The sequence below is a fragment of the Corvus hawaiiensis genome, chromosome Z (assembly GCF_020740725.1).
Source record: "Corvus hawaiiensis isolate bCorHaw1 chromosome Z, bCorHaw1.pri.cur, whole genome shotgun sequence".
Taxonomy (NCBI): Eukaryota; Metazoa; Chordata; class Aves; order Passeriformes; family Corvidae; genus Corvus; species Corvus hawaiiensis.
In genome coordinates this window covers 65,950,525-66,173,297 of record NC_063255.1, presented here as the reverse complement: position 1 = coordinate 66,173,297, position 222,773 = coordinate 65,950,525, and the positions used below count along the sequence as shown (strand labels likewise).

At 38.9% G+C, this 222,773-nt stretch overlaps 1 protein-coding gene across 4 annotated transcripts; it reads right to left on the bottom strand.

Annotated features, from left to right (window-relative positions):
* Positions 1 to 60,802: 60,802 nt before the first annotated feature.
* Positions 60,803 to 222,357, bottom strand: GLIS3 (GLIS family zinc finger 3). 4 transcript variants are annotated; one of them, XM_048292592.1, is made up of 10 exons: positions 222,280 to 222,357; positions 187,008 to 187,215; positions 181,546 to 182,662; positions 108,321 to 108,482; positions 106,821 to 106,931; positions 89,580 to 89,721; positions 80,370 to 80,517; positions 71,799 to 71,980; positions 66,263 to 66,445; positions 60,803 to 65,054 (listed from the first exon to the last, which is right to left on the bottom strand). In XM_048292592.1, the coding sequence occupies exons 1-10, from the start codon at positions 222,341 to 222,343 to the stop codon at positions 64,918 to 64,920; spliced, it is 2,454 nt and encodes an 817-aa protein (XP_048148549.1). In that variant the 5' UTR covers positions 222,344 to 222,357; the 3' UTR covers positions 60,803 to 64,917. The 4 variants fall into 4 exon arrangements, with proteins under 4 accessions (XP_048148549.1, XP_048148550.1, XP_048148552.1 ...); XM_048292593.1 differs by having other exon boundaries at positions 80,370 to 80,514; XM_048292595.1 differs by lacking the exon at positions 222,280 to 222,357 and adding an exon at positions 221,944 to 222,159.
* Positions 222,358 to 222,773: the final 416 nt, after the last annotated feature.

The window sequence follows — 222,773 nt, the reverse complement described above, 5'->3', positions numbered from 1 at the left end:
GTTCTACCAACACATGGTTTACCAGTCACATCTTTCTCCTACCTCCTGCTAAAAGCACCTGACATTTGTGTGGAATGCCCTACAATCAACTCCAGTCCACCAGTCCCTACAGAAACAAATTGAAATTGCTCTTACTTTCGTAGATTTACTCTCATTTTAGGGCTCTGTGTAATCATCATAAGCTGTAACAACTATTTACTAAAAAATACTGGGAAATAAGGTTAAGTACATACAAACAAGATCTTGACTGACAGAGATTTAAAGTCTATAACAGAAAAATTTTGAATTAATAAAACTAATTAAAGCACGCCTATAGCTGAGGCTATGTCTTGCTACTTCTGCTGTGGAACCTAATTTTCATGAGATGCTAAACTAGTAACTTCAGCTGAGATCTTCAATCTCATAGGATGTCTGGGTGTTTTAAGAGCTCACACTTACTTGCATGACTAGCCTTTTTAAAAACATGAAAATGAGACACAACTGTAAGCAATCTAATGTAATAAAAATATATAGCAATGCATTCAATTAATTAAAGGTGAAGTGTATTTTGATAAGCATCTTTCATTCTGTCTATTTAGCAAATACAGGTAGTTTAATTTAGCTGGTACATGGGAAGGTTTTAGGATTTGGGTTTCATGCAATTTAAAATTTTGTATGAACAGGGTGAAAACCAAATAGAGGTGTCAGATACTGAGTAGTTTTACCAGAAAATTGTTACCAGAGTGATGTGACCTAATTCCATGGTAAAGCTTTAGCAACATTGATGTCATCTATGTTGCTAAAGGAAGTGTTGACCTTAAGTATTTTAACTGTGGATAACTGTGGATATTGTCTTTTCTGTTGTGTCAATTGTCACTTGTTACGTGCTTGGCAACCTTAGTAGGGTGAGCTGTGGTAAATGCAGTAAAGCTGGAGGATAAAAGCACTGGTCTGTTGTTTTTCTTCCTGAAATCACAGAACTTTATGTATCTATCTGTGTGGAAAGAAAAAATCAAGGCCTTGGCAAAAATTTAAAATATACGTATAAATATCCCTATATATTTTCCTTGAGCCAGTATATTTGCAAATATTTTAATGTATAGCAGCATTTCAGTCTATAAGAACATGATAAATTTCTGTCTCAAAGAGAAATAGCTACTTTTGTTACAGGAAAATTATTTAATCATTTCAATATTTTCATGCTTCTATCTATAAAGTTAATTTGTACCTACTTGGATCAGTCAGGACCTAATGGAATCTGTTTCAAATAATTTCAAATAAATTTCTGGAAATCTTTATCTCGACAGTTTATCGATTAGATCTTTATCAAAGAATGCATGTCTCATCTTAATTTTTGATGAAGTCCTTTTTTTTAACTTATTCAACAGTTAGTCACTTCAATAGTCACCATTAATAGAATTTTTGTAACTAATGACAGTATTAAACAACCTGCCAAATTTAAATATGAAAGCAGTGTTGATTAAAAGTGGCTGTGTTGCTAAAAGGCTAAAGGCCTCTTGTTTTGTATTTAGATGCAGAATATGCTGCATATCTCAAAGTAATTTTATACCTTACTATGTGGATAAGGAATAATCAGAATATAATCAAAGTTTTTCACCAGTGAACTAAAAGGTGGTTGGACAGAAGTTGCTCATGTACCTTGAAAATTACCACTTTTTGTTGCCAGATTCAAAATTTAAACACTTCTGAAAAAAGAACTGGTGTCATATGCAGGAATTTCTACTGTAATTTTTTATGTTGAGAATGGTAATGGAAGAAAGACTATTCCAATGAATTACTTTTTTTTTTTTAATACTAGATTTATAATGCTTTAAGTTTTTTATTTTCAACAGAGCTACATTGCCATCCCTCAGAACTTTTCCAAAATACGGAATCTTATGGTTTGAATATTTCTTATAAAGTCCTAATTAGCCTGTCTAGTAATTTCATACATTGCCCATTTTTTCTTTAAGTCCATTTCAGAAGTTGTTTGCATTTCCAAATGGTTTTCAGATACATTCTGCCATTTGTAGCATATCTGAAACGTACCATAAGGCATTCCTGTCAGCCATGTTGTGCAGAACACAATAGCTATGGATCTTATGAAACAGTACGAAGACAATCCAAAATACTAAATAACACGTGTGAGAGTAATCAAACTGATTCAGACTGTGGGTACCTCTAATCCAGTATACTTATTGGTCCAGACAGTATAAGTTAATGCCTAGACAAGTGCAATAAGAAGCATAAATGCATTCTACTTGTTTAACTTTGCCACCTTTTGGCCATTTTCAGCTGAGTGATTTTCTGAATCCTACATGATTAATTTTTTTTATATACATCAGAGGATCTTTTCCAAGAACTTCTGTAGTCACCCCTTAAACTCATGTATAAGCTTTGCATTTGCAAAATCTTTTGTCAAGAAATTCCAACTGTGTGGCAGCTGTTATATGATGAAACAAGCCCTTTTGCTTTCTCAGAAGTCTAGTCCCATTGATTTCTATGGTTTTAATTGTCAAGAATGCTCATGATGTGGGGGAAAAAGGTGAAGGAGGTATGTATAGATGCTGATGTTAAAGGATAGGCAATTTAAGCGGATCTAGAGACTGCAGTGTCCAATTGCTTGCCAGGCATGGTTCTTTTGGATACTGTAGTAAATATACAGAAGACTAAACAATTCTACTTAACTAAGTTAGTTAGTTATTACTTACCTTTTGGGTAAATAGTAGGACATATAACAATGTTACTCTTCCGTTATCTTATAGCCATAACAAGTCATTCACTTGTCTCTTGAGTATTTCTACTTAGCTCCCTTATGAAGTGAATGTCTCCTCTTACTTGGTGATCTGCATACCTGTACTCCAGCTATATGTGGTACATGTTCTCCAAAGGCCTACTAGTATTCTGGGGTTTGTATAGGGTTAGGTGAAGTTGTCTTGGTCCATAGATTCAGTCCCTTGGAGTTTGCATGAACAGTATATGGGGTTTTTTATGTTGATTTCTCTTCTTCAATTAGCATCCTGGAACGTCATAGAATCACAGTCCTAAAATAGTTTGGGTTGGAAGGGACCTTTAAAGGTCATCCAGTGCAACCCCCCTGCAATGAGCAGGGACATCTCCAATTATATCGGGTTGCTCAGATCCCTGTCCAATCTGACCTTGAATGGTTCCAGGGGCATCCACCACCTCTCTGGGAAACCTGTCAGTGTTTTAACACCCTCATTGTAAAATACTTCTTCCAAATACCTAGTCTGTATCTACCCTTTTTAAGCTTAAAACCATTACCCCATCCTATTGCTACAGGCCCTACTAAAAGGTCTGTGTTAATCTTTCTTTTAAGTCCCCTTTATAAGTACTGGAAGCGCACAGTAAGATTTCCTGAGAGCCTTTTCTTCTCCAGTATGTTCAACCCCAAATCTCTCAGCCTCTCCTTATGGCAGAGGTGCTCCAGCCCTAAGCCTTGTGGCTCTCCTGTGGACCTCCTCCAACAGGTCCATGTCTTTCCTGTACCAAGGGTTTCAGAGCTGGATGCAGTACTTCACATGGAGTGTCACTAGAGCAGAGTAAAGGGGACAGCTACCTCCCTTGTTATTCATTCAGGTACATCAGCATTTGTCTATCAATCTGTAGCAGAGAGTTGAGGAACTGAGACTCCTTTTCCTCTGCCGACTCAACTACCTGTGCAGTCTGTGTGTTTGACCTTGGGGATCGGAACAGATGGCCTCACTGCTTTGCTGGGCAGGAGGCTCAGGTGTACGCACACTCCAGGGTTGCCTAGGCCCTCTGTTATACTGCTATGCTGCTCTGCAAGTCCTGGGTTCTGATGAGGATAAGTTGGTATCTTTTCCACATAGAGAATACTTAATTTTCTTAAATTATATTTTATCCTCGCTGCTGGTCCTCTCATCAGTGGCTGATGAGACATCACTGTTAGACCAGCAATTTGGTGTCTTCCTTGCAGTATGAGCTCCCTGTCCACTTTTACAAGAAGTTCACTTTCCTGGATTCCCTGTAGGTTCCCATGTGGTACCCTGTTGATAATTCCGAGACGCAAGTCATGGGTGTCGCTGTTGTCCCCAGGGATGGAGAGAATCACCACACAGAATTCAAGTCCAGGATAGAATGGAATTATTTAATTAATTACCACCTCGTTTATGTAACTTCATTCACAATAGAGAAATGACATTATTGGCTGCCTGACCATACACCTCCCAGAGTGATTGGCTGAATGCTATGATGCCTATTTCAAAATATTTTCTTCAGTGAACCAAAACAAGACCATGCAGGTGCAAGATAGAGAGTTAGTTTACCAAACCGTCTTTCACTGTTTCTCAGCTAAAGCATGAGAAAGGAAAACTTCACAAAATGCTTCAGCAGCTGGAAAATTCCTCTGCTCCCGCTTTTTAGCATCCACACATGGGCAGTACTATCATTTGCAGGAATGAAGAAGGGGCAAGATTGCAAGAACTGATCATAAAGGCTGATCATAAAGAGCATATGTAAAACTGATGACACCTGGCCTTTTATGTGCGTGAAAAGCACTGCAGGGTGTGCTGTACGTACTGAGCTTTCTCCTCCTACCTCTGTGCTTGCCATACACTGGTGGACTTAAGTGGGTGCAGCCTGATCACTGAGTTGACGCTCTTGCGTCTGCATTAGCAAATGAAACATGTTATGTGCACTCATGGAATGCACCTTCCATTGGTTACATTGGAAAGTGTTTTGAAAAGCTGTATGTAGTTTGTATGTACCAAGATGGCATCACGAAGGGAATCAAAGCACAGTGACTGAGAACAATGGTTTTGCCTTGACAGTGTATGAGCTTTGGTATGAACTGAAGCACTGTAGTAGCACGTCCATGGATAATTCAGAAGCTTGACATGTTAATCAGTATTTTCAGTATAATTAGGAATTATAAAAAGGGAGGGTGTATGACCTTTTTATGAAGAAGGAGTAGGTAAGTACAAGAGTACAAGAATGTGATTAGCACAAGTAGAGAGAAAATTAGAAAGGCAAAAGCTCATCTAGAACTCAATCTGGCCACTGCTGTGAAGGATAAAAAACTTTGTAAATACATCAACAAATAGAAGACCAAGGAAAATCTCCATCCTTTATTGGGCATGGAGCAGAACATTGTCACCAAGGATGAAGAAAAGGCTGAGATCCTAATGTCTTCTTTGCCTCAGTCTTTAACAGTAAGACTGTTATCTTCAGGGCAACCAGCCCCCTGAGCTGGGGCACAGGGAGCAGAATAGATCTCCTGCAATACACAGTGAAGTACTAAGCCATTGAGACACTCAGAAGTCTATGAGATTGGATGGGATTCATTCAAGGGTACTGAGGGAGCTGTTGGAAGAATTCACCAAGAAAAGCTCCACCAGTCCTGGCTAACCGGGAGGGTTCCAGACCTGGAGGCTGGCCAATTGATGCTCATCCATAAAAAGGGTCGGAAGGAGGATCTGGGGAACTACAGGCTGGTCAGTCTGACCTCAGTGCTGGGGAGGGTCATGGAACAGATTATATTGATTGTGATCACTCAGCATGTACAGGACAACCAGGGGATCAGGCCCAGTCAGCAGGGATTTAGGAAAGGTGGGTCCTACTTGGTCAACTCAATCTCCTTTTATGACCAGGTGACTTGCCTAATGGATGAGGGAAGAGCTGTGGATATTGTCTACCTGAACTTCAGCAAAGCCTTTGATATTGTCTCCCATGGCATTTTTCTGGAAAAGCCGGCAGCCCTTGTCTTGGACTGGTACACTGTTCACTGGGTTAAGATCTGTCTGTATGGCCAGGCCTAGAGAGTGGTGGTGGATGGAGTTACGTCCAGCTGGTGGCTGGTCACCAGCAGTGTTCCCCAGGGCTCAGTACTGGGGCCAGTTCTGTTTAGTATCTTCATCAGTGACCTGTACGAGGGTGTCAAGTGTATCCTTGCTAAGTTTTTGAACAACACAAAGTTGGGTGGGACTGTTGATCTGCTGGAGAGTAGGAAGGTTTTTCAGAGGGATCTGGACAGGCTGGATCAATGGGCCAAGGTTTCCAGGTCCTGCCCTGAGGTCACAACAACCCCAGGCAGTGCCACAGGCTGGGGTAGAGTGGCTGCAAAGCTGCCCACAGGAAAAGGACCTGGGGGTGCTGGTGCCAGCAGCTGAACATGAGCCAGGGTGTGCCCAGGTGGCCAAGAAGGCCAATGGCATCCTGGCGTGTACCAGCAACAGCGTGGCCAGCAGGACCAGGGCAGGGATTGTCCCCCTGCACTCAGCCAGTTCTGGGCCCATCGCTGCAAGAAGGACATGGAGGTGCTGGAGGGTGTCCAGAGAAGGGCAGTGGAGCTGATGAAGGGTCTGGAACACCAGTCCTATGAGGAGCAGCTGATGGAGTTGAGGTTGTTTAAGCTGGAGAAAAGGAGACTCAGGGGAACCTTATCACTCTCTACAGCTGCCTGAAAGGAAGGTGTAGCCAGGTGGGGGTTGGCCTCTTCTCCCAGGCAACGAGTGACAGGACAAGAAGAAATGGCCTCATGTTGTGCCAGGGGAGGTTCAGGTTGGACATCAGGAGGTCTTTCTTCTCTGAAGGGGTTGTTAAGCACTGGAAACGGGCTGTCCAGGGAGGTGGTAGAATTACCATTCCTTCAGGGTTTCAAGAAATTACTGGATGTGGCACTAAGTGCTATGGTTGAGTTGACAGGTAGTGATAGGTCAAAGGTTGGACCTTATGATCCTAGAAATCTTTTCTAACCTAATGGTTCTGTGCTCATTTGATTTAAAGTTGCCTAGAGTTTGGCTACACTGTGTTTTTAATAAACAAGAATCATACACAGAAGTGTAATTATTTTTAAAATTATATTGAGATATGTTCCTAGAGCACCTTTACCTGTATAATGAGTAAAAATAAGACATTTATTGTTCTTCAGTATCTGATACTACAAGTAAAAGACATTTACTAGGCATATATTATGCCACATTGTATCTGAAATAGAGAAATACAGATTTGTTTGGTTGCCAAGCAAAATCTGAGATTATAGAAGCCACTGAGAATCCGTATTTCTTTTCAGAAAATTACAAAAATTTTTAGCCCTAATCCTGAAAGAAATTCTTTTGATTATAGAATTCAGGGGTTTTAGTTCTTTAACCAGAGTTGGGATAGTCTGCGGTGATGCGATACCTTTATAGTACTTTTATATAAGTTTTCTGTACCCCAATGGTTCAACCCTACCTTCCCCACTCCTATTCCCAGTTGGCTTCCCCCAGACCCAAGCCTCTCCCCCGGTGCTCCCTACATGGTTGTTCTCCTCCCCTTGTTCTAACTCTTTCCCTATCAATCACCCAAACCCCTCCTGTTGTTCCCGAAGGTCCAGTGTCCATCATCTGAAACCTCCCAATTTACCCTTATGTGGTCCCCATCAATCCCCCGAGACCCTACCCCTCTAGATACCTCCCCTTTGGAAATCCCCTAAACCTCGATGCCCCATTGGGGCATGTGATCCCTTTCCCTCCTCCGCTTGGGGCTATTGGCCCAAGGAAATGTCTATCCTCGTCCATATCCCTCCCCTAGAGATTTCTATTGGTCCCCGGTTAAGCCATCCCCATTGTACCACCTCCCTTTATAAGAGGTTCCCTGGAGTTGCTCCAGGCTTGTCTCCTGGGGGTTGTCTCCACAGATTTGGGTTTTCCCGTGTGGCAAGCCTCCTTGGTACTTTTTATCCTCTCCCTTGTCGGGACTGCTGACAGCCACTGTGCCTGGAGGGAGCTTCAGCTGCCGTGGGCAGAGCTGAACTCCTGAGGAGCAGCTTTAAAGCCGAGAGCCTCCAGCTGCTCCCCACTCCTGCCGCACACGGCAGGGGCTAGCCTGCGCAGTGGTCAGTGGCGGTCATTGCGACAATAGTCATTTAAACAATTGCTACGGAAGTAATTTTGCTCCAGCTTTTTAATGTCAGGGACTGGTGCCAAATCGATGACTTTTGTAGGCATGGCAGTATCAGACATTTCTGAGTCTAAGCAGTTTTTACAGGCAACAGAGAAGTGAAGTGTTCAGCTGTCTGGCTGGCCACAGATGAGGCTTCAAAATTTCTTCTATATACTCAAAGACAATGGCAGAAAAGTCTTTGGATGGATGGATGGATGGATAGATCCTCAAGATCCTCTTGATCTGTTCTGATTAAATCAATCCACTTCAGACAGTGACAAAGGATAAAGTAATTAATTGTCACTTTCCGTACTCTGGTATCTGGCAGAGTTAGTACAAGTCCTTGCCTTCATCCCGTAACTGCTGTAAAGATCAAGTGAGCATTGTCCTTTCCAGAAAAACAACTTTCAGATACCTGAAGTAGTAAATGAATGCAACACACAGTACTGCTTGTGGGAACTCTACTGCCTATTCCATGAGTAGGTGATATTGCAGATGAAATTTAAGAATTTAGTAGAGACTTTCTCTAATACAAATACCCACCTGCAAGAACATATGCCTAGTAGATCTTAATTTAAATTCAGCATCCAATTATAAACCAAATCATCCACTTATTTACATAGATTTGGCTTCTTTGCTGAAGTCAAACTGGGATACTTCATCACTGGCTGGGCTAGAGTAGACCAATCTAGGGTCTTGTAGTAGGCTTGGCATTTGTAAGCAACAGCCTTTGTTTGTGATATAAGGCTTTGTATGTTGAGTCAGTGAGCCAAACACATACAATGTTATGAAAAACAAATTAGCAGTGGGGGTTGTGGAATACAGTCAAGGGCACTGTAGCCTTACAGTTCTGCACTACACTTTTTTACCCATTGCAGTGAGCCTAGGGAAAACATTTATTCAAGCCTCTTACGTACATTTTCATTTCTTTCCTAATTTGTACAATCAAATCTGTCAGATTCAAAACCTGTTACATACTAAAGCTTAAAATCTGTTGCTATTTTGGGATTTACTTTTTTTCTTTTTGGTAGCATCTAAAATTAAAATCATGTAAAAAGACTCAAAATGTGTACATCCCATTCCACATAGGCAAGAGTCCCATTTACTTGACTGTGGCTCTGTGAGGTTCTCCAGCTCATTTTCACAGTCTGTGATACCTCTCCTGGAGGCTGATCCTATAATGAAACTGCTGTCTGTGTGCATGGGTGGTGGCTGCAGGGCTGTGAAATGGAGGCAGACATGTCTGTCCCAGCAATAGTGGTCAAGCAAGTGCCCAAAAGGCCTGCCCCAGGAGGCTGATGGGGGGACCTGGGCTGCGCAACAAGCCTCCTGCTTGTTTAAAGCAGCAGGAGGCATGAAGAGCAGAGGTACTATTTGCAAGAGCTTCATAATCAGGGCAGGTGCAACTGCTGCCAGCAAGCCTGCTTCGTAACCTTGGTGCATCACTCAAGGGGTGAAAGAAGCTCCAGTTCTTTGAAAACCATGGGTGTGAAATCCTTCCTTGCTAAGAGCATCACATGAGCTTCCTCAGCAAGCTACATCGGGCTGCGCAGGACCATCTTATGGGTAACTGTGAGCCAGGGTAAACAGGGGCATCCTGTGAGTGCAGAGCTTCCTCACCAGGCTGCTGGTCACAGGATTGCCCTGCAGGAGCATGGCATGGCAGCACAACAGGTAAGTCAACACAGGATACCATGTCCCCTGCAACAGCAACTAGGAAAGGCAAAGGCCAAGACTCAAGGCAAAACGTGAATGGTCAAAAACAGTGGCACAGGCTGCCATTAAAAGATAGGGGCAGAAACAAATTTTGGTTTTCATCCCTGTTCAGGCTAAACACTCTTTTTTTTTCTTCAGGTGCTGTCGAGTTTTCTTAAGGCATGTGATATACAGAATGAAAGACTACAGATCTACTCCACATGCCCTTGTACTTTTTAAATACAGATTCAGATCCTGTTCTTTCTTGTTGAGAGAATATTGACAGTAGCACAGTGTGTCCAGTCTTTATTCCTGTGACTGTACTATGCTACCACTGGGTCTAACTGTGGTTCTAGCTCCAGAATTGTAGAAGCATCAAAGCTAGTTGGCACCTCTGGAGCACACACAGTCCCACTGATGCCCAGTACAGGTCAGCCACAGCAGGTTGCTTAGGGCCATGTGTTCGATTAAGTTCAAGTATTTCTAGGGATGGAGACTTCACAGCTTCTCTGAGCAGCCTGTTCACAACCACCCTCATTCAGCCTTCAATCAGTCACTCTCACGGTAAAAAACTTTCTTCTTATTTTTAAATGGAGTTTCGCATATTTTGATTTTTGCTGTTTCTTCTGTCACTGAGAGAAGCCTGGCTCTGTCTTTACTCTGCTCACTGGATATTTATATACAGTAATAAGATCTCCCTGAGATTTCTCCAGACTAAAGGTGCACACAGCTCTCTCAGCCTTTCCTTCAGTGAGAGATGCTTCAAACTCTTTATCATTGTGACCCCTTGCTGGACTCACTCCAGTATGTTCATGTCTCACTTGTGCTGGAGAACTCAGGACTGCGCACAGCACTCCAGATGTCTCTCATCAGGGCTGAGCAGAGAGTGAGGATGAAATCTCCCTGGCTGCTGGCAACACTCTTCCTAATGCAGACAAGGAGGCTGTTGACCTCTGCTGTAAATGCATGTTGCTGGCTCATGGTCTACTTGCCCTCCAGGACCTCCAGATGTTTTTTGGTCAAAGCTGCTTTCCAGCTGGTCAGTCCTCAGCCTGTGGTGGTGTGGAGAGTTATTTCCCTCCAAGTAGAGGACTTGGCATTTTCCCCTGATGTTTCTGTTCACCGATTTCTCCAGCCTGTTCAGATCTATCTGAATAGCAACACTCATCTCAGTTTTGTATCATATGCAAATTTTATAAGGTTGCACTCTTGTCCCACCACTCCTAGGCCCTTAATAAAATTGTTAAACAATAGTTGGCTCAGTCTCAATCCCTGTAGCATACCAGTAGTGACCATCCCACACCAGCTGGTGTTTGTGCAAGTCACTATAGCCCTTTGAGTCTGGGATTGAGGTGAGGATGGTAAGTCTGTAGGTTTCTGAATCCTCCTTTGTGCCCTTCTTGAAGATGGGGATGGCATTTGCTTTTTTCCAGTCTTCGGGAATGTCATCCATTTGTAGTGACCTTTTGTACTAGCTTGAAAACAAACCAGTGGGAGGCACCAAGTCAGAATAACAATTTAATGGGGAAATTAAAGAAAAGGAAAAAAAATAAAACACTGGTTCAAACTGACAGAGTCAGGATACAACCTGACTCCCTGTTAGTCAGGGTGGTGGTAACAGTCCGATAAGATGGTGGCTGCAGTCCTCCTGAAGTGGTGGATGTGGTTCTGTTGAAGCGGTGATCCTGTAGAAAGGGTCTGCTCTTCCTCAGAAGGTCCAGTGGTGGCTATGTAGCTCTTGTCCTCTGGGAATCCAGTGGAAAGGGTGTCTGTGGTGTTCAGAATCTCAGATTATATCCAGGATGGAATGCTTGGTTCCTCTTTCTGGGTGGAGCATCTCACAATGGGATGATGAGTCATGAGGCCATGTGTTGCTGGGCCCATTAAGCAGAAAATAGTCCGGAGGGAGTTATCCCCTAGTCATGTGGTGGGGCATTGATGGGCCATTAACAGAAGATAGTCTGGAGGGAGGAGGCAAGGAAACACTGCCCCACTTGGTTTCAACAGCTCATGAGGATGGTAATAGAATACACTGCAACCCAGGACACCTTCCAAAGATGCTTGAAAGTGGCCTCACAATGACAAGGGCCAGTTCTCTCAGCACTCATGTGTGCAAACTGTCAGGTCCTGTGGATGCATGAATATCCAGTCTATTTAAATGTTCTCTAACCTGCTCTTCCTCCACCAAGGATAAGTATTCCTTGCCCTGGCCTTGCTCCCTGGTCTTAGTGAACTGGGACTGTTTTATCTCTAAAGACTGAGGTGACAAAGGTATTGACTACTTCGGCCTTTCCCATGTCCCTTACTTCTAGATCCCTGACCATTCAGCAGTGAGCCCACATTTTCCCTTGTCTTCCTTTCCCCAACAGTATACCTGTAGAAAGCTTTCTTTTTCTCCCCCCATCCCTCATCAGAGTCAACTTTCCTAACCCTTCATAAACCTCTCCCAACATTAGGATTTGCTTAGTAATCCTTAGCCATCACGACCCAGCCATCTCATCACCCCTCCCAAGGCAGAGAACCGTCCCAAGGCAGAGACCCATGCATCCCGACTGCTCGCTCACATAAAAGATGATGTCCCCTCCTCACCTTCCCAGCCTGTTCTTCCTGCAGACCCTGCATCTGCCCATTGCAGTTCTCCAGTTCTGTGACCTGTCCCAACATTCTCTCTGATCACCAAATTTTGTTTCAGGCCTTATAGTTATTGCATATTTGTGCTTTTAAGCACCAAGTAACTGTCGCTCTCATGATGACTAATGTATTTTCATAATCTTCGTGAATCACAGAAATCCTATTGCACTTGAGTATTTGGACCATATTTCACAAGAATCTAAATACAATATATGTGATAAAAGTGCACTCTTACTTTACATCACTCTTAAGAAAAGTCAAGAGTATATTTTCTGAATTTAGACATCCCTGATACAGAATTTCATGTAAGGTTTTAGATGAAATGCGTTTTAAAATGACCGTGATTAAGTGGATGTATCACAAATTAGAAGTTATTTCAAGTAACTGTAGCATGTTTTATCTTTTATTTTTGGCAAGGTGTAGGGGGAACAGTAAGATCTAGATTGTGCAAGTTGCTTACTGCCAAATTCAGTATCTATTCAAATACAATGTTATCATCCAAAGGAGTACAAAGACAGTTTTTGAAGACAGGAGAACAGAAACATGAAGAAGTGTGAAGATTTTTCCATGATCACACACTGAAGCAACAGAAAATCAAAAAATTTGGATCCTCATATTCTGCATCTTGGTAAGAATATTTTACTTCACCGGTACCTATACAATTATTACACAAGTTCATAAGGCACGACTTAAACCCAGGAATTTCATGACACTGTTATTATCTCTATGTCCATTCAGAGAGTACAATCTGTAAGTTGTGTTTGTTGGCTGCAGAGACACAAGAAACAATTTTAGCATGCAGTCCAAATAGTATGCATTCATAGTCTAGCTATGGACAGAGTGGAAGGAATTCGGCTAAAATGAGTGCTGGTCTTTGTCCAGGCAGTGGAAAGGGAGCTGTGGTGGAAGGGTAGGTATTTTTCAGTTCAATACCCACAAACATATTTGTTGCAAAAGTGAGTTTACAGTATCTACCAAAAGCAGAAGCTAGGGTCCTGGCTGCCCATGAAGCTCACAGGAAGATTTACTTGCCGTAGGAGTGGTTCACTGTCTCTTATGAAGGCCAAAACCATCTAGCTTTCAGACTACCCACTGCTGACAGTGTTGTGATCCTAAGCCTTTCATTCTGGTAGAGCAACAAGATAGAAACAACACAGAATCACAGAATCATCTAGTTTGGACAAGACTTCTAAGAGCATAAAGTCCAACCATTAAACTCCACTGTAAAGTTCACCATTAAACTTGTCCCTAAGTGCCACATCTATGCACCTTCTAAATCCCTCCAAAGCTGGTAAATCTACTATTCCCCTGGGCAACATGTTCCAATGCTTGGCCACTCTTTCTGTGAAGAAATTTTTCCTAATATCCAACCAAAACCTCCATTAGCACCCTTGAAGCCATTTCCTTTTGTCCTGTCACTTGTTACCTGGGAGAGGAGGGCCAACTCCCACCTTGCCACAAACTCCTTTCAGGCAGTTGTAAAGCGTGATAACATTTCCTCTGAGCCTCCTTTTCTCCAGGCTAAACAATCCCAGCTCCCTCAGCTGCTCCTCACAGGACTTGTGCTCCAGACCCTTCCCCAGATCCATTGTCCTTCCCTGGACATGCTCCAGCACCTTCGTGTCCTTCTTGCAGTGAGGGGCCCAGAACTGGACTTGAGGTGCAGGCTCACCAGCACCAAGTACAGGGGGACAATCCCTGTCATGGTCCTGCTGGCCATCCTGTGGGCAGCTTTGTGGCCACTCTGCCCCAGCCTGTGGCACTGCCTGGGGTTGTTGTGACCCAAGGGCAGGACCTGGCACTGGGCCTTGTTGAACCTCACACCACTGGCCCTGGCCCATCGATCCAGCCTGTCCAGATCCCTCTGCAAAGCCTTCCTACTCTCCAGCAGATGAACACTCCCACCCAGTTTGGTGTCATTCATACAGTGCCAGAGAGTGCACTCGATTCCCCATCCAGATCATTAATAACAATATTAAGCAGAACTGGCCCCAGTACTGAGCCCTGGGGAACACCACTGGTCACTGGCCACCAGCTGGATGTAACTCCATCCACCACCACTCTCTGGGCCCAGCCATACAGCCAGTTTGCTTTCACAGTGTACAGTCTACCAATTCAAGCCAATTTCTCCAAGAGAATGCTGTTGGAAATGGTGGCAAAAGGTTTACTAAGTCCAGTTAGGTAGCACCCATATCCTTTCTCTCATCCAGCAAGCATGTCACTCCGCCATATAAGGAGATTGGGTTGGCGTCATGATCCGCTAATGCAAGCGGGGGTCGTGATGGGTCGTTTATCGATCTCAGAGTGCAAAAGGACACAAGAGATTTCAGTTTTAATCAAAACAGTGCACCTTTATTAAGTGTCCACAACACAGTAATGCAATAGAGGAGAGAAAGAGAGAGAGAAAGAAAAACAAAGTAGAGAGGAAGAAAAAGAGGGGGGCAATAGCTACCAACGGATGAGACGAAGTCCTCGTGGTCTTCCGCCAATAGATTCGTCTTCTTTCCATGGGGAGATCTTGGGCTCAGTTATTTCAGAAAGTCCCTTTATAGTCCTTTTCAGAAGCGAGGGGCAACTGGCCAAGAGGTGGGGAAATCTACAGCCATTGTTATGGGGTCTGTTGCTTTGGGAAACAGGTACAGGACAGACGTACAGGACAGGCGTACAGGACAGGCGTACAGGACAGGCATACAGGACAGATGTACAGGACAGGTCATTCCTTTCTGCTTCAGCGCAGTCCTTCCCGCCTGGGCAGCAAGAACAGCACAGTCCATTGCGACCTGCACTAATTTTCCTCAGGAATGCATACCAGTTCCCAGTGGGCACACCCGTAGGCAACACTTGGCAGACATCCCACCTCAGCCAGGCCAGGACTCCTGTGTTTAGCCTCTGTCCTCGGTGATGATCGTGAGGCAGATGAGGGATCTTCAGACCATCTCTTACAGTTGGTTAAGCAGCACCTGACTTTCACAAACTCCTACTTACTGGCTCTGATCCCCCTGGTTGCTCTGCAGCTGCCACATGATGAGACTCGGGATGATCTATTCCACAACCTTCCATGGCACCAAGGTCAGGGTGACAGGCCTGTAGTTCCCTAGGTCTTCTTTCCAGCACTTCTTATATATAGAAGTCACATTTGTCAAATTCCAGTCAGCTAGGACCTTCCTGGGTAGCCAGTACTGCCAATAAGTCACGGAAAACGGCTCAGCAAGCACTTCCACCAGCTCCCTTAGTACATCTGGTTGCATCCCATCTGGCCTCATAGACCTGTGTGTCTAAGTGGTGTAGCAAATCAGTGACTGTTTCCCCTCGGATTGTGTGAGCTTCATTCTGCTCCCCATCCCTGTCTTCCAGCTCAGGGGGCTGGGTACCCTCTGAACAACTTGTTCTGCCATTAAAGACTGAGGCAAAGGTGCCACCAAGTACCTCTGCCTTTTTCTCATCCTTTGTCACTATGTTTCCCGTGGCATCCAATAAGGGATGGAGATTGTCCTAGCTTGCCTTTGTTGGGAATATATTTAGAGAAAATTTTTCCTTTGTCTTTTATGACAGTAGTCAGATCAAGTTCTAGTTGGGCTTTGGCCCTTCTAATTTTCTCCCTGTATAATTTCACGACATATTTGTAGTCCTCCTGAGTTGCACACCCCTTCTTTCAAAAGGCTTAAACTCCTCTTTTTTTCTTGAGTTCCAGCTAAAGCTCCTTGTTCAGCCAGGCTGGTCTTCTTTCCTGGGACCTTGTCTTTTGGCACATGGGGACAGCCTGCTCCTGTGCCTTTAAGATTTCCTTCTTGAAGAATGTCCAGCCTTCCTGGATATCTTTGCCTTTCAGGACTGCCTCCCAAGGGTTTCTGTCAAGCACTGTCCTAAACAGGCTGAAGTCTGCCCTCTGGAATTCCAAGGTAGTTTCACTGACCCCCCTTCTTTTCTCTCTGAGAACTGAAAACTGTCACTTTGTGATTGATGTGCTCAAGACAGCGAACCACCACATCACTCACCAGTCCTTCTCTGTTTACAAAAAACAGTTCCAGCAAATTCCTTCCCCAGATGGCTCACTCACCAGCTGTGTCAGGGTATTATTTGCCACATGTCCTGGGCTGTTGTATTTCCAGCAGACATTTGGTAAGTTGAAGTCCCTCACAAGAACAAGATCTAATGGTTGTGAGACTTTTCCCAGCTGCTTATAGAATATTTCATCAGGCTCTTCATCTTGGTTGTGTGGTCGGTAACAGAATCCCACCAGGATATCTGCTCTGTTGGCCTTTCCCCTGATTCTTACCCCAAACCTTCAACCCTATCATCATGATTATTAAGCTCTAGATAATCAAAACACTCCCTAGCACACAGGGTTACCTCACCTCCACCCTTGCTTATCCCTTCTGAAGAGTTCATAGCCTTCCATTGCAGCATTCCAGTCGCAGGAATCATCCCACCATGATTCTGTGATGTTGACTATGTCACAGTATTCCTGCTGCACAGTGTCTTCCAGCTCCTCTCGTTTCTTGTCCATGCTGTGTGCATTGGTGTAGAAGCAGTTAATTTGGGATATTGATCCTGCCACCTTTTCAGGAGGAGAAGCTCTAATGCTTATGTCACCATTCTCAGGCACATCTGTGGTTTCTAACACATCAACAGCCCTCACATCTTTGCTGTTCCATGGTCTTCATCTGCTACCTCTACTGAGGTGGCTGCGCAAGTGACCTCACTAGCACACCACCCCTCAGTGTCATGCTGCTCCCAGGCTTATCTCTAGCAGGCCCTTTCCTCTAGACTTTATCAATGAGTCCTGTTGGCTCCTGTGCAAGTTCCTTTTCCTCCTTTGAGACAGGTGTACCCCATCTGTTGCCAACAGGCCTGGTCTCATGTAAACCAACCCATGATCAAAGAACCTACAATTTTGCCAGTGACACCAAACTCAGAGCCAGATATTGGTCTGTGATCTTCCTGTTTCTTCTCTTATCCTTCCCTGCAAGTGGCAGGAGAGAGGACGACAAACACTACCTGTGCTCCCTGCAAGTGGCAGGAGAGAGGACGACAAACACTACCTGTGCTCCTGATCCCTTAACCAGTCATCCCAAGGCCCTAAAATCTCTCGTTTGCCCATGAACAGAGACCAGCAGAGCCATGAGGCTCCGATTCCCCCTACTCACCGTTACACATTGTGTATTTGTGAGCAAAATCCTGGGAAGGGGAGAAAAAGCAACATGAAGGTACTTCTGCAAATCAGAATGAAGAGGCCTGTAGGAGGAGGGAGAGAATATGTCCTCAAACAACGCCAAAAAGCAGACAGGGAGAAGTAGTATTAGCAGCAGGTGAAGATTTTGACAGTAGGTGTTAAGTTCAAGAATAGTAAAAGAAGAAAATAAAATACCAAAATTTGTTATGTTCCAGGTTTTTTTGCCTACTGCAGATTGTTATCCTTCACCTCTTTTGATACATGGTGTCATTTTGCTGTGTTACCCCTAGTTGTAGGATACAGGCATTGCATGTTCCTTTTGATGCAGACAGGAAAGATGCTATGGTGATTGTAAATGATGGGGTGTTGGGTGTCCCTTTTGTATGTAAAGATTATAGCATAATAGGTGAACTGCTGAGGCAGCTCCAATTTTAAAATTAAAGTTTGATTCTGGCATTTCTTGAATTCCGGGCATAACTTCACACATTTAATATTCTTTCAACCTGTTTTTTCTGTAGGGAATGTTAAAAGAATCAGCAGTAGAGACAATTCTGTCATGTATATGCACAGACAATTAGACTAAGTTTTAGAATACTCACAAGTGATTCTATGTAATTCTCTGTCTGCAAACTCAAAGAGCCAAGAGGATGCCTTCAGAAAAAGGTTTACTTGTTTATGCACTTTCAATAGTTGAAGGAATGGGATTCTATAACAAAAGTATTGTAAAATTATATATTAATTTTAAGATGTACTTTCTTATAAATATAAGGTATTATGTTTTTAATACTAAAATGTTTTCTTGTTACAAGTTCTCACACAATAATGTTTCCTTTATAATTACTTTGGGTTTTTTATTTTGTTTTGGGGTTGGGGGCTTTTTGTTGTTGTTGTTTTTATTTTTATTTCAGGGGTTTTTTTGTGGGTTTGTTTTGGTTTTTTTAGTGGTTTCTGGTTTTTTTGTTGGGTTGGTTTTTTTTTTGGTGAATTCCTTGGAGATCTCAGGATTATTGCAGTTCTATTTTTATTGCATATTTTTTATTTTTTTAATATAATATATGATGCAAAATCAATGGTATTCTATTGCATTCTTCCCTCAGTATATATTGCACTTTTCTTGTCTGGGTTCAAATAGACTTAATCAAAACATGAAAAGCAATTTCTCTGGTGCTGGCCCTTTTGATAAAGTCTCTAGGCTCCATGCTTATGAAATATATATAGTTATTAGTTTACTTAGCATGCTAGTTAATTTCAAAGTGTGATCTTTTCACTTTTTACCCCCAAAAAATCTTGTTTATGCTAATAATTAAAGTACAACCCTATCTGAAAAGTGACTACATAATATGGCACCTTTTTTATTAGACAAGGACTCTGTATATACAGTCAAGACAGATGAGATGTGAACCCTGGAGATCTCATAAGCAGTGTGAGAGACAGGAGAAGAACTAAACAAGAGAGGAGGAAAAACTAACTTCACAGGTGCATGTTAGCACTGTAGGACTTCCTGTCCTTCTACTGAGAGAAGAGCCCAGTTGGCCCAAAAGAAAAAAGGATTAAAGGAAGAGCCTGGGGTTTTGCAGTGTTTGCTTGTTTTTATGGTTCAATAGGAAACAAATAGCTTGGGAGCCAGCTTTGGATGCATTTAACCACTGCGGAAGATAGCCTGCCAGGCATTGACTTAATCCACTACTTTTTGACTTTCTGTTTGTATACGGGAATGTGTTTATGCCTTACCAGGAGACATTTTGACAATAGTAACCCAAATATAAAGTACTGCAGTGATAGGAAGGGAGAGGCTGAGTGGCATTCAAGAGCTAATTAGAAATAATTAAAAGCAGAAGAGGAAACTATCTGTGTGATACTGGGGGGCTAACAAGATGCACCGTGGATGGTAGCTTGCTGCTACCATTCTGGCTGCTAGTTTAGGGAAAGTGTTATTTTATTACTCCCCCCCTCCTTCATTGCCCCAGTAAGTCTGCCTGGCAGTGCCTGAAAGTTAAAAAGTTGCACTGAAATTTTGAATGCATAATGCAGCAAGTAGTGCCAATATTCTTTCTTTTCTATAAAATGGGTTTTTCTGAGCATACACATCCTTTTCTAATAAGTCATTGTTGGAAGGAAGCTAGCTCAGCACTTTTAGGAAGCCTCCCCAGGAGACTCTCTCTAAAGTCATTCTGAAATCTGAGAGTAGATTTTCAAATATAAGAAAATTTGAGTTCTTAGAGCAGTCCAAAGCAACCTAAGCATAAAACTGTCAAGCTTTCTGCACCAAGCTTCCATTGCATATGAAAATTTAAGAAAGGAAAACTGCCCTTCAGGACACAGGTGGTTTCTGTCAGTCCTGCCTCTGCTGTTTCTAAAACATTGAAAAGCTCACCCCTCCCCGCCCCAACTCAGATTGTAACTTCTCTGTGCACGTTAGGAAGGAAATACTGAATCTCGTTTTCTGGTTTTTTTAAATATTTGTATGGCTATAACCAGCACATATCAGTACTACAAAAACACCAAGGAAGTGGTAAAGCTGAACACCAGTTAAAGCCATTCAAGCATTTTGAGCTATCATAGTTTAATTTTGCCAAGACGTCAGTTTCCCAAAAGAGCTGGACAAAGGAATACTGCCACAGTATCTGGGACCAGCACCATCAAAAAAGAGAGTAGGGAACAAATCAAAACAAGTAGGTTGCTAATGGCTCTTTCAGCCTCCAAAAATGGCTGTATAGATTCTACTGTGTCCCCTGCTGAGAGAAATTATAGGAAACTCCATCCTGACCTTTCCCATTTGTCAGGGCCAGAAGCTATGACACACTCACTGCCTGGTAGGTCAGTGTTTATACAGACCATCAGCCCACTCTTTGTCCCTATAGCCACATTTATAGGACCTAGATTCAAAAAATTATATGTCAGTCTTATGAGGTAAAAATAAGTGGCAGAATACTAAAAGACTTCCTAGCAAAACTATGTAGGAAGTACATAAACTTAAGTAGTCCTTATGCTGCTAGAACAATTTTATCTGGTTTTACCTTTGGAAAGCTAATGTAGGAACCAGTTAGAAGATTTCTACTACAGAAGAACATTAATATAGTAGTAGTATTTCCACTTTCACAGGAGAAACAGCATGTCTCAAACAGCAGAGGAAAAAATGAAAGAAACAAATGGTAAGGGATTGTTATTTCAGCCTTATCCCTATAGTGGCATTCATGGGTATTGGTTTAAAAAACTAATACTGCCAAACTAACCAACTGAAAATAACTAGTCACTACTTCCAGAGGAGACTGGGTTTGAAATTTTTAAGATTTTTAAAGAGACTATACTGGCTCAGCCTCTATTTACCTTGGCAAGTATTCTTCTTGAGTCACATGTTCCCCAAAATGAAGTCGTGTTTAAAAGTCAAAATACAGCCTTAAATTCATGTGAGATATTTCCTATAGCTGCTGAAGGACAACTCCTTTAATCCCCAGCCATTACAAGACAAAGAACCTGCCTTTTCATCCTTCTAAACATGATTAGTCTCTTGCAACATTTTACACAGTCTTGCCTCTAATTACTTTGTAGTTTATTCTTTGTACTCCTGCATCTCATTTACTTACCTTCTCTTTACACTTTAGGGTTCCAGTGTACATTTTCCAACATCTCTTTTGCTTCTCATACTTTCTAAGCAGCATTTCACAGTGCCCTGTTCAAATCAACTATCCTCCCCATACACAGAATGAGAGCAAGTAGTCCTGGTAACCCTGGTCTTCATTAAAAAAAAAAAAAAAAAAGCCATACAGAAAGCATTTTAGCATCAACTTAACTCCTAAGAATGCCTGTTTACTGAAAATTCAACTCTACACTAATCTAGCACACCTAAGTGTGTGCTAAAATTCTCTGACTTGGGGCAAGCAATGCTTTGCTTTTAAGCTAGCAGAGCAATATCAGGGTATCAAAGCTCAAAGGCTGCTGCTGTAATGTATCAACTAAACTTGGAATAGTTTTTGTTAATTAATATATGTAACCTGCATGCAGTTTTTTTGCAGCCTGAATTTTCCATAACTGTACTAGCTTACATGACTTAATCAGAAAACAAACACTAATTTTAAAGAAAAAGTATTTATCCTGTTGACTTCAGCCCCGCTGAAAGTAATGGAAATGCATGGACTTTTGGGTGGGAAAAGTGGACTGCTGAGTATTACCACTTACATGCCAAAATATACAAGGTTTGGCATGACTGCTAACATAAATAAATTAACAAATGGAGATAATGTAGACATTTCCTACAATGCGCTGGAAAAAGTTGGAACCTGTCCTGGTGAAAGCCATGTGCATTACAACAATAAAGATAAAGATATAGTTAATAATGATGATGATGATGATCATCATCATCATAGTAGCAATAATAATAGAATTTTAAGTTCAAGTCAAGATGGAACTAAGAAGCATTTAACCATTTCTCTTCAAAAACGATTACGTAAACTGCAGGATGACATAAATTATAGCATTTATATAGGCCAAAGGACAGCACTAAAACAGTTAAAATAGTTCAGAACAGAAAAGATTTACAAAATGCTTTCTACATACTAAAAGACTGTATAAATTTACATTGGCAGAAGCCCTGCTAGGGGTCACTAAAGTTTAAATGGTTACCTTAGCACTTGATCTGTGTAATCCATAACCAGCTGTTATGTGTAAAGGGAATGGCTCCCTCAGCTGAGCCTGACTTGGGGACCAACAGGCTGCTTTGGAGCCTGTTGTTCACTCACAGCTAGTTTAAATGCCATTAGCTTCCAAAAAATGAATTTTTGGAGTCACTGGAACAAAACTCTCTACTACAATTTGTACAGTTACTGCATTAATACTCAACTACAGTCCTTTCATAGCAGTCAAAAGAGTCCCTTTGACACAAAGACCTAAAAAAAGCCAAATCATGAGCAAGAGATGAGAGGTAGACAAAGCAAAATCAGCTGAAAGTGGGAACACTCTGATTTCAATACTCTACCAATACACAAATTTAATTAGATTTTTTTCCTTTCAATTTTAAATTATGGATGTTTACTCTTCTGTTCCTGTGGCAATAGAGGAGATTATATTAAATGACTGAAGGGTAAAGATGGGTAGAGACAGGTAGGAGAGATTTTAATACAACCAACAAAGCTTAGCACATCAGAGTTAAGCTTTCAATGAGGTTTCTCTCAGGTATTTCCATTTTTCTATAGTAGGGGCTTTGGTGCAGGCCTGAGAGAACAGTGATGAGAGGGATCAGATGAAGCTATAATTTACAGCCTTCATAATCTGTCTGCATTGGCCTCAAATGCACAGAAGGAGCTGAGAAACTTCCACTAGGCAGGCAAAACTCCTCCTTCAAGCAACTCCTACTGTTTCCCACTGGTGCTTGGAAACAGGAGGCCTTGAGCCCTGGTGCTCTTTGCCAGTCTCTGCAGCCTGTGTCTGATCTTTTCCAATTATTTCTGTGTTACAGTTAGTATTGAGTTTGTTGTGCTAGGAAACTGTTTGGCCACAGATGTGAAATCAGTAATGAAATAATTAGGAGAGACGTTATTTCATTTCCTTCAAAGTATTAAAATGAATTAGTTTAGTATTTGAGAGGAAAGGCCATGATTTGATATTAAAATGGAAAGTGGCAAATTAAGCTCTAGTTGTTACCAGCTAGCACTAGCTGACCTGTGCAGTCTTAGGTAGAGACCTGTGAGCTAGCTGGCATTTCATCCAGTGAGCTCACATTGCAGAACAGCTTCATGACAATACCGTCATTAATCCTGCAAGAATTCAGGCATGCGTATTGTAAAGAACGAGAATGGTCCCAAAACCCCAACTGTCTCAGCATTTCTTCATAGGGGATTTGCTCCAGCCCTCTGGTCACTTTTGTGGCCCTCTGGACTTATTCCAGTAGAAGTCCTATAGCTGGATGCAGCACTGCAGGTGGGGTCTCATGAGATCAGAGCAGAGGGGCAGAATCCCCTCCCTTGCCCTGCTGGGCATGCTGCTTTGGATGCAGCCTAGCACGTGGTTGACTCCCCGGGATGCAAGTGCACATTGCTCACTCATGCTGACCTTCTCATATACCAACACGCTCAAGTCCATCTCTGCAGGGCTGCTCTCAGTCCATTATCATCCAGATTGTACCCATGTTTGGGATTGACCCAATGTAGGTGCAGGATTTTGCACTTGGCCTTACTGAGCTTCATACAACTCACACTGGCCCATTTCTTAAGCTTTTAAAAGTCCCTCTGGATGGCATTCCTTCTTTCTGGAGTATCAACTGCACCTAGAGTATCAACTAAGCTTGGCGTTGTCTGCAAACTTGCAAAGGGTGCACTCAATCCCACATGCCAACAAAGATGTTAAATAATACTCAGTACGGATCGCTGAGGGACCTAAATGTAAAATGAGAGTTTCTTGTGCATTTAATATATTAAGACAGGTATCGTTTCTAAAAAATACTCTATAGAATAAGGAATAGGTAAATCTGGCTCTACTGTTGAAATCTGTTTGTTTAGCTGAAATCTGCTGTCATACCTGTTTATCATGGTTTTTTTCTCACTTCTTCAAAAATCAGTGATCAAGATATTGAAATTTATTTTACACTTTTCTAATGGTTAAATCACCAAAGATACTGTGCAGTATATATAGAAGAAGTGATCTCAGAAAGAAGTGATCTTAGAACATACTTCTAGGTAATAGGATTTTAAAGAATTTCTGTGGCATTTTGGAGGATGTATATAAACAGAAGTACGATCTAAAACTGTTTTGAGAAGTTAACTAGTAGTTTTTTCATTAGTGTTAATTATTCCTAACTACATAAAAGGACTAGATGAAATCTGCTTAGGTGTTCATTAAACACATACCAACTGAAATGACCGAAACCTTTCAAAGATCATGCTCACAGTAAGTGAAGAAAACGCACATTATTATCTATCTTCTGCATAGGACATGAAGACTTAGAAAATCAAGGTAAAATACATTAGGAAAAACTTAATTCCTGACAAAAGTTAATAAATTAATTGCAGGTAAGGGGGAGAAGTTTGGCTAAGGTTGGAATACACTATGCTTTTTAGCGTGTGTAACTTCAAGCTAAAGAATGTTTCATTAAGAGTAAACGTTTTTTTTCCTCTCTGCCAAATATCTTTCTCTTTTTTTTTCAGTTTATGTCATGATCTCCACTCATGGTGATGCTGAAGAAAAGGTAAGAAGCCCCAGTGGATAGGAGATTCCATCTCTTTACCTTAAGTGACAGTATAGTAGTAAAATGTTTACTATAAAGTGGGATATAAGCAGATAAATATAGGGTAAGAAATTAGGCTTTTATATTAATGCATTAAAGCTAGACAATTAAAATGGAAATCTCATGGGACTGTTCCTTCTGCCCATCCTTGCTGCTACCACGTGAGATTAGAATAAAATTTATCTGAAGTTTTTCAGCATGATGGTCTTGATCCCACATTACAGCATGATTTTGATATTACAATCCTACCATATTGAAAACTCTCACAGAAGGAAGGCAAATAAATCTGGTATTAAGGAGTATCACTCTTGTTTAACATATTTCTTGTTATAAAACTGAAACATTTCATTTACACATTTAAAATTGACTTTTGGCAAGGCAGCAGTTCTATAGAGGAGTCTTGGCTATTGAACAATAGTGAATAAAGGGCTCCACACTTTTCCCCATCTGCTTTTCCAAGTGTTAAAATAAAAATAACGACTCTGAATGGGAATGAAGTATTATTTTATACAACATTGCCTTGCAAAAACATTTTTGGTGTTGTTAATTTAAAATTTCTTGATCTGAAATCTCCTCAGTACTGATTACATCCTGCAAATTTTATTCTCTTGACATCAGTCTTTAGTAATAGAGATGTTAACTGACAGAAGCTTAAACACGTCCTGTGCCTTTGTATTATCACAGTGTAACAGAGGTGATTGGGCCATGTGCTCAAAAGATCTTGTTATCAACTGATGAGCAATGGTGCCAGGTCCAACCTCTTCCTGGCAGAAGAAACAGAGATACAGAAAAACACCCACCGTGTTCTTCTTCTAAATTGCTGCCAGTGTTTAGATTAGTAGTTGCAAGGCCATTACTTCAGGACTCTCCATTCACAGGGATACACACTTAACCAACAGACAAGCAATAAATTAAAATAAGTGTTACTTACAGATTATCCATATAAATTTAAGACTCAAAACTTGTTCCTGGTCAAGACAACACTTCGAGGCACTGACTTACCACCTTCAGTTTATTTAGTTGGTACTTTTCTGGTAACTAGCAGAGGGACCAAGATTAAATGAGGAAAATAAGTTACTTCTCAAAATTGTGCAACTCTTGGTGCATGTATGGAAACAAAAGCTTTTATCTCATGGGCTGGAAGGATTCATCAGCCATGTAACTACTGATCTTGATATTCAATTAAATCAGTGATGGCTAGAGACTCTTCACTGAAAGAGGCAAGGGCCCTGGCTCTGAGGCATTCATAAGAGAAGCTAAAACATAATATGATTAAAAAGACCTGTTAAGATTAGGACAATATAAAAACAATGCTCAGTAGTTGTGACAATGTACATGGAACTGTAGCTCAGGAGCATTTTTTTCTTTTCACTGAGGCAAGCTATAGGAAAAATTAAACAAAGCTATACAGTTTTCATTGTTGTTCCCACCTTCTGATCTTAACAAGGCCAGACAGAAATTTGGGATGGGGCATGTATTACTTCAAGATCTAACAGTCAGATGAATGGTTAAATGTCACTCTGAAGATAAATATATTAACCATGTACCTCTGCTGTCTATTGAATACTGAAGTGCCTTACTGTTCAGAGCTGCTTCCAAGCACCTCCTATTGTCACCTGGATGTGTATGTTAGGCCCTCATTAGAAGTGTCTTTCTTGGTTATTTTAGAAGTTATAAAATTAGAAAGGTATCAAGAGACTTGAGCCCAAAGGTACTGCACCTGTTACCAGTACAGGGAAATCAAATACCATTCTGTGCATATTTTGCTCACCATAACCACAAAATAAACATCTCCTTGCATTTTGCCCTTTCCAAAAAACAAGAAAAAATCTTCAAGGATTTTGACAGACTATCTTTGTGCAGCATATCACCTGGATATATATGTGCTATCAGCCTCCCTGAGTTTATTCAGGCATATTGGAAAAAAGATTGGAAATTAGGATTGCTGAAAAAGGCCATATGGAGATGCATAAAATCAGAAGATGACGTACGTTCTGTGTGCTTCGTAAATATCCAGAGGAGCTGATTTTACTGTGATATCTATGACTATCAGGGCAGCATGAACTCTTCATTCACAGCCAAAATTACTCATTTCAATATTAATGTTTTGGTTTGTGGCCTGCCATGTGAAAAAAAATGAACCATAGTTACTCAGCAAAGTCAAATTTGAAGATGGTGGTCAGAGAACGTTCCTTGCCATACTTACTCAAGGCCTCAGAAATAAAGCAGACATTAAATTCTTCATATGAAATAAGCCAATGTTCATACATGTATCATAAATTCATATCCTGGTTATTCTTCACCTTATATAAGTGATTATCAGAATTTTTTATACTACATTCATTCTTTCAGTTAATCAGACTCATGAATCTCCCTTTTAAAATAAAGACAACGGATTGATCACAGCCCTCATATACACTGTACAACTTCAAGTTGAGAAATGAAGTAGAAATACTCTTTAGTAATAAATAGATGATCTGCATATTTATTTCACTGGAACAATAATGGAAGAAAAAACTGTCAGCCTGATTATCATCTGCAAGACTTACTTCATGTACCTCAGTGCTGAAGATGATGAAAATAGACATATTTACATTAGCATTACCATCAGCCAAAGTACGAATTGTAGGGTGTTTTACTGGAGTGAACAAGATGCTCTGGAGCAAAAGCATATCACTTTAAAATAATACCATTCATCATGACTGGGGAAGGTAAAAAAAAAAAAATGAAGAAGAAATAAACAGCTTGTGCTGACAAACATTGTCAGTTCTGTGTTCTGTCTTCTACCGACTTGTGCACTTTGGTAACATGATGTAAAAGCTGCATTCTTGCATGTTCATGTTTTGTTCAAGTACCATCTGCCAGGGACTGGGAAAAGCTAACTGGGTGCCTGCAAATGCAATTTCTGCAGAGAAACTTCACTGTTGACTGCAGGAAAGGCAGCTCCACCTACTGACATTTCTGTCTGTCTGCTTTTTAAAGGGTGGAGGGATTACTTAGAAGTGGCCTCTACTGTCATTTCCCAGAGGAAATGCAGCTCCGAAAACACTGGGAACTAAGTTCTAACCTCTAAAGATAGAAGTCAACATTAGGGTCTATTTTCTCTCTTAGGATATCTCAATCATTCTGTAGATGCCGTTAGTTAAAACATGACTTTCTGAGAGCATGACATCTTACAAGGGCAGTACCTTAGCACATTTAAAATGAGATACCAATTTGACTTTACCCGTGATATGTCCTGAAATAGCTTAAGTCTATCTCTTCACTTTTGATCTCCTCATATTTTTATGTATTCCAGGTGCTCAAATATTTTTCTTTATAACCTGGAATATATTAGTTCTCAAAGGTCTTTCAAAGGATTTTTCAAGAAACTTGAAACTTTTGTCAGGTTTGTTTCTGATACAACATTGGTACATACTTGGTACATACCTACTTGGTACATCACGGGGTTTTTTTGAGAAAATACCAAATGCATGCTCAATGCCACTGAGGCAAATAACACTTGACTTGGATGGTATCAGGATTTGGAAGTGGATGACTCGCAAAACTTGCTCCATGACCTCACAAAGACTGCTTCTGACTGCTTTAGTACAAGTCAGAGAAACTGAAAGCACACCTTTCAAGTGGCCAGATGTGAAAAAGATGAAAATATCTGTTGTGCCCTGAACAGCCTAGACTGACTGCTGTAATGAGATGTTTGGGTGGAAATGTGAGTGAAGTGAGCTTGATCTGAATGCTAATGTAACCGTAAGTAGAGCTGACCTGATTTCTACTGACTGAGTGGATGGGAAATGAACTTACACAACCTTTATTCTGCTTTTTCTGGGGAGGGCAGATGTCAAATACACATGCATCCCAGATTCTTACAAAAATAAATTATTTTTAAAAATTCTAAATGGTACAATTTTGCCCCCAGATTTCGCAGAATTTTGAATAGTTTGACTTAATTCACTCACTTAGAAAAAGTAAACTTCTAAGTCAAAACAAGCTTGCCTTGCTGACTTTGTTGCCTGTGTACTCCCTTTCACTAATCCAGACTTTTTTTCCCAGTTTGATTCACATTTATGAAAGTGAAAATTAGGTAATCATAAACACTGGGCAGTCCCCTAACATATCCAGTAGATGGCTACTCACCTAAAAGCAACTTTTAGTGGTATATTGATCACAACTTGCAAGAGAACCTTGCTTGCTACAGTGAAGACATGCAAAGGCAGAAACAACAGAGTACCTTAGTGGCAGATATGGTGGTGTAAGTATTAGCAGGAAAAAAAGTAGTGCCCAACTGTAAAAACTAATATGAGGTGTTTATCACTAGACTAGTGCCCAATTCCATGCAGAAAAACACTGGTTTTCAGATTGAATCTATATTTAAATATCAAAATTGCAAACTGCTCTATAGCTTGAGGACAGGTGCCTGAGAGCTTCACTAGCAGCAGAAGATATTACTGAGTGATCAACTTCAGCCAATACCTGAGAAATGATGGCGTTATGACACAGAAACTGACATTTCTCAGCTATGACAAAAAGCTACTTTGCCTGCATTTAGTGTTTCACTGGCAGTTAAGGAGCGCTAATTTTAACAGTGAAGAGGTAAATGTGCCAGCACTTCTACCAGAGAGGTAATCACAACCATTGTCAGGTTAGCATGCAAATGGTTCACCTAGGCTGCTGTTGAAAACAGAGTTTTGAAGAGAACTGTTTCTGAGCCTCAGAGACGTAAGTTGTTGCCTCTCCAGAGGCACACAGCTCAAGCTGAAATAAACCAATTCTGCCTCAAAACCTAGAGTCCTAACTATTCTTTAACACAGGACTCCCATTTATCATGTCTGATATTTCTTGGCTGAGTAACTTTATGTGCATTATTTCATTATTATGCTGGAATACAACTTACTAAGTGCTCAGCAGAAGAGGAAATCATTATGGCCCAAGGTCAGAAGTATTTCAACAATATAAAATTAACCCTTAAAATTTCTTTGTTACCACTGCAGATGTGGTTCCATCTCTTTTCAAAGACACACATGTTGTAAATGTAAAGCTTAGGGAGCTATATATGACAGCTCTCAGAGGCAAAACAATTTGTTCCATTGTTTGTCAGGTGATTAAACACAAGCATGTTGAAACTCCTCTGTAATGAAGTTGTGCCACTTTGCAATAAATACATTCAATTAACTGAGTTAAGGTCTTCATTTTCAGAGGAGTAAGACAGCATTGGCTTTTTTCAACTTTTTAAAGCAGTTTCACAGATGCAAAGCTGATATTCAGAATAATTTCAGAAAGGATCCAAGTCAAGAAACAAGGGAATAAATGAGGGTGCTAGAAAGGAAGACTGATGACAGATAGGCAGATTACCAAAATGATGTAAAAACCACAGAGCTAGACATAAAATAAAAAAATTTTACTCCTTCTCAGAGAAGTTGTCTATGTAGAGTCTGCTAACACTACTGCTCAACAATATAGGGGTTTTGTATGTTTTATTAATATTTTTCACCAAGGCTTACCAAATTGTGTCACTAGTTTTTGATCAACATAGAAAAGCCTTCTGCAGATCTCTAAAAATCCCCTTCTATGTGAATAAAGGATATGGATATTAGCACATTTTCCAAGACACACTAATTTGTGAAAAATGAATACCCTCGTGTTTCTTTCTCATTTGGTTTCTGCCTCATATCTCTTCCAGTTCTTTATCCCTATCCTCTCTTGTGCAATCCTACTGTTCTATTTCCTCTTCTGTTTTGAGAACTTGAATTTTGCTGTTGGCTTATGTTCTGTTATTATGAAGTCACAGTATGAGATAAGTTACTGTAGGTCCACTGAGCTCCAGAAGATTCTGCTCCAGTAGAAAATGCAGACCCCTTGCTAGGGACTGTAATGAAAATGAGGACAGTAGTCTATTGTCCACAGCAGTTTGATTTAACAACTTCAAAAAGGCTCAGGGTAGTACCTCATCACATCATTGACTGCTGAGAAATTCCTGAAACTGGTGGAAATTTAGGACGGGGAAAGAATGGAGACTACAAGACTCTTAGGTTTACCTTCTGTGAGCTATTTTATGGCATGTCAAGAAAGTGAGAGTATAAAAATTATTTCTGCATAGTTTTATAAAAATCCATTTTCTTCTGTTTTCTCCTCCCCTCTCCCCCCCCATAAAAGATGTAAGATTTTATGGTTTTATTGTTTATATCTACTTTTCCAGGCCTCAGTTTCTTGAGGATCTTTACCAACAGCATGAAAATAATTTGTTCAATCTGAAATAATATTTGAAATACATTATAAAAAATCACACTCTAAAGTGTGTAACTTATCCTTGCTTAAATTCTTAATTGATTTTCTGTTTTGTTTCCCTGTTTTATTTTCCCATTTTGGCATGTAAGATTGTTGGTTGTTGCCATGGTAATTCTAATTTTTTTTTACTGTTATTGAAGCTTTTCAGAAGAGAAGCCCTTCTTTATGCACATTTTATTTCCTGTAGAACAAATGATCACACTGACTGCTATTCAAGTGTATAACGCAGCATCATCTTCAGCAGAATGTTAGGCCTAGATGCCCAAATTCTTACCATAACGATCTCTTGTATACACTTCCTGAATGAAATCTGAGGTATGGCCTTTCTAATCTATCCACACAAATAAGAAATGTCTTTCAGGTCTCAGCTGCCATCCTAATTTTCAAATGTAATTATGTCAACTCTCTTTTATCTCTGAGCAAAGCAAAATGTTTTCACTTGCAGCTCTTTAGCATGCTGTCGCGGGTTCGGTTTGTAACCGGGCAGAAACACCAATTTAGTGTGGTGGTTTGGTCCAAAATACTCATTACTGTTTATCTGCTGTGAGATAAGAATTAGGAGAAATGCAAAACAGGCACCAAACTTGAAAGAATATAAAGAAGTTTATTAACAGACCTAAAAGAGGGAAAAAAAATTATACCACCTTCAGAACTCTCCTCCTCCCCCCACCCTCCTCCTTTCTCCCACTGACAATGTAAAAAGACAACCCTTAAGATGTTCAGTCTGTTTACCACTTCCATAATAACCTTGTTCAGTCCATTTAGAAAGAGAAGTCTCTTCTTGCTCATGCTATGAAAACATTATCACAACGAGACAGCTGCCCACTTCCAAATATTGTTCAGTCCATTTAGGAAGAGGAGTCTCTCTGCCTGCGTGTGAGTCCTTTCCCCCGACTTGCAGCTTTTCCCGCAACTGCTTTCGAGGGTCCACTCTTGAAGTTTTTTGGGGTACAATTTTAAGGTTGAGCCGTTCAGAAACAAAAACAGAGGCCCTTCTCCTTCCCTGGGAGCAAAGGGTCTTCATCATCTTCATCGTTAGGACTATCTCTGGGAGCATCTCTAGGGACTGAGGTTTTCTCCTTTCCCGTTTGGAGCAAAAGTCCTCATCTGGTTCATCTCTACGGACTGAGGTTTTCTCCTTTCCCGTTTGGAGCAAAAGTCCTCATCTGGTTCATCTCTCCCTGTCCAAACTTCTCATGAAATTACAGCTGTGTCAGCATCTGCCTATCTCAACGCAGGTGCTTTTGCTTATGAGTTGAACACTCCACCCCCCATGAAATTACAACAGGATACTCTGATATATCATAGCTTCACAACAGAATTTCAGCTTTAAGCATCTCCTCTCTCTCTTCCCTCAGGTTTTCAGCTCTTCACAGCAATAAAAAGGGTTAATCTCACCTCGGCCTTGCAGCTTTGCAGCTGGAATGTTGAATTTTTCTTATCGCAGTGGAGAGGGGGGAGAGCCGAGCCGCTCCGGCTGCCCACGGCAAGGCAGTGGGGGTGGTTCCACGGCTGGAACAGGTCCATCGGCTCCAGGATGGCCGTGGCCCAGCCCAGCCTGGCCCAAGCAGGGCCTGGCCGGGCCCACTGGGCCCCACACGGGGCCCGCAGCCACCTGTGCCAGCGCCGGAAACGAGAGAGAGCTTGGAGGGGGAGTTTGTCTATTCTTAAATGTGGATCACAGAGGTGGTCACAACTTTAAGTGGCTTAGAGAATTGTCCATATTCAAACTGGCCAGCTGATAGGTTCTATCAGTTCCCAGAGGAAGCTGTAAGCACCCCTTAGCAAGGACGTCCCTTCCGGGACTATGCTTGCTAACCTATGACACATGCTAATACAAACATATTTCCACTAAACTGTGATTTTCATTACCTACCTGGGCCCTGCCACACTCTGGAAATTTCTCTCTCTTTCACCAACCATAAAATATTGATTTTCATTTTTATGTCTCCTTTTAGTCTTACCTCCCATGTTTTACTTCCTCATCCTCACGAATCCATCTCCTTCCTCTAATCTGTCCAGAGTATTAGTAGTCTTTGTTGCCTGTTATTTATACACACAAATAAACATTTTCACATACTTCCTCATGATCAGAAATAACTTTCACTATCTAAGGCTAAATAATCTCTATTGCAAGTGTAATGATAAAGCCAAGAACATCTTCAAAAACCTCTGTAGAATTGTTCTTTGTCAATCATAGTTTTAAAAATGCAATTAAATGTGTTTATTTATATTTTGGTGTCATTTCAGGCATCTAGTAACAGAAGGGAAACAGAACATCTAATGTGTTGTGATGGTGTCGACATTTTGCAATCTATAGTGCTTAGTCAAGCACAAGTATTATAGTTTTGAGTAATAAACATACACATATATGTAATTATATCTACAAATAACTGTATATATGGGTATGTATCTAAAATATATGTACCTCTCCACATATTTTTTTTAAAGCTATAATTTAAGTATAAATTTAATTTTTTTTAACCTGAGGAGATGAAAAATATGGGAGGAAAGTGATCACTTTCTTAAACTTTTCTGTAGAAATACAGAGAACAGAGCAGGATTCCTAAACAGAAGAGTCTAGAAATTTCTTGAAAGGATGTGATAATTGCAGAAGTGTAATAGCACCAGAAGGCATGCAGATGGCTTTGACAATACGCAACATTTTTTCCTTTATTCATTGTCTCAGAAAGGTGGAACAAAACCAGGGGAGTCTCAAGACAGCTCCACAGGCTCAAGACCAAAACAATACAGAAACCAGTTCTCTGTTTCTCTGCAAAGCTACACATTTGCTTGCCTGCAAACCTATGAGCACAGATTTATGTTTGCTCTTCTTCTTATCCCTATCAGACTAGTGCAGCTCCATTTCAGGGAACTGTCTACTTGGCTTTCACAGCCTCAGCTCTCACCCTGAATTAGCATTACCTCTGTGGTGCCACAGAAGCAAAATGGTGCTTGAGATCAGCCTGTGAGGGGAAGTGTGCTCAACTTCCCAGTGCGTGGTAGCTCAGCAAGAAAATTCAGGACTCGTCACTTCCCACTCTGAGAGCACAGAGCACAACAAATCTCTTTTTGTGGCATATTGAGGTTTTGCTGCACTATGACTCCTCTGATCTTGTTATCTTCTATTTGCGCTGTGGAAACACTCCATGGCCAGTTACTATATGGGCTGCTTTGGAATAGGAAATGATGAAGCTTTAACACCATTAGTCCCATTATTGTTCAACATGTTAGGATAATTCTTTTTAGATTCACAAAAGTTAACAAAGGGCTTTTCTAAATAGAGCTTGAATGTCTTAAAAATAAATTTGAGTCTTTAATGCTCTGTAATTATCTTGTCTATTATCTCATCTGCCACTTAATCTTTCATGCTTTCTCCTGATCCTTTAACTACATGGAGGGGTTGCCATTTAAAAAAAAAACAACATATCTCTTCAAACAAATTCTGGGCATTTTTGATTTTTTTTTCTCTTCCGAAGCTTCATAAAATTCACTTGAAGGAAATTAGTTTTGGGTCCTCATACAGAGATCACTGGCTTTTTAAACTTAAAAATAGTATCTAATTATGTGATTGCATAAGAGTTGCTGAATTTAAAGCAAAAATATTTTTTTACTTGCCTAAAGCACAAAATGGTAATTCTATTTCTTTCCTGTGTTAAGTTGTATACAAAGTTTTTCTGCCCAGACATAGTAGCATTAAGGTGACTTTGGAAGGTAGATCTGTGGGGGCCAATTTCTAGATTTTTCTGTGAAGTAAAGAACTTGTGCTGAGTCCCACACAGGATTAGATACATAGGCTCAACAACATTGACTTAGAGCCAACACACCATCCAAGAAATGTAACTTGGCTTCATGCTATGTTTTAATGCATTTTTCATCCATACTTTATAGAAGGTAATCTGTAATCAGTGATAACTTCATCACAGCTGTTGTTAGGAGTGTAAGAGACCCAGTAATTGGTTCCTGCCTTATTTTGACAGGTTAATTTTGCAGAACAGAGTACCTAGGGAGGTGGTAGAGGGAAGAAGATTACCTTCTCGTTCCAGGGTACTGATGGCCAGAGATAGTGATTAAATGTATAGACAACTTATTCAACAATATCACAGTCTATGACCAGCACCACAGTAAAAAGTTTCATCTCTTGTTTGCCTGGAATTTATGCATTTCTTCAGGCAGAGGAGAGGGCGGGATCTCTCCCTGTCCCGCTGGCAGCACACCCAGTGCCCCCCAGGAGGCTCTTGGCCTTTTGGCCGCAGGACACACCACCAGTGCCATTCGCAGGTTGATGTCCCCAGGCCCTTCCCTGCCAAGCTGAGATGGCTCCCACAGGAATGCAGCTCCGGGGCCTCACTGGCTGTGGGGACTCTCTGCCAGCAGGGCTGGGGACCCATGTGGGATGTGGGACAAGAGTCTGTGGGGCTGCCCCAACACTGCAAGAGGGGACTGTTGCAGAGCTTGTGGAAATGTTCAAGCCTGGTGCTGGTGTATCTGGGGAAAGGATTCAAAGTGGGGGACTGGGATGGGCCCAGTAAGACTGGGAGGTGGAGAGGGGTGAGAAGCCCATGTTTTGGCCCACGGCAGAGATATGCTTGGCTTGCATGGCAGTTTGCTTCCTGGGTGGCTCCCGAAGCCCCGGGATGCTTGGAGTTTAGAGCTTTGCTCTCCAAAAAACGCCAAGCTGAGGTGTGCAGGTCAGCAGATGGTCCCCAGCAGTATCTTTTGTGAAGCCTGAATCCAGCCCTCTCCTGCCTTCCAGCCATGGCCGTGGGGTTTGGGGCTGGAGGAGTTGGGCTGCTGCTGTACAGACGTGTCAGAGGAAGGCTCAGAGGGCTCTGACAGGGGGATGACCGAATTCATTTGGGTGTGGAGGCACCAGGAGGGAGAGGGTTGTCAGCATGGCCTGTATCTGTGGACTTGGCTTTGCTTCAGGTCAGGCATCCTGGCTGATGGCCACAGGGCTTGGACAGCCATGCTCTGGTGCTTGGAGAGGGAAGGCTTGGGGAGTAAGAGTGAAAGGGGCTCTGTCGCAGCATTTATATAAAGTTCACAGCACATTCCAGACATTCTGCCCTTTTGTTTTCCTACATTGATGAGACACTGCTGGAAAGCATTGCCTGCAGTGGCTTTCTTTGATTTTGAGATAATCATGCTCTGAAAAGCTTCTGGATCTTTGTTCAGTGTCCACAAAGCCAATGATTTTCCAGCACCAGCACAACGAAGTGGAGAACCCCAGCCAGCAACTAAGTTCCGTGCAGCCACTTGCCGCCCCCTGTAGCATCAAAATTTTGTAGCATCAAAATTGGAAAGACAAGATTAAACCTTGGGTTTAAGAACACTTTAATAATTTAAAAAATAACAATACTATTATGACTAATAATAATAGTATTGAAAAAGAGAGGCAGAGATAAAGTAACACCTCCCCCTAATTAGTGTGTTCACATGCAATATACCAAGTGGTTTTGAGAGACGCGCACTCTGGAAAGCTGTTGGATATTCATTCCAAGTGCGTGAAGGCCGCAGGCCGCGCTCCCAGAGGATGGCAGGTCCCCCGGCAGGGTCGGTCGAGCGCAGCCTATCAGGCAGAGGTGTCAGAGGTCCTCGGATCTCTCCCTCGGCCCTCCGCCGGCGGCCCCCTTCTCCCGGCAGCGGGATCGCTGCGGGGCCGGGGGCGCAGCTGGTAGCGCCAGTGCGGGGATGTGCCGCGCACCCTGGGCGCGGCCGCGGCGCTCTGCCGGCAGCCGGCCGGGCCGAGCACGTACTCCTGGTAGTCGTCGTCCGCCCGGACCGCGTGCAGGATGCGGCCGAAGCGCTGGCGGCAGAGCGGGCAGGCGGCGCGCACGGCAGCCCACTGCCGGATGCAGCCGAAGCAGAAGGTGTGCAGGCAGGTGTCCACGTGGGCCGCGTCGTCCACGTCGTCCAGGCAGATGGGGCACAGGCCGGCCGCCGTGGCGGAGCCGCTGTCCTGCAGAGCCTCCTCGGCACCGGGCGCCATGTGCTGCCGAGAGACGGGCGGAGTGCCGGAGCTTCTCTGGCGCCAGGAACCGGGCAGCAGAGGGGGCCCCAGGGCACGGAGGGGAGACAGGGGCCTCCCGAAGGGTCTCAATGCGGGGCACAGAGGGGAGAGGAGACAGGGGCCTCCCGAAGGGTCTCCTTGTGGGGCAGGGAGGGGAGACAGGGGCCTCCCGAAGGTCTCCTTGTGGGGCACGGAGGGGAGACAGGGGCCTCCCGAAGGGTCTCAATGCAGGGCACAGAGGGGAGAGGAGACAGGGGCCTCCCGAAGGTCTCCTTGTGGGGCAGGGAGGGGAGACAGGGGCCTCCCGAAGGGTCTCCTTGTGGGGCAGGGAAGGGAGACAGAGGCCTCCCGAAGGTCTCCTTGTGGGGCACGGAGGGGAGACAGGGGCCTCCCGAAGGGTCTCCTTGTGGGGCAGGGAGGGGAGACAGGGGCCTCCCGAAGGTCTCCTTGTGGGGCAGGGAGGGGAGACAGGGGCCTCCCGAAGGGTCTCCTTGTGGGGCAGGGAGGGGAGACAGGGGCCTCCCGAAGGGTCTCAATGCAGGGCACAGAGGGGAGAGGAGACAGGGGCCTCCCGAAGGTCTCCCTGTGGGGCACGGAGGGGAGACAGGGGCCTCCCGAAGGTCTCCTTGTGGGGCAGGGAGGGGAGACAGGGGCCTCCCGAAGGTCTCCCTGTGGGGCAGGGAGGGGAGACAGGGGCCTCCCGAAGGGTCTCAATGCAGGGCACAGAGGGGAGAGGAGACAGGGGCCTCCCGAAGGTCTCTCTGTGGGGCAGGGAGGGGAGACAGGGGCCTCCCGAAGGTCTCCCTGTGGGGCAGGGAGGGGAGACAGGGGCCTCCCGAAGGTCTCCCTGTGGGGCAGGGAGGGGAGACAGGGGCCTCCCGAAGGTCTCCGTGCAGGTGACTGGAAAGTGGCCGACCGGCCCCTCAGCTGCCTCCAACAGGTGCCTCCCCCCCTCCGCTCCCCGCCGGCACGCTGCCCCCCATTGCAGGAGAAACCCCCCTTCCACGCTGCTCCCGCCCGGGCAGTGGGACTCAGCTGGCACAGGGTACCTGCAGGAGGCGGTCGGGGAAGGAGGAAGTGGCTGGGAGCCCTCAGTGGTGCCGTGGGGCACTGCCGGTGCAGGGCCAGGGTCCTGCTGAAGCCCTCACACTGGGCCAAGTGTGCAGGTTCAGGAGCCTGTGGCACCCGGCCTGGTGAGCGCGACAAACATCCCAGAGGGGGAAAGCGCCCGCTCCACAGCTGTCAGACGTCTTTTGGTGGCCTTAAACCCCCCAGTTTGTCCTGTGGTGTGTCTGGTGCTGCTGTGCCTTCTCCAGGGAGAACTGTCCGAGCTCTCTCAGCTTTCCCTCATAGGACAGACACTCCAGTTCCTTCACCGTGTTTGTGGCCCTTCCCTGGGCTCTCGCCAGTAGCTCCTCATGTCTCCTGGGCTGGAGAGCCCAGAGCTGGGCACAGCACTCCAGGTGTGGCCTCACCAGGCAGGGGAGAGGACGGGATCCCTCCCTGTCCGCCTGGCAGCGCTCCCAGTGACCCTGGCGGGGCACTGGGGCAGTCACTGCTGGCCCGTGTTCTTCCTGGGCCTTTCTGGCCAAGCCACTGTTGGTTCATGGGGTTATTCCTCCCCAGGTGCAGTGTTTGGAGTCTCCTTTGTTACTGCATGAGGTTCCTGTTGGCCCCTTTCTCCAGCCATTTAAATAAAATCGTTAAAAGAAAATTAGTTTTGAAAATTGAGTTTTGAAAAACACAAGTGATAAGGCAATAGTAAGAATGTCTAGGTTAAAAGGTACAATCTCTTCCTACAGGGAGACCAGAGGAAAGAGGAACAAGAATGAAGAATTAAATTTTCACTCTTCTCGAAGAAAAAATAGTGAAGGGGTTTGGGATCCAGTTGTATTCTCTGCAAGGTGAAATGAAGCAATTGTACTAGTATGTCATTGCTCCTGACTCTGAGAGGCTTTCTCCACCTCACCTTTGGCCTTCAGAAGACACAGATATCTCTAAATTTGTTGTCTTGGTTTGCTCTGCTTTTTTTCCTAAAATCTAGGACATTACTTTTTCATTGATAAAAATTTTTAAAGTGAGGTTCAAACAAGAGATTGAGCCCCACCCATGAGATGTACCTTCAGTCTTCATATCCTCTTTTATCCTTTTGCAGGTCCAATTTATACAAATTAGTACTGATAAATGCAATGTACATCAGTGATGCTATAGCATCTGAGTCTTCTGTAGTCTATAGCCTGTAGTGAATTCTCAAGCTAGTCTTACAGTCTCCCATATGTTTGTAGGTTTAAACTTCATGAAAACAAACCTGAATGATAGCAACTGACATTTAAAAGCATTGCTATATGTACTGAATGATTTATGCAGGCCTAAAGTTGAATCCAGATCTTTTTCTAAATCACAGAATCATAGAATCATAGAATGTTAAGGGTTGGAAGGGACCTTAAAGACCCTCTGGTCCCAACATCACTGCCATGGGCAGGGGCTCCTTCTGTTAGACCAGGTTGCTCAAGGCTTTATCCAACCTAAAAAATAAACATCTACCTGGAATATTGCTCTGCATCTCTGGAATAGTCTTTCTTCAGAAAAAAGTACCAAATTTCAAAGTTGATTTCTGAAAAGCGTTTAGATAATGTATAGAAGTCACTGACTTAAAATTTGGCATGCATCACATGAAAACACATGCTCGATGATCTCTCACTGGTGGCTATAATAATGATGTCCTAGAGAGCTACAAGACCATTTATTACCTGTATTCCAAGAATGTTGCATGTGGGTATTAAGGTGCCTTCTGCATGAGCAGTAAGCTCATCATAGGAAACTGTATCACTTGGCATATGCAAATTTACTGTATCTTTTTGGAATGACTTGCAACTGACTTTTGATTTTGTCCTGGAGCTGCAAGTAGAATGTTACAGCTGACAATAAGGAAAAAAAAAATCATCATCATCTTATCATGGTATCTCAAAATTCATTTATTTGCATTGCTTGTCTGTCTTGTCATTACCTTGCTGTCATTTAGGTAGTATGTAAAAAAATTCCAGATACTTTAAGAAAGATATGAGAGGGAGCAAGCTTTAAAAAGAAGAAGAGGGGAAAACTCATGAAGTAATTTTGGGTACTAAAAGCAGCTACTGAAGCAAACCGCTAATTATTTTTTCAATAACATTTTCTTATCCTTTTTAAGTACTCTGTACAAGTTTTATACAGTCAATAGGGGAAACTGATATCAATAATAAGGGGCATTAGGGTAATAAATTACGATGAAATATATCACAATAGTGAAAAGGAATCTTTCTTTGTTAGTTTAAAGGATAATCAATTACACTTGTAGCAAAAGTGGGGATTAATTATAAGTTGTATTTAATGTTTTAAAATGTTTGTAAACATTTTTTACAGTAGAGTGCATTGAAAGTAAGCATATTCCTGCAGGGGATTTCAACTCAATGCCGCAATATCGTATTACAACATGAGACAGCATGTTAAAATGAATGCACTCAAAAAATGAGTCTGCATGGTCTGCTTTTATTGTTCTAATTGAAAAAAAAATAAAAAGAGCCATAAAAATGGTTCCAATAAAAGGGATTTTTTTTCATGGAAGTTTTTTACAAAAGATTTTTTAAAAGACAGGTTTTAGTCTGACAGTGTCCCTTTCAGTTTGTGAGATCAGGCAAAAAAACTTCTTACACCTACTCATCCTTCACACTGCCCTGAAGGCTGGCAATTGGTAAGATAAGTAGATCTCCATTTGCAAAAATAATGTTTTTCCCACTTTTGATTCTCCAGAAGTTTCAGAGAAAGCAATCATCTGTATGATTGAAATACTACATTCTACTTTTCTTCAAGAAGAGCACACTATAAAAGAAATTCAGAGAATGCTATTATTCTTTTCACAGTAGGCTACAAAGAAAAAAACTAAAACTGATCTACACAAGTCATATGAAGTAATACAAATAGCTTGTATCTTAGACACATTTAATTCAATTAACCTACTGTCAAGTTACAATAAAAAACCTCTTTCTAGCTGTAAGAGAGGCCTAGCATCTATTCAGGGTAATGGCTGCCTTAGCAAGCAAAATGATTATATTAAATCCTCTTGCTAGAAGCATCAAGTAGTTTCTCAGAGAAACTCAACATAGCTTTTGGTTTGTGTAACAAACAGTCTGTATAAAAGTCAGATCACAGTGTACTTGGTGCATGAAGAAAAGTTTTATGTGTGGACATAATACAGATACAAATCTAAACATATGTGTTTATTGTCAAGGATTACCCAGTCTTTAAGGTCTTCTTTCATGGCATTGGGCTGCAATGCTTATCTAATGTAAATGTGGTGAAATATTTTGATGAGGACAGGAATGAGAACTGGTTGGATCCCTCTGTTTTTTCCTATGTCTGTATCTGGAAGCATGTTACATTTTTCCTACTGGTAGAGAAAAACTGCAAAGATCTGTATTTTCACGGATTTCATGAGATTCCTCAGGTGACCCAATACCTAACAATGTAAATTAATTATGCAGATTGCATATTCTCTGTGGTGTATCTGTATCCTAAACCACTGACCAGATAATAACACAGTTTTGTGTTTTGACTGAAATGTTACTTTCCTGAGGTCCTTATTTTCCCCTTTCATTATGTTAGTACCACAGCTAGCTATTAGGTCAGTGCTTTCAGTTACATAATGTACTGATTCAGGTTGAAAAAATGTGACAAGAGGTTTCTTCATCACCCGTATTTTGTTATTGATTTGTTCATCAGAATAGTGGCAGGGTTTTCTTGTAACACTTTGACACATAGTGTTGGATCACGTACTATACTCTAAAATGTCAAGTGACAGCCCAAGATATAAATATAGTATGACAGGCTGTCTTCGAATAGTCCCTCACAGCTGAAGGACACATGATGGTTAATCAAAGGTGGCAGATTAGCCTGTTAGAGAAACGTTTCTTTTATATTTGTCGCTGGATTCAGTGTTAATTTTTGATGCCATGGTTTTCTGAATCTGAAAATATTTTTGTCTAGAATAGAGACCAAAATGCTGTATTTTAATAAGTTTTGAAGAAATGCAAGATTTTTGTGTTCTCTAGAGCTTCCCTCCTTTAATTGGTGAACACCTAGAAGAAGGGTGCAAGGCAAGTCTAACTTTCTAAAAAAGGTGGGAAACTCATTGTCCTGACACTCCTTTCTGTGGTTCAGCAGAGTTAGAAGAGAATATGCTTTTGTCCTGCCATTTCGGGGATGGTCACTTTCCCAGCTCTGCCTGCATTCCTTCTCCTGAAAAGAGCTGCTGGGTAAGAGAAAACAGCATCTTCCAGGCTCTTTGCAGCATCTCTTAGAGCTGCAAGTGACCCTTCAACTTACCCAGATCCTGCTTTTCTAAACAAATTGATTAATCCCATGATTTCCCAAGAAATACTTTGTTTTCTGTAACATTTCTGAAATTCCTGGTGAGAAATAAATTTGTCTGGCTTTGTTAGACTGAAGTCTAAGATGATGGAGAAGAGCGAGATGGGGAATTTAAACCGTGTGTGAAACTCAGAATTGCCTGCAAAAATGTTACACCACACTAAGAAATTCTTCAGTCCATTTCATAGTTTGAATGTTATTGATAAATTTTATAATTGGTAAATAGAAGTGTTATATCTAAACTCAGTGATTTAGTGCTTCCCCTTTCATTGGGTTGTAAAAATGTCCTTCCCTTCAGCTCTAAGTTTGCAGTTACCTTGTGTCTCCCACACATGTACTAGATTTCACTGCCAAAAGACCAGGAATGGTGGAGAAATGTCTACAGCTGGTCTGTATTGTACATATGTTGCTTACCTGTAATAAATTATTTATCTTAGCTATAAAACAGACATAACTTTTATGGATACATCTAGGTTAGACACTTTCTACTTTATATGCATTTCCATGATGAAATAACAGTTGTATGCAATTAATTAACAAATTTCAGCTTCTTTCTTTAAAACAATATTAAAAAATTAATTTAATGTTTCAGACATAGTGTAAAAAATTCCAAATGTTTTCTATGGCTGTTGTGAGGCAATGGCCTACATCACTCTGTCCTTTTAAAGAGGAGTTTATATTGTATGTTATCTTAGTCATTGTAGGAATCAGTGTATTTAAAGAAAAAGAGATACAGTTCTATAACTCTACATCTCCCTTAACTATTCTCCAGAGGAATGTAGAGTCACTGAGTTTGTTTGATGAAGGACTTCCCATCATTAATACATGACTCCAAAAAGAAGAACTTAACACAGGCTTAGCACAGAGTGTTTGCAGAAAGAGCTGTTGTGGAAAGGAATGGTAGGAACCTTCTCAGTGCCCTAAGCAATGTGAGACACTGCAGAAGGTGTCTGGATTCTCCTTGTGATTGCTGTACCATTTAAAGATTCCTCTTCTCTAGGTCATAAAAGAAATACAGCATTTGTACAGTAAAATAATTTTCATCTGGTAGTTTGACCCTTTTGTATTTTTGTTTTTTTTTTTTTAAACGGATGCAGGAATACAATTCATTAGATTAAACCTGTTTAAGGTATTACACTGTCTTGTACATCTTTCAGGTCTGCTGCTAGCCCGGCTGCAGAAGAGCTATTTTCTTAGGCATGTCATAAAAGAATGTCCTTTTCATATCGCTTTTCTTTGTTTTTTTGATGACAGTGAGCACTGAACTATTCTTCCAAGTACATCTTGACTTATAATTTAAATGCAGTGCTTAGTTTATTCACCAGGGGTCATCAAAGGTCTGGATTTTCTTTGTCTACTGAGGTGAACTGATGACATTTCACAGCTTTCTTCAGGATTTTGCATTTGGAAATGTTCATGTACCCTCTTACAGCTCTATTGCTCAGTCTGTTGTAACTATAGAATGCATTCTGAAGACTTATTTCAAGTATCTAAGACCACAGTGTTTGCTTTGGCATACAGTTTAGTTCAAGAGTCTTTTTTATGCAGCATTATTTTAGAAAATGCATAATATAACATAACATAACATAACATAACATAACATAACATAACAGTTCTTGTCCCTTGCAAATATTTGCAAAAGCAAATACGGGATAAAGTGGCAAAACTTGCATTAGGTACAAATTTGGTCTTGCTCTGAATTCTGGACTGTTTTGACAGCAGACAAATCACTTTTCAGGTCTGACAGCATTATAATGTCTCACAAAAGCAGCAACAAGGAAGAAAGCAGATACACATTTGTCTAACGAAACACTTCTAGTAACTACTTTTCCAGCACTGGGTGAAACGTGTACTGCTGGAGATAAACAATGCAATGTAACGTCAGTATGACTCGTTATCTGTAGGCTTTTGTCACTAAAACACTACAGAAGAAGTACTTATTGTCCTGAATCAAACTTGTTGATGCTGAATTATCAGATCAAGTATGTTCTCCATCAGCTTCAGTGACTTTTGGACGTAAACTGGAAACAGTTTAACTCACTTTACCCGGCACTTTAGGATCTACTTCCTAATCCAAGCCTGACAACAGAATCAGTGAGAGCTAAGTTGTGGGTGGCAACAGCAAAACCAGCAGCTTCAGGTGCTCAGACTGAGTCTGAGGTGCTCTTCTTACTGTTTCTGCTAGTGAATAACGGCAGTTCCCTAACCCAAGATTTTGTTGCACAGAAAATTATTTCTAAGAGGCTGAGATAGTCAGGTAGTGTAATTAAAGCATGTGTATTAGAATGTTGCGTAGATAAACAATTCCGACAGACCAGCATTCAGACAGTAATAAATGTCCTGGCATTACTCTGTCATGCCTCAAAGTTCATTGTAACCTACTGTCTTCTCTAAACTTCATTATTGTTTGCTGTGGTAGGTGTATTTAGTGATCACCTCACTTCCATTAGACTAAATACCAGACCTGTGACACATGGATTTGTCTCTTTTCAGAGAACCTCTAAGTTTTCTGTAAAGTGTACCTTCCACCCAAGACATTAGCCACACTTCTAAAACATCCAGCTCTATGAGCAGTAAATCACTATTTCCTCTGGTTTCTGTTTCGTGTTTGCATTATTCTGTATCTTGGAATAGATGCACTCATATTAAAATTTGTCCTATAATGAGAAATTTTCTCTGTATGTTTTCAGTTTCTAAAGGCCAACTGCATTCACCCTGCATCCTGTCAGTGAGTCACTGGAGCACTGATTAATTTTCTCTTCTTTGCTCTATTTTGTGTGCATCTGCAAGAGCTGTTATCATTGATACCTGTGTCATATTTGTCTAAAACTGACCAAAGGCATTCAAAAATGCTTAGGGGAGACTTGACTGACAAAAACATTTAGAGATAGCTAAGTTATAAAACATACTGTTGCCTTTACTCCCAGAAAAATACCCTAGGAAAGAGACATCTAACAGCCACACCATTGCCTTGAGAGAGATTTTTTTGTTCATCTTTTTTGCACTTCTGTGCTGTCATTTGTAACACTTTCATGACAATTACTATATAAATGTTTTCCACTTCAGGTTTTTTATGTCCTTATCTGGGTCTTTATATATACTTTTGTCTACATATATGGCTAAAATCTTCACACGCTTTTATGATAAGAAGCTTGATAGGCAAAAAGAAATTATTGAAACAGTAAGAGAGTCATGTCTAAGGGAATACTTAAAATATGGAAAAAAAACAACAAAAATATTCTTTCTTAGCACACTTTCCATATATTCTGTATGTTCTGTAAGTTGCTTTATGACCTTTTTTGAAATCTCAAAAAGATTACATACTCTGACATACTCTGTTTTACCAGGAATACATATCTGATTTACCATCATGATGGTCATAATGGGCTGAAGGTAACCAGACAGAAAATGTACATATTTTGTCTGAGATTAATGCAGCAGTATTGATTTAGACCAGCTAATTAACCATTCTTAACTCAATAAGGGATTTGTAGGTCTGTACAATTAATATTAACTGGTTTTTTTCTGAAAAGCATCTATTTAATAGTCTAGGCCAGGAATAAGGAAGCTGAAGGAGAAAACAGCAGTGAGTGAATTGCCAACACTGATATACTTCTTTTTTGAGATGAATTTCAATGAAATTTTCCAACATATAATCCCTTTGTTGGAAGGACAATGAAAGATAATTTAAATTAAAAATTACAGATTGCCTGATTATAATTTAATCTGTTTTAGTACAAAATGTGTGTCATCAGAGGTATAAGCAAGAAAGTGTTCAGCAAATAGAGTCTTGGTGACTGAGTAGCATGTAATGAAATACATTCAGTGTGTGTAAGGGCACCCTAAGAATTTCCAGTTTTCCCTGTCTGCTCTGACCTTTACCCGCGCTGAATTTCCCTCTTAGGCTTTATATATACCTACACATATATGCATATCTGCATATGCAACGGCAACTATATATATGGTAGTAATACAGTCTTTTGCTCCCAAACAGGAAAGCACTAATTAATGTACATTTAATGCCTTTAATTGTCTAGAGTTTGTGGTCACCTTCTTTGATGCTGTTGACAGACAATTGCATCTTTATAAGTTTAAGTGTTTTCAACAGTAACACTGAGAGAAGACTAGTGAACTCTGCCAAAACCACACCCAGGAAAAAATGTTTTGCCAGCATTCTTTTACCTGGTTTTATCTCACAGATCTCAGGATTGTTAACTGGTAACATTGAGAAAAATGCTCAAGTGGTGTCAATACTCCTTATACACTTGTCAAGCAATTCTTCCTCTTGAGGGAAAAGGATAGCAAATAGATATCTGAAGCCTCTGATAGTTAACTTTTTGTAAGCAGGCCTTGCTCAGCTCACCTAGAAAAAGTAATCGGTTTACTTTTTTTGCAACTTTCACTTGTGGCAGTTGGGATAGGCAGAAGGCCATGAGCTCTTGGTGCATCTGCACTCCTCTCAGATCTTTGCCTGTCTCATTTTATACTCTAAGAACTTCTACAGATAAGGAGCAGATACGCACACATGCCAGGCTGCAGCATTAGACTCACCAAATTTACCATAGTGTCAGTCTTGAGCGAAACCAAAGCTGTATTTCATTGTTTAACATATATGTCTGTCCAACTTGGGCTGTGCTGACTCCTCTTGAACCTAAGAAAGCTTAAACTAACTTCTTTCACATACAGGCTGTGGAAAAACATTCTCAGAATCAGAAATATAATGGATGATACTCTTTCTCTGAGCCTAGTTGCACAATTTTCTTGACAGTCATTTTCAATTAACTATTCCCTTCTCACCTGTTTTTATGTTCAATTTAGTGAAGAATGGCAACTACTAGAAATAAATTTCTTTTAGCAAAGACATAACATCATATTACTCTTTGGAACCATCTTTGAGATAAATAACTTGGAAAAACAAATTCGATTTCTGTCTGCGCCTCGTAATTGTCTTAAACACTGTTAAGATCACCAAAGGGTTTTGCCCACTGTGGCAAAGTGTATAAAAGCTGTGACCACTGAAGCCCAAATATATATTCACAGGGAATATGCTTGAGTGTTCCCACATATACCTGAACATGTATGAACCCATTGAACTCTATGTTTTGTGGGACAACCCCACTACTAAGAAGACAAGAAGAAGAGGACCAACAGGACACCACTAGATCCACAGGGGTGGTGATTATCTTTCTGCTTAATCATAACACTGTCCAAGGAGGGAGGCAACAAGTCGAGGCAACACATCATTAACATAAGTATAGACATTGACAAAACGTTCCTAATTTACAAACACACAGGTAATCTGGGTTTTAGCTGTGGAGGTAGGAGTGTGTGCTTGCTTTTTTTGTTGCTGTGGGGTGTTTTGTTTCCTCACAGACAGCAGTTTATCTTTACTTGTCTTTCATTTATGAAACTGTAAAAGAGTCAAAAGTAGCGCATGGTTTGCTATCAGTGTTACCTATGAAATTGCAGCAATGGGATATGTTGCAGACTCCGTTAAATATAGAGTGCAATAATGCTGAAGTTGACAATTTGAAGTATGAGAATGCACTTTACCATCCTTTGCCATCTTTGGAATAGATGTAATTGATTCAGTATTCACTTCTTTCTTCAATCTATTTGGAAGACTTCTTACAAGTTGAGTAACATTTATGTCCTCTCATAAATGTGTGTACTAGTATGTAATTCCCTGTGCACTCCCCAGAGTAAAAAATGTTTCTGTGCTGGAGACAGGAAGAAAAGTGAAAAGAAAAGTGTGATAGTAACAGTCAATAATACTTGCTATGATTCTATGACTCCTCCTGATTAAACAACTGTTACACCATACCTTCCCATGCCTTGCAGAAGCACAATACAACAACTGACACTGCTCTGCAGAAAGCATAATGCTATTGTTTATATGCTTTTGCTTATTTTTTCTGTTTCATAAAGTTGTTATAACTTTCTTAGTTGAAGCTCCATTTAGACAGCAAATTTTATATTGATTTTAAGACTGTTATTGTCCTTGACTACCATTAAAAATGGCTTTAAATTATTCAGCTTTACTTTTCATAGAAGTGTGTTTTTCTGGTTTTTTGTTATTGTTGTTGTTTTGATTGGGGGGGGGGGCTGTTTTGGATGGTTTTGTTTTGTTTTTAACCTGGGGGAAACAACATAAGTGTAAGGACACAGCATAAAAACAGTCTCTAAATTAATTGCTGGAATTCTATGCAAATGTGTAGAAAAAATATGTGAGGGGGTTTCTTTGGACAAGTGTGGCAACCAGGTTAAGCAAAAGAGTAAGTTTACTTTTTAAAAGTAATTAACTTTATAGACTATTATCCCTGTAAATGGATGGATTATATGAGGAAAAGTTAAATTTGAAATTTATAGGAGGACAAACCAGATAAAATTAATTATCAGATGCAAGCAATAGCACTAGGAAGTGTGATAGCACAAAACAGTGAATAGTCGTTGTACTAATTCCCATTCACAATTTTTGCTGACTCTTACAAGAAAATCATCTTGGTTTTGTTTCGTTTTGGCTTTGTTTCCTCCTGTGTTATTTGTAGAAAAAATTGTAACATCCTCTGAAATACTTGTGAAATCTGTTCATTTTCACCATTAAAAATCTATAACTTTGGCTTGAAAATTTCTTCTTAGGTTTTAAAGAAAGAGGAAGGCTGAGAAGATTTTTAGTGCTCCAACTTTGAATTTTGCTTTTGCTATCTATTTTCTGCGTGACCTTTACTTGAAGTGCCATATAGTTGCCATCATTAAATGCTATACACTACTGAAATTCTATCAGCTGACACTAATAACCTGGCAAACATGCAGCAGCACATTTTCACATGAATTATATATCCTTACCATCTTTTCCAGATTACTTTTAAAATAAGGTGTTGAACTCTGACAAATCAAAAGGTTTCAAAATATGTTTAGAAGCAATTTTCTGAGGTATTTTCTATCAAAAGCATTTAGACATCTATCTGTTTCTTGAGTTAGCTTCTAGGCAGTAATGCACTTAGAATTGAAGATCAGTAGCTTATTCATAGTTGTAATTTAAGGTAATCATTGCAGTTGGTACATTTCCAACTTGTGCTGGTTTTTCCTCCCAAACGACTTCTTTGACTGATAGTTTACTGTTAAGGTATGGTAATTATGTTTCTTTGCTTTTAAGTAGCACTTCAATTAGAATCTCCTAGAGTTTCCACTGGATTTGCTTTTTTTTTAATAAAACATTATTTGTTCTGCTGTTTGCAGAACTTCAGAGTGCTTTGTTACTTGTTCAATACCTATTGGAGTTTGCATTTTAAAACTCTATTAATCAGGGAACTCAAAATGTCTTTCCTAATTTGTTGCTTGTTACTACACCAAACTCTGTCTCAGCAAATTTTTCATTACAAATCAAATGTAAAAACTGAGAAGTGAGAGACTGGAATTTTTGTACCAAATGCTGCATTGAAGCTGATTGTGTTTCCTTTAAAAGTCCTTGCTATACCTGTATGTAAAGCCTTGACATTTTTAATTGGTTTTGACAGTATGTAGTAATATTCCAAGTTGTTCCAGGGATATGAAAAAATTCAGAAGTTTGATAAAGGCTCTCAAATGCTTTCTTCAAACCCAAGTATCTATGGTGAGAGACTTTTGCTGTTGAATGCTGTTATTGCTGAGTTGAAGGTGTTCTAGGTCAAAAGTCTAGCCTGCACTTCACCACAGCCACTTCCATTACTTAGCCTTAAAAAGTTTTCGTGGCACTACACTTATTAGAATTGAGTGATTTTCCTGTTCTTCTTCTTGTCAAAAGCTTTCACTTCCCTAATCTTGATCTTGAGCTTCCCCTTCAGCTTCCCCAGATCTTAACTTTCTAATTTTTCTTCCTTGTGACTGGAAATACTGCACTGGTTTGCTCTGCATATTTAAATTCTTTTACAAAAGGATCACAGGGTGCTTTGGGTTTTGTGGTTTTGGTTTGTTGTTGTTGGGGTTTTTGGTTTTGTGATTTGGGTTTTTTTTTTGGTTGGGTTGGGTTGGTTTGGTTTGGTTGGTTGGGGTTTTTTTACATTGAGCATTTACTATTACTTGAAAAATCTGTTTGTTGCTTTTTTGCAGGTCTTTCCACACTTCCCTGTTGCGGTGAATAGCACAAGCTTGTCCATTAAAAACTTGCTAAGCAAGATTTTACAACTTCACAGCCAAAACTTTCTGTAATGTCTCCAACACTAGGAATACGATTCACTGGTCTCCAATACACAAATATGCCTCCTGGAAACGTTTTATTCAGCAAACAAAGAGAAGACAAAAGAAAAGTTAGGAAAAAATTAAAAGTTATACAGTTGAAACAATGGAAAAAAAATATGGTGAACTTCTGGACAATGAGATTAAAGATGAACACTTTCTATCTGGATTACTCACAACCAGGAGTCAAGCTTAAAGTTGTTCAGTGGGAGGATGCTGCTTCTTTGTCTGAAAACTGTCACCCAGTTTTATTTCATGGAAGGGGAAGGAGCATCATACCATCCAGAGCTATAATTCACATAACCTGCCCCCCCCTCCAAGTCTTGGCATTTTTATCAGAGTGTGCTAGTGACATTGTTTGCATCTCCATGCAGAAGTTTGTACCTGTGTTTTCTGCCACCACTGCTTGCTTTTAGCTTACCCAACTAGAAAAGTCCCCACTTGGACATCCATTTCAGATTGCACTGGATCTATCCTGCCTTCTTTTGTACCATATGAGCCGATGGTTTGTTTTATTTTTTAAAGGAAAAAACTAGACGTTTTCCACTTACACCAAAAGGTAGAAGCACCTTCAGCCTCCACAGTTTTCAGGCAATTTGTATTCTGTCTGAAGTGCTTCACACATTAAATTGTGACATGCACTGCTATATTTTGGCATCCTCACTGTAGATCAAACCACAGGGTGTGCAAGACATAAAATCATACCAGGAAAACCCTTTGAAAAAACTATCAATAAATACATCTTACATAAAAGTTGAAATTTTATTTCTTTCTTGTGTTTTTCTTCATATAAAGTCAACCACCACCAGAAAACGGCAGTATGTGGATCAGTAAAGGTCCTCTTGATTAATCATTGATGTACTATAACCTTCTGGCATCAGGTAAAAGATTCTGCATATCAAAGACGGGAGAAAATTTTATTTCATAGTTAGATGTATTCCAGTACTAAGTTATTTAGGAATTTTAAATCTTAGCATTAATCATACCTCTTTTTATTTTTCATTTGTGACGTTTCCTCAAAAATGGGGAAGTTTGTTGCTTTTAAAATCTCTTTCTCTTCTTTCCCAAATAAAAATATTGTCCTCTTCCCACAAGGAAATTGAGTAGTCTGGTATAATAACAAATTGCAAAGAGCAGGTATTAAAAGGTTTGAGAGAAGAGTGAAAGAGCAAAATATAAAGGTTTAATTTGAACATCCATTATTACACAAATTGTCTGTGATTTCAACAGTCTTGTTCTTTTGTTGGAAATTTTAAGTATGGGAAGGAGTTAAGATTTGGCTTTTGCACCAAAACAAAATCAGGAAGAATCACTTGTGGAAAATAGAGAACTGATACAATTACACTCAAGTGCTTTAAATTACTACACATTAAAGCATTGTAGATAGTATAGGAAATGAGTAGACAGAAACTAGCATTAGTGAAAAGCAATTGCAGTTAAACTAGACTGAGTTTAGGGCAGGATGTTGTCTTGGGGCTTCATCAGCTTAAGTTATGTTTATAGACAAATGGTAGTAAAGTACCTCAGAAGTTTCTGTGAGGATTTTGCCAGTGAAAAATTAATTTTTTCTCATTACAATTTTAATGATATCCTTCATGGATGAGAAAAATATATGAAATATTCTTGGTCAACATTTGCAAAAATGTGCTCATAAATAGTTATAACTGTTCAAAAGCTACTACAGGGAAGAAAAATAATAGGCATTATTGTTTTGAGAGAATAGGATAAAATAAAAATCCGTAATTTCTTAGAAGTTTTTGAGTGGAGTCAGAATGCATAATGAGAAGCTGAAATCTGGAGCCAGATTTAGTACAGTTGATTCTGACTCAAAACAGACATAAATTTCAAGATAAAAAATATAATTTACTCATCAATTGTCATATTGGAGATTTCTATCTTTGCATTCTCTTCCGATTGCAGCCATCCTACAAACACATACAGCCAGTTTGCATTACTTTACAGTACAAACTGTACAAGAATACGGAACTAAATCTAAACGGCTCTTAGAAAAATCAGTAAATACTGCTTCAAGATGCATGACTCAAATATTCATCAGCATCTATGGCTCTTTTTAAATCACTCTTACAGAGATTTTGGCACAATCAGAACTCATCAGATTTGACTTTTGCATTTTGAAATACTTTAGTTGACAGTTTACAGTTAATGGATGGTAGACAAAGATGAAAGGTATGCAGTGCAAATAGTTTCTCTCAGCACTACCAAGAGAATTACTTAGACATGGCATTGTTATCATACACTGATCACAAACATGAGATTAATGGTTAACCATGGAGTGTATGAGTCAGGAAGCTTTCTTCTGGTGCTTACTTCAGAAGGTATTTTCCATTGTGTACCATGTGAGAAGAAATATAAGGTAAGGGATTTCTAGCTAAGGATCTAATTTAAAAAACCAACAAACCAAACACAAAAAAGGACCGTCAAGGAATGTCTTTGCTTATGAGAATAAATTGTCTCAGCTGAATTTAAGAAGACATAATCACATCAGTCCAGACTTCACTGTAGTTTGACTGTGGAAATGAGACCATTTTATCCACACTCCAGCTCACTTTTAAAGACTGCTAAGCAATAAATTTCTCACTTCATTCACTTTTAGGTCACCTTATGCTGCCACATCTGTGGCAGATTTGCTTTGGAAAAGTAAAGAATGTGACATTGATGACAAATTTCTATGCATCTGCTTGCAAATAGTTTGTAGTTTCTTTATAGCCTGTCTTGCCACCCAGAACATCATAGAGAAGATCCTCAGAGCAAAATGTAACTGCTACCAGCTGTCTTAAAAACCAAAATTCATCTAAATATTTTTACAGTAGAGTGTTCTTTTGAGTTCCTTACAGTCAGGGCTCCAAGGGAATGGATCTGTACACACTTCCCAGCACAGTCACTTTCTAAGGCTGAATGCCTGATTTTGACTCTGCCAGTGCTGATTTATGTCAAGCTAGTTCCAGGAACTTCAGAGAAACTGCTGCGGAATTATAAGTGCCATCATTACACAAGTACATATCTGATCAGTAACAGCTTCCTACATAAAGGAAAAAAATCCTGTGAGCTCATTTTAAAAAATCTCCTGAAGTTTGACTGTACTTTCCCTTGTACAGAAAACTGCTCTTTCAGTCTATCAGTACAAATAGGCACCATATTAATTTGCCAAATATTTTTATCAGTGCAACCTTTCAAATACGTGTAAAGCACACAGCACATTTCTGCTAAACATAAGCATTCTGTGTCTTCCCAATGTAAGCATAAAATTAATTCCATGGAAACAGAGTGATACTGCTTCAAAATCAGAGTAGCTTAGCTCAAAACCAGAACTATCAAACATAAAGAAAGGAAGCAAACAAAATTAGCATTGTCAAGCAGTAGGACTGATGACTGAGACAATCAACAAATTTAGAAATATCACATACCAACTGAATGAGGTACATCAACAGTTGCAGGAGTGAGGGCACAGTTTCTTAGAATTCTATGACTCAGCAAGGTTATTTGAGTTGGCATTAAGATTGGATTTTTAAAACAATTTGTTTATTTTCACTTGTCTTGTGCAACTGCCACATGTGTTACCAGGGCTGTTGCTTTGAAACAGAAACCTTATCCTCTGTTTCGTTGATTTTCTTTTGTGCACATAATTTTTCTTGGTTTTATGTAAATTTAAAAATCCCCTGAATAGTAGAAGAAACACATGCTTGCAGTTGATCTGCTGCGTGAAACATGAGTCTTGCTAATTTCACGTTTTCCTTTTTGGTATTGAAATAACTCAGTGGCCAGTACCAGCTTTTGTTCTTTGTTGTGCATGCTTCTAAGTTGTTTTACACAACAAAGAATCCCTTGAGCTCAAAAAGGCATTTTCCCTGACATTCTCAAGAATATTCTAGATACCCGTGATCCCAAGGGAACAGGCAGGTGTGGGGCCTAGATCTCTCAGCAAATGCAGAGCCTGGGCAGAACCTGCTGTTATTTTTATCAGCACTTTCCTCTTGCTGCAGACAGAGGGAGAGAAAAGGGATAAAGCCTCAAGGTTGTTTCACTCAACTCCTGCATTTTAGATAGCAGGTCTTATTGTCTCAACATGTTATTCCATAACAGAACTTACCTTTGCTGAAAAGAAGTTATGCTCACCCACATCCCTGAGTTTTCCTCAGCTGCTAACCTTGTAGTACCATGACCAGCACTGAAAATGGCTTTGTTACTTTCAGATATGCTTGATGGTGATGACCTTGTAGAAAGACAGCAAGTCCAGGAGATAATCTGGGCAATGCATCTTTCCAATATATCCTCACTTAGAAAATGCACACTCGGAAAGGAGAGGCTGGGGGGCAGGGGTGGTGGGGTGTTATCTTTGCTGAATTTGGTCTGGGGCATAGCTTGATTCTGCTTTTCAATTTTTTTTCAGGATATGCCGTGCATATATTTTAGGGGCCTATCACAATTATGTTATTCAAATAATTCATTAAGAATGTGACCCCTTGGAGAAGTGTGGTCAGGCAGCTTTTTTCACCATGTTGTTTCTGGAGTGCCCTTGCACCCCATTAGATTTTGTTATGTGCAAAGACGCATGTTTGAAATTTCCATGTATATTTTCCAGGATTAATTAACTGGAGGCTGTAAGGAGACTCAGAGAAGCAAAGAACCTCTCAATTCTTGCCTGTATGTTCTTGCAGCAACAAGCCTTTACACACTTACGCAGATTAAATGATGCACAAACAGGTGACACACTTGTTAGCTGCCATTTTTCATCAAGTGCTCCATCTCCTTTGCTGAGAAGAGTGGGCCTATTTCTGGAGTGCATGAAATGTTGTTGTACTGAAAGCATATGCTATCCTAGACATCTCAGTAAATTATTAACATGCCATCATGTCAGGTGCTCTTTGTCCCCTTTTTCTCTCACTCAGTTCTGATAATTATTTGAAACTCAGTATTTAAGAATACTGTCTTTGTTAAATGCCTGTGGGATGAGGTAAGGCCATGAGATTAATTCCAACATTTTGCAGACCCACACATAGTTTAGCAAGTAGCAGCTTTGAGAGGGAAAAGAAGTAGATTACTCACTTTTTCTCTCCTCTTCACCAAACCCCAAGTGTATGAAATTTAGATGAGCTTTTAGTGTGGCACTCACTAGGCTTGATTTGGTATTCATGTTCATTACAGGCTTTCACACTACAGACTGTAGGAGAATCACTCCTTGTTCACTACAGTTCAAATGGGGCCTGAATTAAAGTTAACATTTCTGTGTCACTCTTTTATAGACTTTTCTATTATCTCCCACTTCAACAAAAAACTGGATGAGAAGATCACAGAGGTTCTTCCTGACTTTGGGGTGAGATTTTCTGTACTTCCCATGTAGGCACACTCGTCTTACAAATGAGTCTCAGGGTATTCAGTAAGTGCAACAGAAATACCAAGGAAGACTGCATATCTGGTATCAGTTCTCTCTCAAAAAATGCAAGACAAAAAACAGAGGAATGAAAGAACAGGAACCAGTGAATGCAAAATTCTCCTCTGTGGTATAGTTTAGGCAGTTGGTTATGTCAGGGAAGACTGGATGTACAACTCTGCCATGCCAAAATGATAGTACTTGTGAACATGGCAAGTTGCTGCTAATAGGTACATATAGCAAAGTGCCATTGAGAATCTGCTCAAGGGTTTACATGGAATTGGAATAAGACTCTCAAGTGCAGTGCACATAAAATCAAGGTAAGACAAAATTGGAAGGCAAAACCCCATGATTGTGAGGTTTTCCAGGTTATAAGCTACCTATGTCTTCCAGTAACTACTGATTTCTGTTTCTGATGATGCTCGCAATGGCTTTACCTAGACTGAAAATATGTAATTGATAGTCTTATAAATGCTACTGGCAACTACAACCCCAAATTTAGGTTAATGATGCATTCTCCTCCTGTTTTAGGAAACAACCTTGAGACCTTTGAGAAGAAAAAGCTTTTGTCAGCTCCTGTATGTCCTTTCTCTGTCTCTGTACATATATAGAGGTATATTGTACTATGCTGTACTGTTTTTATTTTTTCCTTCACATATCACATTTCCTTCAGTAATGTGTTTCCTGAACTTATCTCTGACTTATTTTTGCTTTTGAATCCAAACTTCAGTTCAAATTTAGACTTCTGTATGATTCTCAAGCAAGACATACAACATCAGTTTTCCTACTTACCTTCTTCTGCAAAGAGAAAGGGGTAAATTTACCCTCATTCACATCTGTGAAGCCCCAAAATGACTTAAATGTTTTGTGTGATTTGTCAGGAAGACTTTCAACAAAAAAACAACAACAAAAGAGAAAAGATATCATAGAAAAGAGAACAACACATGGGAAAACATACTTTTTCCCTCTCCCTTCTTAGTACTGATTTTAGCATAAAAATATGCTAAAGCCACTAAACAGAAAGACGCAGCAGTAATGACAGGAAATACTAGACTGTATTAATTTGATGCAATATGTTGCATTAATTGGGAACCCTGCAATACTAGGTTTCTGCTCCAGTTTTTCTCTAGTACAGGCAGCCAGAACTACATCCAGTGCCTTTCGTGTTGTTCAATAACCATGCTCATCCCAAGTCCAGTGTAAAATGCAGCTGGCCAGCTTTCTGAGGATCCTTCCCATGGTGGGATTCTCAGGCAGCAGAGAGTCACCAAAACTACTGACCTTTGCAGAAAGCATATTTGGAATAGGTGCAGGCTGCGGTCAGATGTGGGCCACACTGGTCTCCAGTTGCTTCAGTGAACCTTTTGCCATCAGAGTGCTCCAGTTTGCATTACCAGGCTCAGCAGTGGTGATCCCTTTGTCTAAAGCAGCATGAAGATGTCTTTAAGCTGTCACGTCCCCTAACGTCCTTGTTTATCTGCTAACAGCCTTCATTGTGTGTGATGACTTGTGAAAGGCCGTAATTCATACAGTGAAAGTAACAACTTCATCCATAAGGCATGAAAAACTGATCAGACAAGCATTCTGGCTCCTGCTTGTTCCTGTAAGGTAAATGTCCTATTAGAAGTCACATAGTGATGTGAAAGTAAAATGAAGGACAATGGGATTGGCATGATCAATTCTTTTTGTCCTTTGAGCCATTAAGCATAGCCTCATTTGACTGTCGTGTTAGGGTTAAGGATCAAAGAAGAAAGTTTAAAGTAAATGCAATGAAGCTACTATAAGTCCCTTTCAGCTAAATACAAACTTGCCCTGCCTTTACTCGAAGTAGGTTTGCTCAGCAGTGGTATAGCATGCAGTTTCTATGAAAAAGGCCCACCAAGATAAAAAGCCCAACTGCCCGCACAAACTCTGTACTTAACAGTGAAATAGGCTCCTGAGTACCTGAAACACACAGCTGCAAGTAGGGAAAAAATGTAGCAACAAGAGTACCACAGTGGATATGAGTGCCATTCTTTCCAGTTCAACCTTTAAGCAGCATTTCCGTTAGTTGGGTGAAGTCACCTTTTTGTAAATGTTAGTTCAGCTTTGGTTTGAGTACTTCTGATTGAGTAAATCTCCACAGTTCTGCTTTGTGCAGGTTCTATTTTAGCAGGTTTCCTAAAATTAGTTTAATAATTTTAATACAGTTTCCCTTCTGTACATATCTAGATGACAAAGCTGCTACTGTATTCAATGCTTTTTTAGACTGTCTTAACAAAGCCACAAAAGAGAAAATTGACACTGGAACTAGAAAATTTTACCAAGTATTTTTTGGCTTTTACAGAAGGGCTGAAAAAAAAAAAAAAAAAGTATGATAGGAATGCAGCCTTCACTGATTTTAAACTTCCAGGGTAAAAACTTCCAATTTCTTTTAAGAACTGTTTTAACTCCTCATTGCATAAAAGTCAAATTGATCATGAATAAAAGTTTAGTGCAATAATGGTGCCGTGTAACACTACTCCTCCTTCTCCAATGGATAAGCCGGCCCAGTATTACTGCTTTATTTTTTTCTCTAGGAACTTCCCTCATATACTACTAATTTAACTTCCATTAAAATAAAGTATCCTTCCTCTTCCTCCAGTCAAAGATAACTACAGCTTAATTACAACTGTGTGCTATGCAAAGTGGTGGGTGAAATCACAGTGCTGCCAGTCTAGTTATTAGGATTGTAAATATGGCAGCCACAGTTGCAGAGCCACTTTGGTTTTTATTTTTCCAACAGATTTTAGCCAGAATTTTCAGGGAATAAGGCCAGCTCACCCTTTCATGAGCTTAATCAACCTCACTCTGTCCATTCCTGGACTAGCTGAAGCTAGATGATTTACATGCAGCCAAGCTTGGAGTTTGCCCACTGACACATTTTTGATCAAAAGGGAAAAAAGTATAATATTGAGGAAATTGTTATATTTTCTTCTATCTGCCTAGATATATTTGTAATGTTTTATCCTGTGTACCTAGCTGCAACCATGCATAACGTTTGCATTTTTTAGTTATAACAAAGGCATGTTGGAACGTTTAACTAGACACATAGAAAGGTGCTCTTTGTTACAGTTCACTGAACTAACCCATCTCATTTGTGAATCATTAATGATACTGACTGCTGGGTAAATTTACTTTGGTTGTAAATCTATAAATGGCATGGGAAGATGTGGTAGAATGATTTTCATACTTAACTTTTAAATGAGAACATTATAGTTTCAAGGAAGGTAAAGGAGAATATAAATTAACATATTGGAAGGAGACATAGCAACCCTAAAAGAGCTAACATTTTTCATTCTGTAAGATTAATTTTACCATTATGTTTCTTGTAGTTTATTACAGTAAGTGAGTATACACAGTCATGCACAAGTTGTCCACTTTAAGACTGTCCATTATGGGACAAAATTATTAAAACTGCTTCTCAAGGAGTAACAGTGGGTAACAGAAAGAGTCTGAAAATCAGGGAATTCAAAACACATGTGATGTTACTTGGAGTTATAAAGTGATCCGAGGTAGGAAACAGCAAGTTTGAATGTGAAGCATTTTCTTGAGGATCATGGCAAGAATTTTACTGAGGATCATGGTCTAGGAAAATGGTCAGTTTTGTTTTCATATATATGTTTTCACTCTTATCTTCAAATATAAGGTATTGTGTAATTAGATGTAGTAAATACAAGTAGATACATATTCAGAGTGGAAGAATTATGTTTCTTTTTTCCCCTCTTATTGAAGGAGATTGGTGCACATAAAGCTTTATTGAAGTGTTTTCCATTAGGGCAGAGCTGGTATAAATTCACAAATACAGTGGGCTTTGGCACAGCTGCATGGGAGAATTCATAGCTATAAGTACATACAAGCAATGAATTAACACTATCTCTCCCACTCCCTAAATTTTCATCTTGGGAGAATTTCTGATGTTTCAAAATGGGATTTTGTTCTGAAAACCCTGAACACCAACACTTTATCAAATAAAAAGTTTAGACAACTTTCATTCAGAAATTATGTTCTTTGGAGGAATATATTTGTCACATAATTTCTTTACTATTTCTTTACACTTGACTATTTTGCTGTAGGATAGTTTGCAGGACATCATGTAACACTGGTCCAGCTCAAGCACACAGGAAAAGGCACATGGCTTTGAGGTATTTTGAGCCATGTTACTCTCCACTGCATATGGAACTTGAATACTTCTTTCATACTTCTCATTTTAAAAGCTCTTTGTTAAAAAAGAAAATTGAATTTTGAAACACTTGAATTCAGCAACTCTCAGTTCTTCATGGAAGCTTATAGAATTCACTAACAATATTTCTTAAACCATGGAGCCAGTTTCCTACATTAAATTAAAATGCAGTGTAAATAAGATTGCACCAGGCAAAGTTTATTTTTAGCAAAACTCTACAAGATCATATATGTAAGTGTCAGTGACTGTAGGCTTAGTAGTTTTTTTCTGCTCATGGTTGACACAGAGCCAACCATGTTAATAATTTCATAGTAAGATCAGCTAGGACCATTATTTCCAAAGGTCTCTTTGCAACCCTGCAGCAGGATTTTTCTGCACTTAATTATTTTATTAGATTGTATCGTGTCCTTTGATTTCTAGTCCAATATGTGGGTGTGGTATCTCCTGTTGGATTCTTAGGATGTGTTTTGGATGTGAGCATGCATCAACTTCTGCCTCTATCTTTTGTTTTCATTTTGACTAATGCAGAGTTTAAAAAAATGCTCTCTTCCTTACATTAAGTGCTCTGAAATAGCTTAATTGCTTGAGTATGTTAGAAACAATAACCAGACAAAAAAGCAAAATGCCTTGATATGTTGTACTGTCAAATCACATGACCAAAGAAACCCATAAAAATTAAAAATTATCACAGCACAAAAATGTAATTAAATAATCTTCTTTTATTTATGTCTCCACCCAGGGTGTAAACACACACCGCAGCATTCATTTATCTCTACAAATCTCTAGCTTCACCATAATAATAATAATTAAATCCAGACTTAAAACTCTGAGCCAAGTGGGTTTGAGAAATCTCTGAGGGGTTTTTTTCCTAGTTCTGTTTCTAATTATACGAATCCATAAAAATACAAGTAGTTTTATGGTGAAGGACAAGAGCTGGAGCAGTTTAACGGCATCTGACAATAATATGTTCTACAGGTAACGTAATGGAGTTATAATTTTCCAGTTTTATTTTGTACCATGCAAATACACCTTTCATTTTTGCCTTTTACATAAAATAGAATGTTATGAAACAGGACAAAAATAACTTATGATTGTATGAAAAACAACTGTAACAAATCACAAAATTACACATACTAGTAGAGCAAAAGATGTAACTAATTCTTTTTAATTTTTTTTCGTGACATGCAACAGACATTTCTTTAGAGCAAGATATATCAGCCAGATATACAGTATGGCAAATTAAGATCATATGTATATATGTAAGCATGTATAAATATGTAGATTAATCCGTAAGTTTTAGGAAAAACATAATCCCACTTTCTCTCCTCACCAAAGTGCTTTGTGTAAAAAATATTACACAAGATGCTGCTTTCTGTACAGAACAAAAGGATTTCTTTTTCTTAAATAAAAACTCACTCAGCTAATTTTAAATTGTGGTCTTTTGCTTTACCTGCTTCAAGGAGATATATATATATATATATATATATATATAAAGCCCCAAACCAAGAACAAGATTTCATACAAACAATAAAAAAGTGCTGTTTTAAAAAATCTGCTATAAAATTACACAGGGAAAACAGGGAATAAACAGTTAAAATGTAATCTTCATACTCATTCACACCTTTTCAAGAAAAGCTGAAAACAAAATACAGTGTGACAGATGGCCTCAGCACTGCAACGCTTCAGCATCTGGTAGTAGTAAGCCACAATGCCTATATGGTTTTGTGTACACATATGTAGAAAGGGAGATCCAGATACACACGTGCACCCTCATACACTTCCACTTGTACACATGCACTTTGAAACTGTATTTTAAACTCCAGTGTAGAACCATTTCTAATGCAGATATAAATAGACAACTGAGTTGGGAAACAGATGAATTGTATAAAAGAATCATTGTAAATAATTTCTTTTGAATATTGTTTAATGTCCACAGTCTAAAATAACTTAATCTCTTATATATGAATCCCTTTAGAAAGTTAAAAATACAGCAAGTAGAATAACAACACAAAAATCACTGAGGCACAAGTATTTGCAAATAACTTGGTTACACAGATAACCCACAAAACTGTATTTTCTCAAGCACCATTTTTCATTGTGACAAGCAGAATTCCCTATTTAAATATCCAATACATATGAGATACAATGGGGCTTTTTATGCAATTGCCCTCAGTGATTAAATTTATGCCCCGAAGTCAGTCCAACTCCAAAGAGAATAATGAAATAATAGTGAAGAATCCTTTTTGTCTCTGAATGAGAAGTAAACAAAGGCATGCCTTTTTACAGACTGGTAGCCTACATGCATATGCTTGATTTGACTGTACTCTAGGTCCTTCTTTTTAGGATTAAGGCTCATGGAAAGCTGTAAATATATATATATATTATATTTATGTGAAAGAATTAATTAATGACTTGCAAAACTTTCCTTTTTAAATGTAACTGATGAACCCCCAAATTAAAAATGCCCTTTTTGAATTCAGTACTCCCATTTTCCCTTTGGTCAGCATGTTTCAGAATGTATAATCCCCCAACTCTATGGAATAACTTTCAGATACTACAAAAAAATATTTCAAAAGTTTTAAAAGTCAAGGTGGTACAAATCTGAAGACAGCAACCATATTTCAATTTTGTAAACAGCAGTGGACAAATTCTGGACAATCATCTGGTTAAAAGAATTTTGAAGGATTTCTATATAAAAAAGTGTATAGGTGCATGCGTATGTACATGCATATGTCCACACATAGTCTGATCCTGGCCTTGCTGACTTTGGTGGAACAAAACACAATTCCACACATTTGAAACTGAAGTGTTCAGTGTGACTAATTATTCCTACTGAACCAAGTTACGCTTGTGCAGTGACCACAGAATGGGCTTTAAGATAGCACAAAATAAAACTTTATTAAAAGGTAAAACTTGCAGTCAATGCACATTAATGCAAAAGGACTGTCTTTCTGATTGCACATGTGAGGGATGCCTGGTGTCATTTAACCCAATGCAAATCACATACCGTAACATCTAGACCTCTCAGTGCAAGCTGGAGCAGAGGGACACATGCACTTGTGATGTGAGAAGCAGAATAAAAGGGGGAAGAACTTAGCACAGAATTAGATGTATTTTAGTCACATTATTTGTCATTGTACTTCATTTATGTGCATGGTTTATCCATATATTCTATGTATCGGATGAAAATGTCTCCATTAAATATTTAAGCACGTGACTGCATGTGAGAATATACCTCATGAATACAAACCTTGAAAGATTGCCAGTGTTCGCAAACATCTGGACATAAATTCATCTATTCCACATAAGGGCAGATTAAATTATGAATTTGAGCCAAATTGGACTGAACAACTCTCAAAAGTTTGCCAGGGGAAAAAAAAAAGCTTGTATAAACATTTTTTTTAAAGTTTATCTTTTTAGAAGAGTGATTTCAGAAGCATAGTTATAGTCCAGCCTGCAAGAATGAACTTCAAATTTCTGTCCTTACTCTGTCAGGTCATGAGAATATTAAGATGTACACTACACAGTAAGAAGTCCACAAAATCGATGAACAGGAATTAAAACCTAAAAGCTGAGTCTTACTAATGTAAGAGTTGTTCTCAAGGTATACAGGATCACGTGATGACATCTCCACTGCAGAATACTGGTTTTAACTCATAACCTTGTATGTTTCATGAAGGACAACCTCATTTGCTTGCATCCTGGACTAAATTTGAGGACCTTGAGCCTGACATTTAGCAGAAAAATCAAAACCACCAAACCAGTCCAGTTTTACCTCTCTAAGTAACCAGAGGAAACATAGTACCCTTAAGAGTAGTTCTTCTTTCTGAAAATGTGTTATGGAAAAAGGTTAGGACAACCAAAATTTATTGTATCAGTACAGATAGCTTTTAAAAAAAAGTGTGGAATTTAAGGAAGAATCTTTCCTACAAAATATTTTAAACCTTCCTGCAGAATCCTATAGCACATACAGCAACAATGCTCTACAGTCTAATTAAAAAGCAACTGAAAGTTAAAATGCATTTATTCTTATCTGGCAGGTGTGTTAAATAGAGACAAAATCTACATAACTTTTTGTGTATTTAACCTTTCTTATTCATGCTTATAGCATTGGGTCAGATGAATATTGGCAAAATAGTAATAGCCATACTGAATGGGTTAAAATGCAGAGGAAAGGAAAGGACACCTAACCTGAGGCCTGTAAAAAATCTGGTACCAACGACCTTTGATCCAAAAAGAAGCCACACCAATGCCTCCAACAGGTAGTGCCAACATGTGTGTCTAATTTCTCTCCCTTTTGGATACTGCTGTGTGGTTAACTTTGGAACTGTCACATGCAAACAGATTGTACAAAAGCTGTATGCCTTTGAAATGTTTGTAGTATACTCTGGTTTTACTTATTTTTCTTTTTTGAAAAAGGAACTTTCTAAAGCTGTTCTTCTGTAAGTACACCCATTCAGCTTGAAAGGATTGCAGCCAACAACCAGTTTTCTTATTTGGCCTCTGAATTCCCTTTGAGAAATTAGAAAGAAGAAATAATAAAAAAGTATAGTTGCTGTACCACAGATGAGAAGAAAAGAAAGAATTGCTAAGGTTTTGGCAAAGCTTGCTTTCTCCAAACAGTCTCTTTTCTCAGTTGTCTGCTTGATTAAATGAAGAATGCTTGGTAATTGCTATTTTCCTCTCCATTACGTATGTATATCTAGTCATATCCCCATACATACATGGCAGTTCCATGGAGAGAAAAAAATTTGTAGGGAAATACCAGAAGGGCAAGATGAAACAGAATCAAGTTCTTGTAACTAGATACATTACTTTAGCCTTCAGTGTATACAGAAGAAAGCTGGCTGGAACAACGATCCACTGCATTTACTTGTAGGAAACTGCTGTCCTCTGGCATGCTGCAAGCTGAATCACCAAAGATACCTACAGACCCTGCTGGAAAGTCATACACTAGGAAAAAAAACAAAATAAAACAAAACAAAAAAAACCCAGTTAACAAGTAGGATAACTATATAATGAAGTATGTCCTAATACTTCTGCATAGAACTGGAAATGGTTTTAAATGAAATACACAAATAAAATAAATAAGCCAACATATGTATGAAATTAATTACATAAGTTACTGCTTACCAAGGGAGGAATTTTCAGTTCTGTCAGAATCAAGTCTGAAGCAGAGCAGATTTCATTGCAACTAACACCTCCCCATTTAATGGGTGTTAAAATCGTGATAATTTTAAAAACAAACCTCACGATTCTTTAACAAATTTCATCATATTGAACACAGGATGGAAGACAACAAAATATTGTAGAATGTATTTGTTGTAAAATAGACCCTGGCACAGAAATTACTACCTTTTAGAAGTGGCAGTAGTAAGCTCAAAGAGTAACTGTTTTCAGACACACTCCCATCTTTTGGATAACACGTTTACATACTGTGAGATGCCTCTTTGAAATAACAGGTGCACTGGCTTTGCAATACACTACTGAAGGAGCAAGACATAAAAGGGACTTCAAAGCACAATAAGTGGATTCATCCTGTGTGGAAGGACAGTAAAAGACCTGCACATTACTTGTGCCCTAAGATTAGGCTCACTGTCTTGTGCTGATCCTTTGCACAGAGATAACTTTCACCCTTCCAGATCAGCATGCAAGCCCCTTCAGTACTGTTCATCTAGGCACAGACTAAGTTAAGTGCACACAGATGAGTTTGCAGTTTTTGTCATGGAAACGTGAAAAAATGAAATTCAAGACTGATAGAAACCAAACATGCACAAAGCAAAACCAGTGGTTTGAATCATCTCAGGTCCCTGCCACAATATGTGCAGTGGAGTGGAGTGGCTGCACAAACATCACAGAGGGCTCAATGGACTGTATTTCAAAGCAAATACATGAGCCAGAGATTGTCTGAGCCCCACAGGCTAGAACCTTAAGAAGCCTTCACCAGTGTGAAGACTGCACACAGGCCAGTTGTTACTGTCACCTGTGGTGACTGCCTGCCTCCCAACACCAACCTCTCCACGAAGGTCTGAAAGCTATCTCCTCTTTGTGAAGAGTCAAATCTGTCATGACATGTCCCACCCAAATACACAGCTCAAGAACATCTGCCAAAGTTCACAAACTGTACACAGTTATCCACGGAATCACCAGCTGTTATTTACCTTTGATACCAGAATGACCTGAAAAACTTCGACGGAAAATGCCAAGCCCTGCCTGGCCCACTGATGTGGGAGCTAAGCAGTCTTCAACAGGAGGAACCATACTGCAAGAAACACTGTCTTGTATGTTCTTCTGAGTGTCAGCATAATGTGGAGGGCAGAAAGTCTGAAGCTGCCCATAAAAACCTAGAATGAGAAGAAGGCCGTAAGTAAGAGCTGGACAGAGATACAAAGGATAGTATGTACAACCATGGCCATGAGAATGATAAAAACTTCAACTGCCCTACCACCAGGTCTTCAATAATTTTAAGCAAATAAAGCAGTATTGATATGATACTCCGTAAAACTTCCTCATGTTGCTACTAATTTCAAACACAATCTGCTACATGGACGTCCTGATTCCACCATGACCTGTGAGAGGCCCTGACTGGCTAGAACCTGAAAGTTTTCAGGAAATTCCTCCCTCTACTGTGTAATCCTTTGTTTGAACTGGTACTCTTCAGAGTCACACTGTGCATCTGCCTGAAAAATCTAAGAAAATGCTAAGTTCAAAATAAAATAAGATTACCCAAATAAAGTCTGAATAAAATCCACAGGTCTATCACTGGTGCCAAGACAGCTGGCTGATAGCATGGTCATGCAGAGAGATGCTGAGCAAAAATTTTTTATGATGGAAAAAGAGCACAGAAAAGTAATGTAACTTTCCTTGATACAAGTCCTTTGCACAATTCAGTGTAAGTTACCCATCTTTTAAAATAGAGAGCTGTAACAAGAAATAAGCATATGTAGTTCTCTTCCCCTCAGTTATTTAGCACTATTCTAAATGTCTTGTGTGTATCTGCAGTGTGTCAAGCCAAGGTGTAGAGGTCTTAGAACTGGAGCTCAACATCACACAGCAAAATCTCCTAACTTGGTGTCTTTGTTCACACGTGCCATGGCCAAGATAATCTGCAATAGAGCTGAATGTAGGATAACAAGAAACCATATCCAATACAGGCAGTAGATCCTGACCATACTTGAGGTATCTGTTAGGGAACTAACTGTAGCATCAGTTTTCTGTGTTTTCACGCAGCTAATAAAGTTCCAGCAACTGAATGTTTCAGCTGCAACTCTGATTAAACTGTTTAAAACACACACACGCACAAGACTACATCAGTTGTGTTTCTTTGAATCAGTACACTACAGCCAAGATTCATGACGTCAAGGCAAAGAACAAACAGCTACTTTGATGACATGACAGCATTACTTCCTTAGGAAAGTGAAATATTTTTGAATATGATAAAACAGCTGTAAGCTGTAAAAATTGCTTCTAAAAGCAAAAAGTTCTTGTTTTTAATCACATAAGGAGCCTTGTCCTGAGAGATGCTGAGCATCTAAAAAAGCCATGGCAGTTGTGGTCCAGGTACATTTGTAATAGCCTCCTTATCCTACTGAACTGTTGTGGACAAAGATTTCATTACAGATATGTAATGAATGACTACCACAATTATAATTTCCATAGGGTGGGAAGTTTCTGACGGATATCTATTTCCTACTCAGTCATCTCTCTGCCTGTCACAAGAAATAGAGAGTATTTTCTCAAGAAAATCATTATAATTGCCATTCAGAAATATATGCCATGCGTGAGTAGCCTTTGCTGCTATGGCATGGAAAAATTCCAGCTGACTTCAGTCTGAAATCCTTCAAGATAGTGTTTCTTTGTGGTATATTTCTGCTTGTCCATTAGGCAAATTACACAAACACCAAGTAATCATGTGGTGCCATCTGACTGTGAAGAACAAAAGGAAAAGAAAAAGTAAGAGAGAGATCTAAGTCCCATACTATACTAAGAGACTGATTTGCAAATGTGAAAAGAATATAAGTGTTTCTGTTTATTAAAATCTTATTATTCATAATTTAAAGATAGCTGTTACTAGTAGAGCTGTCTGTATAGCGGCATAATATAACTAATTCATATCAGCTAACAATTTTTTTAAAGAAATGACAATTTTTCTTTTTTTTAAATGAATACTTTGGATGATTTTTTACATTTCTTTCATTACTCAGACAACTCTAGTCATCAGCTAACTCACAAACACATGTGACCAGAGCTACAGAGCTACAGACACAATTTTAAAGGACAACCAGATTGTTAGTGCAAAAATGTTCACAGTATCAGACACATACAAAAGCAAGTCAGCTATGCCCATGCCCAAAAAAGTTTTGCTTTATACTACAAGCACAATAAATTTTCTCACTGTGAAGAGGGAACTTCTGTTGCTGTTCTTTTCTTTCATACCTTGCACATCTTTTCTGGCTTGTCTCAGAGCAAGCAGTACCTTATTCTTGCAGCTGCCTGTGTACTGTAGATGCCTGTCTCTTCAGACACCTCTCCTGAGAGTAGTTTTTCATGCTTGAAAAGAATCACCAGTACAATGCAGGTGCTGGGCCAATTTTTGCAGACCGCCAGCACCTGTACTTGTCTTCTGTCTACAAACACGTGTTGATATACAACAGCATCTAGCGGGGAAGTTGTCATTCCAGTCTCCAGGTCAGGGTAGTTTCAGATTTGCTGAATGATAATCCAATAAAAGATACTACAATCTAATAAAAGGAAAAGATGAACTTCACTTCTACAGCTCAGTGAGGTGTCTAACATCATCACTGCCAAACATTCCATGCAGCAAAGGATGTGGTGAATTTCACAAGAGCAAGAAAAGGGAATATTTAGTCGATTATGTAATATTAACTGAGGCAATAGAAAGCTCTCTCTGACATTACTGTGTAGTTGAAAATCACTCAGAACAAATAATAAAACTTGAACTGTAGACAATGTTGTTCCAAGAAAAAGACGTTTCACAGTAAAAGTAATTATGAGATACAAGAAGGCTGTCAGTCTTGGATCTCATACATCATTTCTCTCTAAAGGATAGTACTCCAAGATCACTATGATCTTTTAGGATGCTCAGGCTTTCAGAAACTGAGTCTGTTTAGAACTTGTTTTCTTCAAAAAGCTTTTGGGCAATGAAACTCTTTCTTCCTTGATAGAGCCAATTTAAATGGAACTGACAAGTTTAAGACGACATACACAGGTAAATTGTCACCACTGTCTGGTAGCAGAATGAGCTGGGGTGGTTATAGTTACAGCACTTTAAACCTTGAAAAGGCAGGTTATGAACTGCAGGAGATAGAAATTAACAGAACCTCCCGCAGCCCTTTCTTTTATACAAAGTAGTATAGTCTGGAGATAACTCCATGGTGTTTTTCTGCATTGTGATGGTGCGACAAAGGAAGACGGCAATCTTTGTATTGCTACTGGGAAAACATGAACTCTTGAAACATCTGCTGTTGAGAGAGAAAGTTTAGGTAAGCCTTTAAGGCACACAGGACAACACTTCCAGTGTAGCATACAGGATGAGACAGCTGTGCTTAAGGTGGAGGGAGTACATTCCGACAAAATACCTTGTACAGTGACAATAGGTTACATGACCTTTGAAAAAACATTTAATGCCCACATTGTGGGTATTGAATTGCACTGTATTATATCTTTCAATACTAAAAAAATAAATAAATAATTAAAGTTCAGTCTACATTGTCTTCATAAGGGTTTTAAGTGCCAAGATCTTTAGAATTTGAACTTTGAGTTATCTATGTGCATGTAATTCCTGTCAGCAGTGTCTATTTCAACACAGGCTTTCCTACGAGAGTGAGGCAGACACAGTAATGCTAACGTGGGACTAAGTATGGTACGGGTTTAAGGTCCAAGCTCTTGAAGTCAGCCATTTTTTGATCTCAGAAGATAGTATTAAACTGCATCTTAAATTTGGATGTGTAGTAGGGCTTCAATTCGAATACGGCGTTCACTCAAATGACAGTCTCTACTGGGTCTTCTTCTTATAAAGAATGATGACCCACATCTTCTGTCCTTTTAAATCCTCTGTGGACCGTAGGAGAAGGAGATGGGAATGTAGTGGCATTGTTGTGGCCTGCCCTAAACAGAGGATGCCCAAGGAGACATGAAAGTTGCTGCACAGCCCGGTGCAAGTCCTGCGTGGAGGACAGTTAATCCAGGGTGATTTGTGAGCCCCTGGGAGGCAGGATTCTTTAGAAAGTGTTCTACTTTGAAGCAAGTGGTTGTGATCCCAGCTTCTAAGATTCCTAAAACTCTTACCACCATGAGAAGAAGAAGGTGTTAAAGCCATTTGTATAACTGAAAGACAATTTTTGTTCCAGGAAGGAAGGCAGACCTTAATGTCTCAATGCCTTTCCATCCAGAAGATGAGTTCTTGCCTTTCCAGAAGATGAGTTCTTTCCAAATGTTCAGCAAAATATGGAACAGGGTAAAATGTTTTGTACTGTGGAAACAGAAGGGCTAACCTGATCCCTTCATGCCCTGCACTAGGAATTTACTGGACCTGTTCTGCCATCTTTTCGACTATGTCATATGACAGTGAACTGTATATTAATAAATTTCACCTTGTACTCCATTGGCCATACATTATTAGTGAAACTTCTATCAGAGAATATAGAAAACCAATAAAAACTGCTTACATCCACTGGTAAATTTCATGTTCTTCTAGTACTGATCAGTGCTGTAAGGAATTACTACTTTCTGGAAGAAAACCGTCAGTCTCAGATCCTGCTCCTGTGTGGTCTAGCATGATATGAAGAATGTAACAGGATTGGCACTTTCCTTGCTCTCCTTCACATTTATGAACTCAGGGAGATGCCCGTTTCCTCTCTTTGCCTAGAGAGACTGCTTTCATCAGTGGAAGAAAAGAAAAGAAGCCTTGCTTTTCCCAAGGTGTTTCCTATGATATCTAAAATGATAATTCTCAGGAAGCCTGATCAATAAGCAGAATCCTAAGACCTTTAAAAAGAAGTCCAGTCTGCTATGTACCTTGTGTCTATAAATACGGCAAACCATATATTTAAACAGTTGAGAGGAAACAGCAATACTGCTGTCAACACACTCCTGAAATGTTAAGGTAATTAGCATTCAGTCTCCATACCAGCTAGGAAAAACAAACAAACAGAACAACCCACAAGCTGTTAATTTTCTTCTTGGCTACAGAAGAAATATACTGGATTGAAGAGAGAGGTCTTGTAGAAGCTGATTACACTGTACAAATGGGAACACAGCTGCAAGAGTCTTCCATGCTTACAGAAGAGTTCTCCATCTCCCCACGAGCACAAGGGAGAAAAATACCCTACCTCTTGAAAACCTGGTTAACACTTACGTGCTACATCAGAAGGGATTAGGAGTGTAACATTAGAAAATTAAAAGCCATCATAAAATTTTTTGCCATTCTGTTTCAAGAACAGCACTGAAAATCAGTCTGAAGAGAAACCTTCAACTCCATACCGGGATGAATAACAACTAGCTAAGGTAAAGAATTTTAAGGAAGTCTGAAGGCAGAGTTCTGGAGGCTACTTCCCAGGGTCTTTCAAATGGAAAAGTGCCTTAAAAATATCAGTGCCAGTCCCTGAAGCACTTAGTTTGAAGACAAGCAGTAGCAACAAACAACTAACACCAGTGATGAAGATTCTTCCTTCTTACCCTGGATGTGAAGGGCATTTGGCTGAAAAGAAGGGCTTTCTGCAGGCTGGTATGTCTTCAGAGGCATTCCTGCAGGCTGTGGAAGCTGAGGAGGTTGTGGAGTCTGTCTCTGCATCACGGGGTGTTGAATGGACATCCTCTGGGGGCTAATGTGATGAGGAGAAGGAGCTGGAGCAACAAACCTAAAAGTTCAAAGCCACAAAACAGAAAAATCTCTAAGAAATAGGAGCTAAAGATTGTTTTTACTTTATTTAGATCACGTTAGTTATTTGCATAGATACAGACTTCCAAAACAGCAGTTTGCAGCCCAAACAGAGATAACACTTTTTTAAATGGTGACTATCATTAGGTTTGACAACTGGGAAATTAGCAGGCTGATTTGCCCCTTATCATGGAAAACTACTTTTAACCCATTCCTTCTGTGGGTGTGTCTAAGTCTTAATTGGAGGAGATACCTGATTTTGGAGGCACTGCCAGCTGTTCATTGTAAGGCTTTGTATCGGCTTTATCTATCAATAAATAGCTGTTCATCACTGACAGTAAGGGGTCAGTTCAGGTCATTGGTCACTGAGGGGTTAGATATTAGGTTCAGGTCCAGGTTTCAGGCTTTATAAATCTTTGCATGTTACACAGAGCTATTTGAAAATAAACAATCTGATGTCAATATAATGCAGGTAAGGGCAAGTGTTAAATTGCTTCCAGAATCTGACCACATCAAAATGTTAATCTGGACTCAAAGTATAAACTTACAAGCCTGGCAGAGGAGAGAATGCTTGAGAACAAGCCTGGTGGTGCAGCTGCCACAGAGGTTCATCACGTCAGTGGTATGTTTTGCACAGCTCTGTCACTACTGGCACTACAAGGATACACACTACTTTTGAAGATTTTACTTGTAGTTTTATGGGATTTTTTACTTTTTTTTTCTGTATTTCCTTAAAACTGCATACCTCAAAGTACATTACAGATAGGTCATGTGGTGTTTTTTGTGGACAGACAGCTAAGGTTGTAAGAGCTCCTGTTTGTGCCCCAAACTGCCCACTAGACTGATGGGATCTGGTTAATTACTGAAAGCTCAGGAATGGCTCTCGGCCACTTTTTCATCAATGAGAGGAGAGCTGGAACCATTCTCAAACACCAAAAAAGAACATGATATTTTTGCAAGAGGAGGAGCAGAAAGTGATGTGGTATTCCTGTTGCAGATCAGCCTATGTCTCCACCACTAAAAATAAGCTGCAAGTCTGCTGAGAAGGAATACCCTTCTCTGTGTGCCCAGTGGCTGCTGCTAGGAGGGGTCAGTGCCTGCTGTTAACACAGTCTACCGGTGTTCTAAAGTGTGGATCTGGTCCCTGTTGTCTTGAGACTGGACCTCAATATACTAGATGACTTTTTTCTAACGTAATAAAGAGCATGTTTTTCCTGAAGAAGTGTAATGAAGTTTTTATCACACCCTGAATACAACAGAAGGTGCAACTGCAGTAGCAGCTCTATGGAACACCTCTGGGCAGGGTCATCATGCAGGTTATAACTGTATTTAAATCCAAGTCATTTGAGATCTTTTATGCTGCAGCTAAAAATCTGTACGTGCCACACGTTACCTATGTGGTTTTGACTTAATTTGAAAAGTATTTACTACATTGCTGGTGACCATAATACACATTTGGAGTGCAACAAGTGTCAAGATGAACTCTGGATGATGTACTGCCTATTCAGTTTTCTGTGAGAAGCACATTTTTAAGCATATTAGGTAGGGTTTGGATTGGTCCTGGTGCTGATGTGATATTAAATTCATAAACATATATTACTTCAGAAATGCTATATGGATGGAGGAAATAAAGATGTCACTACTGAGCCATTGAGTCTTTAATGTGTCAAATATTTCATTTTTCCAGATTACTGATGCAGAGTAGACTGAAAGACATACCAGGGTGGAAGAGAAGAAAGCATTCATGTATTTCACAATAACACTAGAGAACAAATTTTTTTAGAAAGAGAAATCAGTAGTTATATTGTGATAAAAATATCAGAGATTTTTAAAAAGTGCTATAACTACCTGGTTAATATGTCTCCTGAGCAATAACTGGAGTTAGTTTTTTGTACAGAAATCACATAGACTGTTATCTTGTGCCAGAGATTGAGAGCCATGCACAGACAGCCTTTAAATACTGTCATTATTTTAAAAATCATGAGATATCATCCTTTGTGTTTTCAAGATTAATTTGTGAAAATTAATTGCTGAAAAATTATCTTAACCAGTAGCTACTAAAAGGGAAAAAATCCTTTTCAAAACTCGAGTTGGAAAACAGAGTTGTACAGACTTTACATTTGATTTACCATCTAAACAACTTCCCCCGAGTAACAATGCACTATATTGTGCAGCCAAACAGGACTCCTTTATAGTAGACATAAGTGGTCTTTATGATGATTTATAAATCAGTTTATGAAACCCTGGCTCACCCATATCCATGACTGTAGTTATCTACTTTTTCTTTCCTTCTGCTCAACGAAAGAGAAACTTGTGCTTGCCCCAGCCTAGATTTGTCTCTGAACAAATCTCATTATGTTCCTGGGAGAACAGCTAATATAATCTTATTCTTGGAACACTTGGGACCAGCTTGTGACCACTTGGAAACTGCAATCAAGAGCTGTGGTCAAGTCCAGGTGTCAATTCAATCAGGAACTAGCCAGATTTGCAGAAAGTTGCCCTTTTCTATGCCTGATGGGTGTAAAATCTGAGCAGGAATGTTTCTGGAGCCATTAAGAAACTACTTTCTCTTCCAACAGTAGCTGTGAAAAAATGTCCTGCTGGGAAATGATTAGATTTGGTAGTAAGCAAGATAGATGACGAAGTTACCAAAGCTTACCTGTTTTGATGAGATTAGTTAAAACGCCACATACAACGTGGGTTTGTTAATAACCAGGACTGGTCATGACTACATGGAAAAAGAGATTTTACTCTAGCATTTCTTTACTGGAGCTGGCCCAGTCAACATTCACTACAACTACATGCACAACCTAAGCAATATGTGGAAAAGGAAGGGAAGAGGAAATCTAAGAGTAATAATATGCAGTATAAATAGTGCATTTATATAGTACTAATAGCCATTAATTTAGTTTATTTTATCATGGTTGGCCACCTGCAAATAAGTTCTGGGTGCAGTGGGGAAACAAACTCTTATGTCTCTGTAGCAAGGACATACATAAGATGTTTCTTCACCAAGTGCTTTGCAACTCCTCAATTCATTTCACTGCAACCAAGTATGTTTTAAAAATATATTGAAAGAAAGGGAACTGTACCTGCATATAAAAGACATAATTTACCTACCATTAATCCATGCAACACTATGGCACTAAATGCTACTAAAATTAAATATTTGAGACAGGAACTATGTAACTATGTTGCATGTAGTTCCATCTTCATTCTTACTCTTTTTTCTCAACTTTGCACTGTAAATTAAAGCCTATGTCACCATTTAAACAAAATGAATCCTTATGGTTGCTATAGATACATTTCTGAAGTGGAAATTGAACATTAAAGCTGAGAACTTCGGTATTTTTTTTTCTTCTGAGGCCACAGTTTTCTTTGAACAACTTGTAAACACAATTTATTGGGTTGTTGCTCTCTGAGTCCTTTTTACTGGGCTGCAATAGTTTGGGAACATAGACAGATGTTATGCAGTTCACACGGCAAGGTGATCAGGCTTTCAGCTTGCTGAGCTGAAGGTTTGGCTGGACAAAGGACTGAACTACAAGCTCCCTGTAACAGGTTGCTGTCTCCAACAGTGTCCTGTACAGTGCTGCACTTTCTGACAATGATAAATGAGGAACAATCTACGATCATTCCTTCTTGAATGCCTTTCTATTTCTAGGCAAATCCACAACATCTGGGATGATGTCTCCATTCTCTGTTGTGTCATTTTTCTGTGAACTCACATTTTGGGTAGCTCCACACTTTATGCTGTGCGTCAGTGACTTTACAGATCCTCAATCCCCTGTCAGTGAGGGAAACGTTCTGTTGTAACACAGCATTCTGAAGCCCAGCATATTGCACTGTAAGTTAGTCTGGCTAGCTATCAGTGACAATCAAATAATCACGCTTTAAAAACACATTTAAGGAAAGCACATCTTTTGCCGAGAACAAGTTTCAAACAATCCTCTGTTTTCCCCAAAGTTACAAATATATGCATTTGACCAAAATAACGAAAGACTAATTTTTTACCTCTCCAATGATTTCTCTGCTGCAAGTTTTGTTTTGTTTTGTTTTAAGGGAATGCAATCTTCTTGCAATAACAGAAATATTTTGGGCAACAAAACCAAAATCTAGCCAAAAGAAGGGATGAAGGAAGAAAGAATGGGCCCTCTGACCAGCACCTCATCTTCTCTTTGATGAGAAGATGAAAGGAAAATTTGAAGTGGAATTTAAAGTGGAATTTAAGGAAGAAACCTGTGAGTAGGCACCTCAATATACAGACTCCCTGGAAGCAGACTATGTAACTTTTTATAAAATCTCTCAGCATTTTCTGTGCCTATATTGTATTAGAGAATTAAGTTTCTTGCAAATGTGTAGAAGAGGAAAAAAATGCCTTTGGAAAAAAAAAGAAGTGTGAGAAAAATTCCAAACTTTGCTAGGTTTGCTCTGAAAGGAGGTTGTAGCCAGGAGGGATTCAGTCTCTACTCCCAAGTAACAAGCAATAGGACATCCTCAAGGTGTGCCAGAAAAGGGTTAAATTGAATAATAGGAAAAATTTCTTCACAGAAGGGGTGGGCAGGCATTGGACCAGACTACCCAGGGAAGTGGTGGAGTCACCATCCCTGAAGGTATTTAAAAGACGTGTAGATGAGGTGCTTGGGTACATGGCTTAGTGGTGGCCTGGGCACTATTAGATTAACAGTTGGACTTGATGATCTTAAGGGTCTTTTCCAGCCTAAACTGTTCTGTCGTTCTGCAACTCTGTAGCTCAGGTTCAGGGTTAGCATGACTGACACCTCCAACTCAAGCATTTGTCATTTATATGTGTTGTTTGCTCACTAAAAAGACCACATGATTAGCAGTCAATCCTCTGAAGTGTCCCATGCCTGGATAGAAGTTAATGTACCTATTTCAAAACCACACTGTAAACTAAAGACCTTCTTTGAGGCAGCCCTTTGTATGCTACATACAAGGGGCTTTATAACTTGTGAGGGTTGGGTGTCTCGGCTTCTTGGTTACAACTACTCAGAGGCTTTTGCTTCTCGAAGTCTGGCTTGAAGCTACTCATTATTTTACAGTGAAATCATAAAGGGAATATAACCACACACTCAAGCAAAAAAAAGCACTGTTGCAGAACTTATTATAGCATAATGATGCTGCTAAACTGAACAGTTTGGCTCTAAGTTCTTCTTGTCAGCCATACACAGTCTCTAGAAATTCCTGTGAAGCAGGGATGCATCATGCTTCAGGGACATACTGCTAGCTCTGGTTCACAGGAGAGTAAAAAAACCCCCTGGAACACCAAGTCCATGAAAAATTTTGCTCTGGTCTCACATTAACAAGCTAGTTCTCGCTCAAAAGCAAGATGTATATTTGGATAATTCATTAAATAAAGAATTTAAAAATATTAATTTCAAGAATTTAGCACCATCAATTTTGGGCCACTGAGCTGCATATGTTAACTATGCCATATAAACCCATAATTTTTGATCTGAGTTTTAATTAGATTGTTCTTTCAGCTTATCTGTATGCTCATGCCTTCTTGTATTACAGAAGTGCGTGAAAAGGAAGTGAAGTACGTATTCCCTTTTATAGATATGCTTTCAGGTACACATTTGGTACCTTCATTGAATAGCTGCAGTATTTCATATTAGTGGAGCACTCAAAGTTAGTATCAAAGAGCTGGCACAAACAAAATGTAGATCTGCACTTTTATTATTTATGTTCTCTCCTTTGATAAATGAAGTTGTTTCTTAGATCCAAATTCTCTAACTGATTTGCACTATGTGTTCACAGAGTTTTGTACACATAATGAATGCAGTGTAAGATGTATTCTGTGTTTGGCTCAGTTTCTCACATTAGTAAGGCTTAATCAAGTCCACACTTTCCCTCACACGACCTAAAGGAGAAAGACACAGAAGAAATCCTCCCATTATTTCTCTATCCCATGGTATCTGGAGGTGTAGAGAAAGTGCTTATTTCCTTCTGCTTCTGTCTCTCATAAACCTGAGTCTGCTGTCCAAAAAGTGGCACAGGTTTGGCCCCCAGGGTCATCAAAGCAGCCAGGCCAGTTTGGATCAGCTTTGGTCCAACAAACACAGACATCTGCTGGAGCAAGTGGTGGTCAGCCGGTCCTAGCTCTGAAATGACCCCAGGCATGCACAGTGTGTCAGGAACCACACAGCACAGAACCACAGAACCACAGAACCATAGAATAGTTTTGGTTGGAAGGGACCTTCAAAAGTCATCTAGTCCAACCCTTACTAGCATGGGGGGGGGGGCGGGGCGGGGAGGGGAACGAATCCTCTACTTGCACCCTTAAATCCTGCAGTCCTCTCAACAATGACGCTGGAATAAACAGGATGACTCACATCTTTCAAAGACACTATCTCTGCCACTTTCTCTACTGAAGGTTTGTTCAGTTCACATTTTCACAGCTATCATCACACCCATGAAGTGACATGGACAGCCTACTCACAGGGCCCCATGGCGAGTGTACTGTATTAGATTCTGCCTTAGTTCTTCTTCTAAAAATTTCCCTTAATTTTTACCCTATGTGTAGTAGTGAAACCAACACTGCTTTTCCTTTTCTGAATTTAAATTGCCATTTGTCACACTACCTAAATGAAGACACTGAAACTTTTTTTTTAATCCAAAGCAGCTCCATGTATGTGAATTAGCACTTAAAGCCTTTTTAGAGAGAGTGTATACACTTAACACATGAGAAAGGAGTATACCATGTTAGCTTTTTACTATTCTGTAGAGTACTCTATTATCTGGACATCTGAAATGCCTTCCATGAATTGAATTAAGTCTCACTCTAAGCACATCTGCTATGGTTCTACAGCAGTAGAACCTCAGAAATGGGCTAATAAGAAGATCATTGTCTTTTATAATGACATTTATACCTGCAACAACTATTAATGTATCCCTGCCTGTCACTTCATGCTCTGGCAATTGCTGGCTATGGATGTTAGATAGAACATTGCACGAAGAGAAAGCTGTACAGGGACAGAAAAGCCTCTGTGTCAGGCAAGAGAGCATGGACAGTCCCAGAGGGAGTGCACAGAGGGCCAGAGCCAGCACAAGGGAAAAGACCAGGATCGTGGGGGCAGGAGTGGGGAGGAAGGACTGAACAAGTAAGTGAGCTCCAGTGATCATGAGGCAGTCAGCTCCATCTCAGACTGATGTACAAAAAGCTCAGCAACTTCCAGTGGCTCCAGAACTGGCTGAATTCACACGTGAAGTCTGAAATAAAATTGTACTTTCACCTGTTGTTAATTTCCTGAGACATCATGTTCTTCTATCTTCCTGATACAAGGCAGAGTGAATATTGCTTTCATCCAAAGAAATTATGCTCATTTAACAGTAATTGAAATCTAGTGAATGTTGTTTTCATGTTTATAATTGGAGATTTTGTACTCTTCAAATTACTGCCATATCTGTCACTCAAGGAAATGAAATACTTTGAAACACATTAGTGAAACACAGCAATTTATCATTTAGAGAGCACTGAAAAAGAATTTTACAAGATCATGTGTAAGTATCCATGAGCATATAGTAAGAGTTTAGTATTTTGTGTAATGACTTCTTGACTTTTCCACTAGAAACCTATTTACTTAGGCCTCTTCAGACTTGTGATTTGGTAGACAGGGGGTTCAATGAGCTATAGATTTGCACATCTGTAGTACCATACACTACCTAAGTCATTGGAAAGATTGCTGAAAATAATTTAGGGAATGTCTAAAGATGAAAATCAAGACATGTCTAAGCAATCGGTTTTTATGTCACTGAAATATCTAAAATCATAGAATTTACAATACTTAACCAGCATATAATAAAATATACATAACTGTCATAAAATAAATCCTGACTAGAAATCAAACTAAAACTAGTGAAATGAAAATTTGCTTAATATCTATTGGTCTTAATAAAATAGCAATTAAAAAAAAAAAAAAAAAAAAAAAAGGCATGTTCCTGCAGAAATATTTGGTATTGAGAGAATACTGACAGAGTATGACTCTTCTCTCACAAGTAAACAAAAACATGAATCTCAGGGCCCCCATTCTGTAAGGGATGGCTGTGGTCATCTGAAGTTGAGTGTGCCGGCTAGTACCACTTTCCTCACTTGGGCCATTTGTGGGGATCAAGAAGGGACTGGAGGAAGTCTCTGAAATGGAGATGGATGGAAAGTCTCCCTCCCAGGCTGCAATAACGTTGTCCCTTTTACCTCTCCTTCCCCTGATAAACCCCTACCCAGAGCAGTTGCTTGGCCAGTGCTGCCACCAGTGCCTTTCTGAACACCAACAATTGTATTTCCCCCATCCTGGCAGCTCTGAAGGCAGTCCTGCCTCATGCTCAAGCTGGGAAACACAGGGTCTTACCTCTCTGAGTCCGCAGCTGCGAGAAGAGGTATCTGGGGACGATGCAGAGGACTACCCTGTATGTTATGTCCTGGGGAGGAGTGGCTGCCAGGGTGGGACAAGGACACTGTTCCACTTCGATTTATCTGTGTGCTGGGGATCACAGCTGCTGAAAGTAAAAGAGAGAAGTAATGCTCATCAGGCAGGAAACAACACTGATAACTGACCAAACAACAACAATATTGGTAACTGACCAAACACTACCATGCACCTGTCAAGCTGTACTGCCAACTCTTAGCAACTAAGAAAATGAAGGGGTTTCTGAAGTGTTGTTTTCCATACAAAGGGAAAAAGAAAACCCACATGAAAATAAGTAAGTATTCTTTGCTGCTTCCAAATGACACTTCTGTAAAACCAGGCACAAATGATCACAGCCATACTCCTTGTCTTGGAATTTTTTGCCTGAATAAGGCTGAAAATCTTCCATACATTTCTATTGTAGAAGAGGTGTCAAATACTTCCTAAGATATGTATTTTTAGAACTAGTGAACAGAAAGAATGCTTTCTACATTTTTGCCTCAGCTGTAAAAATCACAAATTTCTTGAAGAACATTGCTATCATTGGCCCAGATTCTTCAGTAATACATACAAAAATTTCAAACCATCTTTAACAGCTTAATAATTTTCTCAGAGTTTTCTCATGTATTCTTTCCAATAAGGAAAGGTTCCAGATGACTAAACAAAAAGCAATACAGGACTTTGTCCAAATGTCCTATTTAGCTGATTCCAAATCCTGTAACCTTGTTTTCTTGTAACCCTTTTTTTAAAAAAAAAAAGTTTAATCAGACAAATTAAAATGTTTGTATCTCTGAAAATCCAGTTTCCCACCTATTTCTACTGACATCTGTGTCAAGTAGCTTATGTTGATGTTGATTGGCAGACAAATACATGCTCTTTAATATGTTATGAACCCAGAGAATTAGATGAGTTAGATAGGCTCTCTAAAAGATAAAAATGATGCCTCCTGTTTGTCTGGCATATCTTCCAGTCTCTTTTAAAAAAAGTATTGTTCAGGCCTAGTTTACAGAATAGAATTCTACCTATAAAAATTACATTATGCTAGTGAATATGTTGGAGCTAATGACTTGAGTTTCTTGATAAAATCCTAGAATTTAAACCAGTTCCCCAGGGGGCACTGTCACCAGTAAAACATCTCTCTAGGCTAAAACATGTGCATGGATGCAGCAATCCTAGCAGAAGAAAGACTGCATTAGAGGTAGCCTCACCACAGATCAGTCTTCAAGAAAATGATTTCACAGGTCATCATTTTCTCATTCACAGGTGTGACTGTTGCTACAGAAGATCAAAAAGGTGAAAACTCATCTCATCTCCCAACTCCTCATCTTATTTCTGGAAAGACTCTATTAATCCTTACAAGTCCACCTTTGTGACACACTGGATATTCACTAAGGTAAAGCAGATTGAAGAAAAGGCTCAGGAGTCTAATTATGCTGTAGCCTCATTAATGAGCAGTCCTGGACATGTTTCAGCTGGTGGAAATGATAGTGCAAGATGACAGACAGGAAACCACTTTGTGAGTAAAAACATCCAATATAGATGCTGTAGAGGTAATGTCAAAGTTTAGGGGAAGTTGACACTGGTGGTCAAAGCTGGAGGAGTGGAGGCTGAACTTGGTTCCAGGCTCTGCTGTTTGCTACTTTGTGTATGGACAAGAGCCTCCTAATCATAACCCAAGTGACGACAGGCATCTGACAGTAGAAGACATCCCAGACCTTAAAGAGGAACAGAGGAGGCAGATCCCACAGAAAGATGAGGTATCACTTAAGGTAGCAGAGTAACTCACAAAGAAAGGGCTGAGGGCATTTCCCTACTAAGACAAGGGAATCGGTTTTTTCCACTCTGCTTATGCACTTCAAAAGTTATTTTTTCCACATCTGTCTCTCAGGGTAGCATCAAGACAAGTGCAGAAGGAAAAACCAAAGGAATGAACTTTTGAAATTCTTATTTTATCTTACATGCAGCACAGAACAAAATACTGGAAAAAAATCAACTACACATTCTGACAGAAAAAGCAGAGAGACTATTTAATAAATCACTGCAAAGGAAAACCCCGATTGTCTAAATAAAAAGAGACTATTTAAATTATTCCTTGGCAAAATAGGGTAACTTGCATTTTACCATGACAAAAACTAATAAAACTATGTAAAAACATACAGTGGCTTAGTTTACCAGTACTGTGATCTTTGCATTTAAAATTAACCTCTTCAGGATCAGGAGTAAAAAGGCTGGATTATGATGGGTCTTCAGCACAAGGTAGCACGAGTTATTCTTCCTGACATAGCTGTTGTCTGCCACAACCATGATTAGTATTCCAGGCAAGTATTTTCTAAATCATGCTTGCACATTTTCTAGCTGGTTCAGGCTGTGGTAGCACAGGTTCCCACAGCACTGGCTAAGACCTGGGGATTCTGTCTCTGGGAAAAGGTTATCTGTAGCCAAGCACAGGCAGCCACTGACAACATTCTGGCTAGGTTTCCCAACAGTACTTTATTTTTCTGTTTCTGATGAAGAGACCATACACAGTGTAAAGTAAGAGCTAACTATGACAGGGACTAGAGGACCAGCTAGGACATTTAAGGATAAAAGCGCATATGTATTAGCTGCAAAAATGTATTCCTTTACTCAGGGTGTGTTAAATGCTCACAGCATGCCAGAAGAGTGCATGTGGGCTCCCGTTATGCTTTGTAATGAAGTCTCCAAATGCAGCACTACAAATGACAATGTGGGAGACCAGGGAACATCTACTGGCAGTGCAACACAACTTTTGTCAGTGAAGCTTCTTTCAAGGCACTGTGTTAATAAAGGCACCTCCATGGGCACCCAGTGACATGAAATCACAATACTAGCAGCTTCTGCCTGGCAAAAATGCAACTACTAAAACTTTCCAGCGTAGACACAGCACTGGTCCAACCTACTACCTGAATGTTGTAAATAACACCTGAAGGGCAACATTGTCAGGCATTAGCAGTGTACAGATGTATGGCAGTCAAAAAATATTGTCAGTGACAGGTTACTTCACTGGCAAAGACTAATAGAAAACTTTGGACACTATTTTAGAAACTGCTAGAAAACTTGACCACTTATTCTTGGGAGCTCTGTGTTTGGCAAGTTTTCCTAGTGGGTTGGCTGTTACGTGTGATTTACTTGATCAAAGTGTTGGTGGTAAATATCTTCACAAGGTAATGTCTTTTCAGTCCTGATCCCCTTAAATACCTGATTCAAGGGGCATGAAACTGAACAAATGTTCATGACAACCAGCATGCAATATAGCACTCCATGTATGTCCACACACAAAGATGTAGAATTAAGCATTAGTTTTAAGTGGGTTTTAAAGAAAAAAAAAAAAGAGGTTTAGATTAGATGTTAGGAAGAAATTCTTTACTGTGAGGGTGGTGAGGCACTGGAACAGGTTGCCCAGAGAAGTTGTGGATGCCCCATCCCTGGAAGTGTTCAAGGCTAGTCTGGGTGGGGCCCTTAGCAACCTGGTCCAGTGGAAGGTGTCCCTGCTCATGGCAGGGGAGTTGGAACCAGATGATCCTTAAGAATTCTTCCAATACAAACCATTCTATGATTCTATCATTCTATGATTACTTAACAAAAAGGTTTCTACAAAGAAGGTTTTTCTCTCTATCAATACAAAATAAACTAACACCTTTAAAGAAGTTTTAAACAGATTCAGATATTCTGAAAAAAAAACAAAAAACCAAAAAAACTTCAATCTAATAAAAACCAAGGAATTGTGAATGGTGTTCCTCTGCATCCCTTAAAAAGTACAAGCTATGACGTTATTTACAAGATGGATACAGCTAAATAGTCCTGACTGCGAACCTCAGATTGGGGGACAGGCACAAAATTTCAGCCAAAGAGGAGAAGGAGTCATGTTTTCTTTTCTGGAGTTTCATCTTATATCCATTTATCAGCACGTAAGAATTTTCCATGAGAATATTTCTGAAAACAATTCTCTATGAGAAGTTAAATTCACATGTATCCTCACAATGCATAGGAATAAATTAGGTGGTTGCAAGAGAAGAAGATGATTCTGAATAAGGTTTCTTTAAAAAAAAAAAAAAAAAGCCAAAAAGTAGCATTTAAAATGTTACAGAATCTAAGGCCTAAAAAAAGTTATTTTTCAAACAAGTCAGAAACCTGTAATTTCATGGAACCTATTTAAACGCATAAGAATAACACCCTCTCCTTTGCAAATTACCAACAATGCTCTAATTGGAGAGCAACTTGGACTTATTGCCATCAAATCAGCCCTCTTAAAAACAATTTCTGCCACCAAAATACTTGTCTGATTATTGACAGTATGAGTTTAGAGTAGGGCTGAGAGTTCTTACCATGTGGAGTAAGAGAGTGAAGGTTTAATTTTGTAGGTCAGTTAGTTACAACATACATACAGTTGCAAGGTTGTGGTTTTTTAGTTATTAAATATAGCCTTCTATTTCTGCAAGGAATATTTATGAGGTGCTTGACAACAACTGATATACTATTGCACAGAAGGAAAATAATGAAATGCTTTTTGCAGTTGGGAGCATCACTTGTATATTTTCTCCTCTCCTCTCACTTCCCCTAGGAAGCTCACACTTCCCTACAGGATTTTGTAGCCAGGTATATGTGGATATATGGTGTGCTGAGTTGTACGTGGTAAGCCCAGCAAGTGAAAACCCTATTGTGTGTTTTACCTTTATCCTCAGCTCATCTGTAAATCTGAAGTCTCCAGAGTGCATGAAACTCAAGAAGCCATCATGCATTAAGAAGTACAGTAGAAGGCAAAATTGCATTTTAAAGAAAACAAATCTGTCTCCAAAGCTGTCTGTCACATGGACCATCTGCGCTGACGGCCTCTCTATCCCTTTTCAGGTATTTTGCAAGCAGATCAGAGATACTGGAAAACATTAAAGTACTGAAGCAATAAAGCAGTGTCTAGACTAGTATTTTAAGCCATTCCTGAAATGGCATCTTTAGATCACATCCCTGCCTTCCACTTTCTTCTCTTTTAGTGGATTGCAGTTTCTGAAGTTCAGTCTCATCACGATGAATGGAACTATAAATGGTGCAAGTGGCCGTATTGCCTACAATGTTGTAGCAATCCATAGGTAAATGTTCCTAAAAGAGTGAACCCAAAAATTACATCAATTTTTGGAAAACCATTAAGTTGTCTCAAAATAGAAATTATAAACTCGTAAAATTGGTAAATAAAAGGGCAAGTCTGAGGGGAAGTAAACTATCCTCCTTAAACTAAGATAGTGTTATTAACACATTTTGCCCCCTGTAATGCATGTATGGTCCTACCCGGGACTACAGCACATTTAGCAGGAGTTCTAGATATGTATGCAATACTTAAATTCAGCCTGAAAGGTGACAACAGACATCCTCTTTGCTATTGGTAGTCCTACATTACTGCTCCTTTTGCATCCATTCCCTATGCAGCAAATACAATTCTGTTTTTCACAGCAAGGGCCATTCATGTGTCAGTTTTTCCTTCTTATTCTTCTATTTTTCTTACAGGAATGAGCTGTAACTGTTTTCCAAGGCTGTCACCCTTAACAAACTACTTTTTAAAAAAAAAAAAACAACAGACCACTTTTTTTGAAAAATACAGACTGCTTTTTTCTCAGACATCTCTTAGGGAGTTTTACTCACTAGGACAATTGCTTTAATAAAATTCTTTCATTATTCCTGAATGTGTCCTTATCCTCTACCTGCCTGTTGTACCTACCTACTTTCTTAACATTACCTTAGATACAAACTCCTGGGGGATTGGATTTTTTTCTTATTGTGTGCACAGAGCACCCAGCTTGGTACTATTTCAGTGGGGAAAAAAAACCAAAGAAAGGTGTTACTTAAGCAAAGCACAGCCAGTCATACACATAGAAGTAGTTAGATTGAAGTTTCACAATACAGCATAAGACATTATTTTAAAAATACTTAGAATTCAAAGAAGTTCTGTAACTTTCCTGATACAATTTTAAAATTTCAACTTACAAAGAAAATCATGCAGTTGACAAGCTTTAGAAAGATCTTCTTGCTCTGGAGCAGAGCTGAGTGTGATATTCAGTAACTGCTTATAAATGAATTACACATTCTGGCTTATGGTTAAATATGAAATGGTCAAGTTTTATCCAATCAGCACAGTAAAAAGATGGGGTTTTTTCCTGCTGCATTATTTATGATTCTTCCAGTTTTAGTGACTCTAGATTGCTCTGTACAAAGTAAGTTCATACTATTTCACAGTAGAAAAAACATAATCCCCATGTTCTTATTATGAATGCATCACTCACATCTTCATTGTGTGAACTGAATAAACCCAAAAGCTTAGGTATTGTTCAAAATTAAAACCTAGATGCTATCACAATGCTTAGCCCTTAGTCTGTCCGCTTGCTTTAGACCCGTAAGTGTAATTTTGTGTCATTTTTAAGCAAACGATCTCTCATGCTTCTTCACTGTATTAGTAAGATTATACTCAGTTGGGATTTCTTCTATGAAGTCATAAAGACTACAAGATAAGAAAAAACATTTTTGGAGACTTAACTTCAAGTAATAGATAAATAATAAAAAAGATTGTTGTATTTCGTTTAAATGTGTCTGTGTTTATAGATTCTGTATTTTAACAGTACTGAGAAACTGTACAGTGGTCACTACAGGTGTTCCACTATGTAAGTGAAAATGGAATTTTACATCTAAACATATACTTTTGACATTTCTTACTTATTTCTAATACTTTGCTTTTAAATATTTATTCTGTAGATTTCTTCTACAGGAAATAAAACCTATCTTTGCTTGAAATGTGCATCAACATAAGCCAAGTCACTTTCAAGTAGGAAAAGTTTGATTTGACATCACTGGAAGAATGAAGATCTACTCTGCCTTCTACTTTAAAAGTAGCACAGAGACATTTCAGCTAATATGCTGTCTCAAACAGTACCCAGTAAAAATAATTTATTTAATTTTTCAGAAGTCTCCAAGCTGTTAATTATATTTACAAAAAAAAAAAAAATTGTTTCCAGAGAATTTTGTAGGGCAGCTTCTCTGAGGCAGGACACTTATGCTTTTGTGTATTTTACTTTTCTGTCTGTGGGACATGAATAATTTTCATGTTGCCCTTTCAGTAAAATAATTCCCTGCCTGTTGGAGGGAATGTATTCACATAGTATATTATTCTGTAGCAGCCCTGTGAGTAGTTAATGAAACAATTAATTTCAGATGGGTTTGGTGGTTGTCAAAATGGAGTGACACGGATTGATTTATACCTGACATAGTACCCTCAGTTAACTGGTATGAAACAACACAAGTGAATAAAACTACAAGAAATTTGCCAAGTTATAGACAGCTGGGAACACATGTAAGAGAAAACAGATTATTCCTTACACAGAAATTAGTGCTGATAAGAGTACGTTGATTAATTACCATAAAAATCAATTTACCATAAAAAAATGTCATACAACAGGAAGCAATGCCAGGAAAGAAACTACCAAAATAAATTATTATACCAAAGAATGTACATAGTTAGCAGTGCTGCAAACATCAGGTACTGAAAGACAAGGCATGAATGAGACTACAGAAAGTAATGTCTCAGTCTCAGAAGCTGTCTGTGAGACATCATGACTGCAGACAATTGCCAGCTAAGGGCTGGCTGGAAGCAACAGCTTTACCCAGCTTGTCCTGGGCAGCAGGTTGTTCAAGCCACTGTCAGCCTGTGTTTGACTGACCCAGCAGACAGACCTGGACACTTAATCACAGCCTGGAAGCTAGAGAGGAGTGCTTAAAAAATTGCTGTGGAAATCTCCTGTGAGAATATCCTCAGTTTCTGAAAATCTGGTCACAGCTCATCTGGCACACTATCCCATCCCAGCTTCCATTCCGTCTAGGAACTTGAAAAAAAGTGAAAAGCTGAGTCTTTATTATCTCTCAGTTTTGCATGTTACACTTGGTAAAACCATTAAATAATTCTTTTAAAATCCCAACATTCCTCCCTATCCAACTCCCTCTCAATGAACAACGTAAAATAAGCAACTATAACCAGCGACATGTTCCTAGAGGTTCTCTGGCCAAAATCATATCTCTAAGATATGAAATTTCCCTTTTCTTTCACATAGCAAATGTCACACTCACTCTGTACTCAGACTAAGGCATTTAAAAGTTAACAGCATACAAGTAATAGCAACTACTTAATAAACTAGAATACAATCAGTCACAGCTTTAAATGTCCTTATTTTTGTCATATAAACCTACATCATCACCAACTATTGTACAACTCAGCCTTGACAAACATATGAAATAGAATTGATAGCTCTACAAGCCTCTCAGTAAAATAAAACCACTTATTGAAGTGGCTACTTCATATAATGTAATTTTCATTACTGCAGATAACATCAATGAAGCCAATTCATTCACTTCCTACATCTGGTTCTCACTTAAAAGTTGAAGTGATAAAAGATGTAATGCGTTCTGCCTGAAAGTTAAAAACAGATGTCCTCACAACTATTAAAATACTGCATTAAAAATGTTAACATCCTGCCCATTGTGAATATCCTACCCATCTCCCTCTTGAGCTTTGAGATTTATTATCATTCATAACTTACCAATTGTTTCAAATTTATTTGAAATGTGAACAACAATTGTACAATTGTAGGCAGGTATGACAAAGGTATTTTAGTAGGAAAATCTCAGATATTTAACTGAAACAATACAATAGGATTATTACATTTATAGTATAAATGTGTTTATTGTATATTTATAGTCAAAATATGTGAGCTCATAATGAAGCATTTCAGTTCCTTAATGTAGATCAATTGAAAACCTGATACGTGATCCACAAATAAGGCAGAGGAAAAACAGTGTGATTTTAAATGAAGCTTAATGTGTTCAAGATGTCTACAAGGAATGGTAGAAGTGAATTGGTAGCAGAATCAAATGCCTATAGAGCAAAACCATCCCTCTATGTTGCATTAGGTCTTTTCATGGATATGTATGATTTGTCCAAAAAACTTATAAAAACATGTTTAAAATCTTTTTTTATATTACTTTTCATATTCTAGCCTTCTTATGAGATAGATACGGATTTAAGAGTACATTCTACTCTGCAAAATTATTCCTAATATTAAGCAAGCAATAATACAGCAGTTTTTTATCTGTCTTATTCTATACCTGGGTAAATATCACAAGCAGGCCCTGGGGAATGTCCCATGGTATTATCTACAGCATCATGTGGTGACAGGGCTGGCTGGAGGGGCTGGATTGCAAGGCAGTCATTCAGGATGTCCTGGCCAAGCTCCGAGCTTGATCGCAACTGAAAAACAAGAGAGAAAAAAAGGGAAATTATAACAAAAGATGGACATAGACAAAAGAAAGGGAAAGTAATGGAAAATCCTTAAGACAGTGAAAAATTATAATGAAGAAACGTTGAGGTTAGAGAAAAAATGGAGCACAATCAGAAATCTTCTCTTTTAAATCCTGATTAATACCATCCTTTCATTCCAGCAGGCATTTTTTGAATCAGGGGAATAAAACACTTCCAGATGCTTAACAAGACTGTACTGAGGAAAAGGACTACTTGTACAGGTAGGATCCTGGACAGACGGACTTCAGTTTGCTCTCTTGTCACACACTGCAAAAGAGAAGAGTGTCCTGGTTAATGGGCTTGGAGATTTATCAGATGTCTGACATTGCTTATGTCAGAAGAGGGGTACTATAATGGTATTTTCATGCTGGTTTAGTGTCCTGAGCTGCCCCACTGCAGGACCAGAAGAGCAAAGGTGCCCGTAACACTGAAAAGGAGGGACTGGGAACAAGCAGCCAGGAGTGGTAATATACAGGCAAGTCACAACAGAAATGGGACCACTTCCTACGGACCAAAGTTGTCTTGAGACCCCATTCTTAAACAGACTAGGACTACATCTGCTTCACATTACAGCAGAACTGTGAGTGCTCTGTAACTGCCAGTAATCCTAGCTGCATGCATGGCCACCTGCCTGGTACCTGATCCATCAACAGCAAGTCTGTTAATCTGGCTCATCACCAGAAAATTCTCTCTACAAACAATTACTAAACAAATTCATAACAAGAGTTTTCCTTTGGATGAAACTGGATGGAGGGTCTCAATGTGAGGCTGCAATAAAATACAGTAAAAAAATACAATTAAAAAAAAATCCCAACACCAAAATAAGGAAAAGGGATAAAGTCTGCTGCAGTACCCTAACAAGGATGACATAGTTGTAATGCCAAACTGCATCCTGAGGTTTAGGACAGGTTATGGATGCTGCTGCAGGCTGCTGGGACTGATGCTTATCCTGATTTGCTGCCTGATGTTAATGTTATATATAACAAAAATTTGCCTGTTCCTTAAAGCCATTTTGGTGTATTCATTTAAAAGCCTGAAAAAGGAAGGTCTGTGTTTACAAGCACATGGGCCACCGCAGTGGCTGAGATGCCCATAAATACCCTGTCCTATCATCCAGGTTCATGCAGCATGATGGAAAGAACCCTGACCTAGTGCACTTGGGTGTGCTGCACTTTCCCAAGAAGCAAATCTCACAGAGGCAGCTGAGCCTTCTCCTCTCTTGTTTGGTGCCATGGGGGGTGAGCAGGTAACAGTTAACTAGAACATAACCTCTAAAAAACTCTTAAGGGGAGGAAGAGGAACAACAAAACTAATTTCTGCACATCCTATACTCAGAAATGAGTCACAGAATGGTTTGAATTTGAAGGAACCAAGTTCCAACACCCCTGCCACAGGCAGAGACACCTTCTACTAGATCAGGCTGCTCAGAGCCCCATCCACCCTGGCTTAGAACTCCCCAGGGATGAGACAAATGAAGAAAGAAGAGTAAGAGGAAATTATTTGAGATGCAACCATAAAAAGACCCTTAGCCACAAGATGATCCTTGTGCCAGAAAATGCTGATAAACATTCAAATTACTTTTGATAATATGCACTGGTGTAAAACCATGGCAACTGAGTGGAGAGTTGGTCTTACACATCATAAGCACCTGACCCTGTAGCTGGAGATACTACATAGCTTGTGACACCTATGCACACACTGTGCATGCTGCAGGTGATTCCTTCTCTTAAAAACTTGGACAGTCATTACTAAGCCCCAAGGTACACGACTTCTCCGGGGTATGTTTGTTATTCTAGAATTGTAGGGAGAGATAGAATGGATAGGGAAAAGGGAGAAGGGGAGAAATACCCTGACAGATGGTTTTGTTATCCATATTTACAATCTGTTGTAAGTACAAATGTTTCTTCCAGTTTGGCACACGTCATTGTCTGCTATTACCCAGTAATTGTGCTAGGTTTGCTGCTATCACTAGTAACACGGCTTTTTCATGAAACTAAGTGCTTGTGAAATTAAATGTCAAATATATCCTCATTCAAATTCTTACAGTTACATTATTATTAAGCATTATGTGAATTTAAATTTCTATGGAATCTAAAATGAATATAATATGAAAAATCTGACTTCTATAGAAGAATCAGGATTCTATCACACAGAATACACAATCACAGAAGTTGCCTGTGTAAAGTTGACTGCGTGGTTTTTTTTAAGAAATGGACCAATTTTCTGTATCAGACGGCATTCATGGATAAAATGGTGAGAAAAACAAGAAAAGGAGAGCTAAGTATTTATGCATTAGTTACAAGAATTAAATAAATCTTGTAAAATAAAATAGGCAACCATCTATTTTACAGATTTTTCTATTTTGCACTGTTCAGGAATCTTGCATTCATAAATCCTTTGCTATTTAGAACAAACCTATCCTGACAATCTGTGCTGGCATAAATTTTCTGGCTTTTCAATGCTTATAAAAATGAAGAAAACCTAGGATCATCAACAAAAAACCAAAAACAGAGCAAGAAACACTGTGAGACAGCTGTGATGTGATTTCTGAGGGTAGTTCTTATTTCATGCATTGGCTGTTGTCGATTAGGATTTACAACCACAAGGGCTAGAAACAGATATGTTGTAAACTTACATATGCATACATACATGCGAATGTATGTATTACAATATGCATTATTATATGTATATAATGTGTAATTTTAGAATGACAAGATATGTATTTAATGTACATATAATGAAATATCCTGAGCAAGAGGTGGGTATTCCACTGACTTGTGCAACAGCAGATGCACCCTGCTAATTCAAATTGCCACTGAAAATACTAGCACAGGCCTTCCATATTAACTCTCCCCAGATAACAGATGCTGGGAAAAATTTTATCATTCCCTGCTGCAGGGTATGCATGTGATTTGCTCTTTTAAGAGTAATTACTGTGGTACCACTGGCAAGAGGAGAGCAAGGGCTAGAGGAGCCTTCCCTACCCTACTCCTTGAACAGCAGGACCAGAAATGGGTAAATTTCCTGTAGCAGAGAGCCAGCCATTAAATGACAGCTGCTTCCCAAACTACACACTACTGGAAAACTCCATTTCCAACCATTACTGTTTTCTCTTGACAGAGGCAGTAGCAACGATTTCTTTGGTTATTGGTCCTCCTTCCTCTGCCATTTAAAGCTCATCTTCCCTCCAGTGTTTTCCCAGATCTTTTCTCCATAAGGAGGCACAAACTGTGGCATTTTTGGAACAAAATAGAGGGCAAAACACAGATTCTGGTTCAAATACTGTTGATCAAGGCATTTCTTTTTCCTGTAAAGGCATTGAGAGTAAAACCCCACTCTATCTCAGTCAAGTATTTTTACATATTTCACAAAAACTTGTAATTAAAAGTTTTCACTGAAACCAACTTGCATTTTGACAAATGCAGGGAAATCAGAGCTATGACTTTTCTTTAGTATGTCAGGAAACACAGAACAGACAATGAAAAGACAGTTGATCTTAAAACCAAGCAAAAACCATGAACCGTTCTCTGCAACCCTAGGATTTTATCTTCAGTTAAAAAAGCCATAAAAGAGAAATAATAATTGACCAGATATAACTGCTGCTCTCTATTTCTTGCTCCGTTCTAACAATACCACTTTTCTTTTCCAGCCTGGACTGTAGCCTTATCATTCAACTGCAAAAGAAAGTTGACGCTCTTTGACATCTACATGAATCCTATCCCAGCACAGATCTCCCAGCACTGTGACTGAAATGTGTCACTTCCCCATGATCATCTTGCTTCTCTCATGATCACTCAGCTAAGCACCAGTACAATCATGCTGGGACTGAAAACTTGGCAATCTGTTTTTAAGAAATGTATGGTTATGAAGTTACCTCACTGAATGGTGAAATGAATAACTGACAATTCTACCATGCTGAGCACAGCCATTTTCTGTGTGCTGTAATATAAACTAAATTTATGGCTGACCAAAGTTCAAATTAACAATCAATTGCTCTGCTCACTTAAAACTTTTCTGTATTTGATATTTGTTCCAAATAATAGTTTTTGAATTTATTAACTCAATTTTATGGTAATACTTGTGAAGTTTGGTATTTGGAAAAACAGAACCATTTCCACTGGTGGAATGTGGCAGTTTTTTCTAATATACAAAACAATCTGTCAGTCATGATTTACAACTGTTTTACTTCTGTGACAATCAGCTAATGTTTATCGCCTTTCAGAACAATGGATGGAAATTCTACTCCTGTACATTTTGCATATGAATAAATAATTACCCAAGATTAAATGAAACAAGCAGAAGTAATTAGAAGGGAGTAAGATTCTTATTCCTCAGTTTTCAATTTCATTATACTTGAGTTCAAAAGCAGAGGCATGCTGTTGATTTGATGAGTGACATAATTCCGGAGAAAATGTCTCCTTACAAGAAAAGATCCTTTTTTTCATGTTTCTCTCACCCGTGTGTGTTTTATCTGAGATCTGCATGTTTTTGTACCACCTGGCTAGTTTCTTCAGCATTGCTGCTGTATAACAGAAGTCAGACACCATCAAGGAAAACTTACAATAGTTGTGTTTATGAATACACTTCATAAGAAAAGAAGCAGTATAGTTTGAGAAATCCTAAGCCACACAAAATAGTTCAGTAACTTCAAAACCTGCCTATACGTATTCAGATTAACTTGATTAATTCTTCACCAAAGTCCAGAACTCCTTCAGTCATTCAAACATGCCAGTTATCTCATCAAATCATAGTATTTTAAATCTTGCTTACATAAACATGTGCTTAATGGATTATATATGCATGCTGTGCACCTAGTAGAGTATTTACATATGTGAGACATTAGTGATAGTCTATTTATTTTATGCAAGTTAGATATGTGTCTGCCATGTCTAAAACCAGCAAAAAACCCCTAAATACTGCTATGTTTCATTGACAGGAATTGTTTTACACTAACTGTGATAGCTCTATAGATGTGGTTTTGTTTTGCATATAAAGACAAGGAGGAATTTCTGCTATTCACATGGTCTTTGAATTAAGCTTACTAAGAAATACTTGTCAAATACAAAGTCGGTAGTTTTTACTCATTTTTATTGTCTGTAATTTAAGCTGGCATTGAGAGAGTGAAGCACACCCTGTCTACACAGAGCCACATATTGTACTAGCTTTTCTGAAGGAGTAGCCAGAATTTAATATTTACTCGTACAGTTAGAGTAAAATTATGTCCTGTGAGTATCATGACATTGAGAGTACATAGATGTCCCCACTAGAAAATTACAAGTTCACTGTGAAGTGATGCTGTAAGACAGTATTTACTCATATTACAGTTTTGCTTGCTAGATACAGTTCACCCTTTAACTCACAAAGATCAGCTTCAAGGTCCAGTGCTTTCTTGCACAGTACGAAACCTTTCTCTCAACAGAAAATGACACAGAATCAATAAAAATTGTCCTAATTCTTGCTTCCGGAGGCTTCAGACTTCTTGGGGCAAAGAAGCAATGCAGACAGAAGGGATCCCTCTACCTTTTGTTTTCAGTGAGTCATCTGTGCAGGACTTCTAGAAAGAAATGTTCTGCTAATTGTCTACCACAGCTTTCACATATGTGTGCGTGCATGTGTGTGTGTGAGTGTGCTACTTTTCCCTGCTTTTACATTCTATTTCAATTAAACCCTTGGCCAGAAAAACAATAAAAATCAAGTTAAACTAGCCTATCTGCACAGTAGTAATGTTAGGTTTTATGCAGGAAATAGTTACTTTTGTTACTCTCAAAGTTTTGCTATATTGAACATTTAAGTTCAATACAAAAATGGTTTCCATCTTAATGTTCTAGCATAAATCAGGAAAACATACTAAAAAGCATCTTGCATTAAAAATCAAAAGGACTTAGAACCTACATGATTAGATAACTTTGGCAAATTTCAAGTTGAGAAGAAATTCTGATTTTAAAGCAATACTACAAGAGGAAAACATGGTTGAATTAAGACTGACAACACTAAAATTAATTCTACTCTTATTATATATAGAAAAGAGAGTTTTCTTTTGATTGGTATTATTCTAATTTGAGGAATATTTTGGATTATATCATCACTAAAATGATACAGACCACCAAGAACACCACTTTAAGGGGAAAAATTGCAGCTGGGCCAGATCTGAAAGGAAACTTTGAATACCAAAATCCAACTGAGAATCTTAGTTTAAAGAAGGGAAGTACAGTTTGAGAGAGTGCAGTGGCCTTTTTCTAAAATAAACAAAAAAGCCACAGTTCTGCTGAAAATTGATTATTATTTTGCTTCACACAACTAAAAAGCACCCATACAGATGTTTGCACACACACACACATATTACTTCTCTGACAGGTCCCATATCAGATTGTATCAAATCTGAAATGTTATATAAATTATACCTATGACCCTTTCTATTTCATCCTCTTTTTCAGGCAGTTCCAAGAGGCTTGTAGCTGATTGTTGTGTGAACATCAGTCTAATAGCTGACCTGTTCATATTCAAAAAGCAGGAAAAAACCTACTGTTTCATGCCAGAGGGATTTGGGGATATAGCTATTATATGATACTGCTAAGCATCAGTTTTTCCAAGTAAGTGCAGAATTATTTGCTTTCCCTTTCCAAAAATACATCTGTTTGGCAAATTTTCACTTCATGAGAGGAAAATTGTGTAAAATAAATATATACTTATCCACCAGGTGCTTCATTTAACACAAACATATTTTTCTCCCCATCACAAATCACCAAAAATTGCCATGAAGTCTGTAGATAATGTCAGCAATTGTTAGTATACAGAAAGAAAGGTTCTCATATGTTTTTTTCTTTTTTTTTTAAACTGCAGCATCCTCTATATAACATTGGCCTGCACTTTAAATATTTGATTTTGTATTTATCTCCACCAGAACCTAAGTGCATGCATGTACCAGGTCATACATGGAAATACTCTGTTCAAAATAATATCTTGATTAGAGCCTAGGACTAGAACTGAAAAAACTCTACCATTCAACTATCATGAGATCAAAAGGATTAGCCTTCATGCATATGATTTTTACTTTTGTAAAGATTCCTCTGGAAATCCCTGTACATTTTCATTCACTGTCTGTGAGTTGTCCGTTTAGTGTGCTACATGGCATGATACTGACATCAGCCAGATAGGAACTTTCTAACACAGTTTTGAGTATTAGAGAGCAGGCATTCTTTAGTGCAGCGTGCTGGTCACTCAGGGGATCCTTCCTCCAATTGCGTGTCCTGAGCATTGGGTGAACAGTGTTTATCATACACACTGATCACAGATTCATTAGCTATCCCCCCTTACTAGCTGTTTATATATTAATTTAGTTGACATAGCTGCACCCTGATTAGAACTCCTTATAGGTTCTTTGGTGGTTTTCAATGTCCCATGTCCTTTTTATGTGGCTTGATCCCTGCTTTTGAGTAAGTGCAATATTGTTGTTTTGCATAACTTCTGCTTTGTCAGCCTTGCAGAGCTGAGCTGGCATCCTGCTTGTGTTTTGCATGGCTTCTGTTTGCCTAAGTTACATCCTTTATCTATTTCTCCAAGGCTGTGCTGTTCTGTTCTACTCTCCTTATCAGAGTAAAATGCTGTTCTGCTCTACTGTCCTTATCAGGTGAGATGATAATGTGAAGTGCTGGCTAGGTTGGCACTGCTGACTTTCCAAGTTTCTACTGCCTCTGATTTACTGTTGAGCATTACTGTGTCAGGTTGGGGTTTCTGTTGTTCTTAAAGCCATAATTCAGCTTACAGAGCAGTCTCATAAGCAGCTGTGCCAGAGAAAGGGCAGAGTTCTGCATCACAGGGAGGAAAGAAATGGGCAGATGAAGGTCCTCCTCAAATGGGCACTGCCAGTGAGGCCAGTATATCACTGCTTCAGGAGCACTACTGAGGACTCCAAAATCAGTACTTGCCAATGCAGCTGCCCACACCCATATCCAACAATGTGAAATTGCAGAGGACGTCTCAGTCTGGAACAGGAACATTCATTGAGGACAGCACTAAAGACTCGAAGGGTATTTGTGCTGGTGTCAGGGTGCTGAATTGCAGCCTCTTTGGCATCCTGTGCACAGTTTATAACTTGCTTGCTCAGACCCTGGTGATGCTTAAGGGGCATAATGAACTGGACAGTGCATTTAAAGCCCAGGCTGAAGAGTGACAGGCTAATGAGAATCACAGAATTATAAAAACATAGAATAATTTAGGTTGAAAAACACCAGTATGGTCACCAAGTCCAAGTATACACCTACCACTGCCAAGTCCACCCACAGATTCTCTCAACCAGGCCATCAAAAGAAAGACTCCTTCTCTATCAAGACCATGTTCATGCATATGCTGTGGCACAGAAGTGAAGACAAAGAAATAGAGAAAGGGTATTGTTTGATATCAAAACTGGACCCAAAACACATGATATGCTATGAGCATGCACTGACAGCTGTTTACAGAATTTTGAGACAATCTGGACTTATTTTTTTGCCATGGGTGTAAATATAACGAGGGTGACAGCACTTGTTCTTTCTTTCTTGCACATTTTTCAGCACATCACACTGCCAGAGTACAAGCTCAGGACAGAAACCAAGTGCAGGAAGGAATCATCATATGGAATAACAATGTTAACGAGTAAGTAAAATGAATCAACAATCTTCTGGTTATAAAAACTGCCACAGCAGTCAGAATACTATGAAAATCACTGGGGTATTTCAACTTTTCCTTCTCCCTGATGAGCAAAGTACTAAATGTAGTGCTGGCAAAGCATAACCCCCACAATGGAGCTTCCATGAGAGGCATGTGCATCCCACCACAGCACACATCACTGCTGCTGCAACAGCTGGCGCAGGGACAGGGCAGTCAGCCACACCAAAGCTACACTGCTTTCAGAGTCTGCTTTCCTGTTTCTCACTGGCAACACTCAAAAGAACTCATCATTCCTAGTCTCAAAAGTTTTCCAACAAATTGTATGATTAAATTCCTTAAACACTGCTGCCCATTCCTAATCCGTTTTTGCAAACTTCCCTTTCACGAAAAATTGCTGAACACCATGGTGTCTGATTTATATTTCATTCTGAAGACAGGAAGTACAGGGATTAAAGTTGAGGATTAAAACACTTACTCTTTACTGCATTTTCTTCTGCAGAATAGTTTCTTAGTTGCCATGGGCACTGCTCACTGACCTCTCGCCCCTGAATGCACTTCTTTTTGCATCGGTGACATTTTTAAAGTGGATTCCATAGAGAACAAATGAGGGAAAATATCCTTATTTTCAACTACTCTCAAAGCAAGAAAATAGATTGGCTTCTCTTTCAACCCATTCTCTCCCTTTTGCAATTTAAACAGTGAAATCTGAACCAAGAGTCTGGATAAGGTCAAGCAAAAACTGAAAGATGCAGAAGCAGCTTATCTCATATGGTAGTATGTTCGCTCCCCATGTGGAAGGTATTCTCAAACAGAGCAGTTCCTCCAGATTAATATAGTCACATAATGGAGACTGTCACTGGTAATTAGCTTAGTGCCTGAATGACCTTCTGAAACACCAATGGTGTAATGCTCTAACCCTCCTTGGCTGCCTCCTTTCTCATCAGTTGAACCTTCTGAGCAGGAAAAAAAAATTAATTTCTTTCATGTAAGAAACACAACAAGCACTGTGTTTCTTGAGTTGCAAAGAAAGCTTAGTTCAAATACTGAAAAAGAAAGGAAATGAAAGAAAAAACTGGAAACCCATCATGACATTAACACATAAAAGATACCAGCTAAAAAAATCCCCAGACACTATTTTCTTCTCATGTTATTCACAAAATCTAAAGGCAGGTATAAATCTTTGGTTTTTCTAGAATCTTTAAACAAACTGGTAGCTTCATCAGTTGTGTGATAAAATCAATATGTAGTCACAATAAAAAGCCTGTTTCTACTGTACTGTAAAGCAATTAAAAAATGAACGATCAAGAAGTGTAAAGCTGTGTAAGAGGCAAGAGGTCTGTATTATTTTGCTGAGGGAATAATGTATTTGCTGACATAACCCACAAAATAGCCATCCAGACAATCTCTCAAAACTTTATAGAAATTTCCATGTTCACCTTTTGAAAACACCTGTATGCCTTAGTTCCAGAGAAATTTTTTTCAATAGGTGAATATTATGACTTTAAGCAATAGGGTTTTTTCGTATTTCTTGTTTTCATTGTAAGATGGAAAGGTTTATATATCATAACTTCAGGTTGGGCTGAGAAGTGTTTGAAATCATCCCTGTGGGTGCGATGATTGACAAAAAACTCCACATGAGCTGGTAATGTGCACTCACAGCCCAGAAAGCCAAACGTGTCCTGGGCTGCATCCAAAGCAGCGTGGGCAGCAGGGCCAGGGAGGGGATTCCAGCCCTCTGCTCTGCTCTGCTGAGACCCCACCTGCAGTGCTGCATCCAGCTCTGGGGTCCCAGCACAGGAAGGATGTGTATTGGATTGAGTCCAGAGGAGGCCACAAAGTTCATCAGAGGACTGGAGCACCTCCCCTACAAGAACAGACTGAGGAAGCTGGGACTGTTCAGCCTGCAGAAGAGAAGGTTGCATGGAGACCTCACAGCAACCTTCCAGTATCTGAAGGAGGCCTGCAGGGAAGCTGGAGAGGGACCCTTTTTCAGGAACTGTATTGACAGGACAAGGGTGACTGGCTTAAAACTGAAAGAGAGTAGGTTTAAATTAAATGTCAGGAAGAAATTCTTTACTGTGAGGGTGGTGAAACACTAGAACAAGCTGCCCAGAGAAGTTGTGGATGCCCCATCCCTGGAAGTGTTCAAGGCTGGATGGGGCTTTGAGCAACCTGGTCTAGAGGGAGGGGTCCCTACCCCTGGCACGGGCATTGAAATTAGGTCTTCTTTAAGGCTCCCTCCAAGCCAAATCATTATATATTCTATATACCTTATAGATTACAGGGCTCTAAGAGAGAAAAGGTGAACTGTTAGAAAATGAATTTAAAAACACTAGGCTTCAGAAGAATTCAGTTATTAAGATCTGCCTCTAAAGGTGAGGATTTTGTATCTCCTTTTTGCTAAAATGGGGGTTGCACAGTGGGAGAAGAGGAATACCTGCAGGACCTTTATAAGCAAGGTTGCTTCTGTAAAGCCCCCTCAGTTCAGACGGGAATCCTCATCAAGTTCAGCAGAGGCCACTCTGCAAGGCAATGCCAGTAATTGCTTTGGCCAGACAATTTATAGCCTTATCCCATCGTTTTCAATGTGCTCCACACCTAGTGTGGACTGTCTGCTCTACTACTAGCCTCTACTACAGTCTGAAGAGTGGATATGGCTGAGGTGTCATACTGCTTGCTTCATCTCAGCAGTGCAGTCTATCACCATTTTTCTCATCATGATCAGGAAAAGCATTATGAAAACCTACCATTGTTAGCTGATCAGTTTTGGAAGAGCAATTAATGCAATGGGGAAGGGATCATGCATTAATAGGAGCAAGATCAGAGAAATTCTGATTGCCTTCTGTCCTTTATTCCTGCACAGCAAAATAAAAGCTGAAAAAACCTCCTTCCAGTCAGATATCACAGGAAGAAATGATAGAAGCATCCATTGTCATTGGGATAACATTTTGCTAACTTCCCAAAAGTGACTGTTCAGCCATCATTTTACAGCTGACCAATCTGTGTGAAAAAGGAAGATTACTGGACAGAAATAAATCAATCTAGAAGCCATGCACATACCCCTTATCTCTTTTGGTCTCATCACTCCATCTATTCCTTAGTGATTTGGTACATGCACCATATAAACTACAATTTAAAAAAATCTCCATAATGTCTAGATAATTTTTAGAAATATCCTTTGGGCTGCCTTTTCTAAAGCTATGCCTCTGTGATATTTGATTTCTGGCAGAGACAGTACAAAAACTTTTGTCTCAGAAAAAAACCAGAAGAACAAACATAATTCCTGTGTTAAGCTAAGACTAAATAGTAACCTAGGAGTGGCACTGATGCATCTGCTGAGGTGTTAACCTATCTGATCAGCTGAATCCTTGTATGGGTTCCTCAAGACCCATTTGAATGGTCTAAGACGGTGCAGGTTTACAGAACAGACAGCTTTTAGAGGCAATTGTCAGGAAAGCATTCAATATCTCAAAGCTTGTCTAAATAATATATCTGACGTATAAATAATTTAAATGAAAAGAACAAAGATGTGATCTGGTCACTGTTAGAACTGCCAAGGAATCAAAGGCTGGTGAGATGAAAGAGGAAATTATTTGGTATAAATCATCCTCCAATTCAAAGTCCAGACTTGGACTTTTGCATTCCCTTTAGCTGATCTTGTTTATGTCAACTGTTCAAATTTTCTCTTCCTTTTTTTCACAAAGATGGAGCTATCTTCATCTATTTCACTTTCTTTTAATTAACTAGAAACAATCTTTCAAATCTTTGTGGGGTTTGGGTTTTTTTGGCAGGACACATTGGCTTAAAGAACTATTATATATGACAACAGCTATTCACTGGTATGGATAAAATTAAAACTATCTAAAAGCATAGCCACTGCATTGTTCCAATGATAAGGTCAATGTTACTGAACTGATCTTGTCTTTGCCAAACAGCTGCACAAAATTAGAGCAATCTTTTGTCCTTTTTAAATTGTCTCTCATCTATTTGAAAATGCACTTTTTTAAAAGAGAAAACCTTTAAGAAAGGCAATGCACATTGCAGATATTCATGACAACATCTACACAAAGCCAGTGGAGAGTCCATTCCATTCCGTTCACAGTGGGAACTGCACTGCAGTATTTGAAAGTGAATTAAATATTTTCTTTAGATTCACAAATACAGATTTCTTCAGCATGACTGCTACAGAAATAGCAAATTACTTTTCATGGTATACTTACATGGAAAAGACAATGATCTCATACTTGTACAAGGCTGAGTGCTAGGTTACACAACAAATGGATCTTCATGAAGAGCATAATGGTGGAATTGACCTTCTATACAAGTTTCAAACTGGGTCTCTCTTACGAAGAATGCTGAGAGTTAGGCCTGTTCGCCTTGAGAAGAGATGACACAGGGGACCCCATCAATACCTGTAAGTGTCTGAAGGGAGGGTGTCAGAGAATGGACCAGGCTCTACTCAGTGGTGCCAGGCAACAGGACAAGAGGCAATGGGCAGAAACTGACACACAGGAAATTCCACATGAATATGAGCAAGAACTTCTTTACTGTGTGGGTGACCAGGCACTGGAACAGATTGACCAGAGAGGCTGTGGAGTCTCCCTCACTGGGGATGTTCAAGAACTGTCTGACACAGTCCTGTGCCGTGTGCCCTGGGATGACCCAGAACAGGGAGGCTGAACCAGATGACCCACTGTGATCCCTTCCAACCTGACCCATTCCTGTGGTTATGTGTTCTAATAGCACAGGATCTGGATTGTGTTAATGATATGATATGGACATGATAATGAGTAGAATGATACGAATGGAACAGAACAACATTTCACTCTTATCAAGGACAGTAGAACGGAACAGCACAGCCTTGGAGAAATAGATAAAGGATGTAACTTAGGCAAACAGAAGCCATGCAAAACACAAGCAGGATGCCAGCTCAGCTCTGCAAGGCTGACAAAGCAGAAGTTATGCAAAACAACAATATTGCACTTACTCAAAAGTGGGGGTCAAGGAACAGCCACCTAAAAATGACAAAGGACATTGAAGACAAACCCCAAGGGACCTATAAGGATATCTGATAAGGGATGAGACCATGTAAAAGAAAGTAAAACATATACACCAAGTAAGGGTCAATAGCTAATGAACATGTGATTATTTTTGTATGATAAAGACTCTGTTTACCTGATGCTTGGATTCGATTGGAGACAGGATCCTCTGAGTGACCAGCACGCTGCAGTAAGGAATCCCTGCTCTCTAATACCCAAAACTATGTTAGAATGTTTCTATCTGGCTGATATGTTCCACAATTGCATTTTCATTTTCAACTTCAATAAAAAGAATTATGAACTAAAAGAGCTATGGATTCTTGATTTTGAATACAGTACCATCAGTTCACAGATGAAAGACATTTGTGCTTTACTGAAATCAAAAAAGTGTAGCCAACTGAAAATAAGCTTACTTGTCTAGCCAACTTACAGAAAAAATCTTTTCAGTTTTCCTGTCAAAGCTGAAATGAGAACAAGATTAAAAAGAGAATACATTTCAAAAGTAATTGTAGTTGAGGGGCATGTTGTACATTAACATTCCTCTCAGCATCACTATAATCTCTCATTTTGGGTACTGTCTAGTTCTCTTTCACTGACTTCCTGGCTTAGAAGAAACTCCATCTATCTTCCCAATGGGAAGATGAAATCCTGGCAGAGTCAGCAATTTTTCTTTTTTAAAATAAGATAATAAACACTGCTTTTTATTCCACCAAAATAATTTAAGATTACAGACTTGTACCTAAAATATTTTACTAAAGATTTTCAGCATCTGTTCACAGATATTTACATGGTCTTTGTGTACTTGTTTGCCCTCATTTTTATCAAGAATTTTTCAAATTACACAAAGATGATGAAAGCAGGCATGACTATCTTTACTCTCTCATGGCTCTGCTTTCCTTCGAAGAGTAAATGAAATTTTATTGTACTATCCATTAAATTGCTTTCATTAAATGCATTTGTGCTGGAATCTTCTTGGTATACAGGATTTCATCTCATTACCTGGAGAGATTCCCAGTTAAACGTATTTAGTGAATAACTACGGAAGGGGAACAGTGACTGCATTATGGATTTGCAGGAAAAGCATTTTTGCCTTATATGGTAAGTCATAGACCTATATCAACAGAAGTTGCTTAAAATAATTGAGAGATGGAAATTTACCTATATCCCATTGCATAATCTGGCCCTATCTTAGAGATCCAAGGAAAGAGTCAAATACTTTGAAGAAACATCTACAGAATCCGGGGTGAAGACTCAATGTAAACATCAGCACAGCAAGTAGCTGATTCTACTCTTATGAATACACTTCATCCTGCTATTTAAGTCTGTGCAACATCAAAGACACATTTGCAGGTACAGTCTTGGAGAGCCAGCAACCTAAGACGCCACAACAATGTCACTTGGTATGCAGGGGGAGGTGAAAAGGAGGATTAAAACCAGTCAGGCACGATATATTAAAGGAATCCATGACTAACGGGGTGTGACAGCAAAGGGTTTCATTCTCTGTAACAGAATAGATCCCTACGGCTGGAAGTTATTAGTCCACTGTGTCTTTATCACCTTGGAATTTTTATGGTTATTTTTGATGAATTCACATTTTCGTAATTACCTTTTTGACATTAAGCCAATTTTCACTTTTAATTAAATCCATAAATAACCTTAATTCTTCAATAAAAGGGTTTTTGTTCTTATTTTTTGTTATTATTACTGTCAGAAAATATTTCAAATACCAAAGCATAATATTAGTTAGTAATTATAACTTCTCAAAGGTCCAGCAACAAACTATGTTGTACCTTGTAAACATTATGCAAACTTTATCTGTGTTTTAAGTATCTGGCTTGATAGAAGCCACAATTTTTCTTTTGTTTTTGTAGAAGTTTGGCATATTTCTCCTTATATATATTAATATATCCCAAGTGACCAGTGAGCATAAATAAATCCTTATCAAAGAGGGATGAAAAAAATGGATAATTTTAAGTCTAGAGTGTGCTCAGAGAGAGTGAAGTGAGGAGTAAAAAGGGCCAAGTTTAAACTGTTTGGCACAAAGAGGAAATTAAAAATGAGCAAAATCAAAGAGTGATTGAAATGCAAGAAGGAAAATCTGACATAGTAGTGCAACATGAGAAAACAACAGAAGCAGTAACGTTATTTCACCTTCAATGACAGTAACTCTACAGCAGAACTTTAATTACTATATTAAGGTCCATTATGCCAATTTTAATTGAGACATCACACAACTTCTCAGAACGCAATGTGCTGACCATGCTTGTAGGAGATGGTGTCTGGATGGCCAAGTTGCACTTCTGGGACAGGCAGGACAAGGCTCACAGACCTCATTTGGCAGTCCTGCCTCTGGGCAGCATTCATAGGAACAAGGGAGCCAAAGAACTACTTACTAAGGTGAAAATGAATGCTCATTTACTTAATCTCTGATACAGGAGTGGACACACATAAGTTTAATGGAAATCCCTCATGAACACTGTAGGTCAGTTCCTACTGCCATGTCCTGCTTCAACAAACCACTGAATAAAAACTTACTCTTCCAGTTTTTATACTGCAGCTTTAAATACTGCCACTCAATGCTTCCAGTGCTGCACAAGTGATTTTCTTGCTATTTTCTGTGAATGGCTGTGCATTTAATTTTAAAACTTCTAAACTATAACTTGTTCAACATGGGGTTGACATCTCAAAGGTTTATCTGTCCCTCCCTTCATGCATGTTTCCATTTTATCAGAACCAGTTTCCTTTAAAATGAAAGCTTAGACTTTCAAACTCAATAATCTAAATAATCTAATGAAATAGTGCCAGTGATTAATATGAGCTATGATGAAAAACGCTCCCCCCCCAAAAAAATCATTCCTTTAGGTCACAGCTCAGCTCTTTAGAGATGCACTTATAAACAGTTGATGACTCATGGACTTGATATCCACAGGGAATCAGCATTGTGAAATATCTTGGTGTTGGAAGTATCTGGAATGTGGAAATATAATTCAGAGCTTAATCTCACATACTGCCCTCATCCTTCCATCTGAGACTGGCCAGTATTTTGTAATATTGTGTATTTACCAAGTGGCAGAATTTGAAACCAAGCACTTCTGTTGGCAAAAATTATTTTTATTTGCCTTGTTATGTACACTTAGTGATTAACAATCACATCAAAAAACATAAATCTTTAAATCAGGTAGCCTCATTAAGTCAAAGTTGAAATTATCTATATATGAACCACATCTAAATATAATTTGCTGGTTTTTCTAATTCACAGTCTGAAATCAACCCAAGTACTTGAAGATGCACTGAAACATCTAATACTATAACACTGATTTCTTCTCATAAGCTTTACACCAGTCAAGACAGTAGAAAAATTACCTTTTTCCTGACTTGTTGATCTTTGGGAGAATGGGCTTTCACATGCTTTCTTAGGGAACTTGGATCTGTGTACCGCTTAGTACATCCTGGAATCTGACATGCATAAGGTTTCTAAATCAAAAAGAAAAAGGATAAAGATGCTGTTTTATCACAAATTATTTTAACTCAGGAGAATCCTTTTTGAGCCTTGGGATGCTGCAAACCACACTAGTACAGAACAAAAATGTACATTATTACAAGCAGAGTGCTGGCAATTTGTTAGAGGGGGAAAGGATGAAGTAAAGCTCTTAAGGAAGACAAACAAAAGGAAAGCTTTCATTACAGCACCTTTCATTGTTACCTTTTTTTTCTAATCAGTACAATGAATATTGCTGGATATACTTACAATTCTTCCACCCTCAGAGCAATCTTTGACTTAATCAGAAATTACAGTCTTTAGTGAATCAGGTAAAGAAACTGCAGTAAAGGCCCAGAAAGACTGTTTAGGATTATAGAAGGATCTGCTTCAGAAAAAGAGAACAAGAATAAGTGTTAGTTTACTATATTACAAAGAAGGCAAGCAAAAACCAAACCAAGTATTGAATATTGAAGTTTCAAAAGTATAACATACAAAAAAAAAAAAAAAAAAGGCATTTTAATGTGAAGTACCAACCAACTGCTTCAGCTCATATTTTCTAATAATACTTCATTTTAGAAAAATACCAGTCTTGTCATATCTTTATAGTTTTCTTAAAGGAAAGCCCAATAAATCTAACTCATATAAATACCTCATCCTGAGTGTTCTAATCTGTCTGTCTTCCCTGAAGATTTGTAGGTTCACAATACAAAGTATTAAATGAACATTAGGTCAAACTGTTTCCTGAAATTAGCTATTTTGCAATTTATCCACTTATGTTTCACAAAGCATTTCTGAAAACACCTTGTACAAATAATTAACTTGCCAGCTGTAGTATCAGCTATTCAAAATCGATAATTTATTTTTTAAACATCCATTTAACTCAAATGGCATTGTTTTAATTGTATTTCTGAACTCCTGCCCTTTGGAAACCGTCTCTGTGAAAACATGATCTTTTGTTCTGAAACAGTTTTTCAAACAAATCTCAGCTGTGACTCAAATTTAAAGCAACAATCTGTTAGCATGAAAATTTTTAGATTAACAAAATTATTCTACCTCTCTTGACTTTCTGGTACATGTCCTAGCCTTAAGTTTTTGTCAAAGAAAAGGACTTATTATCGCAGATGGCTTCAGTTTCCCTAAATATCAACTAAGTGGAAGAAAGCTACTGCCTCTACCTGCAGCAAAGACCATGGAACTGTGGTCTTCTCATCAACTAGTTTGGTCCATCTTCTTGCATGCTTAGATTACTGGGTCACTTTTGAAGCAGCTTCAACAGCCTCATCAGACCTATCTCTTATGGGCTACCTGCTGTCACCAAGCTGGAGGAAAGGATCAGATGGTCTATTGTACAGGGGACTGCAATGGGACTTCTGTGTCCTTACAGTGTCCAGGTGTGTCCTCTGGTGCTTGGCGCGGTCACTGGAGTTGCTGAAAGCTTTCTGGCAGCCAGGGTGCTGGCAAAGGTACGGCTTTTCACCCGTATGGCTCCTTAAGTGAATCTTGAGATTTTCTAGTCTGGAAAAGGCTTTCTTGCAACCCTCAAACTAGAAAAGAGAAAGAAATTATTTGAAAGGAAAGCACACACAGTAAACTGCAACAGCAAACACCGAACAGGAGAGTAAAAGGGCATGCAGAGACCTCCAGCCTGCTATGGCTGGGTAGCTCTGCAGGGCCTGGCTTGGGTGTTGCTGCAGGGTTCAAACTATTTAGAGTGTAAAAACGTACCTATCCTCCCTGCACATGGCTGAATTAGGAGAGCATGTCCTAGATTTTGCAGATGGCACACTGAGACCCAAAGGGACCAACCAGGTGAGAATGCAGCACCTGTCTGGTTAACACAGCACCAGCTGATTCTCCTCCCTGTAGCATGCCAAGAGCAAAACACTCACTGTGAGGTTCCCAAGACCTCTGCTAACCATCCCTGTATCAGCTCCAGGCTTCTTTGGATAATGGCAACTGACCCTAACTGAGGCATCTCTTAGTACCAGCCCAACCTACAGAGCAATAGCAAAGGCATGCGGGGAAGTATCAGTCTGCTCTGCCTGGCTAATGGTGATGCAAAAAGTAAAATGACTTCTGAAATATATTTTTACCTTTCTACCATGAGTAAATGTATGAAGCACTAAAAATACTGTAAGCCTGTCAAAATAGGATGTAATTCCTATGGGAAACCAATAACCATGTGGCACAGTACTTCTATACTTAATCAAGTACTGCATCTGTGGAGAAATCTATGTTTATAGGAACAGAAAACAAGATTTTCATCATCGTGTTCTCATAGCATACTGTAACCTAAGGGAAAGTAAAAGGTCCATTCTATTTGACACCAGCATTTTTATATGCACTTGATTTCAATTAGACTTAAATATTTATGACTATCAGAAGGGCAGGCTTTTTAAAATTCTATCAGTCAGGATCAATTAATCTCATTAGTTTCAGCTGCTGCATATCCCACTATGCAAAGCCACTATCTAAAGCTTCTGATGCATAACACGCTAGTTTGCAGTTCTTGCATACTTGCAAAAGTAATTATTCTGTACCGGAGATATCAAACATTTCTAAAGCTAACACAAAAATTTCCATCATTTTGCTACCTATTAATTACCTGTTAATTTTATTCACTTGAGAAGAAACAGGCCATTTTTCACCAGTGTCAGAATAACACAACTAAATTTTATTATATATTATGCAGCAATATGTTTACAAAAGCACAGATAGGAAAAACTGACATAATTCTGATCATAATTGGCATGCCTTTCTTATAAATCAGTAACTTCCTCCAAAAAAGAGAAAAAATATACAAAATTTGTATCACTTAATTTTAAGACCATCTGTCTTTTGGATTACTGCAAAAAAGAATTACAAGTTCAAAGAATAAAGTATAAATCACATTACCTATAAACCATCAATATTAAAATTAAGATTAAGAAACTAAAGTTTGATAAAGAGGATGAACCACCCCGCTATACCATAACTGTGATTTATCTTTCCCACATATTCATTTCAGAAAATGTCTCCATCCAGGAAACTTTTTATTTCTATTCCATCCCTTTATACAAAGTGAACTAATGCTTTTCAGATGATCCCCTTTGATTTCAGATTATCCAGATTGACCACTGAACATTAATTTATGCTTGTATAAATAGTGTTGCCTTTATGTTTACAGACCTTTAGCATGCATACAAAACATTGTTGCAAGTGTAAAAATATTTATACTCTTAAGGATATATTTTTAGAAAATATTACAGAAAAAAAAAAAAAATACACCAATACACCTTACAAGTGTCTTGATAAAAATATCACATTTCTCTAGGAAAAAGTAAAGAGTGGAGAAAGCATAAAAACATGGAAGCTAAAAACTGATACAAGAAATTAATCACAAAAATGATAGAATTATAGAATGGTTTGGGTTGGAAGGGATCTTAAAGATCATTTTGTTCCAATCCCCCTGCTATGGTAGGGACAACCGCTAGAACAAGTTGCTCAGTGCTCCATCCAGCCTTGGCTCGAACACTTCCAGGGATGAGGGATCTACAACTTCTCTGGCCAACCTGTTCCTGTGCCTCACCACCCTCACAATAATGAATTTCTTCCTAACATCTAATATAAATGTACTCTTTCAGTTTTAAGCTTTCAAAAAAATGACCTTCAAAAAGCAAAATAATTCAAGAGCACCTATGTTAAAATTAGAAAGAAGTCTACTGATTAGCCCATCTTATACAAACAAGTTATTCTTTTGTAACAACTTCATAAAAGAAAAACCATTTATTCTAATGACTATGACTATGCTGTACATAAGTATAATTGTAGTACCTCAAGAAGCCATTGATTTTATAGGGTAAAACTCAGATCAATGAACAAGCTGTAGAAGCATGGCTCTGTTTTGTTTATTTTGCAGGTTATTAAACTTTGAATCTTCAAGCATGCAAATGAACTTAAACATGTAAATGATTTTTTTTATGGTTGTAAAATTACTATTAATTTTAAATGGGCAAAAATGCTTAAGTAAGCAGAACTGGGGAGTGTAAACATAAAAATTTAAGAATTGTTATTTCTGAAGACTTCTGCATTGCTGAGTATAAATTGGAAGAAAAGATAGTTCTCTCTTCCCTCCACAGCCTTAAATTACTGTCTGGTATATTCACAAGGCAATATATAGTTGTGTATTGCTGAAAAGGTCATTCTAGCAAAACAGAGTCTACAAGCCTGTATTATTAAAAAGACCACCTTTACTCAACAGTTAATGAACGTTTCCTCTATAAATCAAATTTCTTGAAGCCTTGGAAATCTCTGATTCTTAAGATAAAAGGAATGAAAAGATACTCTTTTCAACAACACAGCATACATTCTATCCTCATAAACAGATTTCAGTGGAAGTATCGCAGACAAGACAGGATTACCTCTGGGGGGGAAAAGTCAGGGAGTTGATAGCTGCATTTTGAAATGGAACTCAAGTTTTCTAAGATATTAACTGTTGTAGTCACTTTAAGTATATGGCATACATTTAGCATTCTGAATCTGTTTAACAGCCCTAAACATATGCCTGATTAAACAGGGTTTTTTGCAAGTATTATGTGGAATTAATTGTGCAATGTTTTCCTAAACTGCAATACAGAAATCACATTACTGAGCTTTTATTTTTACTACTGCATGCAAATTGAAACCATTAAGTAGCTCATACAGAAAATTTCCCCTCTGTACTTCCTAAAGTTATTTTTAAAACACATTCATGTTTACTTTCTCCTTTTATAAGGCCAGTTATGAAAAGCAAGAAACAATATATTTACAGGGAAAGGTAAAGCACGTCAACAGAAAGAAAAAGCAGTGTTTTGACTTTAAAATATTAATGTTCTCATGAATGCACTGTTCATCCTTACTTATGCAGCAATGATGTTCAGTATACCAGCAACCCTCCTGTAAAATGACAATATAATCTCATAGGTTATATAAAATAATCTGTTCAACATCCAAAGCCCTGCTGGATGCACCATGCATGTCTGAGCCTTGACTGGAATTCAACGGCCACCTTCACTATAAAATACATTTAGACTCTTAAACAATAGAACAGCACGGTAATATCAGTGTGAATACTTCAGTATCAGTAGCAGATAATCAGTGGCCAAGTGACTAAGAAATTAGTCAGTTTTCTCTGCAAAAGTAACTGTTCTGATTATCTCAGTTGATCATCAGTATAGCAAGGACTGAAGAACTTGTTCTGGCAGACATCTGTCTGAGCTCTGCCCATTCATTGAAAAGTATGTAGTCTTCATTTTAAAAGTCAGTCAGCCCAACTTCTTCTTTATCCCCTATCTAATATAATCTGGTATTAAATATATTCACATTTTCCTGTCTGAATTTGTTTTGCTTTTGCACCCAGTGTCATTTTTTTCTTTTGTCATTTTTCTGCTGTATTAACATTATAAGCAATGTAAAAGGTAACTTTTGATTCTAGGTATTTTCTGTTATCAAGTCATTTAACCTTCTCCCAAATTATTTATACATATCAAAATTATTTGCTTTTTCACTATATACAATGCTTTCTCAGACTTACTTTGACATTGATTCCAAATCCCCCCAAAATGAAACTAAATACTTTTAGAAATACTGACACCTGAACAGTATTTGATTTTACAGAAATGTTCAATTGAGTATACAACACACTGTTACTATCTTCAAGTTTGGGCTTTTAGTATCTTTTTTCATCTGAACCAATTATACAGTGATCCACAAATATTTTTAAGCATCACTGTATGTGGCAAAGGATCATCTTTAATTTTTTGAAGTGTGAAGGATAAGCATTTCCCTTCTCCATTGTCATGTGTGAGGAAATATTCATGTGATATTATAACAAATACGTTTCATTACATGTTCCTCATCTGGCCTATCTCTAAGTTTACTGGGAGAGGTGTGGTTTTCCTTTTTAAATTTGACTTTGCTAAACATTAGCCTGCCTATAACCATTAAATTGAAGCATCTGACTTTCTGTGTACAAGAGCTAGCTACTGTCCACACAAAATCTCCATAACAAACCTAGATATTTTACTGACAGAATACATTCATTCTTCAATAAAACTGAATACATGTCTCAGGCAAGAAACAGACTGAGAGCCCCTCAAAAGGCTCTGATATAGGGAGACACATGAGCTGCATCCAAATGACCTCAGAAAGTTAGATATGGCATGTGCTTGATGGAAAGGTGAAGAACTCTTCAAATCTCTGCCAATCTGACTTGGGGGAAATCAACCCAACCCTAAGCACACACAGAGGACATATTAACCAGGTGGTTCAAATGCATACCCAGAGTTTCAAAATACCAGCTTGTTTGGCTTAGTAACCTATTCACTCATGGGGAACCTCTGATGATGCAAAATGAGAAGAAAAATGTGCACCCAGAAGCTAAGATACGTATCAGAGGGGAGAAATTCCTCACTGATTTTAAAAGGTCAACAAGATAAGAAACTTTACCCTAGCAAAAATACTTTCCATGAAAAACAATAAGAAAATAACCAACATCTCTACCTTCCATGCCTTCTCTTCATTAAGCACAGTGGATGCCAGAGTGGTCCAAGGATACATGGCATCATGACTGTGGGACTGGGCTTTCCCCACTGCATCCACACAGGTAAGACAACCAGCGGTTTCACAGATATACAGTTCAAATCAGACCTGGCTCTTTTTTTTGCCAGCCAATGCATGGCAAACCCACATTAATCTATGACTGATTGCACATGACCACATAGACACATGTACTAAAAACTCCTCACACAATGTAATTTGGTCCCCTTCTGACTACTTCTGTATTCACCTGGCATACAAAATACATGATCAGTATTTCAGTGGTAGTCTTATCAATGTTAGGTATTCAGGTAATATGAATCAAACTCCCTTTTTCACTTATTTCAGGATCATCTTAGCCTTCTTTAAGTCATAGCATTTTACTGAGGGTTTTGATTACAGTTGGTACTACTAAATTCCCACTCAGACTTTTTTCTAGGCATAATTTCTCATATTGTAATCATAAGCTATATGTCTTCCTTCCTGCTTACATTTCTTTGCATTTGGCTGATTTACTATGTACCTTTTCATAATTCAATAATCCAGCAAAACTAATGAGATCATCTCTGTCAGTGGGATACTCTCGGTATTTGTAGCTCTTCTAGTCCCTGTTAAATGTACGAAGTTTAACTACTTAGGACCACTATTCTGGGAACAAGTGAAGCACTCTTCATCTACTATGTACTCTTCAAATGGAATTTAATACAAAAAACTTAAAATCATTTTAGGTTGGAAAAGACTCTTCAGATCACTGACTCCAACCATTACCCCAGCACTGCCAAGTCCACCACTAAACCATGTCACCAAGCACCACATCTACAGGTCTTTTTAATGCCTCCAGGGATGGTGATTCTGCCACTTACGTGAGCAGCTTCTCCCAGTGCTTGACAACTCTTTCAGTGAAGAATTTTTTGCTAATATCCAAACCAATCCTTCCCTGGCACAACTTGGAAGTTATTTCCTTCCATCCTAACGCCTGTTACTTGGAAGAAGAGAAGAATACCCGCCCCCCCAGAGCACTGTACCAACTCATGTAATGTATTGTTCCACACCCATTTACAACAGCGAATTACTGTTGGAGATTGGCATGACAAGCTGCTTGACTTGCCTACTTTCATAATATTCATAAACTGACCATAAGTATGACAAGTAAAAGTTTTAAATCTTTAACTTTGAAGGAATATATCTGAATAAAAACATAAACCATTCCTAGACCTTAGAAAATGCTGTAATTCATTAATATGTATGTGCAAATGGAAGAAACGGTATCCCTAAGAATAGGAAAAAATAAATCTGGAGTAACATAAGGTCCCAAATCAAATCTTTGAATTATTCAATAGCCATGCAGCATTTTCTAAGATTTATTAGCAGATAAAAGGAACATTAATTATTTAACACTGTCCATCTGTCAATTAATTTTGAATGCTTTGAGATGCTGACCAGGTAGGTTCTTCTGTGTCAGCACCTAGGCAGGTGGTATGACAAGGACAAGGTATCTCTCCACAGCTTTGTATTTACCACACAAACAGAAGTAAAAGCTGCTTCTTTTATGGCTTTCAAACAAGAACAATGCATTTCAAGCATTAATTAATAGTCTTTTAACCATTTTCCTTCCTCAACAGTATTACCAGGGTGCTTCTCTGCAAAAGAAGCAAGTGTTTTCAAAAAATTGAGAGTAAGACCTCATATGAAAACCTTTTAAATCAGCTTTTTATACCCCCAGACTCTCCAGCCTGGCAATCTTGTGAATGACACATAATTAGTGTCAGACATCATTCAAACTGCTGACATCAGGTGCTCACTGACAAGGAGGCTGCAGTCACAGCTGAGATTTAAAGGCCCAGGTTCATCTAGTGCAAAGTAAGTGCTGTGCTTTTAACCCTTGAAGTGTTTAAATGGGGGAAAATGTAGCATTCAGAGCAGCACTTTACTTTAGTGCCTATCTGAACAGAACACATTTTCTAATGTAGTGGCTGAATGCTTTGGTGAATGCACTGAGCTTATATAAGGCCGTATATTTTCCTCAAAACTGTGCAATGGCTGGCATTTATTTTTGCTTTTATAGTTAGGCTTATGAAATTATACAATGTCTGGGAATTTATTTTTCCAGTAAATAATGACAGATTATATGTGTTACATTGATTATAGCAGATACTTGTTTGCCCAGTTTTTCAATGACAAACTGGCCCAGAGGTAATTAGCCTCTTTTGCTTTCCTCTTAAAAAAAAGAAGGTTCCCTTCACTGCAATATCCTCACTTTGTGTTTTTCTGGTAGATTCCTTAAAATTTTATGATCCAGCATGCATAAATGTAAATGCAAACAAAAGATAATTACAGACCGTGGCAAAATCTAAAGTAAATTATTATTTAGCCTCTTTGTACTTCCTAGTTTATGTTAAAAGGCTTATTATACTCAATAGATAGAGAGTAAAGTTCATATTATTAGTCAGATGTAAGACTTAATAGGACTAGTCAGTGCTTATAGCTATAAGGTTCACATTTTAAGAGCTTTTGATTAAGCAGCACATAATGCTTTTTTTGTTTGCGTGTAGGGATTGAACAAGATTAATAGACTATATCCTAACCTGATTTCAGTTTTCCGATACATCCATCTCTTTGGGTATTTTTAAGTAAGAAGAGATACATGCTGCTATACAGGCAATGAAATCAATGGAAAAGAGGGTATATTAATACAGACCAAAAATCTACACATTGGTTCACATGGGAAACTGAATCAGGCTACTTTTTCAGACAGATGCACATGAGAGGCTAGTTTCTTGCATTCTCTTTGAATAATTGTCACTTTTTTGGTCACACTGTACACACTTGACCGTTCCTGTATATAGACAGACTACTTGAGTGTCTCAGTAAGATTTATTTTTAATCTCCTTTCCAGGGAGGTCAGTATTCTGATGTCAGTTCTGATAAGACAGTGGACTAAGGATGGCATGTAATCGCAGTAAAAGTAGGAGACTTAAGTAACTGTCCCCACCTACCACAGTATTTCATTGTGAAAACTCTCTTTACAGATGGCTTTTATTCCTGTGTTTTTGATAAATGTAGCATGCTCTTTTTTTCCTTTTCATATCAGATCTCCAGAATTATTCATACTTTTCATGTTCTAGAGATCTGCAGCACAATGTAACCTTATTTTCTAGGTAGCACCATGCCTAAGGACACAAATATCTCAGTTGAAACTAAGCACAGTGCAATGAATGTTACTTGTCCCTGAAATAATGGTGTCAAGAGATTCATTCACCATGGAAATGTCTCTTGTTTTCATCAGTCTTAGTAAGCATGGCCATTTCAGCCTCACAAGCTATTTCTGTTGCTGTAGAGAAGGTAAATATTATGACAACTCCCTTCAAAAGGAGCTATTACCGAATACATCAGCTGCTACTGATTCAAAAACCATATGGTATGGAAACTATTAGGGGGAAAATGAACATTTTGGGAATTCTTTCTTTGCTTCCTTTTGGAAGATGGTGCTTGCAAATTCTTTTTTTCTTCTGATTTTACTCCTTTCTTTCTCTTCCTCTTTGGCTTTTCTGAAAGGTTGTCTTTGATCCTCATGTAACTGAGGCCATAATCTGTAATCATGCAGCTTTTTTCTCCTAGAAATTGTTCACTGTTAAGGCAGCTACTATTATTGTAAGCCCCAGAGAAGTCCTATGCATTTGAATACGTTTTCCTTCTTGTAGACATGCAAGAACTAAACAACCTTTTGTCAAGTAAAAAACCAGTTGTTTCCTTGCAGGTATTTAAAAAAATACATGCAGGAATACCATCTTCAAAAAAATGAAAACATGTAACTACATCTCACTTATGTAGTTCTGTTTTCTACAGGATTTCGTGCCAGACATGCACTATAAATTGAGGTAATAGGCTTTCAAATATGGAAATGATATAGTGTAAATCACATTCTCACTGGGAAGATTCTGTTGTTTTAGATTTTGCTCTTTCTGAATTTCACAAAGGTCTAAAATCTGATCTCTATTACACTAGGTAAAAACGGAATAAATAACCAGGAAAGCTCTGAACCCATAGCTGAGCTGCAAAAGAAACTTCCTCACCATACTCCATGTCAACATTATCATTCATGATTCATTGTATTTTCTATAAATAGTAACTTTGTACAAATATCTATTTCTATCATAGAAATAAGAGTACTCCATTCCATCCTGTCCTATCCTATTTATAAACATGGAAATTGGGACTGAAAAAGTGGAAGAAACATGCATGCTGCTCTACAAACACTAACAAAGTATTTATTCTTACAGTTATTTGAAAATATTAACACCTGATTGCCATTTTTCACAGATACAAGGATATTACAGACAGGAAAGCACTAAGACAGTTCTCAGTAAACTCTTACTTATGGTGCATAGCTCACAGTTGATACTGTAAAACTTTCAGCATGGTGTTTTACAAATCTGGATATGAGGTTCTTTTTATTCCCAGCAAATGTACACAAGGCCAGCTGCTATCTGGCACAGGACCTCTTGGTAAACCCCATTTCTTATTTAAAAAGTCAAACCTCAATTTTCTTAGAGTTTTTTTGTTGGTTTTTTTTTTGTTTATTTTGGGTTTTTTTAATTAAAAAAGCTGTTAGATAACTGTCAAGAGCAAAATGGGCAGTAAGAGATCCATTTGATAGTTCCCGAGTGCAGCATTTGGACTCAAATGCAAACATGCCAAGATACAGTACATTTCTACAAATACTAACTTTGTGTCCAAAGAAATGATGTACTTATGTTATCCTGGAAAAAAAAAAGTTTGACTGGCTCCGAATTTGACAGACTGACACTGATGTTACTTAAAGGGCCCGGTTAAAGTAGTTTTATTAAAGCAAAAGTGTAAGGCATAATTTAATGGGTTACTTGTTTACATTAGGCAGTGTTCAGCTTGAAGTGCCTGAGACAAAAAGCACAATGCATACCGAAAGAGGCATCATTAGTGGACAGTATTATGCTTGGTCAAACCTGGACTTGAATTTAGAAGTTTAAGTTGCACTTGGAAAATGCAAGAACAATATACTGAAAAGGCAATTCTCTTAATTTTAATACAATATTTACATACCTGTTGCACTATTTTCTTCTGCCAAATTGGCTCAATCATATGTAACCTCTAACATAAACACAATTTTTACACATATAAGTAGCATACCTTGAAAATAGCAAGATTAAACTGTGCCAGTATGTAATGGTTTGAGAAGTACCTTTTTCAAAGTATGCTCTTTCATAGGGATACACAGAAACATACTGTTTGATTTCAAGGACCAAAAAGTCTGATATTCTCCATTATGCAACAACAACCTCATTCTCCATTATGGAACAACAACCTCATCAGGGGACAGAATTTTTTGCAAATTTCATATGACAGAATTGATTTGACTCTTTTCCCTCAGAGAGGTAATGTTTCTAGAATGTTTCTTATGGAATTAATAAGTTCAGGCTATTCAATCCATCGGGTGTATTCATGGTCCACTCAGTTCATAATGGAGAAAAGACTGTTTCTATTACACTCTGGCAGAATCTCTGCCAGTAATAATGATTTATAACAAATGTGGAGTGGTGACCAAAACTTTATAGGTATTATTTCAAAAAAATTTTTGCACTGCTTTTTAGTAGCTTTTTTCTTAAAATACAACACGTGCATCTCTATAGTTATGGCAGCCTAGTATACTTCTATACATAGCTATAAAAATTACTTGGCTATTCTCTAACTATATTACTAACTTCAGATTTCCATCTTTTTGGAAAATAGATATGATGCATACTGATTTTTTCCTACCTCTGTTTCATAATACTTACTCTCTACCATGATAATGCCATCTCACTGATATTCATGAGAAATTTAATCCTGATAATTGTATGTAAGAAGCAAACAAGAGTATACTACCTTGCGATACTTTTAACTATGTGGATGCAAGTAAAGCATACAGAAGTTACATTCAAGGCTATATACAGCAGTAAATATTCAACATTTTCTAATACTTGAAGTGGCTAATTTGGGGTTACAATTGTAACACACTCACTTGAACAGTCTGAAGCATATTTAATCAAAATATGCTCTGTAATACCTAAAAGCCACCCCACAGACCCCAAAGCTAAGTAACTAGAAATTAAAGAAAATTAATATCTTAATGTTTATTTTCTGAATTCCAGAACTTCTTAAAACAACTCAATTACTTTTAAATCATTGGTGCTTTATTGAAAAGTATTCAGATTAGTATCTATGGCTACTGAAAAAATCTGGACCAGAAAATTCCCCAAAATCTACTATTCAGCAAAAACTTAAGCAAATTAAAATGGGGCAAAGGTGAATTCTTAAACAACCTTAGCATGGCTGCATTACTGCCAGTCCATACTATAACCGTTCTGTCATAATAACCAGGTCCCAATTCTGCATTACTTCAATATGCCCCACTTTCATTTGAGAATTTGGAATATGTTAGAAATGTAGAATTACAAGTAGTTTCCTAATCCTTAGGTCATAAGCCAAGATAATTACAATGCCTCAACTCATAATGTTGCTGGCTGAACTGCAGCTCTGCAGCACATTTTAGGGCATGAAGAGCAGGATTCTGCTGAATTAGTCTAAAAATCATACCAGGAACTTGCTTCTGCACTCTGATTTGTAATAGGTAATTTAAAATAAGCAACCAAAAGATTAGAGTGAAATGTATTTGAGCTGTTTAGCAATGTAGCCTTACTTCTTATTCTCTTTTTGTCCCATTAAAGGGAAATCAATAATATAATTCAGCATTTAAAATCCCCACTTTCTCCTGTTCTGAGCCGAGCTACTTACACAGCTGTCTTTTCATGGCAAAACACAGAACACTCACTTCACAATCTGATAGAGACAGATTGCAAAAAAGAACAGTTGCGGAAAACAAGGCAAAAGCGCTTGCATTTTAATCAGTGGGTGTCCATCACAATAGCAAACAGCCAAGGAGGTTTATTTCTTACCCCACAAGTAAACCACAGAAAAATTTCCAGCAACATTCAAAATGCACTTCCCAGCCCAGTAACTGTTTTCTATTCTTGACTGCTTAACACTCTCAGCCTTTTTTTCAATTAGAGCCTGTTTGTTTAATTAGTTAAAAATAAAACCCAAAAATCAAAAAAACCAGGCAAGAAAGAAAGAAAGAAAGAAAAAAAGCTTTAAGAAAAGGATTAAGCCCTGTATTTTATGGAGAAAGAACATAAATTAGAAATTCTTTTCGAATCTGGGGTATGCATTATTTAATCTTCTGCCCTGCTGGGAAGTGTAATAAGAATAAAGGCAGAAAGAAGCTTTCTTGCTTCATTGAATTTGTTCAGTGGAAGATATGCTTTTAACTATCTGCAACTAAATCTCAAAATTCATGACGACTAAGACAATACTCCCACATGTTATAAGCCTGTGGATTAAAAAGAGAGCAAGGAGATCTTACAGAAACCCACCTGGTGAGCAAGCTCTCCAGATTTAATAGGGCAAGACAGAAGGTCATGTGAAGCAAACAAGCCATCACTGTGAGAAGATGGTGACAAGACTTCATGTACTGGAAATGCAGTTCTTCAGTGTCATGTGGCTTCTTAAGCAAAATAATTTTCAAAATAATCTACAGATCTGACTAATGGGTGTGAGTTGGAGATAAGAAAACCAATGGAAGCGGCTAAAGATTGGAAAGGTAGAAGTGTTGGTTACTGTTTCTTTGCAGTAGCATTTACTAAAATCTAAATATTATGCTTTGAATTTAAAATTAAAACAAAGATAATTTGACGAAAAAGATAGAAGTCAAAAGGAATGCTAAAAGCAGATATAGACACCATCTTCCTTTCAGGATAGCAAATCCTCTTGCCTGTACGTGCCTTGTCAAATTGAGAAAGATTTTTGCTGAGATCCCATGACAGTAAAAACAGCCCAAAAAAGAAAAGAGAAACCCTTAGAAGTTATTTCCCTCCTTTTGGTGCAGTGTATCCAAGTGCAAAGAATCAGTATGTACATCCAACAGGAAAGCAAACAAAGCTGCTGTTCCTCCTCTCCCTCCTCCCTCTCAACACCAGAAAAAAACATAGTAAGGAAGCAGCATGAACTCCAGGTAATGGCTAGGATTTAGCCTTCTGACACCCCATTTAATGCCAGCTAAGGTCATCCCTTGGTTCCAACAACTTGAGTACACACTGCATCACCTGCAATTCAATTTACATGCACCAGAACATCTTGCCTCTTGCAGACATGCCTCACACCAGATAGAAGAACACATATGGTGCCAGCAGAAATCACAGTATGAAGGCAGTCGGGGATGTATTGCAGGCAAGGCCTGGCTGGAGTAGGACCATGAGCCTTGGCTGGGCCACGGCTGCAGTCAGGACAAATGGCAGTCACTTCACTCAGACTGCCCCCAGTGAGTTAAGGCTGATGCCTGAGATAACAATGTGATGTGCAATCTGGGAGCACAAATATTTGGGTTAGACCTTGGTTTGGAAGGAGGCAGGGCCTTATCTAAATTGACAGATGTGTCTGGTTACCAGAGACGGGACTCAGGGTTCAAAGCAAGGCTGAGCACACAGAACACAATCAGAAGGACCAGGCAAGGCTTGGAGTTGGACTGTGCCCTGTAGAGCTGCTGGCACACACTTGCTGCTTGTAAAACTGTGGTTAGGGCACAATATGTTTTTTTCTAAAGAGCTCAGCAGCCAAGAGCTCCTGGCTCAGGAAAATGCCAATGCCAGTATTTTCTGACTCACTACAGGGTCGTTATTTCTTCTGCCACACAGATGATACAAAAAGGTTCAAGTTTCAAAAAACAGAAGATAAGGTAGTGCAAAACCTATGTGGATCCCTGCACTCGTTTAAGTCACACACGTAACAGAGGATTTTGTCCCGTCTACTGAGATGCTGCCTTATGCAAACAAAAACCTTATAACAAAAGGCCTGCAGTGAAGGGACTGTGAGGGATAAATGCAAAACAGTTCCCTCGGGTGAGCTTCTCAACAATGAAAAATTTAATACAGGAAAAGTTGAGGAATAAGCTAATAAAGACACTGTGGTGTTGAATATTTTTTTATTTTCCATTTTTGAATAAAGTTAAATCATTCATACAATATTACATCAAACAACCAACCTTTAAAACACTGAAGACCTCCTAACTAGTAATGCAAGCATGTTGGTATTTCATATCACGCATATCTTAAATCTCTGTTGAACCTTTTAACCTCTTTCTTTCCCTGGGGCTCCTGAGAAAAGTAGCATGGCAGTGACTCACAAAAAGAATTCCTGTCTAATTTAGGATTAAATCAGGTTCTCTGCTATGCTCATCATCCAATGTATCTAGGAATGCATTTCTTCCCCTCACTTATAAGTAGATGAGCCTCTTATACACCTTACACAGAAGTGGTTCTCACCATGCAACTGAGGTTTCAGTTACGATAAAGCTTAGGTGATCATTAGAGAACAAGGGCAAGAAAGAGTAAATACAGGCATCAGTAATAAATGTAGGGTGTCAGCAGAATAACAACAAGCCTTGATAAATGTAATGATTTTGTTCCTCTCCTGTAATGATTTTGTTCCTATCATTAAATAGATCATTTTCTAGGGAAGCCTTGACGGGTTTACAGACTCTACAGAAGCAAAACACTTTGGGAATAAATCCAAAGCTAGGATGAGAGAAGCTAGTCTAAAACACACAGGGCCAGGCAGAAAAATGAGATGCACAAAATAGGGACAGGCAGAAAAATAAGATCAGTACCCATGGCATATTACTAAGATAAATACATACATCCTTTCTCAAGTGATGTGTTCAGTGACTGAGTTACCAGGCTTAATTTATTTAAGTGGTATATCTGGCACCACAACTGGTTATGGAATACCTAGAGGACATATTAGATAATAGCAAGTTAGTGACTGCGCCTAATTTTTATTGCTTGTCAGTACAGCCAAAGAGAACAAAAAACCCAAATACCTGCAGATTCAGAGGCACAGGGCATGAGCTGTGCAATTTTCTGAGAGCAAGGATAAAAAAGCTTTGAATTTCATCAAAGGAAAATAAAAGGATGACTCAGTAAATAACTATGCTTGTGAAGTTAAGGATTTTTTTTTTCTCCTCTCTTTGGTGGACATTGCATTCTTCTTAGTATATATTTCCCCAGGGCAACTTAACATTTACCTCATTCTCTGTGAACCATTACAGCATTCAGTAGTCTTTGAAATTAATCTTTTCCCACTGTGAAAGCCTGTCTTAGAGAAGCTACAACAGATATCTGAGCTATTTTTGCTCTGTTGGACAAAGTCATTGTTCTTGGTTTTTCTTAATTGACAATACAAACTTTATTTTCTATTTTAATTGTTTGTACTGTTAACACAAAGCCAGATGATAAAAATACAGATAAAAGCACAACACAAGCACTAATTGAGAATGAATAGCATCAGAAGTTTACATGGAAAGAGAAGACTAACTCTGAGCCCAGATTATGCTCATTTCCTAATCAAGTGCAATGCTAAAAGTGCATGTTGATGTATGCCACAAAATCAGTTGAAAACACGGCAGAAGTGCTTTATTGCACTTCACCTATTTGGAGTTTCTGTTTCAAAATAACTTTATGTTTATACTGCTGTGGAAAAGGTTACCATCTGCTAGACAGATGTCCAAAGGCAGGGTAAAAAAATCTGGTATCTATATTACAAAAATATTAAGTGGATTAATGAATCTGATAGGCATTTGTAATTAATACCTTCATTAATAGAGAGGCTAGACTATTTTCAGGTAACAACCACCCAAGTAGAGTGTGTGGGAAGGAGGGAATGATGAGTGAGGGGAAAACTACCATGGTTTTAGAGTTCTGGAAGAGTCAAGAAACTGAAGTGAATGGGCAGGCTCAGGACGGATCATGCTGGACTAAGCGCTTACTGACTCCAGTCACACCAGCAGTACTGTGAAAAACATCTCTGATGTCTCTATTCTGTTCTTCCCTTTCTATCTTATATACTAATAAAGCATTAAAACCAGAATGGTTTATCTTTGAAGATCAATTGAGTTTCAGACCTTGGAAGTAACTCAAAGAGGGTATACTGCACTGGCAACTTGTATGGCCCCTAGAAAATTGACCATTTGCAGAAAAAGTGAGGGTTTAATTAATTTACTTTCAACATTGTTACTCACGGGGAGAACTAGAGCCCAGCAATGAAGAAGAGGGTTGGTGATGATGATATTGCTGGCAAGAAGATGGCAATATGGATTTTTTTTTTTTTTCCTGAATTAGTGTTTACTTATAAGAAGGCTGCAGATCTGATCTGCTAGCAGTGACATTTTGATGCTTATTAACAGCATGCACTGTAATTACAAAAACAACACACACTATGAGATGCTGATGTTGAGGCTACATCCCTGTAATGGTTGTACTCTCTTTAGAAAAAGATATGTATAGATCAAACACTTCACACTTTCCATTAACTGCATGCCAGCTGTTACTTTGTTACTTACACTACTTTATTACTTCACTTCGGTTGCTTTGTCCTACAGTCTGAAGACCCAGGGAAAGTCTGAATAAGTCTTTTGCATTTAGCTACATCAACATACATATACACATACTTACCTGAAACATTGCAAGACACTATTGTCCATAAAAGTCTAAAGGCTCTTATGAAGATTTCTCTTTGATTTCTACAATGCATAGCATGAAAACTGTTTGAAAGGCTGTTGTTTCCTTCAGTTTCCTGATATCCCACCAAAGCAAACTGAATTGATTGAAACACAGCCCACTGATGCTTTTGTATCACATTAGAAGCTAATGGCAACCTTCCACCTCTTTTGTTGAATGGTGTAATTGGCCCCAGAGAGGATCTGGGATTTGAACATGTTTCTTGTTTGGCTGAGCTAACCAATTATTCTGCAGTTGCTATCAAGGCTGCAGACTTTTCTTCATTGGGGTCATTAAGCTTGTCAAAACTAATTTGTCACCACAACTGCTGACCCTCATTGCCTCTGACAGCAGCACAAGTGTCAAACTAAAGAGGCCTTTGCATTACAAGAAAGCAAATGACTGATCAGAGCCCACCAAGCATCCTGACCATATGCCACAGCATGCCCTTCTGACACCAGGAGAGGTGGAAACAGTACCAACTAAATTACATGAGGTCACAAACAACATCACTAATCATTCTGTACAATAAGTAAACAAAGCCTCAAACAGCTAAAGGGAAAGAACACTTGAAGGCAGTGTATGACCTACATGGATGATAGTGAATCATTGGGTTGCTTTCTTTCTAGTTAAGAAGATGATGCAAGTCACTTAGTCTGAAACAAAACTCTGTGAATGAAGTTACCAGCTGACTCAGGCCATATTTTTGGAAAGTTGATAAGAAACAGCAGCTGGCAGTAGCGCACTTTGAGCTGAATCCAGCAGATCATTACTGGATAATCCTCTCTATATCCTTGGCCACCCAAGTGACATCTGAATCAGGCCAGTGGCAGATTCCTTATCTGATGTAATACTAGCCACTAAGTGCTTAATATCACACCACATTTACTACAGTGGGGTAAAATTTGTCATAAAACCATCTGCATATACCTAGAATTTGCTTCACTGAAAGTACAAGATGTAAGAGCCTTATAATGGAGTTAATCCCTTCTAATTATCCATATCGCTTTATTTTGGTGGCAAATAATTCATAACCCTCTCCTTCACTCTTGTGATTATATTGAGTTTAACAAGGTAACTTGGAATTAGCACCATGCCCTCAGTTGCTTTAGGGCATTTGACAGGAGAAGAGAAATAAATGAGAAGTTTCAGAGGAACATTTTCTCTCAGCACATTCCTAAATATTCAAGGCATCAGTTCACGAAGGGCCTTCATCCCCAATACCATAAGAGCTCCTTCTTGGTTCAGCTGAGATGACTTGTACTGCTACAAGCTCATCCCATAAATAAATCTTTGCAGTGTCAGGACCTTCACCTGTATGCTGCCCTATAGTACAAGAAAAGTTCTGTAAATACAGTAACAGCAAGATGTGTTCAGTTTTCCCCCTAGAAGCCTTCAAATTCTGTCACCTTTTCTCCATACTTTTTGTAAAGCAGTTATTTTTCTAAGTCTTTGGGAAGATATCTTTTTAATGAAAGTAGGCATATGCAATGATGCTCAGCAAACAGGATCCAGTCTTAAGAGACAATGACTGTTGTTGGATGTCTATGTGAAATACACTTATTTAAACAAGGCTCAGTGACTTAATGGTTCATCAGCAATGTAATGACTTTGAACATCGCTGTTCCCATTTAAGAAAGGAAAACAAAAGAAGAGGAGGAAAAGGGACAAAGAAGAAAAAAAAAAGAGTAGAGCTGCATAGGATCCCAGGATTTTGTTGAGTTCTAATGATGTCATTCAGCATTTAATCTCTGGTGACAAGAAGACTTTTTTTTCTCCTTTCAGCAAGAAAGCAAATTCAACATTAACAAAGCCCTGTATCTGAAGCCAAGATTGGATGTGAATCTTAAGTTGTTCCTAGCCTTCTCTATTTGTTCCCCCCAGACATAAAGAGTAGCCACAATCAAAAAGTTATACTTAAAAAAGCCACGTAATTATTTTGAGCTTATTTTTAATTTATATTTGGGATAGGGTTGTACAAAAGGACTATTACATCCACTGGCAAAAAAAAAAAATTACAATGGTCATTGTGGTATGAAGAGTTGGGGAAATGACAAATATTGCAACTTGCCAAGCATCACAGATGGAAGTTTTTAAAATATGCACATTCCTTGATTGGCATGTTTTATTGTTAAAATCAGGCAGGGGTGAATCAATCTGAATAGGGGGGAGGGAAAATAAGACTAGGGAAAGAAATGTGACACTCTTCATATATCCTAACTGCTGATCACTTCTGGAGTGAGGTACTCCTCATGGAAAACAAATTACATTATTTCTTGATGTTTTTATTTCATGGAACAGCGTTGATGTTAAGAGTTAGTATATGCAGAGAAAGGGGAAAAAATTGTTTTTTCCTTTCATTTACCTTAATGGTTAGCATTCACACAAAGCCAGATGAACTATTGCTCTCATGTGTTGTACATCAAAATTTTACAGGGTCAAAGTGTTGCATGGGCCAAGTAAATATGCAAACCCAGTACTCCTAGTTTACATCAGGAAAGTTTAATTTAGAATTTTTTACGGTTTTCCACTAGCAGCCTGAAGCAGTAAAAGTTCAAGGCAAAAATAACAGCTAAATGCATATGACCAGTTCCACAAAGGTTCTAAGTTGTGAAAGGCAGCTCCTTAAGTTGGAAAGAGGCTTCTTTTTTTTTTTTTTAAGGATTTCCACCAAAAGGAATAGGAAAATAAACCCATTATATATAGTTTTTATTCTCTGAAAACAAAGAAGTATACCCACCAAATGCAGATTCTTACCATACTAAGTGCAGTGTACCTCATGTCACCAACAGGTGTCAGGGAACAACCATAGGTGTCAGAAAGAAAAGGAAGAGATGGTACCATGCAAAAGTACACAATAAGCCACTCACATATCAATAATCCTCTGTCATCTTCTCATAATTCCCTTAATGTGCCTAGAACACGTAACTGTTCCAGGAACCAACAAGAAGGAATTAGCATTGTTCAGATCACTGTTACAATTTCAACCAGAAATCTGTGACCCTTGACTCCTGAAGGTACACTGAGAAAAGTATAGCAGCAATGAAAAACTGCATTTTGATAGTAGCTCTTCAGACCAGTCATTCATCCCAGAACTAGATTTATCAGGTTAAAATTCAAGGTCAGGTCGCTATACCTAACTTCTGCAGTGTAGAAACACTATATCTATTCATGGGAATAAAGCACATTTTTCAGTGTAAAAGTTAGAGACTCCAACAAAACTATCCCCTTAACTGCTATATGGATCTGGCTTCTATCAGAAATCATGCTTTATAAACCTTAGAATAGACAGAAGCTGACTAAAACTGTGAAGTTGTGAAAGACAGCACGGTACAGCTACATGTAAAGACTGGGAGTTAGGTTTCCAAGTATTGTTTCTAGTCAAGTTTAAAACACATCTCTATTCAGTCTGAGCATTCTGCAAATCTACATATTTTAGCACAGTTTTATAAATAACTGATTTCAAACTGACATGCATTACTCTCCAGGGAAAACACACTTTAGTGTATTCCTAAATATTTGTGCTGTTCATACAAGAACATGAATAATTTTAAGTAATAAAACACAGCTTGTGTACCCAACCAGCATACAAAAAAGATTTTGAGTAAAGAGCTCAAGGAAAAACGTTAGGATCAGTATGTGAACATAAGTTAAGAGTTGTGAGACACTACTGGTCTCTTTTATGCTGAGAATTTCAGAAGTGAGAAACTAATATGAATAAGATTTAAAAGTACCTGTAGAAGAAGTGGCATTTTGCATCCATTTTAATTACATATAAATATGTACATAAGTGCAGCAACATCAAGAATCAAACCTAAGGAAAATTATCTAATATTCGTTATTACAAAATACATCTGAGACTGAAATGTGCTATAGGAATGAGCTGTTCCATGAATATGAAAAAACAGATGCACTTACAAGCCATTCTATATTTAGCTATATTATATATAACTAAACCTGCATTTTTCAGATTATCAATAATTTAGTAGTTACCTGCATTGGAAAATGATTAAAGATCTTGGTGAAAAATTTGTCATTAAAGAGATGCTGTTTACAACTCCAGGGCATGTTGTGGTAGGACAAGCGGGAATGGCTAGGGTAGGTTTAGATTAGGTATTAGGAGAAATACTTTGCTGTGAGGGTGGTGAGACACTGGAACAGGGTTGTCCAGAGAAGGTGTGTTTGCACTTTCCCTGGCAATGTTCAAGGCCAGGTTGGATACAGTTTTGAGCAACCTGGTCCAGTGAAAGATGTTCCTGTTTATGGCAGAGGGACTGAAACTAGATGGTCGTCAAGATCCCTTCCAACACAAAGCATTCTATGACTATGAAACCAAGTGCCCAGAACTTTGAATCAAAAATATACTTTGCTAGTTAATTTAACACAGTAATTTTAACATTGTTCTCACTTGATTGATATATATGGACCAAGTCAGCAAGATAAGATAGCTTATCTGTATTGGTGCCAGCCAAAGCTGACTCCAACTTTAACTGCTCGGTGCTCCCAAATGGTTTCCTAATTGCTCCACCAACACTTCTGATGGAAGTGATGATGTTGCAGTGCTCCTTCATCCAAAAAGTCAAGTAGGTTAGTTTCTATCATTAGTATTTAAGCAAGAAGCCTTAATAAATATGCACATGACTAGGGAAAACTTATTCTATTATGCAACTTTCAAAGCCAGCAAAACACAGGAAGAATAAATGCCAGCAGAAACCAGCTACTGGGAGAAGCTTTGTATTGTGTCATTACACTGTCCACAAAACACAGTTTTTATGGTTGTGCCTGAGTAGTCTGGATTTTTTTTCAGTGGTATTCATTTTTTCTAATTGTTAATACTCATATTACAAAGGAATACAAATTTGTTCCTCAGTACCTTGGAGTCACATGTTTTACAATAATCTGTCTGCTCATAAAAACCTCCATGGAGCCTTCTGAAGCAAATTACAAGGTCAGAAGAGCTCTTCATCAACTTTTTGGTGGGTGTGAATTTATGGCTTCATACACAGGCATCTTAGAATGTCAGGTATCTTTCTACAGATGATAACTAAGAAAAGGAGCAAAAGTGAGGGAGGATGAGAAATCTGTAAATTTTCCTTCCAGGGAAACTCTAAGATTCCTCCTCAGATTTCAGTGTAAATTGTTACGTTTTCACTCATCCAAATACAAAGTAGAATTTCTCAAAAATAATTTTAAAAAAAAGTCAGCAGAGAAATTCCAACTCACTCAAAACTGGACTCTGGCATGAGCAATGCAGTGAAATGTTTACAAGGATCCTCTTCTCTAGACTTCCTAGTCTACCTAGTCACAGACAGTGACAGTTCTAGGTTTTTGTGTTGTTTCTGCTGGTTAAGCAGTGATAGTTCACCTGCATGCTAGTTTGCATGACTTAACAATGTTTTGTGTCAAAGCTCAGTTAAATTTTTGACTTGGTTGTGTCCTGTGCTTTGATATAAAAAAAAAAATACTCCACCATGAGTTATACAGGTAGTGTATGCAGACAGATCAGTTGGTACCTGCCAGCTGTAAATCTTGAGCTCTTGACAAATGACACATGCATGATAGAGTTTTGAAAAGCAGGTCTTCAGCATTTAAAGCTGAGCAAAAACAAGAGTGATGAAGTCCAATTTAGGAGTTCTTTGAATATTTCTTCTTACTGGACATCCCAGTTTCACAACATAATTCCTCCAGCAGCAGCAGAAGTGACAATTTCAATATCTAGGCCACGGTGCAGGAGCACTGCCTGTTGCTCCTGTAGGATTAGGATTCAACCCCAGTCTCCATGTTCAGTCCAACAGCCACAGTGCCCACTGATCTCTGCTGTTCCAGTACCCCTCCCTTCCAGTGAAGGAGGTAGACTAATACACTTCTAACCTGTGTAAATAGAAATTAATGTACTAATATGAACTGGGTTTCCAGTTGTGTCTCACAGTATCCACATCTCATTACTATTTTCAACTTTAATTGTATTAATTTCCACTTTAATTTTAAAATGGTTTTGGTGATCAACATGATTAAGATTCATCAAACTGGCACTACATGTTGAAATTCAATGCTTTTACCACAGGTTTTCATGTTTGATAATCAGCATTTCCCTCTCTTGCTTTCTTTAACAGCCAGCAAGCCAACTTTTATTTTGATTTTCTTCTACTTTAAATGCAAAGAGAATGCTGTTAAGGTAACTTGAAAACATTCATAATTTTGTCCTCCAGTAAAATATTAAACACAACCAATGCTCCGGCACTAAAGAGCAGAAAAAGACAATTAAGCAAGATCCCAAAGGAGGATCCTTTGGAAGAAGTGGAGAAAGAGAAACAAATTAATTTCAATCAGAGTTTGCACTTCCTGGCATGTATTTTATCTACCTGTGATGGAAAACAAAATCTAAAACAATTCGCAGAGAATTTAGGACAAGATTTTTATAAGACTGCAAGAAACCAGACTTTTTTTTTCATATATGGAAAGCTGGAGTGCTGACTGCAGGTGAATGAGTTCTTGGAAGCTCAGTTTATGGGACTTTAATATGTCTGACATTAATAAAGCCCAAGGGCATAAATAACCAAATAATCTAATTTACTGAAACAATTTCACCTTGCCTAGAGTAAATTAATTGCAGTCTCTTTACTTGAAAAATTAAGTGTATATTTGTCCAGTCTTTTCAATGGCAAAAGACAACTGGAAAATCATGACTAAAACAAGCTACATTAACTTTTCAAAAACAAGGTTATAATAACTTACACGTCTTATTTTCCTCAAATTACATTGTGTTACAAACAAGAGAACAAAGACTCATAAGAATTTTCTAATTACATCTATCTAGACCACAGAGCTGGATTACAAATCACTGTTTTCTCCCTCTAATGAGAAAGCAATGGGGTATTTAATTGAAGCAAGGTCCCACTAACAGGAAAGGATTATGCACTCCTGATCAGCTATATTTCAACTATTAAAGTCACTACCTTAAAGATGATTCTAAATGGGAAAAGATACAGCACTGTGCAGACAAAACTCGGCTAAAACTCAACAAGTTAGTGCTGCTGATGGCAGACATGTAGTCTTGTCCCTCCAAATAATACTCTTAGTTTTTCTTGTCCACCAGTATCTTTATGATCCCCTACAGATGCACAGAGTTTGTTTCTGAAAACAGCTTCTTCCAAGGTCTACAGCTGTGCATACTCAGATCATTAACAGATGGATGAGTTTTGTAAAATCTCTCTCACTTTTCAGCCTGATTTGGCTGGGCGGTTTCTAGAAAAGCACAATTTCTTTAAAAACGAACTGTGAAATCTCTCATTACAGTTATGCGGCACTGCTGGAAAAAAACAGCAAATGGCATTCCTGTTAGTTGCTGCAAAATACTCCATGTGAAGTAAGTTATTTAGACATGAAATATGGGTACAATAATTTATGGCCAATACTTAGAGTGACAGGTACAGCCAGCCAGAGTCGAGCAGACCTTACAATGTCTCACTCTCCTTTTAGACTCAGTGCAGCAGCACCAAGTGCAACACCTAGCACAGAAAAAGGTCGCTTCTCCAGTTTTCTCTTGAAAATCCCACAAAATGTGGACAGTAACAGGTTTATACTGACACAGAATGTATTCCTCTTTTCAAACTATTTTGGAGGCAACATTTCATTTCTTCTCCCCCCCTCCCATGCTGGAATAGCCTATCATAGGATTTCACCTGGTTTATTTAAATATACTTGGTTGCCTTTTTTCTCCAAGTGGTGATCAATTACTACCAAAATTCCCAGCTGTGGAGAGTGTTGGTGTATTTTTTGGAAAAGTAAAGCAAAGACTAAGGAAACTTCTCTTAAAACCAATACAAAGACACTGTCAAAACCCATTATATGCTTATTTCCAGGGCCGCTGGTTCAGCTTGAACCAAAACCTGTAAATTTTAATCTTGATTTTAAAAATTCTTTGGGCTGATTTCAAGAAAAGCATGAATGTGTTTAATTTTTTGCTAAAGATGCAATAAATGTTATTTTTAATCTGGACTATTGTGAAAGTAACAATTCAAAAAATGTATTTTTTGCTACTAAAACATATTTTAAATTGTTTTATCTTACTTCATACAGAAAGTTTTAAAACTTTTTATTTTACATTTAATTCTTGGAGTGTTTGGAATTTTTTTAATTACCTCATCTTCTCATTTCTCATGACAGAAGAAATTGAGCTGAACCCTCTCAGTCTTCAAAGGACAAAGAGCAGACAGATGCCCAAGAATAAGAGGGGACAACGAACTCATGAGCTGATAAAGAGGAATACCATGATAATGAACCAGAATGGAAGGAGGCTGAAAACATCACCATTCTCCCACCTGTTGCAGAAAAAGCTGACCATGGAGGTAAGAAGCCTCCTCCAAGGCTAGACAGGGTGCTTGCAGCCATGTGAACAATATTTTTTTTAGGAATAAGCATCTTCCTTATCTGTATGCATTGTATTTTCTACATAAGTGGAAATGCTTGCCATTGCTGAAAACTTCACACATTGTGCATACATCTCAAGAAAGTTTGCAGCACTTGTGGAAGCAGACCTAGGAAATAAAAAGGCCCCACAGCTTTCTGTGGACTTTTAGACTTCTTTTTTGCAGCGACGGAAATCAGGAGTTGAAACAGCTTACCAGAACTACCACACCTTTGGCAGGGAAAAATTGTGCACAACATCAGGATACCTTTGACTCACCTCTGTCTGCTTCAATCTGGTTCAATATTGTGATGCGGCTGTCTGGGTACTGGCAGTAAAGGATGCTTTTGTGAACAGTTCAGCTTTTGGAGAGTAACAAAAAAGAACAGCCTTGATAATAACCCTGCTCTTTGCTGTGAGCACTATGTTCAGTTATTTCACTGTTTCACTGCCCAGAGAAATTTTCGTTCCTTTCTCAGAAATCATGGCCTACTGCTGAGTTTCATTCAAACCCTGTAAAATCCAAGGACACAGAAATCTTGGTAAATGCATACTAACAGCTGGCGTCTTTCAAATTATCAAAATTACTCTCACAATGAAGTTCTCCTGTGTCTTGGGCACAATATCTGAACAATAAACACACACAGAAAATCAGAGTTGAAGATGCAAGTTCTTAGGTAATTATCATTAGTCAAAAGTAAACAAAATGTGAATAATTGAAAGTTCAAAATTATAAACAATGTTAGTTCACAAAACATGGACTAAAACCTAAAAAATTCAGAGTTGAGGTGACAACCAGCAAAGTAATTTGAAATAGATACAAGTAAGAGTAAAATTTACTGAATGTGAACTCACACAACTAAACACCCAAGAAATCTATAGAACACAGAAATGTGCTGAGAGGTACACTGTTGTATTTAAGCGAAAAAGAAATATTTCGAGAATACATAAGATGTCACAGATTTCTCTGAGAAGCAACTCTCTAGACCCTTCCCCAGCTCCACTGCCCTTCTCTGGTCTTGCTCCAGCACCTCAGTGTCTTTCTTGGAGTAAAAGGCCAGAACTGAACACAGGATTCCAGGTGTGGCCTCACCAGTGCTGAGTACAGGGGGACAATCCCTGCCCTGGTCCTGCTGGCCACACTGTTGCTGGTACAGGCCAGGATGCCATTGGCCTTCTTGGCCACCTGGGCACACCCTGGCTCATGTTCAGCTGCTGGCACCAGCACCCCCAGGTCCTTTTCCTGTGGGCAGCTTTGCAGCCACTCTGCCCCAGCCTGTGGCACTGCCTGGGGTTGTTGTGGACCGCCAGGACCTGGCACTGGGCTTTGTTGAACCTCACACCACTGGCCTCAGCCCATGATCCAGCCAGCCCAGATCCCTCTGCAGAGCCTTCCTGCCCTCCAGGAGATCAAAAATCCCATTCAACTTACTGTCATCTGTGAGCATACTGAAGATACTCTCAATACCCCCATCCAGATCATCAAGAAACACATTAAACAGAACTGGCCACAATACTGAGCCCTGGGGAGCCCTGCTATTGACTGGCTGCCAACTGGATACAGCACATTCACCACCACTCTCCTGCCCCAGCCACCCAGCCAGTTTTAATCTCAGACTGCACCTTGTCCAAGGCATGGGCTGCCTGGTTTTCCAGGAGAATGCCATGGGAGATGGTGTCAAAGGCTTTGCTGAAGTCGAAGTAGACAACATCCACAGCCTTTCCCTCACCCATTAGGCGGGTCTTGTGGGCTATTCAGGGTCTTGTAGGAGCTTCATGGATACAAAGAATCTAGGATGAAGCTAAACTGAAATCAGTTTAGCCTATTCAACATCACAACACAAATTTTCTTCAAGTTATCAGTTATATAAAAGAACATAATCTTGCTAAATGCTTAAATTTTATAGTAAGATGCTTCCATAACAATGTATTTTTGACTTCTGGCATATATTATGCATGTAAGCTTAGGGAAATTAATGAGGACATCTTATTTAATAGCAGTTTAATTCTCACCTCAGCTCTCAGTGAAAAATGAGGGTCACTGCTTTAACAGGATAGAATAACAGTATTATTTAGACCCATAATCATAACATAATTTGTACTTGATATGAATAAATAGAAGGGCTCTGTAAAAGACTGTGGCGTGTGTGTGCCCCAACCCCACCAGTTCAGTAAAAAATATTTCTTAATTCATGTTCTATAATCAAGGCTATTGAAAATGGGCTCATGGAAAAAGTACTATTGACTCTATCTTCTGTCTGAATCAGTACAGACCGTCTGGTTCTTTTGTTCTCTTTTTTCTTGCTTGCTTTCTTTCAGAATGTTATTCTCACTTCCCTGTAGCTGGTTTCCAACAACTCAGCTAATTAAATACCACAGTGGTGACAGTGAATTTCAATAAGTACTACATGATTACCCCATGGACTCTTGCCAGCTTCCTAGCTCAGCCTTCAGAGAAGTTCTCGCTGTACAGCAAGTTCATCATGTTTCTGCATATACTGCCCATTGGCTCAGTAAAACATGGGTTGGCATTGTACTTCATGCTGTAAGAGGAGAGTAACTAATTGCCCCTGTAAGTACTTGCCATAAAGAAAATAAACAATAAAGGGGGCGGCATACCTAACAAAAAATACCACTGTTGCAAAGATATCAATGTTATGATTTTCAGTTAATGGAAAAGCTTCAGTGTGGAGACAAGCTAAAGATAAAATCAAAGAATGTAAAGGAGAAACAATGTAGGTAAAGATGGGAAGAATGGAGGAAGCTTTTGATTTATGGGCAGGGCAGACAAAACCCAGGGAAAATGCTCTATGAAAAAGGATCTTTTAGTGGTTCCAGCAGATGCTTCTATCAGGTTGAGTATTTGCAAGCAACAGATTTCTGAACTAGATTTGTTTAAATTGTTTTCTAAACTGAATTTGAAGAAAAGCTGTTACCCAGCTTTGTGTCCCCAAGTGATGACATATGTCTACTGCAGAGATGGGTTTAGATGACAAAACTGAGGCAAAGACAACCCTGTCTGAGCCATGGTTTATTCCCAGTGGTCAACACTGAGGTGGAAAACCTAGGGAATACTTACCTCAAGACCCTGCAGCCCCCTGATATCACACTTCTAAGTTTGAAGCCCAGGGAAGTGTTCACATCCAAGACCTTGAATACTTCACAGATACACCCAATGGATATGCTGCCTATAGTTTTTGAGTGGGATCTGGTGTTCAACAGTACTACTTGGGAACACATCCACAAATCTTTTAAATATCAGAAAAACAGGAATTTAAGAAGATAGAATAATCATGAAAACAGAAACATCCCACTTCCAATTTCTTGGTCAGATTTCTGGGCATATTTATGAAGCTTAAACCCACAAAACCTACTAAAAACAAAACCTACTACAATTAAGGATAAATTATCCTCAAGTTTTTATAAACTGATATAGGCTCTTATGCCATCAGCAGAATCATATGTATGAGTAAGGAATAGCCACAACTTTAAAATCCATAAACTAGATTCTCAGGAAAGTAAGCACTCCTGCGGGGATCTGTTAATCCATTGCTTTTCCTATTTCACATGTTCCCCCTGTTCCCTGCCCTAGCCCTGGACACTCCCTCGGTTTCTCCCTATTTGCTCCTGTACCCCAACCCCGCCCAGGGACCACCCCTGACAAAAGCACCCCTCACCCAGACCTCCTTGTGTCTCTACCTCTGATCATCGTGGGGGAAAGATGGGATTAAAGCCATCTCAAACGCTCAGGAGAGACTCTTCTCTACCTTCTTTACCACCACTGCCTTGTAACACTGCTGGCTGCCAGAGCCAGATCATGGGGCTGTCTGAAATGGACTCTGGGATGAGACTGCTCGCATGGCCTAGGAAACCCTCGCTGAGCTCTCAGGCAGCAGCAGCCTGCTAGGCAGAGTCCAGCGGTTACAACACATTGCGATTTCCAGGACTAAAAGGATCTGACTAAGGTCTAGATTTTAAAGTAATTTTAAAGCTGAACAAATGAGATTTTAATCCTTAAAATTCTTTCTTCTTTGCACTGCAACTAAACAATGTTCCTCTGAGTTGTTTCTTGGAATGGAAATAGAACTCTGAACAGCTTCTCTAAATAAATACCTGAGGAGTTACAGGATGAATTCTTTTATATGCTCTGCTCATGAGCATCTTGTTACACAGATTCTGTATAATCCTTTAAATTACTATTCAGAAAGAGCTCCCATGCTCCTCATCAGACTAAATTAGTTCTTTTAGTGGCACCCCTGCCATGAAACATTCACTCATGTTCCTTGTTGTGATTGTCATACTTTTAAAAGCAGCTTGCTAAGTTGCAGCTTTTCTTTCTAACATACTGCACATGAAAGCAACAGGTTTATTTACAGCGTGCTGTCCAAAATACACAATAGATACCGGAAGTAATGTGTCATGCAGACCTTATCAAATCAGAGTAATGTTCTCACTGTATATTCTTCCAAATAACTTCTCAGGATGTTTTGGATAAACTTGATATAAAGATACATGTTATTGTTATATGTTAGTGTTATATGTTAATACCGAGTTCTTGGGGAAAAAAGAGCATTTTTACCCTTTGGTCAGGATATATAGACTCCAGGAGAGGACAAATACAACCAGCTTCTGCAGTCATGCTCAGTAGAAAAAGCTTCATAGGCTTCCAGTGTATTTCCTGGGTCATTAGGAGGATAGGATACATCATGAATGGGTTTTCATTTTAATATAATTCTGACTATAACTGAGACAGAGTGAAAGAGAAACACTATGGTTTTGGTTTTTGGCATATTTTTGAAGCACTCGTGGAAAAAGAGGGTCAGTATAAACCCAGCTTAGGGTGAAAACAGTCCACATGAATGGAGTACTGTCCTCATGGATGGAAAAAGTCAGTGATACAGGTCTAACTTTGGTACAAACATCCTACACTTGGACACTGTGATTAGCAGAATCAGCCCTGGAATAAGAACAGAGTCCACATTTAGTCATTCTCAAAATACCATGTGTGAGAACAGCTTTCCATTTGGTATCCATGAAGAATCAGCATTTAAACAATTCTGTTTTGTTCAGTACCCTGCTTTCTAAATTAGTAATACTAGGCTCATGTAAAAAAGTTAATCTTTATTTCAACTGCAATATAACTGGTTTGGTTTATTTGGGTTTTTTTTTAAGTTACTCTGAATTTTCCTCTGTGAGTTCATTAGTACTTTACAGAACAGCATACTTTAATTTGTTTGTTTTGTTGAAGAATTATTGTATTTACTTACAGAAAAGAACATGACATTCCAAAATGCACTCTTTCCCATAATTTGTTCTGCCTCTAGCAGCATGTGTAAGACTACTCTGAATTTTGATACAGCTGCATATATAACAAAATAAGAATGTTTACTAGAAAATTAAAAAAAAGGCTAACATAATTATTACAGACCACTTCCAGAAGCATCTCAATTTTCCATTTGTTCTTGCAGTGAAATGTTTAAATGTTTGCAAGATGACATGTTCTTTCACACTAATAGGTTAATTGCATTCTTCTTTTTCAGTGTCCATTTATACAAAATAAAGACAATCTTTGCATTTGCCTTGGTGGGCCTCTCCTTCTACTCATGGTATAAAACCCATTCAGGAAATAATAATAATTAAAGAAAAAAACAAAAACTTTCTCCAAACAACTGAGGAATTTCTTTTCTGGAAGGACTTTGTTGATGGCACATTATATGTGTAAGTGGGAAGTACTGTAAGCATCAGATTTGGATTCACATCACCATTAGCATCCCAAGAATCTTTCCAGTAGCCATCTAAAACTAAGAATACTTTAGTCCAAACACTAACCTGCTTCAGTGCCAAAAGCTGAAATATGTAGCTTTTCCTTTCAACTCCTATGCTGAGGGTGCCCTTGTGTTTCATATCTTTAATGTGTATAAAATTTTAAAACAGCAACTGCATTCTTCAGCTGAATTTTATTCATTCAACAAACACAGAAATCAACACTTTATTCATCATAAAGAAAGAGAAAAACTAAAGATTATATTTATGGAATGACATTGAGAGGTCTAATGTCTTTGGTTCAAGTGTGTAATTGGTTTGCAACTGCCGGACTTACAAATGTGTAACTCTGTGCTTAAAAGTAAAAAGTATTTCAATTAGAAGCATAATATGTAAACTGAAGTGAATAATGCAATTAATTTCCATAGTTAAGGTTATTGCTAAAATATCTTTGATCATATCTCAGGCTAGAATAAAAATTTTATACAATTTTATCATCAATCCATAGATTTTATTTAGCTCATAAAATTGAGGAAAATTACTTCATGGGAAAAAGAAGTAATTCTTCAAGGCCTTGTAATAATTTAAGCAGGAGACATTAGAATAGCTATTGTGCTAAAGACAAGTGTTCAGTTTGAGCACAGGAGTATGGGTTGTGGAGTGAACAGCACAGCAGAAAAAATTTATTGCCCATACACGCAGAACAGTAGAGTGTAAGTTGCCAAGATGTTCCATCCAGGTTTTATTTTTTTTCCCCCTCACCTTCTCTCAGTACCTCAGATAATACTTCATGTGTCTGTGATCACTACAGCTTCCCCTCTTATCTACTTACTCTGCCTCACCTCTTCAGCCCTTCCTAAACTCCAGCTCTCTCCTGGGACCTGCCCCGTGCCCCTGGTGGGAAAAACAGCAGCCTATGACATAGCAAGGTTGGAATAAAGGGCACTGATTGGACAGGGTGTCTCCACCAATCTGAACGAATGCATTATAACTGCATTTCCCTTAACAGAAGTAATAATTTAGGCTCCTCCTGGAGCCCAAATCAATTTTCACACAAGCTACAGGAACTTCAGATGTGCTTCAGGACAGACCCTCTGTTTCCTGTCTGTTTCTCTTTATGAACAGAAACTGCAATAGTGAAGCTTTTCCTCTATCAAAGAGGAGAGAGCAGGAAACCAAAAAAAAAGAAAAGATGAGAGAGCCAGGATCAAAAGTTTAGTCTACTGTTAGATTCATGAAAGTTTACTTCATATATGTATCAGAAATTTCACTTTTTATCAGATTTCCTGTATTTGTGCTGCATACATCTCAAAACCACTTGGGTTATCTGCAGTCTACAGATCTTTATCCCGTGTATCAAGACCAGAAAATTATAAACTGAAACAGGCATATCTTTCATAAAGCTATCCAATTGTGGTTTAAAAACTCTGTGTTTCTTGGAAGATAGAATGGTCATTGACTAAGTATTTCATCACACCTTTATCCTCACAGTCACATTAACAAGTCATTTAGGATTAGCTTCCGTAAGTCCAGCTAACCCAGATGACATTTTTACTTTGTCAGCTAGATTTTGCTTGCTGAGTTATCCCAAATATCCATTCATATGGATAACTCCAGGATGTGATCTTGCAACATTTTAATGTTCTTTCCAGCTGCGGCCTTTCAATCTCTTTTTCTCTCTGTGAAAAAGTCATATTCTTTGCCTCATTCTCTCCACCACAAGGATTGTTTTCAGAAATGTGTATTTCACAAGCATTTTCTTCCAGGCTCTGTTGAAGTTCTCTATCATTATAATGAGTGGCGTATTAGATTTTTTTCTGCCAGGGTTGGCCTGGAAAAGCTGCTCTATATAGTTCTTCATATGCTCTATATGAAGAACTCTTCTTCAATACTTCATTCCTTAGCTAAAGCTGACACAGACCTTGCATATTGTCTAGGTTGTGCTGATCATTCACTGGTCTTTCTGGACTCTAGGAGTGAGGCTTTTCAAATGGTTCATGTCTACTTGAACTGCAGTGTTTGACTGAAGAGATTATCACTAGACCAAGAATAAGTTAAGGATAGTATCCCCATTTTATACAGACAGTACTACCACCTACAAATCCCTGTCCCGAAAGTCTCATTTCCAGCAGAACAAAATTACTTAATGATATTCAGCTTGAGGAGCAATATTGTATTCTTTCTTTTTCCCTGACAAATCTGTTACTCGGACAAGGTCATTAGGCTCCTACATGGTTCATTATTACTGCCTAATTACAGTCCCTTATTTTAGTTCTTAATCAAAACCAAAACCAAACCAACCAACCAAAAAAAAAAAAAAAAAGATAGCTTTGTATTCTGATCTTGATTACTCAAGTTCTGAATCACCAAAAGCTTTCAGAAAGAACAATCACAACATCTATACACTTATAAGTGTCCTCTCATAAGGGATACTGGGGTCAGATATAAACTAAAACCAGCACGAGCAATTGCTCTTTAGAATGAAGCTGAGCCTTTAGTAATAGAGCAGATATTTGAGAACAAGGATGATGTCATGAACACATCTTTGCTCAGTTGAAAGAATCCAAATTATTTCTTCAGTTGTCTGGCTGTAGTCCTTATTTACACAGACTGACTCACCGATGAAGGAATTTGGGGAGGGAGGAAGCACTTGAGTCACGCAGCCTCATCCATAGAGCTACTCACTGTATTTTCCTGAAATCTCAGCTCAACTGTATTTACATATTTCTGGTGATAACCTCTACTGCCTCCTTGTCTGTCTAGTCTGCTAGCACATTATTCATGCCATAAGGATGTTTCCTACCTCAACATCTAATGTCTGACTAAATCCAGAGTTGACCAAGTACATGAGTCAAGTTCTCTATTTTCACTTAGTGTCAAAGCATACCCATACAGTGTCAATTACTAGCCTGTTTTAGGACTCCATACATTTTCAGTGAATTTTTCTTTTGCTTTTAAGAAAGAGTTTTTGAATTTAAAAACTCAGATGCTTTGGTAGGGACATTAAAGATCATACATTAAAGATTATCTACTTCCAATCCCCCCCCCCCCACTGGATCCGGTTGCTCAGAGCCCCATCCAACCCGGACTTGAACACTTCCAGGGATGGGGCATCTACAGCTTCTCTGGGCACCCAGTTGCAGTGCCTAACCACCCTCACAGTAAAGAATTTCTTCTTAACATCTAATTAAACTTACTCTCAGTTTGAAGCTATTCATCCTTGTCCTGTCACTACATGCCACTGTAGAAAGTCTGTCTCCACGTTTCCTGTAGGCTCCCTTATGGTACTGGAAATCCACAGTTAGGTCACCCCAAAGCCTTCTCTTTTTCAGGCTGAACAGTCTGAACTCCTTCAGCCTTTCCTCATAGGAGAGGTGCTCCAATCCCTCCAGTATTCTGGGTGCCCCTCCTCTGGACTCAATCCAACAGTTCCATGTCCTTCCTGTGCTGGGACCCCAGAGCTGGATGCAGCACTGCAGGTGGGGTCTCAGCAGAGCAGAGCAGAGGGGTGGAATCCCCTCCCTGGCCCTGCTGCCCACGCTGCTTTGGATGCAGCCCAGGACACGTTTGGCTTTCTGGGCTGTGAGTGCCCATGGCTGGGTCATGTCCAGCCTCTCACCCACCAGCACCCCCAAGTCCTTCTGGGCAGGGCTGCTCTGGTCTGTTCATCCCCAGCCTGTGCTGATACTGGGGACTGCCCTGACCCAAGTGCAGCATCTTGCACTTGGCCTTGTTAAAACACATGAAATTTCCACAGATTCACTTCATGAGCTTGTCCACGTCCTTCTGGATGGCATCCCATCCTTCAGGTGTGTCAACTGCGCCACTCAGCTTGGTGTCATCTGCAAATTTGCTGAGGGTGCACTCAATCCCTCTATGTCATTAATGAAGACATTAAATACCTCTGGTCCAAGTATGGACCCTTGAGGGACACCACTTGTCCCTGATATCCATCAGGAGTCTGTGCCTTTGACCACTACCCTCTGGATGCCATCATCCAACCGATTTCTTATCCATCTAACAGTCTGCTTATCAAATCCCAGTCTCTCCAGTTTAAGGGAGAAGGATGTTGTGGGGGACCATGTCAAAGGCTTTACAGAAGTCCAGATAAATGACAGCTGTAGCCCTTCCCTTGCCCACTGATGTAGTCAGTCCATCACAGAAGGCCACTGAATTGGTCAGGGAGGACCTGCCCTTGGTGCAGCTGTGCTGCCTTGTCCTGAATCACCTCCTTGTGCCTTAGCACAACTTCTGGGAGGGTCTGTTCCATGATCTTCCCAGGCACAGAGTGAAGACTGACAGGGCAGTAGTTCCCTTAGACAAAGAAAACCTTCTTTAGACAACAAAATGGCATTTGATTGGCAAACTATTTTTTCTGTATAAATATGTCCATGTCTGTTCCTTCTGACATGACTACAAGGATATGTGAGACTGGAGTGGATGTCCCTTGTTGTGTTTCAGCATAAGGGAATGTGATGATGCATAGTTTTAAATCTTCAGAAATTTAGGAATAGGGGCGTTTTGTTTGGCTTGTGTTTGTGGGTTGGTTTTGTGTTGTTTTGGATTTTTTGGGATTTTTTGGTTGGTTGGTTGGTTTGGTTTGGGGTTTTTGGTTTTGTTTATTTTGTTGGTTTTTTCTTTTTTTAATTTTACCTAAGCATACAATCTGAAAGTGTATAAAACCCCATTTTTTCATCTTTCTTAGCCTTGGTTCTCCCTGATCAAACACAGGTGCCACCTGCAAACCCTGAAAAAATGAAAAGTGACTGCAGCTGAAGTCCAGCACTGAGACTGTTTAGAATTGACTGCAAAATTTAAAGTCTCATTTTCTACCCTGCAGTCCTCATATACAGTAATATTTTGTTCCTGACTGCATTATGAGTGTGGCTAAAATTGTGCTATTGGAGGCTTGATCCAGGTACTTTTCATGTGTTACAATAATACACCATGAGAAGAAAAGAGATATTGAACCTGCAGCGGACTGCTGCTGAGTAGCACCTATCCTTTATGGCAAACAGCTCACAGCTGAAATCAGTACATCATGATTCAGTGAAGTAAGGGTCCGTACTCAGCACCCCTAAACACAATTCTCTATAATCCATGGGTACACTTAGCTCAGGAGACAACTCATCTCCTCTATAACAGCTGGAAAACTCTACCTGTGAGATTCAAATAAACTGCAATTTTTATGTATTCAAAGATCAAAAGGCCATATATTAAACATTAGAACCTCAAATATATTACAACAGTAATTTGAAGATCAAGAAGTTAAGATGTAAATTTGCAGAGAATTAAATAATTACTTGCTCCAATGTCAATTCCAAAGAGAGCTCAAGCTCAGATACAGGAATTTTTAAAGGTTAAAGAAAAATGACAGTGGAAATTGAAGTCATAGCAGATCATAGATTAAAGAATAGCAACTGCAGGGAACTGCAGATCTTCAAGATGACCTCATTAGATTAGTCCAGACCTAAAGGCATACATAGAAAAGAGGTTATAGCAAATGCTAACAAAGTTAGTTTAGAAAAATCATAGGGCTGGGAAGAATTTTATTTAAAAAAAAAAAAACAGAAAGAAAGAAAGAAAGAAAGAAAAAGCATGACTGAAGCAGTCATTGAGCTGTAATTCAAAAATCTTGAATGGGCAATAATGCCTAGCAAAGGCATCAGATCCAGCATATCACACAGGCTACTTGCTATAATGTCTATAAACTCTAAGCATTTAGAGCAGTTCAAGGAAAGTATTGATATCCTACAAACAGTACTACACATACGCAGGCTTGCTAACTGTGCTTTTCCTATCTTAAATGTTTTCCAGTTTGCGTTACCCAAACTCTGTAAGTTCTTCATAAAGCTTAGAAAAACCAATTTGCCACTTTTTAGGGATTTGGCTGAAATCTGCACTGTATCTTTGTCTCACCTGTGTCTCATTTATGCCAATAATTTTGAGAAACTTAATATATATACGCACACACACCCCCGCCATGCACACTGCCTTGTTCCTTACATTACTATGCAAGGTGTAAGGTTAGACAGCCACAAATAAAAATAAAGTGTGTTACCTCATAGTCAGCCCTGAAAAATTTTGCCCTTAGAATGCACAGGTTTTAACATAATGGACAAATACAACAGATATGCAGCAAGATGGAGGTTTTCATGCAAGTGCCATATACCCCAGTAACTGACCCTGTGCAGCATCTGGGAAGCCTGGCTGCACCCCAAGGACACCTCAGCAGTTCCCAGAGCCACCACCCAGGCATGGGGATGTGGTGACAGGGTCATGGGAGGGGGCACAGCCTCCCCTGTGCTGCCTCAGCCTGTGATTACAGGCTTGATGTCCCTCTTCAGCAGCCTTGCCAGCAACACAGAGCAGCACTGGCGTCCCTGAAGTGAATCACACACTCACACCCAACTTCTATTTTCTGCTGCTTGGATAGTTTGGCCTTTTCCAAAAAAATCAAATCTCAAATGAGACCTGCATCCTCTAAAACAACAAGAAGCCCCAGGGCACCCCAGAACAGCACAGCTTGCCCAGGCTTTGGCAGGGAGGCTGCACGATGCTGCCTCTCTCGGCCTCCTCTCTGAACCATGCTTCCCAGCAGGAACCTGATTATAGCTTTCAGGTACAGGCTGGGCAAAATTTCTGCTGTGTGGGTGGGTAAATGGGTGACCTCTTCACAAAGCAAACTCTAAAATGCGGGCTAACTATAGTCAGGTACATTTTGGTTTAAAACAACCACTGGTAGGAAAATAGAAAAGGCTAGTTCAGAAAGGATGTTCTCTTTTTCATGTTTCAGTCTTGTATGCTGAACATGTTTTGAACATTGCTGCTGTATCTCCTGCTTCAATCAGGCTGGTCAGGACAACTGCAGAAAAAAACAATCAGGCAAGGACAGCTAACCCAAACAAATTTTTCACAAGAATAAGCAGGTCTGACTAAATATGCACATGGAAACTCCTATTTTTCCAGTTGTATATACACTGTTTCCATATCCTCATGCAGTATTTTCTTATTTTTAGTTTAAAACTATCATCTATAAAATTATTATACATGTAAATAAGAATACTAAGAGAAATGTTTAAAACTTTAAAAACAATTCAATTTACTGAATTTCAAATCTTTCAGCTAAGCTTTAGGTGCAGCTATTCAGCAAAAACATAATCTTTTTTGTGTAAGGAGTATGTACTCGTGGCTTCTGAGTTATATTTCCACGTCATACCTAAAAACTTTGGCTAAACTGTATAAGCTCTGTCACCTCAGCCACAAATTGTGAGCAGGCTAATCATACCTACTGTGCTGCTGTAGGTTATGTCTGGCAGAGACCATGACTAAGAAGACAGTTCTGGTCTGGAAAGTCAACAGGAGGGATCAAAGAGCAGACAGACAGCCCCCCTTCCTGACTTAAGTACAGGCCCGTACCCTGACAGAGGTGTGGACTGGAATACCATTTTAACTACTGACTATATCTGGCAAAGACGGGGATGTGAGAAGCATACTCTGAGCCAGATCTCCCTGCCCAAATCTAGTTTCCAGGAGGAGTGCTCTAAAGCCGTGGCTTTGTTGTGCCCAGACTCCCAGCACTTTTTTCCATGTGTGCAAACTCTCCTAAGGAAAAACAAATGTCAGGATCCCTGAGCTTGGCAAGATTGTGGTCACTTAAGGATTGCAAAACAGGTAAAATAGTAGGTGCTACAGAAATCAGAATCAGGGACTGAAAAAGTAAGTATTCACTAGAACACCACCAAAAACCTCTGAGAAAAACCTTAAGAATGTTCTGTCCTGATGAGAAAACAAATTTCACAGAAAAAAAGGAAAGCAATGCTGCGTGTCACTCTTACATAACACCTCTCTTCAATTCTGGAACTTAAGTCTGAACCGGCAAATTTTATTTCTCTGTTCACTTGTGGGACAGAGCTCATGAAGCATGAAGACTTGTTAGACTTTTGATAGACATAAGGAAATACTCAACCTCTAGAACCTATGGATCTAATACAAAGCTCAGAGTGATTTTCCAGAATCCTAGAGAAGGTGCAAAAGATAAAATTAATGCACTGCAGGTCCAGGACAAGACAAGTTTGGAGTTAGATTTAAATTTCTACATCATCCTGTAAGTCATACTTTGTAACTAGTCTTCGTCCATTTATCTTAGTTTTAATGAACATCTCATCAAATATCTACTGTTCAGCTCCATGCAAGTAGGTAGTAAATTACTGGTTTGTACTTTTTGCTTTAGTATCTTATGTAAGATATATATAAGATACTAAATTAAGTCAAACTAAATGTATTTGTAAAGCTAACCAGAATACAAAAGTAAACTGTTACCCCATAAACAGCTGAATACAGGCCTCAGTTCAAGAGTTATGGCCATCTAGGTCTTGCTTTCAGCCACCCCTTGAATTATGGGAAAATTCAAGGTGCAGTTGGGACAAAAGTCTGGGATCATACTGTTTTTCACAGGGAACAAGGAGAATCTCCCATTTAACCTAAAGGGCACAGCTGTGCAGCCATCAAACTGCAAACTGCTATTTTGCTCAGCCAAGGGTGCGCCAGCATCTGTGCTCGCCACTGGGCTTAAAAAGGGACTGACCTCAGCCTGTGCTATGGCACCCCTGTGCACAGCAGGAGGCTGCCAGACACAATCACTCTAGTATCTCCTTCCTGTGTCTTCTTAGGAAGGACTCCCTTCCTCCTTCTCGTCTGGTACTCTCACCTGGCCCCTTGTTACCTGTCACTCCAGCACAGCCTCCCTCCAATCACACTGGCCAGAATATGGCTAAGACAAAAGCATGGGCCTGTGCTTTGCTGCTGTTCACAGGTTACATCCTCAGAAACCAGTTCCCTGTTACCAGACCTGTAACTGTTCACCCTGAAATTCAGGAAAAAAACCTTTTAATTAGCATGTCATTTTACCCCTTGATACAAAACATATTAAATAAAGACTGCTTTTTGCAGCTTGTTTTTTCAGTGCTCAAAGGATTAAACACAGGGAAGGTGGATGACCAAATTAAGCCTTCCTAAATAAATCTGTGCTTATGTATTCTTCAAAGAGACAGCTAAATGCAGACAGAAGATGATAATGTGGGCTTGCAGCACTCCTCCCTTATACTGCAGCCCCCAATTTAAGCATGGACTATCCTTCCTGAGAATTATGTGCTTCTGTGCATACTTTAAAACTCCCACACAAGGCTGTTCTATATCATTCTTTTCTTACTAAGTGAAACACTGAAGAATACTGCCACTCATTATTTGTCATATTCTTTGAGGTTTTAGATGACTACAACTTTGTTCAAAGCCATTACAATCTCATCACCAAATGGCAGATGGTCACATAACACAGCCACCACACAAACACTTACACTGGAAGGATTGATTAAGTCTCTGTGGTGAACAATGAAGCTCGGGAAATTTTCTGATGGATCATCTGCAGCTACAGTTCTCAACAAGCAACATTTCTATTGTTGAAGAAAAAGCACACACAAGCTTGCTCTTACAGTCATGTTATCTAGTCTTGAGTGCTGAGGAGGATACAGACAAGAGCTTTTTCTCACTCTTCAGGAAATACTGCGCCATTCAAAAATCTTTCTCTGAGTGTTTCAAAGTCACATACTCTCTTAGTAGAACTTTGTGTGCCTGAGAGAAATACATTAGCCTAGGCAATAAAAAAAATCATACTATCTTTGAATGATTACTATTTGTCACGCATTTTACTTGCAATAATATGACCATCTGCCATAAAGACTGTAAATCATACAGAGTAGTGCATTTAATCAATTAAAAATAATAAGATCTCCTGTAGCATGTTTTTCCTTCACAGAAAGAGTCATTAGCTGAATCTGTCTGAGACAACATAATTGGATATTGAAAGCACAGGTCAAAAGTCAGAATCTTATCAACCCTAGCCTTGCAAAAAAAATATTATTGGATATTGAGGAAGTCACTTAGTATTAAATTCAACCAGGGACATAAATACCTTAACAATTACAATGCTAAGTTTTGGACTTCTTGTGTTGCATGCAGGGCACAGGGAAAAAAAGTGAGCCAAAGGAAGCCACTATCATCATATTTTCCATCAGACTCATACACAAATATGATTGGTATTTCCCAAAAATGCTAGCTTGGTTGAGTCCTCAAGGAACAGACAGAAGGACAACTATTTTATGACCTGACTGGGAATCAAGAATGAAAACTGTGCTGAGTCACTCAGCTCTGTGAACACCAAATATTTGCACACATTGTCACCCAGAACTGCAGGTGCCCGTGGGACTTCAAGGTCAAGAAATTGCATGTTTATGGACTTGCCCAAAGCCAGTAGTTTACTAAAGAATTTCAGGACTGTGGTGCCAGCACAGACACAGGGTTTCTTCTTCTGGGTCTGACCCTGTCTCTGTAACAAATGAAGACCTGCTCTCTAACAATGGTCTGTGCCTCTGAGTAAATTCTTCGTAGCTGCACTGGAAGGTTACACAGCATTTCCAATCCATAAAAGAGAAGCACCTTCCACCCTACCTTTTCCTGCATTACAGTACTTAAATTTGACATTTCAGGAGTCAGGCTTAGGAGTTAACTCTCTGGTTATTGAATTACACAGTGACAGACAAAAGATAAACCCAGTCCTGTGAATGAGGTATTAATTATTCTTATATTAAAATTGAAGAAGTTATGTATAAATTAAACTGCACATACTTTCCACACAGAGAAATGGTGAGAGGCATACAAAAACCCAAAACTTTCAGATGCTGACCAGTTTGCATAGACAAACAGCAAAAGATTAAAATATGCTTAGACAAAGTAATACAAGAATAGCTTAACTGCACTGTTTCCCCAATTACAAGCAACTACCCAGCTGTTTCTACCTAAAGTAAAAATTCCTATTTCTACAACAAATTTTCTTCCAGATGTGTTCTTCCACGCCTGTATGTCCTTTCACCTGAGCTAAAAATGTCAGTAGACACAAAAAGTATACAAAGATACAAGACTACAGAAGTTGTTCAAATTAATGAACATCTCCCGCAATTTAGAAGGATGCAGCACTTGCAGAGAATAGTTTGCACATAGCTTTTAACAGAGGTTTCTGTGTTTACATGTAGAGAGAAAACCTTTTACATCTGAATAAATTACAGTAATTAAAAACTCTGTTACAGTCAACTTATAAAAGACGACCCTGAAAAAATCCTAAACTAAACCTTTGGGAACCTATAACCATGCCCCCCCCTGCCCCCCCCCCCCCCCCCCCCCCCCCCCCCATACACACTCGCAAAAGTCATATATATTAAAGAATTAATTTATATGTGAAAAATGGCAATTTACAACCAACCTATCAGAAATTTTTCAAGAGAGGAAAATTACTTATAAATTAGTATTTTTTCTAAATTAGTTAATGTTCTAAAAAACCTATTTGGTTTCTGCATTTATTTTATTATAGAATATCTGTCTTGGGTAAAAAACTTAATTTTGTTTATTTGAAGATTTCAATCTCAACGTTTTAACTTTTAGCTTCATTACTGTAGGCTAATTTTCCTTTCAAATGAATATTTCATCTCCTCTCACTTCCTTTTCACATTTTTACTTTACTTTTTCTCCTTTCACATTTCTAAGACAGGAAATACACGTTAAGTCAGAAATGTTCTTGTAGAACAAGCCAAAATAAGTATCTTGTGATTCACTGCAGCTATTGGTCCCTTTTCCACACTAGAAAGGAAATGGACCATCAGGCCCTGACTCTGAGAAGCTGCATGTTTACCCAGTTCTGCAGGAGCTCATGCCTTTTAAGGGGGCAAGCCCCCACTCAGTTGCCACTAGTAAGTGTCAAACCAACTGGTCAGTGCGGGTTGCATGTTTCCTTTGTGACCCCCTCTGCAGACTGAGTCAGAATCCAAGAATGAGCTTTATGGTGAGCTGTTAAGACTCACATTATGCCTCATCTTTCCCCAGATTAGCCCTTGTTGCAAGTGATGGCAGCCCTCAGAAAAGCATAAATGCTGTTCTGAGACTTCCAGCACTCTAAATCTGATGTTCCAATTAGTAAGAAACAAGTTTTAAAAGCTGGCAGCAGCCGCAATTTAATAATCGCACCATCAGCTAACAAGGACCAAGAAAAGATAGGAGACAAAATCCATGCCTGACTATTTTCATCCCATCTTGAATGGGAATTCTGTTAGAAGAGCAAGGGTCTAGAATAGAAAAATCACATGTTAAGGACTCTTTTCCCCTTAGCTGTTCCTTTGCTAAAAGACTGAAGCATCAGCAGCAAGAAATTACAAGAGTCTGAGTAGTGTGTGGACAGTGCAAGAGCAGTGTCCAGTGAATAGGTACTTTTTATCATGCTCACAGAAAACTATAGCAACAAGTGACCTCAAAAAGCTAATGATTTATGGCAGCCAGCATCTCCTCTACCCATCTTTTTCTGGAAAAAGTTAGCAGAGACACTGTAGATAAGTTGAGATATCCCATCTAGTGACTGTTTTAGGATCAGATGAATCGCCCCTTTAGAAATGTTTGTCTGCCTGTGTGTCTCCCTGCACAGAATGTGAAGAGCCTAGACAGCTTCCTGAACAGAGTCAAATCCCACCAACGGAGTGCAGATATCAGGGCAAGAACAACTATCAAAAGCTTATATGACAGATCCCACAACCTCATGGCACTTTTTATCCATATCTCTGTAATAAAAGATCTCTGTTTGCTAACAACTGCACAGAAAAAGTTACACAGGCAAATAAACATGATAAACAGGTTTGAAAACATACTCCTAGTCAGGCTGTTTCTAGGAAAGATTCATCTGCTAACAGTGATCCAAAAGGACCTTCAAGATCACTCACTGTACTTTTTTTAGTTGCTTTGGAGAAAGGCCAAAGTGTATATATTTCTATAGCTTAGGAAAACTATCAGTATTGTTTCTACACATGATGTTGCTATTCACAGTATATTTTAATAGATATATTTTAAGTTTATTTGAAATTTGCCTGATACATTACAAATATATTCAAACTTGAGACAGTGTCTGAAACTTAAATAAACTAGTAAGAAAAATCAACATGGTAGAAGGCCCTGTGGATTACTTTCAAGTCACACAGGGAAAAAAATGTATAGTCCCTTAATGCCTACTACCTTCTGGTAGTAGTTCTGGTACTACCTCTGGTAATACAGAATTCAGCGAACATTAGAAAAAAATACTCTGTTTACTTTGTGATTCATGGTTTCAAATATATTTCAGGCAAGCACAAAGACATATAGACAAATGTTACTTTTATAACATCTGAGCAGTCCTGCTGAGACAGACTTTTGTGAAGATATCCCTCACTTACTCCTGAGGAAATGAAAGAGAAATCAGACTTAGGCACTTTTACAAGCCACAGAATTGATTTTACAAACTTGATTATACTTTCCATTGCTGCTGACAGGCTGTACATTCCTGTGTGCACTTGAAAACAGAACAAGTTCCGCTTCACTTTAAACGGAAATACACAGTGTTAATATACCAGGAGCCTGGCAGGCACAGCACTCACTCTGACTGGTTACCACACAATTAAGCCCAACAGCTAACTGGCTTCTTGCTAAATCCAGCCTGCTTTCCAGCAACACTAACCACGTTTTATGGAATCTGGGGAAGTGGAAGCCTGTAACTACTGGTGCTCAGATCCCTGGCTAAAAACAGTAGCAGCTGGAACATCACTCTACTTATAGGACTGTGGGACTAGAGAAGAGCCTTTAGAAGTATTCTTGGCTTCCCAAATCTGAAAGTGAGACTCAAAGTGAGATTTAATAAATCATGTAGATAAAGAGATGTTTCATAATCTAATTATACATAAGAGTATTTTCTGTTGAAGTGATTAATATGGTATCTTCCATTTTTGACATTCCGTAAATATTATTCCTTCCGTGATTGTTTCTCTTGAAGTTCAAAAGAGAGTTACACAGCTTGTTACCAAGCAATAAAGATTACTTTTGTCAACACTCACAGAAACCTCTAATTACATGAGTCAATGAAGGTTTACAACTAAATAAACTGTTAGGAGAACTGGAAAAAGTTGTTATGGAACAGATAATGTCTGACGAAAAGTGTGATGCCCAGCCATTTACTCATGTCTTACATGAAGCATCTATTTACAAAGGAAATAATGATGGAACATAAAAGTGATGAGATCCTAACAGAATTAATTTCTTTGGGTACATTCATCAAAGTAATAACATTGTATTGAACAGACTTTAAAAAATCTTTTTTGAAAAAGGCATCCCTTGAGTCTTCACAAAACAAAAGGCATATTCTGATCAGAAAGAAATGCCCTTTTGCACACACAAATAAATTCTTTTCTGCTCCATAAACTGTTCATTCTACTGTTATGCTTTTACTGCTCTTGTGAGACCCTGCCTGGAGTACCATGTCCAGTTCTGGGGCCCTCAGCACAAGAAAGATGTTGACCTGTTGGAGTGAGTCCAGAAGAGGCAACTAAGCTGACAGAAGTATGGAACACCTCTCCTGTAAGGACAGGTTGAGACAGCTGGAACTGTTTAGCCTGGAGAAGAGAAGGCTTTAAGGAGACCTTTTAGCATCTTCCAGTACTCAAAGGGAGCCTACAGGAAAGCTGGGCAGAGACTTTTTACAAGGCACATAGTGACAGGACAAGGGGCAATGACGTCAAATTGAAAGAGAGTAGTTTTAGAGTAGATACTGGGAAGAAATTCTGTAAATGAGGGTGGTGAAGCACTGGAACGGGTTGCCCAGAGAGGCTGTGGGTTCCCCATTCCTGGGAGTGTTCAAGATCAGGCTGGATGGGGCTCTGAGCAGTCTGGTGTAGTTAGAAGTTCCTTGTCCATGGCAGAGGGCTTGAAACCAGATGGTCTTTAAGGTCCCTTCCAACCCAAATCATTCTAGGATTCCATGCTTAACCAGTGTGTTTTAGTATCATTAGTTTGGACCTTGAGAACCAGATATGGCATTTAGCTTCAACAAAAAAGATTTACTTTAATGGCAGAAATAACTTAAGAAGTATTTCCTGACAACTGGTACTATGTTTTGAAATACCAGGACCTTTGTCCTCATTCAGGGGACATAATAACCATTTCTTTTAAAAAAACCAACAAACCATCCTTAGAGAAAACAGAAATTCCATCATGGAAAATCAGAAACAGAGACTCTAAAAGACTATTTTTCACAATACTAGATATATTCCAACCACTGATGAATTTTATCATATTTACTTTACTGCCTTCTCATGCTTGAACTAGCTTCCATTAGAAGGAATGAGGGTCATTCCTTCTCTGGCACATTCATTATTCATTTCTATGAGATGTGATTGTAAAACCATTTCATCTGATCAATCCAAAGACTACACTGGTTTCCTCAAGGGCTTTAAGTTGGGAAAGTTCGGTTAGCTTCAGAAAAACTTATCTTTTTATTAATTCATGTTCATTCTTCCTTTTCCACTCCTTCTGCTTCTATTTTTCTCTTTTCAGCAAAGAAAAGGACTAAATTTCTTTCAGATACAGTAGAGAGTTATAAAATTCTCAATTAAAAGAAGTCCAAAACGTATTTAAGGGCTGAATGTTGCTGGGATATATTATCTACAAATGTGCAAGGGGAAGCAGTCTGACCTGCTGCTGGGTTCTTTAGCTGCTGGAGAGTACTACACGTCACACCTAGTCTGAGCTAGCAAAGAATGAGGTGGGAAGTAGGAAAACTGAACTAACAACAGTTGAGATATGCTTCACTGTAAGCCAGGGGCATACAAAAAACAAGTTTAGATGGGCTACACAGTATACTAGATGCCACATTAACACAGTGATTGCTCCTAGCACTACCAGAATAAAAGTATTTCCATGCAGAAAATCATGCAATATTACCCAGAGTCACTGTTGATTTCTGGCACTCAGCTTCACTAATCTCAAATTACCCCCACTTCCAGGGGGCAAGGGAATGATCCAATGATTCAAAAATGCTTCTTAGAAGATGTTTTAGTTAGGTACTGAAAACCCAGGGCAGACCAAGCCATAGGTATTTCTTGTCCTTCCTACAATGCCAGCAAAAGGGTAAAACATGACAATAGGCTTTGCCAAGGGAAGATCAGCACTCTGCAGCATCCTGATCTCTTATCCAAGAGAGAAACCCTGGTTCCTGTCTTAGAAATTAGAATGTGCCCCAGATACATCCTAGACTGAAATCACAGGAAATCAAAGTGCTGCAGAGTTGGGGCAGGACTGGCTGATGCAGATGGGATAACTACAGTTTTTTGGTTTTAAGAGTGGCACTAGCATGTCAAACCATAAATCCTCATGCTATTGTATTGTGATTAATTTATCCTCAAAAATTTTCAAGCAGAAATGTTGCTACTCAAAAGGTTATTGTATTCATGCCACTGAAAAAATTTTCAGAATAATTAGTATTTTCTGATTTTTCAGAATGTCTTTTGTGAATATCTTTAAAATTTATAGTAGAAATAGTTAATTAATCTTCAAAGAAAACAGTCAATTTCTACTATATAAGTCCTATTTATTTAGAGGATTATCCATGGATGCAACAAACACTTTACTATATGCTCTACTCACATGCCTCAATGTCCTGAGTAGAGCTGCTTCTCTGAATCTGAACCATGGAAAAGTACTTATCTATTTGCACACGAACAAGCACATAATTATTTCTGCTTCTATCTTTTTGACTCATTGCAGAAGGCCCACAAAAAGCCAACAGTGGAACAGAAACCTCCCCTTATGCAAAGGTTATATTTTTCTCCCTGGTATTGATAAAAAGAAGACGCCCTCTAAGATACAAAAAGCAAAATACAGGACATATATGTAGTAACTGAATAGAAGAGAATAATAGGATGCATATCTATGTTGGTATGTTTAATTACATAGAAAGTTGAAAAAGAGTAATAAGTACACAATCAAACAGACAAAAAGAACAACTAGGTTTTTTGATAAAAATTTTGCAATGCTTCAGCTAATAAGACTCATCAATGGAAATTATCATGTTCTTTTATAAGATCACAGAATGGTTGATTTGGAAGGGACCTTTGAAGATCATCTAGTTCATCCCACTTCCATGAGCATAGACATATTCCACTACATCAGGTTGCTCAAAAGCCCCATCCAAGCCAGCACTGAACACTTCCAGGGATGAGAAAGACAATCCTTCTAGGTAAGGAAGATCTTTTGGGAAAAGAAAGTAACCTTCTTTCAAGGTCTGACTCCACTCTGACCCCTTTTAATACTCACAGTATTTTCTCCCTTGTATATTACCTATTCCTCTGTATCTTTCTAGGTGGGTTTGGGTTTCTGTTTGGTTGGTTGGTTTTTGTTCGGGGGGGGGGGGGATGGGGGTGGTGGTGTTTGTTTTGGTTTGCTTTGGGTTTTTTTTGGTTGGTTGGTTGGCTTGGTTGAGTTGTTTTGGTTTTTTTTGAAGATGAGGCAGCTGTACATAACAGCCAGTACCTCTGCTTGCAGTATTGAATATTAAAGAAGCTAACTACACACGTTGACTTGACCTTTATTTGAAATTCCTTGGTTAAATATGAAATAAATTTTAGTGTCTGTCTTCTCATAGTTTTAATGTCTCTCTAGCATTTTCAAGCACCAAACATAGTTTTGTTCTACCTCTTCAAACATATACTAAGACTTAAATGTTTACAGAAAGCATTCAGTATTGATGTTAGAAAGCAAAGGGGAAATAAATCTAAATAATCCTGGAAATATAGATTTCCCCCCCTGATTTCCAAGTTCACTTTAGAAGTTAAAGCATAAATTCTACTTTTTAAAGGGTAGAACTCCACATGGCATACTTTTTATTCTTTATTTGCTACTAAATATTGACTTACAACAGTGGAAATATGCCAGAACAAAAATGTGGAAGTGTCAGAGCTCACTTTCCCACAGCAGGATTTGTTGATGTTACTTCTGCCATTGTTGCAGGTTAGCACTGAAAATGCCCCTGCTTTGCTGATGGTACACAAAGAAGGTGGCTGTGAGTTCTCCTTTCACAGTCCAAGAGGATATAAAAAGGGACAGAAAAATTTACCTACATTCTGCTTCATGATACCAGTTGTACAGAAAGAGTTTGAAATGTGTAAGCATCAGTCACATTACTGGGTCAAATACATCTGTGGTGCTTATGGATGCAAATATCATGGAAGCCACAGATAAAGCAGTTGGCAAGTGAAATGGTAGTGGAGGAGAACACAAGTAGAGAACTACAATATATGCTCAATGGATACAGCTAACATCTTCAGAAACAGAAGGGGACTGATACAGGGAACATTACCAAGAAACCATAGCGCTAATTAGGCTCCATGCTGATCCAGCCAACTCACGGGCAGGCTGTGAGTACAGCCTGTACAGGAACCAAAAACCACTTACAGGATGCTAAGGCAAAGCTGAAAAAGACCCTGTTCTTCAGAAAGATCCCATCTCCTGTCGTGGTGCAGATCAACCTTCTACAAGAACAATGAACATCACATTAGAGTTTTGACCCTATGTCATAGGTTAGCAAGCATAGTCCCAGAAGGGATGTCCTTGCTAAGGGGTGCTTACAGTTTCCTCTGGGAACTGATAGAACCTATCAGCTGGCCAGTTTGAATATGGACAATTCTCTAAGCCACTTAAAGTTGTGATCACCTCTGTGATCCACATTTAAGAATAGACAAACTCCCCCTCCAAGCTCTCTCTCGTTTCCAGCGCTGGGCCAGGTGGCTGCGGGCCCCGTGTGGGGGCCAGCGGGCCCGGCCAGGCCCTGCTTGGGCCAGGCTGGGCTGGGCCACGGCCATCCTGGAGCCATGGACCTGTTCCAGCCGTGGAACCCCCCCCACTGCCTTGCCGTGGGCAGCCGGAGCGGCTCGGCTCTCCCCCCCCTCCACTTCGATGAGAAAAATTCAACATTCCAGCTGCAAAGCTGCAAGGCCGAGGTGAGATTAACCCTTTTATTGCTGTGAAGAGCTGAAAACCTGAGGGAAGAGAGAGAGGAGATGCTTAAAGCTGAAATTCTGTTGTGAAGCTATGATATATCAGAGTATCCCGTTGTAATTCCATGAAGATATGGGGGGTGGAGTGTTCAACTCGCAAGCAAAAGCACCTGCGCTGAGATAGGCAGATGCTGACGCAGCTGTAATTTCATGAGAAGTTTGGACAGGGAGAGATGAACCAGATGAGGACTTTTGCTCCAAACGGGAAAGGAGAAAACCTCAGTTCCTAGAGATGCTCCCAGAGATAGTCCTAACGATGAAGATGATGAAGACCCTTTGCTCCCAGGGAAGGAGAAGGGCCTCTGTTTTTGTTTCTGAACGGCTCAACCTTAAAATTGTACCCCAAAAATCTTCAAGAGTGGACCCTCGAAAGCAGTTGCGGGAAAAGCTGCAAGTCGGGGGAAAGGACTCACACGCAGGCAGAGAGACTCCTCTTCCTAAATGGACTGAACAATATTTGGAAGTGGGCAGCTGTCTCGTTGTGATAATGTTTTCATAGCATGAGCAAGAAGAGACTTCTCTTTCTAAATGGACTGAACAAGGTTATTATGGAAGTGGTAAACAGACTGAACATCTTAAGGGTTGTCTTTTTACATTGTCAGTGGGAGAAGGGAGGAAGGTGGGGGGAGGAGGAGAGTTCTGAAGGTGGTATAATTTTTTTTCCCTCTTTTAGGTCTGTTAATAAACTTCTTTATATTCTTTCAAGTTTGGTGCCTGCTTTGCATTTCTCCTAATTCTTATCTCACAGCAGATAAACAGTAATGAGTATTTTGGACCAAACCACTACACCCTATTTGTCATTCCTATGACAAATCTCACTAAGCTACATATCCTGTATAAATCTCTTACGAGAAAACTCTTTACAGCAAATAGAAAAACAATGTGGTATCTTTGACACATTTTACAAGTCCACCTCAGGATCAGTTAGCTTTTTCTTTAACATTTAAAATCTATAATAAACATTTTAAAATTATTTTATTGTTTCAGAGGTCAAAGCATTTTAAAACTACCAGATTTCAACTTCACCTAACAGCTAATGATAAAACATTGTTAAATCATGCTTAAAAAGAAGATATTTAGAGAGATGTTACAATATTTTCAGGAGAATACCATTGTAAGTAAAGAGAATCCGACTTAATATCCATAGTGACAGATTATGGAAAACTGTTATCCCTCCTGAATAACTGAAACACTCTTCTTAATTACAGACTGTAGCCCACACATTTCATTTAATTGAAGCTTTCTAACTGCTTGATATTTTAATTTCTTCAGGTAAATTTATTTTATATCTCTATTTGAGCAAGAATGAGAGGTGTTTTTCTATAGCTACATCATACAGGACTAATAATACAATGCAATACTTACTGTTTGGTCTTAAATTCTTGTAAGTATTTACTTGCTGTTTAAAGGACACCAAGCTTACTACTTAATTTGGTTGATTTAGTAGCAGAAAAGCATTAATCTAATGCTTAAAAGCTGAAACTATACAAATAAAAATCAGTAAAAGGGCACATTTAAAAAATTTAATTTTAATTAATCATGCAAATGAGTTGCTAGCGTAACTACTGATTCCTCCTTCCTGAGGTTTTCAAGATTAAATGTCTTTCCGTAAGGGATACTTCATTTATTCATAAATTAGTAGTTCAAAGTTTAACTACATAAAATATAAAAGTCCCCATTACTGGGCTAATTATTTAACAGACAAACAGCATCTCAAAATAAAGTCCCTCTCATCAAAAGAAGAGATATGTCTCTTTTGTCCTGTGGTCTTTAAAATATTTTGCTTACTCATTTGAGAGTCTGCCCTATTGCTTCACACACGTGAATCATGCCCGTGTCACAGAGACAGTACTTACTCAGAACTCAGCACGTTAGCAGCACATCAGCTGAACTCTTGATCTCACTAAAAATCCTTGTTTCTGAACCTTTTTCAGGTTTCACTGAATGTTAACAGTAACAGATCTGTTCAAGGCATGGTAAAGATTTACAGTCTTCCTTGTGCACTTAAGGAGAGAAATAATTTCAAATATTGGGGAAATATAAAGAGTATATATTTTCAGATTGTTATGCTCTTATGCTGTCAGATGAGATGTTAAAGTGAGGATTTTTAGACTATTAGAGCATACTATACACTCAGCATTCTGGAAATGTAACTCAGCTTGATCCCTTTAGGAAAAAAAATTAGTCATTAAGGAATAAGATTCAACAGTCATATGTTTGCTGAGTTCAGGCATTCCTCCTTTCTCCCCACTTCGTGGTACAATTGCAGACATTAATCTTAATGCTGTTGCCAATTTAAATAAGACCTTTAGAAGAAAGTAGGTATTAGCAAAAAAATGTGCTAAAAGCACACAGGTTCTCAGTTTATCTGGATTTAATTTCATGTCTTCACACACACTGCAAATTCTGCAGTGCTGTTTATGGTCTTGGGAATCTGTGATTACATGTGCATCTCTGCTGATGACAGACAGCAGACACCAAAGTTTCTGTTCCTTGGCTTCCTCCTCACAGAACTGATCCAGCACTCTATCAGCTGGGTTAGAGCTGATTTCTTCTCAGTAGCTGTTACATTGCTGTGTTTTGGGTACAGAATGACAATGGTGTTGATATCACACTAATGTTTTGGTTTTTTCCTAAGTTGTGTTTATCTTAAATCAATGAATTTTTTCCTTTTCTTGTGCTCCACCAGTGAGGAGGCGAGCAAAAGCAACTGTGAGGGAGCACAGCTGGGACAAGTGGCCGGAACTGACCAAAGGGATATTCCACACCACAGAACATCATGCCCAGTATATAAACTGGGGGGGAGTTACCTGGAAGGGGCTGATCTGGGTTCAGGAAGGGGTGTCTGGCAGCGGTGAGTGGGGAATGAGCAATTTCATCGTGCATCACTTGTTTTTTCCCTTTTCATTATCATTATTATAATTTAGCATTACTACTGTGTTTACTTTCTTTTCAATTATTAAACTGCTCTTATCTTAACACGCAAGTTTTGCTTCAATTCTCCTCCCTTTCCCCTGGGGTGGAGGGAAGGAGATGAAGGACTGAGCGAGTGGTTCTGCAGTGTTTTATCTCCAGCTGGCTTAAAACCAGGAGAAGCACTAATCCAGATATCAGTAGAAGTGAAAAAAAGAATACTGTAGCAAATAGTTACAAGAAGCTTTTTTGTTTGGTTGCACATTTTTTTTGTTTTAATAGCAGTTGCCAATTGATACTGTCCAAGATCCCTCCTACAGTGGGGAATCCCCAGCCAAAGCAACATTGCAGACCCATTGTCCTGTCATCACGTCTAAAAAACCGCCTTCAAGCTGAGAAAACTGACTCAAAAGCAGCTCATGAGACTGAAGAGGAAAAGCTGTTCAAGGATCTAGTCCAGGTTATTTCATTAAAATGTCTGAAAATGTTCCCATATATATAGGCTAAAAAAATCATGTTTAAATATAGCATGGTCTCAAAAATAGCATAGGGCTACATAAAATGTCACCAGATGGCACTATTAACATAGTGTTCAAGCTCTTTCAAGCACGCAAGCAAGCTCTTACCTTCAAGGCAGTGTATCTTGGTTTTTGTTCTTGTTTTGATTGTGAGGTACACAAAAGAAGTCTTTGCAGATAAAGGACTCTTGCTACAGTATGGGGGATAAAACCCCTCACAGAGAGTTAAGCAGTAACAAAGAGACAGAGTAGGACTCCTGGGTGTAAATTTTATACTGTTTATAGCTCATTCAAGGGAGTGGTACTTGCAAGACTTTCCTGAGCTTACAGAGGACCACAGATCTCTTTTCTGAATTTTTCTTTCCACTGGGAAGACTGCTGCCTTCAGACCCCAAGCAGCAGCTGCGACAGCAGGGCTCAACTACCTTGTATGCAGTGCAGTTGTAATGTCATTTCTTTACTGGTATGAATAAAACTTTGAAGTTTTATTCAAAATATTTTCCTCCCCTGTCTCCTAGGAGAGACCACATTCTATTCACTTGGAATATAAAATTCTAAGAATGACAGAGAAGATGGTGTATGCTAAAACTCATCTATTTTTACCCAAGTTTTGCAGTGATGTGCAGTGTACAGTGAACTTTCCCTTGAAGTGTCATAATGTGGTGCTGCCTGGTATTTAGCCAATCTAAGTACTTAAAAAATCTGGAAGAGATTCTGAAAAATTATATGTCCTGTTCTTTGCATCACTTGCATAATGAGTTTATTCTGGTTTTGCAGATGGAAAATTATGGAGCCAAACATGTCCAACTGAATGGTGTAATGACAATATTTCAGAGAACTCAAGATTTTTGTCTTAAGCAATGTTCGTTCCTGTCTTAATATTTCATAACACTGAGTCATAAACACTGAGGAGGAAAACAGTAATGAATACTGGGTACTTTTCCTCACCTCTTACATATCTTTGCATAGCAGAGTCCTCAGAAATATACTCCTGAGATACCAAGTTTTGAACATAATTTTTAAAAATCTAGACTACTATCATTACTACATACAGTAATGAAGACCTCCCGTATCTCTATGGAACACCAGTGACTAGTCTCCTAAAAACCACCATGAAACAGTAACAGCTTACCACCTGAGACTGGGTGGTTGTTCTACATGCTTCAGGTTAATTACAAAAATCCCAGATCTTCTGAAAAACCTCTCAAAGAATGTGCTGGGGAGTATAATGAGTAACTCTTTGCATTAGAAAGATTCACAGAACTTTGATCACTGTCCCAGGAAGCATCAGGTCACAATGAACTATACAAGCTGATTAGGGTCAACTATCATCATTCTACATGTCCACATTGCTGCTGTCAATTGCCCAGTCAACCACAGCAAAAAATACTCAGTAATAACCATTCATATCTGATGTTCTATCTAGGAGTTTAGCTACTTAATTTGTATAGAAGTAATTGTGAGGCTTTTCATCTATCAATGTAATTCCATAGAAAATTAAATCAAGCCATACCATCTTGATAAAAGAGACTGTAATGATTTGCATGTTAGTGGTTCATTTTGTTGCTGGTTTCATAAGGGAAGCTCAAAACTCATATCTCAAACTAACTAGAAAAAATTCTGTATTTTAAAAGTCTGAGTCAACAGCCATGAGCATTTTAAATTATAGGACTCAGTACTTCTATTTTGTGACCTTCTTTTCCATTCCATAGTCAGCCTTGGAGTTTAATTACTGAGAATGAATTAAACAAATTAAACATTAAAAAACCCCTGCGGCTACACATCTTATCCTTCTCCCTCCATTAAAATGGTCCAGTATTTGTATTATGTTCAGTATCGTACTTACAGTATACATACTGTATACATCTCAGAATACACAAACATGTACACAAACATTCTGAAAAGGAATAAGGCACATGACCTGTAGGGCTCCTTCACTCTCCCCTAACTGATCACTTAAGAGATGGGAAACCACTGCAGCAAAGCATGATTCTCATTCTGAGTAACTGAGGCCAAGGTGGAAGCTATATTTTGGCACGGAACTTAAGAGCCTCTCAGGAAGTTCTTTTCTCTGTCAGCACATTATCTGTCCCAAGCAGGCAGTCAATTACACAATGCCACGTGTCAGTGGTTCTTTTTTGATCAGGAACAGTTGATTTAGGAACAGTTCAACCTAAATAAAATAACCAAGTTACATCTGGCCACTTCTGTTCTTCCATAAATCAATACTCCAGGACATGAAAGGCAAGACTGAGAAGCTGACAGAGTAGCCTGGAACAACCAGGATACTCCTCGTAGGAAACAGCAGAGATCCTCACTGTCTGCTCAGTCCTCATCCCTGCACCAGTATTCTGCATCAGATAAAAATCACTAGTCCTTAGTGTTCTGTTCTAGCTACTGCTTTTTAGCCATTTACTCATGGACTGCTTAGGTTTCCACTCTAGCCCAAATCCAGATTTTTAGCCCAGGTTCCTCTGACTGCTGCTTTGACCCAATGGATGCCAGATGCTCTTGACAAAGTTTTTGACAGAGTGCCTTTCTTCACCTCTTTGATCTGGACCATTATTTACCTGATTGTGGCACTCAGCTCTACCCTTGATCATTGCCTAGGTCTGGCCGTTAGAACTGACCATACCTATTGTCAACAGAAATTTCTCTGACACTTCAGTTATTTGAACTTTAGGGACAAGATGAAAGGTACACTACTATTTTATTTTTTTAACTGGAAAAATGCACTTTTGTTTTGTCACACCTGTACTCAAAAACACCTGAGTTAACTCTATCTAATCTGAATAAACACTGACTATAAGTACAATGACAAATGTTCTTGATGTATCTACTTGGGAATGCATGAAAGAAGATTCTGTTTCTAGCTGTATTCTGCTTTCTTCTGTATTCTGACATATTTTATTAGGTGCATTTGATGTCTGTGTAGATAAGCACCACTGTGAAGACCTTTAAAGTGCAAAATAAAGCCAATTATATTTTAGAAGCATATGCAGTCTGATTTTTAAGATATGTGGATGTCAGTTTGGTAAAACATAGAGCATAAAAAGAAACAGATCACTAAAAATGGGAGTTGCATCTCACTGCAAACAGAATTCTTATGCATCATTCAGCTGCAGAAAGATCTAAGATTTTGGAGCAAAAACATATTCAGTGACACTTACCCTGAAATAATTATAAGAATGTGGTTTTCAACACATGGAAATTTCTGGGGCAAAAGAGTGCAGGAATTTTATGTCTTTTCTTAAGAACTATACTTTTAACCTGATGGGTCTTATTTTTTTTTCCCCTGTGAAGTGCTTAGAACTGTTTAATAGTTCACTGTTTGCAATGGACAAGTCACTCTGTTGTTAACAGATGCCTTTCCTTTAGGGTACCAGACGTCTCACACAACTGCTGCTAAAAACCTTTCCAACTGGGATAACATAGGGACAACAAACTGTTCATTTTTAACCTGTTTAAAGTGAGACAGCTAAAATCTGCGACTTACAGACCACCCTTGGGGTGCTCAGTCCCATTTCAAGTCAAGAGCTTTTTAAACTTAGCTGCTGTTCACTGGAGACAAGGAACACAGTCTCCATTCAGCATCTTACAGCAAGGAGCTACTCATTGCATGGCATGCAGCTTGGAGACTTCGGATTGTTCATTTACCTAACTGTGAATTCCTATTTGTGAGTCAGAACTGTTCAGCTTGAAAGCCTCTGTAATTAAGCTGACATGCCATTCAGTGACCTTGGCATAATCCTAATGAGATCTAAGTCACAGACAACAATTACTGAAAAAATAGAGGTACAGTTCAAACAAAGGAGAAAGTACTAACATTTTCCATGAGCAAGATCAATGTACTTTACAGCAGAGAAACATAATAAACTGCTTTATCAGCTAAGTCTCTTTAGCCACCACAAAAAGTGGCTTGTACCTGGACAGCGCATCTGGCAACAGAATCGGGCAAACAAGTTACTCTAAGAGATTAATTGACTGCAAACTAAGGCCTTTAATAGTGTTTCTTTCAGCAGACAAAACACAATGCAGGCATGCCTTTTAAAAAAGTCAGCAATCAATACTACTCCAGAGTCAGCCAGGTTTTGTAGTTACTGTTCTACACTGCAGGTGAGGAAAACCCGCTTATGCGTTTTGTTGTCATTTCCATTGATGGTCTCCTGCTTGAAGTGAGAAATCAGTTTTCATCTCTCTTTGAGAGGTTATCAGCCCTTGAAACAGAGGTATTTTCTTCTACTTACAACTAAATTAAAAATGCATTTTAAAAGAAGGTTAACATTTGATCGTTTTTACAGAAATGCTAAAAGCATCCACGTTTAAGAGTGCTATTATATTGTAGATGACAGGTGTTCAATTAACAGAAGATATATCTTAATAAAATGAAGAGCTGTTAAGCAGATACTCCAGAACTAGTATAGAAACCATATATATGTTAAGTAGTAACAGCCATTCTTATTAGAAAAAGTCGAATGACAGGACAGCATATGCTGTTTTGTTACTCTGGCTTCATTTAAAATGTACAACTCCCACTACCAGTTGGAATTTCAATGCAAGTTTAGCCAGATGAGACTCTTGTTTAAAGCCATAGCAGAGTCAGCTTTAGCTATTCTTACAGAGTAAGAAGTACTTCTGATTGATTTCTGTTCAAATATTTCTGAATCACCCAAATTTCTCAAAAGAAATCTTATCTATGAAAGGATTATTCTTGCAACTTAGCTATTTGTAGTGGTCCAAACTTGTGTTACTTTGCAATATACCTCTAACAATCTAATTCATATTCTGCCATGCATATGTCAGATGGTGTAATTCCTCATAAGAGATGAGAAAGAAACGTGTGATCCTCCCTAAGATGTGGGTGTTCTGATACATCTCCACTTAAACCAAAGGGCATCCACACTAAGGCTATATTTTTATTACCACAAACCATGAAGATCATACACTTGTCAAGTAGCCAAGACTGAGATACTTAATTTCCTGCTCTAACAGGCAGCAAAGGGTGCCAGCATGTTTTACACAAGAGATATTCTATGAAGAGCTATTCGTAACAAACAAAATTTGGGCTTTCAGAAAAATGCAGTTCTCAAAAACCAAAATGTCTATTTATATACACTACATGAAGCAGAACTAATCAAAACTTATTTTAAACAGCTTCTTTACATGAGAACACAATTTGCAACTACCTCTGGACTCAGGGAAAGCCAGTGAGGAAAAACTTCACATTTCCTGGGATGGATCCCCTGGGACATAGGTGTATGCTACGTGTTCATCGTGTTCATCAAACCCACCTGCATGCTTATCAGGATGCATCTCATTAACCTTCCTAAAATAATGAAACAATGGCGTGATAAAATCCACCTGACCTCCTGAATACAGCCAGTAAGTTGTTCCAGGTGATAATGACATTTTTCCAAAGAGGTCAGTTTCAAGGACAATAGGACAGGTATTTCTCTGTGAAGTGCTCAATGCCCCACAGAAAATACAGTATAAACACCCTGGTGCATCTTTGATGTAAGGAAAGTGGTCAAGCTCTTTGCTGCTTCCCTACCCTTCTCTCTAATTTCTCACATCAGTCACAAAGCTCTTATACATGATCAAACACTTGATTTATTATAAGATTCATTCTTTGCACCCTAAGGACTAAAGTATAAATTTGATTGTTTTCAGGTCACAACTAACCAGGAAAAAGTACTTCCAATTTTCAACAATTGCTTTTTTTCTATCAATTATAATATGCTTCAAAATTTTTCTCACCGAAATATGCAGCTAATCACATACATGGATCAAAAAATGATGCATACCTTCTTTGCATCCGTGTTCGCTGACAAGACCAGCTCTTAGGAATCTCTGACCCAGGAAACCACAGTAAGGAATTTTGCAAGGGAAATTTTCTCCTGGTCAAGGAGGACTGGATTAGAAAACACCTAGGTAAAGCTGACATCCACAGGTCCAGGGGCCCTAATGGAATGCATCCATGAACTCTGAGAGAGCTGGCAGACACCAATGTTGGGCTGCTCATGATCTCTCTGAAAGGTCATAGAAATCAGGAGTGGTGCCTGAGGACTGGAAGAAAGCAAATGTCATTCCAGTCTCCAAAGCAAAGGTAAATCATGCATGACCAACCTGATTGCCTCTACAATGAAAGAAGTGTATGGATGGATGAGGGAAGAACAATGGATATTGTCTACCTTGACTTTAGCAAAGATTTCAACACTGTCTCTCACAACATCCTCATAGACAACCTCAGGAACTGTGGACTGGGTGAGTGGACAGTGAGGTGGATTGAGAACTGGCTGAACAGCAGATCCCTGAGAGTCATAGTGACTGTCACAGGGTCTAGTTGGAGGCCTGTCTCTAGTGGTGGCCCCCAGAGTTCAATACTGGTCCAGTATTGTTTAACTTAGTCATCAATGACTGTTAAGGAGGGGCAGATACCTCCTCAGCAAGTTCACTGATGACACAAAGCTGGGAGGAGTGGCTGATAGCCCAGAGGGCTGTGCGGACCTTCAGAAGGGCCTTGACAGGGTGGAGAGATGGACAGAGAAGAACCTTCTGAAATGCAACAAAGGCAAGTGCAGAGTCCTGCATGTGGGGAAGAATAACCCTGGGCACCGCAACAGGCTGGGGGCTGGCCTGCTGGGGAGCAGCTCTGTGGGGAAAGACATTGGGGCCCTGGTGGACAACAAGCTGTCCATGAGCCAGCAGTGTGTCCTTGAGGCCAGGAAGGCCAATGGTGTCCTGGAGGGCATTAGGAAGAGCATTGCCAGCAGGGTGAGGGAGGTGATCCTGCCCCTCTACTCAGCCCTGGGGAGGCCACATCTGGAGTGCTGTGTCCAGTTCTGGGCTCTGCAGTACAGGGGAGACATGGAGGTCCTGGAGCAGGTCCATAGGAGGGGAATGAAGATAATTAAGGGACTGGACCACCTCTTACAAGGAAAGACTGGGATAGCTGGGTCTGTTTAGCCTTGAGAAGAGATGAATGACAGGAGATCTCTCATTAATGTGTTTATGTATTTGAAGGGAGAGTGTCAAGAGGATGGAGCCAGGCTCTTCTGAGTGGTACTGAGCAATAGGACAAGAGGCAATGGGTAGAAACTGATGTACAGGAAGTTCCACCTGAACATGAGGAAGAACAGATTGCCTGGAGACACTGTGGAGTCTCCCTCATGGGGGATATTCAAGAATGTCTGGGCACACTCCTGTGCCATATGCTCTGGGATGACCCTGCTTGAGCAGGGAGGTTGGACCAAATGACCCACTGAGGTTCCTTTCAACTTGACCTGTTCTCTGATTCTGTGAACTACAAGTGTTTTAAAGTCCAGGCTTACTGAAACCTACACAGAATGTTTTAAAATTCTGACAGTGTCTTCTCCTACACAGACAATAGGTACACTTGAAAGCCAACAAGGTACTAACACTTCACAAGTTACTACTTAGTAATTATTGTGTACTATATGTATATAACCAGTCTACTCCAAATGGGAACTAAAATGCATGTCTGAACTCAGCAGCTGTAACAGACTAAGTTTTCAGAAACTATTGTTTACCATGGCTTTGCACAAGGCCAGTAACATGCAAAGCTCTGGTAATACAATCATTTGAAACTGAATGCCCATACCGGTAGATTAGCCCATCTTCTCAGACTACAAAACCTTGCACATAATTCTATCAGCAAATGAAGAAAACTATAATACTTTTCCTAACTTAAGAAATTGTTCTTCAGATTTTCACATCAACAAGCTTGAATGACCAAAAGCTGCTAGCAGACCTGATATGACCAGAACCTCAGAACAGAGCATTTTATCTTACCCTTCAGGCAGATATAGATGAAGATAATAAAAGAAGATAAATTATTAATAAATAAATGTGCCTGTTCCTTAACAGGGACAGACATGTTCCATTTAGTATTTTATCTTTCCGAAAATATATGTGTCTTTTCTATCCAGGTTTAATATTTCCCTGTGCAACTTTAAATAACACATTTAAATTATTTTCTTCCTCTGCATCTATTTTTGAAGTGGTGACTGGGGAAGAGGGTGTGACAGCAATGACACAATGTTTTATGCGATCATGACCTTGGGAAAAATTAAATTACTGTGAATTTATAGAATGGATAATTATTTTTCTGTGACCCAAGTCAAAACACTTTTCTTTGTAAAGATTTTAATCAACTTTACAAGAAAAGGCTACCTCTTAGTAAAATAGGTCCCCATTTCATTTAGAGAAATTGCATTTTGCCTACACGTTTAACTTCAGAAGTAAAGTTACTTAACCTGCACAGTTCAGTTTCTGGGAAGTCTACTGACCAGGCAAGCCAAAATACTCTATAAGTTAATGCAAAGAATCCCCAGTACCACTCAAAAATTGAAGAGTTCAAGCTATTTAATTCAGCCCCCTCTTTCCACACAAAGAGATTTTTAAAAATAGGGTTTGGTTTTGTTTAGTTTTTGTCAGGGCTTTTTTTAAAAAAGCCTTTCAATAAAAATGAAAACTGATGGAATACACAGCATCATAAGGTGTATCTACCAAACTCACAGCAGTAAGTTGGATTCTAAAACATCAACAGAATATATCTTGCATCTTCCCTAGAGTCATTCTAGAGGTAGAACAAAATAACTGTGTTTTGATTTCCTTCACAACTTTAGAGATGACGCTGTTTGTACGGCTCATCAGTACACTGAGGGAGGCTCTCGGGACTGCTAACATTGTCCCTATAGGTCTTAAACAGACCGAAGTGAGCTGACTCTGCCTGAGCTCTGAGCTTGCTGGATACATGCCAGAATAGATCCAAATACCACATACCCATGATTAGTGTTGGGGCCTGCTTCCGCTACACAGAATTGCACAAAGACTGAAGAATCTTTGCAACTAGAATAAAAGTGACTGAATCCTGTATATAAAGGATAAAAATGGAGAAAAAAGGGTAAATTATAAGTACGCATAAGACAAAAATGCCTCAAATTTGTGTTTTGTTTTCATCACACATGATGTAAAGCCTGGTAGCCTAATTTTCTCCTCTTCCTTGTGACATGTCAGTTAAACTACTCAACCCTGTCCTTCCATCGCATCCTATGGAGAAACAAGTAGCCAGCTGCAAGAAATACCACATGCAAGCACCAGGTTATCTAAGAGGACATGCCACAGCATATGTTTTCAGTCTCTGCCACCAGCAGAGTCTTTTGCAGAAATGTTCAACCTCCCTACACCCCTAGACATGATCTCTGTATATACACCTGAGACATGACTCCCCCATTGCCTCTGAATGGAATATGCAGCTGCCTTACCCTGCTGCAACATTGTTCTGCATTCTCTGAGCCACTAAAGGCCTCATGCTTCTCAGTTATATTACACACACTACTGAAGAAAAAACCACTGTCTCAAGGTAAGGCCTGAGAGATGGATAACCTACTAGTCATTTACTGGGACTAGAAATAGAGTATCATTTGATCTTACTCTCTTTCCTTTATAAAGATTGTGTTTTTACTGCAACAAGTTCTCATAGCTACTTACCATTACCAAAGCAGTTCATTTCCATCTTTTGTTCCTCTTTAGATACTCCTAATATCCTTGACATAAAATTGTATCAGAACTTCACAGCCATGTAAGTCTTCAAGGGCTGGATGAACACCTCCATATAAGCAAGCTAGAATTCTCCTTATTCAGGTCACTTTGTCTTCTCAGTCTCCCTCAGGTTCAAAGAGTGGCCAGATGTACCACTTCCTTGCTGACCAGATACTATTTTTGCCTGATGGTAACAGGGTCTGTCACACCAGCAAAATACAGCATGAAATAGCAAAATGTTAACATTTTAACCTTAATTCAGCTGCAAAAGCTATGCTGATTGATTCAGTGACCCATCTCTTCTTTCCTAATGGAAAAAAATAGAGTACCCAGCTTCTTTTACAATGACAAAAGTATAAGAACTGAAGTTAGTAAACACAACCTGCTATGATGAGTTTATTTCTGCTGTCTTCTAAGCCTTACAAAGACTGTCTAAAAGCTTTTCACTGTAGATAGCTGAATGATGGGAGATGAGTGTCCAAAGAGGCCATTACCATTTTTCAAGATCTGTGATGATTCAGACTCAGTATTCAAGGCTAGTGTTGCATTCAGTGGCCCTTCAGCTACTATAACAATCAGAACTAGAACTAGCAAACCTCTTCCTTCAGAGAAAAGCTCAGCTCTCACAAATTCGCATGATAGACTTTTGAGAAACTTCTCAGCAGGTCAACAATCCTTCAGATGGCTTGCTTTTAATTTGGAACCAAACTCTCCACTGACTCACTGAAATGCCATGTTCCCCAATGCAGGCTTCACAAAGATTCATTTAACTAACAGTCTGAGTTTAAATGCAGAGATGGCACATATTTTCAGTCGCTGTGCTATCAATTACAATGATTTCTACAGTATTGTATACTGAGTATGAGTATGATTTGCTCAATCTGTATGTCTCCTTGACAACATATGTGATACTGCACCTGCTTCACTGGTGCAGACGTAAAATCAGTGCCACAACTTAGCAGCTCACATTGTTAATTTTTTAATTTAATAATTGGATTCAGACCACATTTATCCAGTCATTCAGAACTCAAGAGTCCTTGTGACACAGTCAAAGCTGAGCAACCTTGTTTCTCAACAGTGGCTCATTTTTGAAAATGCGGTCCCAATAACTTCAGCAGTCTCAACATAAATATTCTCTAATTCAGTTTATGCTTATCCCACTCCTTTAAACAAACAAATCAGACCTCATGTTCATGCCATCTACCAACTTCTGTAACAGATTAGCATCAAATACCTAAAACAAAGTTGGACAAGTATGTCTGAATCACTTGGAAACTTTAAGATCACAGGACTGAAACTTTGTCATACCAATTATGTAAAGCCACTGGAAAGAAATCCATGCATTTTTGCAAGCAGGCAAAGCAGGCTTTTCATAGAACAAAAGGAGCCTTGTATTTTTCTGTTATGCGACAACTCCTAATTAAAATCAATGATTTTTTTATTGTTGGCCCAGATAAGCTTGTTTGCATAGCTGCCACTTCTTAAAACAGAAATCTGAAAGTTATTAGGAAAAGACATCCATTGACAGTACAGCAGGCCTTGAAGAAAAGTGGCATTGCTTGATGTTAACACCTGATTAACCTTGGAGGCAGTTCTGCAAATGTTAAACAGTACAGAATATAGTAAAGAGCAAAAGAAATTTAATTTTGTTCTAACGTATTTATAGAATTGTACCAAGAGTACCCGTAAAGGCATGCTGTGGTCTTTTCCTTGAGCTTGTGCCAGTTGATGACCAGTAGAAAGCATTCAAAGAGGGAGAAAAGAGGTAGCGGGAAATCATATGTAACCACTCTCTGTATCAAGCATACTGTTTCATGGACAGCTGAGTAACATTACATTTCAACATTTCATGCAGAAACAACTCGTAAAAAAAATTTCTTACCACAGTGACATTTCTCTAAAATGATTCACTTGTGATCTTGAACTTTGTAACTATGAGAGTTAATTCTCAAGAGCTAAGCACTAATGGAATAAAATTGCTAAATATTCAAAAAAACAATGATGAGAAAATATCAAACCTAAATTGAAACAGTCTTTAATTGACAGGAAAAATAAGCATTCTGAGTGGATAAAATTGGTATCAGAAAACAATCACCAGGTGGCTATAGCAATGTTTAGCAAACCCTGATGCATTTAACAGACCAGTTAAATGTGCAGTTCTAGACACAGCAGTCACAGCATCCTCACTAGCTCCTCTTTCTGAATTTCCTTTTCTTAATTAGTCCAGCACTCCACACAGACACAGACTGCACCTTCTCAGCGACTAGCTCTAAAAAGACCACGCTGTTTGCATGCACCCTGTTCAGAAAGGGTGGTTCAGCAGTTATTCAAACCCTGTTAGCCCAAGATGAACAGCAGCCGTGTTTCTGTGACAGAGCACTCAACGCACTGGCTATATTTGGCAATATCCTTGTTCAAGGTGCCTATTTCAACCACTTATAGGGAGAGTCTACTACAATCATGTTCTGAACAATGCTTAATCCTTATCCAGTCCAAGTTCTTTGGAAACCTACCCTACAAGTATGTATCTGTAAAAGCAAACAAGATTTTAGCATCTGCTAAATGCTACCCCAGCTAACTGGGACTATAATGACAATAAAACAGAATAGCTTCAGGGATCAGAGTGAATCAAGATGAATCTTGTCTTCTCAGTGTTTGGATTACTGTGCTTGAGGCTCAGGAGAGACCTTGCTGCTCTCTACAACTTGCAAAAGGAAGCTGTAATGAAATGAGGGTTGTTCTCTTCTCCCAGGTGCTGGGTAAACAGTTGGACTCTTGTGATCTGAAAGGCTTTTTCCAAACTAAATGGTTCTGTGATTCCAGACATATCATAAATCAATGGAATCACTGAACTGTGCGTGATTCTGCCTGGATGAATCTCACTCAAGCCTACACGACTATTGGTTTGCAACCTACCTTTTAAAACAGAACCAGTCCCTTCTCTTGAGTCCTTTAAGCATTAAGTCAGAAATAATATCTTATACTAAATCTGAATACTGAAAAAAATGCCAAAGAATACCTCAGGATGTACAAATGCTTCAGCATACATTTGCATTTGGCTTTCAACATATTTAAACATACGTAGTGCAAAACACTAAACATATTTAGTGCAAAAAATGTGGCATTTTTCCATTTCCTAACTACTCAGTACAAATAATCCAATGATTGTTCTAAGGGCTTAATGCTCAACACTCATTTTGAAAGCCTATGTTCACAGATATACCCTTAGACTTAGATGTCTGGGAAGTTTTCCACAGAACACCAGAAACGTTAATTAAACCCCTAATCCTTAGGAAATCAGTGTCAATCACCTGAATAAAGCCGACAGCATGTTTACTTTGGCTTAAAACTGTATTTCCTTTCTGAAGGAGTAACATTGCAACAGAATAGCAAAATCTATTAACTAGTTCCCTCTACTTCCCTCTTTCTTTAAAACAAAATCTTGTTTTATGGGAAAGGTCTGTTTCTGTTGTACCTGTATCATAACTTGTATTTTCTGTTTTCTCATCAGTTAGCCTTTTCTATCACTAAATGGAAAATTTCAAAGTGTACTGACTCTGCTCCTGATAGAGGTCCAGTCACCAACCAAACAGGGATACTGAAAATGCATAGTAAAATCAGCAGAAAAGAGCTGAAGTTATCTAAAAAGATTTCATTACTTGGAGAGTAATCCAATCATCGCACAAATAGTCTCCAAACCATCAACAGTAAGATTAGCCCCATAACCCCCACCCTCTCAGATTTGAATTCAAGTAATTTTCTAGTTTAAAACCTAAGTTTAATAAGCAAACAAAAACCCAAAACACAAATACAAAACCAACTGACCAAATACCCAACACCAGAATACCCTCCAAATTTCTTGCAGGCGAAATTTTAACAGATGTTTTAGGATTCCTTACTTCAAATAGAAGAAATTTAAGAGTGCTTCATTTTTTAAGTTTACCATTTATTTATAGTTTGGTATAGCAATGAAAAGTATCTAAAATATATTTTATTACATTTATGATGCTGGGAAATAAAAATAAAATATCTTTTTTGTGCCAATCCACAAGCACAAAGAGGTAATAAGTTAGAAACCTTTCCACACAAACATAAGTATCTGTGCAATTAGGAATGTTCACTTTTATTTTGGGATAATTCACATTCATGTTCTGGATTACTGTGAAACTAAAAATATGCCTGTTTGCAAAATTTCGTTAAAGTTCTGTTTTAAATTTTTCAATTATCTAAGTCAAAAATAAGCTATTCAAATACTTAAAAACAAATTATCCATTAGAAGAAAAATAATAAAATTAGATGTTTCATAAGTGTTTTACTCTGTAACCTAAAATATGGCTCTCTGGCTATCATTTTTCACTATCATCAGTTCTACGTCTGCATGTAGAAAGGAGCTTGCTCTGCATTTTTTGAATGCATTAAGAGATGTTCCGATATTGAGGGTCAGTACCCCAGCTACCATAGGCCCTCTTGTACTCACTGTACTCAAGTGGAAGCTGTGCATCTTCAGCAGCCAAAGAAAAAGCACCTATCCGTACATTTTGAACTATGGACACTATATATTTCATGCCCAAAGGATAGTATTGAAAGAGCAATAGTATTGCTGAGAGGCAAAATTCATTAGTTTGGACTAGATGTGACCACATGAGCTTGAGCGGTTCGTGGAGGCACACCCAGAATTCATAATTTGTTTTTTCTTTAAACAGCTAAGACATCATAATCATGACCAGAAGATTACTAATATTGCACAAACTTGTGAGAGCTAGGAAGGCTTGGCTTTATAGCTGAAAACTAAAACGCGACTTTCTATATCCATACACCATGACATAGTCTAATTAATCATAGATCTCTGCTTTTTCCATGGTATTTCTGTTTCAGTTTGCTTACTCAGTTAGTGAAAAAATTGGCAACAGGCAACTGTAAATTTGGCTCTTTCTAATTTTCAGCAACTTGACTCAACAATTGAATTACCATTCTTGTGACATTGTTTAAGAAAAAGTGCTCAAATGCTGCTTTAGCACAGTGAAAAAGTCTTCTGTGAGCATAGAAGCAAAAAAAAAATCAAAAATTTTTATAGTTTCTATTTTATCAAGACTTTAGTGCAATATAGGATGTGATAAAAATCTTTTCCTATCCAGAAAAATGGCACGTACTGTAAATAAAATATTTGCGCATGCCATATGTAAGACACCATATGAAGATACAATGCTAAAACCTGAAGATGGTAAAAACCTCCCAATCATTTTTACAGAATGTATTTCTGGTTTTAATCAAAATTTCAATGTGAACACCATTTTCCAAGGACATATTCTTCAAATAGCACACATACACACATCCATCTAAATACTCATGCTCACCCAAGGAAGCTTGCTTGTGTCTCAAAAAAAAGAAAAAAAGCATTAGACAAGTGTTTTAAGTTTCATGGGGTTTTTTCACGTACCTTCTGTTTTACATGCTTTGCAGACTGATGAGTTGTGGGATAATTTCAGGTATTTAGCAGATGTTAAATGAATGTTGCTTTGAATCTGACAGGAATCCTAGCAATTTTATTGGTTTATATCACATCAAACAGCTGCACTAAAAAAAGTGTGGTCATGTAGTACTATCAATACTAATACAAAAGGCACTGGGCTGAAGCATAGCTCAGAATTTACAGAAAGAAACAAGACTGATTTCAGTTTCAAAAGGGGAAGCATTCCTAGTGCATCTGAATGAAACTGTTAAGTGTGAGCTTGGAATTCATCTCTAACAACATGATGTTGCTGCTTACACCAGAATAAATATGTTAAGCTTAATGCTTGCATAGAAGGACAATAAGGCTAATTAAATACCTCTTGTTGCAGCTGAACTTAAAAAGTAAAAATGTTCATTATAAAAGAAGGGAACCTGAGTAGAAAATAAGCTCACAGGTAGAGACAAAGAGAACAGGTCAGCACATGCCAATTGCTGCTGTGAAGTTTCAACAGCTACTGGGAATTCTGCCTTTTTCAAATCCAAATGAAATCTGTGGAAGCCTCAAATGCCATTGTGAAGTAACTGCTGGCAAGCATTACAGATTATATCTCAACCGTTGTTGTACTTACTACTTGCATTTCAATATGAATTTTCATTCACATTTTTTCCTATTTGACTTATTCCTACAAAGTACAAACTAATGCACAGATTAATAGATACATTTGAACATGCTGTACCCACTTTATATAAAGTTTAGGAGCAGACACTAAATATGTATTAGTAGGTCATGAATAGCTTAAACCACTAAACCAGGTCACTGAAAAGAAGAATGCTTCCCAGGTGATGTAAATTGGAATAGAACATGAAAGATGTTTAATGAACAGTAAGGGAGCCCAATGCATTTTAACAGCTATTTAAAGAATTGTTATTCCAAACAAATCAACTTCTTGAATGCAGGTTCTCTTCAACTTCACAGATTTCCGTTCAATAAAGCAAGGCCAAACATAGTCACCTGCTTTGGTAAAAGAAAATGCAGGACTCCATAAAATTCATGCTTTTTAAAATTAAAGGGTTTTTTTGGTAGTTGTCTAGAACAAGAACCAGTCTTCTTAAAACAGACAGGAATCAAAAAAAACCACTATTATTTTTCATTACATGGAGAAGGTAAATGAAATCAAACTGTTAAAACCTAATCTGCAGCTTCAGTAGCAAATTCCGTTAAAGATGGAAAAAAAGAGCCCAATTCACAGAAAAACAACAGTATGGAATAAATCTATCAGGATTGGTATGCAATTATTTTCCACTTTGCCCTAGTTACCTCACTACGGAAGGAACAAATGCATTCTGAGTTTTTGACCTTAAGAACACTTGTCTTTAAGTTTGGATCTGATTATCCTGATTGTCAGATGTTTTTATGTGCTGATACTCGATTACTAATCACTCTTCAACACTTTTCCAGAATCAGAGAAGACAGCTCATCCAGAACGAGCAGGAACTAAAGAGTAGAGTATTGCTTGCAGCTTTAGCTTATTGCCCCAAATTTTTGTTACATAGATAAATAGATACTAATTCAGATGCAGCAAAACAAATGCTGATGTCACTTGACTCTGATTTTAACTATAAGAATGGTTCTGATTTTAACCATAAGCATATCAAGTACTGCAGTCCTAGCTGTTCTGCAAGTCTCTTCTGAATGTTATTATTTCATCATCACAGAATAATAATAGAGAAGAATAGAATTATGTTGCAAAGTTAAGCTTATGCAGTTGTGTATCTGATTTCACATTATCTCTACTATTGTTACAACAATACAACTTAGAAGTAACCTTCGCCTTAAAAATAACTGAAACCTTGTAAAGCTCGTTGATGTAAAGCTCACTGACATACCACAGCAATCCACTGGGACACACAGCACAGTATATAATAATACACTTTCAATACGTAGCAGTACAGAGATAAGCAACACTGACAAAAAAACATACTGACATGCTAAGTATATTGACTAGCACCCACTGCAATTCACGCTCAATGAGAAGATTGTCTCATGCAAACTGTTAGGAACCATGAACACACGCAGTGTTTACGCTATGATTAGTGTGTGATGGTACTAAGGGGACTGGTGTAACTGCCTGCCTTTGAAAATGTAATCTATCAAGACATGCTTGTCTTGATAGATTACATTATGATAGTTCCTCCCAATGACTTACTACTTCTGCTACATTCTTCACAGTAAATCTGGTTCATTAATATAATAGATGTGTATTTGGCATTTTTCCTTCCGTCTTCCTGCTTGGTGTACTGGACTGCCTCTTACTAGTCTGCAAACTGCAGTGGACACAGAGATTATTACTTTATAACAATTTTAGAGAAAGAGGCATGCTACACCTAGAACCAGAAAATAAATTATAAAAAGACCCTAGATGGACAAATAAAGATTATATATGGATTGGTTTGATTTTGCACTTAAAAGAACACATTCATAGATAGGTGAAGAGTTTCAGATTTCTTTTGCATAATTTTTTCTTAATTAGGAAATCATTCTCCATTATCATCTTGCCCAAAATGTTCTCCCAAATGTTCTCTCCTCACTTAAGATCTCTGTTTAAAACCATACATGGCATGGATATGATTGCAAATTTCACTGCTTGATGAAAAAGGTATGATGTTTGACTAAAGTAAATTTTCTAAATATATCCAGAGACCATGCTGCTGGACATTAGAAAGCCAAATACATTTTTCCACATTCACACCATTTGTGAAATGGTAAAGAAATAAAGCAGCAAGTTATTTCACTCAAACCATGCTAAAGAATGTCACTTCTGTTTTCTCATCCCAAGAAAGCAGGCCTATGTTCCAGATTTACACTCACATTATGAGGGTTATCATATCACCCTCAGTATTTCTACATTTCATTACAATTCTTAACATGAAAGGAAGATAAGTATGTGCTGCTTCTGATATGCAAACTTCCTGGTGCTGTCCAGCAATGCTTGCTTAAGCTCAGTAAAATTAATCACAATTCAATGTTTAAAAAGCGATCACTCTTTGAGAAGCTACTACAGACACCTCTTATTTTTTGGTGACACAGCAGGATTTGGCATGCACTTCAGTTTTGGTTTAGTAATCTCAAAAACTTTATCATATGAAATACCTTATCCACTTACACATTCTTTATCATCAGTGAATGATGATTCCTTCAAAAGCTAAGGACTCCTCAAGGAGGTTTTATAATCAGGAGGTCACTGTAAACACCCTTTCTGAACAAGGGGGGAAGGGAGTTTAGAGTGTTACCAACTCAGTGTTTTCCCTAGTATTACAGGATCCTTCATCATAATTCTTCTATTAGAAAGACCCTGGGTACTTGGATTTAGTCTTTTTTTCAGTGTTCTTCCATTGTTCCTGACGTCTTTCTTCATCCTGTTTTCTGTCCATACTCATCCGCTGATGTCTGCCTCCATATCTTTAATTATATGTGATACTCCCTTGAAAACTCACTTTCTTGACTCATAATAATTCTCTTTTTTTTGCTTCATTCTCTCTCTTCCAAAAAAGGTGATGAGAAATCCTTAAGGAGGAATGAAAATTAATGGTAAACCCTGACCCAATATATCTGGAGAGCAGAAAAATAATATTATGGAATTTAAAACAACTTTCAGGGAACAGAGAGCCTGAGTTAAGGCTCTGGTGTGACAAAAGGGAAGGATAAAAAACCTTTCTAGTGTCATGACACAATCACTACCAGGTCCTTTAAATTCAGGAGAGAAATCTGGAAAGATATGCACTCTATCCTGAAGAACACTAGCCCTGTGAAGAAACAAAAGTGAAAGAAAGAAACCTTTTCTATTTACTGTACAAGCAAACATCTACATCATGCTAAAAAATTGTACAACAAGGCATACACTGATACAGACTCCAAGCACCAATTTATATTTCACAGCATGTAAATGTATATTTTTTAATCAGTGTTTATTCCTAGAAATTATATGTTCATCATTTTGTTAGTTTATGCTGGGGACTCAAAACTCAAACCTGGTGAGACTGCTTTCTGATGACACTAAATAAGCACTTAGTAAGGTTAAGCTTATTGTCGTCCAAAATACAGGCCATATGTGAGGCAATTGAAAAATCTGAATTACAGAGATAATAGATGGTGCACTGGAGACTAAGCATAAACTGATTCTTAACAGCCAGACTATTAACCCATGCGACTACCTATGTGCTAGCTTGACCTGCAGTGACCCTAAGAAAAATAGGAAGAAAAACATAACTTTGGGGGTTGAATCCTCACTGCTAGAATCTGTGAACAGAAAAATTAGTATGGGATTTGTTCTTAATGTATTCATGGAAACAGGTAAGTGAGTTTGTTTTTTGTTAGTAGTAGAAGAAACAACTGCCTTAAAAATGTCCAGCTCTTCTCTTGTTTCTTGTGGTAACATTATGCAAGGTCTTGAAAATTCCTAAAGTCAAAAAGGTGTAACATGATGCAAGAATATTTCAGGATAAATGGTGACATTTATTCTGCAGCACTTTTCCTGCGTGTATCCTTCATGCAAGTACTTAAGTACTGATTGTGCTTCAGTTTTGCTTCATGAAGGTTTACCATATCACTTGTTGCAGTCTACAGTAGAAGTTTATAAATGTAGAAAATAGTACATTTTGTGTAATCTTATCTGTTGGCATATATCAAAATAAAGAACACCTTTCCTTTCTATGTAGGTGGGAAGATGGAAGTCTTTCATTCTCACAGAGTAGTTTAAAAAGCACACCATTAAATAGGAGAACCAAAGGCAGAATTACAACTTCACCACATTTTCTTAAGTAATAGAGATCCTTTAGTTGGTAAGAAAGACAGAACTCAGACTTACTGTGCATTTGTTCGGCTTCTCTCCTGAGTGGACTCTCATGTGAATCAGCAGTTTGTAACGGGCATTAAATGGCTTGAACCTTCGAGGGCATCCTGCCCAGAAACAGGTGAAGTCCTCTCCCTTCCTCTGGTCTATGTGGATCTTCTCTATGTGCCGCACAAGCTCCTCTTGATGGTCGTACAGCTTCCCACAGTCAACCCAGCAGCAGCCATGCTTGCCATTGAAATCATCCAGCTCGCCACCTTCCTCCAGCAGGGTGCCTGGGGCAGACGGCAGCACCTGCAGCGGGTGGACATGGCTGGGCAGGCTGTGCGGCTGCCGGTGCTGGTGAGCGTGGTACGGCGGGGGTGGCCCTTGTGGAGGAGCTGGTGGCAGCAGCAGGGGTGGAAGAGGCATGTCAGCAGTAGGGCCTGAGAAGTCATCCAGCTGTTCATTTTTCAGGATGTCCACTGCCTGGCTGTCCAAAGGTGGCACGCCCTGCTGGATCACCATGTTATTTGTGGCAGCCATCTGCAAGCTGGCTTGTTCCAGCTGTTGCATCTGCTGATACTCACTAGCCCCGTTTTCAGCATACCCTGGAAAGCTGACATTGCCATTCGCCATGTGGAGGCCTTTCTGGGCTGCTGGAACTGAGAAATTTTGGGGTATACAGCTTCCTCTCACTCCCAAAAAATGTCCATAGACCTCAGGCTGTGGGGAGATGTTTGCTGGCGATACCCTGGAGCTGTTGATGTAGGCCACCAGAGAAGTTGGGGATGTACGGATGATTGTATTGAACTCGATCCCAATGCCGTCAGACAGAGGAGACACAGAAAGTGCTCTCTTTTTGGGCCGGGATGATTGAGACCAGACTGAGGACTGGCAAGGACTAGAGTAAGGGGAATGCTTATTTTCCATGCCATATAAGTAGGATGATAATGAGTTACTGGACACAGGTGTCTCAGGCAAAAAATTTAGTAAGTCCCCCAACTCACTGCCATTTTGTAAACCATGGTCAGGAAGAACAGAAGAAAGTGTCCTGTACCTGTGTGACCACTCTTGTTGAACACTCAAAGAGGAGTGACCTTCTGGCAAGCTTAATGTTGTAGAGGCCAGAGACTCACAAGACAAGAGTGACCTGAAATAAAGGCACAGTAAAGTAAGCAGTTAGACAATTCAGAAGTAGCTCTTCTACCTCCACACACACACTTGAAATTAAGGAAAGGCTACATGTGAGGAAAGGTCTCCCTAATATTAGGTAATCAAGTTTAGCACACTCTGTTCATGTACCAGTAGTTACACAAAGGCAATATACATGTAAAAAGGTCACTTAGGAAACCAACTTCAAAACTTCAAGATTTTGAAGAAGTGTTGCTGTAAAGATTCTTCATACACCACTGCAGAAATTAATGCACTTCTTCTCATCAATTGTGGTATAAATAGGTTTGGACTTCTGAAGCCAAGGCATTATGTTCCTGCCTTATATGAAACTCACATTGATTTGAGTCATCCATTGTTTGTGCTTGAAAAGAACAGGAAGAAAACTGATTTATAGAGAATAAATATTCAACCTGAATGACTTTGTCACTTGTAATGCATACAAATATTACAAATACTTCCCTAAAGGAGTTTTATATATTAAGTTTATAAATATAGATAATATCTAACTTTACAAAACAAACAAAATAAATGAGTAATGTAGGAGAACTGGTTGAAGGGGTTTTTTAGCTTTGATTTGAAGATGTATCTGCCTCCAAGTCAGCAGTAAAAATTCTTCACAGAAGTGTAATCTTGCTGTTATCATTCATTTTTCACAGAGATATTATGAAACTTCTTTATGCTGCAAAGATTCTTCGGGTAGCTTAAAAACCCCCAACATATAGGCCCTTAAAAGTATTGTTTTACACAGGAAGGTATTGAAAGGAAATAAAAAGACATCAGGGGCCCTGATTCATGGGTACAAATGCTGGCTAAAGGTCAAGTGGATTTATTTCTTTGTTTCCAGTTCACGCCCAGGCAGACTTGGATTTCCTGCCAGCTAGTGGTGCTATCAGTACATAAATTTCTATGTTTAAGGCGTTCTAACAATAGGAAGAATTGGGTATGCAGCTAGATAAACCCGACCAGCTCACAGAAGCCTCTACATCTTATGTTTTGAGCATTAATTCTTGAGTTTATTATTTTCACAACACAGTTTTGAAGAAGCACAGAATTTCAATGACTGATCAAGGACACAGGAGGGGAAGCTTGGCACAAGCTGAGAGAGAGAGGAAGTAGTTTGCAGGTGCTGTATCTGTAAGATAGCTCACAAGCAGGGAAAATGTAGCTTAAAAGAACAGCAAGCCTTGCTCTGGTGACTAGTGGGAGAGACAGTTAAATGCTCCTTTGCACAAGATACTTGCTTTGTAACGCGTCGTTGATCTGCTGTATCAGGATAAGAAACATCCTGTTCTGATTCTGTGTCAGTGCAGGGTACTGTCATGGACCTTATGTTACTGCACTAGGGTTTAAACGGCACTTGCAAAACAGAGCACTGACAAAAAGCACAGTTAGCATGCTGACTGCCATTTGCATTGAGAGAAACGAGAAAAATGAGACTGCTCTGTCAGGTCAGTCTTGTATACTATTTAGATCTAAAGGGATGACTGTTTGTGAAAAATTTGATTTAGGCTGCTGGGTCTGTTTTCAATGGGCTTTGTTAAAGCACAGTTCATTATAGAGCGATTAAATCATGCTAGTATGCTGTGACCCCAAATACAGATCCACAGTTTTCAACAGAGCAAGACAAGTAAGCCAGGTTTGACTTCTCTGGGTTATGCTGTATATATCCATACCTAGAAAATATAAGGAGAGGATGGGGGTGTTTTGCTAGATTGTTTCTTTAAATTTTTATTTTCTCTTTTATGAATAAAGAGAAAGAAATTGTGCATCGATAAAAAGTCTATTTTTGTACTGACAAGAATTTTAATCAGATGCATAGTAGGACCAGTGTCATACAAAAAGCTACTAATGCCTAACACAAAGGGACATATCCATCAGTGAATCTGAAGAAAAACTGTCTTTTAAAAGTCTCATAATAGGACAAAAATAAAAAGCTGGCCCAGAATTCCAAGTATACAATAAGTAAGAGCCAGATATTCTGAAGAAGCTTGGTTCCCACTTCAGCATCTAAATTCAAAAATAATAAAGATTCCAGCTCCCAAAGAAATGAAGATTTATTTAAACTTCAGCCAACACTGTGACTAAGTAAGTAATTTTCTAGTGGGGGGAAAATAAATACACCTAATATGAAAATGAAGGACCAGATCTATCAGAGTGCCAGACTCTCAGATGGTATTAACTGACACATCTGCTTTATTGTAAGCTAAACCACCTTGAGTTTGGACCAGATCTTTCATTATCATTTACAAGAGATTACTTGCAATTACACTATATTCTCCCTCTTTGTACAGAGGCCACAATGTCAGATATAATCCAGAATCTTAAACATAAACACGGAAGAGTGAAAACTATGGGTTTTTTCTCTCTTCATGGTCTTCCATTTACTAGCTAAGAACCCTTTGCTCTTTCCCAGGTCCTTTTTTGTCAAAGCAAATAGCAGTATTACATCTGGTTTCAAGCAACACAACTGAATACTCCAAGAAAGTTCTGCAGAAACTCAAAAAACATGGGGAAGGTTTTATTCCCCATGGTCTATACACCAGAATATGATGCTATCTGTAGCAAAACTCTCATTTTGCCAACTGTTTTCTTTCTTCCAACAGTAAAAATCAAGAAAATTCCCTCTGGCTTTGGTAAATTCAGCAAATAATCTGTTTTGGATTGAGCTGCCAGAACACAGTTCGTAGTGCTGAGAGATCAAATCCAGAGAAGGCACTCTGCCCAGGAAGAATCAGTCAATTTCATTTAGGCAAAAGCAGTTTACAGCTGAAGAAATTTAATCAAAAAATAAAACAAAAGCTCAAAACCCAACAACAAATAACCACCCCCCCAAAAAACCACAAACAAACAAACAAAACTCCAAACTGTTTTGACAACCTGTGAGTTAAAAATCTGAGTTTAAACTTCTTTTGTCCTACAAAACAGATAATTTGAGGTCAAGATTGCTGAAACGGACACTCTTTGTGAGACAAACTTATTTTATAACACCTTCATTGATAAATCATTAAAAGATACTCTAGGGACACCACAGCCTTGGTTCTGCCAGAGTTTCAGCTTCTGTTTGCCCTTAGTAAATGTTTCTTTGAAATAAAACAAAAACTGTATAACTGAGTACTGACACAGTACATCCAACCACATATTCAGTGTTTGGAACCATACAGGCACCCCTAAAACTTAAATAACAATTATATAATTATATTTTTCTAGCATCAGTTTTATTCAATCTGAAAGGCATGTCTTTGGATTTGTCATTTGTCATCATCCTAGCACTGAATAGTTTTTGCTGACATGTTTACATAGGAAGCATAATTAATTTTGTAAATTTTCACAGGGGAGGGAGTCTTCTCAATTGAAGCGACAGAAACGTTAAAAATTATCCCAAGAGTAAAGCAAGGTTTTCTTCCAGCTGTACAAAACAAACTTTAATTATTTCAAGAATGTTCCTTGGCTTGTAATAAAGCAACATAGCAAAACGTAAACTGCTTTGAGAATAAAGACTCTTGTGGTCTTTTATAAATCAGAAACTACATTTCAACTCAGTAGGCAACGGGGAATGTAGATTCCAAAATAACACACTAGAATGTTTTCTCCTTGTATGCTTAACATCCAGGGATGTGCCTAATGTATTTGTAGGGTGGTTGTCAAAAACCTGTTTTCCTCTAACTCATGTTTGTTGACAATACTCATAGTCATAATCTCAAAACTTATTTAAGCATTTAAAACTAATTAATAAGTATTTATCTGTGGGGTAGTGATACAAAAGGGCAACATTCACAGGAAGAGGTCATAGTTTTCTTTAGCTTCTCAACAGAGCTAGGAAAACTAACACGTTGTCAGAGACAATTGATCTGATCAACTTTATTATGTAAACAAACCATTTGAAAGCAAAAGTACTTGATGAGGAGAGAGAAACATGTCAGAGCACTTACATTTTTTTGTCTGTCCTTAGAGTTACTTGACAGGCACCAACATGGCACTCTTAGCACTATGTAGATGTAACATGTGGACTATTTCTACTTTCATCCTCTGTAACATTTCCTATACCTAGTACAAAAATCTAGTTCATGACTATAAAACAGCATTTATCTAATAAAAAAGTCCTACCATCCACAGATTTTGTGTGGCCGAATTTCACCCATTATTTGAATGATCCAAACAGTATAATTACAGCTGCTCTGAATTAAATTGCATGGAATTCAGCTTCCTGTAGCATAACAGAGAATGATTTTCTGATTTTAATAATCAGAAATGTCACATTTTAATCACAGAAGAATTAAACCCCCTCCTTTTAAAGTACTGAAGATAAAAAGGCAATTGAGCACCTTGTATCTGACAGAGAAGCGCTCTGGCTGGAAGCATCCATAGACCTCTGTAAGCTAGGGCTGATCTGGTTGCATGCTGCTGAAAGCTGATTTGCCAAAGGTGAAAGAGGTCCCAGCTGTTGAACTGTCATGGGATTGCTGACGACTACTGTATTGTTGCCGCTGCCTTTTCCAATGGACTTGTGCTTGCATCCATAACCAAGACCTCCTAAAATAAACAAAGCAGGTTACTATTTATCTCTCATGAAGCTGTGATGAGGCACAGAACTCACATCACTTTGCAAAGTCCAGAAAGTAATGGGAATCCTAAGATGAGAGCAAAACAGGGGACCTACACAAGGATTTTGCAAGCTTCTTTGCAGAACATAAAAAGCAGTAATTCTACAGGGGAATTAGTAGATTCTACATGTGTAAAACATGTGCTGACATACATAAACTAACGACCAGACATGATGGAAAAACATCAGAAAAAACACCAGGTAAAACAGCAGCCCTCAGCTGAGGGACAGCTCTCTGTGAAGAAGACAGGAAGAGAGAACCCAAGGCGGCTGCCAGAACACCGCCATAAGCCGAGCTCCACAGCTCCAAGCCATTGCAAGCCCTTCCATCATTCCTACCACCAGCCATGCAAAAAGCAAGGACATCACCAATATGCACACAGACTGCAGTGCTGGCTGCATAGTTTCACCAGCAGGAGAGAGTTACAGCTTGGAACCCAGCATTCCTCTGAGGGCTAGGTAGAGGAATCTGAGCTGAATCAAAACTGAGAAGCATTCTGGACTTTCTTTAAATGCCACAGTCTGCTCTTAATCACTGCTGCCATGACTCAAACTGATGGCTATACACAGTAGTGCCAAAGGCAGCTGGCCATTGGGACATACCATCAAAACGCCCAGTGTACCTTGTGTTGTGAGTTAGGTCACAGGAGGTGGTTTACAAGATTGCCTCCATCAAAACACATTTAGAGCAGAAAGTTAAAATGCAGGTCATAATATGGAAGTTGTTGGACATCTAGCAAAATCTCATCACAGCTGGAAATTAATAATTAGACAATTCACATTTCTAACTGCTTCCCTGTGTTCAGAATACTCCACAAAGCAGGATAGCAACATCAGGACAAGCAGTGACAAGTGTTTCAATGTAAACTATTTTCCTAAACTAAATCTACTTTTGACATGGTTGTACAGCTCATAGAAGTTTTTCTCCAGGTTCTTCAGATGGGTTGTGGACTGCAGGAAGAAGTACATTAAGGCGTTTATGGCCCTCCCAGTCAAAGGAGGAAAACCCAAATCCTTCAATCCCCTCTAGATCAAATAGTTCCAAGGACAAACATATAAAGAGAATTCCTTATTCTGCACTCAACTCCACTGTGGACACCAGAACAAAGCATTTAAGCTCTTGTAGGATTACTGTCTGTTCCCACTACAGATGTTTAATTAAATCAAAAGAAAAAGAAAGGCATTTTAATTTCTTTCCTGTGAAGCAGGAACATTCATATTTTCAACGCACTACAACTGAATCAGTGTGCTACTCAGCAGTTGGTTTCATAATGTTACAGAGAATTAAATTGTAACCAGTAGCAAATATTAGGCAAAAAATGTAAATTGCCTCTGATAATAACATGAACACTCCTCCTCTTAGCAAAAAGCTGGATGGGGTGAAATAAAAAATTTACAAGCCCCATTCACACTATAAAAAACACATAATGTGCCTATATGTGTGTGTGTATCATAAATGTTCAGTTAGCTATTTTTCAGGAAAGTGTCTTTAGTATGTAGAACCAAAGACATTCTGCACCAAATGATATAAAAGAGAAGCGTGCTATAACAATGTAGGAAATCCCACTGGGTTTGACACTGAAATACAGTTGTGATGCTTCCAGAGTGTGTGTATATATATATATATAAATCTTGGTAAGACATAAACCTACTATTTAGCATTGAGAAAATGTGCCAAATATATACTGATCCTTTCCTGGATGACACCCTTCACTTAAAAGCCACTTTTAACAAATTTCAGCACTAACAATAGTATCTACTTTATCATATCAGGAAATCAAGGACTGCACATTTGCCAGATTTCCACTAGGGAAAGGCCATAGGTCATCTCAAATAACAATCTGCAATGACACAGTGAAATTGCTATTTATTCATGGTTAAACCTGAGCTGCTTGGAACTTATATGTCAGAAAAAAGCAAATCCTAGCAGCAAAACCAGAAAAGAGCGTACTGTTAAACACAGAAAATTGCATCCTCAGTGCATCCTGGTTTCCTTTTCTAAGGGTCTGCTAATATTTTCTCTGTATAAACAGTACCTCAGGCATGCCAACAGCAGGTAAGACCATTTGTTGTGTTATGGTAAGGATGATGGCCAAACATGGCCTGGCTGCTAGCCACTGAAAGGAAAACATGAGAAATTAAGTATTTTGGAGAGACTGTATTACTGGAATGATAAACAAAAGTAATGCAAAACTCTAGTCCTCATGAACATTTGCCTGAACATTTCTCTGATGTGGAAACAGAAGCAAAAGGTTTTGTTCTTTTTACCATTGACAAACATTTGCTGTTATGAGGAAAAATAACAATTCTTCCACTTAAAAGAAGGCAGGGGAGATTATCACGGAAGAATACATCATCAGCTCCCACCACTTAAAGAGACTGCGAAGTAAAAGACTGCTGCTATGAGAAGCAAAGTCATAAAATTTCATCAACTGCTTCATATAGGTGTAAATGTGTCAAAAGACCATCATTAATACCTTGTTTGTGCCCTGCAGGTCACTGAACAGTATCAATTTGATCTGAATCAGGCAGCAGCATACAATCCCACATACGTTGAACTAAGTCTGAGCACAAGATGAGAAGCTTATGCTGACTTCAAGACCACTACAAAAGTACAGACCACATCTGATCCAGCATAAAGTTAAACAGGTGTAACATGGACATCTCACCTGTTATGAGCCTGCGGCTAAAAGGCAAGCTGCCTTGAATGTGTGTTCAGAAGCTCTGAAAAAATGTGAACTGTCAAAATAACTATGTCCAAAATCAGCATTTGACATCATATATACGCGATGTGCCAGAGGAGCCCTCAGTCCAGGTTTCCTGTATCATTGTCCCAAAGCCTGAAAATTTCAAGACAGTGAAAGGACAACGAGAAAATCCTTTGTGCCTTGAATCCACATCAGCTGAGATAAATGGGAAACCCTGTGGAGGATATCAGTGGGTTTTAAATGACACTGGAGATTCTAAGAAAAATATGTGAAGCTAATATTTTAAATAAGCAAGAGAAGTAATTTCTTTTCTTTTATACTAGGATATAAATCGGGAGACAGTCCAATAAAGGCAACAACAACTGCGGAGGTGGAATCAGTCCTGCAGTAGCTCACAGTAAGAGTTACAGCTGAATAGAGCAGGTCCTTTATTCCAAATAAACATATTAACACATAAACCAAAGCTGCTCCTTATCAATAAATAACAATAATAGTTAACAAGTTAAAACAGTGAAAATATTTTATGGAAATATTTTAATCCATTCACTTCCTCATTCATTAGCCTGCCTATTTTGCCTGTTCATTTTCTATAGCTGGTTAATAGCTAAGCTTCACTCAACCTTGAAATGCAAAATTATTTCACTGCAATCTTCTGAAGAACATTCAAAGAATGCAGAAAAATACAACTACTTTAGATACACAGAATTTTAGATAAGATTTTTCTTAATTATATAATTCTCTTACTTTTTGGAGGCAGAGTATGATACGAGCTCAGTTTCATTTAAAAACCATTTTCTTCCATCAGATATTGATTGAAAACCAACCAATTCCTTTGTCTACTTCTCCATGTCAAGAGCAGTAATTTGTTAATTCTGCCAAGTAACTCAGGTTAAAAAATGAAACTACTTCACCAAACCTTTGAAATTGTAAATCATGTTTCCCATATATAAATCACAGTCAACAAAAACATATAAAAGCAAAACCAGTTTTAATTGTTAGGTGTTCTGAAACACACTACATACATACCTAATGCATAACACCAGATCAAATTCAAACATCTCTTTGATCAATCAATTTTGTGGTTACTGAACTAATCACTATGAAACAAAGCTACTAAAGTGATCTGAAAACCTGTCCCTTGTTACTGCTAGAGTAACAGGTAGAAATAAAAGAATTGCAACAAAGGAGAAAAAGTTAATTTCCCTAGGGGATTTTCTGTGTCCACATACACAAAAAATGTACACATTAAGAGCTTTGGAAGTGGATGGTTTCAATGTTTCCCTTCTATTGGGCTTCCAGTCTTGTTCGTGTGGACTCTCTATTCACCAAAATGGGGAGAAAAGGGCACAAGCAAAAAAGCATACTGTTAGACAATAAATACTGAAGAGGACAGAGACCAAAGGACTAAGGCAGACTCTGTGAATGTATTCCTCTTATAGATTAAAGGCACCAAGGCTTTTTGAAAACACATTTGGCCTTTTTTCACAACACATTTAATCTTCTGGATGTTGCAGCCCCCAGCTACCACACACATTTTTTCTCTGTGTGTCTCCGTATCTGCCGGGGTTGTTGATACCCTTTTTGGAGGGGTGGGCTTCATAGTAGCTGGTAACTGAACAAACTCAAATGTTTGCATAGAAGACTTGCTTCCTGATGGTAATATCTCAGTACCTCTCACCTTGAGCCTGTCAAAGTTTTCAAGCTTCTCCTGTAGCAATTTTAGTCGTATTATTAATGACTGCTAGAAAGCTAGCTCTTGTCCCTTTGTCCTTAAACTAAACAGCTAGATTTCTATTGTTTCTGCAGCCATCTAAGAGGCACTACTGCACAACTATGTAGACAGAGACACTAGCTGCAGGGCAGTGGATATCAGACCCCTTTGAATTTTCTTTAAGTGTGTTAAACTGGAGCTTCAAAGGGGAACAAACATATATTAAAAAAGGCAGTGTAGGGGGAATATTGTCATTTGCCTCTCATGACCATATGATCAGACAAAATCTTTGCAATTTGGAAATCTGGGCTTCTTCTAATTGGCATCATACCCTGAAGTCCAAATCTTTTTGGAAGACCTTGAGGTTTCTAGGTGAACTACACAAAAATTCAGTCACAGGTACAGTAGGTATGAGCTTTTTTTATGGCATTCAAGCTGGAGTTTTTCAGAGTACAAGTAAATTATTAAACTATCACTCGAAAAGTTGCTGAATTATCATTCGTGTTACAAGTCTTACAAAATATTGTAGTTTCTCAACTGCACTACACCACACAGATACTACATGATAGTGAAACAGTGATTCTTAGCATTTATTATCTTTAAAAACAAAACAAAAAAAAATCAAGGATTTGTAGTTAGAAAATTTTGAAATTAAGATCCTAAAAGCTCAGTTTTTAACGTCATGGTTATGATCATAGCTTACGGTTTTCTTAACACAAGTAGCAATGACTTTTTAGTGACAAATTTTCTTCAAATCCTCTGGAAGTGTCCAACCTGAACACCAAGTTAGACCATTAATCTGACTAGTGTTGTATATACCCATGTTCTTAACTGTTTACAGAGACTTAATCTTTACAATCAATAAAAATAGTCTCAGGAAAATACACTAAACAGAATTATATGATGGCATGGTATTAAGAGAAAGTACTGTGTATGCACTTTAAATATTCTTCATACTTTGAATCTTGTAAAGGCAGTTTTTTCGGTATCAGAGTGTGCTTGATAAATTAACTTGCACTAATTTCCAATGCTCTTTGCAATCATTGTATGAAGTAATCAAGCAGGTACTTGCAGCAACTCTACTGTGAGACAAGAGACTGACAAAGCACAATGAAAAACAATGTCTCCCTTCAACTGGAACCAAGGTAAAAAATTATCCAGAACCGACCAGTAAAAACAATACCTCACAGGTGATTAACTTAGCTGGTTTAGAGCAGACAGCAATGAGATCACCTACTTCTATGGAACACTTTAACCACTAAATTTAAACAAATGAAAACAGTGGTCTTGTAATGACTAAACTAAGACTATATTATAAAAGAGTCAGGTTCAGGAAACTTCCAGGAAAGAATAGAGACAGTAAAACAAAGATTTTCAATTAGATCTACAGACATCTGTAATATCTCTTACTAATTTTGAATCCAGTTTGTTTATATCAGGAAGATCCATCACTTATTAAAAAGTTATTTTGAAAGCTACTTTGTTTTCTTATTTTGCATAAAACATAAGAAGTTATCAGTTAACTAGTGCACACACAAGTTAATGTTTAACTGAACTAAAATATAAGTGTTTTAGCTGCAATGGGTAACTCCCTATTTGTTATCAGTAACATTAGATGACTTCAGCTTTTGTCCTTACTAGGATAATATGGTATGTGCTCTTCTATTGCAGAAAACTTACAGCTTTACACCTCTGGTTTGCACTATTACTTCTCCACAGTATTACTAACCAGTTTCTATTTACAAAACTTAGCCTGACCATTTAGTTTGTATTTCTGAAGTATTAATACATTGTGCAAGCCTCATAATCAAATAACTGGGATAAAACAAGAAAAACTCCACTAGCAGTGCAATATATTAATCTAATGGTGAATAATATCAGGTGAAAAAAACCCAACAAGTTTCATGTTTTAAGTTTCAGTACTGGCCAGCTTCTTAAAATACCACTACAGTACAGACAGAGAGAAAAATATTATTACAGTCAAAATGTAACTTTACAGATATTTGAAAGAACATAAGATAATTGTATTGGAATTAGAGATAATACCTTCCAGCTCCAGTGCCACTGGGCAGTTACTGCCTGAATCTGACCTAAATAAACACACATATATCAGCATGTGTGTGAGAGCACACACTACAATTTCACTTATATGTGGCATTACTTGGGAAGCAGATAAAAAAATAATATTGGTAAAACTTCCTCCTATATTATGAATTATAGGAATCAAATGAAATCAATAGGGAAACACTTTGCCCAGTGTTTAAACAGTGTTGCAGTCATCTGCAAAATAAGTGAATTGATTCCAGCAATTTTGTTGGAATACTTCTTTGTTGATACCATCTGATTGCAATGCAGCCACCTATGGAGGGGCAGTAAGAAAACATTCTAGAAAAATTAATTCTCTGTACTACGTAACACTTCACCTGCCACAACAACTTCTAGCACTGTTCAACCTTCACTGCACATCTATGCTTTTCTTCATGTCAGAAATACATTCTTGGAATATTTTCCATTAATTCCTGATTTTTTTTTTCCTCAGTTTTAATTAAAACATGCTCAGATAACTTGTTATCTGAATGTTCTTAGTGTTTTTGAACATACCACATCGGAGCTTTGCTATCTGTAACTCTGGGCACATGTAGATCCATTACTCTAAAGACCTTATCATTCCACGTATCAAAGCAAATCAGCACAGCAATGTACCCTCTGTTCAGATAGTAGTTTCTGATTTCTTGCTGTGTTCACTGGACTGCTATCTTCCTTGTGGCGCACCTTATACATGCTTCTCCTGTCAGCCTGCCTGCATGGACAGTGATGGGAAGAACAAGACCCCTTCCTCCAGGCCCCAGGCAAAGGGAAGATCTTCTGTCTCCTTTACCCACTTAGAAACAGGGATGCAGCAGAGCACCAAGAGTAAGGGGACAGATTCTCAGCAGATTAAGGCAGCCTTAACTCCAGTGCTCTGTGACAACATCCTCCAACTAAAACCTGCCACCATCTGTGCAGGAGTCCTGAGCAGAGGAGAGAGGAGCAAGAAGACTGCTTTCTACCTCCAGCATGGGGCAGGTCTCAGTCTTTGCCGCATAATACATCACTGACAGACTGTACTGGACATCATGATGCAGCAATAGCATGAGTTCAGCAAAAAAAGCACGCAATAAAGGTGTTGTTTAATGTTAAACTCTAATCCCATGTGAGGCTCCTTTTCTAAATCTTTACAGATATTACAAAGGTATTTGACTGCTGTTTCTCAGAAAAGCATCCTTCCTCCTTTACGAGACCAAAACATACCAGGAGCAGAAAAGAAAAAAAGATAAATGCCAACCTGTTGAATAGTTGTATCCGTTTAAAACTGGTGACAAATGTTAACATGGAAAGAACTTCAGAAACTGCAGTATGGAAGCAAGAATCTAAGTAACTTGCAGTCACACTCCGTATGTTTTTGTTTCCCAGATAAAGTCAATTGTTCAAGGACACTATGACATAATTTTTCAAACAGTGTTGTCCCTGAGTTTATGAGCAGTACATTTTTTTCTTTCCTCACACTAAAAACAAGATACTGTTTAAGGTTGCTCCTCCTAAAAGATAAGAATGTTATTCCAGTTGTCAGTTTAACCAGGCAGAAATAACAAGCATACAGCCCACATAACATACATATTCTAAGAGGCTTTATACTCAGTTAATTAGTTTAACTATTGCTTTCATGGTTCATTTAAAACTTTTATGCTTCATTAAATATCAGTATATTTTATCACCTCAGAAAAACTTCTCTGTAAAAAGACAATTGTCTTTTCAAGTGATAATCTTGTTAACTAATATATACATTTCAAGCATGTCTATCAGACACCGGCAAAGTCTGAATTGCTACAGTAGCACTATCTCAAGCCATTATGCACATTTCTTTCCACACACAATGGAATTTTTTTTTTTTTTTTTTTTTTTTTTTTTTTTTTTTTTTTTTTTTTTTTTTCTGAAACAAAAGTACTTTGTCAAGGAAAAGAAAATTATTTTGACACAGGTTATTTTCATCATTTAAAAAGTTCCCACAGTGATCTTTTGCTTTTCCACCTTCACAACAACTAGCTCAAACATATCCTGGATTCAGTAACTGTAAATATATTGCCAAAAGTCCTTAATTCATAAAGTCAGAAAATCATGTCCTTAAGGAAGCATAAAAATCAATTAAACTAATAGTTACAATTATGTAGAACCCAAAAGCCAAGTGCAATTCATAAAACAAACTCATGTGGTTACCAGATCATCTGTCCTACCGGAAAGGTTTACTTACTTATGCATAGTATGAATTTTCTCAATTCAGAAGATAGGAGTACATCAGAGCTATTTGGAAGAACATTTTCTAGACTGAGAAATTAGTCCTTACAAGTCCACCAGCATGATTACCACAAATTCACTCGAAATTTTCACTACTATCTTCACATGCAACCATTCTATGAAATATATGGCCAATAAGTAATAATAGAATGACTGTGGTTCTTATTAGTGCAACTGACTTTTAGAGGAGGCCACTATCAGCATCTTCATGGTTCAAATAAAACTTTCTACTTGTCTTGCCACCTTAGCTCTTCATGTCAATGAGAGGCAAACCCTGGGAAAATTATACAAACAGACAGAAGTATTTAAAATCTGTATTGGCACTACATGCTTCCACTCCTCTCAAAGCTTTAGACATTTTTCTTTCAATTTTATTCTTTATTCATTATTCTTTTCATCAGCCCAAGGCATACTAATTAATCGGAGTTTCCCAGGTCTTTTGTTGTTGTTACCAAAAAGAAAAAAACAAAAAGAAAGCTTGTTTCATCTTTTTAAAGTGAGTCCATCTACCTTCCACAAAGCCAGGCTAATAAGAGGGAGGATTAAGGCCAATTGAATGGCTTAGGTCCCTGAATACCAGTCCTGCTCCTGCCCTTAGCCGTCATTCTTGCCAAAATTGATTTACAGAGAATGACGTCTTAACCACAGCTATTACTTTGCGAAGAGGAGGCTGCTGTGTTGGCAGGGTTTGGCAGCCACAGTTGGCTACTGACTAAGGTCTGAGGTAAAGACACAGGAAACCACAGTGGTATCCCAATGCAATGGTGTCTGTGAGGGCCATCTGAAGAGTGGAAAGAAGTGCTCACAGACAAAGGCATAAAAAAGGCAAGTGTTTGCGTGCTCTGCTGAGCTGAGCACCTTTGTTAAAGGGTAGAAACCCACACAAATGTCCTGATGGACACTGAAATCTTTTTAAGAAGCTGGTCAACCCAACAGCATATCTCTCCTCCATACCTCTAAAAAATTCAAGTGGTAACCATCTTTACATTAGTTTGAGAGAGAGAATGTGCTAAATAGGTAAGAGTAAAATATTCAAAATGGATCATGTGATTTTTGAGGACATCATCCCAGTGAATTTCAGTGAAGTTAAATTCACAAGTATGTAAGTAATTTTTTACAAACAGAACCTGGCTTTATGAGCTTCTATGGTAATTTTTCAAACTTCTGTCATATGCAAGTGTTCATGTATTTTTTCATACAATTTAGTGTGTACTATTTTATTATTCTGTTGTGATTTTCATTAAATTGTAAGGATTTGATTCCCTGCAACGCCGGGACTGCAATTCCCTGAAGTCAATGTGAATGGGATATAAATCTCTTACAGTCAGATGTCATTGTATTCCAATAACTCTGAAGTCTACACTCTATTCTACAGTTCATGAAATTTTATGTTAGAAAACGTGTTTGAAGTATACTGCATGCTAAAAATGCAAAGCAAAGCCCATTCCACTTCCAAAAGGCTAAACCAGGCTAACAGAAAAGACTTAAAGTCCTTATAATTGAAGAAAAGACAATAACCAAAACAATTGTTATAGTATTTTACCTTTTATATGACTAGCTTCTCTTCCTCAAGCAACATTCAAGAATCAAGTCTGCATGGGCAGGCTGAGTGAAGAAAGAGTATGTTTGCAGTCTGGTTTTGAGAGAGTTTTCAGTGAGTGCCCAGATGTCAGTTGCTGGCTGACAGATGCCCACCCAGCTGGTCTCTCCCCCTGCGCCCACTATAGCACAGATAGCACAGGAGAAGAAAAGATGGGAAAAGCTCCTGAGTCAAGATAAGGACAGTTTAATAAAAAAGGCAAAAACATCATGCAGAAGCAAAGCAAAATAAGAAATGTATTCACTACTTTCCATCAGCAGGCAGGTGTCCAGCCACTTCCTCAGTCCAGGCAGCAGTTGCTCAGTAAGATGAATGCCATCACCAGAAATGCCCCCTACATCCTCCTCCTTTCCCTCAGCTTTCATGACTGAGCACATCATACAATATGGAACATCCCTTTGGTCAGCTGGGGTCAGCTGTCTGGGTTGTGTTCCCTCCCAGCCTCTTGCACACCAAATTAACAACTCATAAACAGGTAACTGTAAAGTCTGAAGTTTTCGTGACTACATTTTGATCTCCTCCTCGTTTTCTACTCCTCTAATCCTGTTATGGTCATGACAAATTTTTTAAGGAGACAGCCACCTTGTCTTTCAAAAGGCTGCAGCTAAGGGACAGGAAAAAGCCATCAATATTTCAAAGGTTATCCATGGGCTAAAGAAGGGTGCTTCACGGAACATACTATGCAATCTTGTTCCCAGTCTTATTCAACTTGTTTATCAACAATATGGACAAAGGGATCAAATGCACCCTCAGCAAGTTTGTTGATGATACAAAATCGAGGGAAATGGCTGATACACCTGAAGGCTGTCCTGCCATCCCGTGGGACCATGATAGGTTGAGAACTGGGCACGGAGAATGAAGTTCAACAAAGGCAAGTGTAGGGTTCTGCACCGGGGAAGGAATAACCCCAAGTACCAGTAACAGGCTGGAGGCTAACCTGCTGGGAAGCAGCTCTGCAGAGATGGACCAGGATATCTGAGTGACAATCACAAGCTGACCATGAACCACCAGTACCCTTGCAGCCAGGAGGGCTAACCGTATCCTGGGGTGCATTAGGAAGAGCATTGCCAGCTGGTGCCATCACAGGGAGGTGATCCTGTCCCTCTACTCAGCCTTAGTGAGGCCACATCTGGAGTGCTGTGCCCAGTTCTGTGCTCATCAGGACAAGAGAGACACAGAGCTGGTCAGTACAAGAGAGACAAGAAGAGGGTCCAGCAGGAGCAACAAAGACCATGGGGGGACTGGAACATCCCACTTATGAGGAGAGACTGCAGGAGCTGGGCCTGTTTAGTCTGGAGAAGAAAAGATAGAGGGGATCTCATCAATACATATAAATATCTCAAAGGCAGGTGCCAAGAGGATGGTGTCAGACTCTTTTCAGTGGTGCACACGACAGGATGAGAAGCAATGGCCATAAACTAAAACACGAGAAGTTCCATCTCAACATGAGGGTGGCTGAGCACTAGACCAGGCTGCCCAGCGAGGTTGTGGAGTCTCCCACTCTGGAGATGTTCAAAACTCACCTGGACATGTTTCTGTGTAACTTGCTCTGAGTGACCCTGCCTTGTCAGGGAGATTGGACTAAATTATCTCCCAAGATCCCTTCCAAGCCTAAAAATTCTGTGATTCTGTGTTCTTTGTGATATTAGTTTGAAAAAGTACAATGTGGTTGGCCAAATGGATAAACAACCCAACAACCTGACCATGTGCAGTCATGTAAATCCTTGGGAATAGGCTATCTCACATCAGTAAAGGTGTGGAAATTCTTCATTTATGGGACTGGATCACAGCTGTGATCAGAATAAACCTATACATTTCAACTAAATCATATAAATCTCAATAGCCACACCCAAATTTCTATTTTAAAGAAACAATAAAAGTCGCTTATTGGAAGCATTTTTGTTAGGACCATAACTTAGCCCCTGGTTTCTAGTTTACAAGTCTTTAAAAATCATTTCTTTCTCTATGAATTTTTTAAAAGAAAGAAATCTTGGTCAAGTTATAACATGCTAGGTAGTCACAAAGGAAAAAATGAGATTATTATCACTATGTTCAATGTTCAAACCCCTTGCAAAAGATTCCAATATCTAATTTAAGAGACTCATTTTAGAGATCTGTGGGTAAAGAACTATTCAAATCATTCAGTTTGACCATTAATGAACTTATAGGTTAGTATACGGTGAAGGAATTCACAAGAGCAATCATGTGGAAAGAAACTGCTCACGACTACTATTTGTTCTTGTTTTGCAGCACTTTTTTTTTTAGTCCAATCAATGTGGATTCCTTTCTGGTTTGACATACTACAAAGCTTTTTAAGTCTCCTCAGAGACTAAGGAATTCACAACCTTTCTTAAACCAGAACCCCCAAAACTGAATATACAAAGAAATGCAAAATAAAGGTCACCAAAAATATCATTGTTATTGTTTGCACAGAATCGATGTCCTGATGTTTGCTATATGACTGTACAAAAGTGAGTGAATTGCTGGAGCTCTTGAAAGGGGATTTTTATTAGTCAAAAATAGGAATGTATTTTGCTTGTATTCTTGAATACTCCCAAATCTACTTATAAATCAATACCACCCAATAAAAGACAAATTTACTTTCATAAAAATCAACTGTGAGGAAAAAGTTAAAGATCACACTATATATATTTTTCCCCACATTAAAACCCTAAGTTGTAAACATATCTTCTGCTAAAAATACATAGTTTTACATGTTTTTTCCCTTGATGTTTTTGCTGAGTTACTTATTACACATAAAATGAGTGATAGAAGGCATTGCATGCCTCAAATGGTATTAGTGACTTGACATTCATCAACATTTTTTAACCACAGAGCCGTCTGTAAATGTACTCATGTGCATTTTCTTTTCACAGTCAAGCCACGACTGACTGGCAAGGGTACTGAGAAGACCCTGCTTGCCCTCCACCTCAACACCAAGGACACTGATCTCATGTTTATCAGCTGGCAATACAAGAATACCAAGATCAGGGTGTTTCAGCTACCCTCTGTAGTGCAAGAATCCAACTAGATGTTACCATGATGTCTACAACAGCAGGGAACTTGCTCAGTGCAGCTCCCAACCTACAGCTACCCGTTACACCTGCACCACACTCAGTCCCCACCTCTACTTCCGCAAATGTAAAGTGAGATTTTCAAAAAGTGCCAGCAAACCTTCTAATTCACCACATTAACATCTCAGGATCAGACAAAGTGTAACCATTTCTGAAGGCTTGAAAACAAGCAGTACCAGACTAACACAGCTATTCTTCTCTTAGGGGCCAGTAACAGGACAATGCACACTCCAAGGCTGACCCTACAGTGTTGGTCTAGAAAAAGGCAGACAATAGTGACGAAAGAGTAAAGAAAAGAAAGTAAATCAGAACTGCATCTGCCTAGTAAAACCTGTGAACTCTGAGGCGCGATACTTCCCAGGTCTCTCCTTCAGGAAGAACAGCTTTTCAAAACTTCTCAAGTAACCTGAATCTCATTTACACAGATTTGGTCCTTGGTGTTCCACTTGGCTTGTAGCAGGGCAATTAGCAGCATAGTCCCTTTGTCCAGCTGGCAGAATTATACTATGCTTAAGTAAACATGGGGCATATACACTTTGTTCTCCCTCTTCCTCCCACAGGTATCCCTTCCCACACTTTCAGCTCTGACACACAATTTCAATTAGTATCGGTTTTACCAAAAGTCAAAGTAAAGAAATCCGCATCAACAAAACATATTACCTTCTGGTGCAAGAAGACTTCAGTCATTCACATGGCAGACATTTCACACTGCAGCTATACCTGCTCTGTATGTATGCCTTTCTGTAGCTGTATATAAAGTGTGTATTTTTAACACTAGGACATTGCTGCTTATCACGAGTGCTGTCACAGTAGCTCTTCATCGCTCTATAAAGGAATTGGACACTGAGAGGGGATTTGAGCACTGCTTCAAAAAGACTAAAAATAGAAGTTAGCAATGATGGGGAAATAACTAGAGCGCAAGGATGAAGATAGACTGGAAACAAAACCACAGTCAGAGAGTTGGAAAGCAAAAGTTACACTTTCTATGGCCCTCCACCTTATTTGATTTCACTGCTCTGTTAAAGGACCACCTGTCCAAAGGTGCTTCTGACATGCACTATCAGTTTGGGGAAATGACAAGTACTACCCTGAGTCTTTACTGAGTTATCATGCCTGTCAAAAGCACCAATTTAGAGTTTGTACTACTCACCATTGCCAGTAATTCAGCTTCCACATTCAATTACAGGCTTAATGCAAAGAATCAAGTTGTAAAATTTTGAACAGGACTCAGCAGCATGTTGAAAATGTTTATCAGCATTCATAGACTGGGTCCATTTCAGACAAAAAGACACATACCGAAGGCAAGTGACAGGTACTGGAGAGGTATGGTCACAGGCAATGCACAGCTATTAAGACACTTCCGTAATTTGCAGCTGTACATTTTTTGTGTGATAACAGTCATAGATTTTGGCAGAGTATTAGCAACAACTCAGAGCACCTTCAACAGGAATTGCTAGTAAGAAGGCAGCAAAACTGTAGTAAAGGGAAAGAAATTGCAGTTTTCCACAATAGGTAACGACATGATCACAATGCAGGTATTTCCCTTCTTGTGCAGTAGGCTGGGGGTTTTTTTCATGTAAGGGGGAAAACAAGGCATCATGTCCTAATGCAATATAAAAAAGGCAGATGACGTGGTTTTTTGCTTCGGTGGTGAGAGTATTATCACAAACACTGAGAAGTAATCAGTGGCCACTATTTTTCTGGTCACAAGTTAGACAGCTACACTGCTTGATTCACTTGTACGTAGGAATAAAGGACATCTGCATCTTTTGAATTTTGAATTTGTGCTGCATTAATAACGAGCATGCAAATTTAGGATAAGTACATAAACTACTATATAAATAGATAATAAGCAGAAATACTTAGAATATTTAGAATAGAAAATAATTAGAATATTCACCAGGAAAATGGATGAGAATAGACTCTAAGAAGCAAACCTTAAACCTTACACTGCATTAGCAGCAGCAACTGACTAATTTCAATCAAGTCACCTGAACTTCAGACTGCACCCTTCACAACCAAGTATAAATGACTGAAAATATTGACGCTCAGTGTTTTCTTTCAATAATTCAAAACATTTTAAAAAATGTTTGCAGTCAGAAAATCAGACGCTTTGTTATTTCTTTAACAGTTTGTTTTTCCTTTTCTAGAACAATTCAAGGCTTTCGGAAAGTTTACAAAAGACAGCTAGACAAAAAGATCCTATATACCCTTTCAAAGATACTATTAATCTGTAAGTGATTTATCTTTGGCAGTTTGTAATCCAAACTCAATTGGCTTTCTTTTAACACTATTTTACCATATTAATTTCCAAAAAATCTGTTCTTTGTGGAATTCCATACTACAGGATTTAATGAAAATGAAATAAATAAACCAGTTAAAACGTATAGAATCAATATAAAATTTTCTTCTATACATTCAACACTTCTGAAGAAACAGCCAGTATAAGCATAGTTTTCTATTAGATTCTATAGAACTCCAGCATTTTCTAATAAAACTTCTATCACTCCTCCACAAATGCTAAAAATAAATTGCTCCAGCAACCTTTCATTCAAAGTTTCAACTTCACCTTTTGGCAAGAAGTTGTTACAATCTGAAAGAAATTGTCTTTCCACCTGCACAGAGCTACCACCTCTCTCAATGGAAGAGGTTAATTTTAAAAATCTCTAGATTAAAAAAGAAACTACTGATGGAGACAGGGAACATTTCTGCAGTATTAGCTGATAACAAAAATGTAAAAATGCCTGTTTTCATGGCCAACAGAAGACACAGCTGTGTGATCTCCCAGATCGTATTTTCAGAACTCTCTGAGAGAGCAGTGGGACTTACCTTCCCACTCTCAAGGCCCCATGGATAGCCATATTTTCTCCTCACTACACTTTTTCTAGTACCATAGTCATTGATGTTCACAACAGTCTTCTACAGAATGCACACAAAGAAAGATCCTTTTCCTCATACTAGGAGGAAGATGTGTACACTGCGTTTTAGGTTTGAAGGCTTCAGCCATTTGTCTTTCAAAGAAAATAGAAGAAAAAAAATTTTTCTCCTTAAAAATGATAGTGCACAGTGATAAGAAAATCCACAAGTCTAAATAAGTCTTTTGAATATTAAGACCAAAGCTATAAAAACAGATTTACAAACCCCACAGAAGAACTGAAGCTAATCACAAGCTAAACTTGAATCAAGAGTAATGTTGGTAAGTAATTATACATGTATTTGAATTACACTTTCTAACTCCAATCCTGGTTGCCCTATGTATACCGGGGTTTTCATCTCCTGAGGTCCACATGATGATCCTTTACTTCCATTAGCCCTTAACCTTATATAGTGTAGTATTTAGGAGGCAACAGGTTTTCAGCATCTGTTTCCTGTATCAGATAATATTTACATCTGTCAAAGGCAAAATTTAAAATCAGTATCTATTTAGATTTATTTTTCATATTAGACTCTTCACTGGACTTGGGGGGGGTTGTTTTTTTCCCACACAAGTGGAAGAGAGAATTCATGCAAGCCACAAGTTTCAGTTTCTCCACCTCACAAAATTACAACTCACTGTACTTGCTCTTTGTAGCTAGTTTTCCTTTCCCATCACTGCTGCTGACACACCTGGAAGAAGCTGAGCTGTAGGAAGGTAAGAGTGCCAAGAAGATACAAATGAGAAGACAGAGTTACCTGAGGTACAGGATGAAGCTCCAAGGCACATGCTGCACAAGCGTGCTGGTTTCTAGAAATGCTGGTTGACAGAGCAGTCATAGAGGGAAAGGAGACAGAATTGTGATGCTGGGGTCACCAGCACTTACCCACATCCCAACTGATAGGGACCAGTGGCCTTTGGTAATCATCACACAGAAGACTCTGTGGAAAAGGCATGGGTCAATAGTTTTCCAGTAGCTAACTAGACACGTGGTCTGACTCCTTTGTTTCTCAAGTATTTCCTTGGGCAGACTCAAAGCTGCTGCACATTTCAAACACCCAGTAAGTTTAACATCCTAGTGAGATATCAACCCTACCTAATTTCTGCACAAGACTGTCATGAGGCCAATAAAAGTTATAAAGCATTCAGCAGTTTCCATATTTAGCAAGAAAATTATTTTTCTTTTGTGAGAAAGGAATTCAAAGCAGACATAGGAAAAAAATTTTTAATTAATAGATTTGGTCTTATACAAGTTTCTAGATGGAGTTAGCAATTTAACTATTAATTACACAAAGCCATTTTGTGAAACAAATTATTTCAATGCCCATTCAAGTTAAGAGTAATAGATTCACCAAAAATTGACAGTTTTACTGGGATTTGAATACTGCCCAGATTTTGTGATTACAAATGAATGAATGGCTGTGAAAACATAAATCTAAATAAAATTAATTTCCTCATTTCTTTTCTCTATCCATTAATTTTTAAAATCCATTCAATGAACCAAAAAAAATTCATTATGACTTCCCTATTCCTTCTTCCATCTTGACAGCAAAACAAGAGCAGTTAAATAACAATTCTATGCAACCAATCCAGATGCCAGAAACAATATTCCCATCACATGAACCCAGTAATTTCAGAGACAAATACTCTGTTCTCTTACGAACACACATGATGCATTAAAAAATATATTACTTTTCACATGGAACTAAGATGTGTAACCACATTTCACACCAAAAAAGGGAAGTAGCTGAGACAGTACGTGCAAGATGGGAAAGATACACAGTAAGAAGTCAATACAGAAAGCCACTTCTGGTGGTGCAGCAAATCTAACAAGAATCCCAGCATAGTTTAAACAGGTGACACCCACCAGCCTTGCACCTCTCTGGACAAAGAGTCAGGGAGCAGCATTAACAATCCCACTGCTCATGGGTTGGCCACGGAGGACACACCGTGACCAACTTCTCTTCCATCAGGTCTTGAGATCCCAAGATGAGCAGCATTTCTCTTATATTACTAAAATTTTTTTAAGCATTTCCTCCTATTTGAAAGTCAACTAATTTTATAGCTACTTGCTTATGCAAATAAATATCCAAGCAGCCATGTTCTAGTGCCGAAAACATCAGAACACTCACAGGAAACAGTTGATTGTGTTAGAAGATATATTTTACTAATTAATTGACATCAATGCTGGGTCAGTAGTTTTTTTACAAACAACATTTATTTGTAAATATTGATTGACAGGCCAATTATAGTTTGGTTAGCTGGAACTTGACAGACAGCTGCAGATTTATTAACAAATGTTCCAAGAATAGTATACAACAAATGCAAGTTCGATCTAGGTCAAATATTGTACAACTGAACTCTGAAATAAGCCATTAAAAATGGCTCAGTAGGAAATAACAAGCATGTTAAAGTGTATGTTATACAATTAAGAACTGTATTTACCTGCCAAAGTGGCATGTCAGCAATGATGATGACTGCCTGTCATAATATACTGGTATTTGAATAAAGCATGAATTATGAATTTATTCTGGGTTTTCCCAAGTGCCATTTTATTATCTATTTTCTTTTTAACTTTCTACGTAAAAATTACTAAACTACATCTAGAGATTTCCTTTTCCTTCTTTAAACTTGGTGCTCAAAACATTACTTGGGATGTTTCCAAAACATTCATAGTAAAACTCTTGGTAACCCCAAGGCCTTTACACTGGCCAAATCTCACTCATCTCAGAAACAGACAGACTAACTGTATTGCTTAACTGTAAAGTAAAGGTAACTTTTTTTAGTGCAAAAGCCAGAATATAACACTAGTTGAAAGTACTCAAGTAACATTAAAAAAAAAGGCAAAATAATCAAAAGAGACATTCAGGTGAAATATAGAGAAACATTTTTCATCATAACCCCAAGATTTGCGGATACTGAAAAGTAGACAGGAAACTTTTTCATTTCTGTATATCCATCTTCAGTCCAGTCAGTACTAAATACCACCTTAACAGAAAAACCAGTACAATTTCATATGTTCATATGAAATCATCACTCTTGGTGTTCATAACCAACAAAACCAGAATAAATTATAATATTAATAACATAATCCAGCCAAAATACTGCCTCTCTGAAGGGGAATTCAATATCTTTTTGGAACCTTTTTTTGGAAATTACACTATAATATTTCTTCTTTCTTAAAGAAACAAACATTCCCAACATGCTTTCAAGGTCTTCTATCACACAGCTCCTGAAAATGCAAAGAAGCTGGGACACCTTGACCCAAGCAGTATGTTCCTGATTGCATGGAGCAGTATGTTCCTTTTAGAAGGGTCAGCATCAAGGTCACCCCTGGAGAAGAGAGGAGCTGCTGGGCAGCTTTTGGCAGCTGCTGGGCTAGTGGAGGGAGACAGGGATGGAGAGACTACAGGGTACAACACAGTGCCAGAATGGAGCAGAAGCACGGCTGTGGGTGGACAGAAAGTCACATCTCAGGGGAACAGGCACAAAGACTTTGCAAAGGACTGGAAAGGACCATGCCTCACTGCACCCAAACCCCTGCACTGGCTGCCAGCAAGGACTCCATATATAAAGACCATAGGGCCTTTATGAATAAACATTTTGATTTCTCTTCTTACTGCTTGTACTGTTTTTTATGTTAGCTCTAGTTAACATCTAGCTCTAGTCTCTTCTCTAGTTATGTTAGCTATCCTATTTTTCATAACAGGTTAATTTAGAGAACTTACATAAGGCTTGGCATATCTGTTTTATAAAGGCCAACCAGCATTCTCCATCAGCATTAACAGCTGTTACCTCCACTTGCAGCTGAAGAACTGGATCAGACATCGCATGGAAATTCCATTTCCAAAATCAAAAAAGTACTATTCAGTAGAGCTAAACCACTTACGGACCACTGACACAGAAAGCAAATCTGCCAAATTTAATGATTTTCGTTTTTAGTATTATCTTTGATCAATAGGAAAAGGAGAGAATATTTTGGGGTAAAAGTGACTTTGAAGCTTACCACTTCCAGTTGGCATTTGCCATTTTCAATTTGCAAGCTCTTAATAGTGGTTTTTTAGCCACATCGCAAATTTTAATCTACTGGTGCTTTTTAATATACTAGTTTAATCTACTGCTGAATATTTTAGTGAATAATTCTTCAAATCTCAATTCTGTAAAGCATTTTTACTAAATACAAGGTAGGAATCACCCAAAAAATTTGTAAAAGCAGAAAGACTTGGATTTTCCTGCAGATGGTAGCAGTTCCATGAAACTTCAGGGAAAGAGCATTATCCCACTGCTCTGCTGCAGACCCAAATATAGCTTCTTTAGTGGGAGAGAGATTTTAATCTGATGGATTTTATTTCCCTGCAGATGAGATACAGACCAGATAGCAGTGGCCAAGCACATTCTCTCTTTTTTATTTTCTTTTTGTTTGTTTGATTTGAGGGGAAAAAAAGGAGCAGACATTGCAAGGAAGTAAAAATGGAAAAGCATGTGATTACCAGGTACTGCATCCACTCACAATTGTTTAAATATATTTTCTGCTTCCTATTTATCTCCAATAAAATTTACTAAATTTTAAGTCTTAATTTCATTAAAAAATAACCAAGGTAGAGTCAGACAAAGCAACCTTTTCTGGACACAAAGGAATGCCTTCTGAAAGAAAATAACATTTTACCCTACCAGGCTGCCCTCAAAGCCACAGAACCATTCTGACAATGCAGATAAATCACACCAATGTACAAAGAAATCCCTTACTAGAGCCCAAATATTAATTTCTGGGTACACCCTGATTTCAACCGGAATTTGGCTGGAGCCAGACTTGTTACCATTTCAGGGGACTAAATTTTTAGGCTTTTGAACATATTTGCAAGCAGCAAGTGCAGTGGGAAAGCCAGAAGCTTCCTCACTATTTCACACAGCTACCATGGGTCAGCCAGGACACCAATACTTCTCACAGGCTGAAGTTCAACCACGCCAAGCACCAACAGCAGGCTCGTGCCCTGAAGATGTTCCTTGGACGTTATGGGCCTACCATGTGAACACCTGACTGTCATATCAAAATTCTTTCCAGGAATTTTGCAAGGGAAATATTATGCAGCAACTGCTTTTTTGTAATAATGAAAGCTGGGGAAGGTACGTCTCTTCTACTGACCTCTCAGCTTGGTACTGTCCTCAGCAAAAAATGCGAGACTCAGGGTTAAACACAAAAACTTGAGGAGGTGGTGGTCCCTGCTCATTAATGCATAATAATCCACTATAGACAGGCTCTCCTCTCATTAACATTTGAAACCTCTAGCAAAGTGTCCTGGTTTAACTCCAGCCAGCCACTAAACCCCCACACATCCACACTATTAATGTGTCAAATGGTTAGACTAAATAGGGATAGACTTCTCTAAAAAGCCCAGGAAAAGCCACTTAAACTATTGATTTTATCAAACACATAGTGTCTGTAGAACTGACTGCATGAAATCTCAATGAAATGAGATTTTTATCTCAAGTCCCATGTCATGTATTTAGAGCTGCAGCTGGAGAATATTGCCTGAACATGCGGTTTGTTTGCTTGGTTCTTTTTTTTCACAAGGGCCTATGTATTCAGCTGTACCCTGTATCACAAGACTGAGGGAGAGGGCTCACAGAAGGAAAAAGCGCATTCCCTAGTCCTGCCTCAGGCCCTCCCACATTTCATGTGAGATGTCTTCTTTACATCCCCTTCTGGGGAAACTTATGGTCCCCCACATTCTGGGGAGACTATAGAGCTGATTTCCAACTTCTGAAAAAATTCAACAGCTAATCAGCTTCAGCAGCACATGTAGCCCTCTGACACCTAAATAATTCTAAATCTCTCTAGAACCAATGTCCATGAAAACACTGAAGGCTATGCTTATCACAAGCAGAATTTGACAAACATTGGTACAAAATGGCAGTATTTGACTTAGGCCCATAAATATGATAGTTAAACACATACCTTCCTCTCTGTATTCCCTACCTAGTGCCCCTTCTACTGCACTCAATGCATATTGAGCTGGTATCTCAAGTCTGCTGAAAAAATGGTGTACACTTTTACCACTAGCAGCGAAAGATACACTCCGCTAGTTGAAGTTTAAGGCAAAATGCCAGAAAACACCTCAGTGGCCTGAGATGAAATTTAACCTGGAAGGTAGGTATAAGAGGAACAGAAACATAGACAAAGGGGCACGTGCAAGCTGTTTATAACCCAGTTAGAAACAGGTCAGGTACATATTAAGGCAGTTAATTGTCCAAGTAAAGCCAAAGTTCAAACATGGAAGCATGGTCCTTTAAAAAAGTCGTATTTTTTGCCCCAGCTTCCCTGAACTCTGAGAAAGCACTAATTACAAAATTCAGCTTTGGAAAGACTCGGCGTAAGTAAAATAGAAAAGAAAAAGATCTCATTGGTGCAGACAATTCCTGATTTCTTCAGACCATTCCCAGTTTTATTTGCAGACAACTTGTAGAATCATAGAATCACAGCATGTTTCAACTTGGAATGGACCCGTACGAATTATCAACTTCAACTCCCTGCTCCTTGCAGGAGTACTCCATGCATTTACAGCTGTGCAAGAACCCTGAGAGTAAATGAAAGACCATTTTGCGTTTTATGTTCAGAATAGATGTCAGAAGAGCAGCTTCTCTTCTCATTGCTTTCTGTGGGTGAGGGGTATGAGAGAGCAGCTAAACCAAAGCAAACAGTGGGTTTGCTTCCTGTTCAGCACCATCTAACAGGTCTACAGCAGCAGGAACCAAATAAAGAAACACATTACCATGGTGAAGATCATGTTACAGCATTGCTGGGAAAGGCAATATACTTCTGGAAGAACACAATAGAAATATGCCAAAATGCCAAATCCAACTGCAAAATTTAGTATTTGCACACTTCTATGCTGAAGTACAGGACAGCTTTTTGGTAGCCCGCTCCTCTATGAAAAGGCATAGACAACCTATTCCCCGTCTATAGGTGCACATGCAGGTCTAAAATTTATTTTGTGTTTGACATCAATAAATTGTGCTTTATATGGGGATCTCAAATCACTTTATGAATGCAAAAATAACGTTTCAAAAAACTGCCAACAAAAAGAACAGAGGCACAGGAAATTTATGTGACTTACCCATATTCATACCAAAATAGTGAAATCTTAATTCACCCAGAGGAGTAGGTGGCCTCAATACCATTTTCAAGAATTTTCAGGTACAAAACTTCCAGAACTTTCATACTTCAACCAGATTTTTACTAAAATTTCCCCTATAAAAATGTGGCTGAAACATACATCTCTCTTTATGAAAACAGATTTTGTTAGTGCCATCTCCTGGTGATAAAACAAAACTGAAAAATCATAAACTAGAGTTGATGATTCTCAGAGTAAAGTGAAAATACAACACTTCGATCAGGTTTTGTTTTCTTGTTTTTAATGGCTTGACCTGAGGCATCAAATTTTCCTCTCTGCAAACTTGGAGGATACAAAATTCATTGACCAGTTTTAGGATGACATAAATAAGCATCAGTGACAATGGAGGAAAACCACAAGCTGTCATCATAGTGAAAACAGGTGTCATAAAGCTATTGATAAATACACCCCATCCCCTCCATTGGGTTTGCCCCAGTCAGAAAGAACAATATTTGGTTTAGGAAAATTAAAGAAATATGAGCCTTACTTAAACCAACACCTTCACTATACTGCATTTTGGATGGCTGCCATTAATTTTAAATCTCACTGTCCAGGTCCACAAAGTGGAGGGTAAAGGGTATACGACTCGGTATGAGAGAAGTTAAAATACACTCTTAACACAGAATGGGTAACTGCTGGCAATATGCCTAATACTCTTGAGTGGATTTACAGTTCTTGTGTAAAGTAGCCCCTTTTTGGCATTAAGCCTAATACTCTTCAGGGCATTTTTCTAAGTTGCCTGGGCCTTTATAACACATAGTCCAACATGCATTTTGGCATCACCAGCTTTTTTTATTTCCTTCAACATTTTGTTCTTAAACGTAATTCTGAATCCTAAAGTAAAGATTGTAAAAGTACAGAGTCAATGTAAATCATTGCCTTCCATCTGTCATTTCCGTTTAAGAGTTGCCCAGACATCATTTATGTTCAGGAGTTGAACCATGCCTGAAATATGAAAGATACGGGAAAAAATAAATAAGCCTGAAATAAGCACTCCAAAGGAGTGTCTTGCAACAGGAACCTATGCACTACCTTTTAAATAAAAGTTAAGTAAACTTCTTGCACGTTCTAGGAGAGGCATACCAACAGCAACAGCGAACCTGCTCAAGCCCAACCAAGACTGCTGGTCATCCAGCCCCTAAAACTAATTGCAGATTTAAGCTCAAGGAGTCTCATGTTCACAGCTGTGCCATTTGGGAAAGTCCTAGACAAGAGAAAAGAATCCACCAAGGCCCATCCTTATTATCTTCAGAATGAATTTCTCCAAACAGCTGCCAGAGCTGCAAGTAATTATTTTCTTGCCTTGATGGATTCTGTGTTTTTTTTTTCAAGCACATCAAGGCCACCAAAAGACATGCAAAGCTGAAAAATGTGTCACGCTGGATAAAACTAAGATCATTATCACTTACTTTGTTATACTTAAACATCATCAATAACCAGGCTTTAAAACTGCCTGGTTATTGATTATAGAAAACAACTGAACAAAGAAAGTGAGTCTTGAGTAAAGCTTTCTGCATAAGGAACTGCACAGAATACTGATGAATGTCTTTTTTTTCAGACTCCGCCAACTGACACATAAAAAACAAAAGTACTAGAGAGCAAAATAAGTATGTTAAAGAGATTTCAAGTGTGGCTCAAGCTGCTTACTGATTAACACTGCAGCATATAACACTGCTCACAGACCTGCGTGGTTATTGTTCAAAAGTGAAACAAGGCTCTTCTGGCAACTGGAGAGAAATTATCCTCCCTGACCAAGTTCACAGTTCTCACACAGCTTAGCAGCACTGGAGCTGTTTCTTCTTCCATAGTCTCTGGGGGGAAAATCAAATCAAATCAAATCAAATCAAATCCCAAGTCTGTCACCTATTTCCAGGATAAGGAAGAGCCTTAATGATTTCTAACAGAAAACAAGCTCATCTTACATGCAAACAAATGAGCCAATTGACTCATTTTACCAGAAAAAAAATTACAATCACATTTGCAAGAAAACAAAAAATAAAATACACAATTGTCTTTCACGTCAATGAATAGGTGACACTGCAGGAACTTCAGAAATAGAAGATGACAGCTGTCTTTTCAGTGCCTGGAAGAGGACAACAAAGGGGGTCCATGACTATCTGCACAAGTTTCTGTGTTTCTTATTGAAGTGCCCCATCTGGGGGGCTGATGTCCAGATTTGCTTCCTCAAGTTCCATTTCAAGTATATTTATGTCAAGTCTTCACAACTGTTACACAGTCCTCATCACACACCCACATGCTGACTGCACTGATTCCAGTAGACCAGTCAAGGTAGAACAAAAGGCCAGACTGGTTTCAATTGACTTGAATTCCCCCCACATGTAGTGTCACCTGCTCCAGGGAGAACGGGGGATGTATGGAGATGGCTAAGGCACTCATGACTGTGAGCCACTCACAATTACTGAAAATCCTGCCAGACACACCAGCTCAGTAAGACCAAACACCAGGTTGACAGGTTGCTTCTCCCCTCCCCCTGTACGTTGGACCTCTCCACCAGGTTATGAGCGCAGTGGCTGGAGGTGCTGCAGCTGCAGCGATGTGACTAACAGCACGTCAGCAGGGCATTTTGCTCGCAGTAAAAATTCTCCATCAGCCAAATCCAGGCTGCTTTAAGACTACAATATATCGTATTAGTGCTCTTAAACTTTGAATGAATAGTCATAGGCATGTTAAGTATGACCTCGGTGGTTCAGATCAAGGATCCAACTCCTCCAGCAGGATCCTCCCTCCCATAGCGTTCACCAATAATGCTGGGGGAAAAATAGAAAATGAGCTCCCTAATTATTCCCAGAGCTACCTCCTGCAACTACCTACACCAGCAGGGGTATGTTTATCTTTAATACTTCTCAATGAACTTCAAAATCATCTTTTCATTGACTGAGTATGAGAACCAAGTAGAAGTGTTGAACATACTAATGCTTTCAGAAAGTATGTGCTGTTTTCAGAAAAATTTGGGATTGTTATTACAACGTGAGACATGAGAACACTCAAGGTATGCCTGAATGTGGTCCAGCTCACACTCACAAGTCCACTGTCTGCACATAGGAATGAAGCAGTAAGAATAGCTACTAGACTTTCTAGAAAACAAAATTACTATTCAGATGTGCATAAAGTGCAGATATGGTGGTACTAAATCCTCAAATATGTAACTTTTGGACATCACGACACTAGATTACTGTTCTAATTTGAACTGTTTGAAATTTACACACCTTAAAATAAATTACATTCTTATTAGAACATTCAGTAAAAAGCTGGCTTTTAAAAATTGTATTATTTTTCGTAACAAAACTTCTGCCAAAAGAGCTGCATTGATGAGAGATGTTGAAGACCAGTGCTGATATCTGAAGTCCACATGTATCTTAGGAATATCACACTGTTTATACATAATCTTCCCTAATGCCAGCCTTCAGCTGAATTTTCTACTTGCTGTCCCACAAAAGAGTGGACTATATTACATATGTGCAAGTTAATCAGGCTGAGAAGGACAGGCAGAAATGACAACATCTAGGAACAGAGCAATCAGGCACAGCAGATAAAAATCCCATTTCAAAATCCACAAACCAGGGACACCAAACTGGCTGATGTTCTCTTCACCTTCCCATGCTGCTCTGCCACATATACTGTAGGTGGATTAGCTATTATGCAGGGCTATTTTAAAGATCCCAGTACGGATTCTCAGTTTTCAGACATATAATTTTGAAGACAGCAAGAATCAGGCTCTACTTGTAGAGAAAGAGAGATAGAAAAGTTCCTCCAAAACTATCATGTGGGGAGTCCACACCTCTTTTCGCTGTATATGCTGTGGGTTACACCCACCATCTCCAGCACTTCGAGCACCAGATCAGTGATCTCAGAGGTCACGCAATGAATATGTATATGCATTACCACTGGTCTGACTCAGCAGAGCACTCAACGTGCAGTTAACTTTCAACTAGCTCTGGAATGGTACTGGTTTCAAGTTTGCAAGCCTTGCAAAAGAGGGATGAACTTCCTAAATTTTCAAAGGGAAGTAGTAAAGAAAAACAGCAAATGGAGAGAAGCAACACACTTGGAATAAAATGGGAAATCTGTCTCCTTTTCTCCACTTTCACTTGGATAGTAACCCAAGCCATTTTCTATTTAACTTATTTAATCTTAAACCATTTAATTCATTTCTGTCCATTAAATTCTCATGTCTACGTACATTAAATTTTGAAAATATGATAAAAAACTCCTCCAAAGGAACATCCTCATCTCCAGCATGATCAGAGTCAAGAAGTATTGCAAACTTAAATGTTCCATTTTGACTTTTAAGACCCAAGAGCAAACGGTCAAGAACTTTCTCATCTGATGCACAAGGACTTACTCACAGAGAACCAGACTCCAAATTTTGTGAGAGTTATGCATCATTAATTTCTACAGCATAAACAGTGATTTCAAGAAATTAATTGCAAATCTATAGTTAAGACAAAGCACTCCGCAGCATGTCTAGCCTAGACACCTTAAAAAAGCATGACTATTGCTGCTTTCATCAGTAAGCAGCTGTTAGTCACCAGTGGAAAGGTGTGTTCATGCATCCAAGGAGTATTCCTGATAGCACTGACAAAATTGTGGTGCCATAGAACATAAAATTAGTCTCTGGATTTGTTGAGTCAAAAGGTTAGGTTAGCAAAGCAAAGATACACTGTTTATAAAGAATCATAGGACAACTCAGTGATTCTGAGCAACTGCTGTGTAATACAAAGTCCCTGAGCATAATCAAATTATGAATTTCTTTCATGGAAAATATCAAGACATCTTGTTGCAGTGTCTCTTCCTTTGTAGGAAAAGAGTGGTAAAGAACCAACTGGCTTCCGTTTACTTAAACCAATACCATCTAGATATGTGCCATTGGAAAAAAAATACTATTGCTGATGGCAGTAGAAAAATGAATATTACTTTCACCTTTGCATGGGGAAAAAGTATCTGAAAATTCTTGCTGTTTTAGCTTTAAAAACTGTGGGACTTGTAATAAAGGGTTCTCTTTTGTAACCACTAGTTATTTGGACTTTCGGGCAAGGGTGTGAATAGGACTGTCAATGACGCTTCTCTGAGGAGCTATCCCTCCTCCAAGTGCAGGCTGGCAGACAAGTTTCCAGTAACTGGTATTGGGGTGCTGCTATTTGAAGATGGGCAGGGTGTTCCTGCATGAATTCTGACAGGTGAGGTCTGCTGTCCATGGATGATCCTAGGTCCATGAAGAATACTTGCTGTCTGATGGCTCATACTGTATGACCTCCCATTCCTTTTTAAGAAGTTAATGTAATCAAAGTGTGTTTTTACAGACCCACAGCTATTACTGATATCAATCCAAAGTCAGTAAGAAATCTACTGTGTATTATGCCTGTTTAAAAAAATACATAAATAGAAATAAATTATATTGTAGTAAGTAATAGATGAAAGACGACTGTACATGACTGCTGACTTTGTGACTTTACTGGTTACAAGAAACAAAGTACAAGCTCTATATGGTCTCTCAGGAAGAAAAAACAAAGCCAAGCAATGACTTGAGCTCTAACATGCAGAAAACCTTTTTTTCCATTCTCCACTCTTCAAAAAGCTGAAGTTTCAATAAAGTCGACTGCCTTCATATTATCTAAATCAGCCATGACATTAAGTGAATGCTGAGCAAGAACAATAAGGCAGCCAGGATTGAAAGGACCCTCTGATAGGGAGTTGTCATTAGAATGAACTCAGCTACTGCACTTTTTTCTGCCATCTCCTCAGTCTATGCTGAAAAGCACATGCAGTAGGGGACCACCGTGCAGATACTGACAAAACAGGAAAAATTGCAGTACACGTTCTAAAGGATATACATACAACAACATGAAGAGAAAACACCAAAACCACAGAAAAGACTCTGTGGTTCCTCAAACTCTGTGGCACTTCACAGAGAAGTACTGGAAGAAAGCACAGCACAGAAGCATTCATAAACACAACTGCAATCACTTCAAAACAAGATGCTTATAAGCCTATAGATATGCCGTAATTGAAATGTAATCACATAGTAGTAAATCCTCAAGGACATCTTTCCAATTATACCAGTAATTTTTGAACTCTGACTTTTCATCATTTATGTTTTCCTATTATTTAATCTTACAAGACAAGACTGGTAAGGGGTTTGAGAGATCCAGTGTAACTCGCTGGGCTAAGATATCATACAGATGGAGTATAACTTTAGCCCTAATTCAGCTGAACAGCTCAGGCCCAGTTTTTGTCACTAGGTTCATCTGTTTAACATTAAGCACATGTTTAAGCAGTTTGTTCAATCACAGACTCGGTGCCTAATTAACTTGTTCAGACAAACAAATTAAGCTGATAGAAACAATACTGAAGTATGGCTTCAATCATGGTTTTCATTCATACAGGCATTAAGGTTTTAATGAAGTGTTATGGTCTTGTTGCAGCAAAATGCTGAACGGTAACTTTATCTTCAGCACAAAATTTTCAGCACTGAAGCCAGTAAGATTTTAACCAGGACATTCATGACTGACTTCATGAAACCTTCATACTTACACCTTTGCTTACTATGATTCTGCAGTCTCCATTTTCTCCATCTGTGAACTGTCAAAAAGCACAAAGCATCCCTGTTTATTTCACAAAACTGCATTCACAGCACACTTCTAGACTGAAAGTCATCTAAATGTCTACAAAGACATCTATGCATAGTTATTCACACACAGTTTCCATTTAAAACTCACTAAAAATGAAAGGCCTAAGCATGATATCTTCAAATGCAAGAGTAAAACTCCTAACTAAGAGAGATATGCCTTAACCACACTTAAATGGTCATAAAAGTCTTATTCTACATACTATTTTTTATTGTTACATTTTTATGTTGCAGGAATAAAAATTGTAAAGTACACCAATAAAAATCAGTATTACTTATTTTCATGCCTGGGTGAAACATAAATCACTCTCTCCAATTCAACCAAGGACAGGGAGAGCTGAATGTTTTTAAATTCTCAGAGTTTATTTTAAAAGCAGAAAGTCCTTTGCCTTAACACAGGTGATTAGGTCTTCAGAAAAGGACATACTAAAAAAAAAAAAAAGGCATGTTTTGCTGGCAAGGGTTTATACCATGTCACTATAAACTGGCTACAAATAAAAATCATTCTTCCCTATAATTCTTGTCTGCAATTCTAACTGCATTAGAAAAGTACAAATATAATCAAGAAAAGATTTTAACATGATGAATGAATTACCTTCACTCAACAAAAGCACCTTTAGTTTAATCAACAGAATTTTTCTACACAGGTTACACAGACCTACAAACCCTATAAACTGAGGTCAATATACAACCTGTGTTGTTAATATGCTGGTGTCCCTTGCTATTCTTCTCTAGTAATATTATATCTTACAAGGAATGACAGTGTTCTATACTATCGTCTTTTCTCATTAGCTTCTGCTGTGGTTTTTACCCTTGAAGAAAGGCCTCTGGACCCTTAATTTCTTTCCTCATGTTAGCAAACTCTTTTCTGAACCAATTGACCTGCAAGTAGAAACAAACCAAACTTTTCTATGAGAGTAGAAACATGTTAAGTCATTCTTCTACATTTTCTTCCTCTAGTCTCCTTTCTGATTCTGTTTATGAAAATGTATAACATTGCATTGACACGCAAATGAGTATTTTCTTTCTTTAAAATATTAAACACCTTGGAGAGTGTAAGCCTTCCCATCTTAAAAATTATTATTTTGTGGTATTTTAGTATCAACTTCCATTAAGAAATCAGGACCTTCTCATATTAGTGGCCAAGCTGAATCAGATCAAAACATCAGATTATCTAGAGGTGCATTAAAGCATGCATAACTAATTAAATGCCAATTGGACATGAATTCTGTTCTAAAAGTCTAGCTAACTTTTGCATCAGATCCATAAATAGCTACCCATAATAGAAAAACCCCATACATTTCTAATCAAAGTGATCTTGGAAATTGTGGGAATACAGCACCAAATCCAATTACTTATTTAGAAATAAGTTTTGCAGTCCTCAGCAGGGTTGACGCTTAATGCTTCAAGTTAAAACACACAAAAATCCCCCCAAAAACAAACAAACAAACCCCAGAAATAATAATATCCTGAAACTGAATCGCTGTATGGACAAATTCTTTTGTTCTAGCAGAGGAACAGAAGCACTATCTGTCTTTTAATGCACTATTTCTGTCCATCAGTAAGATACTGTAGTTACCTTTTTGTGCTCCCACAGATGTCAAAAGAACACTTATGTCTCTTTTCTCCTAAGCTGACCTTACTCAAAGCTCTATGACTCTGCATCAATAATATTATGACAACATAAGTGCTCAAAATCCATAGCAATGATTCATAAATTCAATTTCATTAAAATAAAATTTAAATTCAAGCTGAACTGAAGCCTTGGAAAATCCAAACATGAATACTTCAGAAAGAAAAAAAAAAAAAAAAAAATTTCACAAATCTATGTCTGTAGCACAGTACGCTGTATACTCTACTTTTACAGTGCAGTTTTGAAAAGTAATCGGAGTTGGCTTACTGCTTCACCCACAAAAGAAGAGGTAAAATACTTCTAAATTTCAACAAAAGCTAAATTTCTCCACTGCAGAGATCAGTTTAAGGAATTGTAGTAAATCCAGCTCAGGAGATGCTTTCACAAAAGTACTTATCAGATGCTGGCACTTTGCACATAGGGTAGCAAGCACTGTCCCAAAGGAGAAGACTGAAAGACAAGGGACTGAACCATACCTCCTTCCTATTCTTCCACTGGATACATCTCACCTCTACAACAGCTACCAGACACCACAGAAAGCAAACACAAACCATAACCCTCTCCTCTGGGACTGTGTGTTCCAAGACTGTGAGTGCCTTCCCTTATCCCAAACATGATGACGGACAACCAAGCCTCTCACCATGTCCCCCTCCACAATTTCCTTGGCACAATTCCAGGAAAAAATTTACCTCCTACCAGGGCTGAGCAATCACATGGCCACCTAAAGGGTCTGCCTACCCTAAAAGCTCTATTCTCCCTTGTCAGCCCTTCCATCTTCACGTCCCATGGTATTTGGAGCATTACCTCTCAGTGGCACCACAGTGAAATACTCAGAAGTATTGACATCACACCCCTGATGAGCCAGTCTGGGTGGACAGACTGTGATGGAGAGAGGGAAGAAACAGGCACCAAAAGCTGTAGGGATGTTTCACCTTAGCCTTACTGACTCCTGAGGTTTTTGTGTCTCACAACTGCTTGTGAGAAAGACACACCCTAATATAAGTGTAAGCTGCCATGCATTTTCTAAATAGAGCACACATGCATAGGAAGTATTACAGCTTTTGTACGGTTATCTGGCTTTAGCTCACAGACCAGAGCATAGTAATAAATTCTCCTTGAAAAGGAAAATCACATAGAGATTTAACTAGGAAAGAAATAATAACTGAGAGCTTGAAATTAGGCTTGGAACAATAGGTACATTAAGCATCCCAATTGCAATAAAGGAAGACAATGTGCTTTCAAAACTGAGGCTAAAAAACAAGCTTTTGTCTCAATTTATATAGAATTTCTTCCTCACCCTCCACATCTGCCAGCATCTCAGAACTCATGTACTACTGAGAATAAGAAATACATCATATTAGCATCCACTGTTTTGGTCATTTGTATCCATTTCTTGACAGCTGTATTCTTGAACTACCACAGGGGGCTTCATTCCAAACTGCAGTACTCCGATAATACCACATTTTTCTAAGGCCCAGGTCGTCAGCCAAGGAAAACTAGAAAAGGTCACACAATCTGAAAGTTTTGCATTCTCAAGTATCACCAGAATGCCCTCTTGATACAGCATGAACAAGCAAGGCAAATGATAGCTAAAGATCTTCCACAGCACTTGAGGCAACCAGCCCCCAAACATGATTGAGTTTCTCAGAGCTAGTATAATGAAATCTACTAATTACTTATTACTTGCATCACTATAATTCCTAGGAAGATTAGTCACAGAAAGGAATGCCTTTGTGTGAGGGACAGTACAAACACAGAGCAGAACAGTCATTGATACTGCTGCAACTGCCATCGAAAGGGCAGCCATTATCACTGGACAGGATGATGTATATCCTAGTGTAGTTACTGGTTTTGCCATTCTGCCCGAGAAACCTTCTCAATTTTATTATGTTAATTAAGATCTCCTAAGCTTCTTCTCTATCAGGACCTTAAGTATCAGGGCTGTGCTAACTCCCTGTTTTGTTGCTCCAAAAGAACAGCATGAGCTTTCCAGGAGCAAAGTTATTCTCATTAGGGCTAGCTACAAACTTCAGACAAGATGCTTGAAGAACCTAAAAAGTACAAATTGGCAGCACTGAGTACCGGCGTGTGAGGCAGGCTTTCTGACATGCCATCAGTGGCCACAGCATCCTTACTTAGCAAACAAAGGTTCCTGCAAACCCTGATTCGTGCACCTTTTACTCTCAATGCCACTTGTTCACTTTGCCTGTAATGGCTTTGGAGTTTCCAGAAGTGCAGGCACAATTCCTAATGCTGCAGTGTCAGCAATGGTGAGATCTTCAGTCCATGCAACACATAGGAAACCACCAACAATATCCCCATGTGAGCCGATGGCAAGGCGGAGGCAGAGACATGGGGCCATTGGACACCTGCCCTGCCCTGGTGCCCCCACTATGACCACCACTCGTGGTGGGGCAGTGCAGGAGGCTACCATACACTGCCCGGTTGATGGCCCGGGCGACAGCTACCGCCACCCTTATCACAACCACGGCTCACCCCACAGACCTCGCAGCCAAAGCATGAGCAGCTTCAACCGGGGCCAAAAGCGAATAAGACAGGAGGGCACAGCTAAAAGCCATGAATTGCGAATCTTTTAAGAGGCTGGAGTTGCTAGCAACATACAGCCTAGCAGATGAACAGAGCTGTCACCTCACCAAGCTCGACACGACTGGTCTCTTGCGCCCGCGGACAGTCTCTGGATGAGAGGAAGCCCCGGGCGGGACACTGCCCGGCATCAGAGCCACGAGCCTCCGCGCGGCAGCCCCGCGGGATGCACATCACTCCGGCCGGCATCCCCGGCCGCTCCCGGCTTCCCGCCCGCGCCGCTCCGCAGCCTCCCTCCGCGGGTACCTATCTCCGGTTATTCACCAGTGGGATGACAAATCTCCCGGGCGTGTGTCTGTCCCGTCCTTCCAGACAGCGCTGCGTCCCCATCTCGGCGGCGGACCGGCCGGCGAGGTGAGTAACCGCGAACTGACGGCACCACAAGAGCGTTTGTTTTGCTTTCCCCTCTCCTCCGCCCTCCCCGCGCTGACACGGAGGCCGTGAGCCGCCGATTCACCCTCTCCCCGCCGGGGCTGGCGGCGCGGGGCTGGGGGCAGCTCCGGCGAGCGGGGCAGCGGAGGGGCTGGGCCGCGCCGCACGCCCCCGGGCGCGGGCAGGCGCGGCGGGGCGCGGAGCCGCCGCGGGGCTCGGGAAACTCACCTCCCGCCTGCCCCGCCGGCAGCGCAGCTCCCGCCGAGCGCGGCCGCCCGTGCCCCGCTGTCATGTGCCCGCCGGCCCGCCGTTAACCCTTCCCGCGGCCCGGGCTGTCCCCGCCGAGCCGCGCCTGCTCCGCCACGCCGGGGGAGCGGCGTCCCGCCGGCAGCGGCCCCGCCGCGCTCCCTGCTCCGAGGGACGCGTGGGTGCGGAGGGACACGGCTGTGTAGGGGCCGGGGAACCCGGCGGTCGCGCAGGTGGTGGAGGGGGGCTTAGTGGGGTGGCCGTGTAGGGGCTGGAAGATGCCGAGGGGGAGGCTGGCGGGGGACTGCATAGGCGCTGGAGGAGATGGGTGTACGCAGGGGTGCCACGGGGGCCGGAGGGGTTTGCAATAGGGGATGTTTGTATCTGTGTGTAACGGGACCGGAGGAGGTGCGGGGCTGCACCAGTTCTGAAGGAGGAATGTTTAGAAGCTCTAAAGGTTGCAGGCTCCCTGGAGG

Excerpts from the sequence above, each read along its gene's own strand:
- GLIS3 (XM_048292592.1), bottom strand. The coding sequence starts at position 222,343 with ATGACAGCGGGGCACGGGCGGCCGCGCTCGGCGGGAGCTGCGCTGCCG. Across the intron at positions 106,932-108,320 it reads AGAGGACACACCTGGACACT|AAACCTTATGCATGTCAGAT; the intron begins GTAAGGACACAG and ends TTTTTGATTTAG. Across the intron at positions 65,055-66,262 it reads AGGTCATTCTGGTATCAAAG|TGTATGACTTTCCAGCAGGG; the intron begins GTAAATAACAGC and ends TTTTTTTCCTAG.